Consider the following 284,161-nt stretch of genomic DNA (forward strand, 5'->3'; position numbering starts at 1 on the left):
AATTTACTATATTTAATATATTTATTTTCTTCTATAATTTGTAATTCTGGTGTTGTTTCATTAACATGTTCTATGTTTCAGCTCTTCAAGATTTTGGAGCTACCCTGAGAAGTGCTATCGAAGCAAATTATTACTGTTATCATCTTCTGAGACAGGATATCTCCTGAATAGGACTGATTTCATATACTTTTTATTGCAGTGATGTTACACCTCAACAGTCTTCAACAGCTGTAACTATGCCACCTGCTGGTCCAGTATCTGAATAAACTTGCAGCGTGCACCTCCCCCCATGCTACACCAGCACACAGGTACTGGTTTGTTTGGTTTGAAGGTTGCCTGGTGACTCAACACAACCGGAAGGGCTGCATTTATGTGTTTCTTAATCCTCCGTCCGTACCAGGTGTACCTGACACACAGGTAGGCTGAGACCAAGCAGGTTCATTCATGTCTCAGCCTGGCACCATCACTCGCGGAACAAGGCCTTATATGGCCCGTTGTTACCTGAACACGGCACGTGTCAGCGGCGTAATCTTTGCTGTGTTGAACAACTGAGGTAAAGTTTAAAGGCTTTTAAGTGTGTACACGCAGTACCCTGTGAGCTCACAAGGGCCAGTAAATAAGTAGACTCTACTGCAAACCTCGGCAGATGCGACTGTACCTGAATACCTTTTTCTTTAATTCACATTCCCGAATTACTTGGCAATACTAGCACATGCTTTCCTACAAGCCTAATTCCAAAATTGAGCATGATATTTGTATCCACATTGTTGCCCATGCCAGATGAAGTCATAGGTGAACCGCAATCATTGTTTTCTGTTTTCATTCAGTCGGCCCACGTAGGGGGATCCTTTACGCCCACACGCTCTCTGCTATCTCTTCAATAACATGAAGGGAACACAGTGTGAGTTTCCATCTGCTTCTGCCCCTGCAGTGCAATCAAATAAGCCTGGAAATCAAATGCAGTCATCCCAGGGTGTGCCTGCAGCATGCGGGTGGGCAGGGGACTGGCATTGACATCTGTTTAATGGAATAAGTGGAAACATGTCTACAACACTAGTGGGCCACACCATGGTCCTGCCCACTCTTGCTACATGATGTCATTCTGGCCTGTTAATACACTCAAAAAACACTGCTAACCTTCATTAGCTGTATCAATATTAAGTCAACCAATATTAAGAATACACCAGCAATAACCATATTGAAAGCATCTGAGTATTACTATTACACCAGCTGTCATCTAGCCTGCACTGTGTGTTTTAGTTTGCCATGACGAAGGATGCTTTTCATACTTTTATGAGACGTTATTTAATTGTTAGGCTTGTAAATAAAGTCATTCAGAGTGGTTTGATGTGAAATGCTTTAATCTAGAGAACCAGTTGTTCACAGTGTTGGTGATAGGAACAGCCAAGGAGTTTCAAATGCAGTTCCATATACTGTTAATACTACATGCACAATTCAATCATGTAAACAGTAATTCAGAGTGGTTTCATGTATAGTGGAGTCTTTTTATGGGAAAATTCAGTAAATCTGAAAAAATAAGCTTTTTGTGGGAACTATTTTGTCTCAGAACACCCTGCATGTAACTCTGTGATGTAGCTTTTGGAGGCATTAAACTCTTCAGACGTCTGGTTCCTGTCACCACCACTGTGAACAGTTCTGATTCAGTAAGTTTCTCTAGAATGCCACATTTCACACCAAACCCCTTTCAATTACTTTTGCTGCCTTCATGTCATGAGTGCACAAGAATGCCACCACAGTGTCATATGTACCAGGGGGAATCTTAGTCTTGACTTTCTGATTTGGGACATCAACAACAAAAGTAATGGTAGTCACTGATAGTTGTATTGTAAACTTGTTGTATTCAGCTATTCAGCAGTTACACATAAACACTGCAGGATGAAATCATTCATATGTAGAAAAAATACATTCATAAGCATATGTTATATCATGCTTATAACTGGATAATAACGTTTCCTATTTTATAAGCATCCTCTGTTCTTCATTTTGTTAAAGTAGCACAAAATAAACATACTCCCTTTAATGACAGAGAAACAAAAATAAACAATAAAGCATTGTTTTTGTCAGTTTTTTGACCGCAAATGAGTTCATTCTTATGACATATGAAGTCATAACTAGAAACTTCCATGGAGGACTTGAAGGCAGTGTTTGTTGACATTCAAACCATTAAACTCTCTAAAGGCTCTCTCACATAAAGCTTTTACACAAATCAGTTACACTGTATGATCCTTGGAACATTGTTTTATGATAGTCTTAAGACAAAATTTTGGCCTAAAATGTATATTTTTAAGCCCAACCTGGCTGATATATATAAAGGCAAAACATTCTTCAAAGAAAATTTATTTTTTCATATTATCCATTATATATTTTCCACTATTTCACAGTTATCAACAACTGTGAAGAAGTCAGGGTCTGTACGTTTCTCTACAATTAACCATTTTTTGTAAAAATATTCTGAATTATTTAACTCAAATCTTAACAGTATTGTATTTTTTGTCTTTAAGTTACATCTATTCAATCAGTGTCCAATATTGTATATTTGTACAGTATTGTACAGTACATACTTTGTGGAACCAAGTGAATTTTAAATATGGGCCATTCGTTGCCATTGAGAAAAATAATCCTATATTAGTTCAGCTGTAGCTGTTCTGGTGCACTCTCAGTTAATGTGCACAAGCACCATGTAGGAGGTTTTAAAAAACAGACTGAACAGATGGTGTATAGCCTCAAATCTGGACAGTGATTTCAGAATGAATAGTGATATTGACACAGCAACATTTTGTGCCCTTTCACACAGTAACAAAGCTTCATCAATTACAGGACAGTCTCCACTAGGTGGCAGTCTGAGCCTAAACTGCATATCCTTAAATCACATGAGCAGTTATCAAGCAATTCACAATTTAAATATTACTTACATTCCTGACTTTTGAGTTATATTTCTATGCCATTACTGTGTCTGTGTTGAAATTTGTTAATACTTCGGAATGAATGTACTGATTCAACTCATAATAACGTTGCTGCTACAGAACAATCAGAAACAAAATCATAAATAAAAGACTCGATGCTTGGATTGTAGTAGTGAACAATTACCTTTAATTGGGTATAACTGTGTGTAAAAAAATAACACATGGTAGTATTTTATTATTAGAAAATATATCTGCAATTTTCTAATGATGAAACATTGAAGACTGGTGGACTTCATTCTCTTCCATCCTAGCATAACTGCATTGTTTATTCTTTTACTTCTATGTAATTTTTTAACGGTAAAATTTGACATAACCTCTCCAAATTTATGTTATGCTTGAATTAGACAAAAACATATTGTTTACAGCAAAGCATTACTTGTCATGTTATGTGAATTAGAAGTGCTGATGGTTATCAAGATCAAGTTACTACATTGCATTATAAGCTCAATGTATAATCCTAATGTAACATGTTTATGGCATTATCTAACAGTGCACTAAAACTGCAAATATACAATGAACATGCATAATGCCCAACCTTTTAAGAAGTTGAGGTTGTGCTATAAGGAAAATGACCATGGTGAACTATGCTAACAATGGACAACACAGCAATGATAGAGCCCACAAGCATGTTTATGAAACAAAACTCATTTGGCCATTATGTTAAATTGGAATTCCACCAATATCCAAAATTTCTGCATGGTTTCATTATTGATATGTAAACAAAGTCATTCAAAGATGGTTAATTGTACAGAAATTTCACAATTCATACATTTAAACAACAAATAAACCTACACAGGTTTTCTGAGTTTTAATATATAATGTTATTGATGGTAAAATGGTATATCAGAAAAAAATATGCTTTCTTTGAGGCCTATTTTTACCTTGCAACACCTTGCATGTACCTCTCTGCTGTGCATGCATTTAAAAAAATGCATTTTAGGCCAAAATGTTTTCTCAAAACTAGCATAAAACAATGTCTCAGCCACCAGACAATGTATTTGTACTTTTAGGGATTTTATTTCTTCAGATATCTGTTTCCTATCACCAGCATTTCTTATCGTTAGCATTTCACAAGACTCTAAATGACTTTGTTTACATGTTATTTAATTATTATTAATTATTTAATTATAAAAATTATAATTAAAATTCAAATAATAGGTGGAAAATTAAGTAATGAGAAGCACTGTAATTGAGGCTAGCATTTATTTATTTTCAACTTGATGACCTTCTTGGGCCTACGAACAGCCTCAATTAGGAACACTGGTTCTGTAGTTCTGTAGTCCCACTTAATCTCAAATCATGGTACCTCACAGTTAAACTGCTTTTGATGCACTATCTTGGGAGGATTTTAAGTGGAAATTAACTAAATCTGCATAAACAGAGTGAAATTCTAGAAACATCAAAGTAAAAACATAACTCACTAGGTTTTAGGTGTGTCATCCAACTTTACTTAGAAAGCTGCTCTACCACCAGGAACTGCAGTAGCAAATATGTTACATGTATTACTATTTCATGCTCTCCTGCCCCCAGTGGGAGGCATATTTGGTGATGGTTTGTGGTAACAGTCTGAAGGTGCAGAATTAGGGCTTGCATTCATCCCAGTGGGAATGTAATACATGCTCTCTAAATAACTCTGATCCAGCGATGGATGGTTTTTTGCTTCAGATTTTGCAGTCTGGCTTGCTGAGCTTCCATATCCCATGCTGGTTTGATGGAGTGAAGTGGCGACAGAGGTCTCTGGATGCCGTGGTTGCTGGGCAGACTGAGGATGTGGTGGCGCAGCATATGGGAGGTACTGTGGTGCATATAACCCGGGACCATGGAGTGAGGGGTATGGAGCAGCAGCTGGGGGATACATACCAGAATGGGACATAGCCTGCTGTGGTATGAGAACTTCTACATATTGCCCCAGTTCTGGATCAAACAGCATTTTTCTCAGTGGCTGCACTGGTACTTCAATATAGAAGTACTTTCCAGTTTCAGGATCGAGGAGTATACGACGAGGGCCTTGCCCATACCCAAGACCACTTGCATTTTCTGGGTATAAGACACTACCAGCCCCAGGACCATCACTTCCATAATCATGGCCAAAAGCTGGTGGTAAATCATGCGAACCGAAAAACTGTGATCTGGGATCCAGAGCTATATTGGGTGAATGGCTGTGCTCCCGATAAGCTGCGCCACTTGCAGCTTGTGGTGATCTGCGATTAGTTGAATGCCTGTCCATCTGCTGAGTGGAAGAAGCTTGTTGTTCATCACTAAAGGCTTGTGTGACTGGAGCAGGGCAGGGATATGAGTGGTGCAAGGGTTGAATCATCGGTGGAGCCTGGGGTACTGTGGTCTTTGGTGAGACTGGTGGAAAAATTAAGGGCTGGCTGTCTTGTCTGCATTGATGAGGACGGACCTGGGCCTGCGGTGGTGCGCTCGGATATGAAAGCACCTGCCCTGGTGACTGTAGGGCTGGTGGCGTGCGGGTTTGTGAGCCATGGTAGGGATGGCCAAGATGAGGCTGGGAAGCTGCTGTGCAGGAGCATGGAGAATGTTTGTTGGTTGGATGGTATCGGTTCAGCCTTCTTGGGGGCAAATCAGAAAGTAGCAAAGGGCTAAAACTTTCTCGTTCTTCATAACTGGGAGGATCATCTGGTGCATGGAAATGGAAGTCCTCTTTAAGTAACTGGTTGTTAAAGGATGCTGTTTTTGAAGACTGTTTGTAGGTATGACCTTGTGATGCTACTGGCAAGACTGGATGACTGGATGCAGAAGAAGTGCCTGAAATCACCTGTTCTTGACTGACAGTCATGTTCAGTTGCTGTCGGTTGTTGAAACTTTGCACTGAAGTTGTAGATACCTGTTGCCTACCAGTAGCAACTGAAGTTGTTGATTTCTGCACAGAACCTGACACTGTGGTTGTTGGCATAGATGGAGGTTTGTAGCTTGATACTGCTGAGACGGCAATTTTTTTGTTGTTGTTTGGTGCAGCCTCAGTTAACTGCTCCCTGGGTGTTGCTGTTGATGTCTCATTTTTCTTAACATCGCTCTTTAACTGTGTTTGCTGTTTGAAAATAGATGATGTTGGTGCAATGTCTGTTTTAGGAAGGTCACTTGATATTGACCTAGTTTCTGTTAATGGCTGTTTATAGCTGGGTTTTGGTCTATCACTGGATATTGACCTCACTTGTATGGGTAACTCAATCTCTTTTGATGTGGTCGCGTGACTTTTTGTATTGCTAGAAAATGATCTCATCTCTGCCTTGTTTGATGTTGCAAGAGGAGCAGACATTTTTGTTATGGTGGTGGTCTGAGTTGTGTTCTCTTCTTCCTTTGAACCTGTTTGAATCTGATTGTCTGTCAGCATTTCACTGGGAGTCATTCTCAGATCCTTAGGCTTTGGAGAGTTCCTAAGCACTGAGACACATTGACTTGCCTGTAGGGTACTGTCAATGGATGACTTCTCCAGACATTCTTTCACTTTCTGTGATTCATTTGAGGCCCCTTCTGATACAGAAGTCTGCAAGGGGACCTCTAGTCTGTTGATGTGCTTTGGAGTAGTACTGGTACCTTCATTTAGGACATCACAAACACCAATGTCAGCTTGCATTCCTTTTTCTTTTAGTAGCATGGACACTGAGTGGCTACTGCTCATAATCTTCCCATCTGGTGAAGCAGGGCTTGATGGCTTCTGCATCGCATTAGATGTGGCATCCTGCATAAATACTAATGTTGATACTTCCTTGCTTGTAGGTGTATGAGGAACTTCTAGATTTGTGCTCTGCTCACAATTTTCAGATGTTGATAAAGTGTTACATTGATTAGATACATCAAATTTTTCCATGTCAGAGACTTCTGCATTCATCTTCTGCTGTGATTCGAACATTATCTTTTTGTTGTCTGTTGTTTCTGTAATATTCTTATTACAGCTCATCTCTGAATCCTTATGTGTTTCCACTTTGTCAAAGGATTGTGGTTCTTGTAAGTTGGGCCTTTTATTGTCAGATGCTTGCTTGTCCTTCCAGCTGATAGCTTTGCATTCAATCTGCAAGGTGTGAGGAATTTGAGGTTGCGTTTCTTTCTGTTCATCTCCAAAATGTGTGGCATTTGAGGCTTTGAAGGACAGATTGTAGGTGTTCTTTACCAGCTTCCGAACATCCCTAACTTTATGTATAACAGATTTTGGCCTGCTGGTTTCATTATCTTCTTCATTTTCTACATTGATCTCTAATTCAAATCCGCTTTGCCCTTCATGTGTTTCCTCTAATTGAGATTCTTCAGTTGAGTGATCAGGAGACAGAGAAACGTTCAGAGAAGACTTCTTTTTGTCCTTATTGGTGCATGGCTTAAGAGTGATTTCAGGGGTCTTTGACAAGAACATCCTCCTGCCTCTCTTTTGTTTACAGGTTTTCAGTGCTGCAGGATCCTCCAAATCCCTATTTGCCGTTCTGCCAGTTATGCTTACAGCTCGGGTGGCAGTAGCACTTGTGTTCCTGGCAATAGTATGTGGTGAGTTACTGTTGTGCTTACTTCCCAAGTTATTAGTTTCTGCTGTTTCTTGTACCATTTCTATCATTTCATTCGTTTGTATCTTAGATGTTTTGCTTTCAAAAGGATCAACTATTCTGGGCATCTGTTCACTCTGAAATGCAATTATGTCCGAGTTACTGTAAGTAGGCAGAAAGTTGGCTTTGAAGAATGGTTTAGGAGGAACCTTAGGCCCCTGTTTCTTCTTCTGAAGGCAAGGGCTTCTCTGTTCTCTACAAGCAAAATCTTCAGAGGACAGGTTGCATTCAGAGGGCAATCTAGAACTTAAACAGTGTGTCTCTATATTGCTTGATTGTCCTGCAGAAAGAGTTTCAGGGTGTTTCTTTTTATCTTCAGATGGATTTAAACATTCACTTATTGAAGATTCCTTGAGATCATTTGTCTCCATTTTCTTTGAAAGGACACTCTTGATAATGCAGGTAGCCATCTTTGCTTTGGTTGAGCTTTCTTCGAAGGATGCAGACTTCTGCAGCATCTTCTGACTACTCTGAATGTCAGGTTCACCTCCAAATAGATTCTCCTGTATTGCTGGGGGGGTGCTATGCTGACGAAGCAGAGTGTCCCTTGAGCATCTCTGTGTAGATGACGATTCCGTAACATTCTTTGCGTTCTCAGTAGACTTTGACTCATCAAGATTGCGTCTTTTAAGCTGGATCTGCCTTTTTGGAACAGTCCTCTTTCCCCTTTTGCATTCCTCCTTGCTCTCCACTGCTACATCCACACATTCAAAACTACCCATCTCAAAACGCTTTGATGGATCCAGGGTACCATGTGGCAAAATAGAGGAAATGTTACATAAATGCTCCTCATTTTCATGCAATGTTGAGCCATGCAAATCTGTGTAGGACATCCATGTTGCCGCACCAGGACTGTCCACAGTAGATGGCTGTGAAACATTTGTAGATGACCTGTGGCTTGAGCTGTACACATCCAAGTAATCCCCTTGAGGGCTGGAAAGGCTTGTAAAGGCAACGTCCGTGAACCACTTTACTTCATTGTCAGCCTCATCAAGCTCACTTCCCATACTGGAGGTTTCACTGGTACATCCTGAAGCAAGACGGCTGGCACTACTGTGTTTGCTCTGGAAAGCCGATTGGACCCTCCTGGGGCCACTCTTGTTCTCTTTCTGTGTGCCCTGAGCTCTGAGAAGACTCTGTTGCTGCCGAGTTGTCAGGGGAGACTCAAAATAACAGCGAGGTGGAATTCCAGACTTTGGGTCTCCGCTTGAGGGAGCAGTGCTGGGGCTTGCAGGCCCTTTTCTATTCCTGTCCCTGAATGACAGCTCAACCTGTTCCCCTCTGTAACTACCCTCTGCTATATTCTCCTCCCCTTTTCCTGATGTATCCCCCTCCTGTATCACCCTTTCTTCACTCCACCCCTTGTTCCTACACGGTTGCCCGTCATACTTTCTGTCATTGTTGCTATGGAAAACACTGGGGCTTTCCCTAGGCATAAGGCCAAGTTGCTTTTCAGTACCTGCTGATTCCCTCTGCAACATTTCTGTTCCACTGCAGCTGCCATTACCTTTCAAAAAATATTTTTCCTCTACAAAAGGTGTTGATAACTTTAGGGTATTTGGGTTTTCATGTGTTATTAACTGTAACATGTTGTCATTCATCTTTTCTCCACTTTCTTCCATCTGTAAAGATAATTTGGCAACAGAATGTTCAGATGTCAAATCTTTTATTATCTGAATTTGGCTCAGAGCTACAGAAGCAGCATCTTTGCATTCATTGAGAACAAGGCTGCTGCTTCTAAAGGGCTCTTCATAACTATCAATCTGATCTCTGTCTACTGACACAAATGAAGGAAGATCCACTTCCTCACTGGTTAATTGACGATTGTCTGCCTGTCCCAGAGAGATGCAAGGTTCTGGGACTGTAGGTTCTGGTATGTGATCACTAAATCTGTCAGGTGATCTTTGATCTCTAATTTCAGGAGAAGGTGTTGCATCTCTTGGTATACTTAAAGTCATCGATGATGGTCTAGACATGCTTCCTGGTGTTGATGAAAACTTTGACATGGGTGAGCTGGTCTGGTTTCTAATCTCATTTATGGGATCTGTAGTTGAATTAGAACTTTCAGCACATCTTATTCCCTCTTCTTCAGGATTTAGCTCTAATTCTTTGTTCTGGGGTGAAACCATCCTGTATGTTATCCCCTGAATCTGAGGTGACTTTAAGTTTTGGGAAAGAATGCTACATGTTATTGTTCTAATTTCTGGGGAACAGGTAGCAGATCTCAGTTCAGGGGAAGGAGCTGTTGGCATAGAATCAGGTGTAAGAAAATTTTGTCTGATTTCTGGTGTAGAGGTAATGCTCCTTGACTCAGGTGTAAGACATAGTTTTGAATCAGGTGAGGAAACAGAACCTCTGAAATCTGTCGGTGTTGCTGTTAAGTCAGTTTCTGGAATCTCAGGTGTGGATGGTAAATCTTCAGGTTCAGATGAAAACACCTTTCTCTCAAATTCTGGTGAAGGGCTGATGGCGTAACCCACAGGTGAGTGTATAACTATTGATGGCTCAGAGCAGTGAGTGGCCGCCAAAGAACCAGAAAACATGAAGCACTCACTAACCTCGGGTGATGTAGTATTTGAGAGGTATTTTCTTTGATCAGGTGAGACCACTACTTCTCTTGTTTCATGACAAACAGCTGGATCCTGAGGCGCAAATGAAATATGTGATTCACTGTTTTCTTCAGCAGAAAGAGTAGGTGGCAGTACTGTATGAGGTTCTACTGGTAGCCCTCCTGTATCTTCATGTAAAGGAGATGACTCAAACCTCATTGCCTCAGGAGAGTCTGCTAAAGCTTTTGCTACTAGTGTGACATCAGATTCAGAGGAGATATTTGTGTCCATGTGTGCAGATAAAGAAGAATTATCTCCATGTGCAGGTGTTACAGGCCTTATTAAAGGACTGGGAGTTAATGGACAACTCTGGTCAATATTTCCAGGAGGCAAGCCCAGATCTGTTTCTTGAACATCTGAAATGTTTACTGTAGATGAACTGTGATCATTTCTAACATCAGGATAAGAGATCTTAGTCTCTTCTTCAGTAGGGTAACTGGCCACATTGTTCTCCTCAGCAGAAACTTCTGATCTAGTTCTCTCTAGTGATGACCTCTCTGAAGGTTCACACGTAACTTTGTGAACTGGGTTTTCTAAAAATAGGCTTTCTTGCTGTATAGGTGGGTTGATAATGTCCCTTTGTACAGATAAGGCAGTGTCACTCTGCTCTATGTTAGCGCTGGTTTCAAAAAAGAGGTCAGAAGAGATTTTTTCTGGTGATGGATCAGTTACTCCAGTGTCTCCAAATTCAGATGTTGACATTACTAGCTGCTGGGCAGATGAATCCTTATGGATTAGGATGTTGTCTTGAGACAACTGAGACTCTTGGTGGTTCTTTGTCTGTGACAGGCCGCTATCATCTACTCTGGTTGGTGAAGATATGCCATTTTCAGAAGTAACTGAACTTCTATCATTTGATAAACTTAAATCTGTTGGTGGTGAGCTCGATTCCCTAGTCTCAGGTGCATGCAAGTCCTTTGTTTGTTTAGAAAAGTCTTTTGAGTCCTCCAGTGTATCACTTGTGTCACTCAGCTGCTCTGAGCTATGGGCAGTATGATAGGATCCTGATGAATCATTGATATCGTCTGCTGTAAAATGTGCATCCACATCCCTTTTTAGAAATGTTGTAGAGGCTGGGCTGCTGGAGAGAGAAGGAGACTCGCAATCATCCCCAAAAATGTCACAAAGGCAAGTCGTTTCAGATATAGCACCACGAGAGCTCTCAATACTTGTGATGTCAAAGATCTCCACACGATTGGGCCCGTCTCTGTGCCGAAGGCTGAAGGTGCGTGGAGCACTGCGGAGGAATGAGTAGCTGTCCCCCTCTAGAACCCAGCTTTCCATTTCTTTGCAGAGTTCCGTTTCTTAACTTGTGCTTGACTGCCTTGTTCCTTGGAAATGCACTTATGCACCGTCTTGGCCATTCAAAACATGAGGGAGGTTTTCAGACCTGAAGAGATATAAGCAAATTATATATATATATATATATATATATATATATATATATATATAAAATAAAGCATTTTTCTGCATCAGTGCTACCACTTTTCAGTTAACATGCAGAAGATGAGTAAAAACTTCCACAAATAAAATGTTTGTATTAATTAATTACTTATTATTTTATTGTTTTATCAATGGACATAAAACTGTGCAAAACTTTCCATGGTCCCAAATGAAATAGATTGTATAACCATCAATGCTAATGACTAAAGGCAAGTAAAAGTTAACTACATGTGAGAAATGAAGAACTGCCACCCACATTAATTTGAATATATTCTTGCCGTTTTTACTGCTATATTGCGTAAGACCATTTTGAATGGAATAGCACACCAGACAGATATGTACTGTACCTCGAGTTGACCATGAGGTTCCAACAGGGGGGTCTTGCGTTCCTGTGTGCTGCAGTGATCCTTCCTCCAGTCAGGCCATTCCGCACTGAGGCAGGTCCAGCCCCCTTCAGCTAACACCATACAGCAATAGCAGAATCACTATCTAAAGTAGCTTCTCCTGCGCAGCCTGGCTATTTCAGTTATGGACCAGGACTGCTAAAAAGAACGAGGGATATGATAAAAAACAAGGGGCCAATGCACCCTTCATCTGAAGCATGCACGGAAAAAGGACTTAATGGACCTGACCTGATTTATTTTAATAGAGTTTGGCTGTATCTCACTGCCTGTGCCAACCTCAACACTAGTGTTACAGCTAGCAGCAGGTGCTGCTCCACTCCAGATACAGCATGTTGCTGGAATCTGACACACAGGACTAACACAGTCACAGGGCCTTGCTAATATTAGACCCAAGCTAGTAGGAAAGATCAGTTGCTTATGCTTTAAAAGACAGAGGACATCAAACTAAAATCTTTGATAATTGCTACTAATAAACATCAGCTTTTGCACACACATGTACTTTGTGAAACAATTCTTGAAAATGTATTTTGTGAAACTATTCTTGAAAATATGCACTGGAACAATTATTAGCTACACAATTTGCTTGATTTTCAGACTTGATATAACGTGATGGATGCAGTTTAGATGTATCACAGAGTTGCATACAGTTTAGATGCTGTTTGGACCTGCTATTTACAGACATGCAAAAGTTCTACATGTTTTGTTGATTTGTGACTGAGAATAAGTTATAACACATCCTCTAACACAGCACACTTCTGCACATTATAATCATTGCATATTTTCTGGATTTAACAAATTGGGTTTAACATAACCTTTTATGTTTTGTTACATTATTTCTAGTATATCAAACTCAGCAAATACCAAGAAACGGTCTACTTCAATTTGCAAAAAAATGTTCGTTGTAGAGGTTGTGTTAACCTATTCTCAACTTATTTTCAATGAGAAAGTCAACAAAACTCATCATTTGTCATTTGTCCCTGTTCCGTCTTGCTCCTCAACTGTCTATGGAAAATTTGCATAATGTTCTTTAAAAAAACTACAACCTTACATGAAAGGAATGCTTAGCACTTCTAAAATGCAGCCAAATTCTTTACTGTACAAACAAGGCTACTGACTCAAATCCAAAGCCATAGCTAGTTGTCTAACAATGCCTCCAGAAATAAGCCTGCTCAGCTGATGGCCAAGTCATCCAATGCAAATAAACCTCTCAGTTTTGTTCTCTTTACTGTTGCCATGATACTTAAATCATGTAAAGAAATGAGCTTCAGCCAACTCCAAAGTGTTTTGTCCTTGAAGCCTTTGGCTGAGATAATGTGATTTTATATAATTCTGCTTGTGTACAAAGCAGTTTAGAGTAGTGTGAGTGCTGAAAGATGATGTTCCTCACCTGGAATGTAAAAGTACAACAATACAATAAATGCAATGTCTAAATCATCATAGCATTTTGGTGCCTACGTGAAGCAAAGTGTACAAAGATGGACCCAGGAAATCCCCGAGCTAGAAACATGAGGCCTAGGTCAACTCTATTCCGAAACCTTTGACATACAGTATTTAGATACTCTATTTTTGACAGATATGCAGATGTGAAAACTATCTCAAAAATAAAACAGTCTTCGGTTGCCACTCAATATTTTGTACACAAATATATGGTGGCCAAATCAATGAAAAGGAAACAAAATAAAACTGAAAATGTACAGCTGAAATATAATGTAATTCCTAGAAATCATGATACTTGTTTACTTTGATGTACTAAGTAGTTTGTGGAAAGTCATATAAAATGTCTGGACAGGTGTCAATATTTACTGTACATATACATGCTATCTCTTACTGCTTGTCTGGGGCCATTCTTGTCTGTTCATTCCATAATTCAAGCTTGTCATTCATGTCTGTTGACAACTATTAATGATTGCATGATCATGCAACAAGAAATTTTTTCCAACATTTATATGTCAAATTTGTGGCAAATTTGTTTTTATATCCTGTTTTTGAGTGTGTCAGAGCACCTTTTCTTCTTTCTATTTTCATTTAATAAGCAAAGCTTTTATAATATTTTGAATGATGTATATGTTTATTTAGGTTACAATTACATATATATATATATATACTTTGCTGCTGTCGGAACAAACCCTTGTATGTCCAAAATTATAACTTTACAGGAGAAGCAAAAAACATATTTTACTTTTAATGTAAATTAATGAAACCAGAGTTTTTTCCAAGTCATTTTGGGCTGCTTCTTTTAGTACATTCTTCATTAAATCTGCACAACAGGCAAATTATGTCAAAAACAGAAAAACAACAAAGATGGAGATATGATGTTTTCTTCTGACAGCAGTGATAAATAAAAAAAAACCCTAAGAAGCAAGAAACCTAAGTATCCATCCACCTGTTTATCGTTTAGATCTCAATGCTTCTTTTCAAACAGTTCAAATCCTACCTGAGAGAGCATGACTTTTATTTTGAATTGGGTACTTATACATCTTAAGTGGAATGCAGCATCTTGTGGTGTCCCACAAGGCTAAATTCTGGGACCTACATTATTTCACTTATATTTGCTCATCCATGTCTTTAAAACCCGCTCCTTGTTTCTACCCTCATTGCCCATTTCATGAGTTCCACTTACCATATAGTAGCACTTTGTATTTCAACAATTACAGACAGTAGTCCATCTGTTTCTCTGCATAATTTGTTAAAACCCTTTCACCCTGTTCTTCAATGGTCAGAACTGCAGTGACAATGATGTGGTGGTGGTGTGTTAGTGTGTGTTGCGCTGGTGTGAGTGGACCAGACACAGCAGTGCTGCTGGAGTTTTTAAACACCTCAGTGTCACTGCTTAATTGAGAATAGAATATCCAACCAGCAGCATCCTGTGGGCAGTGTCCTGTGACCACTGATGAAGGACTAGAGAACAACCAACACAAACTGTGCAGCAACAGATGAGCTATCATCTCTGACTTTACATCTACAAGGTGGACCAACAACGTATGTGTGTCTAATAGAGGAGACAGTGAGTGGACACAGTGTTTAGTGTTTTCTTGTTGTTGTTTTTAGTGTTTAAAAACTCCAGCAGCTCTGCTGTGTCTGATCCAGTGCTGCTCAGTGCTTCGCTGCAGCTTTATTGTCTTTGGGGATGAAGCCAACGATTCAAACGTTGTTGTTTATCTAAAATATAATCAACTCTGCTATTTCAATGTTATTTCAGGCATTGATTAATGTTATAGAAGTTTTTGTATTACTGCAAATGCTTGCTATTTAAACAAAAAAAGAAGTAACTCTATGTGTTGATCTTCTTTTAAGGTGGGCATGTCAAACTGAGGACCATCTGAGCCAAAGTGGTGCAGAGATTTATTAGCATTTACCCTCATCTAACACTCTGAATTCCATTTATAAAGCTGAAGAGCTGAATCAGGTGTGTTTAATGAGGCAGTGCTCAAGCCTGCAGTGTTTTGGCCCACGAAGACTGGAGCCTGACACGTGTTGTAGTGAGTTGGATATAACTGAAGTACCATATTAAATAAGCCTCTGTTCTTTTACTTTTTCCTTTATTTTATTTTACAGTGATTTCATTTTCATATTTTGTATTTAAAGTGTTTCATCTCCTCTGTGTTTTGTTTTAATCTCTATGTAAAGCTGTACATTTCTGAAAAAGTGAAAAGGGTTACACATAAATAAAAAGTATTATGATCACAAAAATGTCACAGCTCACGATCTTAGCAGATTATGCTAAAATTGTATCACATTTGCCTGTTTTTACACATAAACAACAAATGAACAGAAATACTGTAGCTTAATTGAATGTTATCTGTAGCAGTCCGATAAGATGAGAAAGAATGAAAGTTGAACAATAATCATTTTAAAGGAACTAGCACCTTTTTATTTATTTTTTAAAATTTAAATAAAGCAGACTACTGACATATGTTCCCTGTCCCATGTCTGTTCAGCTCTAATTTGTAACTGGTGTAAAAGTTAAACTTGCTAAATCTATTTTTAATCCATTTTGATTATAATCTATTCTGATGCGTCCTTCTTTGTAAGTCTTCTCAGTTTGTCTGTTAAAAACCTGCCCATGGTCTAATGAAGAGCTAAAATTTGTCCTCTTCAAATTGGAATTCAATTAGTGATTTCTACTTATATTTTTAAAAATAATGTTAAAATGTCAAAATCATGGAAATCGAATTATTTTTAACATAGAAATATGTATACATATTCACATATGAAAACTCTATGGCACAAAATGAACAAGTATGAAGATACTTTTACTGTCAACTAACAGCGAGCAACTAAAAAAGAAAGAAACTCTGATTTAACGCGTTTCCATTCCAGATCATGCAGGGGCGACACGGAGCGACGAATGGCAATACATTTCAAATTAAAAGTATTTTTTCCCCGGTGTTTTGTTACGAAGAAGAAATGATCAAATTCAAAACATGCAGAAAATGTTAAATAATATTATAATACGCGGACTGTGAGATAACAAGTATTAAAAAATGGAGACTTCGCGCTGAGCAGCCTTGATACCAAATCTGTCAAATGAGTATAAAATTCAAATGAATACATTTAAATGATTGCACACATTGTGAGTTGGTTTATTATCAGTAGCAAATTCGTTAATCGCGAGTTTCCAGTTCGGAAACTCGGATCCTCGCGGACTTTTATTTAGCCTCGAGATTAGGCCTAACCGGAAGTGTGCTACGACTACGCGGAGCTGAGAGGAAGTGCGTCTGATACGCTGGTAAACAACCGAGTGTGAAACCCGCAGTTTTTGGATTAATTTGACATTTTTTCGGAGTTTCAGACGGTCATCCAGTGACCAGGTACATTTACTGGGTGTTGTCAACTCCAGGATGCGACTCTTGTTCTTCCATTTCGCGGGAAAGTTGAGAAAAAAAAATTTTTTTCCCCGTGCCACCTTAAATGATGAGGCGCTGTTGGATGATTTAAGGTGGAACGGTAAAATTCGAACAAGAAGTTGGTGAATAGTTAGCTGGCTTCAGTCTCATTAGCTGTTATCTCATATTTTTTACCGTAATATTGAGTCTCGAATCATTTATAAGAGCCATTCGTCGACAAAACTGTAAGAGTTGTGCTGCGTTGCGTTTTCATTCGCATTAACGGTACATTTCATTTCCTACGCTAAATATAATTAACATTATCGCTGACTGAACACACTTATTACGAAATATTTCTCCAGTGTTTGAAATGCTTTGTGTAACTTAATATCAGCGTTTAGCGGTACTGAAACAGGACAGTACTTGGAGAAATGCCTTACAGGGTCTTACTACACAGTAGCAACCTCAATTTCGGGCTTATACTAACCGAAATCTCGGAAACTGCCTCCTTTTCGAGAGCACTTTATACGTTTATACGTTACAATTTATACGTTATGGTATGTTCATTTTTAGAGCTGGGCAATATGACAGTATATAAAATTATTGTGGTCAGTTTTGTCACAATACAATACGGTATGCCTTTCTGAACATGTCGTTTATGTTACACCTGTACAACACTGAGCAACTGCATGTTGCAGTATAAAGAGAGCAAAATTAGGCCCATTTAACTAGATTTAGTGCAACACACTATGCCAAATATTGAATAAAAATCATTGTATTCACAGTTTTCTGATGATTTTCTCAGGTCCAACTGATCTAGATCTGAAAAATAAATATTATGGAATAGTGTCTATTGCAGTTTTATACTTTTGCCATATTGCCTACATTTTTTTTTTTTTTATCATAGACCTTTACACTCAGCCAGCAGTAAGTAACTGCGTTTGTCTTTTGGTGCTTTGGGGTTCATTGCTGAAGTCTCTTCTGTGTAGAGACCTGTGTCCTGAAAAACAATGACGAAAGAAGATGAAAAGCAGTTGGGTCAGGAGGGGATAGTGGACCTGGAGGAGCCCAAGAAAATGACCAGAGAGGACTGGAGGAAGAAGAAGGAGCTGGAGGAGCAGCGCAAACTGGGCAATGCTCCTGCGGAGGTGGACGAAGAGGGAAAGTGAGTGGATGTACAGAGTATAACTGCTGCTTGATGGGTCATTGGACAGTATGAGAACATTTTATTGCTAAATTACATTGCAGTATGTTCTGAGCATATCGTGGGCATCGTCAGTACTTATAGAACACTGACCTGCATGTGTCATAGCAGAGAGCCTGAGTACTGCTGTGTAATTGGATTTAGTGCAGTGCAGTATGTGAGATGTTAAACAAAAGATATATTCATAGTATTTCTTTAAAATCTGGCATTGTTACCGGTGCCCTCAACAAAATAATATTATTGCAGTATTTCCCTTAACTAGGCAGTGTGCACTATGGCTTGGACGTTGCATCCAAAATTTAATGCCCTATAGCACATGCTTACTGGCATGCTATTCTCTTTCTTGTGTACAGAATTCAAGGGAGTGCTGGACTTCTCTAACAGACTAAAGTGCTACAGCTAGTTGACCACAACTGCTCCAAGCTTGTATTTTCTCTTAGCATCTGAAAACCTATTTAAACATGGCATCTCAGCCTAAAACTGGCCTTTCATGTGTTGTGTGTCATGTTGTGTTGTATATTGTAGCGCAGTACTGCATAACTCGGTGTCAGCGATTTCACAAAATTTACAATTTTGTATCCTTTTCCTGTTTTTGTCACTCTGTTTTCTCTGTTCTCTCACTACAATATCCAGCATGCATTGCACAAATATATTAAACAGCCATTTGAAAAAAGTTGTTTAATTAGCTGTAGTCGCCCCACAGCAGATGTTGTTAAACCTTGAAAATAAATCATTAGAAGACAGTCTTATTGTCGAAACTGTTGTTGCACCACTGTAGGAGGCAAGAAGGCATGTTTGGAACAGATGTAGTAGATGTAGTAAAGTGTTCCTTTAACATATTGCTAAGTTCACAATAAACAGTGTAATCACATATGTGCTGTTGTCAAGAAGGTCTACTGTTGACTGCAGCCCTCTGAACTACTGGAACAGTGGGAATTAGTAGTGGTCAGTTTTTGTGCATAAACTTTAACCTGATGCTGTATGTCTCCTTTTGTTGTTTATTGTATCGAATGCTACAGTTTTGGACACACTAATCTCTCTTAAGCCCTATTTTGGTATGCAGTTTCAAGCCAATTTCTGGTACAATGTACATTTTAAAGTGATATACTACCAAGAAAACAGTCTTTTTCATGCTCTTATTTGGTCTTTTTCCTATTTTGTTTTTAGGGATATCAACCCTCACATTCCTCAGTATATTGCATCTGTCCCATGGTACATTGACCCTTCAAAGAGACCTACACTCAAGCACCAGAGGCCTCAGTCAGAGAAACAGACTGAATTCTCAGCTATCGGAGACTGGTATAAGAGAGGAGTGCAGGATGTAAGCAGCTTCCTGTGATCATGGTCAAGTCATTCTGTTCCACTATAATTCAATTTTGGTAGGGGACTGAATGCTAACGGTTTGCCACCTTTTTTCTTTAGAAATCTGTCGCTACAAAATACAGAAAAGGGGCATGTGAGAATTGTGGAGCCATGACACACCAGAAGAAGGACTGTCTGGAGGTAAAGGAATAAATAATATCATCATAACACCTGTATTGTATTAATTTGTTGCTGTGAGGACTCAAATGCTATTGGTAAACCTAAAATAAGGCAAATGAGAAACATTTGGAAACTTTTTTTTTTTTGTACCAAAGCTGTGTGCTGCCATGATGCACTATTTAGTTTTGGGCACGTTTGAATGGTTTACGCTCAGCAAACAGAACAAACATACAAAACAGAGAAAATGTCCTGTTTAAGCAGCGAAAACAACCTTTGGCTCCTTTAAGCAAGAGTAAATTCCTGTTTTGAAAAAGCAAAAAGAGCTTGCAGAATGTCATGTACATCTGGACCTCGTCATTGGCTTTAGATGTTTAGGGCAATGAATTAAAACCTAGACAATCCTGTTTTTCATCACAGCGGCCCAGAAAGGTTGGGGCCAAGTTCTCCGGTACTGGAATTGCTCCAGATGAGCACCAACAAATCCAGCTCTCAATGGATTATGATGGGAAGAGAGACCGCTGGAATGGCTATGACCCTGACGAACATATGCGCATTGTTGAGGAGTACTCAAAAGTTGACCTGGCAAGTCCTTTGGCTGTGTTTTTACTTCACTAAATTGCACCCAAAGGTGCAACTGGCCATTTTAGCTCTAGTTGAGGTGGTGATGTTACTCATTCCCCACCCCCCCCTTTTTGTTTTTAAAAAAAACAGGCTAAGCGCACTTTGAAAGCCCAGAAGCTACAAGAGGAGTTGGCCACAGGAAAACTGATGGATCAAACAGTAAGTGCTCTGTGAATGCATACTCTAATCATTTTCGACAGGTTAATATAAAAGATCTTGTAAAAGAATAAATATAAAAGACAGTATATCTGATTAGGATTTACACTATAAAATGTTTCCTATACTACCAATCAAGTATTTGAAGTCATTTGTCATATTAATGACTTTTATTCTCTAATATTGAAATAATGTGGATTGAATTGTCATAAATTGAACACAATGTAATGTAAACTGATGCTATATTGACAGTTTTGGGACCAAAAACAAGATGAAAACATAGTACATTGTATTAAATAATAACTTGTAATAATGTATTCATTTCTTGACACAAAACATTACTATGAATACTTTTTTGATCTGCAAGACTTGATCACTGCTGATCACAATCATGAAGCGTTCTGGATATTAATTTTTTCATACAGTTGCAAAAGTTTGTGCACCCCTGGTCCAAGTTCATCCTCTTCCTTTGCTTCTCTTTCTCCAGGAGAGAGAGCACAACAGCGAGGATGAAGATGAGGATAAATATGCGGATGACATCGACATGCCTGGGCAGAACTTTGACTCCAAGAGACGCATCACTGTAAGGAATCTGAGGATCAGGGAGGACATTGCTAAGGTAAGTGGCTGCGTTACAGAATGTTTCTCTTTAGAAGTTGCTGACTGACACTTGCAACTTCTTAACAGCTTCACACAGTATATCAACACTGAGCTAAATGTCACATGACTTTTCTGAAATTTTATGACTGAAGGTAAAGGCACTTCTGTAAGAACTATTGCATTAAAGGGACTGTCAGCTTGATAACAAATATTAAAAATATCTGAGTGGTGGTAAAAATATGTGCTGATTATTAATTGAAGTCACATTTGAAGAAAGTAAACCCTAAAATGTAAAATATCTGCTGTAATTCTGATTGCTACACATTTATAATTTATATCAGCCTCTTTCCATATAGTTTCATCTAAATCAGATCCACAGGATAAATAAAGTGCAAAAATCTTTGTTAAAATTATCAGTGTTGTTTAATTTACAGTATTAAATTCATGCAGGACTCTGCTGCTAAAAGCATGAACAGATTAACAGCATAAGATGGTAGCCCCTTTAACATAAAGGTCAGCATTCAGATTGTTTTATCAGGACTTTTCCAATCTAATGCTGTCAATATGTTACAGTACTTGAGAAACTTGGACCCAAACTCAGCTTATTACGACCCGAAGACCCGAGCCATGAGGGAGAACCCATATTCCAACACCGGCAAGAATCCAGAGGAGTAAGTTTGTGTCTACATTTTATTGTTTGCATGCAAAGAAAGCTCCTTGTTTAAAAAAAATGATATCTGTAAGTGAATGAATTTGTTCTTACATGTGCTTGTGTTGATTTTGGCAGGGTGGGTTATGCTGGAGACAACTTTGCCCGCTACACCGGAGACACAATTTCCATGGCACAGACCCAGCGTAAGCAACTGTTTTCTTCTTTCTTTCTTTTTTTTTCTCTCCAAGTGGTGCAAACAAGGATATATCTGTCTTATGGCCTTTTGGTTTGGACACACCTGTACTTCTGTTTAAATGTTTAGACAGTTGGGAGTTTTCTGCAACATAAACCAGTATGGACAAAAACAACATTATTGAGATGTATATAATATGCCATTTAGCCAGGCGACACATGGACTCAATCAGGTGTTTCCAAGCTTTTGATTAATAATGTGACTGTATGTCCCTTTTCATCATTGTCTCCCCCTTGTGGTCTTACGTCTATGCACACGTCATGTAAATCCACTTTCTTGCTTTGCGTGTCGCTGCAGTCTTTGCCTGGGAGGCATTCGATAGGGGGTCAGACGTGCACCTGCAGGCTGATCCCACCAAACTGGAGCTGCTGCATCAGTCCTTCAAGGTCAAAAAAGAAGACTTCAAAGAGAAACAGAAGGAGAGCATCCTGGAGAAGGTACAGCCAAGAGCAGCCCACTCATCTTCTTTTTTTTTTTTTTTCTTTTCCTTCTTCCCCTCATAAAGTGATAAAGCGTTACTATTCTGGCACCTTTTGGGCCACAAGTGTGACTCCTCTGCTCTCTTCTGCCTGTAGTATGGAGGTCAGGAGCACCTGGACGCTCCTCCACGGGAGCTGCTGTTGGCTCAGACAGAGGACTACGTGGAATACTCTCGGCATGGAGCCGTCATTAAGGGTCAGGAGAAAGCAGTGGCTCGCTCAAAATATGAGGAGGACGTTCTTATTAATAACCACACAGTAAGTGCCTGTTGATGTTGTGAAAAAAAACAAGCACATTTAAAATTTTTCTTTTTTTTTAATGTAACATAAAAATCCCAGCTCCCTTAAAAGTTTTCTTTACATTACGTGACCAGATGAGTCACTCTCACAAAACCATGTTCATAAATATTTGAGTGCCCATCATCATGCAGATAAAAAATATTCAGGCAGTTTAGTATGTGCACAGTTGCGCTGCAGCTTATGTTGCAGCAAAAGGTAGTCTGTTTTTTTTTTTTTTTTTTTTGCTATTTATTGACCCCAGGTCTCATTATCACAATTCACCCACATTTCTGTTTCTCATTTCTGAGAATAGTATTGATCATTTTTGTTTGTTGCCTTTTTCATATTACACAGAACTAGTAAAACTTTTAACTGTCAAATCTCAAACATTTTCTTTGCAAGCAATAAAATAATAAAAATAATGAAATATTACATGGCACAAGTACAAAGAAAAGTCCAGTGGCTTTCAAAGTGTTGCAGCAATGGGAGAAAATGTATTTTGTTTGTATATATTTATCATATGTTTTGTAGGAAATATATAGTAATAATTTAAACATGAATCAAATATTAAGGACAATTAAAACTTGTAGACTGGCACTTTAAAAAAAGTTTCTGGGGGGAAGCGTTAAGATTTATTTTCAGTGTTTACTGTGTTGCAGCTATAGGAATTTGGCCAATAGGAAAATTATACTAAAAATCTAAATAATTTAAGTTTATTTTTCATTATTCAACCAGGAATCATTATTTGTGTATTCATAAATTAAACTTTCTCATTTCATTTTTCAAGTCCCAGTATTTGTCAAGTTCGTAAGAATAACCTAATTGTTGTGGATGTTGCTTTTTTTTTCCTCCTATGAAGTTACCATGTTGGTATTTTCCAGATGACATCAACACATAAATGAGGAAATTCTTTATAAATCTTGTTTTTCAGTGCATCTGGGGCTCTTACTGGAAAGATGGCAGTTGGGGATACAAATGCTGCCATTTGCTGGTCAAACAGAGTTACTGCACTGGAGAGGCTGGCAAGAAAACAGGGGTGAGTTTGCACATTATGGTACATTGCCTGAATTTAACCTGAAATTTCTATATATATTTGTATGAATATAAAGCAGTTTATTGTCTCTTGGGTAATTTTGTCAAATCAGTTTGCACTGATAAAATCAGACAGGAGAAAACGTGTTTACTTTTTCAGAACTCAACGTGTGTTCCGTTTGAGGAGGGCTTAGACGATGCAGAAGAGGAGGCTCCAAAGACGCTTCTAGAGGTAAACAGTCAAGCTGAGTCTCATCTCTTTATCTTTATCTCTTTATCTGCTCTTTCTTTTTCCATCCTCAGTTGTGTGAATTAAATCAACTCTGCTCTCTCTGATCCTGTTGGATAACTTTCATAGAGAACTGCTAACTGTCAGTATGATGTTCATGGTGTTTCACCACAGATGCACCAAGAAAAGATGAAGGAAAAGAAGAAGAGCAAGAAACACAAGAAGAAGGATGCAGACAGCAGCGACGAGGAAGATGAATCAAAGAAGAAGGAGAAGCTGAAAAGGGTGCTTTTCCATACAGTTGTACCTTTTAGATTTTGTGTTGCTGTGTGTTCTGTTTTCTTGACCGTGTTTCCAGTTACGTTATGTTCTGTTACATCTTGTATGTACAGTGCTGTGAAAAAGTATTTGCCCCTTCTGATGTCCTCTGTTTGTAACTATATATCTTAAATCTGTTTTTTCAGATCGTTGTACAAAATGTAGTATAAGGTGTAAAGAAGGAGGGCATGAAGGCATTTTAAAAAGATAATTTAATTTATTCAAGGAAGAATGTTTGGTATTGCGGAGAAATGCTTTGTTAGCTTTATGCCAGATGTACCAGGGTTTCCCAAAAAATCCCAATCCATGGACTCATCAGTCCCCTGAACATTCTTCCAAAAGTCTTGTGGCAGGGCGGAGGAGTCATCAAGGTTTTTTTTGCCAAACGTGAGATGAGCATTTACACTTCTCTTAGCGGTGGCTTTAACCTAGATCTAGGTGTGGCAAATCTGCAAACATGGAAGAAATCAGGAGGGGGGGCAAATACACAGCACCATACGTCCGTGGCCCTGTTCACGCTTGGTGTTAACATCTGATCATAATAGGACAGCAAGACATGAAGTCATTTACAGCTGGTGTTTCCATAAGTCTCTAATCAATTTCTACTCGCCTCTTGTGATCAGATTTTATGGGAGAAAGGGTTCAGTGAACATTTACCATGTCAGCCTCTCACTGTGAATCCTGTAAGGACTGTTATAAACCATTAGATCACATGGATTGTTAACACAACTCAAACCAATTGGAGAAAAGACTAAAATTTAAGCCGTACAGCTGCTTTCGTCTCTGTGGTGATGAGGCAGCTTATTAGGGTGATCATTTGAAGCTGTTGAAGATGCATTGAGATGCTTTAGTGTTTACACTAGAAATGTGGTCGTTTGCCTGCATGACCACCTGCAAAGGTCATTTGAGTGATTAGATCAGTGTCCCTGACACTTGATGCTGTCTAGTTTGGTCACACAGGATGCATAGATCACTGGTTGAGATGTAAACAGAGTCAGAGTGGTTTGGTGTGAAACGGTCCATTCTAGAGCCAACAGTGGTGGTGATAGGAACCAGGATTCACCATGTCTACAACACAAATAAAGCCATTTTGCTTACCATTCAAAACCACCAGTGAGCCTTAGTTTTTAAATGTAATGCTGATGATGATAAAATAGTCTGGTTCATGTCTGGTTCATATCACCACCACTGTGTGAACAGTTCTTACTCGAGTAAACTATACTTAATGACTTTGTCTTTGGCATTTTTTAGGTTTTTTTTTTTTTTTTTTTGTTTAGTTAATCAGTAAAATTCCCCTTTCATGCAAATTATTTTCTCTGTCTTGGTTTTGGTAAATGCTAAAAACTCAAATGTTTCTTTTTTTATGGCAGGCGTTGACTGCAGAGGACCAGCGCTTGAAGCAGGTGGCAGAGATGATGCAGATAGATGAGAGGAAGAGGCCCTACAACAGCCTGAAGGAGGTGCGTGAGCCCACAGAGGAGGAGATGGAGGCCTTCCGTATGAAACGCAGCCGGCCTGATGACCCCATGGCCTCCTTCCTCAACCAGTGATGGAGAACGGCTCATTTTTTCTTTTTGTCCTTTGCCCTATTGGCTCCTACAGCAGGCTATAAGTCATCTAGCTGATTCATCCACTTTTTTGTAAGGACAAAAAACTGGACTTCATCAACCATTTGCTGACTTTTTGAAAAGTCTTGTTTGTTCTGGTTCGGCAATACATGATTATGAATCCTCTGTAATTAAATCCTATAAATACAGCACACATGACCAAATGTAACATTGGTTTTTGATACATTGCTCATTTTCTTTTTGTGTAATAATATATAGATTTTAACCAGAAATTGTGTTCTTTAGTGCTGTTAGGGTTACAGTGAATAAGGATTTGCACTGCTGGTTCGTTTTAAGGGACCGGTATCTCACATTTTTCATATTTTATTTTCTCCCCTGAGGACCACTCATAAAGTTTGTGTGGGTTTATACTCTAAAAAGGGTAGTATTTTTTCACATGACCATTTTTTTTCAACCTCTCTTTGTCTCTTGGAATTAAACAGGCTGTTTTTGTAACTTGTGCTTTTAATACTGATATATGTAAGTGAGCGGTGTTCAGATTGGCTACTCTGTATCATGCCTCGTTCAAAAAAGCAGAGCTTCTGAGAAAGAACACCTCCTCTTCCCCAAACACAGCACAGCAGCAATTCACAGCTATTGTTTAGACAACCCACAGATATATAGTGCTTCGTTTGGCTGAATCAAGATATTATAGAAACTTGAAGTTAAACCATGGATCATGAGCAGTTGGTTTTGTTTTCTCACAGTTGGATTTGTTTCTTTATAAGCTTTTGAACAGTTGGCACAAAAAGGGGTTAAAGTGTAAACAGTCATTTTCAGCAACCAAGACAATCCGTTTTCGTTTAGTTTGCTTTTTAAATTGATTGTTTTCTGTGGACTATAATCACTGTGAGATCTATACAACCATCTACAAATTATAAAATGGAGATACTATGTTTTCTTCTGACAGCAGCAATATATGTTGCCAGTCATGTTACGTGTTATATGTACAGTACTGTGAAAAAGTAATTGCCCCTTCTGATTTCCACAATTTTGTCTGTTTATTTCCTTATTTTTCTCATATCCTTGTACAAAATGAAATATAAGGTATAAAGAACATGAAAAGATACATTTTCAAAAGATTTCAAAATTTATTGGAAATTCCACATTGGACTCATCTGACCACAGAACATTCTTCCAAAAGGTTTGGGGGTTCTTCAAGATTTTTTGGCAAAAATTTCAGTGGCCTGTTACCACTGTGAGATCTGTAGAACCATCTACAAATTATGTCTACAAATTATAATGCAAATGATAAGTGGCAATTATCGGGGTCCAAGCACTATACATCTGTGAGCACTAAGCCAGAACGCAAATGAATGCAAGTTGAATGGCTGCTGCTTATAACAGATGTGGGATCTCAAAATGAGATGTCTGCCAAATTCCATGCATACTGACCTTTTTGATTTGCTAAGCAAGATTGTTTTAACAAGCAAAAAAACACCTAGAAAAAGTACCATCTGACATGTCTGGCTGCACTCTGTGAACTAAATTTGTCCACAGCAATTACACCTGTATTTTAGTTTCAGAGTGCACCAGAATTCCATGTTAACATCACCAACATTTTCCCCTATAAATTTCATGACTAGACCTGCTACAAGGAATTGGTTTCTGAACTTATCACTTTTTTCACTTCTCATGAGTGAACAATGTTTAACAGATGTGTGCAGAGGCTCAAATGTGGAAAGATATCTGCAAAATCACATTGAATGCATGAGCAATTTAGAAGTTGTAGAACTACTCAAACTATATGCAATATCATGTCTTGTTCTAGTAGTACAGCAAATCCTGCTACCAGTCTACCTAAATGAACAGGTTCCTGTAGTTTGTAACACTTTCACCATTTTGCCTCCAGCTGCCCTTCTACATGTTTTAGCACAGCATGGCAGCAGACAAATCTGATCTACAACAGTTTAGATTTGGACAGACCTTCCAGATTCCCCTCCCCTGTTACATCATGGTGAAAATATCTGGCAGCGCGCATGAAAACAGGGTGGATGCTGCTGCTGTTGCATGCAGGAGACAGAATATCGACTAGTTTCAGTTTTTGTGAGGGCGAACAGGGCCTGTCGTCACACCCAAACGAGACGTTCGGTGAGTTACTTTGTGAATGAATGTTCACCTCTAATCTCTGACCAAACTGTATTTTTGAAATATCCATTGTTTTCCATATTGGACAATGATTATAGATGCATGACTGCCAACAACATGAATAGCTGTTATTAAAAGGCTTTTAATGCAACATTTCTCAAATTAAAAGCTTATTAAATTATATGTATGATACATTGCTCAGTGCTGGTATTCACACATTAAAATGCTTGATTGTCTTCTTGTGCACTGTACAAAACAAATCTTTGGCTTTGCTTTCAGTCACGGCTGCATCATGCATCAGCCATTGCTGGCCATATGCCTGCTGTCTCTCTCCTCTGCGCTCACTGTGAACTCCTCCATAAAGAAAGGACACAACTTCACCATTCATTCATCCCAGCTTGTCTGTAGTCTTCCAGGGCCTCAGGGTCCTCCTGGCAGTCCCGGACCTCCAGGTCCAAGCGGGAGCAATGGCCGTATGGGCTTGCCTGGCAGCGACGGTCAGGATGGCAAGGATGGAGACAAGGGTCAGAAAGGAGATAGAGGTGATGAACGGCCTGTTTCTGGTGTTCTTTATTATGCTGACCTTTTGTGTTTGCAACTTGTGAGTTACATGATCTACATAAGACTAGGATTACTTAATGATTATTGCATGAAAAGTATTCATAAGCATAAACATGCTTATGAATACTTATTCTATGTAGGACCATGATTACTCAAGGAACACTTTGCATGACTAAAGGGTACTTTGCATCATAAAACATTGGTTTTTCAGATTGATGGAGAATGTGTTGTGTGGAATGTGTTGAAAAGGCTTCTGCTATTGTTATGAAACAAGCTTGTAACAATAGAAGAACCGTTTTAGTGTTATCTAGAACACTATTCAAGAAGGGTCCATGTAGAACCATCTTTATTAAGAGTGTATTCTTTATTAACACACATCTTAAAAAGAAATTAAGAAATGCTAAATTAATAATGCCTAATTATTAACTGTTTTAAACACTGCAAAAGGCATTAAGCAGGCACTCCTTAGACTCTAAAGAGGAACTAAACAAATGGCTTCTTTATAAACACTGAATTCTTGCTAAAGCCTGAGTAGACTGATAAATATTCAGTGCTAAGTATGTTAGAACTTAATTCAAATGATAAGGAGATATTTTATTAAACATATTAACAGAAGACTTGAATAAAGTAAACTGCCATCCTGAGTTTCTCCCTTGTGTCTTATCAAAATGTATTCTTAATGTGGTCTGAATACCTTTTTATACCTGAATAACTTTTTATGTATTGTAATGGAATACGTTACTGAAAATATTTAGAATGGTGTATTCAGTTCTCAGCCATCACTGCTTTTTCAAAGTATTATGCTCAACCCTGTCTGTCATTCTGACTGTAGTATACTTCAGGAAATTCAGGCGGCGATATTGATCCCATTGTTTTGTAACAATAAATTGCTTATCGCACAGACAGAGCCGCTGGCTTGCTCATGGGGGCTCGGACCCAGATTTTCTTTCTTCTTTTCTCTTCTCTCTGTAATACTGATTGTTTTGTAAAGCTGCTTTGTGACAACACCTGTTGTAAAAAGCGCCATATAAATAAATTTTGCTTGCTTGCTTGCCTTAAATGATGGTGGCCTGTCGCCCTGTCTGAACTGATGCACTTGTGGTTCTGTGATCCCACAATTGCACAGGTACACAGAGAATGTGAGGCTGAAGGTGCCCAATTTTTCATTTTGGCTGTTTAATGGGGTGTTCAAAAGTACCCTCTATGGATCCTTAGTGCGGCCTTTGGCAAGAACTGCACTGATGTGGACTCAACAGTGGCTTCTTACCAAAAATGACTTTAGATACAGGCAAACAGCAGAGGGGATGAATTTGTTTATAGGTGTCTGACCAACAAAGCAAACAATGGGATGTTCAGGTGTGAGATAAAAGGCTTTTTTTAATGAATTTATTTCCTAATTGAGCTTATTGAGAGTTATCCTTGTAAACTGAATTGTGCCATTGTATTTAATAATATTAGTCAAAAAAGGCCTGCAAACAAAAGGACCAATAACAATCTTGCCAGATGCGGTACATGCACAGGCTGCATGCTGCATGAGTCTGTTCTTTTTTTTTACCCTGGAGACCTTGATATCCACACTTTGTTGGCATGACCAAAGTATGTACATGGAAGGGGACGGCCAGGCCTAGAGTTTCTTTTTGGACAGGCCCTGTGAAAAGGCAAACGTAAGAGTAAACTGCCGAGATCTGATGGTCCAATTAGTCAGTTAAGTGAATAAAAGTATAGATAGATTATTGGATTATAGAAATAGCCAGTTAGTTGCAGCCTTACTACATGGAGTCTTGCATTGCAAGACACTGCAGACACACACAGAGTGAATACAAATATGTTTAAAAATATTCAAATGTGTTTTAATTGCAGGGGAGCAAGGGCGTCAGGGCAATCCTGGAAAACCTGGACTGAAGGGCCGCCAAGGAGTTGTGGGTAGGGCAGGGCTGAGGGGTCTAAAGGGGCTGCGAGGGTCAGCTGGTGTGCTTGGGATGGCAGGGCTGAAGGGGGAAGCTGGAGACATGGGTGAGGCCGGTGTCCCTGGTGGCTGTGACTGCGGGACACAGGCACGGTCAGCCTTCTCAGTAGCAATCACTAAGAGCTATCCCAAGGAGCGCATGCCCATCCAGTTTGATCGCATCCTAATGAACGAAGGCAGTCATTACAATTCCAGCAGCGGCAAGTTTACCTGCACCGTCCCAGGCGTGTACTTCTTCACCTATGACATCACGCTGGCTAACAAACATCTGGCAATCGGTCTCGTTCACAACGGACAATACAAGATCAAGACTTTCGATGCTAATACTGGGAACCATGATGTAGCATCTGGGTCTACAGTCCTCCGGCTGCAGAAAGGAGACCAAGTCTGGCTTCAGATCTTCTACTCTGAGCAGAATGGGCTCTTCTTTGACCCGTTCTGGACTGACAGTATGTTCACAGGATTTCTGATCTATGCCGACCTGGTGACTCCAAATCAGGCGCAGACCACTGCCAGTCCTGGATCGTCTTAATGAAATTTTTATCCTGAAATTTACAGCAAATTTTAAGAATAAAAGTTCCTGAATGGTTCTCGGATATATGGTTCTATGAAAACCTCAAATCTGTGTATGTTTATTGATTGAGAGAACAAGTGTCAACTTTGGCAGCATAAGGCATTGCAATCTGAAGCAATTTCCCCTTTAAAACCTAAACAAAAATGGCAGATAAAGCTGCTTTAAGGCCCCAGCAATAAACTGATTTAAAATGCTGCACATATCAAACCATAACATGGAATTTTGTAGGGTGTACATTGCAAACTAGTCCATCACTTATACATGACTGAGCAATACAACTTTCACCTTCACATCACTTTGCTAGCTTACTAGTTAGCATGCTAAAGGCTACAGGGCTAACAACGACAAAAAGAAAGGCAGCACATCATGGCTGAACACCAAGTTTACTGCCAGACGAGGCAGTTATTCACAAACTTTAGGTAAGTCTTCAAACATCTCAAAGAACATTTTGCATTTCAAAGATTCCATGGCCACAGATAGCAAGCATATATGTCATGCTACTGCTGGTCCATCCTCAGATCTGCACACAAGGTTTAATAGTTTTTAATCTCCTGAAACGGATTTTAAATGTAGACAGACAGTCTTTTATTTTGGGATAATAAACTAAGATAAATATGATGCACTAGTAACCTGAGAGGAAAAAATATTGACAAATATAAAATTATTTTGATGAAAATGTAGCTAACACTATGCTAGATTGGCTACAGCTGTACACTCACTGGCCACTTTATTAGGTACACCTCTCTACACCTTTCTAGTAAGGGTTGGACCCCCTTTTGCCTTCCGAACTGCCTTAATTCTTCGTTTCATACTTCCAACAAGGTGTTGGAAACATTCCTCAGAGATTTTGGTCGTTATTTGAGTTCCTGTTGCCTTTCTATCATCTCGAACCAGTCTGCCCATTCTCTGACCTCTCACATCAACAAGGCATTTTCTTCCACACAACTGACCACTCACTGGATATCTTCTTTTTCCGACCACTCTCTGTAAACCCTAGAGATGGTTGTGTGTGAAAATCCCAGTAGATCAGCAGTTTCCAAAATCCTCAGACCAGCCCATCTGGCACCAACAACCACGCCACGCTCAAAGACACTTAAATCACCTTTCTCCCCCCATTCTGATGTTTGGTTTGCACTTCAGCAGGTTGTCATGACCACCTCTGCATGCCGAAATGCATTGAGTTGCAGCCATGTGATTGGCTGATTGGCTATTTGTGTTAACAAGCAACTGAACATGTGTTAAAGCAGTTGATGTCTGTGTTAAAATAATGTTCCAAACTGAAATGAGAGATCAAAACGAGCGATCAAAAGTGCCTGAGCAAAAAGAAAGAGGGCCACCAGCTTGGCTACCAGTGGGCCACTGTTGTATCCTTTTGCTACCTGGAGCTAGCCAATTACCTCGCTAAGGCTAACCTAGCTGACGGCTCTTTCCATTTCAATTATCCACTCCTCTTCCAAAAATGGACGCTTATATAATGTAAGTCTGATGCACATTCGAAGGGTGAGTTGAAGTGGACAAGGGCAATTATTAAAACAGGGCCTGTGTGTGATTTATTTTAATATCACTCATATTTGGTCTCAGATTCTCCCAGTTTTTGTGCATTTCTGTAGTCACAATATTATAAAATTCAATTTATACACTTATAATTCAATTTATAAAGCCTGAGTGTAAACACAATCCTACCATGGACTAATGTACTTACATAAACACATAAACTCACATGATCATGTGCCTTGGGCCCAATTCCAAGAAACCACATAGGACAGGGGATGTTGTGGGTGCACAAAACAATCTGGTGGTGGAATTTTAACTAAGAAATAATTGCTTACATAACGTTAAAGTTATCTCTGTTACACCCTAACAGGAATGTCAGCTGATGTCAGGTTCACGAAAACAGCTCCGCTGTAATGCTGACAGTACACGCAGTTTCTGGAGAAGGGGAAGGGGAAACTCCACTGATTTTTCAAAGAATTGTACATAATTAAATGGCAGAGATGTAAACAACATCATTCAGAGTGGTTTGCTGTGAAAGGCTTCATTCTAGAAACTGGTCAGGTCAAAATTGTCACAGTGTCACAGTGGTGGTGATAGGAACCAGACATCTGGAGAGTGATACCTCTGAAAGGTCCCTCATGGAAAGTGGTTAGATATACATTTCCTGATGTCTAAACCAGTTGTTTTATGGTAGTTTTGTGATACAGTCTTGGCCTGAAATGCAATTTTAATCCATCCGCTTAATCCATTCATGGTGGAAGGTGCACACAGGGTGTTGTGAGCCAAAATAGTCCCCAGAGAAAACTTATGTCATGTTCCACAATTTCTCCATCACATGACACCATGTAGGTTCACTGGTGGTTCTGGGTAGTGAATAAAATGGATGTTTTTGTGTTTGTGTTGTATATATGATATCATCCTATAATACATGAGTGATTGTTATTTGTAAGATCAGCCATTTGGTTGTTTTCTAACGCAGTCTGTTTTCTTAGAAAATGACCAACTGCGCTCTATCATGATAAACCGCTGTGTAAACTGAAAACATATCTATTGCAGTCATCTCGTATCAACCTTTAGCCTTCAGTCTTTCCTCTTTGCCGGCTGCTTTCGCGTTTGTTGGAACAAATTGCGTGTGAGTTTTGCAAAACGTCACTGATGATGAAAATGATTTTTTAAAGGCACCATCGCGCACCAACGTCTGATTGGTCGAGACACGTCATACTATGCAAATTAGCCGCACATTCCTCCGTCTTCTCTCCGAACAGAAAGCAAGAGTTTCCTCTTACACTCGGGCTGAACCATTCGCGCTGTGTGCGTGGGGGGGCGCTGTCTACACCCGTCATCATTTTTATAATTAACCACCTGTGTGCTTTTATGAGTTGTATATATTTATACATTAACGCGACTTCGGATAAGCTCCAAAAGTAAACACAGCCGAAGTGATGTCTTTATTTTGTCTACGTTTTACCATCAACTCGTCGCGCCCTCTCTGTGAATGGTACGTTCCTTCACGTATGACGAAACCTTCGCCGGTAAGTAGTTAGGAGTCTATATACTAAATCGCACAGTTATCTTTAAACGCGATTTTAAAGACTGATTTCTCTAAAGTGGGGCGTCTGTTGTGGACTGAACCAGAAGTGCCTTTTGGGGGAGATTATTAAGACGTAGTTGAGCTCATCTTCGGTCCGGGGTCATATGTATCCGGTACGGCGCTGTGCTCCGCTGCTCCAGCGGGACTTGGCTGCGTTCTGTCTGTCGTCGCTGTGTTCACAACCGGAGAGCTCCGGGCGGGTGAAGAGGAGTCTCTCTCCGGCTACACACCGCGGTCACTCCAACTTGGTAGCCCCGCTGACCGGTCAGCTTCAACCGAGGGCGAGCAGCCCCTCCTCAACCGATCAGAAGACAGTGCCTGGTAGGTTGAGTAACACTAGCTTGCGGCTCAGTCCTCGAATGAATCACAGGGCTCTGTTAAGCTGTATGATGATTCAGCCTTTAATAAATAGCCTACAGTGGAAGGATTTGAAAGTGATTTATGTTTCGTTTTTTTTATTGTTATTTATTATTTTATTTATTTTTTATTTTGTTAAAAGGAATAAGTTACTTTCTTAAAGGGGAATTCCGCCAATTTTTCCGAAGAATTCAGCCCTTGTGATGTAAAATGAGTCATTCAGAGTGGTTTGATGTGAAGTGGTCCATTTGTAGAGACACTTAACCTACAGACTCAGACCTCTTTACAATGGGGGTGATAGGAACCAGGAGTCACTATGTCTGCAACACAAATATAGACATTTTAATCACTGTTCAAAACCACCAGTGTCTTCTGATTTTTTTAGATGGGATGTTGATAATGGTAAATTTGTCATAAATATGAAAAAAGCTAATATAAAACAACGTCTCAGACACCAGTCTGAGTAAATCACCACCACTGTGAATAATCCTGATTCTGTACGTTTCTCTAGAATGAAGCATATCACATCAATCAACTCTGAATGACTATATCTCAGCCACGGAATTATTCGGGAATTCTGAAAATTTGATGGAATGTCCCTTTAAAGGAGGCCACGCTGCTGACGGTCTGTTGTAGGAACTACTTTCTTAACGCATTGATACAGCGTGGTTGTTGACGCAGTGGTGCGGCGTTGCTATGAAACAGCTGCTGGGCCGTTCCTAGTTGGTTAATCTTCTTTCTTCTTTTACTAAAGGCAAGCAGTTTCATGCAGTATTAGAGTTTTTTCAGTCAGTATTTTATCGGTGTTTTGCTCATATTAATAAAGGATATCTTAAATATGATAATGGCAGACTGAGTCAAACCTTACAAACCTGACTCATCTCTGTGGGAGTGACTGTGCGTGCGCCCGCCCCGCCCCCCATCGAGTGTTGCCTCCTGCATATTAAATAAAATTATCTTCTCATTCAAAGGTATTGAGACATTTTTACACATTTCAGTGTAAATTATTTTCTTTCATGGGCCTACAAGGAATGGGCCAGTGCTTCACTGGAAGGAAAGGCATAACTAACTGTCCAGTAAGCCGAATGTGGAGTGTGTACTTTTATTTATTTCTGCTTTTAAACTGCTAAGCGTCCTCCACACACTTTTCTAATTTACTTTATTTATCACCTGCCCATATTGGTCAAACTATGTTCTGTGCCCTCCACTGCCAAGTAATCTGATAAATGGGATTGTGCAACAGTGAACTTTGCCCCAAAACTCAAAGGTCAGTGTGGACGCCCAACGCATGCCTCAGCTGCTCCACAAGTGCGTCCATCAGAAATGTGAGTCTGCTTTAGTTATCCATTTGCAGTTGTATTTACAGTACTTGGGGTGTGCTGGAGTTAGAAGGGGGACTGCTTAAAGGGGGAGTCCACCAATTTTTCAAAATCTTTCAGTATTAAACGGTTCAGATGTAAACAGGGTCACTCAGAGTGGTTTGGTGTTAAATGCTCCGTTCTAGAGTAATGTACACATTCAGAACCGTTCTCAGTAGTGGTGACAGGAAACAGACGACTGAAGACGTCTTTAGTCCAGTAATCGTGGTGGAGTACATGCAGGGTGTTGTGAGTCATAATAGTCCCAAACTATGTTTTACCATCATCAACATTACACATCAAAACCCAGAAGACACATGTAGGTTCACTCGTGCTGTGGATAATAAATAAAATGGCTATATTTATGTTGTAGGCATGGTGACTCCTGGTTCCTATCAGCACCACTGCAAAGAAATCAGTCTGTAATGTTTCTCTACAATGAACCACTTCACATCAAACCACTCTGAATGACTCTGTTTACATCACAGTCTAGGAATTATGTTAAAAAAGTGTAAACATTCCCCTTTACGGGAAATCAGGGCAGACGTCACTTTAGAAGGCTTCAACAATAATGACAGCAATTAAGTAGTATTTGAACCATGGCCAGACTTGGCTTGACCCTGGGGTCTATGGGGGTAATTATGTAAGAGCTAGTGTTTCTGTTTGTATGTGTCCATGGCACTGGACCTTTTGGCTTCCAGACATCCCACAAGTGTAGATGTCAGTTCCTCATAATACCTTATTATAGATTCTTAATACATTATTTGCAAACATTTAATTTATATGAATCAATTGCATTTAATTTTGTAGCATTGTTTAAATGAGAGCCAGCTCAGTGATGAATACCTAAAAGTTTGCTTTAATGGGAAATTCAACAATTTCTTCAAAAAAATAAAAATAAATGCACGTTTAAACTGATAAGATCTGAACAAAGCCGTTCAGAGTGGGTTGACGTGGGTTGAAATGCTCTGTTGTACGCTTCAAAAGGAGATGGTTCTTCCAGGGTTCTTTAGTAAAGAAAATGGGTCTAAAATCAACCATGAATGCCAAAGAACTCTTTGCATGATTAAAGGGTTCTTCGCATAGTGAAAGGGTTCTTCAGAAGGGTAGAAAATGTGCATGAATGTGCTGCAGATGGTTCCATAAAGAACCTTTTTGAAACAGCAGAAGAACCCTTTTGGGATTCTATCAATCTGAAGAACCCTTTAATCATGCAAAGAGTATGATTGTGAAGAGTTATGATGGTTCTATATAGAGCCATTTTCTTTACTAAAGAACCATCAAGAACCATTGAAGCGCCATCTTTTTGAAGAGTGTAGAGAAACCTACTGTGTCAAAATTGTTACCTTGTTAGACTGAGGCCTTCTAAGAAAAAATAGCACCCAGAAAGGTATTTTTTTTATTTACCACTATTTTACTATTAATATTTACATATAAAAATTCAGTGCATGTGGGTTCACTGGTGGATTTTGATAGGAAATAAAATGACATGGTTCCTGTCTCCACTGCTGTAAATAAGTCAGTTTCTCTACAACAAACCATTTCACATCAACACTGTCTGAATGACCGACTGAACTGTGCAAAAATATTGGAAAGTTGTCCCCCTTTAAGCGGTTTAATGTGTCAGCAATTGTTGTAAAATACGACTTAAATATGTGATGGTTGAGTTGAAATGTGTGGTGTTCCAGAAATTTGTTCGACTATACACGCCTCATCCCAGAAAACTATTGCCTTTAACCTAATATCACTCAATTCAGAGGATGTTGCTGTATTTACAGTCCGACACTGGTAAGCCCACAGCATTTACAGAAATGTGAGACAGGCTGACACTTTGTGGGATCCAGAAGACCAAAAATATTCTGTATTCCTTCCATTCATGCACTCTTTTAATCCCCTTTTAGTCAAAAGTCAGTAAAATGATAGGCTTATTAGATTACATTCCACACCAATGAGGCACACTTTCCTCCTCACGGATTCAATTAGGACGAACTGGACAGTTCTCTTCACCAGCATGTGAGTGGGTGTGGACGTGTCCCTCTCGTGATTTTCAGAGTGAGCCATTGTCCACTATGAATAACCATGGAAGCCCAGACACAGTGGTCTATTCACGAAGACTCTGTGTGGGAACACATTCACACACACACACCGTCACATCCACACATGCAGGAAGCTTTGCATGCGTTCAGAGCGGGGCTGGATAGCCCAATGGCTGGACTGGGCAGGACATTCCTCTCCACTGTGGCTTCTACTGGACCCAGATGGAGCCACTGAACAGACTGTGAAAGACGACCGGACTTTTTTTTTTGTTTGTTTTCGTCGGAGCAGGAGATACAGAGAGGTATGGTGAAAGACCTGCAAAAGAAAAGCAAGAAGGTTGGAGATGAACGAGGGAGAAGAAGTCTTTGTGGATTTGGATCTAAAAGATGAGTTCCAGTGGATTTTCTAATGGGTCGATGGAAAGTGGATGAAAGAGCAGTTAAGGGAGAGAGTACAGGGCAGTGATCAACTGAGGTGGTCAAAACTGATGCTACTGCTGAGGCAGTTATTTAGACGAAAGCTGACCATATTAAACGTAAACATTTGATACGTGCATACAGAAATCAGTTCATCTGGTTTTAGCTACTGAATAGCCACAATATCTGCACGCGACTACCCTCCTGTGTACTCTGTGATCAGTTAAGCATTGAACATGATGTAATAAATGAACTGTCAGGTGTTCTTAAACAAACTGGATTGATCCAGTACTAATCAAAAGGATCATTGCCAATGGCTCTATTTAGCAACACAATATACCTTTTGTTCATCATTATTGTGACAGCCTTCACAATACTGATAAAGCAGAAGGCTTCTATATGCAAATGAGCCTCTTATCAATAACGGAATGTTCTGTTTTGTGATGTAGGAATGAGGTGGTTACCATTTTTAATGATATCTAATAATTATACATTTCAATATTTTAATCATTTCAAATTTAGACCTGGGCAACATGGAAAAATATGTAATGATACAATATGCACAGTGATCTTTTTACAATGTCTTTCTGATGCTGTACAAGATGCAAGAGTTAAAAAAACAGCTACTAGTGTCACATTTTAAAAATGAATATCAAAAACTTTGAATAAATTGATTTTATTCAAGGTTTCAAACACTGAACTACACTAAATCCAATTAAACAAAGCTGATTATACTCTCTTTGTAGTGAAACATGATCACTAGTTGATCAGTGTGTTTTTGACTACTGGTATCTACAGTATGCTAAGAAAAGTATGTTGTGATAGTGTGATGCAATTTATTACAATGACAATAACTAAAATAACGGTTTAATAAACAAAGGCTATTAATAAAATACTAGAAACCATTTATCGCTGATGTCATGATGAAAACTGTTTATACTGTCCCATCCCAAGTGTGCTGTGTGCCACCTGACACGGTTGTTTAATACAATATGATATTTATTGTTTAATACAATGTGACAATTTTCAGTGATTTTAATGTTATTATACGAAGTGCACTGGAGTTAAAAAGCCAACTCACTGGAACACGTTTATCAGGCTAAGGGTTCTCCACAAGGGGGTGCTCAAAGAGAGCCATTTAATATATTGCAAGGCTTTTCAGCAGTGCAGTATGGTGATAGGTGATGGTCCACATCGTCCCGCCCTAGTTCATAAACTTCATTGCTACAATGCTGTTTTTCCGGTAGTAGTAACAGCACAGCTACGGTGTGGCAATGTTGGCAGTGTTGAAACTTTTGTGGGTTAAAAGGATCACTTAGCTCAGTTTTCACATATGTCTTTTTATGTTATGTTTATAAGCACCATTTCTCATAAATACTCAATGTGTCTGGTTTTTCTGGTGATTTAAAGTTACACGAATGAAAAGTGGTGGCTGTTTATGATTCACCAATGTCACAAGAGATCACGTACAAAGCAGCAGACACAATTTCATGTGCGCATGTGATTCATATCGAGTTAATCCTGGTTCTCAGACTCACAGACCCAGACAGGCTCAGTGACAGGCAGTGAGGTCATGAGACATCTATCTGGGTGTCTGGGTGTCTGTCTGTGTCGTACTCGCTCATTTGCTCATTTGTGAATCTGTAGAGGGTCTGTTGGAGCAACTAGCTGGAAAACATGGAGGTGCAGGGTAAGAATGATCTGAATGCTTCCCATTCAGCCAAAAGTAATGATCTGACTGTATTATTTTAGATTCATATGCGCTCATATGCTGTGTATGTGCTTCAATTGCAGGATTACATAGTGTATCCAGTTTACAATGTCTACTGTAATTTACTCAATAGCTAACAAAGTAGTTTAGTTCTCAAATTCAGGCACTGAGCAAATTTAAGGGGAAGAGAATTCCAATGATGTTTCAAAATTTCTGCTTAGTTCAATCATGTAAACTGTCAATCAGAGTGGTTTGGTGTAAAATGGTTAATTGTAGAAAAATGTAAACACTTGAATTTCTTTACAGTGGTGGTGATGGGAACCAGGCGTTACCATGACTACAACACATTTATAGCCATTTTATTTACTATGTGAAATGACCACTGCGCTACACCTAGTTTTATATGTATATAATGTTATAATATAAAGTTTTATATGTTGATAATGGTAAAATAGTGGTAAATGTGAACAAATAAATGGGATCTATTTTGCCTCATAACACACTCCAATAACTTTCCGAGAGGGAGATTTAAACTCTTCAGACGTCTGGTTCCTATCACCACCACTGTAAACGATGCTAAGGTGACAGGTTTCTCTAGAAAGGAGCATTTCACACCAAACCACTCTGAATGACTTGGTTTAAATTGGAAACATATAATTATATGCAAAATCCAAGCCGTGTGTTCTTTTGTTTTTTTGCAGTGCATCCGATGGGCAGTAGCAGCAGTAGCAGGCTCTTCAGCACCCTGGCTCAGTCTCTGAGCAGCGCGCCACTGGCACACACACACGTGGACCCTGAAGAGTGTGAGTTTGAGCAGGCCGACCCAGAAGCGCTCCTGCGGGAGTGTGAGGAGGTCCTGAGGAACCGGCCGCCGCGGCCACACAGAGACTTCATCCGTACCAGAGGCAGCACTCCTCACAACCCGCAGATCCGCGTCATGCAATGGAACATCTTGGCACAAGGTACCACAACACTCAAAGCGCACTTCATCATTAAAACTGCTTGTTTAAAGGGCCCATATCATGGAAAACTGACCATCTTTGAAATAAAAGAAGTTCTGTGATGTCACATGAACCATCTCATTTACGAACATCCACTTTTTAAGCCTGCAGCAGTTTAGCTTCACCTACTCATATTGAAGTTCTAAGCAGTGTTTTAGCTCTGGGTGCTTTTGAATGAGACAGCCAATCAGAACAGAGTTCATTTACCTTAGATCAGGTTTAAAGGGACAGTAGTTCAAATGGATAAAGATAAATGGTCATATAAAAGTTAATTATGAACATTTTTGGTACATAAAGCCACACACCTAACATATAAGTGGACATTAAGGACAAAATATACAATTAAAAATGTTTAATCTACCTAAACAACTGTTAAAGGGCCCATATTCCACTTTTTTCTATTGGAATATTGGAATTCTGTGGAATCTATTCTATTCTGTTCTATTCTATCTCTTAGCATTTATCAGGCACTTTTTGTTCCTGTGAGTTTAGTACTAATGTATGTAAATGACGTGTAGTCTTACCTACTGTCCTGCATTGTGCCTTGTCTGCATTAAGCTGTCTGTGCTTAAACATGCAGTAACAAGACTCTTTATCACTCCAGAGTAAAAGTGCAGTCACACTCTTAAAAATATGGTTCCTCAAGGGTTCTTTGGTAAAGAAAATGGTTCTATGTAGAACCATGAACACTCATAGAAGATCCCTTTGCATGATAAACCTGGTTCTATATGCTTCTATATAGCACCACGTGTTCTTCTGTTGTAACAAGCCTGACAATTGTATGAATAGAAGAACCCTTAAATCATGCAAAGGGTTCTCTGAGTGATCACGCTTCAATATAGAACCATTTTCTTTACGAAAGAACCCTTGAAGAACTGTCTGTTTAAAGAGTGCATATGTAATGTGTGTTAATGGATTAGTTCTGGGTGATCTAGGCTCTTTAACTGATCCTGACAGTTGTAATCAGTGGTTTGTTAAAGGTTTAAGTTTGTTAGGGTGGCTGTGATGCTGTAATCGTAGAGCAGTGTTTTCTAGTCCTATTTCTGAAATGTTCCCACACACATTTTCATAGCTTCCTGTTTTCCCTGGCACCTGACTCAAGTCACAAGATAATTTACAGGATCTTCAAGTTTAAAATTAGATCAGTGGAAACACGAAAAGAGCAGCACAGGAAACACTGCTGTGGACACTGATTCTGAAAACTTCCTAGAGAAGGACGGACTTCCAAAAGTTCATACATGTTCTTAAATGCCTACAAAGAGTTGAACAGTTCATCAGTAGTTGTTTTTAAGCAGGCTGTAAGTATTTAAGAATGTCGGCCTGATTATGACAGAATATTGAATAGTCTTTAATCGTTAGGCCTTTATTTTCATTTGCTCAGTGCCTGAAGAAAACATGGAAATGGACAAACAATAAAATCAAAACTTCAGTAACGAGCTACATGTGATGGCAGAGTAACTGTATGTGTAGCAATGCATATAGCAAGTCCGCATTAGGTAGCAAGCTGGACTAAGACGTGACAATATCTTAGAACCATTCTTAAGGGAAAAGGAAGATAAAAAATGTGAAGTTCTAAACAAGTCTTATTTTCACATTAAAGGGCCCATATCACAGAAAATCAAATTTCCCTTAATTTTTTTATTAAAGAGCTCTGTGCAGTATGTTAACATTGTTTCAAAATATATTATTCACTCCTCAGTCCATAGAAGTGTTTCATCTCTGATCAAATAAACCACAATACGAGGCGGCCAATCAGAACAGAACTTATTTACAAATGGAGGGCTTTAAGGCATAGTACCGAAAACATCCTGTGTAAGGGATAATGGATAAAGAGAGGTTGGAAAATGTCATGTAAAAGGGAGTCTGACTGTATAAGTGGACCTCGGAGAACATAAAATTCTGGAACAATGTAGGATACGGACCTTTAAGAAGTAATTTGAGAACATTTGATTATTATTATACTCATCATGAATCTAGGCCCAAGAAGGTTTGTGAGTTGTAATATCAAAACAGTTGAATGCAAAAATTTTTTGCGCCCCCATCAAATTCCATGATTTGTTGAAGTGGAAAAAAAAGTTAATACATCCCCTTCAGAGAAAATACTTCTGCACATTTTAATACACAGTTACTGTTTATTTGCTGAATTTAACATATTGAAAAAAAATTAAACATATAATGTGGCCTGTGCAAAAGTTATGGCCCATTTTATTTTTTATTTTTTTTATATTTTTCCAATCTCATCAAATAAGTAGAAATTGTGCAGTAAAATTAGCAGAAACATGCCTTTAGTTAGTTAAGCAGAGGATGTGTAAACTTATTTTCAGTTAGAAAATATACACGTGATTTGAACATGGGTGTTTAAACATCTGCGTACGACTGTAGCTGAGTCTTTGTTGCACTGCTTCATAGCTGCTTATGGTTGTTTACCCTGCAGCTCTCGGTGAGGGCAAGGATGGTTTTGTGCGCTGCCCGATGGAGGCGTTGAACTGGGCTGAGAGGAAGTACCTGATCCTGGAGGAAATCTTGACATACAGGCCAGACATCCTGTGCTTGCAGGAGGTCGACCACTACTACGACACCTTCCAGCCAGTGCTGTCCCGTCTGGGCTACCAGAGCACTTTCTGCCCCAAGCCTTGCTCACCCTGCCTGGACGTGCGCGACAACAATGGCCCGGACGGCTGTGCTCTGTTCTTCAGTCGCCAGCGCTTCCAGCTGCTCTGCACTGACCACCTGCGTCTGTCAGCCATGATGCTCAAGACCAACCAGGTGGCCATCGTGGCCACCCTGCTGGACCGGGTCACGGGCCGGACGTTCTGTGTGGCCGTGACCCACCTGAAAGCGCGGAGCGGATGGGAGGCCTTTCGCAGCGCCCAGGGCTCACATCTCCTGCAGCAGCTGAGGACCATCAGCAGCCAGCAGGGGGTGCAGCCTGAGGGTGTCCCGATGGTGGTTTGTGGGGATTTTAACGCGGAACCGTGTGAGGAAGTGTACCGTCGTTTCCTGGCCTCTCCGCTGGGGCTGGACAGCGCCTACCGGAGGCTGAGCACGGATGGCAACACGGAGCCACCCTACACCAGCTGGAAGATTCGCCCGAGCGGAGAGAGCTGCGCCACGCTTGACTACATTTGGTACTCACGCGGGGGCTTCAGTGTAGATGCCGTGCTGAGCATGCCCAGTGAGGAGCAGATCGGCCCTGACCGCCTGCCTTCATACCACTACCCTTCTGACCACCTCTCACTGGTCTGTGACCTCAGCTTCATCCAGGAGCCTCACAGGCTCATGTAACTGTCAAGCAATGCAGCTCCTTCTGATGGGGGTTACAGAGCAGCTCAGGACATTCCCATGTGTGTGTGTGTGTGTGTGTGTGTGTGTGTGTGTGCGTAAAGCCCTAATTGAGCTGGATTTGTTTTATGTGAGGTAATTTAAAGGGGAATTCCACCAATTTGTTCAAAATTTCTGCACAATTAAATAATTAAGCTGTAGACATCCATTCAAAGTGGTTTGATGCGAAATGCTTCGCTGTAGAAGAAACTTGGAGTCTAATAATTGTTCACAGTGGTGATGATGGGAACCAGACATCTAATGTTTTTAATGCCTCTAAAACCTCCCTTACAGGAAGCTTTTACATTGAGTTGCTAGAAATATGTTGCTTGCTGCCTGAGACTTTGTTTTATGACAGTTTTGAGGTAAAGTTTTGGTCTGAATTGTATTTATTATGAAATAAGCAAAGTAGATAGGTGCATGCAGTGTGTTATCAAGCAAAATAGTACTCAAAGAAAACTTTCATGTTTTTGGATTTAACACTGAACAATTATTTTACTATTATTGAGATCACACATAAAAACTCAGAAGACGTGTGTAGGTTCAATGGTGGTTTCGGTAGTAAATTTAATGGCTATATTTGCGTGGTATATATAACGTTTCCTATCACCACCACTGAGAAGTAATTCTGAGTTGGTAAGTTTCTCTACAATTAACCGATTCACATCAAACCACTTGTTGACTTGATGACTTATTTAAATAGTTAAGAGGTAATTATGCCGAAATCTTGAATATTCAGTGGAATTTCCCCTGAATTGCCTTCTGTAATTACCTGGGCTCCCTCAGTAATATTGGTCCTTTTCAAATCCACCTTCAATAACAAAGCCTGCTAATACACTGCTAATTAACGTATTCAAACCGGCCTTCGCATCACAGAACCACCTCTGGTGAAACTAATCCAGCTTGAATAGTGTTTGGCTGGCATGACAGAATGTGGCAGGGAATGTTTTTTGGTTATGTTACAGAACATAAAGAACTCATGAACCATGCACATGTACCTGGTCCTTGCACGATGAACGAGGACTATGGTCTCAAAGTACCTCTGCTGACTGAGTTACAGGAGTCTTTTTCTGATATAGGCTCCTCATCCACTTCTGCTATTGACTAGAGAGGTTGTGCAATATTCCGTAATTTATTATTCCATTATAATGATTTGAATGTATCATGAACTCAGGACATTCTCAAAAAAGGAACTGTTCTAGATGTTCCATAATACTGTATAACTGTAATACAATTTCTGCACCATTTCTCTTTCAATAGCACTGTAACTGCCTATTTATATGCCATTGAGTGGTAATATAAACATGTCTAAATCATATTACAAGCATGTTTTCTGTTTTTAATGAAATATGAAAGTGACTTAATGGGCCAAATCTAGAATTTAATGTTATTTGTTGCTTTTATGTAATATTTTGTGGTACAGCACTGCCTCATCAGCTTGAGAGAATTCACATTTCTGATTCTTTTTTGCATTTTTGTCCATCAATGGTCTCTCACTACGATACCCAGCATGCATTCTGCACATACAACATAGAACCATAAAAAAATGCACTGTTGTAGAAGCTATTAAATACAGGCATGACATTGGGCTTCCTAGGAATATCGTTAGCCATCTGGCTTCTAACTACTTGAGCCAGCTGGTGGGGAGAAGAATTAAAAAAATGTAAACCGTCCTCAATCGTCCACCCCAAAGTGCTTGTAGTTTTTTGTAAAAACTTTTCCCAACTTCAAGGTGCATCATCAGGTTTTTTTTTTGTCTTAAAACCGGAAAATCTCACTCTCGGATTACTGTGGCACTGCTTTAAAGGCTTTAAGTAGGCATGTTTACCACAGATGGAGCGATGGTTGCATTTTTCATTTTGGCCAAAATGCCTCTTTTGAGTAAAATGTGACTGTCGAAATCCATTAGCAATATGGCACTATATTAAAAAATTACAAGTACTTTTTAATTTTAATGATGCTAATGGCATTTATCATTGTGATCCGTTTAATAAGTCCTCTAATCAAGTCTTCTGTCTTCTGGCTGAAACTTTGGGTCAACTACCACTGTAAGCCATAAAGAGAGTGTCTATCTACTAAACACAGTAAATAATGCTTCATTTCAATATCCAACACTTTCACTCTGACCACACCTGCTGTATCTCTACGCATGCCCTGTTCGTTTCTCTTCTCTGCTCATCTCACGTACAGCGAAAGGTCGTCTTTATGCTGATCAGGAAAGGGAGATACTGATCCTTTAATCGAATCTATTCTGGACTCAATGACTCTGAGCTCACAAAGAACAGAAGAACGTGTCATGTTCTTGTGAACCAAGAACAGGACATGTTTTGGAAAGATGCCTCGCACACTGGTAAGACTTCACATGTACATGCAAGAGTACAAATTGGAACCACTATGTAATACCGGCAACATGGCTAGCCAGCTAGCTGACTAGTTGTCTCAACCTTGTTCTTATTTCACTGATTTAGCTGAAAGCCTAAGTGGCATACAGACACGATACTGACTGCAGCACTCGTTCCAAAACTAAACCGAAGCCAATTCTGATAGGGCACCACAGAGAACCATCACCATCAAAGGAGACGAATTGCAGTCTGCCCTCAGGCATAGATGTCCACAAGTTGAAAGCAGTCAAGATAGAAAATAGATCTCAAATTTGAGAAGGGGAAAACAAGAGGATCGCTCCATGCCAAAGGGCAAAACGATGGCAATGTGAGACACCTGACCTCTAGCAAGAACATTCATGTACTGTGGTGTGGTGCCCCCAGGGATGTGTGTACGAGTATCCAGTATGAGAACAAGTTAATCCTTAAACAGAGTGTGTGCGAAGTGCAAACGTTCTCTGATCAACAAGGAGAACGACAACCAAAAACAGACCCACTCTGGAGGAGCCAGAACAACAGCCATTTCTATTGGGTGTATGTCTGTAGATGCAGCATTTTGAATTGAATGTTAAAGACTATAGACACTGGATCCAGACACCCCCTCTAGTAATTATTAGCCAAGTCATCTACTGTAAAGGGTACCACACAAATGCTCACAGAGCTTGATTTTTTCTAGAAAAGCAATGCCTAATAGAATGGAACGCACTGGAGCAGCCATACAAGAGTGCAGATCACCATGCCTAATGGCAAGCATAACATTGTCTGTAGAGCCCAATGCTGGGACCCCTAGAGCGCCATCTAATTCCTATGGGATGAGTAGAGGCCGTTACTGCACCAAAGAGGAACAAACACTAATAATATCCTTCATTTACAGAAGAAATGCGGAATGAGCAGGTGCCTACAAACTTCTGGACATGCAGTTAAAAAGTGAATGAAGACACATTCGCAGTTGTTATTTAGGGGTTAAATAAATGGGGTTTCCTAATATTCAAATGACTACTTGGGTCAGAAAGATTAAATAAAGCAAGAAATTATGAAAAAGGCAGGGGTATTACATGAAGCCCCTAGCCACATTTTATATTCTGGCTACCGAAACTGCGAAGCCACGTGGCCTCTTACCTTGGACATTTTTTCACATGAACAGTGGTGGTTTTGTATTTAGGAAAAAATGAAAACAAATCTCAAAAATCCATTTGCATAATTATGTTCTCTATATTTAAATCTACTTGGATACAAGTCTGTATAGGAGTACAACAAAATAAATGCTTCAAATATTGAATATGCAATATAGTTCAGTCCAAACAGACACACAACTTTCTCTCCCTTTTTGTACACAAGTGTAAAATAAAAAGAAATAGCAGTGGACAAACTGCAGGAAAGCAGGAGCTGAGAGGGTAAATGCAGTGAAAAGGAAAAACATCAAAACTCAGACAGTGAAATGATGACGTTCCAAGACCCTTTAAGAGCCTTATGAAGACGCAGTTGCTTTTCAAACTGTAAAAAACACTGCCTGGTAAAAAATATCAAAAAGATTTTTTTCTTCATATTTACACAGGAAAAAAGCAAAGTACAATCAGGTTCATACAATTCTGATGTAAAGGAAAACAAGATTTATGACTCAAGGCTGGTCTTTTTTTTTTTTTTTCTTTTTCTTTTCATTTTGTTCACTACGAGTATTCGGTCACTTTTATGTACAGAGTTCCTTCCACTCCTGTTGGTGAGCTGGTGAAAACTGAAGCATCTCAGGCACGACTTCCCACCATAACTTCACAGCTCAGACGGTCTGTCTCAGAAACCGGTCAAAAGGTCTAGTACAGAGGGGAAAATGTACAATAAAGAAAAATACAGCATCTTTCTTGCTCTATTTTTTTTCATAATACATATTCAGGCTGGGGACTGACTATAAGTCAAACATAGTGTTAACGTGAAAGGGGGGTATTAGGCTGTATGTAGTGCTGGTTTCATCGCTGAAATACTTCAGTCCAACCTGATGCCCACATTGCCTATTGTAAAAGGCCTTCTGCACTTGCTGTGGTTCAAAATACATGAGACAAAACTCAGTTCTCCTCTAAATGCTGCTTGTTTGGTTCTGTGCACACCGTCTCAGCTATGCGTGCTGGCCTGATCTGTGTGCAAGTTTTCTGCTGGTGTCTCCAGCCTCTTAATCACAGCCTCCACAGGCTCAAGCTTTATGATCTTCACATCCTGTACAGACAAGGCTGGCTTCGTATCTGGCACGTGAACTGTCTCTACAGTGATAGGTGGGCCTGGAGCAGTCACTGTGGGGCTCACAGTGGCGCTTACAGTGGCTGGGACGGCCAGCTGCAGGACTTGGGCGCTGGCGGCGGGTCCTGTGACTGGAGCAAGCGTGCGGAGGGTGATGGGGCCGCCTGCCTTAGCCGGCCCCGCGGGGAGCGTGATGAGCTGCAGCGTGATCCGCTCTCCGTTCTGGCCCTGTGCAGGGACCAGCGTCGGCACTGCCTGCAGCATGACTTTTCCTGCGCTGTTGCCCCCGGCGACCGGGCTGGCCGTCGTCAGGATGGGAGAGGCACCGGTGGGTGAATTGATTGTTACCGTGGAGACCTTTTGACCCTGGGCTGTCGTCATGAGGACCGGGACCTGCATGGCCAGCCTCACCGTTCTAAGAGAGCAAAAGTGTTAGAGCGAGAGTGTGTGAGAACAAAAGAGAAAGAATGAAAGAACAAACAGAGGGAAAGAAGGACAGACAGAAGGATGGAAGGAAGGGGAGAAAGTCAGAAAGGAAGAAAAGGAAAGGGAAAGAAATGTACAGAAATATACACAAAGGAGAGAGGAAGGAGAACAAGAAAAGACAGAGAAAAATTAAAAAGGGAGAGAGGAAAAACAAAAAGGAAAAAAATTTACAGAAAAATCGGTAACAATGAAACATTGAAAGTGAAGAGAGAAAAACAGTGTAGAGAAAGAGAAAGATCGGGACAGAGAGAGAAAAAAAAACAAACGAGAAAAAGAAATTTAGAGAGAAATTAAGAGGGAAAGAGACAGAGAGCATTTTAACGAGGCATTTAATCAGACACGAAAACACTTCATGTCAGTTGCGTTCCTCAATTCTAACAAATCATCTCTGCAGGTCTCACCTGGGAACGGTTGGTGTGGTAGCAGGTGACTGCTGCACCGATAAAAGGCCTTCAGGTCCTGAGGAGATGCTGATGATCGGTGTTGAAGGTAACACAGGAGACACTCTTCCCTTCCTCTTTTTTGGAGTTGTGCAGTCGGCTGCTGTGGGGCTTTGTCTCTTTCCCTTATCGACACCATCATCAATATCATCATCAATGAAAACAATGTCTTTGGGCATCTCTTTGAACTGGTACACCAGTCTCTGGCCTTCCACCTTGGAAAGAATACCTCTCTGGTAATAATACCTGAACAAACAAATACAAATTCTATTAGATAATGCTTGAAAAAAGTTGTAATCACAAAAATCAACAATCTACACTGAAAAATGATAGCTTCATCAGTTATCTATCCATCAGCTGAATGTAGGCTGTAACTGCATAAAGTGCACTTGCCTGAGTGCCCTTCCCATTGTCTCATAGTTCATATCTGGTTTGTTCTTATGTTTACCCCACAGTTTGGACACTGCCTTTGAGTCCACCAATTTGAAGATGCCCTTTTCTTTTTCAGTCCATTTGATATACTTGGGACAAGTTTCTTTATCCTGCAGAAGGTCCAGCAGAAACTCCCACAGATATGTGGTGGTACCTGCAATATACATACCATACGTGTATGAATAATTAATTCATAGACTGCATCTTCATCTCACATATATAAACAAAGGCACACATACCCCTGCTCTCTTTCGATTTCCTTTTATAAATGAGATCCAAGGAGCCATCACAGTGGGCTCGTGGCGTTTTGGGTTTCCGCCCTGCTGTTAAAAATAAATAAATAAATACAAAACACTCATGAACACAAAATCGCGGAGATACATAAGCAGTGTGAGTATATGCATACGCTGCACAACAGCATTGCTGAAGTTTTAAACACTTCAGTGTCACTGCTGGGTAAGAACCGTCATCAAACCAAAATATTAAGCCAACGGTGAGAGCCTGTGGTCACACTAACCACTGATAAAGGGTCAGAAGATGACTAACATAAATAGTGCATAGAGAAAGATGATCTAAAGTCTAACAGTACACCTAAAATGTGAACCAACATCAGAGGCACATAAACCTCCAGCAACTCAGCATGTGTGCATGTTACCTCGTTTTCTTTTCTGCAGATCTTTCTGCTCAAGCTCAGTGATGGAGTCTTCAACGGGCCCCATTTCCTCAGTTCTCACCTCCACTTCCATCTCAGACAGGAACTCCTCTACACAAGCAGAGACAGAACATCCATAAACACAACAGAGCAAATAGAGAGAATATGTGGAACAGTAGTGAAAGACTTCTCTCAATATACACAACACAATAAGAACTTGATCATTTTTTGAGTTTACTCAACTGTATCAGAGCAAAAACAATACAAAAATATCCAGCGCAAAACCTGGCTGTCTCCGTTTTGTGTACGTATGTATGTATCAAGATAGATAGTGGACTATCAGAGCAGATATTTCTGCTCCTGGCTTAAAGCACTCTGTAAATCACTCTGCTCCAACTCCTCATACTATATTCCGGTTTTTCCATTTCCACTAACATATCTGAGAAACCCTGCGACATGTGACTCATTCCTGTTACATGTAATCTATGTTTATGGATACAAGAGACATTCACACTTTGTTTTATCATTTATATAGTTAATAACCCTTATTGGAAAAAAACACAGCTAAACGCTCCTACACAGGCTTTCTTCTGTAGGTATAGGTATGAAACAACGGCCCAATCAGTCAGAAAACTCCCAAGAGTAAACAACGTGTTTTTAACACAACATACTTTCTTGTTCGTGCAGTAATATGCGCAAAACAGACTAATTGTGTGCAAAAGCAGTAGAACGCTTTTGTGATTGCATGAATATTGCGTATGAATGGACGTTGTGTGTGAGCTGTTGCAATCACGCTACATCACGCATATCATGCAGAGGCAGTCAGTGTAGAGAAAAAAGTACCGTCCCATGTAATGGAGTGGTCTTGGAATGAACACTGATGCGTCTGACTTTCAGAAAAGCCACCCGAGTCTCTAGACAAAATCATGTCGCTCTGCTCCCACTCAGCATCACTCACGTATTTTGCCCCAAGATTGGGACTGAGATGCCCTACTCAATTAAAGAGAGCGAGAGAGAGAGCGAGCGAGAGAGAGAGCGCGAGAGAGAGCGCGAGAGAGACTGAATATGTGAATACCTGGGCTGTGGTCTCCATGCAGGCTGGCTGGAGAGTCCATGTGTAAGAGAGCTTCAGCTGCCTCGATGGTTTTGTCTTGAACCGAGACCTCCACTAAAAGAGAGAAAGAGATGACAGAGGCATAAATCCCCCATTACAATTACAATATATTCCCAGCCCCTGGTAGTCCCCATACGCCCATTAGTGTCCAAGTTGTGCTGGGCAATACAACCTGCAATACAATATGCTAATCATATACTACTGATACAGTTATATCATGAGTACTTCCAGTACTTGAACAACTGAATATATAATAAAAAGATTATTTATTCCAGTTAACACACAGCCTGTAAACAACAACAGGTGCAGAGTTACTGCACAGCAATAAGCAACTAATTGGATATGAATTCATTGTGTCACCAACTTCTTTCACAATATTTGTATTATTTGTATGACGTTCTCCTGTTAATTCTTTCCCTACACTTTCAGCAGCCTGTTCACATTAAACATATGATATAAATTTAACTTGTTTATCGGAAATACAACGAAAACACAAATACATCTGATGTGACAAGGCTGTCTGTCTCAGAATGGGCAGTTAACTACTTCCATAACACAAACTTATTATTGAAAATACAATCGATAATGTAACTTTTTCAATGTGGTTTCAATATTATATATATATATATATATATATATATATATATATATATATACACACACACATATATATATATATATATATATATATATATATATATATATATATATATACATACATATACACACATATATATATATATATATATATATATATATATATATATATATATATATATATATATATATTCAGGTACTACAGACAGTCTCGTGCACAAAGAGACATTAGAAAAAGAAATAAGAATTGGACGCTTCACTGAGACAACTCAAGATTTTAAAATTTTATATATCATTTGCATACAATCTGCTTCCAAAAGCACACGCAAGTCCTTCATATTGTAACAAGTCACTGAAAACAGAGCTGGTGTACATTTTAATTATCAACAGGGATGGACATATTTGAACTACTTAATAAAAAATAAATAAATCACAAAAAGGTCAAGCAAAAACAATAACTAAACACCTTTTACAGAAACAAAACAGTATTTATCATTTATTATGTTAAGGCTGCTGAAGAGAGACCTCATTCGACATTGTTTTTCTATTATTTTTAGAATTATAACGTCATTAATATTGAGCTCTCCGTCTTTTCTCACACGACCATTTCCATGTTTACAAACTCCCCGGACGTCGATGTCAATCAACCCCCACCCTTTCGTCTGATTGGATGTACGGTGACGTAATCTCTCTTTACAACTTGCTGATTGGCCAGGAGACAGATTTAAATAAATAAAAATCGTTCAGGTGCCCCACCCACTCTCCTCAAACACTTCCGCCACCAACATTAAAATAGTGCCATCCTGCAACTAAACACCACTTTAAAGACCAAAAAAGTCGTTTCGTTCGAGCAAAACATCACCAAAAAAATGGAGACAACGCTCAAAAGTGGCCTCGATTATAACGATCAGCGTTTTTTAATCAAAGTTTGAATCGTTTTACAGGGGCGCGATGTAGGAAGCAATGCACAAAACAGAAGGAAACAAACGAAGGACAAACTAATAGCCACTTTCGTCGAATAAAACAAAGAACAAGCAGGCAAACGGGCAAAGATCACCATAAATGTCCACTAAAACAACAGGAAACACGCTAAAACGGTAAAAGAGTAAGACAGAAAAACAACGGAAGACAAAAAAATGGCCTAAAAGTCGCAGCTACACTTACAGCTTACACGCTTAAAAATGGCCATTTAACCTAATGGAGGAACCGTGAGCTCTATTCAGATCCATTCGCATGTTAAAATGGTTCTTCAGACTCATAGAGGAGGTGCAGATCAGCTTTTTAGAAAAAGGTTCTATATGGCACCAAAAAAGGTTCTTCTACTGTAACAAGCTTGACGTCGTAACAACAGCAGATAAGAGAACACATTTTCCATCAATGTGAAGACCGATTTGCCCATGCAAAGAACAATTTAAGTACAGCAATACATCTATAACCATTGCCTTTATTAAAGAACCCATGTAGAACCATTTAAGTGCGCGCGCTGCTCAATCACAGTGTTATCAAATCCCTCACGAAACCGTTACGTCACTAAAATCAACTCGTCTAACTGCCTAAATGTGCGGCATACAAAACGTTTGTTCAGAAACAGATTAATAGGGGTTAAACGTGTGTGTTGTGGTGAGAGGAGAAGCGTGGCAAACACGAGAGAAAGGCACGCATCCAAACTTCCTGGTTTCCCCAGTTCACATCAGTCCGCTACGCGGGAATAAAAGAGGAAAAAACGCAAACAAAACAAAATCGGCGCCGAAACGAAAGCTTTATCCTCACTCAGGGCACCACTTGCACTGCTTTTATCGCTCGGAGATTAACACTTTAACGAAGCTGAAGTCAGCTTATTTGCCAGCGTCTTGTTCGAATTTCCCCGTTCCACCTTAAATGATGCAGCAGCTACAGTCTGGCATCCGAGGCACCAGAATATACCTGCAACACTATTTAAGGTGGACCGGGAAAATTCGAAAAAAAGAAACTGGCGAATAGAAAGCCAACTTGGAGTTGGTGCTCTGCGTGAGTTATCTAGTTCCAGACTATATCTTTCGTTCCCTTCAGCGCTGCAAGCCCGCACAAAACACGCACTTTTCCTCTACTTATTCATTACCAGCTTTGAGAAGTAAATCCAGTTGATTTTCGGGTTCATCTTCAAACCGAGTCGCCATTATTTCCCCCGGACGCGGGTAGGACTACTTTCTGAAGCGAAGCACCATTACGCACATCTGTATCACTCCGCCGCCCATCGGAAACGGTTCATGTGTGCACACAAGCGCGACGGAAACCTTCCGCCGCTGAACTACACTTATTTTCCTCTGAGAAAGAGTTCAGCGTCCGTATTCAACTTTATCCAGCAGTCAAAATCAACCGATATTCCTTTTTAAAAGACCGCGTTAATAAACGTATACATTTTCCTCCACAATCATTAGCAGATTTCTATTTGCATTCACTTCCAGCGTTTTAGCCTTCCCTCCTCATTCCACAAAGGAAGTAACAAAAGCCTGAATGTTCACAAAACCGCCACAAGATGTCCCTCTCCAGCTTCTCTAGCGAAAGCAAACGTGCCTTTCGGTTTAACTCTTAAAGGGGAATTAAACCAATTTTTCAAAATTTCTGAATAATTAATTCCTTGAGATGTAAACAGTCATTCAGAGTGATTTGACGTGAAGTGGTTCGTCGTAGAGTAACGTACAGACTCTACAACACACTGTACATACCTGGAATGGATTAATGGATTAAAATACATTTCAAGCCCAAACCATCATAAAACGTTTTCAGACGACAGGCAACACAAATCTAACAATTTCATGTAATAATTGTCTGTGAGGGAGCTTTCAGATTCATCAAACTCTTTAGACGTCTGAAAGAATAGAAGAATAGAATTAGAACGAACAACCATTTGTCACCGTGTTTGCACGCTGTGAAATTAGACCTCCGCATTTAACCCATCCGTGCAGTGAAACGCCCACATACATGCACACTAGTGAGCACACTTGCCCAGAGCAGTGGGCAGCCCTATCCACGGCATCCGGGGAGCAATTGGGGTTTAGATGCCTTGCTCAAGGACACTTTGGCCATGAACTGTCAGCCAAGAGGATCAAACCAGCAACCTTCCGGTCACAGGGCTGGTTCCCTAACCTCCAGCCCACGATTGACCCCAGACACGACTTTTTGGCTCGTCACCATCACTGTAAACAATTCTGACTCGGCAAGTTTCTCTAGAGCAGAGCATGTCACATGAAACTACTCTGAATTACTTCGTTTACATCTCAACTATTTATTTATGTATTAAAAAAAATCATGGTGTTACATATTCTCCAGACAGTTTAGCAAACTGAACTTTCACCACTATACCACCATAAAACTGTTTTTAGCAAACGTGCCACATGCTTTACTCAGTTGAGATAGTTCTACCTGCGAGGTCTGAAGGGGGCCCGCCAATTAATCCAACAATAATACTGCTTACACAAACAGCCACACATTTAACTGTACATGATCAGTCCAACAGACTAACATTTTTTTTTTTTTTTTTAAAAGGGCCCATAACCTGCTTTTCTTTCTTGTGGTCCACTCACTCACAACATCTGTGTGGGTTGTTGTAATAAATACAATCATAATTAATTTTTATATAACATTTTCCAAGCCCTCCCTATCCCTTAGAATCAGACAGGCTGTTTTTTTTTTGTCACTGTGTCTTTAAGACTGATGTATAAATGAGCTCAGTTCTGATTGGCAGCCCTGTATTTCAACCTCATTCCAAAAGCAGTCCTTTTAACTTCAGGTAAACTGAAACATTCTTTATATATGTAAAGGTGTTTTTTTTAACATTATCATAAAAACTATATTTACAGGAAATTAAAGCAGCTTAGTTTCCATTTATAGACTGCATGAACTGGGGAGTGAATTGTACATTTTGAAACTTTAGTGACATTTATATACATAAAAAACAAGGAAAATTCATTGTTTACTCACAGATGGCTGCCAAGCTTTTATGCAGTAACTTCAATCAGATAATAAAAAAAACTACTACAGGTGTTAAGAGAATTACATTTCCAAGATTTTTACAGAAATTAATTATGCTCATTTATATTACTAGCTAACGTATAGCCCTTTAAGGCTCACCATAATATCTGAAGAGCAAGCTGTCCCCATTAATACAAAAATGAAGGGCATTTTCTCAGCTCACGGACAATTGAGCCTTCTCATTTCACATCTAATATAAAACATGCAATTTAAAGGTTGACATACCATGTATTGTGAATATTTTTTGATGTGTCATGGTATTTTATTTACACCATATTGCCCACCCCTACTGTATGGTTACTAATCTACAAACATACTAATCTACAGAACTACTCATACCCTGGCCTAGTACTTGTGTCTGTCTCCCACAGAACAGCAGACATTGAGAAGGAGGTTGTGTGATGTAGTGCTGATCATTTTATCACAATTTCAATGAATGCAATTTTCAAATGGTAAGGGCTGTCATTTAATTACAGCCTATATTATCAAGTGCTGTCTGTTGTTTTATGTGGAGAAATGTAACCTAGTAACATGAGTTAGACCAATCATAAGTAAACACCCATATGCTGTGAACGTGTCAACACAACTAACTGGCACTCTGCCAGTAGCCACAACCCTGAATTGTATTTATATCACAGTCATAATATTGGATAGAAAAATCAAAATCACAATTAGCTTTTTTCCAAAATCGTTCAGCACTAATGTGACAGGGATTTCTTATACTAGTTTTAATAACAAACACAAACAGTAGAAGAAGAAGAAAAAAAAAAAAGGAGTCTCAAGTTCTGATTTACCTTTTAGTCAGTATTTGATTTCATGTGCAGAGACCGCAGTTCTGTCTAGCTAGTGTTTTTCTGGGAATCGTCTGGCTTGAGTGACAATTTATTGGCATATGAGTTTGACTAATCGGTGATCTGCACTCTCTAGCTCCACCCGTACGCCTGGTTTGCTTGGTACCGCTGGAAAAAGGTTAAACACATTCAGCAAGGGTACTCAGGTATGCGCTGTACCGCACTTCCCAGAAAAACAAATATTAATGGCATGTTTTGTTTGATTTACTGTGTAATCAGCAGCATTCCTAAGAAAAAAAATGCTCCATGTCAGTCTAGACAGATCATTTCTACTATGCCAGCTGGAGTATCAATCAATTTAAAGGAGCATGCACCTCATTAGGGCTAGGCGATAAGACAATATATATGATAAATTATGTCATAATACAATACACTTTTCTGAACATATCATCGGTACTTGCAGAACACTGACCAAGTGCATGTTTCATTATAAAGAGAGCAAAATTAGTCCCATTTTACTGGATTTCATGCAACAGTATATTGAAGAAAAAAAATCATTGTATTCACAGTTCTGATACATTTTAAAATGTAGCACTACCAACTTATCAGAAGTCTGCTGTAACAAATATTGTGGCATATCTTGAAGTATCACAATATTAAATTTTTGCCAAATCGCTCACCTCTACACTTCATCATGACTCATGATGTCATCTCAATTTGAACAAATCTACCTCCTATGTTTACCACAAGCCATATCCAGACATTACATAACTACATACAGTAACCAATTATCTGATTTAGTGAACACAATTAGTTAATTACAAACTGATCCAAAATGAGCACCACACTAAAACCATCCTCCAAACAACCATCCAAATATGGAACACGCTTAGCATTTACATGAACCTCAGGTCTGTTATGCTCCCACTTCTCCCCAGCATACAATATAAGACTGCATCTATTTTTTTTAACATAACCAATACCCTCACCACCTCATGTTTGCTAGATTATCCACAAAAGCCATTAAAGCAATGCTTACCTGTGCCATCGTCTTGCAGCTCGGTCTCCACTACTTGCTCTTCAGCCACATCCTGCATGACGTAGGTGTTTTCATCGTCGCACACAAGCACCTGAGCAGCATAGCACTGCTCCACCTCTGCACTGTTCACCTGTTCCACGATCACTGCAGGACACTCCACTTCTTCTCCACGTAGAACCACCCCATCAGTACACACCTCCTAACACCACAAGGAGTAGATACACTCAGGTCAAAGAGAATTATGGTTATATGTTACAGCAAGCAAAATGCCCAACGTTGGCCATCTATATCTGGGCAATATTATTTTAAAAAAAAGAGAGAAAAAATCCTGTGCCATTCAAAAAAGAAAGAATAAAATACTAACATACTGTATAAGATAAATACTGCTAATTACACTAATTATAAAAATACAATAAAGTGCACTAGGACTGCATAATATTTAATCTGATAACTCAGTGTGATACTGACTTCTGCAATAGTGACAACTCGGAAAGCTGCAATATGCAAGTAGATGAGTCCTCTAACCAATTACAATGTCTGCTGGGAGCACCATGACCAGTCACAGTTCAAGACGTGGTCTTCAGAGAATGGTGATAAAAGTGTTCATTTAAAAAATTTAAAATATTTTGCAGTATAACATCTAAACAGGTCACAAACTTAACTGTCAAATGCATTTACATGTACTGAAAAGCAAATCATCCATAGCATGCAGCCCTAGAACCTACTTACAAAAGGTAATGCCAGCCAATCAGAACACGTCCTAAAAAATGTAGGAGCAGGAGTGGTCAGAGAAGCATGGTGGATAGTCAGAGAAAAGTGCTGAATGGATATATAAGGGGATATTAAAACTACCTCGTTTCTGTGCTCATTGTCCACTTTAGAAGTTCCACTTTGTCCCCCTTTTAGCCTGTTCTTCAAAAGGTCACTATCCCCACAGGGCAACCACAGACCAGGTGCTATTTGGGTGATGGATAATTCCTAGCATTGCAGTGACCCTGACATGGTGGTGTGTTAGTGTGCTGGTAGTGTGCAAGTGGATCATCCACAGCAGTGCTGCTGGACTCATTAAACACTGTGTCCACCACCTGCCCACTCTAGTAGACACTCCTACCTTGTTGGTCCTTCTTGCAGATGTAAAGTCAGAGACAACTTATCCGTGCTGCACAGTTTGTGTTGACCATCCTCTAGTTTTTCCATCAGTGGTTACAGGACGCTGCTCACAGGACACTATTAGCCGGATATTTTTGGTTGGTGGATTTTTCCCAGTCCAGCAGTGACACTGAGGTGTTTAAAAACTTCAGCAGCACTAATGTGTCTGATCCCCTCGTACCAGCGCAACACACGACATGCCACCACACATCTGTGTTACTGCAGTGCTGAGAACGATCCACCATCCAAATAATACCTGCGCTTTGGGATTGTGGTGGTGGGTGGTTCTGACCGTTGAAGAGCAGGGTAAAAAGGGGGGCTAACAAAGTAGGCAGAGTAACAAATGGACTACTACATCTTTTGAGTGCAACTATATGGTTAGTAGAGCTGATAAAATGGACACGGATTGTAGAAACAAAGAGGTGTTTTTAACGTTATGGCTGTGTACACCAAGATATACCGCTGGATAAATAAATACAGTAGTACAAGTAAGTGTGGGTAGAATTAGGTGTTTTGTTGATTTTCTACGTTCCTCTACAAACCACACTTCTGCACATTTTAATGCACCGTTAGTGTTTCCAACCCTTCAGTCTTTAGCTTAATATATCTGGAGGAAAAAAAGAAACAAAATATTGTCTGTGCAAAAGTTAAGGTACCGTTAAAAAAAAAAGACACTGTGTAGTAAATTTAGCAAAAGCACCATATCCGAGTGTGCTCCCTGTAGAGAATGTTTAAGCAAGAGAACATGAGAGGGAGTGTGTTATTGTCAAATAACATCATGGTTGTTATTTGGTCGCAGGCACGAGCTGCAGGCAATCACAGCCGTGAGATTATTATTGCCTTTATAAAACAGATAAATAAACTGGGACAAGATCGTGGCATTTAATGTTTTATTGTTAGCAGTTCCTTCCACCAAATTCTAGTTCCTCAACAAGCAGCTTGTTGCTACGTCAGAGTAACAAATTCCACTCACTCACTGCACAGCCGGCAGTAAGCCTTGTCTTTTGAAGTAAAGAATGAGCCATAAACTGCCGCAATATCAAGTTCAGCCCAGTGTTGTCATTTTTGTGCACTTGAGCAAGGCACCTAACCCCCAGTTGCTCCCCAGGCGCCGTGGATAGGGCTGCCCACTTCTCCGGGCAAGTGTGCTCACTGCCCCTAGTGTGTGTGTTCACTAGTGTGCATGTATGTGGGTGTTTCACTGCACAGATGCATTAAATGCAGAGGTCTAATTTCACAGTGACAAATGGGTGTAAAAAAAAAAAGGAGATGTGATCATGACGTTTACCTGCTGTGCCTCCTCTTCTCCAGTGACATACTCCAGTATGTTCCCTCCACCGTCTATTACCACAACAGAGGTCATGACTCATTCCTCTGTGTCCCACAGCACCCTGGATGGCCAACTCCAAGGACCCTGAGAGAGGATAAGCATTTGTTAATGCAGCAGGGTGCAAGCTGGTGCTGTTCAACGAGAATACAGCTGTATGAACGCTGAACTTCATTCAATTTGCATTATTACTCCAACCTGACACCAATGGCTCTCTGCTAAATGTCACACATTCTCGTATACTGCATTGTTTTAAGCATCAACTTCACACCATGATTCTTTCCTGACCTAACATGGGAACTCCTGAACAGCAGTACATTGTGGTATTTACTGCTTGTATGGGTGAGAGAGAGAGAGAAAGGATGAGAGAGAGAGAGAGAGAGAGGGAGAAAAAGAAGGACAGAGAGAGGTGGGGCAGAGCACAGAAGTTATGATTCATATGTTTTTAATGGAGGATTCGTCTGGCTAGTTGGTGGGATAAAGTTAGAAGACTGTCCCACAGGGCATGAAGACACAACTGCTCTCCTTATAGATAAATATAGAAAAAAATAAAACAAAAAATAAAAAAAATAAAAAATTACACTACTACTAATACTACTACTACTACTAATAATAATAATAATGATGATAAGTGGAAGAAAAAGAAAAAAAAAAAAAAGGAGAAATTTGCATGGTGGAGATTCAACATCAGAATATTTTCCCAAAAATATCAAGCTATTAAATAATCAGTAAAACAAGTTTAAATAATCTTACCTTTTAGCATTAGTATTGATAATATAGTATAGTAATAATAATACACAACTCGTTATACAATACTAATACTAAAAGGACGTCTTACAAACCCGACACTAAATCTGCATTGGGTCACCTTTTCACTAAAGGGAGCCTTACACAGTACTTTAAACGTTAATGAGACACAAAGCACATTTCCAGGGAGAAAATGTATATTTTTAAAATATATTTCAAACTATTCTCTGAAAAACTATCTGAGGCTATAAACGACATGTTCCTGGATACCATGAGTAAATAGCACAAAATGAAATAAAAAAAATTGATTTAAATAAAAAAACCCTACGTTATGGGCAATATATCATAAAAAAGCCTTCATTTTCCAAATGTTGTCTAAAATAAATGAAAAGTATTGTCAGGGTACATCAACATCCCGGTATACAGGCAATATATAGCATATTGAAGCATTCTTTTCATTTGTTTCTCCTTTAACATCACTTTTTTCTCCAACCATCCATTGTTTCAGTTTCACTTCTGAAACAGAGCCTCCCAGCATTTCTCTCTAGCCAAATCACACAGCTCTAAGGAAAATTTCATCCACAATAACGATAAATAAAGGCAGATGTGTGTATGCATGCAACCACTAATAGGCACAAAGCAAGAAAAAAAAAGGGGAAGAGACCGATTTCCTGTCAGGCCAGTCACGAGCTGCTCTGGGGTTGTTTTCATCCAAACGCCCTTAAGGCCAATCTAGTGAACGGTCCTGCATTAATGCTGTAGACACTTAATGCTGTTTCCTTCCAAGGACCCACTCAGTAATACTGCACTTTCCACATAAAAAATAAAAGTGAACCATTCAGACTGTCCTTACAATTAACAACATAAATAAATAAATAAATAATAAAAATAAATAACATCATATAGGCATACTCCTACAGTAGCTGAGCTGATTCTCCACGTATGGGTCATTTTTAACCTCTGCCATACAGCACAGCTATACTTTTCTTCTAGACACTGACAAAAAGGCAGCAGTTGGACGGGCAAGAACCATAGGAAACAAATTTCAACTTCATTTCCTGCTCGGTTAGTTTAAGCAGCCTTTGTTTGTGCTGGACCTGATGTTGGCTGGTTGCCCCTTTAGCTCAGTATTTCCTGCATCCAATGTGGATGAAAGCACAAGGGACAATGTGCCCTGCTGGCTAACATTAAAGAAAACCAGGAAAAGAGAAAACATGTATGGTACACCATGTCACTCCCCCGAACACTAACATGAACCTTATCATAAACACTCTAGCTGAGTATTAGGCTGAAAGTGAGTGTCTCACTCAAACAAACTTTCACATCTTTACAGGGGAATGCCACCAACTACATTACATTTCTACAAAATTACAACATTAAGTCCTTCCGAGCGGCATGATGTGAAATGCTTTATTCTATAGAAACTTTTTGAATTGTTCACAGTGGGGGTGATAGGAGCCAGACATCCAAAGAGTTCAATGCCTCTAAAACGTCTCTTGCAGACAGCTGTTACAAAAATTGTTTACAAATATGTTACATGATGCTGGAGACTTTGCTTTGCGAGGAGGTTCTGATCTGAAATATTTTTTTTGTTGTTGTTGTTTTTAAATACATGCTGTAAGGTAAAAGACTTACATATATTTTAACAATCTAACCTACATTTAGAAACTTAAAACATATTTGGTCATTTTGGATAGTCAACAAAATAACTGTGCTGTAGACATATCGGTGTCTGATTCCTGTCACCACTACTGTAAAGAAATCTGAGCCAGCACGGTTCTCTAAACTAAACCATTTCACATTAAACCACCTATAATGACATTATTTACACAACTACTGATTTACGAAATTTTGGAAAAATCGGTGGAATTCTCCTTTGACATGAGCTTTGCTTACATTTCAACGCCACCCTACAGTCCGAAGTACACTCACTGATTTTAGCCGGCTAGCCTGTTATTTTTTTCTAGCTTGTAGCTAACTTACTTTACAAATGCATTCACTTTGACTCACTAGCGATAAAAAGTGCCTCAGTTTGGAAACGTTTAACTTAATTGCACGAAGAACAGTTTTATTTTGAGACTTAAGTGCCACACAAATGTAAACAACCGCCAAACTAAAGGCCTGCTAGCATTAGCAGGCCAGGCCCTCTATACGCCAGCTTCTTATTCGGATTTTCCCGTTCCACCTTAAATGATGCAGCAGTTGCATTCTGGTCCCTCAGGCGCCAGAATGCAGCTGACGCGCCATTTAAGGTGGAACGGGAAAAATCGAACAAGAACCTGGCGAATAAGAAGCTGACTTCACCTCAGCCATAACCAGCGTCAACTGGAACTAAAAAGCTAATCAACGGCACAAAGACATAAAAAGACTCATGTTCTCACCGTCTGTCACGGTCGTTGTTTATTCCGAAGGCAAACGCCGTTGCGTTTTACTTCGATTTAAAGCGCCGTTAGCCACTAGCTCTTAGCTTCAGCTAACGGCTACGTAAATAAATAAATAGCTAACGTTAGCTAAGCTAAGCTAACGATGTAACTCCGTCGTTCATTGCGAGACTGCGGCTCATAAAAGTTCATGCCTGCTTGCAGAAACTGACGGGTTGCAGGCAAACAGTCGCGTCCACACCGAGCAGTGACGGTTTAAAGCTCTGCTAGATGATTTTCTGCTTTGGTTCTCTCTTTTTTTTTGCTTGTAGGATCGACTGAGCTCAAGCTCCTCCGGCCCGCAGCGCTTGCACAAACACTCGTCGTGACGTCATGACGTCCCGCTGCGCTCCTGACGCCACTAACTGCTTCTGATGTCACACTAATGACTTATAGTATTATTAATTATAATGTTTTTTTTAAATCCATTTATTTCATGTGCATTCACTGAGCTCTGTACTAGGAACACAAAACTTTTCTAGGCCCCCTTTGGCTCTTAAAACAGCCTCAGTTCTTCATGGCATGGATTCCACAAGGCGTTAGAAACATCTCTTTTGTATTCTGGTCCATGTTGACATGACTCCATCATGCAATTCCTGCAGATCTTTCAGGTGCACCATTCTATCGGATTCAGAGCCGGTGACTGTAAAGGCCACTGAAGAACACTGAACTCGCTGTCATATTCATGAAACCAGTTTGAAACTACTTTTGTTTTGTGACATGGTGCATTATCATGCTAGAAGTAGCCATTAAAAGATGTAAACTGTGGCCATGTAGGGATGCACATGGTCAGCAACAATACCCAAATAGACTGTGGCATTCAGGCAACGATTGATTCGTGTTAATTGGCCCAAAGTGTGCAAGGAAAACATTCTCCAGACCATTACACCTCCTCACCAGGCTGGACTGTTGACACAGAGCAGGATGGGTCCATGGATTCATGCTGTTGGCACCAAATTCCCTACCATCTGCATGTCTCAGCAGAAATTTAGAATCATTAGACCACTTAGGATGCATTGGATTTATATACCACTGGACCACTGGCTGAGAATAAGCTCCCTAAGATGTTATATCACGCCAAAAGTGTTGGTTTATTATTATAGTTTGGCTAGTTCCAGCTCAAAGATGATTTACAAGATTAAAAATAATGCTTACCAACTGTTCAGAATATCTAATTTATTCAGCCACCAACACTGATTACAGTAACAGCTCGATTCTGCTCTAATAGGCCTTGTTAACATTGATTAATGTAAGGAAATTAAAGATGTTCAAACATTCTCCCCTTCTATACAGGAGCAAACACTGCTTGCACCACAGTGAGCCTGAAGACAAAGCCATTCTTCATTTGCTCATTGTGCTGGTGTCAGGAGGGCCAAATTGCCCCCACTGATGCTTGGAGCCCTGGTTTTTAAGTAGGCCTCATCAGCAAGACACAATGACAGAAATTAACCCTTTAGTTGTAGCAGCTAATGCATGGGGCCCAGTGTCCCATGTTGATTCAGTGATGATTAAATTGGGGTATTTTATTATATAATATAATTGGCATCAATTGCACTCAAAATAACACTTGAGTATGAATGATTCTGATTCTTGATAGTTTTTTTGATAGATTTCTGATGATTGATAGTTTTGTGCACTACATTGCTGCCACAAGATCAGCTGATCAAAAACTTGCGTGAAACAGGTGTACAGGTGTTCCTAATAAAGTGCTTCATTAGTGTGTATAAATTTCCTTGCATTTCCTTCCTTTTTGGCATATCTGACATTAACTTGAGTTCTAATAATAATAAACACCTCATTTACACTAAGGACTACTTTCCCAGACTCAGGTTAAGGCCAATACTAGACTTTGCGTATGTCCAGTGTTTCGACAAATTGTTGAAGTGTCCTACCATAGTTATGTAGCTTCCTACATAAAACTGCAGGTAAGATATTTTGATAGCCCAAATCACCGTAAAAGGGGGTAAGTAGTAATATAGAACAGCAACATTAATATCACAATAAACGTTTGACTACACTACATTACACTAATAATATGCGAAAGATACTGGATGGAGCTCCATCACTCCAGGAACACAGTTCCACGGCTCCACAGCCCAATAGCCAACACTAGGCATTGGGCCTATTGACACTTTCTACTACTCCAGAGTGTCCCGTTCTGTAAGTGAATGCACTTCAATGGAGATTACACAAGTTGTGTCAGTGTCTGGACAAACCTTCATATCATCTTATGCTTATGTTACCTTAGTTAGAATGTAAACAAAAAACTTCTTTCAGTAGGTATAGTTGGTTCTGTTTTAACATCAAATACTCAGATTTTTACTGTTTATATTTGATCTCTATTATATACCCGTGGGTTATGTTAGAACTGGCGACCTGTCCAGGGTGTATCCTGCCTTCCGCCCGAAGACTGCTGGGATAGGCTCCAGCATCCCCCCGCGACCCTGACGGAGAAGCGGCTTAGAAAATGGATGGATGGATTATGTTAGAAAGTAATTCTAAGAAGTTGCTTATATGAAGAGTTAGATCCATCATCGAAGGAAGTAGGTACACCAACTAGGCAAATGAGAAAACTAGTGTAAGTGAAGAATGAATAAATAACACAGCACCCGAGATGGAATATTATGTATAGTATAGTTATTATTGAGGTTTTTGCATCACGCACACTTATTTTGACCTCTTTGTTTCATATGAAGTCTAACTTGATGTACCAGAGACTGAAAATGCCACAATCTGACAGCACCCTAAATCTACACCCTAACTACAGACCATATAATATATATACAATTGTATGTAAAAGTCAAATGACACATCTTGTTAATTTTCCAAGTGAAAGTGTGCAAGCATTTCCTCTGCAGAGAACACACTCTGGCACATTTTAATGCAAAATTACTGTTTATTTGCTGAATTTAACACGTTGGGAGAAAAAGAACTATAAAATGTGGATTGTGCAGAAGTTATGGCAAGTTTCATTTTTTTACCCAATTTTGCATTACATTACAGCTAAAATGCCATACATAACTGTTCTCTTTAGATGTGCTTATGTATTTTCACTTAGAAAATGAAAACATTTGACTGGGTGTGTTCAAACCTCTGCATTCGAATATACTCTTTTTGAGATCCTTTTGGTCTAAAATAAAACTATAAATGTCAAACGTAGTTGATTCGTTTCTTTGCAAATATACTTAAAGTAAAAGTATTAGCATCTGAAGATGCTCATGAAAGTACATCTAGTGAATACTCACCACTGCCAGTGACACACACACAAATGTACTGGACAAAAACAGAAGTTTGATTCCCTTTTTATTTAAAACACACAATACTCTGCCTACATTCAAGCAGTGGCCAGGCTCAGGATAGCACAGAACTCTACACTACACATCCGTCAAACCATAACAGGAAAGTTTCAAAGACAGACACACTGAATAGACCCACACTACATTATTCAAGTTTACATTCAGAGCCCCTTCTTTGAACAAAAAAAAACCCCAAAAACTACATACTAGATGACCCACATGCAAGAACTATAACAAATTTTTAATTGCGAAGGCTTAGAAAGCTTTAGTTGACTTAGGAAAGCAAAAACCTCGACTACAAGCCTCTGAAACAATAACTGGACACAAGCTTTACTCTTACTGGTACCCTTACTAGGATAATACTGCGCAGCTGAAGTGTAAGAAGCTTCTCCTAAAAGTAGTGGCCACATGTAGATGGACAATCAACAGACTGACCTAAGGTCAGAGACCTCTAGTAACAGAATGGATGTTTAAAAAAGGTAAAGGAACACTGAATTCTGGTCCTCGGAGAAGTGTAAAACATTTGATATTAACATTAGCGGATGCAAGCTGAGCTGGAAATGGAAGAAACTTCGCTGGTTGTGAAAATGTAGTGAATAATGAATAGCTTAATAGTAAAAGCGCAGCTCTCATCTTCAACCTTCCACAGATAAACTATCCCACTGCTGGTTATCATGGAGTGTGAAAGGAAGAAGACTTTTTTTTCTCTTTTTCTAGGAGAAATACTGTGAAGGACAGCAGCTAGAGTTAAGGTGAGGTAGAAAGGTGTAGGAACTGGCCAGTATTTCTTATACATGCCAATAATGGAGTGTTTTAATATGATTATGTCTCAGTGTAAAAAAAGGCTCCTGAAATATCTGCACATTTTTGGCTTTTACTGAAGACTAAAAAAATAGTGAATTTTGTTTCAAAAGGTGCCTGAGAAAGGAACAGCCAAGAGTTGGGCTGGAAAGTTCTCTGACTGGTGTGTAAACATGACAGTACTTGAAAGTGGAATTCCACCAATATTTCCAAACATCTGCATAATCAAATGATTAAGAATCGGACAAAATGGTCATTTAGAATGGTCATATATAAAATGCTTAGCTCTAGAGAAACTTCCAATCAGAATGGTTCACAGTGGTGGTGATAGGAACCAGACGTTTGAAGAGCTTATTGCCTCAAAGATTTTCTCACATAAAATGATTACAAGAAATAATTTGGAATTTGCTGCCTGATGCCTCAGACACTGTTTTAAGATAGTTATGAGAGATGGTTTTGGCCTAAAACATTTTTCAAAAATGAGTGGTGGAGAGTTATGATCAGGAAACTGAAGGCAAAACAGTCCCAAAGAAAATGTATTGCATACAAAAACTCAGGAGAGTTTTCAAGTGGTTTTGGTAATAAGAATAAGCGACTTAGAAATATGTGAAATTGCTAGATTTGTAATTTGGAAATCTTTACCCCGGTTCCTATCACCACCACTGTAAAGATACCTGAGTCCGTAAGTTCTCTACAATTAACTGTTTCACTCTAATGACTTTTGTTTACATCTCAACTGCTGAAAATTAGTGGCTCTGTTTGAATTTTGAAAATTTCGTCTTTGGCCTGATGACATAGCAGCTGATATCATGGCAATGTGAATGGCCAACCAGAGTGAGGTAGGGTAAACAATTCTTTCACCAGCTCCATCCATGATGCAGTGGATTAGAAATGACAGAACTGCTAACTAAATAGGGTAAAATATAACCGATCCTTCACAATATTCACATTGTAAATATCAAGACATCCAGATATTCCAAAAATTATCCAGGAGTTGGACAGTTCCCCTATCTGTGTCTGTCATAAGTGTATAAAAGAATAAATATATAGATAGAAAATCTGTATTCCACTGAGTAATTGAAGACTGTTAAGCAGTGTATGTTCAACTGAAGTAAACAAGTTCCAGTAATGCCTAAAAAAGTTAAATGTAAATAGAGATTTCACATAATCTGAATAGTGTGATAAACCAGCATTGTTCAGGAGTCACAGCCAGGGCTCTATCACTGCCAATGAATCCAATGGTCCAAAGGAAAGGTGAGATCAAAGTGACAGATAGGAGACAGACAGGCGGGGAAGGCACATCCCTCATTCTTCATCAGGGTTAACTAACATGGGACTTCTGACTGTGAATGAGAAAGAAACAGTTGCGTTAAACTATAGTTCATGGGTCTTAAAAGGGAATGCCACTGACTTTTCAAACTCTCTGCATGGCTAAATTAGATTCAGTGTGGTTTGATGTGAAATGCTCCTTTCTAGAGAAATTTATCGAGTCACAATCGTTCAGTGGTGGTGATAGGAAAGAATGTTTACACATACGATAGTTTGAGACAAAGATTTGCCTATTCATGGTTAAGGGTGCATGCAGGCCATTGTAAAGCAAACCCTTATCAAAAGAAAACTTTTTCTTAACCACTGTTTTACCATTATCAGCATCACACAAACAGTTTTAGATATTAAATAAAATGGTTTGCATCACCACCACTATAAAGAAATCTCTGTCTGTAAGTTTCTCTACACTAAACCATTAACTCCCTTTTAAAGCTTAAGCATAAGATTTTCCAGTTATTTCTGAATTAACTGTCAAATTGAGTGTGCCAAAAATACAAGAAAAGTCTCTCAAAGTCACCAGACGGCACCATAAATACACTGTGTCCAAAAGTATCCAGACACCCCTAACAATGAACGAATTCAGCTACCTTAAGGCGTACTCATTGCTGACACCAGTGCTCAGCTGCGCACACACAGCTTGCATAATTTCCAAAGAAAAGCACTGATCAATAGAATGGGACGCCCTGAAGTGGCTGTGCATGATCGTAAGTTCACTATGCCCAAAGCCAAGCGTTAGCTAGAGGGGTATAAAGGCGGAACCGTGTTCTCTGGAGTGATGGAGCTCTATCCAGTACCTTTGAGATGGCCTTCAATTAAAGCCTCACAGCTATGTTCCAACACGTAGTGTAACACCTTTCCAGAAGAGTAAAGGCTGTTACTGCAGCAAAGCGGGACATGAGCAAGTGTCTAGAAACTTTCGGACATTAAGCTGCATTTAAGTCTACTACTTCTGCCAAATGAACATTGTGAAGTTTACATTCTGCACGCTGCAAAAAGCTAAACAAGAAAAGGCACCAGCCAAGACAACTGTATATAAAAAGGCACAACTATTAGATAAAAGTGGAAGAAAAGAGGATCAGCAGATTTTACCTTACTGACCCTTTTGGCCCAAGTCAGGACATCTGGATCTTAAGCAGGCGGCGCCTGCTCTATAAGTGAAAGAGAAGAAAAAGAAGAAAAAAAAAGAAAAATCACAATCAAATTTTTCCCCCCTTAATTATACTAATCCACTGTCCATCCTGCGATGGCTAAATCAAATTTCAGTGCATCATAAAGAAAACATTTTATAGTTATCAAAACTGATATTGCATATTTCAGAGTGCAACAGGTATGGAAAATACCATGACAATGCCAAGTCCCAACTATGAGCTTTATGTGCTGGGAAAATGCCTTTCAACAGTGGCTGGGATGACAGATAAGTTACTTTCTATTCATATATCTTTTTACAATAGTAATGTGAAGAAACTATGATTAAGCCAAACACCTATGTTACCTGTTGTGTTATATCATATAAGGTAATGTTATTTCAGAGAGAGTTAGAATATTGACTTTGGGACTTCAACAATTAGTCCCAGATTACATTTTACCTGTTACCTGTCCTGTTAGCTCCTCATCATTATCAGGGGCTGGAATGATCCTGCCAGTCAAGGGGGACACACCAAGAACCTTAGGTTTCTTTTCAGTTTTGGGGGCTCCCTCCAACACAACTACTATGTATTCACGCTTAGATTCTGGAGCCGGGTCTTCCATATCAGCAAGGGATGCCACTGTCTCAACGGCAGTTGTCGCCTCTGCAACCACCTGACTTTCCATTGCTGGCTCAGTTTCACTTGTTGCTACCTCCACAATTGGACTTGCTGGTACTTCTTCTGGAGCTTCCACAACACCCTCTGAACTTTCTGTTACTTGCTCTGCAACCACCACAGCCTCTAGTTCTGTTGTTGGGGTAATTGGTGCCTCTTCAAAAACAGGTGCAACAAGGACATCCTCTGCTCCTGGGCTAACTGGTACCTCTTCAGCCACTAGGGCAACAGGAATATCCTCTGCTACTAGAGCAATTGGTGCCTCTTCAGCAACTGGAGCAACTGGAGCAACTGAAGCCTCCTCTGTTATTGGGGTAACTGGTGCCTCTTCAGCAACTGGGGCAACAGAAACCTCCTCTGTTACTGGGGTAACTGGTGCCTCTTGAAAAACTGGGGCAACAGAGACCTCCTCTGCTATTGGGATAACTGGTACCTCCTCAGCAACTAGGGCAACAGAAACCTCCTCTGTTATTAGAGTAACTGGTGCAACAGGAACATCCTCTGCTATTGGGATAACTGGTGCCTCTTCTACTTCTTGGGAAACAGGAGATTCCTCTGATGTTGGGGTAACCAGTGCTTCTTCTACTGCTGGGGCAACAAGTGCTTGCACTGTGTCTGGGGCAATCAGTGCCTCATCAGCAACTGGGGCAACATTTACTTCCTCTAGTGTTGTGGCAACTGTAGCTTCCTCTGTTGTAGGGGTAACTGATACCTCTTCAGTCACTACAGCAACAGGTGCTTCCTCTGTTGTCAGGACAACTGGTACCTCTACTATAGGATTGGCTGGAGTTGCGTCTGTTGATGCCTCCTCAACTACTGGTGAAGCTGGACCTTCTGCAAGCTTTTCTGGCTCAGCCTCAAGTGGTGCTATAGCTTCAATCACTGGAATTTCCTCCTCTACAGGAACCACCAATGGCTTCTCCATCACAGAAGCAGCAGCTATCTCTACATGTTCTTGGGCCACTGAAAGACAAAACCGATGAGCCAAACCATAATTTATCCAGACAGCAGGAACTCATGTATCCAGTGCATTAGTGGCAACTAAACCTCCTCCTGGAGATCTACTTTCCAGCACAGTCTGATTCCAATCAACATCTGATGCAACCAATCAAACACTTTTAAAGACGTTAATGAGCTGGAGCAGGTGAGGCAGGTTCTGGAACAAGACTCGGATAGATCTCCAGGACCAGGATTGATGACCACTGCAGTAGACCACGGTCTAGTTCCACTCTATTATTAAATGAAAGAAAAATGCACATTGGAAGGTGAGGATTCATTGGTCCCGATACTCTTAAAATTCTATATAACCTGGTGAAGAGACTTAAGTTTATATTTATGAGAAGAAGCACACAGATACCTCTGAAGAACAGTAAGATACTGAAAGGGACAAGAGGATGGATAGACAGACCAATAACAAAAACCGTAACTGTACTGTAATTCTGAGATCCATCAAACTCCTCACTGAAAAGCAGTTGTTCCGTTATCTTTTCTTTGTCAAAAGCTTCATTTCAGCCTTGTTTTATTAAAAGACAGTCCCTTTTCAGAGTGACAAAGTTAACCAAAATGACAAAATCTTATCTAAAGAACTAAAAGAAGTATATCAGAAAGATGGACATTTCCATATCGTCACTCTCTGAAAAAAATCATTTGCATCTCATCCTTTACATTGCTGAAAACTTTGATGGACCAACAAAAATGCTCCAAAATTACTTGGAATAAAATCTACATTAAGGTTTTTGTCCCCTCTTGTAAATTTACTATTTTGGTGATCATAATCTGCAAAGTTTTCTTTAACGAATATTAAAACTCCAATAGCCAGTAGTTTTTTGAAGTTACTGTTAGCAAAATGTTATCATCAAGGAGTTGATCACAACTGAACAAGGTTTCAAACCTCAGCCCAACAACATTAACGAGGCGTACACTGGAGGAAGGATACAGCAGAAGGAAAAAGTCAAAAGGTGTCCGTGCATGCATACTCTTTGTAAAAGCTTGTGTCTAATGAAAGGACTAATTCATTAGAGCCAATTCTCCTTCAGGAAGTGAGACAAAAAGCATGCAAATCAGGTCTTGGTAGGTCCACTACACAATATAGAGTCAACATACCAGGCCTTACTGCCAAATATCACTAAGAAATGCACACACCACTGGGGAAAAAGGATCTGTGACACTGTCTCTGTGCTATAGTGGCAGAGTCATATTTATAAGCTATAAATGTCTTGTAGCTTTCATAATGAATGAATATGCAAGAAGTGTGGTTTCCTACAAAATTTCCAGGATGTCATGTTTGGCAAAAACAGACCAAATTAAGAGACAAATTGACCACAAAACATATTTTGAGTTAAAGACTTTTATTAACGTGAATTCCCTTGACCACACTTTGATCACATGACTACTTAGGTCAATTAAAGAAGCAATAGGAATGACCACACAAATACTTTTGTTTGTTAGTAGTAGGAGTTCCCTTTCGGTTCAGTTACACAGACGAATACTTTAGGCTCTACATATATATAAAAAAAAAAAGAAAAGAAAGAAAGAAGAAAAAAAAAAGATGAGAAAGGAAAATCATACCATCACAGACATAAAACTGGCAGTCTCAAATAGAGCTGGCTCATAAAAGCAAAAAACCCAAAGTTAGATTAAGGGCACAAAGCTTCACACTAAGCTGGCGTGTACCAGTGATATCTGGCAGAAAAGCGTAAAGGCCTTTATGCAATTTAGACAAAGCATTACTGAAAATTCTAATACAACATAATTTCAAACAAATCTATGCTCGTATTTTTGCATGCATTTTAGAGGAGGTAAGGCTAAAGGTTAGCAGTTACAGGCTGGTTCAGATTTGTAAACAGTGAGGTTGAGTAAGAGGTGCATAGAAGTAAATGTGTGTGAGAGAAAAGATCAAGAGTAGATGAGGAGGAAAGGGCTTGCTGGGTGGGATTTTTGGTCACATTTCATTTTAAAAAGCAGCATCTTCACAGTGTTTTCTAAGTCTCCTGACATCAAGTAGGTCATTTTCATTACTTCCTTAACTGCAAGTATTGGCTCCAAGTGTAGATTCTGTCCCTGTTGACAAGGGAATTATATCCAAGCAGGAAATACATATTTATTTAGTTACTAATTCTCAAAAAGGTTTCAAACATCTCTAGGAAATTCCAGAACTGTCAACAGAAATGTACACATTATAAACTAATTACAACTAAAAGTGACCAATATTCACCATTGCAGAGGTATACAGCATAATTGTATAATACTACTCCATTTAAAGGCGAATTCCACCAATTTTTCAAAATTTCTGCATAATTCAGCCATTAAAATGTAAAATTAATTCAGAGTGGTGGAAATGCCTTTACAGTGGTGGTGATAGGAACCAGTGGTTATAAGGTTTACAATACAAATACAGCCGTTTCATTTACTATCCAAAACCACCATGACACCTACAAGTGCCCTACATGTACCCCTCCACTATGAACAGCTTTTGGAAAATGTTTTGGCCAAAATCTCAGAATTAGAATCTTTATTCTATCAAAACCATTATAAAACAAAGACTTGTGCATGAGGCAACACATTCATAACCCATTCATGATACAAGCTTTTTAAGGCTTTAAACGCATCAGACGTCTAGTTCCCATCACCACAGCTGTGAACAATTCTGCAACGGCAAGTTTCTCAAGAATGGAAGCATTTCACATAAAACCACTGTGAACAACTTTTTTGATTATGTAGAAATTAATTAAAAAAAAAAAAAAGGTGTCATTCCCTTTCAAACGCCCTTTTCCATTCAGCAGGTGTCTCCAGCACAAATAAATAACTGGCAAAACCAAAGACACAAGAAACGCTATAGGAATCTCTATGGAAAGCTGAGTCAGGAAAGTGCCTGTTGCATCTAGTTTTACAATGTGCGTCTGTTGTTCTATAAAAGGTAGTGTATCCATGATACCACTTTATGAGTGGGAGATATGCCAGTGTGCTGAAGGGCCTCTCTTTTTGACCAGGTTTTATGTACGGGCGAGAATGTATGTGTGCGTTTTGGCTTTTTTGGTTTTACATGCGCATGTACCCTAAGGCCGATCAAGCCTCTGTATTGGCAGCCTCTGTTGTTGGCTCCTCCTGTGAGGCTGGTGGCGTACCGTTGCTCTCAGCTGCAGGCTCCTCTGGGGCAGGGGCAGCAACCACAGGAGCCTCCAGTGCCTCTGCAGCAGCCTCCGCCTGCTCTGCCTCCTCAGCCACAGCCGCCACCTCTTCCACTGCTTCCACGACAACCACCTCGACCGTCTCTGCGACCGTCTCTGCGACCGTCTCTGCGACCGTCTCCACAGGGCCCGCCTCCTCTCCGTTAACTTCTGCAGCCAGCTCCAAAGGTCCCGCCTCTTCTCCATTAGCCTCTGCTACAGCCTCAACTGCTTCCTCTGCCTCCTCAGCATCATCTTCTGCATGCAGAAACAGAAAAGACAAAGTTAGACCAAAAAAAAAAAAACAAAAAACAAAAAAACAACAACATTACTGTTCAGTGTGCATACAGTACTGTGCAAAAGCGTTGGGCACTTAAAATTATGTATAAAAAAAAAAAAAAAAAAAAAAAAAAAAAAAACCTAAATAATTGCAGCAACCCAATCAATATCTAATATCTAGAAGGGCTGAATGATAAACAGTTTAAATCATTTTTACATTTGGGCATTGTTTTGTGGTTGTTAGATGGCTGTCAAGGTGTTGCTGTTGATCTGATTTTCCAGGTGGTTGTTAAGGTGTTCTTGGCTGTTGCTATGGTACTCCATGAGGTCGCTAAGATGATGCTAAGCCATTAATATGGGATCCTTTTTTTTTTTTATATGGGATCCTCTTTTTTCTTAGATTGCTAAGGTGTTGCTAGGTCATTGCTATACCATCACAAGTAGTTGCTAAAGCGTTGGTAGGCCATTGCTATGCTAAGGTTTGGAGCTTAACAGAAAATAAAGACTTTTGCACAGTAATATATCTTATCTGTAGCATTTAGTATTAATATCCTCAGATTTACATTGAGGTTACTAGTCATGTATGCAATACCTAAACACAAATATGAACTTTGAAGATTTACTATGAACTGCACAAACGCTCACTGATACCCTCTCTCTAACACATTTTACAAGTTTGGGTCTCTAGTCAAATTACATGTTACAAGATATCCTCCACAGAGTACACACTTTTACACTTTTAAATGCATAATCACTCTTTATTTGCAGAATTTAACATACGGGAGAAAACATAAAATGTGACCTGTGCAAAAGTTATGGCACACTATTTCATGTAGGGCTGGGCGATACAATCAGTGTTATGACAACATAAAATTTCATATCAGTTAATATTGATAGATTTAGCGATAAATGTCAAATCATTATTCCTTAAGTTTGAAGGCTGATTTTTGCTCCCAAGTGGTTATTTGCTGTTTTAACTATCCTTTAAGGTCGGACAAAACACTCACCATACAGTGCAACATTTCAAAATCTGTCACGGAACAGTGGGAGAAATATTCTGGTTAGCTGTTTTTACCAGCTGGAAAAGCACATTTTTTGTAATATTTATAATTTATGAAAGAAAACGGATTATTTTAGCTGTCTAATGACAAGCACAAGGCTACTCAGTTACAAGTGCTAAAATGCTTAGTTTCTCAACAACGTCAGACTAATGCAAACAGCAAACATTAGCTGAATGTCAAAGATGGATCACACTGCCTCATTCTTATCACTCCTACCACATCCATGTCAGAGTATATCACAGTATTCAAACACCAGCTAACAAACATCTGGATTTCTCTATTCTATCATAGTAGATTGAGGGATGGAAAAACTGCAATATATCTGATGCTTGCTGTGCAAAATCATTAAACGCAGTGTGAATCTGTCACACTAGACAAACAGTCCTCCTTTTAGGTGGAACTGAAAACAGTGCTTTTCTTTTGGTTTTGTTTAATATACAGTAACATTAATTCAGCCGTGCTGTGTGAGTGACTGAGCACTGCTTCAGGTTCTCTCTTTCTCCACTGCAACACACAGCATCTGTGATTTACTTTTGTTTAAATCAGTACATTTGGGCAATCATTTTACGTGTCGTCACTGAATCATGTCGAAAAACTCAAGTGTGCCCTCTTGTGGAGGCAGCAGTAGTGTTTTCCTTGAGGTAGAAAATGCCACCAGGGCTGTCACTTTAACACAGAAGCGCCAAAATGGTCTATCAAACATTTCTATTGAGGAAAGTTATATCACAATAATTATTATTGTTTTATCACCCAGCCCTAATTTCATGTGTTTTCCCCCCTCACTGTGTTGAATATGTTGAAATATATAGAAACTGTGCGCTACAATTTGCCAAAAGTAAGTCTGTTCTCTGTAGAGGACATAACTAATTTACAGAAAATCAACAAAACATGTAATTAGACCAGAGGTGTTCAAACTTTTGCGAATTGGTAGAGTAGTATGCAAATCAATCAAACCAAAAACCTCTTACAGCAGACAGCATGCAAAAGCAAGAATACAGTGGGAGGGAGGAGAGGAAATTGAGAAATAGACCAAATTTACAAGTTAGAACAAGTAGGAGAAGAGAACGAAAGGTAAAAGGGGTGAGGGGAGTGAGAAGAGGGGGGAGGAACAGTAAGATGGTTGAGCCTTACCATATGCTCAAAGCCACCAGTACCAGTAACTCTGTAAAATCCGATACCACGGAGACAGAACCAAAGGGGCTTCTGTTGCGCACATTTAATGAAGCCAAGATGGAAGCATAACTCCTACATGGCTTCCCACATATTCAAAAGCAGAGCCGTTTAAACTTTAAGCTATGAGGCATCAATTTTGAAGGAAAAAAAAAAAAAAAGAGCAACAGTGAAAGAAGAGTAAAGTGCTTTTGGTGGAAAGAATACAGAGAGCAGGACTGTTATTAGCAGTACTGTGCAGAAGGAAGAGAGACATCCAAAGAGTCCTGACTGAAGACTATGGGCGCCAAGTCTCGATTGACCCAGTTAGTTAAAACTCTGGAAAGAGTCAGAACAAAGACAGCAGTTAGAAAAGGAAAGAAAAATTTCAGATCAGTTCTTTTTGGGTTAGCTTTAACATTTGATAACTCTCTTTTCAGATTTAGCGAATTTGGGGTTAGTAATACACAAAGTATTAACTGTGCTTCTGAAGGTACACCTAATTAGCATTAGCAATATAGCTCCATATGCTATGATGCACAACACATGGAGTACTAAAGAATCTCCAATTATTTGCTAATGTTAATTTTAAAAGCACTTTTGTAAGGGGACTCAAGGGGATAACAGCATCTGCTAAACGCTATAAACGTCAATTTTGTTAGCATAGCTGTGCAAAATATCCCACTAAAAGCATTTAGACTTTTATTGAATGACTGGGCTTAAATGTCAATTTAGAAAACTCTTGAAAACTGAGGCTAACCAATGGGTAATTGAGTGGGAATGTGGGCAGGGATGTTGGTGGGAATATGGGTGGGAATGTGAGTGAGGATATTGGGAGAACAATTTAAGACAAGTACAGATAGGCCATTTAGGTGAAAAGCCAATAGGAGTGAAGGAGGGTGGAGCCCTGTTCTGATTAACAGGAGCTCTGACCAATACGATTCAGGTTTAACAACAGACAGGAAGGGCAAGGCATCAATCAGGGCGTCTATTTTAAACTCAAACACAGAACACCAGCAAAAAGTCATGCAGCTCATCATTTTCAAAGCAATCTCACACCTATACAGCTTTAACCAGATTTAATAAAGAAACATCTATAAACATACACGTTGGCCTGTGCAGCAAAATAAATGCCCCTGTCTAAATATTTAGTGAAATATTTATAGCAATACAGACCTAAAGCTGGATTATTTTGAGAAAATATTGGGGACTCAAAATACAGAGCATTTCAGACAGAAGAACTGCGAGTACTTTCAAACTGTCAGTAATGTAAACATCCATCCATCCATCCATTTTCTAAGCCGCTTCTCCGTCAGGGTCGCGGGGGGGTGCTGGAGCCTATCCCAGCAGTCTTCGGGCGGAAGGCAGGATACACCCTGGATGGGTCGCCAGTCCATCGCAGGGCAGTAATGTAAACACTTCTGATCAAATTTACTGATTTTTCTCAATTTCGGCATAATTCAAAGTTTGAGGTGTATTTATTCAGATTGATAGAATGTGAAAATGGTTCACTGGAGAGAAATTTAACATTTTCACAGCAGTGGTGAAGTTTTAATAAATAGGCTTTTTGTTGGAGTTTTATTTTGCCTCAGAAAACCCTGTACGTGTACCTCTCCACCATGAATGGATTAAAATAATAATAATAATAATAATAATAATAACAACAACAACAACAACAACAACTACACTTTAGGCCAAAAATATCATAAAACAATGTCAGACATCAGGCAGCATATATCTAAACATTTTATATAACTTTTTGTGATATCATCACCACTGTGAACCATTCTGACTCTGTACTCTGCATTTCACATCAAAGCACCCTGAAAGGCTCGGTTTACATTTTAACAACGCAATTACGCAGAAATATTTAAAAACGGGTGTAGTTCCCCTTCAAGCATTTTATTTACTTGTATAGCAAACGCATAGTCGCTATGCTTTTTATCTTACAGTACTGCATGGACATGAAGCAGTACAGCAAGGGTGAAGTGGGTCAGTGGAGTTTCTTCTCTTTACAGCTTTGATATGAAGGTAAAAACCTAATGAACAATGATTAATAATTGTATTTTTGAAGGGCTATTTGACTGGAAATGTTCCAGAAAGCTTACATTATATTAAACCATTACATTATATCAATCAATCAAACAATCAGCCTTTATTTAGTCTCTGAGAACACTGCGGGTGCCCTCATTTACAACGTTGGTGAGTTAATACAGAGCAAGGGATTGATAATGTGTAAGAACTTTATATTAAATCTAACACTAAATACTGCAGTTCTGTTGTCTTCCAAGCCATTTTATAGCACTGCTTTACTAATAACCAACTTATTCGAATGAAGCGTCTTTAAAAGGCCATCAGCATCCTTGCCAACTGATGCAGTTCAAGCAATTTCTACCATGACAAGTAAGCATTATGTTCTGAATTGACAATATCATGATTACACGGATGTAAAAAATTTTAAATAAAAAAAATAAAAACCTAAAACATTAATCAGAACAGGGTAACCATGTGATCTTATCATATAAGATGATGTGCAGTGTTCTGCGGTGATCAGCCAATAGGACTAACAGAGTGGGAGGAGACACCATGCAATGGGCTCCTCCACTTTCACAGTGGGTGTAATAAATTTAATAAAAGACAATTTAGTTGAAATGGAGTTTCTTTCTTTAATGATGTCGACAATGAGATGGCAAAATGGCAAATTTCTCAAAGCTGTGACTACAAGTACAAATATTAACAACATTCTGACAAGTGTTTATGTAACTGGGACACGCAGTTTTAGGATGATTCATTAGCATTATTCATTAAGTGAGTGCAGAGTCAAAAAGTGTTAGTAAAGTTTCAGAGCAGAGCAGAAGAAAGTATTTAATCACAGAAAAAACAGACTCATGCTCCTCTTCTGATGGTTTGCACCATGACTGTGAAAATTAGGACGATGCTTATGAAAAATGGAATGAAACCACCTGGATACTCACCCTTGCCATCCTCCTCGCCTAAAATACAAAAGACAAATGTTAGCTAGGCAACACAATGAGGCCTCAAAAACACCTACATTTCTGACTGAAATAACCCTGATGCTGCTTAATGGCTTCCTTTTAAATGACCGTTCATTCATGTCAAATGTAGAGCTCCATGTTTATATTACAAGGCATTTAGAGCCATTTGTAACTTGGACAAGAGTCTTATAGTGTCTGAGAACCAGAAGCATTAGAAATGTTTAATATAATACATGTCTGAATAAAGGAATGAAGCCGACTGTCGCAGTGTGGTAATAAGACATAAGAAGAAAAAATAATTTGATTAAATTCTGTAATAAGTCTGGAAATAATCAAGGAATTGCTTGTACTGCAACATAAAGCAAGGTAAAGTAGATCACATGATTAAAGTAGCCACAGGTAGCCCAACATTAATATGAGAACAAGTGTTACACAAGAACTTCTTGGTGGGCGCTACAGATAAAATTCAACATCACAGCTTTTTCTTAATATATCACTGTATCAGATCACATTTAATTTGCATTAGTAAAGTTAATGAACTGTGGCGTCCCAAGTACTGTTACTTTATGCTAAAATAAGGTCTTGGAAATCTGCGACAGCCCTGTTTTATTCTCTCATATTGTGACACCACAGAGAACTTTACACAGTATTAAGGATTAAGAAGACTGTAACCAGAATTCCAGACACTAAACCTATTATTTATATATCTATGGAGTTTAAAAGACTCCTTAAAAGCAGTCTGTAGCACCCAGTAAAATTCCTATATAGCATTTAACTGCTAGATCCTGAATACCTGGATACCAAGTGCACAAAATAGAATTTTATTAGAATTACATCATGCATATACTTAAAAGCAAAAAGCAATATCACTGTGTATCAATGTTATAATATTCCATTTTAGACCTTCGCTCAGCATCACAAAAACTACCATTTTAAAGCGGTCTGTTACATTAGTATGAGAAGATATTTATTAAAAATGGTACCGTCCATTTCTACTTAGCAGGAATAAAGTGTTTGAATAAGGTTCTGTTTGGTTGATATACTATACTTGGCCTGAAGAGAAAGTTTTACAAATTTGCTCACTATTTTTAACCTGAGTATCATAGATACTGGGCTAAAAATACACTCACTGCTGGAGAGAGAATGTAACCTTTCACCTACTCTCCTCCTCAGCCAGCACTCAAGTGTCTGTCAACATGGTAAGTGACGAGTAAGCTGACCAGTTTTGTGACCACCATGTTATGCAGCAAGAGGTCAAACAGAATTCCTTGAAGAATTGCTAATGTCCCCCAACCTTCTCAATTCTCGACTTACTTTTGGGTGGCCAAGGTTTGGGCTTCCAGTCATCCTTGGGCCGTGCCTGGATCCCGGACATACGGTCAGAAAAGCGGGTGCTGTCTGATGCCACCGTTTGGTAGGCCTTAAAAAATAAAAAAAATAAAATAATTGATTTTTTCCTTTTTTCATGTAGAGATGGATGTCATAACCAACAAATGCTGAGCATAACTCACATATGCCATGGCACCAGCAAAAGCTCCACCGCACAGAACTACATACAGAATATTTTCGCCTGTGCCGCCAGGGACAGACGACATGAGCCTCCGAGGAGCAACTGTAAGGAAAAGAAAGCAGGACGCTAAGACAACAGGAAGGTATTCTGTTTTTCGAACAGTGCAAGTCATTTAATCTTGATCCCAGCTTTATATAGCCACAGCTATACATATTTTCATTTAAAGGAATGCTTTGGTAAATCAAATCTACAAATTAATCCACTTACTCCAGATGCAGTCAATCACAAAGACATATTTGGAGTCTAAATTTCTCTTCTTGAGTTTAGAGGCTAATGCTGCCAACATACACTAGAACTCAATAGTCACCCAAACAGCATAAACAATCTCCAAATCTTCTCAAAACCACACCCAGGTCAAGTTTACATAATTTTACTAACACAGCGAGCAGCTACTTCAGACAACACCAGGGCTGGTATTCACTAATACAAGACTGATCTCAGATCAGAATCCTCCATATTTATAGCTGTTGCTGTTACAAATACTGAAAGTTTTCAAAGCTCCAGTTCTAAAGAAGCTACGCAAAGCGTGGACTCCAAATGTGTCTCAGTCGAACAACTTTATCATTTCATAAGTGGAAAATTATGCAAATTATATTTTTCCCAGGGGTCACACTTTGAGCAGCCCTGCTTTAGAGTGGGCGATTGTGTTGTGTCATTCTTGGTTTTCTTGACCCAGGACGTTTGACCCAAGTAATTGCTAGAGGGATTGACCTTAAGGGTCAACACTAGCCTGTAGTGCAGCAGACAGGGCTTTCATGAGAAGGTGCTGAGCTGCGTCCTGAACAGCAGGATCACTGTGCACTTGCACTGCAGGGAGCAGCTTTAGCTGTCCAGAAATATGCCGGTCAGAAACAAGCTAAGCCTTTAACAAAGTTCATCTGCAAAAAACAAACTCAATACTACACAGGCATAATCTTTCTCTAAAAGGTTTTAGCTGCTTTTAGGTGTTTTAAAGACAAATCACCAAGTCAGAAGATCAGAAATGTGCAAACCTCTCTGCCCTCATGTAGGCACCACTGTCTATGCGAAAAGCACCATGTTATTAAAGCCTTGCATATCTTTATAGTTAAACATAAAACTCAAACTCTGCATCGACTTTGCTCAGTTCTGAGCTGAAATAAAGGGCCCATATTAAACAAAATCAAAACACTGTATATTTTTGAAATAAGAGTTTAATGCACACACTTAAAAGATTCAAGAGTTATTTAGTAAAGAAAACTGTTCTATATAGAACCATGAACACTCGAACCCTTTCCATGATTAAAGGGTTCTTTGCAACATGAAAGGATTCTTAAGATTGACGGAGAATGTGCTGTATGGCTCTATATGGAACCGTTTTATATGGAAAGGGTTCTCTATAGCACCAAAAAAGGTTCTTCTATTGTTACCATGTCAGGCTTGTTACAATAGAAAAAACTGTTTTGGGTGCTATACAGAACAAAAAGGTTCCGTATAGTGCCACCTAAAGCATCTGAAGAATCCTTTCACCCTTTAATCATGCAAAGGGTTCCTTGAGTGTTCATGGTTCTACACAGAATCATCTTCACTAAAGAACCCTTGAGGAACCATCATTTTTAAGTGCGTAGTATTTAAACACATAAACTAGCCTAAATGTTAGCCTACAGCAGTTTAGCTACGTTCAATGTCACAGAAGTTACAATGACTGTTTTAACCCTTTCTGAATCAGCCAGAAGACAGGGCAGCCAATCAGAACAGATCTAATCTGCATATACCTGTCTTAAAGCAACAGCAGAATAAACCAGTTCAATTCTAAGTGACCTAAACTGACATTTTCCTTTTTTCAGCTTTCCCTTTCTAATCCTAATTACATCAGTGCCAAAACGCTGGGGCCAAACTTTTGTTTACTACAAAGCCACTTGGACTCGCGTCAGTTTCTGCTCTGCACGTGCAGACCTTCAGAGTCCTTATCAGACTCGTAATTACCAAACTAATGGAGCTGGGAGTGCGGCCAGGGCTGTGGACAAACTCTCTATGAGGGCCCAGGAGATAACAGAGGAACTGGACTATACTGTATTTCTAGGAGGAAAAAGTTCTCATATTCTCCCTCTTAATCCCATCACTCATGCCCTCCTACAGAAAAAAGGCTCTAGACACCACTGTGTTATTTATACCAGCTAATCTGTTAATCTGTTTCAGGAGTCAAAGGGTACACAAAGAGGAGAGTGCGTGTATTAGAGATGCTGTGTCAGTAGATTAGACCAGTACAACCTTCTTAGGGAAAAGCCGTCTCAGCTTTTAATCCACAATTTTTGAAATGCAGAATTCAATGTGAACAAGTGAAAATGTCCGAAGATTCAACAGTATCAGCCACTTTACTAGTAGATATGATATTTTAGCATGTTTGATTTCAGTTTTCTGGAATCCTTTTGATGAAAGCAACCAATTTTGTGAATATTAATTAAATTTAACATGACCTAATCAAATTTCATGAGTAAAAATCTAACTTTTTAATGACTGAATTCTAATTATTACACATCTAAAACAATGTCTGCTGGTAAAAATGAGCTCTTACATTCTTACATGCAATAACTGAATTCCCAGATGTTACTGTAAACTTCACAGTAGCAAGAAATTAATTTTTCCCAACGCTACAACTGATCACCTATGGGCAAAAACTGTCCCACTCAGAGAAACACGAGTGGGAGCCGAGGGTTTTACTGATAAATACGAACCAATGTGGAAGAAAAATATATACACACACACGTGCATATATTAACAATATTTTATGATTTAGATAAATGCCAGTGTACTTGAATATATACATATAAGTAGATGAAATAAATGAATCAATGTTTATTACATACATGTAAAACATATCGCTGCTGTCAGAACAAAACCTTATATCTCTATTTTTGCTGTTTTTCAGTTTTAACATAATTTGAAAATGTCTGTTGCTCTTTACACTTTGTGTAAAATTCATAATGACTGGACCAAAGGAAACTGCTTAAAATGACTCGTAAAAACATCTGGTTCCATTGACTTACATTATAATTAAATTAGTTTTTTTCCATCTCCTGTAAAGTTACCATTTGGGAGATACAAGGTTTTGTTCTGACAGTAGCGATATATGGAAATGTACTAAAACTGGACACATAATTTTACAAATATACTGAAACAGATTTCCTTTGCATACAGGAACAGACATATAGGCTGTATGTCAATAGTCCAGCTTTAGGTTTACGGCTCTTATCTCTGTGTCAACATGAATGTAGGGCAACTGACAAGGTGGTTGTGCAGAACATTTGTGTAAAATACTGCACAGCATTTCATTTCGTTGTTAAAACTGGTTAAATAATTCACCAAATTCCTCCTCAGTCAGGTTTTAACCCATAACCAATCCTGTGAACACACAGAACGCAGCCCAGCCCGTTCTCTCACGTCTGCTGCAACATCTTCTGGAAATGAAAGGAGGCCGTTGAAGAGCGCCGTAGGCCTTTTCTGTAAACGATTTAAAGGATTTGGAGCTAGAATACGGACCCGTTCAGCTCGACACTCAACCTGCATCCTTAAAAAGATGGCACTTCAAAGGCTCTTCAGAAAAAAAAAAGAATGGTTCTGGTTAGAGTTCTATATGGAACCATTTCATACTTGAATGACTTGTCAGATTGATGGAGAATGTGTTGCATGTGGTTCTAGAAGAGGTCTGCTGTTGGTACTATGTCAAGCTTGTAACAACAGCAGAACTGGTGCTGTCAATCTGAAGAACCATTTAGGCATGAAGTGGTTCTAAACAGAACCCCCCCCCCCTCCCCTCCCCCGCACGTTCAGCAACACGTGAACCACGGAGGAACCATGTTCCTCGCCCTCCCCCTCTGCAGTCCAATGAAGGTCACACATTAAAAGTCCTAGTCATTATTCAAGAACACGAAAAAGAAAACATCCAAATAAGTCACGCTTATCCCGCCCTCCGTTGCGCAATTTCATGTTTTATAACCGAGCTGGTGGGGGAGGTGTACCTTTATACTGCAACTGAACAACTTAACAAAAATAAATAAATAAACCAAGAAAAAAAAACAAAAAAAAGTCTACAAAAAATAATTAAAACTAAAGTGACAATAATATGACAGTCGTCTTATGACGGTGCCATCATGAAATGGTGGTAATAACAGTGTGGGGTTTAGGCCCATGTGCTCGGTTTGTACACTGTGTACTTTTTGGCTGCATAACCACGCAGTCAGTTCAATGTGTCTCATTACACCGAAAAAATATGATGCATAAGCACAAAACAGCTAACCTGACCTTCGCTGTGCCCTCACAACTGAACTACAGTACCTTAAACTGCATACACTTCACATTTCTCCTCGTGAATCTTACTAAATAACTTTATTTTATTTGAATGGAGTGCTGAGTGAGTGTCTACTGCAACCCCCAGGCCCTGCCGTTGACGAGGCTGCTGTTGGCCCTGCTCGGACTCTAACCAGAACAGACTAACCCGGTTCTAAAACACGAACGAACCGCGTTTCTCACCGGCTCCATTCAGGCTGGACCGGACCGTGAGGGCCTGCCGGACCGCACAGCGCCGCCACGCCGCTCTGACCGCGAACATCTTCACTCACTCAGCCTGGGTTGTGAAACACGGCCGCTCGGAGACGGAATGAACCCAGAGAGACAGACACCAAGGGGGCGTGAGGACACAGCAGCATATATACACCACAAAAAAAAGGCCTTTCAAAATAAAAGTCCCGACGGATCAGATTTGAAGGGCATTACTGGCGCTGGAACTTGCCATCATACATAGTCATGTAGGTCACTAGGCCTGTGATGTGTAAGTTACAGTGGGGTCCAAATATGCTTCTTTTTTGCCTTCTTTCTGAATTAATAATTAATTAATGAATACATATTTTTTTCTGAATTAATTCAATTAATTAATGAATAAATAATATAATTAATAATTAGGATTGCTACATATATATATATATATATATATATATATTAGTAGTATTGTTACACGCACTATTCATATTAGTATTTCATGTTTGTCCTCCTTTTGCTTTATGCGTCTCAAAAAAAATTAAAATACTATTAAATATTGTTAATTCAGTTATTTGTATTCAACATTTCACACTGCTGCACTACATCCAATTAAACAGGACTAATTATGCTTTCTTTTTAAACAAACATGCAGTTGCTAAGTGTTTTAAGGACTGATGATTTCCAAAATATGCTCAGAAAAGCATATTGTGATGTAATTTATCATGATGACAATAAATATTTTCACACTGTCCTGCTCTACTGCTAGTGCTACTTGTAATCATATACAGTCATGTAGGTTACTAGATATATAATATATACCCAGTAGGGTCCAAAAGTCTGAGACCACTATAGTGAAAATGCTTTTTTATTACAAATGATATTACCATAACAATGTTGGCACAGCTGGCACAGACCGATCACTAATAGTGACAAATACCTTTCAAGAATAGATTCACTAGCGACGTCTGAACGCGGGCTTCTATAGAAAGACCAGAGAAACTTTACGAAGGCCTGAACATGACCAGTGTCACACATCCACTTAAATCTGAATTAGAAATAGTGCAAAATCTTGAATATTTCTTAATTTTAATGAACTTTTCCTTGTTTTATTTTTTTTTCAAGATTCTAAAACATTCTGCTGTTTATTCCAGGTTAAAATGAAAGCATTCTCAGCTTTTTAAAAGTAGTTTTACCTTTTTGGACCAACTGTATCTATTCTTGCACTATGGCTAGTAATTATAGCAATAAAAGGTTCCGGATGTGAAGAGCAGTAGTACTGCGATAACTAATGCCACAAACATATAGCCCACTATTAAATAAAAATAAATTCTAATATTTACCAATATATTAATATTAATCAATCTATATTGCTATTATGTACAACTACCTATAAATGATCAAGTTACCTATGCTGTCCAATGGACAACAGAAGTGGACCATTCAAATTAAAAACTCAACAGATGAAAATTGTATGAAGGCTATAGCCACTACTAACATTTGCAGTACTGTTATTATAACTAACACTAAAGACCTCAAATGCAGTATTAGGTTTGCCAGACAGTGGATGGGACCTTTAACAAAAAAACCTCATATCTTGTACAGTGAAGAGCAGGTCCTATGACACACTAAAATATCACATGATAAAATTGGTGGGCATACTGAACAATAGTATTACGTGCATGGCCCAAATGTATGAATAAAAATAAATAAATAAATCAGTTCTTGCATAATTTATTGCAACTAGTCACAACTGCAGACCTGATGACTAATGGGCTTTCCAACAACTTTACAACCCAGTTTTCATTTATCAAATATAAATATTCATTCATATATCGTATATAAAGTAGCTGACCTGTGACGAGACGCCTTTTTAATGAACACCACTACACTGTTGCATTGGAGATAACTGTCCCAACCATCAGCATTTTAACAATGACACTACAAAATATTTCTGGAAGGCTCTGTTAATTACTCACACATCTACCTATAAAATAGTGGACAGCTGTGCACATTATTTTGATCTTGTGGCAGAGAAAAACAACTAAACCATCTTCTTGCTTATATTGGTACACTTTTTGCTTGTGTCCACAAATACCAAACTTAAAAGTTCCAGCTGACCACTACAGATTTATGGCATTTTGGCAGACGCTCTTATCCAGAGCGACTTACAATTTGATCATTTTACACAGGTAGGCGACGGTAGTGTTAGGAGTCTTGCTGAAGGACTCTTACTGGTGTAGTGTAGGGTGTTTACCCAGGCAGGGATTAAACCCCAGTCTACAGCATAGAAGGCAAAGGTGTTATCCACTACACTAACCAACTACAGCTTACTGTAATCACAACAAATAATGTAGAACTGTTACATCCACACAAACCAGGATTCATTATCTATTATCTTGTTCACGACATGCATTTGCAAGTGGGCAAAGGAATGTGACAAATACACAAAAAGAATTTTAATATATAAATATCTTTATTATACATTACAGGAGATCATCCAGGAGCAGTGGACCACAGACACTGGGGAAAATGTTTTGACAAAAACATTACAGAGGTTGGAAATATGCCCTAGAGAGAGAGACAGAGAGAGAGACAGAGAGAGAGACAGAGAGAGAGAGACAGAGAGAGAGAGACAGTAAATAAACAGGCCTACTAAAATGACTAACATGTCACTTCGATTTCATCAGCATTTTCCTGCAATATTAAGGGGGAACATGATACTGTATCTAAGCAGATATTTAGTCAGCACTGGAAACAATGTGAAACTGCGATATACTACTTTAAATCCACCTCACACAGCTTTCAGCCAGTTCCTGCTAGCAACAGCCATACTGTTTAATGGTGCAGGTCAGGAGTGTTGCTTACATGTTGTGAGGAACTATTCCAGTCCATTTCTCGTCTTGTATTCCTGCACGTCAGTGCTGTGCTGCTTGAAGAGCTAATGGGACATAAGCAAATGAATCAGCTGTGGTCTAAGAGCAAAAAAGGGTCAGTGTTTCATTCTAAGAGCAATAACATGGTAGTCTTACCAGTGCCCACAGGAGAGCTGTGCTCCCAAAGGCTAGTCCCACTCGCAGCATGTTTGGTCTTGAGGAATCTGGCTTGGCTGCAGTGAAAGCATTTCTGCTAATAGCTGTAAAGAAAAAAAGTACATTGTAAAATAAAGGACATGAATAAAGTCCACATATCAGACAACACAGATGTTCAGATTATTTGATAGGTGGATTAAAGGAATGTTTCCCTTACATAGTCTATTGGCTGAGATAAGTTTGGTGCTCCTTTCGTCTAGCAACATTAGCTAAAACAGCATTGTCCCTGTTAGCGAGCATTTTTATGATGCTATTTTTTGCGCTTCACTCATGGCATCCAGGACACGGCACTTATTTGCAGAGCACCTGATCGGCTAGCTGCTTCACATTGTTTTGTAAGTTTAAAACACAAAGACTACAGAACTGGCCACTTTCCTTTCTGGATAACTTTTACAACGCTACCTAAAGTTTCCTTTGGTGTCATTTTAGAAGAAGAAAGAACAAAACAAGCTCTATCAGGTTTAGATATTCTTTTAAAGTAGCAGCACTCATGAAGAATGAGTGCATTGACTTTATTAATGATGTGAATAAGAAGGACTACAAATGACTTTATTTATGGGGTTCAGCCGAGTTGTTAGTTATAACAATGCGCTGCTACAGAATTCCCTTAAACTTCCAGTCCCTTTCAAAGTAAAGGAAACTCACTTTAAGGTTCTGTTACCCATTAATCCTGTTAATGGTCTTCTTCGTGGCAAAAACACATTCTTCCTGTGAATATGTAAGAACCTTTTGGACCGAGACAGAAAAACGGCTTTCCACCTTTTATTCCGACCTATATTCACTACTGCAAACATAGAGATCACCTGGAAAATATCGCGATATTGCGTTTAAACAGTACCGCCCAGCCCTAGCCAATGGCGTTCATACAAAAACGACTACAACAATGTCAGTCAGCCGGCTAATATAACGTTACATCAACGAATATTTAGCGCAGGCCATGTAAGCCAAAACATTAACTGAAAAACAAGTTTACTGACACGTTTATCACTGATAACACGACGTTTAACGGTCGCTTACTCTCCGAGATTAGCTGCTATTGGCTAAGCAGGAGAAACTAAGGTCAGGCCAGTTAGCACCGTGCTAACCGGCTAAAACGAACAAATTATAAACATTCCTTCCGATTTACAACAGCAGGAGAGCCTCGCCGGTTAGAGTATGTTCAATACTCACTCTTTGTCAGTGCTGTGGTCTGTAATAGTAAGCGGCCTGCGGGCATTTTAACACGTTTTAATGCGTTTAGCCAAAAAGACGCACTGCTGCTCCAGTCTGGCTCGATTTAATAGGTGCTTGATTCACCGGACCCACGCTGCCCCTCCTGGGCGCACACAGAGTAATCGATCGTGGAAAAGACGCTGATCCTGAGACGGATAAATAAAAAGTCTGATTTCAGTTTGACTTTACTCTAATTCTCTATAATGTTACGTTTCATTTGCAAAAAGCCTTCCGTACGTTCCAAGTGATGCATTGCATCTCATAAAAAATGAACACGGAATACTTAAACGATAACACCGCACAACATCGATTATTAGTGTAACTTCGCATTTGTTAACATGCCATGCATCCATATATAGATAATCTGTTAACAGATTAATGTTGAATGCACATATTCAGATTGTGGCTGGTTCTGATTGACTCCCTCTGTCTAGTTCTGCTGGGGGGCTGTTGGTCACTGCACATGCGCAGATTGTCGCTATTTTGATTCTAAAGTGTAGCATTTCTGTCACTTCACGCTCAGAGGATCGCTACTCTGATTCTAAAGAGTACAGTTTCTCTCGCTACACGCTCAGGTGGGCCGTGCTATGGTTAAGGGTACTTTCTGTCACTACCACAAACTCTCCATTTTGGTTCTGCGTGGGGCCTCCCTCCCCACGCCTGCTGCGCACGCGCAGATCACGCGCGAGCCGCCATTTGGGTTGTGCAGGCCTTGTGTCACCACGTGAAGACAGTCAGTCCGGCGCACATCGCGGTTCGGTTCGGCCGCTTTGCACACACACAGCCTGGCACAGGACAGAGACTTCAGCTCTGCTTGATGTTATAGTATAGCTACACAAGGCTACAATGCCCTCCATAGCGCTGCCGCCTAAAGAGAACGCGCTCTTTAAGAGGATATTGGTAAGTTGGATGTTTGTTGGCCACTGTGTGTGTCAGCCGCTTCGGCTCTTTAACGTCTGACATTAACACACATACTCGCACACGGCTAGCCAGGAGTCCGGTCCTGGGTCTGCACAGTTGCTCAGCCAGCCAGCTACAGAGACCCTGAGCCTTGGGGGGTCGTTTAAAGAGTTAACTACTGAAGCTATCCATGCATCCATGCTCTGTCAGCTACGTTCGCTAGCTTAGCCGCGAAGCTGAAGTGAGCTTCTAGTTCGAATTTCCTCCGTTCCACCTTAAATGGTGCAGCCGTTAGGCGCACCAGAATGGAACTGCTGCACCATTTAAGGTGGAGCGAGATATTCGAATCAACTTCATCCTCGTAACGCAGCCCCTGTTTAAGAGACTCGGGTGTCGCTAAACTTGAGAAATGCAGTCCGCTGTGTCAAAAATAAGTGTCTCAGTTTCCTGTAACTGCGGTACTTGCTTATCAGAACACCAGCTTGTTTAGCTACTTAAGGTGGCATTAACAGTCAAGCTAGGCAACGTTAGCTAGCTAACCTTAACTTACTGTAGTCACTCGTGTAGTCGCCCCGGTGGAGTTGGTTAGCTAACTTACTTAAAGGGGGCCTCCGCCCATGTTTCAGAATTTCTGCCCGATTAATGTGTAAACAAAGTCATTGAGGCTGGTTTGATGTGAGTTGGTTCATTTGCAGAGAAACCCACAGATTCTGCGTTCTTTACGGTGGTGGTGACGGGAGCCATGCCTACAACACACACATTCGTTTTATTTATCGTCCTAAACCATCAGCAGATCTTCAAGACTCCTGAGTGGTTGCATAGAATGTTGTTGATGGTGAAATGGTTATAAATCTGAAAATAATAAGTTTCCTAAGGGCACTTTTTTGCCTTATAACACCGTTCATATACCCCTCCATTATAATACATGTCAAGCCAAACCTTTATCAGAAAACAATGTTCCTATGTAATATGTAATTACTTTCTGTGAGCAATCTTGTAAAGGTGCATGTCTGGTTTGTATCACCACCACTGTGAAGAACTCTGACTTGATAAGTTTAACACCAAATCACTCTCTTTGTTTACTTGTCAACTGTCTCATTATGTAGAATAAAAAAAAAATGGGTGGAATTCCCCTTCAGGCCACTTATATGGTTTGGCAATTAGCTGTAAATGAATCAATAGAAGGGAAAAATGTTACGAATCTTGTGACACATTATTACATTAGTATATTGTTTAATGTAGACTTGGCTATAGGTTAGAGTTGCACAGCGTGGTCAGCTGATTAAGCTGTGCTTTTCTCTGAGGTGTTGGCACTAAAAAGTTCATGCTAATAGTGTGAGATTGAGCGACATGTGGCCCAGTTAAATCCTCTCAGCATGCCTTTGTTCTGCCTTTGTGAATGAACCGACTCCATGCTCACTTTGGTCAGCATTTCCAGTTCTTATAGCCATTATATTCAGCATGCTCTGACCAGAGAAAGTTAAAGGGCCCCATCTTAGTTTTTTTGCTTTTTATCTTTTGCATTGAGATCCACTTGTAACGTGTGTAGTCGAAAGTGGTCATAATTCCTTTTTAAGTGACCTTCAGATAAACAGGCTGCTTTTTCGCTGTGCTTTTAAGACAGATCTGTAAATCGTCTCTGTTTTGATTGCTCTGTATTTTTGCCACATTCAAAAGTCCTGAGAGCTGAATAGGCATAGCCAGTCTGCTTTAGTTTGTTCTATGTGACATCACAGAAACAGTGGATTCAAAACAGGCAGCGGAGTTTCCATGTATGGACTGTGTAGTGACTGGTATGTTTTGAAGCTTTAACAATGTTTACATACTACTGTAAACGCCATTATTTCAGAAAAGCAAGGACATTTGTTTTTCTGTGATATTAGCCCTTTAATTACAAAATACTCTTGAGTTGCAAAGCTATGCCTTTAACTGCCTGTTATGTTTACCAAAATGATTTCAGCATGCTTGTGGAATTCCTCCACCCCCAAAGAGCTCTATATTCCTAGAAAGTGAAACTAGCTGACATCAGGAATGGTGCACAGAAAAAAAAATGTACACACTTTTCCACTTTCTCTAAAAAAAGGCAAGAAGCGTTTGGTGTTGTAAGTTTTGTTACTGAGACATCGTTAGGGGTACGGGGAAAGTTGTGTACATTTTATTCTTTGAAGCAAATGTAAAAAAAAAATAATAATAATGTACTGGCCAAACGTCACAGTGCATCCATGTATGTAACTGAATGCCGGTGAGCCCTTCAAGCCTTTTTAGGATATTTTGCAGTCATGTTTAAGTTTGACAACTGCAAAGTCTTTTTTTGATAGCAGAGGGCATCGCTTTTGATTTGAGAGCAGTTTAATGGGTTAAAGTGGTAGTGTTTATACTTTGAGACTGGTAATGTAGCGGTATTATCATTGTGTGATATTGTGTGATTTATGTACCAAAAACGGTCATTTGTTTCTAGATGACCATTTTCTAAGCTGTCTTTGCACACTCTTGTTTGACTGATGTATTGTAAACGAGCATTGTTTTGATTGGCTAATCTGTATCATGCTTCAATCGGAAAGCATTCCAGGCTGAATCACTGCTTATAACTTCAGTGTGAGTTGATAAACAGTGTGATAAACTGCTGTAGGCGAGATGGGAGGCTGCAAGTGTTGATTTTCATGACATCACAAAAGCAGTGAAATTTAAAACGAGCTGTTTTTACAGCGTTGTGTCCATAGGATTATTACAAACCCAGGAAAAGCTGTCTCTGTGATATGGGCCCTTTAAATGTGGAACTGCTGGTTATTTTTTGCCTGTTCCAGCCTTTTAGGCCTCATATTTATCATGGTGCAAATGTATGTTATGTAATGTTATGTATAGTGAAAATGTCTTTGCGTGTTGTGATGTTACTTTGTCATATTACACAGACCTCTTTGTACCACTTTTGTTTGTGTTTTGACGACAAACTGTTATTACGTGAAGTGCTCTGGTAAATGATCCTGTAGTCTTAACAGAGACTTGTGCGAGTAAGTGCACAGTGCCAATCGCAAAATCAGTGTTCTGAATTGCACTTTCTCTTTGGGGGACTGCAGCACAATCCCAGTAGGAGCAGCATAGCAGTGCACAGCCCTCCCTGTGCCAGGGGGGCATTCCTGCACATTACTGTTGTGTGGATATTTGGCAGGCAGATCTGTGGATGCCTAAACCGCTGTGCTGACAGCATAGATGGGGATCTGTTAGTAATCAGCATCCTGCTTTCTGTGACTGGGACTGGCATTTATAGCAGCACCGCTGACAGTGTCACATGCAAGGAGGCCTACAGGTTACCGGTCAAAGAAAATGTCTGAGAAGAAATGTTCTTTCACGCATTTGGGCTTGTTTCACATTTATATGCTAAGCTTTCTGACTCAGTCTGGGGAATAAATAAGCACCCATAGAAAAGGTAGTATTAACCTGTTTAGCCTGCATATAGTCTGTCTTTTATGTCTGGATTAAACTTTTTTTTGTTTTCTTCTCTTTTCCCTCAGCGATGCTATGAACACAAGCAGTACAGAAATGGGCTGAAGTTCTGCAAGCAGATCCTTTCAAACCCAAAGTTCTCCGAACATGGAGGTAAGACTGATTTACGCTGAAGGAGAATCCCACCAGTTTTGCAAAGTTTTCAGCAGTTGTGTAATTCAGTCATTGACAAAGTCAAATCTTTTCTGTTATAAATGACCCATGAATACTGTCTTCAGAGTTTTTGTATGTAATGTTGATGATGGTAAAATAGTGAAATTGCCAAAAAAAAATAAGTCTTTATAGATACTTTTTTTTTTTCTTGGAACGGCCTGCATGTACTTCGCTGTATTGAATGGAAAAAAAATCACATTAATTATATAACAATCCTAAAACAAGGTCTCTGGCATCAGGCAAGCTGTGAGTAACCTTTTCATGTAATCACTTTCTTTGAGATAGATTGAGGCATTAAATAGTTGATGCTTTGGTTAATATCACTGCTGCAAACAATTTTGATAGTAAGCTTCTCTAGAGTGGAGACTTTCTAATCAACAATCACTCTCCTCAGCCCCCTTTTTTTATTTCATCTTCACAGGTTAGTTATGCAGTACATTTTGAAAAATGGGTGAAATTCCTCTGTAATGTCTTTGTTTTAATGTTATAATTGTATGAATCTGAATTTGACCCATTGCAACTCTCTCTCTCTCTCTCTCTCTCTCTCTCTCTCTCTCTCTCTCTCTCTCTCTCTCTCTCTCTCTCTCTCTCACACTCACACTCTCTCTCTCTCTCTCTCTCTCTCTCTCTCTCTCTCTCTCTCTCTCTCTCTCTCTCTCTCTCTCACACTCTCTCTCTCTCTCTCTCACTCTCTCTCTCTCTCTCTCTCTCTCTCTCTCTCTCACACTCACTCTCTCTCTCTCTCACACACTCTCTCTCTCTCTCTCTCTCTCTCTCTCTCTCACACTCACTCTCTCTCTCTCTCTCTCTCTCTCTCACACTCACTCTCTCTCTCTCTCTCTCTCTCTCTCTCTCTCTCTCTCTCTCTCTCTCACACTCACTCTCTCTCTCTCTCTCTCTCACTCTCTCTCTCTCTCTCACTCTCTCTCTCTCTCTCACTCTCTCTCTCACTCACAGAGACACTGGCAATGAAGGGACTGACCCTGAATTGTTTGGGAAGAAAAGAAGAAGCATATGAACTGGTCAGAAGAGGCCTTCGCAATGACCTGAAGAGTCATGTTTGTATCCTTCACATGTTTTTTGCTGCTTTAGATGAGGAATGTGAGGTTGAAAGAATAGTTTTATACCGTGGATGAGGTTATAGGGGCCTAGGTTGTGTCTTCAGAGTACTGTAGGTATGAAATTCAGTTTTGATGGTTTTCATGTCTGGAAAATATGTGAAAATAAAGGAATACTGTAGTTCTTTCAAAAGGTCACATATGATTGATTACAATGGACAAAAGTTTCCCTGTTCCTGGAAAAGAACAGAAAATGCATTGACTCAACAGATTTTGAATAGAATCCAATGGGCAGGTAGGTTCGTATCCCAGAACTGACTGGCTATTCATGGTTGTGCCGCTGGGGAAGGCACTTAATCACTGAAATGTCATCTTTTTCTCGAAGGATCAGTAACATATAACATTAGTATGGATGTTATGTTAAATGGAACAGGCAGCATGTTGTTTTCCATCCTTGACTTCTTCCTCTCAGGTTGGCATGTGTACGGTTTGCTGCAGCGTTCAGACAAGAAGTATGACGAAGCCATCAAGTGCTACAGGAATGCTCTGAAATGGGACAAAGACAATCTGCAGATCCTCAGAGACCTCTCCCTGCTGCAGATCCAGATGAGGGACCTCGAAGGCTATAGAGTAAGAGCGAGAGAGAAGCTGTTAGTGACGTAAAGCTGTGTTTACCTCTACAAATGGTTTTAGAATGTTCTCCATAGAGGTTGGCAATGTTGCAAAAAATATACCAGATGGAGTCATCTAAGTGTTGGCCCTATTATGAGGAGATCACAAGTTCGATCCCTGGTGATGCAACAGCCACCTGTGGCCAGGAGTCCAAGAGAGCACAATTGGCCTCACTCTCTGGGTGGGTGGGATGCCCCATCGCTACGCAATGCTTGTTAGTGCAGGCGTCTGTTAGCTGACGTAACAGAACTGGTGGTTGTCACTGAGTGCGTTCAGCTGTCCAATGACATTGCGTGAGCAGCAGAAAAGAAAAGATGCAATAGTTGGGTTTACAGGTGTCTGAGGAAGCCTGTGGTAACCTTCCGCGCTCCTAGTGCTGGTGGTATAGTGGGATTGGGATGCCCCTCGTTCGGCTCTTGAACGTTCTCCCTCTCATTCACACTGTTTAGTGGGGTTCTGTTCCACAGTTACACTTCTAGAATCCTCTCTCCCACAGTAATTTCATTCTAGAGTGTTTTCTATTCAATTCGCACAGCTTTGAAATGTCATTTCCCACATTCAGGTGGTTCTAGAATGCCCCTCCCATTCGGATGGTTCTGTATTGCTGCTTGCATCCTCTTGATCCAGAAAGTTCTCCTGCGTTCACAATGTTTTAACGTGCTTCCTCCATTCACACAGGTTCATTTAGCATGTAATTCCTTATTCTGGAACAATTATAAAAATGATTAGTATGTTGACGTCCAGTATTTTCCAATGAGAGCTGATATTTGGGTGTCTATGTATTGCAGAAAAGGTTTTCACCCATTGCAGTACTGCATTGCATTGATTTCAGTTTTCCATCTCTACCAAAATATGTCCTGTATTTTCTAACCCTGATCCCTCTGTCCTGGATTTTCTAGGAGACCCGGTATCAGTTGCTGCAGTTGCGGCCAGCTCAGCGAGCCTCCTGGATCGGGTATGCCATTGCCTATCACCTTCTACAGGACTACGAGATGGCAGCCAAGATAGTTGAGGAGTTCCGCAAAACTCAGCAGGCATGGGTCACCTTTATGCACGTGCTCTTCAATCTCACACTCTTGCGTTTTTCTTGCCTACTTTCTCTTCCATTGGTCCCTTTCCATAGACTGGCATGAATGCCGGCTGTAATAGGACTTTTTCACAACTCTACTTGCATGTCAAAATGGGAATTTCAAATTGGTTTTCGTAGCTTCCAGAATTACCATTATGTTAATTTCTAGTGTGTCGTGGAACTTTGGACTATAGTTAATTTGTGCAATGATGTAAATCGTAGCATGTGACTGACACATTGATTGATGGATTAAATATAGTAGCTATCAAGGACATGAAATGTTTTTTGAGACCTTGCACCAAAATGTAATTGTATGTATGTATTTTACACAGATGACAGCACTTATGATAGTACTAAATTCACACAAGTGAAATATACTAAATACACACAGATTTTTGTTCTCTTCACATTCATTTTCAAGGTCTTCCCTTTTTTGGAAACTAAATTGAAATTTCATATTTGAGTGCATTGAAATTTATTATAACATTCCAGATTCATTAAGTTGAATCACCACATTTAGACAGCGTTGCCTTTGCATTTATACAAACCTCCTCATCACTTTTAGGTTTACTGAAGCTGTGTTGTGCTTTTTGTAGATGGTTTGCAGGATTGTGGCAGTTTCAGCGGGAGGGATAAAGCCATGTTTTTAGCGCAGAACTGCAGAGCTCAAACATACTCGCTCTCACTGCACCAGATTAAAGCAAATCAACTCCAGCTTGTCTGAGTACACACTGGCCTTGTTGTCCAAAGCAAACTCATGCCTGTTTGAGTGCATTTTCTGCCAGATTAAAAAGGCACTGTTAACACTTTGTATGTGTGTGTGTGTTCCAGACATCTCCAGATAAGGTGGATTATGAGTACAGTGAGCTGTTGCTGTATCAAAATCAGGTGTTGAGAGAGGCTGGGCTTTTCAAAGAGGCTCTGATTCACCTGACCACCTATGAGAAACAGATCTGTGACAAACTGGCTGTGGAGGAAACTAAAGGTGTGTATGTGCATCTAAAACCCTTATAACTTTGGCGTTATCGTCCTTTTTTTGCTCTACAATTTATAAACAGTTTTATCTCTGTTCAATCCGCACTTTGATGTACGTCCTTTTTTTGCACGTAAATTCGACCTCTGAAATTTCACCTCCGTTAATGCACAAGGGATTGAGGGATAGCGAGCATCATGAGCATGACTCAGAATATGGTGAGGAAAGCAGTTAGCATCAACTTTATGCAAATGACACGAGCAGCTGTGTATTGCTGACCAGTTGATCAAAAGCACCTTTCCACTGTTTGTGCACAATGAGGACATAATTTGTGTGTAGTTCTGTGTCAAAGACATGGAAGGAATATTAATAACCGCTTTGTCTGGGTTCCTCATTCTGTTTGATTGAAGATAAAATTTAAACAAATAATGTGAGAGTCTGATCAGTGTCAGTGTTCCTGTTGAGTTTATAGATGGCAGACAATCATAGCAGGCTAATGCATATCTCGTTTGTTGGTTGATGGCCTGTATAGCCACCCAACATAGACTTGAACTATAGTGAGCGCTTTCATTTTACATGAGTAGACCACTTGAGAAGAGAATTTAATTAAAATATATTTGAAATCCACAGCTCATAGATGGGTTCATTTGCATCCTGTGTTACAGACAGACACCCCCCTCGAGCATCGAGGCAGAAAGCAGAGCAAGAATTTTGCAGCACTTGCAGTGGACATGAATCATAAAAACGAGAAATAATGACTATAAAATTGCAGCATGCATTTGTTATCACCAGCAAAAGCTATGACACAATACGTGTTAGAAATCGAGCAGAGATGAAACAATACTACTTTTTCTTTTCCAATACTGATATTGAAACCTATATTGTTTGATTCACTTGGGAATCTAAAAGGCTTTCATGTGCAAACTACTCACACTACTACTCCAAGGATATGCAAATGACCTCACACAGACATGAGTGAGTGCTGTGTTAGAATAGATGTGTTGCAGTATTGGATTCCATCCACCTCCTGTTTCTGTGCAGCATTTTCTGATGACATCAGCTTGATGTGATGCATAGTGCCATGTCTACAATTGTGGGGAGATGTTTTGATGACATGGCTGTGTGCTTGTTATGTCTATTGGACAGTTGATGACACTGATTTTATGGGGGGGATACATTTCAGTGAGACAATTTTTGTGTGCTTCTCTATATTTGCAGGGGAGCTCTTGCTGAAGTTGGATCGCTCTGATGAGGCAAATGAGGTTTATCGCAGACTGCAGGAGAGAAATCCTGAGAACTGGAGCTACTACCAGGGTCTGGAGAGTGCACTGAAGCCAGGTACAGACACACACACAATTCTAAGGAAATTCATCTTGTTTGGTTGGTGTAGTGTAGTGGGTAATAACTGCCTTCTACGCTGTAGACTGGGGTTCAATCCCTGCCTGGGTAAACACCCTACACTATACCAATAAGAGTCCTTGGGCAAGACTCCTAACACTACCTTCACGTTCCTGTGTAAAATGATCAAATTGTAAGTCTCTTTGGATAAGTGTCTGCCAAATGCCATAAATGTTAAATGTTTACACCAGTTTACAGCTGTGAGTCCTTAGACTGGAGCCTATGAGTATGTGCTGTGTGTGTTTAGGGAGCGTGGAGGAGAGGCAGAAGATCTACGATGACGCCTGTGTAAAGTTTCCTAAAGGTTTAGTGCCCAGACGGCTGCCCCTGAACTTCCTCAGCGGTGAGTACCAGCTAGGGTTGTAATATTTCACAGGGTTTCAGAGGTGGGTTGTATGCCCCCACCCCCTGTGGGGATGTGAATGACTAACTGATAAACTGTTAAGTGATGGCTAAAATATTATCCCACCATTGTTATTGGGTAAAGAAAGGTAGCAAACATGTAGAAGTGAAAAGATGGCATGTTTTCAGAGAGAGAGCCCATTGTATATTCCATTCATTTCATCAACCTTTTAGTTTTTGGTCATAGAAAATACATTCATTATTATATGTTAGCACCTCGCTTTCAACAAAACCAGGCTCCTTTTGTAGTGAAGGTTTAAGACGGTCTCTAGCCAAAGACATTCCACACAAAGAATTCTTTGTCTTGGTGTTTCAATGTGGACCTCTGTTAATATGCACTTGTATCAAGAACTGTACAAAGGCCTTGAATGTGGCTCTGCACAGCAGATTTTAGAGCCAGAACTTGGTTTGCAATTAATCACCAACTATTGACAGTCGATTACTGACAAAGCATTCACCAACATTTTTATCACTACTTTGCTGTACACTTCATTTGCATTACATAATAAGATATGTAATTACATGATTACATAGTTATATAATCAAATCAACACTTTTGACAGGAATGGAAATTTCAATTTTCATACTCTGTTTACAGATTTGACTCTACACTTCTTGCCTTTTTCTAATTGTTTTGATGGCAAACAATGACAAGCAATGAGTGAGAAATAAGTAAACAAAATGAATAGAAAATAAAGAGAACAAGTACTTTTACACAGACTTTTACAGGTGCTCCCAAATACATTGTGTGAATTTACAAGTTTGTAGAATTTTGCTGGGCTTTCCACAACTTCCCCCTTATTTGTTCATGTGGAAAATACAGAATATCAGCAATTCAGCCATGTCTCTCTAATGCCTTTATTTGTCTGTGCAGGGGAGAAGTTCAGAGAGTGTCTGGACCGTTATCTGAGGATGAACTTCACTAAAGGATGCCCTCCTTTATTCACCACACTCAAATCACTCTATACTGACAAGGAGAAGGTGAGACGCATTAAGATTAGGCTCACAGTTTTAAAGGAAAAAGTGTTGGATGTGACAGAGAAACTCTGTGAATAAGATCAGTCTTTTACTTGGTCTCTTGGCAGGTGTCAATCATCGAGGAGTTAGTTGTCAGCTACGAAGAGAGTTTGAGAAGCTGCCGAATGTTCAGCCAAAATGGTGAGTGAATTCTCTGTCTGCCATTGAAAAGAAGCATTTGCTGAAGCTAATATTCTGTCAGACTTAGAAGAACAGATGAGCGAGCTGTGTCCACAAAATATATGAAGTAGATATTCAAAATTAAAAAGAGATGAAGCAGATTTTAAAATTTCTGAGACAAAATATGTGGCACTTCCTACCTTCAAGATTTATGATGCTGTTGTGAATTATGGGGAGCAACTTGTCAAGTTTTTGAGCTTCTTACATCTCCATCCTGTGGCAACTATGAATATACTTCTGTAATTCATCTGTAACAGTGAACACACCACCTACTGGTTTCATTGGTTTAATTATTAGTATTGTTAGTGTGTGACTATATAGTTACTAGACACTTCAAATAAAGTGGTACTGAACATTTTCGTTGCTATGGGCAAATGCAGGTTATTGATCCTTTTATTGTCTGTGTTGTGCAGATGATGGGAAAACGGAGCCTCCAACCACTCTGCTGTGGGTTCAGTATTTCCTGGCTCAACACTTCGACTACATTGGCCAGCATGGTACCGCCTTGGAGTACATCAACACAGCCATCGAAAGCACTCCCACACTTATAGAGTTGTTCCTCATTAAGGCAAAGATCTACAAGGTAAAAGCACACAGGCACCATCAACAAGGAATAGTTTGGTGAAAAACCCTTCTGCACAACTGAAAGATCAAGTGTTGATTTAAGAGATTAAGTCTCTAATACACTTGCTTTTGTGGTTTCTGACACTGAATCACGCTTCTATATGTAAAAGGACAAAGGTACAGATAAAATGAACCTGACTGCTATTTAATTTTAGCTGTGCACTAATAGAAAACAGTTTGTCGGAAACCACAAGTCTATTTATGATTGCTAATCAACTTGTGCAGCTGCCTCAAATCACATTATGACTTGCACTGTACTAACTGGTGGTTCAAACTTCAGACACCTTAGGGTTGTCGTGTACTTTTAGGATCAAGTGTAAAACTGTGCAAATTTGATTGATCACCAAAAATCTTTTCATTTATCAGGTGTGAATAAGTTGACACCTGTTATTTTTCAGAGCACATTGGTTTCTGTTGCACTGCACCTGTCACACTTCACATTAATGGTGTTTCTGTATTTGGGGTAAGTCGGTATGTTCGCAAAACTTGAATATTTATAAAGGCTTAAGAATAGTAGATTAGGACGCAAATGAGCTTGTCTCTAAGGACTTTTTCACACGTACCACCTCTGTGTGGCGTGAACAACAGAGAAAGTCTTGCTTTCTGTTTCACTGCCCATGTTAACAGGTCAGCGCTTTCAAACAGGCTGCGTAAGAGGTTACACGAGCAGAGCGTCCCAGACGAGATCCCAGAGGAGATAACTTTGCAAATTACAGTAAAATAAGCCATAAAAACTGAGAATGGAACAGAAAACTGTACAAATACTTGAATACGCAAATGCTTTAGTTCAATACGATTTAAACATTCTGTGCTTAATACAGATTTGACCAGGCTTGAAGCGATCGCCCCACTGTACCAACAAACAAATGTCATGCTCTTTTACAAATTATTTATTTATTGAGCACAGTGACTGATTTAACCATTTATCCATTCATAAACAAAGTCTGTAACTTTCTTGCTGCACCGCTGCCAAACGCAGAGGTTATAAATTTTCATAATGTGTGTCTCAACTGAGATAGTGGAACTCTCTGCTCCAGCAGAGGGCAGTGTAGAGCGAGCGTCGTTATGAATATTTTCGAATTATTCCTTAAAAATTCCAATTTCAGATTTGACCAATATGCCCATCCCTGATCGTATTTCTTTCCCTCTGCAGCATGCTGGGAACATTCGGGAGGCTGCTCGCTGGATGGACGAGGCCCAGGCTCTGGACACTGCTGATCGGTTCATCAACTCTAAATGCGCCAAGTACCTTCTGAAAGCCAGCTTGGTAAAAGAGGCCGAGGAGATGTGCTCCAAGTTCACACGGGTTAGTGGATATAGTTTGGTTGTGTGCAGAAGAGAGTTTTCTGGGTGAAGGTTCATTATTGCACAGTATTGTCCACTCTTGCAATATATTGCTAAATATATGTATCAGTATAATGTTATAACTGCATTACTCAGCAAAACGTTGTAACAATTTTTTTAAGCCAAAAATATAACCTTTTTATTTGTAATATATATTAAAATTAGGTGTGTGTGCTTGTGTTGCAGGAAGGCACGTCGGCAGTAGAGAATCTGAATGAGATGCAGTGTATGTGGTTTCAGACTGAGTGTGCTTTGGCCTACAAGGCCATGAACAAATACGGCGAAGCGCTCAAGAAGTGTCATGAAATTGAGAGGGTGAGTGATGTCCTAGTCCTCATGGTACCTAGCTACAAATATTTCACTATGTACAAAAGTTAATTTTATTTTTTCCCCCATTTGATCCTTCTCTCCTCTTTTGATTTCTCTCTCCAGCACTTTGTAGAAATAACAGATGACCAGTTTGACTTCCATACATACTGTATGAGGAAGATGACCCTGCGTTCTTACGTGGCTCTGCTGAAGCTGGAGGACGTGTTGCGCGTGCACCCGTTCTACTTTAAGGCCGCACGCATCGCCATCGAAATCTACCTCAACCTCCACGACAACCCACTCTCTGATGACAGCAAGGAGTCCCAGTCAGACAATAGTAAGGCATATCATGTTGCATACAATGATTAAACCATGTAGGTTAGGGCAAGTTGCTTTTCCATGAAGGTAGAAAGGAAGATTAGAGAGGAGCAGATCTGGGCAGTATCTATTTATTTACATCATTTTGAGATGGACAATCATTTGTAGAGGTGTTACAAAAAGAATCAGTTCATTGGGAAAGACAATCATGCTTTTAAAAAAGGACTGTTAGCAACAAAACGAGTGTTACAGTACAATAAGAGAAATAATGAGTCATTAAAAAGCCTAACAGACCCAAACATGACAGAATAATCTGGATACTCTTTTAGTATTGTCGCCAGGAGAACCAACATCATTGCCTTTATACTATACATAATAACAATAATAATTTTCAGGTGTAAGTCTGAATAATATTTTGCACTCTGAAGAAAACAAAAGGTTTATTTTATTTATAACTGTGTATGAAAAGTATATGAAAGGTGTTTTTATTGCCTGGACTTACATTACGCACTGTAGTTACGTGTAATACTTACATAACTACTTTTGCTTTCTTTGAAGCAAACCTAACGGATAAGGAACTGAAGAAGCTCCGCAACAAACAGAGGCGGGCGCAGAAGAAAGCTCAACTCGAAGAGGAGAAGAAAAATGCAGAGAAAGAGAAACAACTGAAGAACCAGAAAAAGAAAAAAGAAGAGGACGATGAGGAGATTGGAGGACCTAAAGAGGAGCTTATACCCGAGAAACTAGCTAAGGTGTTTGCTCATATTAGTCTTTTTGATGGTATCTGTCTTTTTTTTCTTGTGTGCTTGAAGTTTACTGTGTTTGGATTGACAGGTTGAAAATCCTCTGGAAGAAGCTGTAAAGTTCCTCACTCCTCTGAAGAGCCTGGTGAGGAACAAAATTGAGACACACCTTTTGGCCTTCGAGATCTACCTCCGAAAAGGTGAGCCATTCCAGGCATTTAAAATGCTGGGGATTACAGGACATGGGCGTGTTTTAATTAAATATATTAATTTAAATGCTGCTTTTGTGTCTGACAATAAGTGAAATGACACATACAGTCATGTGCAAATGTTTAAACACCTGTCAAACATGAACGAAAATTAAATCTAACGGTAAGTGGAACAGTATATGGAATTATCTTAGACATATTTGTGCAGTAACACATATTGTAGAGCCACTGAAAGTATGTTCAAATGCATACACCAAAATTACATGTGCAAAAAAGACAAGTGACTAAATTAGTCATTCAGTTGTAGAATACTAAAACTACTGTTAGGTTTTTATTTTGTACTCGTTTATAAAATCCTTTGTTAACGTTCAAATACTGTATAATCAAAAACTAAAATGGTTAAATGCCCATCACTCTTACCTACACTGTATTCACTGTGTATATATGTGTGACTGTTTTAGAGAAGTATCTTTTGATGCTGCAGTCAGTGAAGAGAGCCTACGAGATGAACCCTGACCACCCCTGGCTTCACCAGTGCCTCATCCGCTTCTTCAAAGGAGGTAAATATACATACACACACACATGTTCCATATCTGTTCTGGTAAACTCAAATGTTCTGTTTGATAACCACTGATGTGACCGGTTGCTGTAATTTGTTTGGGTTGTTTTGTTTACAGTGGCTGACAATAAAGGTCTCCCCCAGCCTGTGCAAACTGTTCTGAAGCAGGAGATCACACGACTGTTTGGAGAGAGTGATCCTAAGAGCTATAACAAAAACTTCCTGAGCAAGCATGCCAGCTCCATACCCCACAGATTAGCAGGTACACACTTCCATCAGACCATGGATCCAGAGTGAACACTTTTGAGCCGTTTTCCCAAATTTCCAAACACTGTAGTCGGACAGGCTGAAGCCCAGCTGCACATGTTCCTGCTAATGCCCTCTGTAGCCCTTTCAATTGAATTTTAACACTTAAATTCAAAAGTTCCATTAACGACTTTTAGTTTTTTCCAGCTACTGCTGTGGTAAATTTATGAGTAAAGTACATAAAGTTTGAACTGTCATTTATAAGCAAAACGGCAATGTTTAAATGTTGTGAATATCAAAATGTCAAAGTGACAACAAAGCGGTAAGTTCCTATTGAGAACCTATATTGTAACAAGAATCTGCAAGCTGTATGATCGAGAGTGAGAGGATGCAATCACTGAGTGTGTTTACATGCACTTAATCATTTGAAAACTGTTAAATCAGTTTTGTCAGTAATCCAATTAACACATTTACATGCACTTGAGTAATTAGATAATGGATAACTCCTGGTCTGCATGAGTCGGGCACTAACCGGATTTCTGCTTTGCAACCAGCCAGTAAACTCACTCAGAAGACAACATGACGTAAATTTAACCTAAACTCAAACTTACAACTCAAACTTACTGCTTTAAACTTACTAGTGTGTGTTTTTTTTTTTTTTTTTTTTTTTTTTTTTAAACAGCACACCACTTTACCTGAAAATATGAACATGCATCATCTGGAAGATGAAGGATATTTAAATCCTTAATGTTCTGTTTGGTTTTAGCGTACTGTTGTTTTATGTAGGTTCATGTGAAAATAATGCTATGTAATTATTGACAGTTACATTGTGATGAAGTTATTTTATCTACTTATAATATTATAACTGCTCTACAAACTGGTTGATTATGAATGTATGATTAAGGCTTTTAAAAAGATGTTTGTGTGTGTGTGTAGCTGCTAAGATGATGGTTTATTTGGATCCCTCCACTGAGAGCATGGCTGCTGAATTGGCTACCTCTCTGGACGAGTCCCTCACTGGCAGAACCTTACAGGTAACAGTAACATGTTTTAATCATTGTTTTCATGCAGACTTCTCAATCTTGTTACCAGGGTTATTATTATATTTATACAATATTATTATTATACATGCTAGCTTTCACTTTTTAATTTTTATTTTCTGAAAAAGGGAAAAAAAAGTTAATTTGGTCTTTAAACTGCAGTTAAATTGAAAACCAACAAAATAAAAATAAACACCAGTAACTTTTAAAACTATTATAACCCTGAGTCCTAAATCATTGAGCTGTATTGTCTGCTTAAGGTAAGTGCTTGTGTTTTTGTCTCAGGTATGCAGTGAGGTGTTACAGGCGCTGAGGGATGGTAGTTTGGGCTCGGAGCAGCAGAAGGTTGTGGAATCGTACCGTGCGTCCTGTCATGGCCTGTACCCTTACTGTCTTGCCTTCATGCCCCCCGGTTACCAGGACAATGCTGCCATTACCACTAACGGAGACCTATCATCTGGTGACCACGAGGACATGACCAATGAGATGTAAAAGGTTATAAAAAGATCAAGGAGAGGGTGTGGGGTGTTTTTTTTTTTTTTTTTTTTTGGGTGGCCGGCTGCCGTTTCAAGACCAGACGCCCAACAGAGGTTGTGACTGTACTGCAGTAACCAGACCAGGACGTCCGGCATCGGCAACAGAAGTGCAAGCCACAGGGTGATAGGGGAAAGAAAAAATATGGTTTATGTTTTGGTTTTTGTTTCATTTCTTTTTCTTTTTTTTTTTAATATGGCTTTCAACTAATCTTAAACAAATAACCAATAAGCGGCATGTACATGCAGAATGGAACATGGATGAATATTGTTGTGATGACCTTCAGACCATGTTCATCTGATACATGCACCTCCTTGTCATGTTTTTAAGAGTAATTTATATAAAAGAATATTAAAGAGAACAAAAAAAAGCTATCAAGGAGCAATACTCTTGGTCCTGGTTCGACTCTGGTGGTTGTGTGCCAAACCTGTGGGTTGGAGTTTAAGTTGGTGGTGGCACCTGTTGCAAGAGACTTTGCGAGGTGAAGAGTGAAGGGGACAGGGGGGTTAAAAAGACTTGCTTTTGTTTGGTGAGCAAAGAGCAGTTCCTGAGTCAGCTGTTAGGTAGTTGGTAGGTGTGGAACCCTTTTACGTCTGCCGGAAAGAAACTGTAATGCTCATCTTACAAGCGCACCCAGAGTGCTGAGGGCAAGACTGACGTGCATCTCTTTGTTTCTTTTTCTCCTTTTGTTCCTCTTCCATCTTCTCATTCATTGTCATCTGAATTTGGTTGCCCAGTGAATGTCTGAACAGTGGTAGTGGCTTATTGAGGCTATTACTGTGACCATGATTTTTATTTTTTTTTTTGTTTTATTGGTTTTCATTTCCTGTTTTCTCCCCTATCCCATTGTCCCCTCCCCACTCATAAATTGGTTTGAATAATTGTCTTATTTTCCATAAAACGAGCCTGCCGATCTTCCCACTGTCTGATCTCAGTTCCATCATTTGACACTCAAAACAGTTACAAATAAAACAGAAAATGAATTTAAAGAAACTGAATCTAAATGTTTGTGATCACACATCATACAGTTGCATGCAAAACGTTGGACACCCTGGCATATTTAGATTATTTTGTCTGATTTTTGAAGTATAAAATATGTAATATATTAAAAAAAACATAAATAAATAAGGAAAGAATTGTGCCAAAGGTTTTGACACCCAGTTGTAAAGTCTCAGGACTTTATTGGGTCTCAATTGATGAATTGTCAACTGATGTCAATTCCAGAACACAATAAATTCTCTTGCCAGCTTTTTGCCAATACTCTACAACAGGGATGCCCAGTCCTGGTCCTGGAGATCTACGACCGTAGCTCCAACCCTTATCTGTAACACCTGATCCAGGTAATGAAGGCATTCAGGACCATCTGAATATCAGAGTTATTGGATCTGAAATCTCCAAGACAAAGATTCAACACCCCTACTCCACAACCAGCAGCTGGTTGAAGATTATCAGGGTGCTTCCAACTCCCAATTCCCACTATCCAAAATGTCATTAAGGAATGTCAATTAAGGGGAACTGGAAATTATGACCGCAAAGGATCTGCGAGAAGGTTTAGCTGAGACAGGACTTCCACTGTGCTTGCATACAACTGTATGCACACTTATTTTGATTTGGCTTCTCTTCCCATAAATAATCAGTCATAATCTCAGGAGGCAGTTGGTTTTGGTATTATGCCAATAGGTAGCCTTAATGCTGCCACAGGATCCAAGATGGCACCAGTATTTTGTTCTTCAAAACGAGCTCAGAGGTTTTGGTGAATTGAAAATCAGACAACTGATCATCCCTGTGATGAGCAGCTGATAAAGTGCTTAAATCCATGATAATGTTAGTTCAGCAGCTGTGATGCTGTTTTTGTTGGTGTTTTTTGTCAAAGTAACAGTTGTTTGATCTGAAGTTTGATGGGTTCTCACAGCAGGAACACTTCTACTTAAAGGTGAAGGAAAAATGACATATTCTGCCTTTTTTTAGAAGCTTTCTGGACTTTAAAGAATTCAGGGCGAGTGATTCATTTTGAAGCAACCATGTGACTTGTGTTAATTAATTAATGTTTAAAAAAATCCATAAACTTGTGAATATACTAAATGATGCAGCTGACCTAAAATTGACAGTGGAAGAGAGGGAAGTGGGCACCGACAAACAAACTGACCAAGACTGTTTCCCCATACAATTCAGCTGAACATTGCAAAAACTGCACAACTGACAAATGTCCAGACACTATCAGGAACAAATATGCACCATTCCCCAGGGAAAGTCAGTCTAACATACCTTTACAATTCATTTTAGGTACACAAATGTAGGTGAAGAACCTTTTAAGGGCATATTTACATTGTCTGTACTTTGGGTGACAAAAACGTACCTGTACAGGACCCTTTTTCTGACATTGCTTGTTCTTTATTTTATTCATTTTATCCAGATTCGCCTCAGTCACATTTGAGGTCTTTAATGGGCTATTTTAGTAACAGGACCCAACATTTTGGTGAGTCAAGTCACCTGCAGACGAATACAAATGACTGACATGGGTTAGTAATTAAAGCCTGGCCTTGTAATGTCCTTCATCCGCTCTTTCCTCATGTAGACGCTGCGAGCTCAGGAAGGTGTGGTCCAGGTACAAGTAGGTAGTGAGGAACTCTGGGAAATCACTCTTTTGAACTACCTCCAGAAACATGGACAGGGCTGTGGCCAACCTCTCTTCATCTCTGCTTACAAAGAGAGAGAAGCTTAAAGATGAGTAATGTTAGCCTCTTTCCAAATACATTGGCCTTTGTATAGAGAGACAGTGAGGCCCGGCAATTGGTCTGACTTAGGTCAAAAGTATTTCAGTAAAGGTGCCAAAGGGGTACCATACCACAAAGGAACCACTTTTGGTTCCCTAAAGAGCCTTTAAGTTGTGTAGTACTTAAGTACGTATTTTTTTCTTTAGGGAACGATAAGGGTCTTTTACCACTACTACTACTACTAATAGTAATAATAAATTATTGTTAACATAATACAAAGGTCACTACACTGATATTGTTTACCATTTAAAATAACATTTTATATTTCTTATTAAGTCAATTATTTTTTCACTGATTTAACAGACATAAAGTACCATCACCAGCCCTTTAAGGATCACTGGCTCCACCCAAAACCACTAGTACATGCTCTGTGGCCACTTGTCCATGGGTTGAGAAACCTTGGACTGCTTCATATCAATGTTGGAAGCATTTACTCCACTACAAATGATTAGTTTATCCTCCCAAACTGTACAGGAATTATGTTATTTCATGGGAAAAGTAAACTCACCACTCATTATATTACATCTATGTTACATTAAACCCAACACTGTACTGCTCATTTTCACAGTCATGCAGTCAGCTGATGCAGGTACGGCATGCATGAGCACCCAATACTACTACATCCTCACATTACTACTACTGATCATCTGATAATATAGAGTGCTCAAGACAGCATCTGGTGCTCACTTGATAGTATTAGGTGCTCACCCGATGGTGCTGGGTGCGCACCAGGTTTTTACTTTGGAAAAAAAAACACTACACTATGTCCTTTTAGGGTCTCCGTAAAAACCTTAATAATTTGCCAGCTTGCACCTTTCAAACAGATATAGCTAAATGTAGGCTGCCTTTGCTAGAGTTAGCCATGAATTATGTTAAAACTCTCAAGGTCCTAGCTGCTGAATAAGGTGGTGACCTAGAAGTATCAAGTGCTCAACACACAGTATCTGGCGCACACCAGATTTTTACCTAAATTTTTTTTAAAAATTACAACGCATTCCTTCAGGGGCTCCATAGACATACAAGCAGCAAAATCTAAAGGCAGCGACTGTTATGTGATTACAAGACGTTTTGTATTCCCTCCAAGGAATATGGCACTTTTATTTTTCAAGAGTGTCATTTGTAATCTGAAGTCTTTTTCAGAGAGGTCATCGGTAGCTGATGATATTTACTGTACCGTTGTGTCTGACAACGCGTTGCTGCCCACAGATCATCCTGCATGCTTTGTGCCAAGCTCCTGACCAACCCACGGGTCACTGCTCTCCCATCATCCTCCAGTTTCACCTGGTGCCGAATCCACTGCCACACCTGAGCCAGGTCAGAGAAGAAGATGAGCACTACACCTCCACATTTTTTAATATATCGCTGCTGTCGGATCAAAACCTTGTATTTCCAAAATGGTAACTTTACAGGAGAAGGAAAAAACCTACTTTACTTGTAATTGAAATCAATGGAACCAGACATTTTCCAAGTCATTTTGAGCCATTTCTGTTGGTCCATTCATCATGAAATTTACACACAATATAAAGGACCATGGGAACTTTCATGACATCAGAAACCGAAAAATTACCAAAATTGACATACGAGGTTTTGCTCTGACAGCGACGATATGTTTTTATACATAATGTTTATGATGGTATAAAAGTGATAAATCTGGGGGAAAAAATCTTTAGAGACAAGGAAGGAATTAATGCAGTAAAACAGTAATTCTCAGACACAAGCAACGTATACATAACCATTTCATGGAATAACTTTGTGATGGAGCTTTTAGGGTCATTAAACTCTTCAGATGTCTGGTTCCTATCACCACCGTGAACAGTTCTGACTTTTCTGAAGTTTCTCTAGAATGAAGCACTTCACATCAAATCACTCTGAATTGTTTTGTTTACATCTGAACGATTTCATTTTGCAGGAATTTAGAAAAACTGGTGGAATTTGCTTTATAATATATTGCAACGTACACTGCAATCTGAGTATGCATTAATGTAATCATGTTTTGCCATTTGTCCATATTGTGCACCCTTAACAGCCACTATTTTAGAACCTGGTCAGATAAATTTGTTTAACATATCCTCAAAATAAAATGCCCCACCTGAGATCGGGAGATCTCTGCAGTGGCCGAGTCCTCCACCTGCCCCTTATAGAAGAAATGCCCTCTACCTGTCAGATAAAGGAATATAGTTGTGGGAAAACATTTGTGAACCCTTTGGAAATCAGGATTTCTATAGGAATGTCTTAGTATTATGTGATCTAACCATCTAAGTCATAATAGTAATAATAATAATTACATAGACTGATTTCTCTTTCTTTATTTACTCGAAGGGGTTAAGCAAAATATTAAAGGGAAAACTGGAGTCTTTATTGGTGATAAGCTCAACCAAGTGCTTCTCATGCCTCCTGCAGTTTTAATTCTATCTTACAAGATTAGCTTAAGTAAGTCTTAAGTAGGAAAATTTTACCTGATAACAGGTGAACTGCCTGTAGATGATTAGACCAATCAGAAGCAATCAAAAACACAATCACAACTGAAATCACAGTCACAACATTGGTCTTAGAAATCACAATTAGATTTTTTTCACTTAATTGTTCAGCCCCACCTGCAGACCCCTCAACAGGTTTTCTACTGAGATCCTTTCCAAGCCATATTGCAGCTGAAGAGATGGAACATTTTCTTAAAGCCTCATATACTTTTTGATCAACGTCATGACAAAACCAAAATAGTAATTTAGAGAAGAAGGAAAACATTCCTAATTTTGAATAGAAGTTAAGTAATTTTGGAGCATTTCCATTGGTCAGGTCATCGTTGAATGGAAAAAAAAAACAACTGGTAACATTACTTGGAAAAAGTCTGATTTCATTGACTTACATTAAAAGTAAAGTAGTTTTTTTCCACCTGTAAACTTATCATTTTGGAGATATGAGACTTTGTTCCGACAGCAGCAATATGGACAATTATTTCTTTTGCATATGAGATGTTTTTAAAATTTAGCATTTTACAGATCGCATTTCAGGAGCCCAGAAAACATTTTCGTCAGAATTGTAGATGTTCACTGGACGATAAATATGAAAAGAGTATAACTGAAAGAGTCTATTTTTTTTAACCTGAAAGCCAGGCTTCGATGAATAGCACACCCACAGCAATATTGTACTTCAGCCCATACAGTGTCACTCCACCCTGCAGAGAGAGATGATAAAAATGGTTCTATATAGCACTAAAAAGGGGTCTATTGTAACAGTAGAAGAACCCTTTTTTGGTGATGTTTTATTGATTTTCTAAGTGAAAATAAGTAAACACACCCTCCAGACAGAACACATTTCTGCACATTTTAATTTATAATTACTGTTTACTTGCTGAATTTAACATATTTTGAAAAAACACAAAATGTGTCCTGTGCAAAAGTTATGGCACATTTTGTATTTTATTTTTTTATTTTTTTCCACTGCATTAAACCAGAATAAAGTAAATTTTTAAAAAAATGAAAGAAATCTAAAAATAAAAATGAAATAACTGCCTTATAGTATAAAATAATATGAAATGTGTTTCCAGTAGAGGTTGTGTAATTTTTTCACTTAGAAAAACATGTAATCTGACTAGCTGTGTACAAACTTTGGCATTTGACTCTATGCTCTTTCAGAAACTTTGTGACAATGATATCTATAAAAGATGGACAAAAGCAATAAAATTCAAGTTTTGAAGTAGCTGCTACTGCTAATTTTAATCTTTGTGATATGCTTTAATTTTTTTAATTAAATACAGTTATGTCATACAGTCCTGAGCAAAACTAAAGAAGCAAGCTTGAGCCACAGAACATGTCTTGGCAGATCAGCTACATTTACAGTAAGGAGAAAAACTAAGGAGTGTAAATTTAACAAACTGTTCCATTAACCAGGTAACAATGTGCTTGTTCAGTATAATATTTTAAAATATGCCTAATATGTAGCTATAATCCATAGTACCACCATCTGATCTGGTCTGACTGACCGCTGGCATAGTGAGCAGGTCGTCAGGGCTCACGGTGAGGTCATCCCGCAGCTGCTGGAGCTGGTTCTTTCCTTGAGAATGGAGCTGGAACAGCTGAGAGAGAAAGAGAGATTGTTACTCTGAATGTGTTCATGTGGGTGGATTAAAGAACACAAATACATGGTGTACAAAAGTTTGTAGACACCAGTGTTTCTTCTGATTGTATTAATAGTTTAAGGTGTTTGTTCTGCTTTTGCTGCAGCCTTTAATCTTTTGGGAAGGCTTAACAGTAGATGTTTGAACATTGCTGAGATAGTTTGACTGTATTCAGCCACAAGAGCATTAGTGAGGTCAGGAATTGATGTTGGATGATCAGTTCTGGATCACTCAACTCATCCCAAAGATACTGGATGGAGCTCAGTCACTCCAGAGAATGCAGTTCCACTGCTCCACATCCCAATGCTGGGGGGCTTTACACCCCTAGTGCTTAGCATTGGGCTTGGTGATCTTTGGCTCATGTGTTGCTGCTCCAAAGCTTCCCATTCTGGTTATATGTCAGTGCTGGGAGATTCTTAATCTGAAGCATTATTACTAACAAAGTTATTAATTACTAATGAAGACAGTAGATACAGATATCTGTATGGAGTTGCTCAAGTAAGAGTATTGGATGCAACAGATTTTGACGTTGAGATTTCATTATTGAGATATCAGATACATATGATGCTTACTTTTTGCATGGGCTCAATCAAGTCCATGTCATACACCATGAAGCCATCGACTCCAGCTTGGATTTCCAGTAGCTTTAGTCTGTAGCAACATACGAACATTCAAACGCACAGAGATCAAACATACAGGAACAACATATCAACATCAGGCATCGTTGGAGGCAGTTAAGTCAGACTTTTGGTGTTTGTGTATTTAGGTATTTATAGTTTGTGAATATTATTGTGAATTAAAAAGAGGGCAAGAAACTGAACAAACATTTAAGGGGATCTCTACAGATTTTTCATAATTCTGTATAATTCAAACATTTAGATGTAAACAAAGTGATTTGAAGTGATTCAGTGTGAAATGCACCATTAGAGAAATGTACCACCTCAGATTTCTTTACAATGGTGGTGATAGGAACCAGGGGTCACAACACAAATATAGACATTTTTTTATACTAATGACCAGTGAACCTACACAAGTTTAGAGGTTTTTATACTGTATGCACTGGTAATCATTTTGACACGAATCTACTTCTTATTTTGCCTACCTGTGTTTTGACTTCTGCCTGCTGTTACTGAGTATTGGACAAACTAATGAAGTTACCTCGCATTTGCAACCTGCCTCTGGTCCTACGTTAAGCATTTGGCTATGATAAAACAATGTTTCAGACATTAGACAGTGTATCTGTAACAATTTCATGTACTAACGTTCTGTGATGTAGCTTTTAGAAGCATTAAACTCTTCAGATGTCTGGTTCCTATTACCTCCACTGTGAAGAGTTCTGACTTGCTGAGTTTCTCTAGAACAGAACATCTCACATCAGACCACTCTGAATGACTTTACATCTTAACAATTTAATTATGCCGAAATTTTGGAAAATTAAACAGCTTTAAGTTTATCAGATGTACATGTAGAATCGTGAAAAGTGCACTGGGAATAGATTGGGGTTCTCATTGTTTTATAATAAAAGTATTTGCAAAAAGTACCAATGAAAAGACACTGTAGAAATAAGATTCTCTAGGTCAGTAATCTGACAGTGTGCTGCCTCTTGCCTGGTGACAGTGGTCACTATGGTCTTGTAAAGGACACTCTGCTCGTCTCTGGGCAATAGCAGTGCTGCCATGCCACCGGTTGCCAAGGCGCCCCTGCGATGGCACGTCTTCACCAGCAGATCCATGTAGCTGCGCAGGAAGCGCTTCTCCATGTTGACATACTTGCTGCGGTCAGGGAGCAGGAAGTCAGCCCTGTGACCTGCAGGGGTCAGAGAGGTTGTTGACGTATTTGTTGCAGGTACTATTAAATTCAAATCATCAGTACAGCCATTAATTCATTAAATGTACAGGCTGACCGAGTTTGTTGACAAAGGAAGCAGAGTAGTCCCAGATGCCGCAGTTTAAACCAGCAGAGTGCTCTCTGAGCTCATACAGGATCTCCTCCATTTCAAACGAGGCCAGTACACACTCTATCAGAACGGTCGCCTTTACACTGCCCACCGGCAGATCCAGCTTTGACAAAAACACACATCATATAGACCCAACACTGTCAAATGCTGTAAAATAAACATCAGCACAAGCAAACGTCTTTACCTTATACTCTGTCCAGAGAAAAATCTGATTCCACAGTTTTGCCTCCAGGTGGCTCTCAACCTGAAAACGACACCTTTATTTTAAAACACAGCTCCTGGACACTAACCAGTATAACTGGCTGGGATTTTCAAGGCCTTTAGCAGCATCTGAATGGATAAACAGTATAATCGGAGTCATGCTGATGATCCTTTGGTGTTGATAGTAGAGCATCATTACACTAAGATCAGTGATAACTAGGGCCCGACTGACTCAGCTAGTAATATAAAAAAGGGCCAGAATTCATGTTATTTACCTGCTTTAACCCTTGTGTAGTGCTGTGGTCTGTGGAACACATTTTCAATGTTTCACTTAAAAAAAAAATGATTTCAACCTCAGATTCCTTGGCCTTTGCTAATTTTCTGTAAAGAACATATAAATAACACATTTTCAGTTTTTCTTCACACTGTAACCCCTGTGCATATGTGTGTGTGTGTGTGTGTGTGTGAGAGAGAGAGAGAGAGAGAGAGAGAGAGAGAGAGAGAGGGTGGATAACATGGACAGGCTGCTGACTGGCTACAGCTGCTAAAGGAGAACCCTACACTGGCCACTCGTGATATTATAAACATCTGATATTTTTAGATAAATTGTTATGGCTGTACTGATTTTAAAAACCAATAATGTGGTGGGTCCACCAGACCACTGAGTAACAAATACATCAACACCACACAAGGGTTAAGGTTAAATATTAAGTTATATGGTTATTAATAAGCAGCTTGCTTTATACCCTTATTATTTAGGACCTTGTGGGATTCTGCTGTTTCTTTCATATTAATTTCAATCATATCTTGAAACCACTATGATACTATTCATATTAATAATCAAAGCAAGGTTTAACCAAATCTTTTGGAGTCCAGATGAATTTGTATAGGCCAATATAATCAGCTATCAGCTTAGTCACTTTCTGCTATAAGCAGCACACTGTTCGAAATAAAGGGACTGTAATAGGTTCATTCATCAAGGTACAAACAATGTAAATGTACCCTTCAAGTGTTTAAGGTCCAGTTGTGTACCTTATAAGTTTTTCCAGGTGAAAAGTATATATTTGTACATTTTCATAACCTATGTTTATATTTTAAACAGAACAATAAAATAAAAAGGCTGGAGAAGGGACGGGGTGTGTGGAGTCAATACAACTTAGAAAATATCATTTCAATGGAATATGGTACAATTATGTTCCCTGACTAAGTTTAGTACCTTTTTTTTACTGAAAGTGTTGGACCTTGGGGCCCACAATGGGGCCCTCTGATTTTTTTAATGACCATAATATTGGTCATTTTCTCCAGTGTCCATCACAGCCCAACTTTATTTCTCCTGTATGTCTGACACCCACTTCAAATGATTAATTAAGCCCTTAGCTCTCCTAAACTGACTCAAGCTCTGACCTTGGAAAGGTAGAAAAAGGGGCCACTCTGGCTCTCCAGCAACAGCTTTGCATTATGGAACATGAGCAGGCCAAAATCAAAGAGTGGACCAGGAATCTCCTGACCATGTACCTGCAGAAACACACAAACATACATACATGTTGCTGGTTTATTAGATGCACTGACCTTGTACATATGCTTACTGGCCATTTTGGTAGAAACAGTTACTATATAGGCGCAATTATTGATTGCAGCCCATCTGTTGATACACATTTAATTTCTACCCCATTTACTCTGAAATGGAACCATCATAGGACCATCAACCACCAGATATTATTAGATGGGCTACAGGGCTACTTAGCTCAGGAATGAAACCAAGGCGGTAATGTAATGTGAGTGTGTGTTGTGCTGGTATCAGGTTATTGTGTTTTTTAAGAATCAGTTTAGGTACAAAGTAGTTACATTGACTTTTAATGACGTTTTCCTCACATTAAACCCCCGTTAGTTTTATAAATGAGCAGCAGCAACAAAAGAAAAAGCTACAGTACCATCATGTTGTGCTCCACCATGTTCCATGCACGGGGACGTAGCATAAGAACCGGGGCCTGAGATATAGGAGGTGTAGCTGGTTGAGGGTGAGGAGCAAAATGTTGAAGATATTAGTTTGGCTTTCTGAAAATGATTATTGAGCAATATATCGATTTTGGCTTCATGCATGCTTTTAGAAGTTCAAATTAAGATGAAATATCCACAGATAGGCTAAGACTTACCATGAAACTGGTTGCGCACAGCCTGGTAAACATTATAAATGCCTTTTATCTGATTGTAGTACGTTGGACAGTTGCCATCATCGAAATCTACCTGCAAAAGAACAGAGCAGGTTGATGTTTCTATCAAGAGAGAACACAGTCACACATTTTTGGTTATCAAATGAGCCTGTATTACAGGAGAACTGTCCTAAGGCAAACCGAATGGTTAACTGCTGCAGCTGTGTCCTTCAACTGTACTTTGAAATACAAAACTGATTTATTCAGTTCATCAATTTTATGGGGAAGCACAAATGTTTTCCATTGTATTTTTCTCTGAGGTCGACTATGTTAGTGTGGTTTCATGCACCACAAACAGTCTTAATTATTTTTACATGCTTATTTTTCAACTTCTCTTTATCCCTAAGAATTCACTTATGCTGTTTTTGTACATTGGATTTAAAACTGTGATGTGTGAATGATCTCAGTTCTGATTGGCTGTGTTGTACTGTGCCTCTTTTAAAAAGCAGTCCAGGCTAAAACACTCCTTTTAACTTGAGTGTGAATGGGCAGGGCTAACCCGTTCTATGCCGAATAGGTTATATAAGATTGTATGGAAATGGGTTGGTTTTTGTGACATCACAAAACAATTCATTCAAAATGGGTTGTTTTTACAGCTCATATCCCACACATGGACTGTATGGATCGGTGAAACTGAATGGTATGTTTTAAAACTTTAGCAATGTGGTGTGTATACTTTTATTTAAAAAAAAAAAAGGACAAATAATACATAACATTTTAAATGATAATTAAATACTATTATTATCTATCAGTAGCACTTTATTGTCAAGTTATCTGCTCTGAGATTTGAGCACCGCTTTAGAATAACAAGGCTTTCTGGAGATTCATATTACTATAACTTCATTCTCAACGTTTCACAGTTTTCTGTCATTTTTCTGTACCATTTTAGAATAATCTGCAACTGAGTTTTCAATGGAGCTTTTTACAAGTAAAAAAATACCCCCCATAGACCCCATAAACCAAACAAGTGCCAGAAATGAATATTTCTATTCAAAAAATGATCCATTCAATAATTACTGAATGGATTATGTCATGCGATCTCCATTGTAACCACGTTATAGTTTATTATTTAGTTAATACCTTGACGGTTCATTCATTCTTCGTGGTTAAGATGTCTTAAGTGTGTCATACGTTTGGAGCAGCTTTCTACGTCAAAGATGAAGCCAGCTCACTTGAGGAGACAACTGAGATCTTAACAGGCAAACTTGGCCATAAAAATATTTCATTAATAAATTCATTTAACATTAGCCTACTTCAAATCTCAAGGGGTACTTAAGGTGAGTAATTTTTAAAGTTCATTTCTTAAGCCTTTCTACCAATGATCTGAAACATATTCAGTTATATGTGAACTGTTTTATAAATGTATTTGCAACAAAATAGGTTTAAAAACGGACAGTTTTGAAAGTGATACCAAACTTTTAAACGGTGGTATACAGTATAGTCCACATCTGCACGCTGTGCCTAATCACATTGTGCCATTGTGCATGCCGTACTTGTATTCCTTGGGCTTTGGATCTGAGGCCCTGAATGAAACGGTGCGTGTCACAGGGTGAAAGGTCACCAATGTCCACATGTCTGCACTGCAGTCGGGAAGGCACAGGACTGACTCTCCAGGTGGGGTCGTTGCGGATGTGGGCCGTGTCCTCTCTGAATCCTGGCAGCTCACCTGTCAAGTCCAGCTGAACCTTCCGGAGAGTTCTTAGCTTAAGGACCTTTATGAAGAGAACCAGGATGCAGGGTGATGTTTCAGTACAAGATGAAAGGGTGCAGTTTTTGTTTCGGAACAAAAACCTTTAGTGTAAAAATATCTTTGTTTATGTTTATATACACGTCCTTTTCTGGTCATACATATGACTATAAAGTCAAAAGATATTATGTAAATACATTTTAAGTGGGAATATGCACTGGAAGTATAAAAACAAAAATGTCTGAATATTTCTTTTCCATCACTTTATTTCTACAATCTGTATTATGGACAGCTGGGCAGCAGGATTAGACCTAGGCTGAATCTCAAATGTCTCCTGACTCCCTATGTAGTGTGCTGTGGCTATGGCTTCTACACTCAAACAGTGCTCTAAATGTTAGACAGCGAGCCATGTAGCTAATGGCTGGATGTAAATCACTTTCTATTAGACATATAAAGCAGTATTTGGGTGTGGAAGCCATTATTTCATGATCTACATAGTGCAATAAGCATAAGCAGCTTTGAGAAGTAGGGAAAGAATACTCTTAGAAGCTTCATGAATATGGGCCCAGATGTTATCCCTAGATCAAGCAGCATAAACCAGGGTGGCTGGTCACCAGCAAAACCAATATTTGTTGTGTTTTGGATGCTTGTATGATGGTCAATCAGCATGACCATGCTGGAATGTCCCTTCGGTCTGCAGTAGAAATGACTAGGCCTATGATAAAATTACAAATTATAATGCAAATACTTACAAATATTTGATCCATAACACTGTGTTTCCTGCAGACTCTGCATTTATTCATTTCTTACTCACCCTGTCAACCTCTGGTTGGAATGTGGTGCATAAATCGGACAGAAACTGCAGCGCCTCAGTGGTGAAAAGGGTCTGAAACTCCAGCTGCAGCACCGCAGGAGGAGGCTCCACATCTACACCTCTGGGTGCCTGTGCACCAAAGAGAGACATTCAAAGCTGGGCTGATGTGATTTTGGTAGCTGTGCCTAAACATTATGAGCTCAGGTAAGCACAAAACCTTTACAAAGTTGTAACTACATTGAAATAGCTTTTTTTTGCTTTTTTTCCCCCACAGCACAAACACTCAGGTAGTCTACTAATGAACACACAAACAGTTCTAAAAGGTTTGGAATATTTTAGACATAAAAATCTAATAATAATGACAACAATTTGTGTTAAAAAAGCAAAAAAGAGAAAACTTGCCAGCATTCTCCTCAGCCGTTCAGTTCCTCTTGAGCTGGACTTTGGTAAGGTCATTGAACCTTGGATGACTGTCAAGCCAAATATGGGCAACGTTTTGTTGTTTTTTCCTTTCTTAGTGGTAAAATCATTAATAATTGCTGTTATGTTTTAGAATATGTTACCTTTCTTGTAACCGTAGACTATGTTCTCCGTACTCTACAGGGAGGACCTTTCTTTAAGTAATACTTTGCTTTTTATTATAGTGCCATCAGAACTGTACATTGTTTGGTAAAAGGGACACGGCCAATAGGCCTCACCCTTACACAGTTGCTTAGCATATAATCGCACTGCAGCTGAGTCTTAATTGGCTCCCTACTCCCTACGTAGTGCACTACATTAAATTAGGATCCAACAGCGCGTAATATGTCTAACAGTGAGCCGTTTGGGGTTCGGCCACATTCCCAACTGGACATACAGAGCACTAACTACTTAAATAATAAAGTCATAACTCATATGGTGCACCATATAAGAGTACAGAGCCATTTGAGACACAATCCAGTACAGTGGGACAGTCAGAGAACTTGTAGTGAGGAGAAATGCCTTACTAACCACTACTAACCAATCAGCTCTCAGTAGCCGTAACGCCAAACAATCAGCGTCTTGCTGCCCAAAACACGTTTGCTGTACAGGTTTGTTTTATTTGCCTTTTCGCGAAACGCATCCTTCGACTTTCCAAAACTAAAGGACGGTCCACGGATAAGTGGTTAAAAACCTCGTTTTGTTGCATTCACCACCATTTATTGCGGACTCGCTCGGTGGCGCCCTCTGATGTTTGGCAGTGCTTTGACCAGAAACCAGAGAGCTTGTAGAGAGGAGACTTACCACTCTGCAATGTCTCCCGGGTTAGTCAAACACTAGAGGGCGCTCCTGAGCGAGTCCAAAATGAATGGGTTGATTCCGGAGCACTTGAGCAAAATAATCATTTATAAATGCTTAAACATGTTTCATGTAAAATAATGCATTCATTTCCTGAGCGGTGAATATCATAAAATATTTTAACACCTCTGTTATATTTTTAAGAGCTTTTAAACTCGAGCTATAGGAGTTTAAAGCGGCACCTCATGTGGGTGCATGACGTCAGTGAGCGCGAACAGCCAATGAGGAAGGGGCTAGGCAGGCTCCTAATGAAGCGGCTCTGCTGGTGCTTTCAGATTTCCTTGCAGCCCGAAATCTCGCGAGATGTGCGCGTTAGCATCGTACGTGGCTAAAAAACCAAAACAGTGCAGTGATGTGGGTTCAAAGCGATCGGTACAAATAGCACCGAAAAGCGCCACAGAGCCCAGAATCAGGGTTCGAGGTTGAGATCGAGAAGCAGGTAGATTCCAAGCTGCAGCTCGGCTGGATTTCCGAGATTTCAGCCGACGTTTGATATCCGGCCAAAGTTGCCCTCGAGTGAGTGATTAGAGTGACTCAGCTGAGCGGCTGATCAATGCTGTAATCGGCGCAGTGACACAGTCCTGGGGAGAGAGACTGTGAGGGATAATGGCAGAAGAGTCCTCTCTCTCCTCTCTGGAGTTCAGCTCCTCTCTGCCTCCTCCCCGCACTCGGATCTTTAAGATCATCGTGATCGGAGACTCCGGGGTGGGGAAGACCTGCCTGACTTACCGCTTCTGCGCCGGCAGGTTCCCGGATAAGACAGAGGCCACGATCGGGGTGGACTTTCGGGAGAAGGTGATAGAAATCGATGGAGAAAAGATTAAGGTGAGCATACAGATCTGAGTCTGGGGGCCAAAGCGTGTACCTGTCGCACCACAGTTAGAGGGGCATTACACCATTTTGACAAAATATCGGAATAATTCAGTCCTTGTGATGTGAACAGTCCAGAAGAGAGGTTTGATAGGAAATGGTTCTTTTGCAGAGAAACTTACAGACTCAGATTTCTTTACAGCGGTGGTGATAGGAACCAGGGGTCACACTCATTAATAATGAATAAATTCGTTTTATTTACTGTCCAAAACAACCAGTGAACCCACACGTGTTATCTGAGTTTTATATGTAATGTTGATGATTGGAAAAGTCATATGAAAATAATCATTTTCTTTGGGAATTATTTTGCCTTACGGCACCTTTAATGCACCACTCCACCATGAATGTACTAAAATAAATTGATTCAAATGTGTTTCAGACCAAAACGTTATCACAAAACTATCATAAAACAGTGTCGCAAACAATCATTTTATGTCATTTTATGTAATAACTTTCAGAGGCATTAAACTCTTCAGATGTCTGATTCGTATCACCGCCTCTGAATGATTTTGATTAAAGTTTCTCTAGAACAGAGCATTTCGCATTAAACCACTCAAGGATTTAATTACTCAGAAATTTTGAATATATTGGAGGAGTTTCCCTTGAAGTGCGCATTACTGTATGTCCGAAAGTATCCAGGCACCCTTAGTGAACACAGTCACGTTGAGGTGACGAGCAGCTTAGGTCTTCATAGAAAAGCATTGATCAATCAAATAGGAAGCTGCACATGAAAAGGAAGTCACCATATCAAATGCCAACTGTCAGCTAGAGGGGTATAAAGTCCAGCCCAGTGGATCTGTGTTCTCTGGAGTGACAGCGCTCCATCCAGTACCTTTAGGGTGAGGTGGAGTGGTCCGTCCTACATCTGTACCTGACCTCACTAATGCTATCAGAATCGATCAGAATCTTTCATTTATCCCTCTGGTGTCTAGTCCAGCAGTGCCTGTATCGGATCAGTGCCATCTCTGTTAGAAACACCTTATTACAATTTAAAACTACTGCCGATACTCCAGTTGGTCTCTTCCATGGGTCTTTTGTTTGCCATTTATAACAGAAACGATGAAAAAGTGAAATAAAAGAAATACAGGGTGATTCAAAAAGATTGATCCGATTTCAAAGTGATTCATTTCGCTTGTAAATCATTACAGAACAATGCAGTCAATTGTAAGTGGTTTAAGTGAGCATAAAGTTTATTGTGTAATTTATGAACCTCCTCAAGCTGTACAGACAACAATAACGCCATAGTCAAATTCATCCCACACTCAATTGAGCATGTCGGGTGTCACTGCACTCACGGCTCTTTCAGTGCGATTTCGGAGATCATCCAGTGTTGTGGAACCAGCGAGGAGCACTCTGAGTTGTTGGAGGTTCACTGCCCATGAAAATCACTTTGCACAGTTATGACAGATTCACTCTTATTGAAGTGGAGAACACAGAACACTTTCTGCTCTGGGGTCGCATCTCCTCACAGACTGAAAGGAGCCATCATCCAGCGACAGTCTGAAACTCTGTGACCCCCTCTTTCATTTGGTGTGTGATTGGTTCCTAGGCGCCTCACGGTCGTAAAAATATGGCGCTTTGAAATCGGGTGAATCATAACAATAACTTCTAGACTTTTTTGTCTATAACATTACATTACATCATGTTTTCTGTGCAGCAGTTTACATGTTTGTATTATTTATAACTCTGTTGCCTGAGTAATAAGATCACTGTTTTGCCCCCTGAACATGAAGAAGACATTTTGAACACAAAAATATTGAAAATTAAATACAATCTTGACCTCCGAATCAAAAATTATATTCAGTCTAAAAACATGTGCCACTACACCCACATCAGTTTCCCATCACCCGTTTTTTTTGCTTCTTCTCTTGATCACACAGAGGACTTGATGATTTGCTAATGATGTGACTCAAGTGCAGTTTTTGATGACAGACATGAAGCAATGCATCGTAGGCGGGACTGTAGGTGGGACTTGTTCTAATATGGTTGATTTAACTCTTAATTGGCTTGATAATTAGCTGAAGGGTTTATCAAGTTCTATTAAATCAGTGCAGGGCATTCAATCCTGTAGTGCTGTGTAAGGATAGTTAATTAAGATCAGTACTATTATGTTACCAATTTATTTCAATACTACTGAATATGTAATAATTCCATATCATTTAATACCAAATTATTAGTATCGGCACCATAAGCCATAAGGCATGCGTGCTTCAAAGTCTAGTGGTGATTGTCTGTCTAAATTACATTCCATAAGCATGTAATTACCCACAGTGCTTCATGATTAGTCTGCAATTCATAAATATATCAATTGTCATCACCATACACTCATATCTGTTTTAAGTCACACCCACATTCAGTTGGTAGTTTAAAAGAAGGTTTTGAAAAAAAATGCATCATTCTACGGTTGACAGCAAAATCTAGGTACTGTATTGGGATCAGTTTTGAAACATTAATAATGATACCCAGCTCTTGTGCTGTGGCCGGTCAGGGCTCAAACTGCTCATCCCTGCTTTAGCATGCTCAGATATGAAGCTACTCTCTGTGCCTGTCACAGAAATCACAGATCATCTGCTCTATTTCCGTGCTGCACACTGACACTGAATCCCTGTGATATTTCTCTGTTACTCTCGCTGAGACTCCCACGCTGCCCCTCCAGCACAGACTCCACTGTCGTGCCTCTGTTTACTCATAGACAGTCTCTTACTGTTTCTCCTTCTTCGCTGAAAGGACAAATGCTATTCAACACTGTAAGTGCAAAAATGCTGCGTTCTGTCTCTTGCTGTATCGTTTCCTCCCACTGTTTCTCTGAATAGCTTCGCTGTCCAAAGAAAAACGTTTTTGCAGATTTTTATTTTTCTACATATTTTGAACACAGCAGCTGCCCTTTACAGTGTGTAGACATTTCGTAATGAGTGCAATAGCAGAAATGCTCCAAAATCACTTAGATTAAAATCTTTTTACATTAATTTTCATTAGAAGTTAGAATTTTTGCTTCCTCCTGTAAAGTTACTGTTTTAGAGATGCATATGTGTCTTGTATGCAGAGATGTGCAATATGTAACCAGCTGTATTGTCATTGCATCTTATGGTGCAAATAATATCAGCATATTATAACACTAACATATGTTGTACATACAAAAGTATCTAGACACTTTCTAATTAGTGAATTCAGCTACTTTAAGGTGCAGCCACTTCTGACCCAGGTGTTCAGTTGCACCCACGCAGCTAGTATAATCTCTGTAAATAAGCATTGATCAATAAAACACTGGAGCAGCCACCTCTGAGCACCAAGTTCAATATGCCCAGTGCCAAGCGTCAGCTGGAGGGGTATAAAGCCCACAGCTTTGGGCTGTGCAGCAGTGAAATTGTCTTCTGGAGTGATGGAGCTCCGTCCAGTACCTTTGGGATGAGTGTTCTTTTGGCTGAATGCAATCAAATCTTCACAGCAGTGTTCCAACAGGTAGTGTAAAGCCTTCCCAGAAGATTAAGGGAAGCAAACTCCCTTCTAAAATTAAGGGTTTTAGAAGGGAGTTTGGGTCCACAGTGTGTACATAGTGTAATTGGCTTATTGAGTTTTGTCCTTCTCTGCTATTCCCAGGTCCAGTTGTGGGACACTGCAGGTCAGGAGCGCTTCCGGAAGAGCATGGTGCAGCACTACTACCGGAATGTTCACGCTGTCGTTTTCGTGTATGACGTGACGAGCGCCGCCAGCTTCAGGAGCCTTCCGGCATGGATCGAGGAGTGTCGGCAGCACGCTCTGGGCCAGGAGGTGCCCCGCATCCTGGTGGGCAACAAGTGTGACCTGCGGCACCTGGCCCAAGTGAGCACGGAGTTGGCGCAGCAGTTCGCAGATGCACACTCCATGCCACTGTTTGAGACGTCAGCCAAGAACCCGCAGGGGGGCAAGGAGGGTGGTCGCAACAGCAGTGACCACGTGGAGGCCATCTTTATGACGGTGGCACATAAGCTGAAGTCCCAGAAGCCCCTGGTGCTTAGTCAGCCGGCCGGGGGCAACACCGTTACGCTGAGTCGGAACGAGGAGGAGGAGCAGCGAGGGAACTGGGGCTGCAGTTGCTGGAGGAGTTAATGAGTGGGTGGGGCTAAATCATTCTGCATTTAGTAGGCAACTGAACAGGGAAGAGTCACTGGGGTAAAGGGAGGAGCTAACGAGGTAGATTTGAAAACTCTGGCATTTTTTTGTGTGGCAAAAACAAGCTCACAGTTTCTGGTACACATCAGTTATGACACAAGGGAATTTTATGGAAACAGATAAACAACATCCCAGGCTTAATACATACTGTGCAGTATCTGTACTGAACTGAATTCTACAGATGTTCTTCATGCTGCTTGTAAATCCTTACTGTTGTGTTCCAAAGTTACAGTTCAAGCAGATAAAATTCAATATAGTGAACGCAGATTCGGATCAAATTCCCTGATTCCAAACACCTAATTATGCAACTGTACCGTTTTTAACCCCTTAAACACTTAGGCCTGTTTTAGCCCGTTATTAATCTTAAAGCTACAGTATGCAAGATTTCTGTTAAAATTAAGAGAAGCAGCATTACTGAGCCAAAAAAACATGCCAAAATATGGTGAGAGTGCACTGCTGTGAGGTGCCCTGTAAAGCCTGAAACAGTAATTTAAAAGTCAGAGGCATCTGGTTAGATTTCACGAGAGGTTTTTTAGACCACATTAAATGCACACCACCTCAAAACAAAGAGCCGACTAGATGTTTAGGTCTCAAATGCAAAATCAACATTAGATAACTCACGCACGTCCCCAGAAGACGTTTCCTTCACCAAGTTTCTCTCTGAATTCTTTCACTGTGCTCCTAATCATTAGACTCATCTGCTCAGTGAATGGGTCTGAAATAACAAAATAGTCTTCTATATGTTGCCTGCAATAACTAATTTCCACCAGAGAGGTCTCCAAATCCCCAAAACTTACATAGTGCAGCTTTAAGTCTCATTAGTTGGTAACTACTGTGCAACTAATATGTATTTGTGGGCATGAGAACTTGAAGTGTGGACCCACGTACAGACGTACATTGTTGATTCACCACTGGCAGTCAGATTTAATTCAGGTCCATGTCCGGAAAAATGGCCCTCAGGGTTTGAGAGGTTAAAAATGTGCTCTGCTTTTCACCTCTTGAGGTCATATTCCATCACAGAGTTAAATAATGTCATCAACAGGCTACAAAATGAAATAATGTGCTGATTCAATGGAGTGAATGTGCTCAGATCGTTGTAGTGAGCACTGACGTTTACTTTGACACTGATGTCTCTTTTGCACCTTGTTCCAAAAAAGAAGAAAAGAGTCAAATATATGATGATTGTGATTTCACACAACACAGATCAGTAAACGAAGGCTGTAAGGGAACAGGCTAACAGACACAGTCAGTAGTGCTTCTCTGGGGTCTCAGGGGAACTTCAGATGGATATGAAGGGAAATGAGAAAAGACACTAATCTCTACTTAGCAGAACAAGGAAAGTATGTATTGCAGCTTCTCGTCAGTAGTTTTCTTTTTAAATCGTCTTTGTCTTGGTACTGTAACTTGCACAACCACAATCCACTGCACAGGAAGGCTGAAGTAAGCTCTCCATTTCATCACAAACTTTCTGGTGAGCCATAATTCATGTGTGTACGAAATGTCATCCTTAGAATCCGAGAGAAGCTGAGTTTCTCTCTCCTCATGACTTTGTCAGTGTTGAGTGTTGTTTGTGATATTGTATATGGATATTTAGCTACCATGCAGTACTGAGCAAGATTCAGAGACCTCATGGAAGTTATTTGTTATCCAGTCAAAACAGCCATTAATTACAAGTTATTCATTTTTCAAGATTTATTTCTGAGAACATTAAACATAAGATAATCCTCTTGGATAAGGAAGCAGAAAGAAGTATCAGTTGAAAATTGTACTTTAAGCAAAGAAAAGAAGTTGCAGACAAAATGAGACCCCAAGCGGCCATGCAAGACCTGGTAGACACCAAAACTCCCCCCCACTTAAGATAAACAGCACTTAAAGCTGTCATAATGGAGAGAGAGGAGAAAATCAAGCTGCTTCAGATCTGAAAACATCCACAGGTGTTTCTGTCCATCCTTTCACTGTGAGAAGATGACTCAGCGCTATGGGTCTGAAAGGATGTGTAGCTGCCAAGAAGCCCTGACTGAGAAAAGAAGACATTGGCAGATCAAAACAAAGCTGTTGGTGTTCTCAGAACAATGGACAGTCCAGACCTCAGCCTTGCTATATGTGTTTGAAAGTGGAAAGTGAAACCAACTTTTAAGGCTGAACTTTGGAAGCAAGACTCATGAAACAGATGGACGTTTTAAAAAGTCAAAGCACGGACACTAAATATTGAAAAATGTATATTTAGTTGTTGAGACGTCTGTCTTATATATTATGTGCTTTTTTTCTGATGCTGAATAATGAACAGCTTGTACTTCATGGCCGTTTTGAAGGGTGGTCTCTGACATCTTCACAGTTCTGTACAAGCCCTTGTAATATTTTGATGCAGTTAGAAATGAAGCAGTTGCCTCGAATATGCAGCACAGTAGTATCTTGAAATATGACTCATGTCTCATATAGCGCACCGTGTTTGCTCTGTGCATGGAGTTATTGTACTATTAGAGCAACAGTATAAAGTATAAGCATCATTGGCTCTTTCAGCATATAACCTTTCAGTAGATGACTAGACATGCACACTGCTTTAGAGCTGCAAGATGCCAGTGTCTTAGGAGTGTGATGCCATATTAGGCGAACAAGCCCTGCACATGCACGTCTCTCTTTTCTGCATTGAGAAGCGTCCAGAATTGAATACTGCCCTTTTTTCTGAGCATGTTTGTGGTTCCTTTTTTCCCAAGGACTCCCACAGCCACCGCAGCAGGTCCTGTGGTGCGCACTGTGGAAAATCCTCAGGCGTGGACTCACCTAGTGTTTTCAATTTAGGAAAATTATTAGTCTTAAGGAGAAGTGACAGCTGGGCAAAAAAGTCAAATTTACATAATTGCCTCCCCCTATGCCACATGTGGTCAATCATCTAAAACATGGTTGGTGCCTGAAGTTACCTTTATCAAATTTATGCTGGAGCAAAAGGCTAATGTGGTGCATGTATATGTAATGGAGGCTTATACCTGGGGATGCGTTTAATGCAGTGCAGTTTGTAAAACATTAAATATTTCATCAATTGAATCAGTGCAGTTGTAGGATTATTATTATTTGGTATATGTGGCAGTACGGTTCTATTTTTTAAACCCCAGAAAAATGAAATATTTTGATGCATATCGTTTGTGGTAAAATATCTTAAAGTATTGTAATATAATATTTTTGCCATATCGCCAAACCCCTTATGTGTTTGTGCAAAGTAGGGCTGTAAAATAAATCGTGTTTTGCAGTGACTTTCCTCAATAATCACTAAAGGCTGCGATGACAGACCAGATTACCTCAAAAGAGTGATGGAATTAGATGTAATTAGGAATGTAGTGAAGAAGCCCTGCAAGGTCTGCCCTGTGCTGAGCTCAAGTCATGCGCTACAGCATTCAGAGCCAGTACCTGTGTAACCATTTGACTAACCGGAGCACATGCATGAATCAAAAATCACTTTGCTAGCCTGTATATATACTTTAAACATGATCATTATTCCCACTTCCAAGGTTCTGTGTAGCAGCAATGGCTACTGTTACAACAAACATGCATCACCATAAAGAGCTTTTTAGGGAATTGGATATATATGCATTTGTTTTTTTGTAGGCCTATAAAGTAAATAAAAATGCACGTTTTCAGTTTTATGGCCTGTATTAAAGGTTTTTCAGGGAAATGCAAAAATAAATTTGTTGTGATGCTGTTTTTAGCAATACAAGGTTAAAAAAAAAACACAAAGACCAAGCATGTTTTGGCTGATTACATTTGGGCTGAGGGGGAAATTGTGTACATTTGTTTTTGCCAAGCTTTTACTGTAAAACGTGAAGCTTTCAGTTGTAAATAACAGAACTCTGTCTCTTTGACTGCCGTTAGCATCATCATTTGTTTTGCATAGGATAAAAAGGGTTTTAAACAGGTGTTTCCTTGGTCTTGGGTTAAAAACAGGTGATCTGAGTGCATTTAATTAAATGTAGGTCATCGTAAGACTCTTTGAACACTTCTAGCAGTTAAGACAGTCTTAATACTGCAGTGTTCTTGGGAGACTGGATCATGGTTGAGTAGCTCACTCTTTGCTTCTTGGTTTGGTTGCCAAAATGGTTTATTTCAAGTGTCCTTTTCATTTAAATCCTCATGTTCTTACATGCCTAAAAATATTGCAGGCCCAGAAAGGACATCATCTCCTTGGTAATGGTTTTGTTTCTCAGGATTTTAACAATGGCTTTGTGTTTCTAACTGTCAGAAATGCTTTCATTCATACAGAAATGAGTTTTATTGTAACAGATCAAATATTTAATGTTACATTTTTAATGACTCTGTGACCATGCACGTCAGACTTTCCGTGCCAGTTTATTGACATGAGACAAAATGAAAGAGGTAAAGTTTATTGAAACTATTGGGGTTTGAAAGAAAACCTGCTTCTTGTGGTTTTCATTTCAGTCAGACCTGGAAATAAAGCACCATATCCATTTCAATCAATCAGTCTCATTGTTTTCAATGTGGAAAAAAAAAATACTAACTGACAAAAGGCCAAAGCTTCCTTGAAGGCTTTATTGAAAGCAGAACAAAAACAGAACATGCTAAGCTAATGGATACCATCAATAATATGCCTGAAAATTCAGCATTTGTGTCTAAGGTTTAAATTCATTTTAATCGGCTACAAACCATTTAGTATAAAATGGAAATCCACTCAAACCTGCAAAATAGAGCAGAATGATCTTATGGAACCACATGTAAACTGTCCTTATTAGCTATAAATTACATCTGCATTTAAATATTTAATAACATTTGGTGTTTATTTAACAATATATACAGTTTGAATGCCACAAATTACATTAAATTAAAGCAAAGATTAAAAAGGACATACAATAAAATCTGCCTTTGGCACAAAACAAATTCATAAAATAAGGATATGTAAGGAAATGTGGAAATGTCCTCTGAAGGCCAGTCTGATATTTCGCCAAAGCCAAAGGAAAGGTACAGCTTTAGTGGTCGTTGACACTGAAGACTGACCAGGCCAGTTTACTCCAAATCCTCTCATTGGCACAGAAGGCAGTTCTTAAGCGAGTCTGCTGTAGGGAGGGAGAGCAGAGGGCTCTTCTCGCTCAGCGCATGGCTCTATGAAGGATGCCGGAGAGTTAAACACTCGCTCTTCTCCTCCTGCAAAAAATACAGCACTGTCTTAAAAAATGTCATAAAATAAACAGAGGTGAACAGCTGGAACCTCAGCTGAAAAGTTTGCTTTGATATCAAAGATGATCCTCCATTTACATTAATTATTAATTAACTTATGCTTGGATTAATGTACCAAAGATATTTCTTGCTTAATTCATTTTTATGCACCTGCTTGCCAACTTCTCCATCCTTTATAATTACACAGGCCATTTTGTTACTGTGCCTTTAAAAATAACAGTTGTATGCACAAGTCTTAACACCCATGATCAAATTACATGTCGATTTGAAGGGAGAATAAGTTAGACATCATCTACAACACACAACTTTTCTGCCAGTTTTAGTGTGCGATTTCTATAGTTAACCTACTAAGAGAAAAGGCCGTGTTAATGATAAATTCAGTAAGTAAACAGTGCATTTTTCCTTTTTTACTACAGGTCCTTTAAATGGCTCAGTAGATACTGTCATAATTAAACAATAAATGGGCTGATACTGAATTTTTCATCCAAAAAAGTCCTGGAAGCCCTCACCAAGCCTCTCCTCACGCCTCTCCTTTTTGGGACACATGATAACCAGTAACAGAAAGTTAATGTAGTTACTTTCCAACCTTTCCAAAAGAAGGGAAAGAGGCGTGCAGAGACTGCATTTGAACAGAGTTCAATAGAAATATGTGGAATTACTTATGAATATTTTACCGTCCTGGAGGTGTCCAGTGCTGCTTTTACAGACCTGCTGACCTCGAGAGCTTAAAACACCCAGATCATAGTAAAGCAAATTCATGTACATACTTAAAAATTTTGGTTCTTTAAGGGTTCTTTAGCAAAGAAAATCATTCTATGTAGAACCATAACATTTAAAAGAACCCTTTGCATGATTAAAGGGATCTTTGCATCATGGAAGAGTTCTTCAGATTGATGGATAATGTACTATAACAGGTTAACAGATGTAGAGGTTCTATATAGAACCTTTTTGAAAAGAGTTCCTTATAGCACCAAAAAGGGCTCTTCTATTGTTACGATGTCAGACTTGGCACCAAAGAATAACCCTTTTTAGTGCTATATAGAACCCTTTTCAAAAAAGCTTCTATAGAGAACCATCTACAGCACATTCTCCATCAATCTGAAGAACTCTTAAAATGGTTCTTTGAGTGTTCATGGTTCTGTATAGAACCAGTTTCTTTACTGAAAACCCTTGAAGAACCATCATTTTTAGGCATGTAATATGTAAACACATAAGGTTTTAAGACAAACCTTATGTATATGCATGTATGTATATGGAAACAAAGATGCAAAACAGCTCGTTTTGAAATCATAATTTGTGAAGTCACACACACACAAAAAAAGTTCAACAGTTTCCTTTCACACGTTCACGCTGAAGTTATAAGGAATGTTCCAGCCTGGATGACTTTTTGAATTTAGCGCAAGACCAGATTAAAAAAAATTAAATTGACCAAAATGGAGATGCATGTTTTTTTTTTTTGGACAGAGACTATTTAATCAGTCTATCAAACTATTTATCAGTAACAAATACAGCCTGTTTCATTCTAAGGGTTAAAGAGGCTGGAAAATGTAAAAATAGTCATTTAAAAGTTAATTATGACTACACACACCCACCCACACAATAAGTGAACCTCAGGGACAAAAATAAAATACAAGAAAATATACAATATGAGCCCTTTAATTCCAGCCCTAATACGCTTTGTTGTGATGTTCTGATCCTGCTGAGGATCTGATTAGCTGGGTCGGGATGTTAAATTACGATTCAACTGGACTCTGCAGGACTGTAAATGCTCAGCAGGCTGGATACCCCTATCTAACCCACCCAACAGTGATCTCACCATGCCAGGAGCAGACCAGTTCAGTCGAATCACTCGGGTCATTCTGTGGGACCAGTGACTCCTGTTAAACACAAACAGGCACAGAGTGAGTCAGACCGAGATCAATTTTTAGATGGTCTAGAATGTAATTTGATTATTAGTGACACTGTACAAAACTGTAAAAATGTCAGTTCAACTTAAAAAATTACTTCACATGGTACCAAACAATTTAACTGATTTAAGCACTTTAAGCAAAACAATTAAACTTTTTTTAGGTTTAAATCAAAACACACTTCAAATCAGCTTCTGCCCTTTTACAGTGTAGCGTTTCTGCAACACTTTATGAAGACTCAGATTTTATGACACGTATTTTAAGCATTTACTTTTATTATGCATACAATAAACGTATTACGCACAGTCTTGTGACTTGCTTGCTCACGATCATGCATGGTGTTTTTTGTATGCAACAAATGTGACAACACAAGGGGATAAAATGCACAGCCTGTATAACACTACAGGGGAATTTCACTGATTTTTTTTCAAAATTCCTATCAACTAGTTCAGGTGTAAGTGTCAATCGGAGTGCATATACCTCATTTATATACAATCCCAATTCCAATGAAGTTGGCACGTTGTGTAAAACAAATAACAGAATACGATGATTTGCAAATCCTTTTCAACTTCTATTCAATTGAATACACTACAAAGACAAGATATTTAATGTTCAAACGAATAAACTTTGTTTTTTGCAAATATTCACTCATTTTGAATTTGATGCCTGCAACACGTTCCAAAGAAGTTGGGACAGGGGCAACAAAAGAATGTTTGGAACATTCCACAGGTGAACAGGTTAATTGGGAACAGGTGAGTGTCATGACTGGGTATAAAGGGAGCATCTCTGAAAGGCTCAGTCATTCACAAACAAGGATGGGGTGAGGTTCACCACTTTCTGAACAACTGCGTGAGCAAATAGTCCAACAGTTTAAGAACAACGTTTCTCAACGTGCAATTGCAAGGAATTTAGGGATTTCATCATCTACAGTCCATAATATCAAATAGAAAACCAACATTGAATGCCCGTGACCTTCGATCCCTCAGGCGGCACTGCATTAAAAACCGACATCATTCTGTAATGGATATTTACCACATGGGCTCAGGAACAATTCAGAAAACCACTGTCAGTGAACACAGTTCATCGCTCCATCTACAAGTGCAAGTTAAAACTCTGCCATGCAAAGTGAAAGCCAGATATCAACAACACCCAGAAACACCGCCGGCTTCTCTGGGCCCGAGCTCATCAGAAATGGACGCAAAGTGGAAAAGTGTCCTGTGGTCTGACGAGTCCACATTTCAAATTGGTTTTGGAAATCATGGACGTCGTGTCCTCCGGGCCAAAGAGGAAAAGGACTGTCCGGATTGTTCTAAGCGCAAAGCTCAAAAGCCAGCATCTCTGATGGTATGGGGGGTGTGTTAGTGCCCATGGCAGGGGTAACTTGCACATTTGTGAAGGCACCATTAATGCTGAAAGGTACATTCAGGTTTTGGAGCAACATATGCTGCCATCCAAGCAACGTCTTTTTCAGGGACGTCCCTGCTTATTTCAGCAAGACAATGCCAAGCCACATTCTGCACACGTTACAACAGCATGGCTTCGTAGTAAAAGAGTGCAGGTACTAGACTGGCCTGCCTGCAGTCCAGACCTGTCTCCCATTGAAAATGTGTGGCGCATTATGAAGCGCAAAATACGACAACGGAGACCCCGGACTTTTGAGCAACTGAAGTTGTACATCAAGCAAAAATGGGAAAGAATTCCACCTACAAAGCTTCAACAATTAGTGTCCTCAGTTCCCAAATGCTTATTGAGTGTTAAAAGGAAAGGTGATGTAACACAGTGGTAAACATGCCCCTGTCCCAACTTCTTTGGAACGTGTTGCAGGCATCAAACTTAAAATGAGTGAATATTTGCAAAAAACGATGAAGTTTATCCATTTGAACATTAAATATCTTGTCTTTGTAGTGTATTCAATTGAATATAGGTTGAAAAGGATTTGCAAATCATCATATTCTGTTTTTATTTATGTTTTACACAACGTCCCAACTTCATTGGAATTGGGATTGTACATTTTAGCCCAAAACCTTCTCAAAAATATAAACAATATCTCCGGTATTATTCACAACCATTTAATGTAAAAATATTATGTAAGGGAGCTTTAAGAGGTGGACGTCTGGTTCCTATCACCACCACTGTGGACAATTATGCATTTTAAATAATAATCAGATTTAAATAAATTATATAGGGTATATACACCATTAAATAAAACAACATCTATAAACAGCATCATTTGCAACAGTTAAGACTCCTTTCGTAAGTCACACATGCCTGACATGATTAGAACAAAGTACACAAACTAACACGGTCAATGTTTTCATCTCTATTCACGGTCAGAACAGAACGGGTGGGCCAACACCACCCCCTCCCCCTCTTCTCTGCAGTCCATGCCTACTTAGGTACTTGTGGTGTAACACATACCTTGATGTGCTATTATGTCAGTCTAAACTCTACAGTGTGTACTCACCATGCCAGTGACTGAGTCATAGCAGCCGCAGAATGGCAGACTGCGGCAGCCCACAATCATGATCAGCGAAGAGAAGAGCAGCGAGCACACGCTGGCTAGAACCATGGTGCTGTTTGCTCCCTTCACCATGCGGCTCAGCACAAACTTCTGCATAGGACACAGAGCACACGAACACTCAAACAGCCATTTTAGAGTGAGACAGCCAACAAGATATACTACAGTAGTTAAGTTTCTCAACATGGGAGAAAGGCTTTTTCACTCCATACATCAATAAAGATCAAGTTACAGTGAGGACTGAAGCTGTGAAACCGTAGAATTATTATGCATTAGTGTTGGTGCAGTGTTCACAGCCTTTGAGGTGATGCTGTATGATATGAGGCTGGTTAAAAGAGAATTCCAACATTTTTGCTAAATTTCTACATTTCTGACTCTTCTATTTGACTGTACATACAAATCTGTGCCACTGGAGCACAACCTTTATCAGGTGTTCGCATGATAAATCATGTGAACAGTTACAGCGTTGCAGGTCGGGTGAGTGGAGGTGAAAGATCGGAATGGTCTGACTGTACCACTTCAGCGACATGACGGGGGTGAAAGAGCTCATCATCCTCCTCTCCATAGCTGAGCGTCACCCCGGCATAGATGAGCACAATCACAGTGGCCATATAAGACATCACAGTGGACACTATCATGACGTTGACCTGAAGGAGTGGATGTGAATATGATGTTAATTATGACAAACAAGCTAATTAAACTCCTCCATATCACCCATTAGAACAAAATCTCCTGATTTTTAAAATGGTAAATTGATGACAGAAGGGAAAAACCTTCAGAGCTAAGGTGCATTAGTTAAAATGGAATTCTGAACCATCCATAAAGCCACGCAGCAGAAAAAGACTGGTACAGGCCACCTGCAGGATGCCCCACACCACCACCACCTTCAGTTCTGGATCATGACAACTCATCCTAAAAGGTATTACTCCAGAGAATGCAGTTCCACAGCTCAGTAAAAATTACACTATATTTGTAAGTAAAATACTTGACAAACTACATTATTTCAAGGCCAAAAATGCAATAAGCTAAACATCGTCTTCAGATCCAGGTCTTGAGCCCAGTTTCCAGTCCAGTGTGTGTGCGCGCGTGTGGATATTTTATATATATATATATATATATATATATATATATATATATATATATATATATATATATATATATATATATATATATATATATATATATATATATATATATATATATACACACACACACACACACACACACACACACACACACACACACACACACACACAATGTGTGGACAATTATTAGGCAAGTGAGTATTTTTACCATATTATCATTTTTAGGCATATTTTCGAACTCCACAACCCAAAACCCGACCACCACTGAACAAGACACATAAGCTGTCTAGATTGGTCCAAGAACAATCTGAAGACAGATTTTTCAAAGGTTTTATGGGCTGATGAAATGAGAGTGACTCTTGATGGACCAGATAAATGGGACCGTGGCTGGATCAGTAACGGGACAGAGCTCCACTTCGAGTCAGACGCCAGCAAGGTGGAGATGGGGTACTGGTATGGGCTGGTATTATTAAAGATGAGCTGGTTGGACCTTTTCAGGTTGAAGATGGGCTTAAAATCAACTCCCAAGCCTACTGCCAGTTTTTAGAAGACACTTTCTTTAAGCAGTGGTACAGGAAGAATCTGCATCTTTCAAAAAGACAAATGATTTTTATGCAGGACATGCTCCATCACATGCATCCAAGTACTCCTCTGCATGGCTCGCCAGTAAAGGCATTAAAGATGACTTATGACGTGGCCCCCTTCCTCACCTGACCTGAATCCAATTGAGAACTTGTGGGCAATTCTTAAACAGGAGATTTACAGTGAAGGAAAACAGTACACCTCTCTGAACAGGGTCTGGGAGGCTGTGGTCGCTGCTGCACAAAAAGTTGACCGTCAACAGATCAAGAAACTGACAGACTCCATGAATGGAAGGCTTATCACTGTTATTGAAAAGAAGGGTGGCTATACTGGTCACAATTTTTTTTTTATTTCTCAGAAATGTTCATTGGAAAGCTTTGAGTTGTTTGTTTATAATTCTCACTTGTGTGTGTGTGTGTAATAATATATATATATATAAATAACATTTTGAGGTCCCTATTTGAAGACCTTTGCTATTTATAGTGTGAAAAATGTTCTCTCACTAAGTGAGAGAGAGAAGGGATTAGGGTACCTTTCTGGCAAACATCCTCAGGGTTCAAACTTAGCCTGAGGGCCATGCTTTGGACAGCCCTGCTCTAGCTCACGCTTGGCATTGGCCATCCTGTGTAGCTGCTCCATAGCATGACATTCTATCAATTAATACTTTGCCATGGAGATTATACACGCTGTCTGGTTGCCTGTGTGAGCAATGCGTGCGCTTTAAAGTATATGAATTCACCAATTAAATAGGCATGTCTGGACATTTAATGTATAGTTTCTGTCTATGTTGTAGTATCTTGCAGTACCCATAGTGATTAAAACTAAACTCACCAGGATGGGGTTTTTCCTATGTGAAGCAAAGAGGGCAAGCACACCAGGCACAGCCATGATCTAAGAGGGTGAAAAGAGGTTTAAGCATTAAAGTAAACTCAGGGAGCAGTGTTTGCACAGTTACTGGGTGACCATGTCTGACTCACCAGTCCTGCCCACAGTGGAGCTCTCGTTGCACTGAGCGTGGTGCTCATGCGGAAAACCGCATCCATAAAGCCGCACACCACACAAAGACTGGCACAGGCCACCTGCAGTATGCCCCACACCACCACCACCTTCTGGTTGAAGATGAAATACCTGTAGCGCTCCATTCTCCGGCTTGGCCTATGGTGTGCCAGGACGTATCAGGGTTCTTCTGTGCCACCTAAATCTGCAGATCTGCAAGACACAGACTAGTTAAGTGTCAAGAAGAAACAAACAAAGGGCCCATATCATGGAATTCACTTTCTTAAATAAGCTGTGTTCCTAAAAAGTGTCAAACTTTAAAGCGCAGTTCATGTGTGGAATTTACACTGCCTACTTTGCATTCACTGTTTTCATGATGTCACAAAAATCTATGCATTTACATATATCCATCTAATCAGGCTGAAGCAGTTTAGCCCCGCCCATTCCCAAAGAAAGAGACTGCTTACTGAGTGTGGCACAATATAGAGCAGCCAATCTGAACAGAAATCCTTTTCATATTGGTCTTAAAGGCACAGTAACAAAAACAGCCAATTAATTATAAGAGATGAGAGGTTGTAAAAATCTGTCATATAAAAATGAATGAATGATCACTGTTTTCATAAATCATAAAAGCATCGTAAGTGGACCACAGGGAAAAACAAATTACAAGTCAATTATAGGATATGGGGGGCGGCACGGTGGCGTGGTGGGTAGTGCTGTTGCCTCACAGCGAGGAGGGCCTGGGTTCGATTCCCTGGGTTTCCTCCGGGTTCTCCGGTTTCCTCCCACTGTCTGAAGACATGCAATCAGGTCGATTGGACATGCTATATTGCCCCTGGGTGTGAGTGACTGTTTCTGTCTGTCTGCCCTGCAATGGACTGGCGACCTGTCCAGGGTGTATCCTGCCTTCCGCCCGATGACTGCTGGGATAGGCTCCAGCACCCCCCATGACCCTGACAGAGAAGTGGCTTAGAAAATGGATGGATGGATGGATGGATTATAGGATATGGACCCTTTAAGTGCATTTACCTTGATAAACTGTGAAAAGTCCAATTATATACAAATGTATATTTAACACTTTCCTTCATTTGGTATCTCACTGGCAGATCCAAACTCATACTCATGTACTTTGTGCTTAAACTCTGCTTTTATGACAGTAGCAGTCATTTTTAAACACTTTTACATGGTGTACTATGAAAGCAGCCCACAAAAGCCGAACCTTCAGTGGGAATTTCACACAAAAAAAAATCCTGCAAAACAAAGCCATTAAGATGTGAACCACAGAGTGGCTTGCTGTAAAATGCTCCTTTCTAGAGAAACGCACCCAGTCAGAACTGTTCACAGGGTTGGCTCTAAAAAGCTCCCTCACAGGAGGTTATTACATGAAATGGCTAGGAACACACTGCCTGATGTCCAAGACATTGTTCCGGCCTAAAGCATATTCTTAGTACGTTCATGGTGGAGAGGGACGGGCAGGGCACGGCTGCAAAATAGTCCCCACAGAGAAAACTTTTGTTTTTCAGATTTACAGCTATTTTACCATCAGCATGACATATAAAACCTCACAAGACACATGTAGATTACCTGGAGGTCTTTAGATAGTAAATAAAGTGGCAATTTGTCTTCTAGATGTCTGGACTCCTGGTTCCTATCAGCATCACTGTAAATGACTCTAGATTTATTTGCAATGAATAATTTAATATCAAACCATTTCAAAATGCCTCAACCAGAGAATTTCGCACAAAGTTTGAAAGATTGGTGGAATTCCCCTTTAAGAGAGGGGCTAATACTATGTGTGCCTCTGCCATGCGGCATCACTGTGAACTTGGAGGTTTATACAGAGACTGACTGGGAGGCTTACTGGGCTTAAACGAAGCCACGACTTGCTCACAATGTTTTCCCCAGAAAGTCACTCGGTTCATACCTGACCAGTTTCCATCGTCCACTCACTCCGAGGTTTAATTTACAAACCATGAACTTTGACATTAAACTCTAACCAGATCCGCTTCGCACATGTTCCAGGACGTCCAAAGAGAGCGGCGATGGGAAACGCTCTAGTGCTGATGGCTACGAGTTTCAGAAGAAAGAGAAAACATACTGTTCATATTTAATAAAGCACGATTACCTTCCCGCTGCTCTCCGTGACTGGATCTTCTGACTTCCGGCCCTCTTTCCTCGCAGCAGGTGAGTCACTCATTTACCTGAACACGCCTTTCCATAGAGTGGGCGTGGCCGAGCTGTAACGCTATTGGCCATTTGTGCCATCGTTTTGGAATAATTAATTACGTGATTAACATAGAAAGCCCCGTGACTGAACAGATTCACTTTTGATTTAATTGATAAAAGCACCGCTATACAATATATATAGTGATCTAAATATCTGGATTTTTATGTTCAAAGACGGGGAAGATGAGTTTTACTTAAACACATAAATCTAAAATTAGGGAGTAGAAAAGTATTAGGTCAGAAGAAGCTTATATCTTCACCCTCACAGTAAAAATACCAAAAAGTACTTATTTAAAGGCAAAATAAAAGTCTCTATATGCATGAGTTTGGTTGAAATGAAGTACATCGGATCACTATTTTGAAGCATGGTTGTGTGGGTACAAGTGCACAATTGATTCAGCCTTCAAAAATCTCTCTCTCTCTCGCTCTCTCTCTCTCTCTCCATCCATCCATCCATCCATTTTCTAAGCCGCTTCTCCGTCAGGGTCGCGGGGGGGTGCTGGAGCCTATCCCAGCAGTCTTCGGGCGGAAGGCAGGAAACACCCTGGACAGGTCGCCAGTCCATCGCACCTCTCTCTCTCTCTCTCTCTCTCTCTCTCTCTCTCTATATATATATATATATATATATATATGTGACTGTCTGTGTCTGTCTGTCTGCCCTGTGATGGACTGGCGACCTGTCCAGGGTGTATCCTGCCTTCCGCCCAAAGACTGCTGGGATAGGCTCCAGCACCCACCCCGCGACCCTGACGGAGAAGCGGCTTAGAAAATGGATGGATGGAGATATATATATATATATATATATATATATATATATATATATATGTGTGTGTGTGTGTGTGTGTGTGTGTGTGTGAGAAGGGTTGGGAGGGGTGATGGTGAAGTCACTTTGGTACCATTGACTTACATACAGACTAAAGTATGTTTTTTCTTTTCATTTTTGTGACAACTGATATATATATATATATGCAGTTAACAGTGTTATTCTAGGTATTATTTAACCTTGAACACTCTTAAGTCTGGAATAAGTAAAGATAAACTCCCACGTTCATTTAGTTGAAGCTAAATACGACACTTCAAATAACATTAATAACTAAATTGCTTACAACTACTATTTATATTGCATTTATTATTCTTAATATTAATTTGAATCGCCTGCAATGTGTAGAGCAACAGACCAAGATCTAACAACTCACAGTAAATTAGACTGAAGAAGAGAGAAATCTTACATATTACATACATGCTCGCCTACAGGTCAGAAGAATGTAACATTTTAAGAACAGGTAAGAGTTCACTTCTGTTATTATTCTGTAGGGAAATAAATGCTGCAGCTGTGCCTGTTAGGGGGCCAGCAGTAAGAAATGGCCACCTTGTCTTTAAACAGTCGTACGCAGAAGTCATTCTGGTCAAATTTCATGTTTCGTTGATAAACCTATTTAACAGAGAACTTAAATATGGCAATAATTTGTAGCACAAAATTTCTCTTTGAGTTTAACACAATGGAAAAAATAAAAGATAAAAGCTAAACCGTGCCATAACCTTTCCACAGGTTTCCAAGTTTATTTTTTCCCCCAATATGTTTAATTCAGCAAATAAACAGTAATTATACATTAAAATGTGGGCGTGTTCTCTGTAGAGGATTTGTTCACTTATTTTCAGTTGTGTAATATGTAATATGATCACGGGTACCCAGATTACGACTGGACAAAGATTGTGAAAAAAATGAACTGAAATTTTAAAGCAAGTAAAAGTAATACAAGAAACAGACAAACATAATTGCTAAAATAATTGCACTGTCTTCCATAAATTATATTAGAATCAGAATCATAGGAAGCAACTTTTGGCAGGTTTTAAATATTTTATTGATAAATCTCAGTTTAGAGATATTGCATATCAAAGGCCTGAATTCAGTCCCATATAAAGTGTCCACAGGATCATCAGCCAGACATTCTTCCACACTCATTCTACCGTCCCACACAAACAAATGTAAATGTGCTTTATCACCTTTTTCCTCTTAAGATTTTCCAACTAAAGCAGAAAACCCAGGTATTTACAGGGTGAAAGCAATTATAATACTGAACCTTCCAGCACAATTAGTGTCTGAAGTTTAGGTTAACTCTCAATGCAGGTAAACATAACAACAGACGATAACTGTGCCACAAGAGTCTGAACTACTCCATTTACGCAAAAGTGATTGTTGGAGTCATTATTATCAGCTGTGAATAAGATATGTTCTAATAGCTAAAGGGAACTCATCCACAGACTAACACAGACTGCATTGCCAGTGCTTCAAGAGGTTCGCAGAGAAGAGCACCTGCTTGGGTCAATAGTGCATAGTTCTCACTACACATCACGGTGCTAAATCACAACATCGTGTGCTTGGGTTGCTCTTTGTAGTCTTTACATTCTTGCAGTCTTTCACTCATCATAGCACCTCATCACTGTAGAACAACAAAGTCTCTCAGGTTCTTTAGTAGCTAAGAGGGAAAAGGTCTCACAGAAGTCTAGTGTACAGAATCGCAGAGAACTCAACCAGAAAAGAGCGCAGGTTGAGAGGAAGTGTGAGGAAGTATTAAAAACAGTGTTAGCTCTATGTAACAACAAGACAGTAAAATGGGAGGTTTGGAGATCCAGGCGGGGGGTATTAGGCTGCTTGGCCTGATGCGAGAGGTGGGGGGGGGGGGGTTACTGGGGTGTCACTGTGCTGGGAGAGTTTTTAGCAAGTATCCTTAGCTCCCCGTCCCGCCTCTCTCTCCTGAAACTCGCGTAGCTCCTGTTTATACCATTCTGGAGCCTCTGGACCTGACTTCCCTGAAGGCTCGTGGTCATAACCGTACGCAACCGTCAGTTCTTCATCTTTCTGAACCGCTCGGATTGTCCGAATGCACTTTATCGGCCCAAAGCGAGGATGGACAAACCTGAAGACGAAAGGAAACACAAGATTTTATTACACAGTCTTAGTGTGTTCGGCTAACATGATGTGAATATATGGAGACGGGACACTAAATTCATCGGACTCTCACGCGACTAGCTACTGCAGGGGTCGACAACATGCGGCTCTTTTACTGCCTTGCTGCGGCTCCACAGCAGAATTTAATTTTTAGGTAAATAAAATAATCCTCCTTTGCGGTAAAATAAAGCTCTGCTGATCGTTTCAACACAGTTTTAATGGTCTTTAACTGATAATTCACCCTTAAAGCCTGAAGGTTGGCACACAGACGGCAGGTCATCATAGCAACGCAGACATCTCACCTAGCTAATAGCTAAGAAAATGGCAAGATTTAGGAGACACTTCGATAATTTGGAGACGAATGGACTTATTTGCATTTATAAGCGCTCCGGCTGGTTTCCAGAAATGTTTAATCTGCAGAGAGAAACTCTCAAACACTAAAAAGTCACAAAGCTGAGTCAGCTTCCTGTTCGCCAGTTTTTCAGCAGGCACCATTTAAGGTGGAACAGGACAATTTGAAAGAGAAGCTGGCGAATGAGAAGCTGACTTTAGCTTTAAAAAATCAAACACTGAGAGACATCTCACCAGAAATTATTCTTCTTTTGGAAAATTTTCCTGCTGGAGATACGAGAAATGTGGCTATAGCTCAGCTAAAACAAAGCAGAGCAAAGTAAGTCTGCGTTTTTATTCATATTACATTTTTTAGCCTATACTAGTACAATAGCACAAACTGAGACATATTTACAGCCAAGATGGTAAAATGGACATAAAATGTTGTGGCTCCCAAGATGGTTTGATTTTTGCTAAAAGGACATAATGGTTCTTAACATTTGGGTTGCCAACCCCTGGGCTACTACACACCACAGGCTTTTAATGTTTGCACACAAGACTGGTTCATGGCACGCCTTAACCAGCCACATTCATAAAGAACATCTGTGCGGGGGTCCTTTCGACCATCTATCTTGCTACATGTATTAAGTGATCGGTAAGGTGATCTGATTCTTGGCTTCCACACTCACGGGTCATATTTAGAGTTGGGGCTGAAGGAGTGATTGGCCTTGTGTCCAAGCGATGCACGGTAATTTTCTGTGAGGTTGAATGGTTCAGGAACATCAATCACTGTGTCCTCATCCAGTGAAATGGTGTTCCCATTCACAGACCAATCACGACTATCCACCTGTCAATTAAAACCAGAGTTATTATTATTATAATTATTATTATTAATTATTATTATTATTATTGTTGTTGCCAAGAACCTGGCCACTCCATTTTGACATGTTTATAAATTCCAATACAAAAAGACTCTTCACGTATCATAAGTCAGTGAGGATTTCACCCAAAGCATCTCAACACCATTCTTCCGAGGCATGTTTAAAGTATATTTGATCTGCAACAATATTTACCTTAGCAACCAAAGGTTTAGTCAAAGTCAGAACTGTCAAAACAGAAACTATATTATTTTTCTCTGTGGAGGAGTCTTTAGAAATGCCATGCTTCTAGTCCAGAACTTACTACCACAGTGGTATCAGAGTTAGGAAGGGCCACTGTATAACATGATAATGACTTTCAGTTGTTCCTTACATCCCATTTCAAAAGTATGAAATCAATGTTTTTCATATTCTGAGCATATTGTGGATGTCGTCAGCACTGTAAATGTGTATTTGAGGGCATTATTAGTGCTTTTCAATTTATTTATGTATTTTGTGCAGCACAGTGTGTGAAGTGTTGAATACAATTAACTGGATTTGAGTTTCTGATTATTTATTATAGTATTTTTAAAATGTGGCGCTTCTTTGTTCTGACTTATCAGATGTCATAAAAATAAATACTGACACACTGTGTATCATGAAACACTCCCTGGAGTATCATGATATTACATTTTGACATATGGCCCAAGTCTGCTGTATTAACACAGAAAAATGTTAAATAAAATACATATTCAGAATGAATCATATTCCAATAGCGATGATCAAATCTTGAGATGGATAACTTACAAATATTACTGTAAATATCTAATTACAATTAATATAATCACACAAATGTCTTTTTCGTCCTAAGATAAAAAGAACAATAAACAATAAATAATAATAATAATAAAAATAATAATAATAATAATAATAATAATAACAACCATGTAATGACTTGTATACAAAATGGGGAAACAAGAGTTTAAAAAACGTTTGGTGTCTAGTTATTAATACTGAAATATACACCATGTAAGTCAAATAAAATAGCAAAAAGTATTAGCATTACTTTTGGACAAAGTAATCCAGTGTCATTTTTTCACCACTGTGACAGTGGTGTACTGTGTGTACTTTTTGGCGTATGCATACAGCAAAGTCATTTTTAATTAATTAATCAGCCATTTCTTATTGTAAATATTTAAATATATTACATGATCAAATGCAGCTTTCATATAAAAACCTAAACACACAGATCATTTTGAAGAAAGAATTCATTATGCTGTTCATGTATGTTATGACGCAGGCCTAGCATGCTTATTATGCACATTTTAAGAAGAACAAATGTTTCTTTAAGACGCTACAATTACTAAAATGTCACTACACTAAAGCAGATATTCTGGCAAAAGAAGACAGAATACGTTCAGTTAAACCTCATTATTCCCATCTTTTTGAAAACTGTTTTGAAAGTGCACATGTAAAACTTCACACAATACAAACAAACATGAACACACCTCCGAGTGAGTGATGCGCACTCCGTTGTAAAAGGCCATTACTGTGTCTGCGTCAGAGTCGGTTTTAGCGAACAGCCCCTCGCCTGCTCCAGAGATCAGCGACTGTCCCACATACACACTGGTAGAAACACACACAGGTGACACGTTCAGTCAGTCGTGCACTTCTGCTCACTTACAGTACAAATAACCAGCACACACGCGCACACACACAAATACTAGCACAATAATTACAACCTTATGAAACCTATTGCAAAGAAGAAATTAATAAGCCCCCATACAATAATTACTTTCAATAAATAAATAAAAATGACAGTGTTTAATCACTATTTTTACACATTACTCACTTTACTCACTATTTACTATACTTTACTCACTATTTTTACACATCAAACAAGCTGATACTACTGCATTCACTAGCATCTAACTGTCATGTAAGTGTTAGACCAATGTAAGATTCTAGAGTTTTAAGTAATGAATACATGATGTTGCAGGTTGTGAAGAATCCATTTCAAAGCACATGGCACAATTGAGGACAGCACTCACCTCCAACACTGCTAAGCGGTGCTTTTATGGTGAGAGGGTGAGTACAACTGTCTTCCAGACCCAGAAATAAACTGACAAGGATTACAATTACAACTTATTTGACTGATCTGTTTAAAATGTTAAGAATCTCTATACCAACCGCTGGCTCTCATAAGGGTCCGGCAGCATTTTATGACCAGCAATACAGGACGAAGTGGATTTGTCATAGGAGTATACGGGACCTGAGAGAGAGAGAGAAACAGAAATCAGTAAGAGGTGCTTTTTAAAAGAAATAGATAATTTAAAGGAAAAGTTCAAATAAAGGAATAGTGAAAACTCAAACCAAATCAAATCTCAAATGTGGTCGATAGCCAAGACACGTTTTGTGTCTCAAGTTTGCTTTTTTTAGTTTTGCACTTCAGCTTTGAGGCTAATGTACCTAACAAGCAAAAGAAGCTTACACTCCACCAATAAGCATTATGTTAATTGAATGCCTGTATCATCACACTTACCAGGCACAATACACAGTTGTATGCAAAAGTTTGAAAACCCCTGGTCAAGTTCTCTATAGAGCACAAACCAAAATATGGCATTTTATGCATATTTTAATGCACAATTTCACTAAAACCTCAGGGCAAAACTGAAGAAGCAAACTTCCAACACTGAACTCTTACCAAATGTGGTCAAATACACTTGAGGTAAGGGAGAAACAGTGTAATTTATTTTTGCCAAACTACTCTTTTTAAAAACAGTCAATTTCTCTGCAGATATACACCGATGTGCCAAAAGTCAATGGACAGGACCTAGCATCATATATGATCCCCTCCAGGCCGGCGAAGTGCAGCAACTTGACATGGCATTGATTCCAAAAGTGGATGGAAGATGTCTGGAGGGATGTTGAGCCATGCCGTCTGGACAGCCACCCACAGCTCCGTGGTATTTGTATGTGCAGGATCTTGGAGAATGAATGGACCTCTCAACCACATTCCATAAACGCTTGATTGGGCTCATGTCAGGCGAATGTGGCCACACTACTCATTCACCATTCCTTGAACCAATTCTGGTCAACTTGAGCCCGACTGCATTACCATAATAGAATATCCCATCATTTTGGGGGTGCATGAAGTCCATGAAGGGCTGCAAACAGTCACCAAGCAGGGAAACAGAGTGGTTACCAGTCAATGACGAGTTTAGCCGGACAAGTAGACCCAACCCATGCCATAAGAACACACCCGACACCAATACGGAACCGCCACCAGCCTGTATAGTCCCTCGTTGAGGCATTATGCCTTGTATAGGGGGCCATGGCTTCATGTGGTCTGCGCCACACACAAGCCCTACCTTTAGGTTGAAACAAAGGGTACTGTGACTCATCAGACCATGTCACATGTTGCCAGTCCTCTAGGGTCCTGTTAACAACCTCACATGCCTCACAAGAATTGCTTGTCTTTTCGCACGGACAATTTTAGCCAGACACCACCGGTCACGATCGTTATGCACACATGGATGGCCACTGCGCTCTATACTGACATATTCCCGGTACACACATGACACTGTGGATCAAGTAACGCTGAAATGCCCACACCTTCAGAAAAGGAACGTCTCATCCGTCTAGCACCCACCATCATGTCTCATTTGAACTCTGATAATTCACATCACCTTGCCATGAGCCAGTGTTCAACTTCACTCACTAGATAACACCTCACAGCTTATACAGGTGTGGGCGTTCCCAAGCCATCCCCTGAGGTAACAGCACTTCATAATCAATTTACATACTGCTTTCCCATGACTTTTGGTAGATCAGTGTATCTTACATTTGTTTTGACTAACACACACTTAACACAATATAATAACATAGAAAAAAAGATACATAGAAACTTGGGGTTGTGTAGAGTCTTGAAAGTGGGACAGCCATGCTGGACTGAATATTGTCAGGCTGAGAGATGAGAGCTGAGGGCAGTCTGGAGTTACTGACTGTCTGGATCGACACTGAAGTGAGGTCGCCCGTTCTCCTGGTTGGTCAGGGTGGCCAGTCGAGCCTCGATCAGCTCTCCATCCACAAAGCTGCCATACAGAGCGGTTTGTCCGTCTGGGTAAACATAAGCCACCGCCTTGCCCGTCATCTCTCCATCTTCATTCACTTCCCCCACCACACAGCCTCTGTCCTATAGAGAATAAGAGAATTACAAATTATTATTACTACTTAATAACAACATGAAAACAAAAAACATCTTTCTGAATTTATTTGGTGTGGTGCCATGTTCTGGATTGTATAATACATGTGACATTACTGAAGGCTTCCAGCTTAACCATCTCAGTATTGCTTCAATCTTTCAGGAAATAGTGTTATATAGTTATATAACACTAGTTATATAGAAATAGTGTTGTATAATGGATGTTGCAAAATTTCAAGCTCGTTATTCATGAGATATAGAGGACTTAGAGAGTGGGCATGGCCTTGGATGAATGTTGTGGAAAAATATGTGCAATATGACGACATACACAATATTTATCACTACTGTGATAAATTACACCAAAATTTGTCTTAAAGGACTGGCCAATTTAATGTCTCATTATAAATAAAGTATAATTAGTACTGTCTAATTTGATTAATGTTGAATATAAATTATTTGCACAGTTTTTGATCATATTTTTTAAATGTGGCACTATTAGATCTATTTTTGTCTGAAGTTATAAACCTTAGAAAAACAGAATATTTAGACATATTGTGTATTGTGAAAACATAATAAATATATTAAATAGATAAGATTCAATATTATATTTTCAACATATGGACCATTCCTAGTGCACACTTTGGTAATTCATTACTTTTCACTATCAATGTTAGTCGCAGGGATTATTCTTTGGTTTAAGGTGTGTTTAACTGTGAAAACTAGAAAACATAGAGATGGTTGTTTGATATCCTTTATACATCGAGCTGGCCAGTTCCATTCTGACTGGTGATCTATCTACCTATCTATCCATCTGCCCTTGGGAAACAACTTACTTTGCTTTGCGCACCATTACCAGTAATTCAGAGATGGACTAAATGGATGGACAGATGGGACTAAAAAAATGGCATAAATTTCAAGTGAGAGTCTTATTTAAAGAATTTAGTGGCTACTAAATGAGATATCTTCTTGTATTTTTGGATGCACAGGCCACTTTGTTCCCAGCTGGTGTGTTTTTCGTTTTAAAAGTTGCCTGCCCCTGTATGGCTGGTTATTTGTCAGTCTGGCCCTTTCCTGTCAAAGTAGATGGTTCTTGCCCATATTAAGCAACAAAACACCTCAGACTCTTTAAAGGGTAGCTTGTGTGACTTTGATGGATGCTTGCAAAAAATACAGAAATAGTGCAACTTTGGCCCCCTATATCTTCAAGCTGAAACACATTAGGTGAATAAAGATACAAGCCCCAAATCTGGCATAATATCTATCAGGTACAATGGCGTTATTTCCTATGTTAAGGTAATCTCAGCTGGTAGTCAATTTTCTCCAAAATCAGGACATTTGAGGTGCTTTTCCCAGATTCTCAGGATCAGCGGTCACCAACACCCCTTGTGGAGTTGTACTCTCCTGCAGAACCTGCATCTAACATACTAAGATCCCCATACCTACACTAACACATGTGATCCAACCGATCAAGGACCTCTGAAGAAGTTATTTTGAAATGTTTGAACTACATCCACAAGAAGGTAGATCTCTGTGACCAGTGTTAGTGACCAAAATTCATACATGTGTATGTAACTTTTAAATGTCAACTGAAAAAAAAATCTCTAATATACTCGAATGAGGACACAAAGAAACATACCGGGTAGTAGACCCAGCAGATACCACACCGAATGTTGTCCTTGTACTGGCCCTTGAAGACCAGATGACCATCCGTGTCAAACTCCTGAGCAGGCCCGTTAAGTTCTCCATCCACATATGTCCCATGCAGCGCTCCACCATCCTCATACGTATACAGTCCCTGTCCCTGGAGGGCGTCATCTACATAGAAACCCTCAAGTGTACTGAAAACAGACCAGATAAGTCTTAAGTTTTATGTTGCACTCCTACAGAAGGCCAGAAGGACAGTCCATCAGAAAAAAGATCCTTTACCATATGCATGCCTTTCACTACACCTTTGAAAAAATTGTTCTTTAACGGTTCTTAGGCAAAGATATGATGTCATTTTAGGGCCACTGTTAATAAAAACAAAAACAGACTTCGAGAACCAAGTCCTAATACTTTGGAAAAAAAAAACTGAAATATTTTGAGAAAAACGTCGTAATGGCTGTAATACCAGGCCAAGTCTCAATATTGCAGCCAAAGGCTTTGCAAAGGGAAGGCAGCACCTCCTTGTGTAAAAAAAAAAAAAAGAGTGCCAAGCTGGTGGAGTTATACTTTCATATTGATGATTTCACCCATAAAGAAATACTGTGCAGGAAACTGTATTTATCTAGAATAAATAGCCAGACAAACTGTCTGTTTTGTTGAAGGACAATCTCAGGCAGAGTCGTCTACATGGGTATCAGTGGCTACATCTTTGTGTCTTTCAAAGAGGGCATGAAATTTCACAGACAATGAGAATGATAATCAAAATGATCGATCCACAAAGAGACAGGAGTGTGTGGAACTCCAGCGTGCCAGTACATGAACTGAGACCCCAATGCATTATGGAAGTCCGCCTACAATTAGCCCACTTTGTCCTCAAAATCTTATGAATTTTTCTGAATATAATATTTTATTTTATTACAATATAACAACTTTTTTTCTCAAAGTCTACTATTTTTATTTTTATTAACAAAGGCCCTAAAATGCTCTCATACAAAGGTCATGGTTCTTTGTAGAATTATGTGTGCATGAAGCGCAAATGCAGCCACTTGAATGCATAAATTGCTTTCTGCGTGGTAAAACTTTTTTTTCTCTATGAAGGGAAACCTTCTGTAAATTGTTATTTAAAGAATCTTTTTTTTTAATGGTTCTATACAGCACCAAAATGGGTTCTGATACTTGTGTTACTGGGGTTACCTTTTTTTACTATATAGAAACCGCTTTAAAAATCTCAAACAACCTCAATTAACATAAAATCAAGTAGCCATCAATGGTTAGAGACACGGTGCAACGGCTTGTAAGATGTACCAAAAACAAGGAAAGAAAGATTTATTTGACCAGATTGACCACATCACCTATGACTCACACCAAGCCAATTACAGCTACGGTGTCCACTGACAGCATGCATGCATGTGTAAGACACTGACTCATCTAAACATGATTCATAATCATGTCTGAGAAGCCAGGGCAGTCACGTCTTTGATTACAGTTAAAAATAAAACAAACGTGGGAAATTATCAGTGCATATCATTGTCTTGTACCTGCCGTCAAAAAAGAAGAATTTGCCTTTTCCGTTCTTTTCGCCGTGGACAAAGTGCCCCTCAAAGCGGTCACTGGAGGAGTATGTGACGGTGCAGAAACCGTGGGGTAGTCCGTCATCGTCCAGTGGGCCTGTGGAGTTCAGACATGGTCAGTCACAATAGACAACCAGCCCACGCACACTCACCGCACACAATCTGGTAAAATCTGACTACTGGAAATATCAAAGTAACAGGAACGTCCACTGTTACACGTCCTAAACTGCTAAGAACAGTCAGGTAACATCACCTCTATACATGAATAATGTGATTGAGAGCCTGTACCCGTCATCCTATAATCCACTTATTCTCAAGACCTGCTCCGTATTACCTTCTCTACATTTTCAGACAGACCAAAACAACAATGGAAAACCTCATTACATTCACTGGTTCACTAGTGTTAGCTAGGAGTTTAACGGTCACAAGAAAGCACTAATATGAACAGAAGTGAGGCACATGGGTAGATTCGCTTGTACTGTCCACAAGTCAAACCACTAATGGGTTTAATAGCACTTTAAAAGCTGGTTGGGTGTGATTCCACGACTGAGGTGCCACTGGAGTCTCACTGACATATGAATGGTGATTGTCCATCACAACAACCCATGTGCATGTTTCAGATGAATAACTTAAAACATTAATAAAACATCTCTACAGCATTTCTGCCTGTCACGGTCCACTATACCTACACTTAGCTTGTATTAAATAACGAAAACATTGAATATTCCAATTCATATTTCGAACTGTTTTATTGTCCCTATGCCATCAGCATGCATTTAACGTTAGTTAGCTCACTGTCAGCAAAGACAGCTCGCACAAAAAAAAACATAAAATGTAAGAGCTATCGTTATTAAGACGGGTTATTAATCGACCAAAGCTTCTGTTAAAACATTATTTTTTAATTAGTCTGGATTTGTAGGGTTACAAAGGCTAAATGGCACACGAAGCTGAAGTCAGCTTCCTATTCGGAGGCTTCTTGTGCGAATTTTCCCGTTCCACCTTAAATGGTGCGAGCCGTTCTATTCTGGAACCTCAGGCCTGAGGCGCCAGAATAGAACGGCTGCACCATTTAAGGTGGAACGGGAAAATTCGCACAAAAGGTGGCGAATGAGATGCCCATTTCTGCCTCGTGCCTGGAAAGCCCTTGCTGGAAGCCGTGGTGAACTAAAACTCAGTGTTTCGCGGGCTTCCACGAGGACAGGGCCCCAGACGAAGTCTCCCAGACACACAGCGAACGGACAGCATGCAAAAGTTGGCATGGCACCCCGCCTATAAATAGGAGCAGTGAAAGTGTGGAAATATCTTCACTTCCGATCTTCTTAATGTTTTGTGAATAGTGATCAGCAAGTCGTACCTTCCACCACCTCCTCCACATTGTCGTCATCGCTGTCCATGGTGCCGGTTTGTTATTTTCCCGTTTCTATGTCTTTTCTATCTGCGAGACTGAGGCAGGTCCAGTTTGCTTGGTCATACCAAAAAACTTGGGTGAGACAGCACACGGTGTCCGTTTTTCCCCCCACCCGTATTCCGACAAAGTCCCGCCCCTCATACGCTCCGACTGGCTACTAGTCCGCCGTCCTATAAACAACAGCCAATCAGAGGTGAAGAAGGGTGGAGCTTTGCTGTTTACTGGGACCAATCGTAGCACACGAAGGCGGGTTTGTCGGAATATGAGTGGGCGTAAAAAAGCATAGCTGGCGATCTGATGTCACCCGCACAACACGTTGACCGGGCGTTTGAGTCACCCGGATGTCGTATGGCTCCCGTGATCTACAAATCATGTACAGTAGCTGATTTGCTGAAGTAATACTATAGAAATCAACGATTCTCAAAAAACATGAACACTTTTAAATGATATACTGATATTTTGAAACGTTATTTTTTTTGCTAACAAATGTACTAATTAATATATTTTGTAATGAAAGTGTATTTGGAATTTTGTTTTTTTAACTTTATTTTTATTCATTTGTTTTTTTTCCATATGGGAAGTCTAAACGCTGCACACATGGATGTGGGAGGAGCTTTGCATTGCTCCATAACTTGTCCAGTTGTGAAATGCTGACCTGTTAAAAAAGACCTTTTAAGTCAGAGTGAGAGATTTCTGGGAGACCTATCAGCACTAAAATGACCACCACAGAACAGCCCATTCTCCTAGCAGCCGTATCACTGTTCTCAGCTCTTCATTTGGGTGAGTAATTGAGCCTCATTTAGTTATGATACACTGGAGACAGACAAATGTTTGGGGAAACACAGAAGTTTTCTTATTACAGACATCATGTACCATTTATTGTAGATTTCATGTGTTACGAAGCCCTAATTGCAACCCTACAGCCTTAAATAGATGGTTCTTCATGGGTTTTTTTTAGTAAAGTAAATGGTTCTGTTTAGAAAGAGTGTACCTCATATTCGATATGAGAAAGCAGGACAGACAAAGGTTTTATGGTTTTACGTTTGCAGGGTTTCAGGCAAGGCGCGTCGGCTGGTCCAGGATGAAGTATAAAATCATGCCCCCTGCAGTGAATGGACCACCAGAGTTTGAGAGGACCTTTCGGGCACAGTAAGTTAAAACTATTCAGTTGTTTTGCCTTGCTTAAAAAAACAGCATAGCCAAAAAACCAGCAAAGCCAGAAAAACCAGCCAACCAACGGTAAAATGATTAAGAATGCCATTTGTGGGGATGGTCTTTCTTTCTCCAAGAAAGTAAGATGGCTTAAAAAACAGATCATTCTCTTTTTTCAGCCAGAATGGAGTGGAGTTTTATCCAGTGTTCCTAGTGGTGTTGTGGACATCTGGGCTCTTCTGTAATGAAGGTGTGTGTCATCAATATCTACATATCAGTGAATAAGTAAAATTACACCATATTGGAGAGCTTGTTGGATCAGTCTAGCTTTGGACACATAATCCTTGGGTGGGTCTTCTTTCCAGTCAAATAGATGGGCGGTGTAATTTTAAACCCTTAAAGGAGCTGAACTTTTTTTTCTTCATTTTTCCACAAATCTGGGCTATAAACTATAAACAGACGGCGTCTCTTCATTGATCTGCTCTGTAAAAATGATTTTTATAAAATAATACAAAGAGCGTCAGAGATTTTTTGCTTTCAACAGTAAATTGTGAGCATATAGCAATATGTTTATGATCATAAAACACATGTTCAGTTAATTTGAGGAGAACTTTTATTAAAAAATGACTAAATAAATCATTTGTATTTATTTCATGCAGTCACTGAATAATTTGCCTTACGATTTGGTCACATAAATCCAAAATTTGGACAAACCAAAATATACCCTGGAGCATAAGAGGTTAAGATATGAGGCCAGATGTAGGATCATCATTTGTGACTTGACCCTTTTCACCTTGTTAGTACATATTAGGCACAATTCATTATATCATACTTAAAAGGACACATTATGTCACTAGCACCAGCAGGCGGGAAAAATAATATATAACCAATAATAACAAATACTATCACCTCCTCCACCCATCATCCAGAGAAAATGCTAAGCTAACTCAGAGACCCTCCTTCCTACAGTGTTCCTCTCAGAAAAAGGTCACATTAATTATGAAAAACTGCACTTTTAGCTTCATAAAATGCATACATAGTATCTTAGACCCGTTATGCTGTGAGAGATTCAACTACTTGTGTCTTTCCTCAGCTCTAGCTGCTCTAGGGGGGCTCGTATATGTTGTAGCCAGAGAGATGTATTTTACCGGCTACGCAAATTCTGCCGAAGGACGGTAAGTTCAACATGAACAAGATGAATATACATGGTTTAAACCCTGTGTGTCAAACAGAAGGCCTGTGGGCCGGATCAGACCTGCCACATATTCTTATCTGGCCCGCAAAAGTATTTGAATTTTCTATTAGTATTAGCCCATTTCACCACAATGTGCTGCACTACAGTCCCCAGCATGCACTGCAACGTAATGTGCTCCAAATCTCCCACCCCAACAGCAATCTATGGGACAGCGATTATAACTCAATTCTACACAATTCCACACCCGTCATATCACTGAAATACATTTCAGCTGCAGTTCAACCAACATAAACTCTTAACGTCAGCTCAGCAGCTCAGATACTGAGCCCAAGTCTTAATGAAGGAACACCTGACAGTGTCTAGCTCAAGCAGATAGATTTAAAAGGCCGAACACCTTGGGACACATATATTTTTGAATATTTCAAGTGTCCACGTAATATTTCAAGGTCTCCTACAAGTGTCTGTATTTTAATGTTAAGGCTTTTGTGTATTTTGAATAAATATTGGCCAGTTCTGTTTATAGCACATTTATTAGTGAAACAAATGAAATGAAAACACTTTTTTTTCCTCTGGCCCACAGATTGCTGAGATTTTTTAATTTGGCCTTTTTACTGGTTGGAGTTTGATACCCCTGGTTTAAACCATGAGTGCCTGATTTTGAGTGGATGTTAGGAGGCATGTTTTAAAGGGGGGGGGTTCGAATGAGAGTGTCAACTGATGCTAAAATGTGTTAACTACCAAATATCAGTCAGCAGTCATCTATAATCATATCTACATATCACTGCTGTCAGAACAAAACCCCGTATCTCCAAAATGACAACTTTACAGGAGAAGGAAAAAACTTTTTACTTTTAATGTAAGTCAATGGAACCAGATGGTTTTCCAAGTCAATTTGGGTCATTTCTTTTAGTCCATTCATCATGAAATCTACACACAATATAAAGGATAACAGGTATATTCAAATTATTTCAAAAACTAAAAAATGGAGATACGATGTTTTGTCCTGACAACAGCAATATCTACAGCATGTTTAATGATCTGGGGAGTGTAATAAGACCATGCGTTTGTGAAAGTATCCTGTTGCAAATAAGCTGTTATTTTAACACAATTACTCCAAATCTCATAAAAATAAACCATTATTTCAACATCATGGAAAGCTCCCTCACAGAAATGTATTATTTAAAATGGTCCCCGATGTCTGAGACAATATTTTACGGTAGTTTTGAGCTGAAATGTATTCTGTTAATATTAGTGGCAAATAGGTATAAGCAGGGAGTTGTAAGGCAAAATAATACCCAAAGAAAATATATATTTTTCAGATTGACCTTTGTTATACTATTATCAACACTACATAACAACAAAGACAACCCACTTTCTCTCTGAATCTTAGTCCTTTATTCCTTTCCATTAAAAGTACATTATGATTTAATGTTTTTATTTAGTTACATTTGAGAAGAGACAGTTTATTCCACATCTGCAGAATATTTTATGATTACATTTTCAATGATTATGTAATTTTTATGAGTCTGTCTGTTTTTTTCTGTAAGTGTTAGAGCATATAGTTGCCCATTTTTACATCATTGCTGTAATAACATAACCTTCAATGGAAAATTAACAGGAGAAGGACATTTTAAACTTCAATGAACATTAATGTAAATCACACCTGCTCATCCAGCAATAGTGTCTCTCTCATTTGGTTTGTTTCTGTCCAGGTTGCCAGGGTTTTACTTGATGATATGTGTCCTCCTCGCTCTGGCTGTGACGGCTGCAGTTGGCATCATTCCCTCATTCCTGGATAAATACCTCAGCATCAAAATCCTGTCCAGATCTATATGACTTTCGGTCATTATTAACTTCAAGAGACCTGTCACAATCATGGGAGGATGACTAAAGATTAACTGCCATAGAAATAACTGTGATTAAGGATAAATATTTTTTGGGCTCACTGTGTTGCATTTATTTAAGTGGAAGCCTAAAGTGGCCTAATTGTTTGATTAGCTGTCTTGCTGCCCAGTTGTTGATACTTAGTAGCTCCCAACTAATGACAAAATGCTCAAATAAACAAACATTACTCATAGGCAAACAAACATTAAGTAAACAACCATTATTCACCAGCGACCTCTAAAGGTGTTATTAATAAATAAAAAATAAACAAATGTTACCCTTGCCCTCTAAAGTTTTAACAACAATCAAATAAACAAACATTACTCACTGCTGCCCTCTAAAGGCGTTTTAACAAACATCAAATAAACAAATATTACTCACCACCATCCTCTATAGGTGTTTCATAAGATCCATTATGTCTCTCAATAAAAGCAGTTTCTGCTTTTTTATATTTCAGTGTATTTTCCTTGACCCAGGCCCAATTCATTTTCAGTTTGTTGTGACATAAACATGATTTTGAAAGCTAAAAACTGTGGAAAGTAACTGTGATTTGGCAATTATGTAATAATTGTGATGGGTTATAATATTGCTGATATGTTTGGATTCAGTAAGAGATTTTCAAACTAAGTCTTGTTTAGTTACAACATTACGGTTCACACTGTCAATACATTCCACAATTTTTATTTTTAAACAATACCTCATTTTCTACTCACAGTCCCTGGATTCCACCATGAGCTCACACAAGACTTGACTGTTAACAATCAAAAAAATCTAAACTAACTATTCACATATTGAAATCCACAACTGTGAAGTGTTAACCTACCTTGGTGTGCACGCAGGGCCATAGGCTGATTACAATATTATATTGGTGTTATGATCCACCGATTTTCCTGATTTGGTGTGATTTTAAATTCTGAAGTCAGGACTGACACTACAATCTTGCTTACAGTCTTGCTTCCGTAGTTCACTTATAGTAATGTCTTGCTTCTGCAATTTACCTCTACTATGGTCTTGCTTCTTTAATATGGAAGCATATTCATTTCAAATTTAAAAAGAAAATGTAATATGCAAATTGGCAGAATTATCTTAAGCTTGAATTTAAATTCCCCACTCACACATGCAAGTTTGGGCCCACAATGAAAATTCACATTCAATAATTCCACTTGCATTTGCCATCTGACATACTACTCTTGATATTTCCCAAATATGTTTCATGTGATTATTAAATAATGCAGTCTCGATGATAATTCACCTAATATGCATTTGTGCTCAGTAACAATGTGTTTAAGATGTAATTAGCAAACTCACTACCACCTTAGAAGGATGGTAAAAATTCAAATGCTAGCAGAGAAACAAAGACTTTGCAATAACATATTCCTACCCCATTCCATGCCAAAATGCCTTTAAAAATGCATTTGACCTTTTTCCTTTTCATAGACTTCCCAACCTGTCAATCATCCCATCAGGGTGCAAAAGCAGGCTTGGCAGAAAAGGCTGTGTCTGAAAACATGGTGGCTAATCTTAAGTGGACACCAGATGTGGATATATTCACGTCTTCCACCTGATCTGTTACTGTAAATACACTCATAAAATGTTTTCATTGTAATTGTACTGGTACACATAGACATGTGTACATCACACAACCACCATACCATTTTGGCTTAGTACTCAGCAGCTGCTGTACTGTGTTGGTACCGTGATTATATATTTAAGCGGAATCTGCTAGGAGGCCTCTAACGTCCTTTCCTTTTTAAAAATTGATATTACAAAAATCACTGCTATATGTGTAACATAGTAAGCTGGTTCATGTTATCCAGCAGGTAAAAACAGCTGATGGGGGCCTTGTTTGGGAATGTAGTGTTAGATAACGTTAACATTGGCTTTTATCTAGCTTAATTCTGCATTCTCTCCACAAGTCACATAGCATGATAGCAGGTGCGTTGATGACAGAGCAATATTTCCAACTCTAATGCTTACTTTGCTGAAGATATCCATGCTTGGCATCAACTGGAACCTGTATGATGCGCCTCTCCTCTATTCTGGCACTAAAGTCTTTTAGCAACTGCTCTCATTCCAAATGAAATGAAATTTCCCACTACACTTAAAACATCCGGACACATTTAGGCACCAGAGTGTAACTGCTGCACTGTCTGAGGTGGACCAAAAGGTGAACCATGTTGTCAGATAAAGCCTTCTGATGGCACCGTCCTCATGGAATGATTGGCAGGCTGGGAAGTCCATGAAAATGAAAATGCAAGCAGGTTGAATGCATTTTCAAAAGCATTTTGGCGCATATTGAGCACAGTAGGTGACAATATGTTACTGCAGAGCAGAGAGGCGCTGTTTCCCTTTACATTTGAATTTTGCCATCTTTCGAGTGTAGTAGTGAACTTGATAACTCAATTTCAAATGCATTGTTGCTGAGCACGGATACATGTTAGGTGAACAGCATTTTAATATACATTTGATACTATTATTACACAAACACATGATACATGAATCTAGTTTGGGAAATTTAAATAAAGCTACTCATGAAGCATCCAAATGTCTGTGTAAAAGAAATATCAATAGCAGTATTCCAAATGGCAAATGAATGAAATTCAATTGATTTTTCATTTTGAGCCTGAACTTGCAAAAAATTCCAAATTCAAATTCAAAATTAGGATTACATTATAACTTTGATTGGGCGGTGGTCTGGTCTAATATTCTGGAGGCTTCCCGGAACCCTGATCACCAGTTAATTCATTGGAACTACATACACAGAACCTACCTCACTCCTCGCAAACTTTCCTTTATGAATATTCTTAATAACCCTACGTGCACACTGTGTTCTACAAAGGCTTGCAGTACTTTTCTTCACATGTATTGGGAATGCCCTCCTGTAACATCATTTTGGGACAAGGTTGCTTCTAGGCTTTCAAATCTTGTTTTGCTGGAGATACCCGCCATCATACCTACTCTACTGTTTAATGACTTTTCGGAACTCTCTATATCCAAAAGTGAAAAATGTATTATTCTGGCTGGACTCACTGCGGCTAAGAAAATGATCGCAGTTCGTTGGAAACCTCCTCATTCTCTCTCAATTACAGCCTGGATTTTTTCTTTCTTGGACATAATGTATATGGAACTCTCCACTGCCCGAGTTAATGGTGCTAATGAAGCTAATATTAATATTTGGTACCATGCAATTGAAACCCTGAAAAATATGTTGTAAACCCACCCCCCCTTTTTTTTTCCCCTTACACCCCCCCCCCCATATTTTATTTTATTTTATGGTCTTGTTATGTCCTTTGTTCTATCTGTGCTTGTGTTGGTATATGGGTATATTTGAGATTTGTGTTATGTGTTTTTGCGGTACTGGTTACTGCTTTTGTTAAACATAAAGAATTGATCGCAAAAAAAATTGGATTACATTGCCATTTTGCATGTTACATTTTGACTTAGTTTTAAACTGATATGCTTCTATACTCTACTTTCAAGCTTAGTCTAAACCTAGTAATAAAAACTTAAACTTGGTTAATTTAACTCCTGCTGTCAGGATTACAGCCTGCTGGCTCTATTTGAATTTTTCCACACCGTTATTCATCTCTCGCGCTATGATTGGCCAGTAGCTCTCTGCCCTGCGCTATGATTGGTGAACGTGCTTACGTGTATGAACTACTAGCAAATCCGGAGGAAGGAGGGCGGGTCTTGTCTGAGTAGAGGTGTGGGGAAAACGCTACAACGAAAGGCTGAACATCAGATATAAACATAAAGAATTTATAATTTATTCTCCTTATAAGGTAGGTGTGCACCTATCACTTCTGTATTCGAGTCAATGATGAAGTTTTGTCTCAGTCTGAACAGCAAAACCGACGAGATGCTGGACAGAAAGCCCTTTTGTTTATGAATGTCAGCTGTTTGTCGGTCTGTTTTTAGCTAACGTTAGCATGGCTTCGCTTAGCTTGGGTGAGCTAGCGTTAGCTCGCAAACCGGCGCTGATTCTTTTAGTTTCGCTGCTCATTAACGAGAGATTCTCCTGAGTTTAGACTTCATCTGAAAGTGTCTAATTATTGTTCACCAATATGGTCTAGCCTTAAGTCACGACGCTGAAGTCCGCTTCCCATTGTCCCAGCGTCTTTTTCGCATTTTCCCGTTCCACCTTAAGTGGTGCAGCAGTTCCATTCAGACACTAGTTAACTGCTGCACCATTTAAGGTGGAACGGGAAAATGTCAACAAGACGCCGGCGAATGAATAACCAACTTTAGCCTCGATGGTAAGACATGAATCAGTAGATACACCAGCTGATACATTTTACCTTGCGTGTTTTGGTTCACGGGTGTCTACATCTATTGAGCGTCTTAAAGGGGAATTCCACCAGCTTTTCAAAATTCGTGTATAACAAAAGGGTTAAGATGTTGACAAAGTAATCCAGGGTGGTTTAGTATGAAATGCTCCGTTCTAGAGAAACTTACCGGGTTAGAATTGTTCACGGTGGCGGTGATGAGGGCCAGGCATCCACTTCTTGCAGCGCCCTCACAGAGTCAGGTTAAAAGCGTCTGGACATGCAGCCCGAGGCCTGAGACTCCTGAGAGGGTTTTCTGAAAGCCAGTCATCTACATGCAGGGCGTGGTAAGGCAAAAAATAGTGACCAAGGATTTATTTTTTCAGATATACCATTGTTTCACCATTATCAACATCACACACAAATTTCAGAGGACACTTGTAGGTTCACTGGTGGTTTTGGATGGTAAATAAAATACCTATATTTCTGTTGGAAACATGGCGACACCTGCTTTCTTTCACCATCACTGTAAAGAAACCTGAGCAAGTTTTTGTACATTTATCCATCACATCAAACCATTCTGCATTATTCTGTGTAAGTTTCAGCCACTAAATTATGCAGACATTTTGAAAAATCAGTGGAATTCCCCCTTCACCATTTTGGATATTAGTATGTGCCCTTTATCTAATTTGTAATAACACTGTGTGTCCAAAAGTATTCAGACACCCCTTCTAATTAATTAATTCAGCTACTTAAATGTGCACTCATTGTGGATAAAGTTGCTCAGTGGTGCACACAGCTTCTAAAACCTTCATAGAAAAGCATTGCTGATAGATTGGGATACTCTGGAGCCTATGGTCACTATGCCCAGGGGGGCTGGGGGGGGCACTATCCCTAATTATACTCCCTTAATACCCTGTTCAGGAGAACCTTTTGTTGAATATGTGTCTGCAAAGTTTTGCCTGTTTTTGGTCCCTTGTCCCGCTCCTATAGGTCCCCTGCACTGCCTAGTAAGGAACTACACAGAGTTTTGAATTTAGATTTTCCTTTGATTCCTAAGATTAAGATTAAGTGACCCTTAATTTCACCTCCGCATTTAACCCATCCATGAAGTGAAAAACCACATACACACTAGTGAGCACACACACACTAGGGGGCAGTGAGCACACTTGCCCAGAGCATTGGGCAGCCCAATCCGCAGCGCCCGGGGAGCAGTTGGGGGTTAGGTGTCTTGTTCAAGGACACCTCAGTCATGTGCTGTCGGCTCTGGGGATCGAACCAGCGACCTTCCGGTCCCTAACCTCCAGCCCACGACACCCCCAGACTTAGGCTTAGTCCCTGTCTAGAAAAGTGGCTCATGCTTTTTTCCCCACTTGAATGTACCTGATATAGCTTGTCAACTCATTACCAACATTTCTAGAAGGTAAAATTTGGTTATAGAGAGGGGAAACACTAAAATATGCTGTTGAGGCCAGCAATGTGAAACACTGCTTTAAAGAGAACCCTGTTATGATTTTGTCTTTCAGTGCACCTGAGTCGCAGCCCTGCATTCCAAAAAGGAAGACGATTATTTCACCATGAACTCCGACATGGATGGTAGGTTAGGTTGCTTTAAGTAGGTTGTGGAACCTAGTTGAAGAACTAGGTGGTTCATAGAAAGCCCACTGTATTTCACAACATGACTGGCTTTCACAGGTGGGATGATAAAAAATGAACAAGTTCTCAAAGATGTGCTGTATTTCAGGTGACATGGAAAATCAGGTTGAGCTGGAGGAGAAGACAAGGCTCATAAACCAGGTCCTCGAGCTGCAGAACACTCTTGAGGGTAAAAGAGACATGTGAAATGTCAAGATTGTAAAGTTCATGTCCACAGTTTAGGGCCTTGCTTTGCTTTAGCCCCTTTTGAAGACTGGAATTTGTTGAAACATATCAAATGTTCAGCTGATGCCTATAAAAGGTGTACCGTGTTCTCTGTTTTTCAGACCTCTCTGCACGGGTGGACGCCGTGAAAGAGGAGAACCTGAAGCTTAAGTCAGAAAACCAGGTTCTGGGTCAGTACATAGAGAACCTCATGTCTGCATCCAGCGTGTTTCAAACCACTGACTCCAAAAGCAAACGGAAGTAAGGGAGAACCCCCCCTCTTCCCCTACTATGTAGTCAGCATCGCAGCACAGTTTACTTTATTTGCCCTTTTTAGTTTTGTCCACATGCAGCTAAAATGGCTAATGTTTACATTTGCTTTGTGTGTATTTCTTTCACATGAATCCCAATTTTACTTTGTTTATTTTAATGCTGCTTAACATAGTATATTATGTGCTGCAAATGTCTCTTGACGTAATTTAAGAAGCTGTTCTATTCAGTGACCACAGGGCAGCTTTCGAGGACCATATATTTTTTTTTATTAATTTTTTAATATATGTTTTATCAGTTTTTTGCCTTATGTTAGGGCATAGTATTAAGAGAAACAACTAGAAATAATTTCAGATGAACTCCATGAACCTGTGTTTTATTTTGTGTTAGTGTTTTTGTAATTTATTTTGAGCTATTTTACTTTTGTAAAATGGGAACACAACTGTGATGTGGCCTTTAAAACTGTCTGTTGCTGTACTGCCTGTCTGTCAACATATATTTACAAGCAACCTGATCAATTAGGTAACAGTGATTCAGGTCACTCTGTTCAGGGAATGAAATTTGTGACTGGTGCTTTTCACAGCAGACCTTTCGAGGTCTACATCACAATTGTGTGCGCTCCTTCAACCGCTGAGCAGTATTTAACATTTGTTTAGCATTTTAGTATTGTTTAGTATCTTTTAGTGCCTGTTTTAATAAATGTTTTTAATTTGCCTTTGAACGAGTCCTCGCAATGATAATCCCTGTATGTGTGTCGAGCCTTTTGAGTCTTCATTCAGTCCCCTCATCTCACCTGGGTGCTGGGTACCTCCAATACAGGGCTTACAGTGCTTGCATACAGCCGTATGTAAAAGTTTGGGCGCCTCTGGTTGATTTTAAGTGAAATTAAGTTAACGCATCCTCTACAGGGAACGCACTTCTGCATTTGTTCATGCAGTTACTGTTTATTTGCTGAATTTTAACTGTTGGGACAAAAATGAAACAAAATGTGACGTGCAAAAGTTATGGCACATTTTATATTGTATGCTTTTCAAAATGTTCAATTCAAATGAGTAATAGTGCACTAAAATTTGCAGCTAAGTGCCATATTTAAGTAGACGGTCCCAGAAGAGGATCTGTTCACTATTCACATAGAAAAAAAGGTGTAATTTGCCAGGAGATTCCAATTTTGCGTATGACTCAACAGATGTGTGCACTGCATAGCTTGGCGTTTTTCAGTGATCTATTGCATCCAGCTCAGCTCTGAATTAGCTGTTGAATCAGCTAGTGCTGGGAAAACCGGCATCAAGGCTGCTCATCTCTGTTCTTGAAGGTCCATCATCTTACAGAATACACTCACTGGCCACTTTATTAGGTTGCTAGTAAAAGGTTGGACATCCTTTTGCCTTCAGAACTGCCTTAACTCTTCGTTTCATACTTTCAACAAGGAGTTGGAAACGTTCCTCAGAGATTTTGGTTGGTTATTTGAGTTACTGTTGCCTTTCTATCATCTGGAACCAGTCTGCCCATTGTCCTCTGACCTCTCACATCAACAAGGCATTTTGGTCCACACAACTGACCGCTCATTGGATTTTTTCTCTTTTTCGGACCGTTCTCTGTAAACCCTAGAGATGGTTGTGTGTGAAAATCCCAGTAGATCAGCAGTTTCTGAAATACTCAGACCAGCCCGTCTGGCCCCAACAACCACGCCATGTTCAAAGTCACTTAAATCACCTTTCTTCCCCCATTCTGATGCTCGGTCTGCACTTCAGCAAGTTGTCTTGACCACCTCTACATGCTTAAATGCATTGAGTTGCAGCCATGTGATTGGCTGATTAGCTATTTGTGTTAACAAGCAACTGAAAGGGTGAGTACCTAAGGTGTACCTAATAAAGTGGCTGGTGAGTATACACCGCTAAGTATTAGGGCTGACTTGATTAAATCACTGACTGGATTAAATTAAAGCTGAACCAGGCAAGTTCTAAGGGACTGATATTGGCTATATTAAGTATGCTTCGTAAATATATATTTTGTAGTATTTATATATATAGTATTTATAAATTATATATTTATATATTAGTAGTTAATATATATAATATATTGAATGCTAATCAAAGGCAATTGTCTACATTGGGCCATCAAAAATAATAGTATTATTGGATTATAGTAGCAGCTGTCACTCTGGCGCTAATCTATGCAGTGCTGTGGGCCTCCAGGAGTTTAACTAATTCAGAACATCATGAAACACCCTGGAGAAGTGAGGCCGTGCATTTGCCTCTACCTGCTCTCATCACAAGAGTGAGGAACTGAATTGGCCACAGTAGAGATTTATAGATGCACCCTTCCTGCTCCCTCCCTCACCTCCACCTTAGTGTTTCACACTAAACCTCCACTTCCATCTCCGTTTCGCTCTTCCACAGGGCTTCCAAAGGTGCTCGGAAGGAGAAATGAGACCACTTGGTATCTGCAGCTTTTGGCTGTGAAGTAAGCTGCTATCATAGAACCAGTTGCATCTAGCGTTACAGAATAACAACAACAAAGGCTTAACGTTATGGCAGGGACATTTTCACAATGTCTCAAATGACTGGTGGACTGTTTGCATTTGCAAATGAACTGCAGGTGTTCCAAGTATCCTGGATGCAGATGAAGCATTATGATTGGCAGCTGCAGTCAACAAGTTCAAGGCAAGCCAAGCCAACCTGAAGGAAACTATTTACTGTTAATTTACAAATATATATATATATATATAGTCAAAAAATAATTTTAATCATCTAGTTCACATACTCTCAGGACTGTGGAAGTGATGTGGGAATGAACAGTAAAGCTTTAAGCGTCAGTCTGGTGTTGAGCTTTGTGGTTGACATGAATGATTATTAATGTATCTGATCTGTCAATAAATTCCATTATAATAACAGATGGAAAAAAATACACTGTGTTTCTAAGACAAGTCAGGAAAACACCAACATCCTACCTAGCTTAATTTCAGGTCATAATCAAGAAATTAATGCGCGGAAGCAGGTGCGGCAAACGGACAGATCAAGGAAAACCACATACATGTGAAAGGTTTTGGGTCCCTAGGGTACCCAACTACACCTACATCATCCTCTTACACTGTTGTGCTTCAGTGATTCGATGCCTCAGACTGAAACTATAGCACTGTCTAAATGTTTATTTTATTACAGTTGCTGTACTCAATTCAAGAACTTTCCATTCAGTTGTTGTTCAAATAAAACTGTGCAGTTGGCAAAGCACATACCTATAAATGCCATTTAGTCATCCTATGTGTCTATGCAAAAACCACTGAAAAGAGACAAAGATCTCATTTCATTTGGGAACATGTCCACTGAGAGATGCAAAGTGAATGCTGCTTGTCCCTGGAGTGTTGCTAGTGGAAGCCTCCTGACCAGCAGGATGTGCTGTTGGGCTGAGAGTTGATCCTGCTCTCTGCTTTCTCCCCTCTTCACTGCTCATCAAACCTTAATGAAGATCTGTCAAAGAGAGAGAGGAAGTGACTCTTAACCAAACCTTAGCTCCAATGACCACACTGCTACATCTTACACTCACATATTTACAGTAAGGCTCTGATTCTGTTCCCCTTTGAGACCCTGAAGAGGCTTCTGTGGAATCAAACAGGCATATAGGTTTTGCCGACACAGTTCACAAACTTTCAAAAGTGCATAATGGACCAGGAGCTGAAGTAATGCTTCAGGGCAGTGATGCCTTTTAAACAGCTTCTTGATGACAGAAACACCACAAGTGTGGACGATCCAGTTGCAGCGTGACTGCATGCCTCGCGTTGGTCTCCATGTAGCTAGAAAAACCTGAATTTCTGGTTAAGACAGACCACATTCTAGGATGTCTTTAACGGAGCGTGAACATATGTGCACACAGAAACTCCACACAGCCTTGTTTTATTTAGAAGCCCCATTCTATGAACTGCAGGAAGGTTTTTGATTAATGTTTTTAAAAAAAGGTTCATATCTTTCATTTTTCCGTGTTTTATTTTTGAGATAGGAGGCTGAAGCACTCCATAGAACCTCAGTGGGAATAGATAAAGCAAAACTGCTGTAAGCAGAACAGGCAGATACATTTAAACGCACTGGTGTTTGTGACATCACAAAAACAGTGAATTCATGATGGCCTGTTTTTGTTTCCATGTGTGGTCTGTATGGATCGACAACTGAATGGTACATTTTGAAGTCTGAACAATATTTAAATACTATGTCTTAATTTTAAAAGTGCACATATTTAAAAATTAAGCAAGGGAAAGCTCGGTTTTCCATGATACGGGCCCTTTAAAACATATATACCACGTCAATCATGCTTTCTGCCAGCAAACCAGGAACTGAGTCTGAGACTATGGTGCCTTTTAGTAACTCCCAACTGCAGCTTCACTTCAACGTACGTGTTGTTTACTTTCCAGGAAAAACGCTTGCCTGTTTTATCTGCTGCTCCTCTGAGAGCCAATCACATGTTTATTACACCCCATAACTGCTCCTCACATAACAGCATGCGTTTGTCTTGGATAAAGATTTAAGGGCGTTTACATTTTCTGGCTTCATTGTTTTTTTATTCTACAGAACTATGATAATGAATGATGCTTTCTGCCAGTAAACTTGGAGCTTGTGGTGTGTAAAATACTGTAGGGCTGCACAGCTGCATCTGACCATCCTTGCAGTTAGTTTGCATCGCAGTTAATTGGAAAGGTTTCGTTAGGGCCTGAGATATACAGCACTGTGTAAAAGCCTTCTGAGAAAATGACACGTATAGCTGTTTATCTGGGCAGTAATCATTTATTTGTTTGAAAAAAGCAACAACATTAGAACAAATACATAAACACATTGTGACTTGACATGTGTTAATCATTCCCTATCAGTCCAGTATTTACAGTTACTGTCCAACGCCTAGTTTATCTAATCAATCCATCATTAAATTAAATCAGGTGCTGCTGTGCTAACTGGACAAATCCATGTGAATGCTGGAGTGCAGAGAGAACACTAGACCTAGTGTAATACTTCTTTAAAGTCTTTTTGGTATTTATGTTTATTTATGTTATGTTTTAAGTTTCTCTTTTCATTTGCAGATTTAAACATACTTTGAATTTGCTCTTTTAGTTCAGTATTGATAGTTCAGTATTGTGAGAGTCATTTATCATTTATTTGACCTGTTAAGTTAAGATAAATGGTTATTTACATGTGCTTTGCTTTCTGTTTATTATTATTATTATTTAAGTCTTTGTGTGATTCAGATGTTTGTTTGAGTTTAAGAAACTTGACAATCGAGAACTGACAATCACACCAGTCGGTAAAGCACTGTTTAAATAAAACAACTGCAATCTGTTTAAGCGACCGTATCAATTGTCAATATCAAAATTTTCAGTTAACTAAAATTGATATCGATACTATGGACGGAATCTTTATATCGGTCAGGCCTTTGATTTTACACATAACATGAAAACAAAAAAAAAATCCAAAGAGGCTCACCTCGCTCAAAAGCACCCAGACGTCCGAGTCAGACTGAACTACAAGTCGTATGGCGGCTATTTCACGCAGCGCTCCATCAACCTCTCCCTCAGCTATTCCGTTCACGAAGGAGCCTGTGTACAAACACACACAAATGTTTATACTACAAATATCAGAAAAATATGTTGGATAGGCCACATCAGTACCTCATTACCAGAGTTTCATCAAAGAAAATAGAAGCCACCATGAATATCCCTTAACATACGGTTGTATGCAAAGGTTTAGGCAAGCAAAATGAAAATAGGTCCACATCTGCTACAGAGAACACAATTCTGCACTTTTTAATGCACAATTACTTTTTATTTGCTGGGAAAAATAACAAAAATGTGGCCTGTACAGAGGTTCTAGCACTTTTTGTGTTTATATTTTATGTTTTTTTGTTTTTTTTTCAATAGCTTAAACATTAAAAACATACTGGAAAACACCGTATTTAAGTGTGTTTACTGTAGAGGATGTGTTAAACTTATTTTTCCTTAGAAAATCAACAAGGCATATAATCCCACCAGGGGCGTTCAAACGTTTGTACTTATGTCACATATGATCTGGGGAATGGTGGAAAATTTCATCAAGGTTACAACCAGTGAAAAAACATTTTAAAACAACACCAAAACTACGGCTTAATCGTTCAGTTTCTAAATTTATAGCTTCATTGTTTGGTTTTCCAGGATGTCACACAAAAAACCCCTGCCTCAAAAAAAGCTGAGGCAACAGCCACAAGAGACACCTTTCTGTGACAAATCATATAACAGCGTGCCCACACACACACACACACGCACACACACACACACAGACTTCCAAGTTCTTTGTAGTTACTCATCTGTGCCTCTTATGTCTGTAGATATATTGCTCATTTCATCATGTGCTCTACCTCATGTTTAAGGTACCAGGCCACAAAGGGCCCATTCAAATTCTTTTGTGTATGCAAATGTTCATGTAGAAGGAAAAGGAGAACAAGACAGACCAAAAGCAAATGTAAAACAAATGATATTTGAGTACCTATCACCGCAAAGTCATCTGAGGAAGGCCTACAGCAGGAGAGCTGTCCTTTTTCCACCTGCTCTCTCACAGAGGCCTGAAACACAGAATGAAACAGTGAGACAGTGAAAAAGAGAAAAATGCTTTGTAGAATTCACCTTCTTCACATCTTCCTTTTTGCTCATTACGTCTCATAGAGTGTAATCAGTCAGCAAATATGGTATAAGTTTTTAAAAAATGAAAAATGGGCAAATAGTATAGACATATATATATATATATATATATATATATATATATATATACACACACACACACACACACAAATATATAAAAAATATACACAAAGAGAACCCCCTGCTGTGAAACCAATTCAAACTCTGCATAAATGTGGTTGTGCCGAGATAAAACAGGTAACCGCAGTTTCCGTTGTTTGAAAAACTGTTATAAAAAACATTGAAATACGATAACTCTTGAAACACTTTCAAAAGGCTTTCATCTGGTTTTGTGCATCATATACATTTCCCTCTGAAGCAGGTTAAAATGGATTTTTATGCCTAATGTGAAAAGCGTTTAAATGAGGGCTGGGACTTATCACAATATTTATCACAATGGCACATCGTCATGAATTAAATCACTGTATGTCACAGTATGCTTTTCTGAGCATATCGTGGACATTATCAGTACTTAAAGAACACTGACCAACTGTGTGTTTCATTACAATTATATTTAGTATGTGAAATGATTAAAAAATTCAATGTACGTTTTGATAATGTAGCACAAAACTTTCTGTTTCAACTTATCAGATGTCAGAAAAACACTGTGCATCATGACAATTATACTGCCTATCGCTAGGGTAGATTGTCTAATAGTTACTTCAAATAGTTTGTCCACATTTGCACTGTAATTTCTTATTGAAAGTTTTTAAAAAGTTTTAAAACTTTGCTCTTGCACTCGTTCAAATTGCAATTTCAATATAAAATGAATAACTATTCAGTCCTGCTTATATGTAAGTCATGTTTCTGGTTGTTGAGTGTTTGGAAAAAATATAAGTGCTGGACTTGTAGATGAAAATTTCAGATTGGTATGGTTATCGGCTGAATCTCACAGTTTCAGTCTGAGAAGCTTCATGCATACAGGCCCAGAACTCTTTATACAGCAAAAAATGGTATCTTGGCAAGTGAAATGACTAATATAAAATATTATCTTTAATGCTGAGGTTGTTGTAAGCTTATAAGATTTTTAACCCATTTTCAGACATTATTTCAGACACAAATGTTTAAGTCATTTTATCAAGTAAAGTGTTCTCACTATATAGGCAGATAATGTGTTTGAATAAAGCAAAATTCCCTACTAATATAGTGAGTTCATTGGAAGCTTTAAATAGATGTAGTTCTATATGGGGTGAATTATTTGGGAGACATATGTGATTGCTATTTTTTTTAACAATATTGTAATTTAACTTTGCTCTTGCACTCTTTCAAACTACGGTTTCAATATAAAATGATGAATTGTTCAGTCCTGGTTCTATGTAAGTTATGTTCCTGTTTTTGTTGAGTGTTTGGACGTTTAGATGAAGACTGGTATGGCAATCAGCTGATACTTGAAGTTCCAGTTTTGTAGGAAAGAAAATGTGATACTGTCATTTGTTGCAAGTCTTGTGATACTTTCCCGTCAGTGCTGACAGGCAAATTACACCATACCCACTGTAGCCGTGGTGACCGATCAAGGCTTGTGTTCACCAAGAGTCAGAGTAGAAGTGCTGATCTAGAATCAGAGGCCTCTATTATTTACAGAGACTTTACTGAAAGTAACAGATCCCAGGTCGGCACTTCACTCTGTGAAGCTTCATGCATACAGGCCCAGAACTAATACGATATGAAAAAAAAAAAAAAAAGATATTTAGGCAAGTAAAATGACTGATATATATCTGATATCTGTCATGTTGAGATTGTTGTAAGGTTATAAGATTTTTAAAACTCATTTTCAGACATTGTTTACCTTTTTTAAGTTATTCTATCTACTACAGCAAATTATCTACACAGCAAAAATGGAACCTTTGTAAGTGAAATGTACGGAGGCCATCCAATGTGACATCCTGTATAAATAAAAATGTGGTCAGGACTTAGTAAGCCGTGGGAACAAAATAATAAAGTTGTGGCCATGACTTAGTAAGGCATGGGAATGAGATCCTAATGCATTGCCACAAGTTAGTAAGGTGTGGGAATGTGATCTTAATGCATGACCACAATTTAGTAAGACATGAACTCATTCCCATGCCTTACTAAGTTGTGGCCATGCATTAGGATCTCATTCCCATGCGTTAATAAGGCATGGCCACACATTATTTTTATTTATATGAGATGTCACTATATATATATATATATATATATATATATATCCATCCATCCATCCATCCATCATCTTCCGCTTCTCTGGGGTTCGGGTCGCGGGGGCAGCATCCTGAGCAATGAAGCCCAGACCTCCCTTTCCCCAGCCACTTCCACTAGCTCCCTGGGAGGGATTCCGAGGCGCTCCCAGGCCAGCTGGGCGATATAGTCACGCCAGCGTGTCCTGGGTCTTCCCCGGGGTCTCCTCCCCGGTGGACTTGCCTGTGACACCTCCCGAGGGAGGCGTCCAGGAGGCATCCTAACAAGATGCCCGAACCACCTCAACTGGCTCCTCTCGACGTGAAGAAGCAGCAGCTCTACTCCGAGTCCCTCCCGGATGACCGAACTTCTCACCCTATCTCTAAGGGAGAGTCCAGACACCCTGCGGAGGAAACTCATTTCAGCCGCTTGTATTCGCGATCTCGTTCTTTCGGTCATTACCCAAAGCTCATGTCCATAGGTGAGGGTGGGAACGTAGATCGACCAGTAAATCGAGAGCCTTGCCTTATGGCTCAGCTCTTTCTTTACCACAACAGAACGGTAAAGAGCCCGCATCACTGCTGACCCAGCACCAATCCGCCTGTCAATCTCCCGCTACCTTGTACCATCACTCGTGAACAAGACCCCGAGATACTTGAACTGCTCCACTTGAGGCAAGAGCTCATCCCTGACCCAGAGAGGGCTCTCCACCCTTTCCCGCGTGAGAACCATGGCCTCGGATTTGGAGGTACTGATCCTCATCCCGGCTGCTTCACACTCGGCTGCAAACCGATCCAGTGAAAGCTGAAGTTCACGGCCTGATGTCCCCAATAGGACCACATCATCTGCAAACAGCAGAGATGTGACCCTGAGGTCACCAAACCGGACACCCTCCATCCCCTGACTGCGCCTAGAAATTCTATCCATAAAAATTATGAATAGAATTGGTGACAAAGGGCAGCCCTGACGGAGTCCGACTCTCACTGGGAAAAAGTCTGACTTACTGCCGGCTATGCGAACCAAACTCCTGCTTTGTTTGTACAGGGCCTGAATGGCTCGTATCAAAGAGCCATGTACCCCGTACTCCCGAAGCACCTCCCACAGAATACCCCGGGGAACACAGTCGAATGCCTTCTCCAAATCCACAAAGCACATGTGGACTGGTTGGGCAAACTCCCATGAACCCTCCAGAATCCTGGAGAGGGTAAAGAGTTGGTCCAGTGTTCCACGACCAGGGCGGACTCTCTTCTCCAGTACCCTTGCATAGACCTTACCAGGGAGGCTGAGGAGTCTGATTCCCCTGTAGTTGGAACACACCCTCCGGTCCCCCTTTTTAAAAAGAGGCACCACCACCCCAGTCTGCCAATCCAGTGGCACCACCCCCGATGTCCACGCAATGTTGAAAAGGCGTGTCAGCCAAGACAGCCCCACAACATCCAGAGCCTTGAGGAACTCGGGACGGATATATATATATATATATATATATATATATATACATATATATATATACTGTATATATAAAATATTTCTCATGTTGAGGATGATGTAAGATTATAAGACTTTTTAACTCATTTTCAGCCATTGTTTACCTTTTTAAAGTAATTTAAAAATGATCTCAGTACATAGGCAGATAATTTTGCTCGTTTTAAGTAATATGCTTGAATTAAGCAAAATGATCTGCTAATACATTGAGTTTATTTACTTGACAAAATTGCATAAAACAATGTCTGAAAATAACTTTAAAAATATTTACTTTAATAAACTTACAACAACCTCAGCATGAGAAATATTACATATATCGACTAGAATTAGGATCATTTCACCTGATAGATAGCATATTTTGCAACATGATCCTAGATGAATGACCTGGTTAGGCAGTGGAATGTAAGTATAAATGTGTGAATGGCACCCACAAAGACACAGTATCTTCAGTATCTTCAGTAAGCCTAGAGCTGCAGCAGGAAACATCCTAAACCAGAGACACGTGGTACGAGTGAACGGTGTCAGCTTTCTGTTTCTTCAGAATCACTTTTACTCCTCGCTCAGTAAAAAGGAACTTTGCACAGTGATGCACTCATACACTCACTCACACGCACACACATAACAAAGATGTAATCAAGGAAGTAAACGTCACTGCCATAGCCAGGGTAAAAGTCAAAAATAGTCGGAGGGCGGAGTCAAGCAAGCGTGGTTAGACGTGTCACTGGATACTGAGATTCAGCCTTATCACTCAGAGTCATTCTTGTAACCTGAGCATTAAACTGGTTCCTAGAGTACTTACGTCATTAGGCAGCACCTCCACGGTGGTGTTGTAAAACTTATCTCCATTCGTCTCAATATTTCCACTTCGAAAGAAGTACCTACAGAGAGAGAGAGAGAGAGAGAGAGAGAGAGAGAGAGAGAGAGAGAGAGAGAGAGAGAGAGAGAGAGAGAGAGAGAGAGAGAGATATTAAAGTTGTTATAAAACCAAATATAGCTTTATTACAGTATACAGTGGGTGAAATAAGTACTGAACACGTGACTATTTTTCTAAGTAAACATATTTCTAAAGGCCCTATTTAGACATGAAATTCTCACTGGATGTCGGTAAGAACCCATCCAATCCACACATGCAAAGAAATCAAACCATAGAGGTCCAAAAATTATGTGTAATAATGAGAAATGACACAGGGAAAAAGTATTGAACACATGAAGAAATAGGGGTGGAAAAAGCCATGGAAAGTCATGACACCAGCTGAAATCTATCAGTAATTAGAAAGCAATCCTGCCACATATAATATTACATAAGTGCAATGTTAATATCAACTGAGGGCCTATAAACAGGTGTCTCATTGCCAAGGTGCCACACAAGAAACATCTCATGATGGGCAAAACCAGTGAGCTCTCTCAAGACCTTCGCAACCTTGCTGTTGCAAAACATACTGATGGCATTGGTTACGTAAGAATTTCTAAACTACTGAAGGTTCCAGTGAGCACTGTTGGGGCCATAATCTGGAAGTGGAAAGAACATCATTTCACCATAAACTGGCCATGACCAGGTGCTCCCTACAAGATTTCAGACAGAGGAGTGAAAAGAATTATCAGAAGAGTTGTCCAAGAGCCAAGGACCACTTGTGGAGAGCTACAGAAAGACCTGGAATTCAAAGAAAACAATAAGTAATGCACTCAACCTCCTGAGGTGGGAACATGATGGTGTAGGGCTGTGTTTCAGCATACAGCACTGGCACGCTTCATATAATTGCAGGAAGGATGAATGGACAAATGTACCGAGACATTCTTGATGAAAATCTAAAGCCCAGAGTTCATAGAAGGAGCCCATGGAACCTTTGAAGAGCATTTGTGTGGAGGAACGGGCCAAAATCACAGCTGAGCTATGCATGTAACTAGTTACTCCATACAGGAGGCGTCTTTAAGCTGTCATCTCCAACAAAGGCTTTTGTACAAAGTATCAAATAAATTTCAGTAAGCCTATTCAATACTTTTTCCCTGTGTCATTTCTCATTATTACACATAATCTATGGTTTGATTTCTTTGCATGTGTGGACTGGATGGGTTGGTGCCAACATCTGGTGACAATTTCATGTCAATAGCACCTTTAGAAATAAATTTACTTAGAAAATCTGTGACATGTTCAACAGTTATTTCACCTGCTGCGTGTGTATATGTATGTAATATATATATATATATATATATATATATATATATATATATATATATATATATATATACACATACATACACAATGCTTCAAAAATGACCATCAATTAGTGTGTTTTCAATAAAATAAAAGCAATTTATTGCTATAAAAGATTCCTGTTTAGCTTCACGGACTTTAAATATTTTTAGGACCCTTCAAAACCGAAAATTTGTTATAATAAAAAATGAGTTAACATAAAATTAATATCGGGAACGCCTCATATATCAGAGGCAATGAGATCAAATCTCAAGGCAGAAAACCTGACAAATTAAACAACTAAAATTACACATCTAAAAATACCTTTTGGTGTCACTGTATAAGCATTTAATGTGTATAAAATAATATCAATCATTAAGCACCTAAAAAGACATTGTGCAATAAAGTTTGCACAAAATGCCATATTTGAGAGAAGGACATTACACAAACCGCTGCTGAGAGAAGGACATTACACAAACCGCTGCTGAGAGAAGGACATTACACGAACTGCTCTCCATTATGGAGGATGATGGCCACCCACTGCCCACCATCATCTCGTACAGGAGGAGCATGTTTAGTGGCAGGTTGCTGTCACAGAGCTGCTCAACCGACAGATTCAGGAGATCCTTTGTCCTCAGAGCCATCAGGCTCTTCAACTCTTCCCAGGGGGCCAGAAGAGAAGGGTGAAGAGACAGGAGGACTGAATCTGAATCTCATGTTAAATGACGAATCATCATAGGTCTTACAGCTCATGCTTATCTTGTGTTTCTTTATCCATCTGCACATATAGTGTGCTGCACATACTGCACTTTCTGCATACCTTATTGAACATCTTGCACATCTGGACACTAGACACTATATTAGGCACAATATCTGCACACATTTATTCATTCAGTGTGGTCATTATATGCCATTACCTGTAACTTCTTGTACAGTCATTATTGCACTGCACTGCATCTCTCATCTCAGGTTATAGATATTATCACAGATTGTTATATTTTTCCTATTTGTATATATGCCTGTAGATTGGATCTGGTATATTTATTCTTGTTATATGTCTACACCCTTATTACTATTACTGTACAGTAAAGTATCTATCTATCCATCTAGCTATATTTGTGCACTTATTTTTACTTGATCTGAAACCTTTGCATAAAACTATAAGTGCTTTTCTTTCTTTTGTTAGTTATTAAGTAAATACATACATGAAATAATGACAAACAAAAAGGAAATGCACTTATAATGGAATGCAAAAGTTTGATAACTCCAGATCAAGTAAAAAGTACTGAAATATGGCATTTTTCTGCAATGTTTATTGCACAACTACAGTTTATTTACTGAATTTAACATATTGGGGGAAAAACGGACCATGTGCAACAGTTATTGTATATTTTACATTTATTATTAGCATTTATTAGTATTGTTTTTCCAATATGATAAACCTAGCAACTAAAAGTACAGTTTGCACAAAAAATGCCATATTTAAGTACTTTTTTCTTGAGTACTTACACATAAGCAGGGCTGAACAATTAATCATTTACTTAAGATTCACTCAATCTTTTTCAAGTTTTCAAACTTTTGCATACAATTGTAAGTAATTTTCTTTTTTGTGTGTCATTATTTCACATGTGTATTTATTTAATGACAGTAATAATGCTCAATAATGTCAAATGTATCAAGTTTTATAACGTTAAAAAACAAAGTAATTTTAGACTATTTCTATTCATCATGGAAAGTTCAAACAATGGAAACGGCAGCTGGAGTTCAAACAGCATTACAAAATTTTTTCACGGCTGTGACGATACGAAAGTAGCACTTTCCTAAGTGATACACAGCTGTTTAACACTCAACACTTATTAGTCAGAACCGATGCTAAATTTATCAGTTCCTAATCATTGCAGTGAAGCATATGACAACAACACAGGCTTTCAGGTTTGCTGCACTTCTGGGAATGTCTGGGAGATATTTTCATTCACGTTATGAATGTCACTGACACGCACCACCCAGCCAGGCTTTCAGCTGGCTGGTATCGAGTGTGATCGTATTCCATATACCTTGTCAACCACTGGACACCCATTCAGTGTGTCCTCTTGGTTTTGAGTGAAATTTCATAACAATGCTCGGTTTACTGTATTTGCCTGAGCTGAGGATGAGACACAGGAGCTGTGGTTGTGTATCTGTTTGCAATGCAAAAAGTATATGCCTTACAGTAAAGGCTTTGGGCTTGTACTATCAATGACTCTCACAATAAAGGACTGTAGTAGGCAGCTGGGTAAACTTACGCTGTCACTGAGCTTTACTACACTGTCTCGGTATGCTTGGGGCCTAAAGAACCATAAAGCACAGAGCGTAGTCTCTACATTGATTCTGACTCCAGTCAATCTTATGGATAGCATGTCTCCATGATATCTTTTCTTCTGTTCAGGCCTCTTATCCTTCGTGTGGCGTTCAAGTCTGTGGGACTCATTTTCAGTGTTTACCAAAATAAAGAGTGATTTGATTTATTATTTTAACCTCAGATTCTATGCCACCATTGCTCATTTTCTGTGAAGAACATATAAAATAACACATTTTCAGTGTCTTCACACTGTAAACCCCCACGTTTATGAACATGGGGAATAACAGTGTGGAGGTGATGGGTCCCTTCGCTCTGTTCTCCTCCTACATGGCCTGCTGTTAGTGTGTAGGTGTGTATGTGAGGGTGGACAACATGGACAGGCTGCTGACTGGCTGAATAACAAACACATCAACACCACACAAGGGTTAATGGCTTGTTCATGATTCCTCTGATTCTTCTGTCTCAATTAGGAGGATGACTGAAGTCTACCAACACTTATAGTGACCATGTGAATCTGCAATAATCAAAGAGGTTAGCCTTCTTGACGCCTGCTGCCACTAGTCTTCTCTTAATGTTGAGGCCTGTCTTCTTCAACAGCACAGGAAAAATGCTCATAATGTAGGCTACCCAACTTTTTGCAGCTCAGCACAAAAAGTTGCCTTCAAAGTTTATAACAGGTGAAGAGTCAAAAAAGCAGGCAAAACATGTCTTAAAACAACTGTAAACTGTGCAGCCTCTAATGCACAGTCAATGGCACTGATTGATACTATATTTTTGCTGGATAGATATTATTAGTGGCAACCCGTAGCCCTTTTAGTACAACAAAGACCAACCACAACTTAGAGAACGCAGTTTAATGTTTATATAGAAATACATAATTAATTTATGACTTCATAAAGTTTTTTCCTGAGAAGCTATCTGCTGTCAAAATGTCAACTTTAGATTAATCTGTGTGGTAGATCCATTAGCACACAGACCATAACCAAAAACATTTCCTACAGCCAGTGCTCTGAGCCTAGCCACGTCCACTCCATACATCTTGTTGCTGGCCATCCTCTCCCTCCATTATCAGTGAATTAGTTCTTCTGATAATATGTTCAAATGAGAGCTTTCCCTGTCCTGCTTTTTCATTTGTAAAGACCACAGCCTGGACAGTGCTGATCATTATTACATTTAAAGATCCTTTCAAGTTCTTTTATCCTGGTTCCACAGACCGCTAATCTGTGTCAACCACTGGTTTCTTTGTTTTTAATAATTCATCCATGTAGACAAACGCATTCCACTCCTTCTACATCTCCACTTCACAAAGGTGAAACTAGTGGTTTTCCAGTTGTCTGGCTTTCCTGCTGACTTTTGTTTCCTTACACTGCGCTAAAATGTTCTTTAACTTTGCTGATAAAGGCCTTCAGGTCTTCCACCTTTGCCGCTATGACTGTTGTGTCATCCACACATCAAAGGTTACTGATGTTTCTTCCACCACTCTTGTATCCTCAATCATCTTCATCCAGTTGTGCTTCTTTTATTATATGTTCAGGTTGAACAAGTATGGTGATAGTGGGCAGCCTTGCCTTACTCCTGAAACCAGTCTGTCCATTTTCAGTCATGGGTGTGACTTGTTGTTCAGTGTAGAGGTTCCTCATTAGAACAATGAGACTTTCCATACTTGTAACTGGTCAAAGGCTGCTCTGTATTTCACAGTCATGGACTGGAGTTTAGGGAACCAGCCTTGTGACCGGAAGGTCACCGGTTCGATCCCCAGAGCCGACAGCACATGACTGAGATGTCCTTGAGAAAGATACCTAACCCCCAACTGCTCCCTGGGCGCTGTGGATTGGGCTGCCCGCTGGGCAAGTGTGCTCACTGCCCCCTAGAGTGTGTGTGGTGTTTCACTTCATGGATGGGTTAAATGCGGAGGTGAAATTTCCCAGTTGTGGGACTAATAAGGGCCACTTATTATATTATTATTATTATTAAAACACATATTACCTTTCTTCTTGAATTATTTGGCTTTTTAAATTATCCAGTGTACATCAGTAAGGATATATCTTGCTCCGCTGTCTTCCATGAATCCCACTTCTGTTCACACATCTGTTAGTTCTTTGTCAGTTTAAGGTAATGCATTAAAATAACAAGTGTCAAAACTGTATTAACACAAAGGACACAGAGTATCAAGTAGTGCTACAACCCAACTGAACTAATATGAACATGCTTTGCATCGATCAACAGAGTACAAAACTGTCCAGCGTCTATATTAATATGAAAGGCTCAGTCGCAGCACATAGAGAAGTATGTGAAGATGAAATTACAACAGTTGTGGCCAAGCTCGTTTAGATATCAGATGTTTTATGTACACGTAGGAGGAGCAGCTGAGACTGCAGCTTCCTGGCATGTAGCATAAAAGTGGCAAGCCTCTTTCTGAAAGTGCTTCAAAGACACGCTTACTATGGAAATAATGCAGTAATTGGATGAAACTGCAAACTTTATTGAGTTTGCATGATTTCTCACAATCGCAATTTCCAGGAGGGTCTGGTACAGGGATATAAAGACCTCCTCAACGTTCCTATCTGCCAGCTACTGAGCTGTTTTGCAAAAATTATATTTGCTTGACATAGTTTGGTCTGCACATTAACCAAATCTCGCTCAGAATCTTGAAATATATATGTTGCAATGTGATCAATTTCTGGCAGTGATTTCAGGCCCTGCCTGACTCATTGCCTAGCATATTCTGAATTGCTTAAGCATAATCAGAATAGCTGACTCAAATTCCAAAACACTTCCTGTGGGGTGTTTTCTGTTGACATGCCATTGTTTTGTGTCCAGATGAAGGCGTGAAAAGGCCAGCAAATTTTATTGCATATTGCCATCTTTCAATAAAGGCTCCTCATACTTTACTTAAGACGGTGTGCCTGGGAATGTCTTTGCTCTGGGATTTACTTTGCACATGCCCTGTGGAGGCAGATGGATTTTTTTTGCTTTTTACCTCTCCCGGTATGGAACCGATATTTTGAGTTTGCTGCACTCATGCCCCAGAAGCACCTGTCTTACTGCTTCATTTATGTGACCTAAGTAGCACTTCTTCATTTCCATTGCTTCACACTTCCTGTGAGATTGTGTAATTATTTTTCAACTACAGGGACCAGATTCCTCAATCAGAGTTCTTATTTTTTAGGAAATGCACACTCAGCCTTCCAAGCAACACATTTTGCCTTCGAAATGCCTTACAGCAACCCCCACGCTTAGCACAGGTTTCGAAAGCATACAATCGAATCCAGGGGAATGATACTGCAGCCATGTATATAGTTAATAAAACATGCAGTCCATGTATACTGAAAATAATAAACCTTTGGACATTTACCCTGGGGTTTTAAGGGGATAAGAGTGCCAGTGAACTCTGACCATAAAGCAATATCAAGCTTATCAGTAGTACAAGGGAAGAAACACAGACTGTGTCTTTAAATAAAGCTATAAGGTTTGCTTCAGCACATTTAATAAACAAGGCCTAGATTTATCAGCACCTTCATGATTTTCTCATTTGATTTTAAAAAGTTACTAACTATCTCCTATTAATCACAGTAGCAAATGAGGCAACAACCTGGAAAAAGTACTAATGTCTAAATCTAATGCAGACCACGCATTGGTAAGTGACATAATGAGAGGAGGGAAACTCGGAGGAATTTTGGGCAAGAGTTCGGCACGGCTTCTGCAGGTCACGAGAAGGCCGAACCTCCATTAAAGATCAACTGCAGGTGTGGACAAGGTTGAGGAGAAAGGGGAGGAGGTGGGGTGCGAACTTTGTCATGAGTAGGAGTAGTGAAGGACTGGTATTTACATATTCTCTCTATATATAGTAAGCTGGAATTAAGTAGGAGGAGTTTACGCATGGTCTTTTCTCAAACTTCAGTTATGTCTTAACTCCATATCTTACTCACTTAAAAGTAGAGGTAGGGAACCAAAAATATACTGTATCTAAATTCAAACATGCAAGTATATAAAGTAACGATCTGGAGGGTCCTTCTCTTCTATAGCCTAGAGTACACTATAAGGTCTAAGGTGAAAGGTTGACAGTAGTGTCCATCGTACATCAGTCCATTTCAGAAGAGCTCAGAGAAGTCTGATTTCTGGATGCTGCTGATATCTGGGTGAGCTGTGCATAGTACGGTCTTATCCTGCATTTGCAGATGCAGCAACAGTGCTAATGCTCCCTGGGAGATCAAAAGCCACTCAGTTGTGCTTTTTGGCCTTTACACACACAGATTCACCGGAAGAACATTTGCTCATAGAGGAACGTTTTTCCTAAACTGGATTATTCGCTGCTGCATCTTTTGTGGCGAGCCTTTAACTATCTGTTCTTATAAAGCACTAGGCCTTTCCTGGATGCTCCTTTTATACCCAAGCATAATTGCATCACATGTTTAAGATGTTTTTTGAACATTTCACAATATTCTTAATCTGTCCCAACTTTTCCATATGTGCTGCAATTTTTGCATCAATTTCTGAGTGAGCTGCTGTCCAGAGAAAACAATGCATCTCCATCTTAGTCAATTTTAAGCTTTGTACATAATTTCAACATCAGCGGTCCTTCATGTTGTGTAATTTTTTCTTACATTGACTTACATTGAAAGGAGTGTTTTTGCCTTTTCCAGTAAAGTTACTATTTTGGAGATACTTGTTTTTCTTTGGACAGCAATGAGATTTAAAGAAAACAATGAAGTTGATGAGGTAAATGGTAAATATTTTCACTTAAATACTTTAGTTGCATTTCACATTCTTTCTTAACATTTATGGACATGAGGTTTGCATACTCATACTCGGGTATACTAATGAAGTACAAATACTCAAGTATTTTCCGCCCCTCAACTCAGACATACACATTATGAGAAAAGGCACAACCATTATGTGCATTATAAACAGAAGAGGCTTGACTGGTTTGGTGTCTTTGGGTGGTAAGTACTAAGCAAGTGAAGGGTGCAACTTTATACCGAAAGCTTTAAAAGGAACGGATGTAGGGCCAGTGCACCTAAATGTGCACAGAGAACGCAGAGGGTTCATGCTTTAATGTCTGAGTGTGGAGGGTAGTTAAGCTTTCAGTGGAAAGCTCCAAATGCTTTCCTGTAACCACTCCCGTTTTAGTCCTGAGCAAAGACTCCAGGGATGGAGCAACATCCTGCCTCCTGTTTCCCACCCCTTCAGAAAGTGTTAGAAATCAGAATATCCTCGCCTCCTACATACAACTGTGGCCTAATAAGACTCAGAAGATTAACCTCTTATGCTGCAGGGTATATTTTGGTTTGTCCATCTAAATTTACATGACCAATTTGTAAGGCAAATTATTCAGTAACTGCATGAAATAAATGCAAATTTTAATTAAATCTTTTTTTTTTTTTGGTAAAAGTTTCCCTCAAATTAACAGAACGTGTGTATTATGATCACACATATTGCTATAAGCTTATAATTTACTGCTGCAAGCCAAAAATCTCTTTGTATTATTTTATAAAATTAATTTTTACAGAGCAGATCACTGAAGAGACGCCATCTGTTTATAGTTTATAGCCCAGATTTGTGGAAAATGGGTTGACGTTAAGCAAAAAAAAAAGTTATTATAAGGGTTTTAAATTACATCACCCATCTATTTGACTGGAAAGAAGACAGTTACAGCCTCATACGTCACCCACTGTTTGAATGTAGCTTATGAAATATGAAAGTTATGAAAAATATGACGAGGTGCTTTTCAGAATGACCGGTGGTTCCAAGAAGTTTAAGAGGTTACAAGAAGAAGATCTAGAAAAACTTTTATCACTTGCATTTGTAGAGTGTCAGCAATACTTGCTTCCCTGCAATAACATAACTGATTGAACTTAAGCGAAATCTTGTTTTCATTTTGTGGTGGTCAACCATACCAGGTGTTTTAGAACAGAGAAAGGAGTAAACTGTACAGTGCAGTGTAGAGGTGGGTAATATGACCATTTTTTTATAGTTACTGTGATGAATGTCACAATGCAGTTTTCTGAGCATATAATGGATCTCATCAGCACTACAGCAATACACTAACTACATGTTTCATTACAAAGGGAATAAGATTAGGCTTGTTTAGCTGGAATTATCATTTTAATTGATGTTTATTATTATTATTATTAGTATTATCATCATGGTATGTTTTATCTGTGGGACTACAGGTTCTATTTTGCCTGTTCTAACGTGATGCATATCATAAAATCATAAAATGTCATAAGTTTTGTCTTATTGCCCAGCCCTAGTACTGTGGAACCTTTGGGACTTGGAATGAAGGGCAGAGCTTTCAAGTGATGTTTTAGCCAAAAATTATATGTACACAATTTTTCCTTTAGTCCAAATATAGTTGATTGGCAAAGATCTGTTTGGTGTTTGTAATTTGCTTCTTTAATTTTGAACTGGTGCTAAAAAAAACTAATGTAGATAACAAATGGATTTGCATAGGTGGTTTTGTAACATTGACAGACTGTTACCTACAGTCATTTGCAAAAGTTTGAACACCTTTATTGAGTTTCTATGTGAAAATAAGTTAACATCTTCTACAGAGAACACAGGTATATGGCATTTTCTGTAAATTGTAGTACTGAGTTTTGTGAAAAAAAAAAATATATATAAAATGCGTAACTTTTGCACAAGCAACATTTTATGCTTTAGCTTTTTCCTTTTCTTAACTTCAGAAAATAAACAGCAGTTGTGCATTAAAATGTGCATTTGGTACTTGTAGAGAATCTGTACCTTAGTTTCACTTAGAAAATCAATAAAGTATATAATTTGACCAAACTTCTGCATATGACTGTATAAAAACTGACGGAAGTAGAGCCTAAATTTGACTTCAAGATAAATTCCATTGTCATTTTTAATTTAGGCAACATACATTTGCCTGTATTTTGTCCAGTCTGTTGGAGAATACTTTACAACAGGGCAATGCTAAGCAGGATTATAAACTTCTATTACTTCTATAGATAGATACTTCTATTACTTCTCACAGCTTTGAAACTCAAGAAAGCAAACCTTGGAGATAAAAACAGGTCTTGACTGAATGACTAAATTTGGGGAATGGGGGAAAAATTCTATGAATCACATTTAGTCCAAGCCATAGCTTTAAGTGCAGGGGTCTACTCTCACCCTTTGATGGTCTGAGGCTGGGAGAAGGTGATGAGGACATGATCTCCTTTGACAGGAGTAAGACCCCAGAAGAAGTCTTCTCCCCGGTAAGCCTTGTCCAGGGAGTGACCTTGATAGTCCTTCAGACTGGTGCTCAAAACAGCAACAGGGTTGTTGTGGGCCTTGAACAGAATTTGCTTCCCAAAGTCTTTGTCCTAAACAATGCAGACAAAAACACACCCACAGAAACAGAATTACCAAAACATGATTCAAATTCTGAGTAACTTGCTTTTTTGCAATGTGTGATAATAAATCACGACGAAATTAACAAAAAGCAAATTTAAGAGAAGAAAAACTTGACTAACTTTGAGGTTCTGTATTTTTCCAGGCAGGGAGGAGTGTAGACCCACGTGCTGAAACTGCGAGGGTTTGAAGGTGCGCTTTAGTTTGGCCTTTTCGTTACTGCAGTGTTTCTGTGAACAAATCACACTGATAAACCTACAAGCTCCAGCAAAAAACAGTACTTACCAGTTCACCAAGACCATTCAATAGACTGCATTCAGTCATCCCTATAAACAATGTATTATATGATAATAGATATTATTATTTCAATTGTTTTATAGATCCTGGTGAAAAACAGCATACAGAGACCTCTCTTCATTTTTGTAGTTGAAATGGCCATTAAGCACAAGTTATTCAAAACTATGAGGAGATTAGATTCAAGCTTGCATAAAAAATAAGAAAGCAGGAGGAAAAGAACCCAGATAACAAGCATATATTGGTCCGCTGACTTGACAATCTTGGCATCCCGCTGACTGTTTGCCACTTCTAGCCCACCCTCGGACCACCCAGATTATCGTCCTGCATAAAAGCTCTCACTAGTTTTTAACCTCTTTAGAGATTAGAACAGATTTTAAATGCACAAAGACTTTTATTTTAGAAAATGAACTAAGACAAATATTACAAACTACTGAGAAAAAAATAATGACTAGGCCTGAAATAAAATGATTATGATAACAGATTATAGAAAATGCTTTTACTGACACTGTGCTAGATTAAAATGATTTACTAAACTAATTTACAAAGTATAAATGAAGAAAGGAAAAACAAGCAAATTGGAGTGTAGGTTGAAATCGAGAGAGGATAATTGGAACTTTGTTTATTACGCTGCTTAACCTCCTGTGGGTTGCCTGGAAAATGCTGAGCAAAACCCCAGTAGTCCGCTTTGCCATCAGCGGACCAGCAGAGGCGCACTGACCTCTTGCTATCAGAGAAAAAAAAACCCACAAGTTTTTAAAATGAGTTTTGAAAAATTATTAAACTCTACAGAGAAAATGGGACTCCTAACAACCACCTGCAAGACCTGGTGGACCATCAAAACTGTCCCCATCACATTAACAGTGCTTAAAGTAGGCCTGTGACTAGTGACGGTTAATAGAGTAACTGCGGTAACAGTTGCCTGCAACGATAAAAACTCAATTCCTGTCAGTTAAAAAAATGACTTTATTAATAAGTAAATTTATGGATATCATGCACACCATAACAACACAGCAGTATTCAAACACACTATAAGTATACTTTTAAACAATGAGTGACATCCTTATACTAATGCCACATGAATTGTACCTAACATGCTAGAAATGCAGTTGTATTGTTCCATACATGTTCCATACCTTTTAGGTCATCGTCACACCACAGTGTAGAGTTTAAGACTGAAAAACGATTGTCTCAGGAACAACACTAGATAAAAACAATCATGTGAAACCACCTCAGGGGAAATGGCTTCAAGAAAAGAAAGCAAAGAGCTTAGCTAAGCAGCCACAAACTCTCAGATGGTAAAGTTTGTGTGACATTCACCATTTTGTTCTTTCCTATGCTAACTGCAGCAGTATACTACAACCACAACTTTTACTGAAATGCACTTTATTATGTCATTTTGTGGCTTTCTCCCTTTGAGAGAAGGAGAAATCAAGCTGCCTTCCATTTCTGCTCATTCTTACACTGTGAGAAGACAACTCAGCGCTATTGGTCTGAAAGGATCTGTCACTGACAAGAGGCCCTCATTGAGAAAAGATGTCAGACAAAAATAAGAACATCTGCAAATCAAAGAAGCTGTTAGTGCTGGAACAACAGACTGACCACCCGAGTCCAGACCTCAACATCAACGAATGTGTTTGGGATTACTTGGATAGGGAGAGGCAAGAAATGAAAACAACTTCTAAGACTGAACTTTGGAGATCTTCAAAAATATCTCTGTAGATTTTTTTTGCAAAATTGAAAGTAAGTATACTGAAAGAATGGAAGCTGTAATGAAGGCAAAGAGTGGACACAGTGAATACGGAAACATATTGTTGCTGAGGCTTCTGGTCATTTTCTGTTAACGTTTGCTAAAAAGCAGTTAAATCTGTTTTTTTCCAGATGTTGAAAAATGAATAACTTGTACTACATTATGGGAAAATGGGAAGTTATTAAGTCACGGGCCATTAAAGTAATGTTATAAAGATGATTGTGGGGGCTCTTTTGAATAGAATAGAATAGAATAGAATAGAATAGAATAGAATAGATCAGAACAGAATAGAATAGAACAGAATAGAATAGAACAGAATAGAATAGAACTTTACTGGTCGTCAAACTGGAATTCTTACACACGGCCATATGAAAAATCACACATTAAGATTGCACTAAAGTATGCAAAACTTAGAAATTTAGAACTAAATATAATTGATCAGGATATCTGGTTTTGTTTAACTAAATGCTGCTGAAACTAATGATCTCACATTTATTCCTCTTAGTATTAGAACTATAAGTAGAACCTAATAAAAATATCATCTTACAGCATCCTTCTCTGGGTTACACACTTTGACCCAGAGGATGTGATCCAGCAGCCAGTCAATGGGCTTGTCTTTGTGGAACATCAGAACAAACTCCACAATCCTGGGCAAATCCGAAGCTCGGAAAAGCTTACCTGAAAAAAAGAAAAACAAAACAAAACATCAACAGATGATAATACGAGGCTCCTTTGCAAAGCCTGGATCACACGTCTCAGCTAGGTGTGTCTGTTTTCTATTCATTACAGGAAGTATGCTACTCTAATTTGAGTATCACTGAGCATAAGTGAGAGTGAATGCGTGGTTGAGTGAGTGATCTGTTCCTCTGCATAGGGATCTTTGCGAGTAGATAACAGAAGATTTTGTGTGAGGTGTCAGCTTACTCTGGTTTGCAGTTTAACACCCTGCTTTGTGAAAACTGGGTGGAATGAAGCTGTGCTATTGTGATTGTGTTGCCGCTACTTCGTCTATAATCTGACAGTTACAGGACACCTGAGAACTAAGACAAAGATGTTCTGTTCCTGGTTTAACTCAGACTCAAACACACCTCTATCACCATAACGACAGACATATCAGTATAATGAGTAGCTAAAGAGAGAAACATTTTTATTTTTACTTTTATGACTGTGTCTCACTTGCAAAAAGCCTGGAGAGTCATGATCTGATGAGATTGATAAGACTTTTGTCTGCACATTGCTTTGTGGAGTGTTATCAGTGAAGTACCTGAAGTTGTGAAGACTGGGTACAGTGAGGAGAGAAGAGAAGAGAAGAGAAGAGAAGGAGAAAAAAGAAGAGTGGGAAATAGAAGAGAAGTAGAGAGATGAGATGAGAGAAAAAAAAACAGATGTGAAGGATAGAAAGGAAAAGGGAAAAGAAAGGGAAAGAGGAGAGAAAGAAATGAGCAGAAATGTGAAGAGGACAGAGGACATAAGACAGAAGAGATGAGAAAGGAAAGAGGAAAGACAAAAAAGATGAAAAGGAAAGAGAAGAGAAGCAAAAAGGAAAGAGAACAGACCTGAAGACAGAAGAGAGCAGAAGAGAACAGATGACAGAAGACAGATAAGAGAGGAAAAAGGAAAAGCGGAGAGAGGAAAAGAGAAAAGAAAAATATGAAATGAGAGAAGAGAAGAGAAGAGAAGAGTAAACCTACCAATAAATCCCAGTTGTGAAAACTCCAGGTAGAGCCACTGCTCTGTGACCACCTGTTGGACGTAGCCCTTTATAGTGTCAGAGTATCCTGACTTTGCTACAATATCGTCCTCCAGCTGAAACAAATACAAACACAAACACACTAAACGTGACAAATAAACTACAGAGCGTGTTAAAAACCATAAGAGCCTGTATCTGAATCTAAACTTCAACTCAACACACAAAAGTACATAACCTGCATAATAAACGTCATTGGAACTGGATTAGTTTTACAGGTGGGGATTTTAGTCCAGTAGTTTTTACAGTATGGCAGTATTAATATTCTCCTGAAATTGGCTTAACCCTCAGTAATAGCCGTCCTTGCAATCAACTGCAGTCTAATGGAGTAACACAATCTGCTAATTCACACGACTGTGTGATATTCTGTTATTGCCACTGGATGTGTACTTTGGCTTAATGCTGACGTGAATATCCAGGATATGATCTTTCAATCTAGGCCATGTGTGGGAAATCACACAGATGCCCTTAGACGTTTAAAAGTATCCAGACACCCCTTTTAGTGAATTCAGCTACTTTTAGTTGCACCTGCTGACACAGGTGTTCAGCTGTGCACACACAGCTTATACGGGTTTCGGTATTGATTGCTCAGAGTAAAGAAAACACAACAAATGGTTAGGTTCTTACCTGAATGTAATATGTACCCTTATGTTGAGCGTACAGCATAAGGAAACTGTAGTCCAGATTTTGCTTGGTCCTCCACCTAGAAGCAAAAGAAGGTAAGTACACATTTTGGTTTTAAGTACACATTTCTGGCAAACACAACTTTCTCATAAGCAAACACAAAGCAAACATTGGTACTTGCACAAAAAGAAGTGAGAAAAGCTCACCTGACTCTCTCTTTCGAGTCACCGAAGGTTTCCTTCAGGTTGGTGAAGTCTGGATAGTAGTGGGTGGAGGGGGAGATGACTTCAATCAGGCCCGACTTCACATCATCAGGAAAACTATACAAGCACAGAGATAGATACAATACAATATACTAAACAACCAATAAAAATAGTATAATACAATATACTAAACAACCAATAAAAATAGTATAATACAATATACTAAACAACCAATAAAAATAGTATAATACAATATACTAAACAACCAATAAAAATATAATGCGCAGTATGAAAATAAGTAAAATCGCAGACATTAAACAAATATGAAACATCCAGCTAATTAACTGAGTAACTATACACTGTAACAATTTGTTAGTAGTTGTATATGCATTGGTGTATACACCTGTGTATATCAACATCAATTAAACGTACAGGAATAAATCACTGCTGTCGGAAGAAAACCTTGCATCTCTATTTTTGACTTTTTTCAGTTTTTCACATAATTTGAAAATACTTGTTCTGCCTTACATTGTATTTAAAATTTATGATGAATGGACTAAAAGAAATGACCCAAAACAACTTGGAAATATTTCTGGTTCCATTGACTTACATTAAAAGTAAAGTAGGTTTTTTCCTTCTCCTGTAAAGTTACCATTTTGGAGATACAAGTTTTTCTTTCCGACAACAGCGAAATGCTGCTCTAAAGGCTTGCAAGTATAAAGACTTCATGGTTAAATAAACACTGAGCAAGAAAAAAAGTCAGAAGAAAAGCAGAAGACAGACACTTAAAGTTTGTAACTGTCTGCTCTGCTATCTGCTCCGTCTCTGCTGCCTCATTCACTCTCTGACACCATGACGCTCTCCAGGACAATGGTTGTTAGTACACAAAGGATTAGTGTCTGTTCCTCATAACAGATTTATCCCTTCGTCATTTGATAAGCCTGCTCTTTCTCCAGTGTGTCAGGTTCCTTCGTCAGGTTCTTGCTCCTTTTTTCAAAGAGGAAATTCCAAAACTTCTTCTCTAAGTTAAAGTTCAAAAACATCCGCCCGCAGTTTAAAAAGCCAATACCCCACACTCCCCTTTAATTTTACTTGGTCCACTTATTTTATTTGTTTGGTTTTATATGTTAAATACAGTCATTATAAATTCTATTATATATTACTACATATACTTGTATTTTCTTCCTGATCATTTTAAAAGACCTTTCTTTAATCCTTAGGATTAAACTGGCAGTTTTTTGCTGGTAGTTGCTGGGCCTTGAATGTTAACCATACACTAGAAGACTTTGAAAAGACTTTGAAAAGACCCAAGTCTGACACCCTCTCACACCACAAGACAGAGTCACTGGTTTTTAGTGACAGAATATGATTTTGCAAAGACGCAATCTTGCAGTGTCACTGTTTACAAGACCGCAACTAGTTTTGAGATTATTCCCCATCAAGGACCTGGTGGAAATTTACAAGCAGATAAACACTTTTCCTTCAATTCTATAGTGGCGCAGATAGGAAGATACGTTGGCTGAGCATGTAAAGGTCTGGGGACCAGAGCAGTTCACTGCAGAGCTGTATACTCTGACAGATCATCACCTAGAATTTTAATTAACCTGTAAAATGTGCAGTCACTTTTTAGATTTAATATAAAGATTTACACATCAACACAACATGCAGAGATTTGGCATTGTTGATTGGGTGTTATGAACTAAACCATGAAAAACAGTGTAACAGGAAGCAAAAAAAAACACAAAACCCACTGCACATTTCCTCACATCACTGTCACGCTCAGTGAACCTGAAATATTAAAGCAGTCAGCTTATTTTAGATTAATATGATTGTTGTCTCTCTTTCTCTCTGGTGTGTCACTATTTGCATGAGCCAAGACTTAAAACTTATTAAACATGACTGATTTTGTCACAGCGTCAAAATGAGAAAAAGACTGATTTAAGACCACCATATTGACCACCTTACAATAACCGATCAAGAGGATGCAAGACTCATGATTTTATTCCGACACTGGATATTTGTCTGCGACAGTGAAATTGCTTGAAAAGATATTTGGTGTAAGGCCGGCATAAGACTGATATATGTAAATGAGCTCTGTTCTGACTGGCTGCCCTGTGTTGTGCTTTATTCAAAAAGAATTCCGGACTGAAACACTCCTCATCACTTCAGCGTGAATGGGTGGAGCTAAACTGCTAAATAGCTGTAGGCTGAATATGTGGATAAATGTAAATGTGTTGTTTGTATGGAGTGTGGAGTGAACAGTACATTTCGAAAATGTAACACTGTACGTTTTACATTAAACATTAATTTTAAAAAGGTAAAATTTTCGTTTTTCATGATGTGAGTCCTTTAATACTTACTAAGCTAACAAATGTACACCTGTCATTTTAGTGCACTGTGCTTCTCTTTATATCACTGGCACATCTGAGTCAAATTAACAAGTACAATTTGATGAGCCTCAGACTACAAAGTCAGGGCAGCGTAATCTAACATATTGAGAATATTATATTGTTTACTATGTTTTAGGATTGAAGGTACTGACACTTTGATTCATTACACTAACAGTCATTACCACACACACATCCTGTAGTTCAATGCGGCATTTGTGCTGTTTGATGTCATGGCTGTTTGTCTCATGAGTTCCCTCCCACATAACTTCATTTTGATTTCAGTTTTACCTTGAGTCACACAGCCTTACTCACTGCATTTGCTAGCACAACAGCAAAACCCACAAACGCAGTTACCAGTTGACTGTTGCCATAAATGAAAGACTAGTCCTCAGATTTCAAGGGAAATTCCACCGATTTTTTTAAACATTTCTGTATAATTCAGTGGTTAATATATATTTTTTTATAAGTTTATTTATAAAAATACTGAGAGTGGTTTGATGCAAAATGGTTCACTTGCAGAGAAACTTACTGACTCAGACTTCTTTACAGTGTCCGTGATAGAAACCAAGAGTCTCGACGTCTACAGTGCAAATATAGCCATTTTCTTTATGATCCAAAACCACCAGTGAACCTAGACGTGTCTTCTGAGTTATTATATGTAACACTGATGATTGATGATGGGACTTTTTTGCCTTAAACACCTTTCATGCGTCCCTCTCCCCGTGAACTGATTAAAATACATTTTAGACCAAAACTTTATCAAAAAAACTACTGTACTGTACAACAAAGTCTGAGACATCAGGCAGAGTATTCATAAGCACTTCATGTCTTTCACTTTCTGTGAAGAAGCTTTCAGAGGTGTCAAATCCGTCAGACGGCTGGGCTCCTACCACCACCACTGTGAACAAGTCTGAATTTGAAAGTTTCTCTGGAACAGAGCATTTCACAACAAAGCACTTTGACTTTGTTGACATGTTAACCTTTTAATTATGCAGAAATATAATTGTGGAGTTCATCTGCAAAACATCATTCATTACTCAGAAAATCACTATAATATCCAATGTGATCACTATTAATCACCATCTGCATTTATTAATCTGTTGTTATTCTTGTATCTGTATTTGTATCTGTATTTCACAAACACTGTTAATTATTCAGCAGCATACTGTGAAACTGATATGTGAGTAATGCAAAAGTGGTTAGACATTAAAAAAAAAAAATTTAAAAGAGAAACCATCACTTACCTCTTTTGAATGCTCTCTGTCACGCTGCTCACAAACGCGCCGTCAGTCTGTGGAGGGGAAAAGAAAAGAGGCCTGTGACTGAGAGATAGAAAAACAGGAAAGGAATAAAGAAAGCCAGAGGAAAACATTACTAGATAGGCTATATTCAGCCAAAGGGGTGAAGGGATCATAGCTTTTCTGATGCCAGATCTCGGAAGCAATGAAAAAGATAGATCCACTGCATTAAAACACTTGCTAAAACATGCAACTTGAACACTCTTAAAAATAAAGGTGTCAAAAATGTTCTCTGGAGTGATGCCATAAAAACCTTTGGCTCAGTTAAAGGGCCCATATTGAGTAAAACTGAATTTTCCTCACATTCTTTAAATAAGAGTTGTATGTATTAGCTGACACTGTTTCTGTGATGTCAAAAACACCAAAACATTTACATTTAGTATATCCACCTAGTCAACTTACAGCAGTTTAGTTCTGCCTACTCAAGCTGAGGTTATAAGGAGTGAGGAGAACAGATCTCATTTATATACACTAGTTTTAAAGGCACAAGAACAAATATTGCCTGTTTAATTCTAAGAGAAGAAAAAAGTAATGACCATTTTTGATACACAAAACCAGACAAAGGTCATCACACATTTAATAAAATTTGGAAAGATATTGGTGAATGGGGCCTGTTGAGAATACAATTAAAATAAACTTAATACCCAGATTGCCTAGTATTTGAACCATGTTGATCAAATCTGATCAAATGACTAATCAACAAATTATTGTACATAATAATAATTACAGTATATTATTTGCAATTTCTAACATTTTAATCTCTCCAAATATCTCATTATTGCAGTTACTGATATGACAAGTGATTCCAAACATTTAAATGTCAAGTGTCAAACATTAAATGACTTTGTTTGTTTTAATATATCTTTCTTTTCCGTGTTACAGTTGAGGTCAGGTTTAAGATTCGGATAAGGTTTAGATTTTAGGTGAAAGTTAAAGTTAGGATTTGGTTTAGAATTAGGTTTAGGATTCCGTTTAAGTTTTAGGAGTTAAGGCTGGTACCTTCAAGTTTAAGGTTAGATTTAATAGCTTTTGTTAAATTTATCTTAAAATTCAGTCACATGTAACAGTTATTTAGTTTATTGTTAGGCAAAGACAAGGTGAGTAGTCATATGCAAAAGTTTGGGCGCTGCTGGTAAGATGTTGAGCTTCTAAATGAAAATAAGTAACACATCCTCTACAGAGAACATACTCCTGTACATTTCAATGCAGAGTTACTGTTTGTTTTTTGAATTTAATGTAATGGAAAACAAAATAAAACCGAAATAAATAAATAAACAGAAGCCTGTGCAAAGGCTATGGAACTGTTTTTTATATTGTATGTTTTATTTTATTAAATTATTTTCCCAATGTCTTAAACTCAGCAAATAGATAGAAATTGTGCAGAAAAACACAATATTTTTAATTTATTTATTCTGTGTAGAAAAGTTCATTTAGAAAGTCAACAAAACCTTTGCATACAACTGCATCTATATTGGTTGCATCTACACCGAAGTCTCAAAACACATATAGTAGCTTGAGTCCAATTATGACATTTAGTGCGTTGATGCCGACTCTTTCAGGACATCATTATCAGACAACTTCCACAGGACTTGAGCATAATGTAGACAGATGTTTCACACCATCACAGCACAACCTTACTCTGAAAGAACAAGATTCTCCTGGGACACATTAGCCTGTTATTCTTCTTCAGTAAACCCCCAGTGTTCAATTATCACCTACAGTTTTGAATGAACATTAATTTAAGCTCATTTACTTGTAGCCAGGCAGAAGGGAACACTGTAAGAGTTAATTCAGCACTAGTGATTTTGCTGCGCATGCAAAAGGCCTTTTGACCCCAGCTGGACGAGCGTGTCAGGACTGCCCACGTTGCAGAAACAAACACCCTTGGTAAACTGTGAAGTGGGCTGGGCCTGAAAACCCACTTGGTGGTTACAATGGAAACTGTTTTACATGTGGATGGGCATCAGTGCGTTTATTTTGTTTAACCATCAGATTGGAGGAAAAAATTAATGTTGTCTTTACAGCATCAATGCTTCTGTATACTTTGAGTGATGCACTGATTTCTAGGTAAACTAGAAATACTGAGACAAGCTCCAGCTTGTCAATGTGCCATGCTAGTTTAAAACTGTCAGAATGTTTCAGATACTATTAAAATATAATTTATTGTATTTTATTTATCTGAAATAAAAATGCTAGGCTGCTAAAGGCTTGATTTGCAGTACAGACAGGAGCCCTTCAGAGAAGGCTTAATCATTTCTAGGAATTTAAAAAGACATGCTTGTTTATGGATTATTTTTATTAAATGTAATCATGCTTGTATTTAAACTTTGCAAGTGCTGCAAATAAAAAGTATTAAATTCTTGAAATGTTATAAGAAACCATTTTCTCATTGGAATCTTAGTAGATATATTTTGACGAACTTATAAATGCAAATATCTTTTATTTGGATACCTTATTGATGAGTATGCCTGTCCACAAGCTGCATATAATAAGAAAAAGGTAGAAAATGCTAAATTCAGATTTACCTCGGCAACAAAGATGACGATGACGATGTCATTCTTCTGCGCTGGTGTGAGGTCAAAGATGAGAGAGCTCACTGTGTTCACCAGGTAACTCTGCTTCTGTCTGCGCACTGTGGGTACGCCAAGCACTAGAGACACTGTACAGCCATTCATACGCACACATACAGACTAGATTAGCATTCGGGAGAGCACCAGGATTAGGCCCATCACATATACTCGAGCAGATTACGATTATTTAAGATGATCACAATCATTTGTTTACATTACAACAAAGAGAATTAAAGTTGGGTAGGTTTTCATGTTGAGGCAAATGTATATTAATAAAGGAAAGCAGAACATTTATTTAAACTAGAGGTGGCACAGCACCATTTTTCTTCTCTGATACCAAAACTTTGAGTATTGACCTTTTTTAAAAATGAAACACTTAACTAGGAAGGCTGAGCAGTTAAGGGGTTCAACTTAAAAACCAATGAGTAAATGCTTATCAGTTGACTAATGCTCAACCTTTTTTTGGCCTAAATTTGGGTGGGAATGTAGACTTTTTAAGGTGGGAACACATAAAGTGAAATTTCTAAACCAATCTAACACATTGTGAAGGCAGAGTGCAGAGTAAAGGGCTTGGGCTTGTCAATATTGTCTGAGAGATAGCTGTTGATGGCCATGATGGCCGAGTGGTTAAGGCGTTGGACTTAAAATCCAATGAGCACATGCTCACGTGGGTTCGAACCCCACTCCTGGTACTTTAGCTGACCATAGACCAATGATATTAAAAAAATAAGAGAGCATGTTCAACACAATGACTAAAAACGTATACATATATAGCTTTACTCCTAAAATGAGGCCAAGATCCTATCAATGAAGTATCCATTAAATTGACAACAGCAGCAACTGCAAACCAGGATGGCTGAGCGGTTAAGGCATTTCGCCCCCAAATGAAAGGGTAAACACCTGCGTGGGTTCAAGCCTCTTTCCTTGCAGTCTCTTTGTTTTAACCTCTTATTCTCCAGGGTACATTTTGGTTTTTCCATCTGAATTTACATGACCAAACAGCTCTAATATGACACCCACTTTTTGAATGTAGCTTATGAAATATAAATGCTTCAAAGAATATGAAGAAGTACATTTTGAAACCACCGGTGGTTGCAAGGAGTTTAAGAGGTTAACTCAAGAGTTGAGGCAAATTCGAAGGCAAGCAAATGCGTGGCATTTCTGGGCTTAATTTGGGAGGGAAGGTTTGAGGGTGTGAACAAACTGAGAGAGAAATATCTCTACTAAACTAACAACTTGTGAAGGCGGAGCTCAAAGCAGAGGGCTTGTGCTTGTCAACACTGTCCGACAGACAATTCTGTTGTTACTCCATGATTGTAATGTAAGTTATCATAATGGGAAAGTAACCCAAAAACTTCCAATTAAGCTTCTTTCTTGTCCATTTCCACATCAAGTTGTAAACAGCTGGCCAGGCTTAATAAACCAAAACCTTACCATATTCTGATGGCAAATCTTGTTACGAGACTGCATGAGGTTAAACCAAATAAGGGAACATGTTCTTGAGCACACTGACTGAAAATGAAGATCTGTAATTGATCTTTCATAATCAAATTAAAATCTTTTGATGTAGAATATTTTTCTTAGGAATATAGTTCCTTGGGTTTTATGTCTCTGTGAGTTTTGTGGCATATTCCTTGAGAAGAACACTGTGGCAGAAGATATGTAGATTGCACCTGCACCTTTATGGAAATTACATGTAAAATAAAAGGGTTACATATACAACTGCTGATTCATCATTCCAAACCAAAACTGCAACTATGAAGACTTGCACTGTTTCAGAGACATAACCGAACACTGTGTCGTTGGTGAGATTCAGTCAACAAAGACAGTGTCTCTAATGTGCATCAACAAAAATCGCTCTCGGATAGAATGGAGACATGCATAAAGAAAGTGCACAAAGTCCAGATCTTATATCACAGTGTCATTCTCAAGGATTCACAAGCCTCAAAAACCAAAAAAGAACTAGTATTCCTAAGTGTAAGAAATATATTCTTAAGAAAATATTCCATATCAAAAAGATTCAAATTTGATCATAATGAATTTTCTTAGGAATATAGTATATTCTATAGAACTATATTCTTAGGAATATAGTCATGGGAGATAAGCTACACCCCTTCAGTCATTAATACACACATTTAACTGAATAAACAACCAGCCCTGCACCAGGATGGCTGAATGGTTAAGGCGTTGGACTTAAGATCCAATGAGCATGTGCTCGTGTGGATTTGAGCCCCATTCTTGGTACTTTGGCTGACCAATGTGTTTACTCCTTCCTTAAGGGAACATATTCCACACAATGACTGGAAATGAAAATTCAAACCCCTGGTAGCCTTGTAACTCAAGAGTTGAGGCAAAAACTAGGCAGCAAAAGTTAAGCTTCAATCAAAAAAGCATCAAGTGTGTAATTAGCTGAAGCATGTCAAATCAGGGATATGTAGGCATAGATGTTGTATGCATTTGATATTTACTATCCAAACAAAGAGTGCTTGGTACTTACACAGCTAGCTAAGTTAACTTACTTTGCTACGCTGTATGTCCAAAATATCAACACACCCCTTCCAAATAGTGAACTCAGCAACTTTAAGACACACCCATTGCTGACACAGACGTTCACTATTTTCACAGAAAAGCACTGACTAATAGAACGAGATGCTGAACCTAAGGTCACCAATGCCAAAGAGTATAAAGTCCTCCAGCACTGGGCTGTGGAGCAGTGGAGCTGCATTCTCTACAGTGATAGAGCTCCATCCAGTACCTTTGGGGTGAGTTGGATTGACCCAGAACTAATTATCCAACATTAGCAATGTTCCATCATCTAGTGTACAGCCTTCCAAGAAGAGCAGATGGTTCTACTGTGGCAAACTGGTAGAAACTCCCTAATAATACCCTTGATTTCAGAAGAAATGGTTTCTGCAAACATTTGGCCATACAGTGCTGGTTTTGTGGACATGGTGTCATTGTCAGTGGAGGATTACCAATGGAAATAACTTTCAGTTCAGGCTTTGGCTCATTGCATAGGCTCATCACCACTGGATGAAACATAGACAGACAGATACTGACCTCCGGTGCGTCTCTGGCCCAGGTGAACAATGGGCTTCAGGCTTTCTTGGTGCTCTCTCAGGTGAGGCAGGTACAGGAGTGCATTGGGCTCTACAGGCAAAAAGCGCAAAATGGCACTCGTTTCTGGCCATTTAACTGGAAGAAGAAATATGAGAGCGTGAATGAGTTGGTGGGAGAGGGGTGCTTCGGCATAAAATCATGAATGTACATTCGTAATTGTACAGTTAGATATACCTGAGGAGTTGCTGGAGGAGATATTATTACTAGCAATGGTCCAGTTCTGCAGGTCCTCCAGCACTTGAAGCAGTTTGACTGAGAGGGCCTCTCCACGTTGCTCTGCTTTCACCAGCCTCTCATAGACCTTTCGGAGGTCTCCTTCCCTCGTTTCTAAACCAGAGAACACGATCAAACTCAGATACAGTTCTGCCACCTACTAAAGCCCAATCGTATGGATATGATTTGAAGTACTTCAATGTAAATCTCTTCCTCATTTTTTTCAAAGCTGGAACAACAGAGGAGCTGAAGGGCCTGTCATAGCATTAACACTGTACACAGCACTGTTATCACCCAAGGTAAATGTGCCTTATCCATACACAGAACTAGGAAATTATCTGTGCTGAACACACAATCAGTCTACTTCAAACATCTCGCATACGTTTTATATTACATGTTTGATAAGGTATACAGACAGTTTATTAGTCTACCAAGATACAGATCCTGTTTTCCTGCTTTGTGCAAATTTCACCAGCAGGCAAAACATCTTCACACAGTTTGAATAAGTGTCATAACCAGGACTGCAGGCAATTCTGAAGGCCTGCATTTCTTTTGCTATTTTCAAAAATGGGGTTATGATTTATATTTTTCACAATAACCTATTCTAAGAAAGTCACCACATTAAGGTATCACATTTCCTGCTGGTTTCAGAGCTTGGCCTGTTAGTGGTCACAACCATTTGTGTATCAGAGTTACAAAATGAGATGTTTCCAGAGCTGCTTTCCACACTGCTTTGCAATCCAGATATTGCCACATAACGAAGGTGTTATAGTTAGTTCACCAACTAAATCCTTTAATGACTAGAATGAGCTTAAACACATTTCAAAACACACTGGAGTATGAATGTGGTGCACGCCTTGGAGATTACATGTGTACATTTACCTTCTGAATGTATGCATTTTCTAAGTCTTCTGTATAAATGAATGCACCTACAAGTTGGTTGTACTGATTTTCAGAGCCATAACAGAACAAGTAAGTATCCCTTCTATATAAAATAGCAAGAGAACATCTGCAGTACTGAAAGTGCTCATTCAACTGTGGGACTCTGCTGTGTAGAACACAGGAGGAAACAGAACATTTTAGAACTTTTTTGGGAGCAGCATTAGGACTTTTTCATTATCATAATAAATGACATAACAGTACTTTTCTGAACAAGTCATGGGTACCATCTATACTTCTAGAATGCTGAGCTATTGTACATATAATAACATGTAAAATGCGTGAGCTGGCCAACTTTTTTCCCCTTAAGTAGTTTATTTAGTTATCAAAACTTTTAAGAAACAGCTTTTGAAATTATGGTAAATAACACTTTCATTGTGGTGCTTCTCTACAGATCACCTTGTTATGGATGACTAGGTACTGATCATCAGTAGGGATGCACGCTAACATTAGATCATATTGGTATCAGCAGATATTTCCTTAAACAAGGTAGTGTTTAGATTTGCCAATATTTGAAAATATTTTTGCCGTTCAAAGAAAACCAAGTATCTCCATTTTTGTCGATTTTTTTTTCTACATTTCAACACACCAGCTGTCCTTACGTTGTGTGAAGGTTTCATGATGAATGGACCAATAGAAACGCTCTAAAATCACTTGGAATAAAATCTATTAAAAGGTAAGAGTGTTTTTTCCCTCTCCTGTAAAGTTACTATTTTGGAGATATTTGTTTTTGGACAGTGAAGATATATTTATTTTACTTCAAAAGAGCAGAATTCTGCTAAAAGGTCAACATTTTATTAGATTTACTGCATTTGCAACCCTATATTTCTCTGTAACACTAATCCAGGTGGATCTAGGCTTAATTTCTACATATACTGGCATTTGGAAATATATACATGGAAAATATGGCACATCAGTTTCAGCCCACAATTGCCATATAAGTGCATCACTTATTGTTGTAACTGTGTTTCTGTGTTTATATCTCTATATCTAGCAGGCAGTGTAAAAGTTTAATACATTGATCTATCTATCTATCTATCTATCTATCTATCTATCTATCTATCTAGCCATCTGTTTAATAAAGATTTTTAATCATGAACACTAAAAATTAGTGTTAAAAGCCCCCTTTAGCAGAATAGTCTGTGTTTCATATCCTATTAACTTTTTATTTAAAGTTTCATAAACTTTTAAACATCCCTGTTACTTTACATCCCTGTTACTTTACTTTGTGTTGCAAATAAATAAATAATAATGTTAGTTTAGTTTTAACTTACAGAAAGTAAGTAACCTATCTGCCTTGTAATGTTTATTGAAAATGAACTATGGATAACCTGAGCATTCAAATTAATATCTATTGCCGTGTGGTTTTCAGGTTTGCTTGAAAACATCAGAAAAACTAAAAATCGTAGCATACGAAAAACTCTTTGAACATTGTGATGGTGTATTTTAGCCATACCACTCATCCCTAAGCAGCTCTCTTTGCACATCTGTAACTTTAGTAAGGTCATAATAATTGACAATGATCAACTGACCAGTGCTATAAACTTGAGATCTAAAGGTCACAACGCCGCTAGAACACTAAAGGTTCCCACCTCTTCAGGCTGAATGGCGGTGTGGAGGGTAAAATCTGATATATGGCCATATATGCCCAGACTTCATACAGGGTCAGACATATATATGTGCATTTACATTATGTACGTTTATCCATAATATAAGGATCGCATATATCATGCCTGAATGTCTGATACATTTCTAAAGCGTATGTCAGATACATGGATCATATAGATAGACAGATATGCCTGACACAAACAAAAAAGGTCAAAATAATTTAAATGGCATACATTTAATAAAAGAAACCCTTACATTATAGAACATGGCACGAGCATACATAAGTAATACATGCCATCCATATATTAATATTCTTTTCTGTCATTATATCGTTAAATATGTTATACATATATGTTTATATATGTCTGAAATGTCCCAAAATGGCAAATTCAGATAGGTTGGCATATATGTTACATATATATGCACATATGTGACAAACACAAGTTGATTATGAGGGAAATGCACGTATGCTAATATGAATTATCTACTATGTTACGAATGTCCTATATTTTAAATCCTTATGTTGCCATAAATGAAATTTAGCATGGATAGACTCAATAACCTCAACAAGGCATCAGTTTAATCTCTTTAAAAAGGTGTTTTATTCGTCGGTTAGCCTGTGACGCTATGAGGAGCTAAAACCCCGTCCAGCCAACATGTTTGGCGCGGTAGTTTCCCTCAGGCTCCTTTTTTCCCGAGTGTTGTCGTTTCGTGTAAAGAACAACCTGGAAAGTGCTCAGGTCTCAAATTCTCACTCAGCTTGTTTCAGACTCATTTCAGACGCTCCTCGCCGCCGAGGTCTTGTAATAAGGCTCGTCTGACAGCAGTAGGTCGTGAGGCGAACTTGTAAAGCCTGTACGAGCAAACTTTGAGTGGAGGTCCGCGAGACCGTGATGCGAACACGAGGGCTTACCGTGCTGAGCCGCGCGCCAGGAGGTCAGTACGAACACGCACCCGCAGAGAGTGAGGGTCAGTGGTAGAAGTTTGCCATACCGCCCCCTCATCTCACTCCACGCCGAGTCCAGCCACAGCGCAGCTTAAAAACAGAGCAGGAAACGCGCCTCCGCTTCAGCTTCAGCTCTGCTCATGTCGGTGCTCTTTTACCCAAACCCTCCCGAATGAGGCAGAACCGGTTCAGCCGAAAACACCTGATAAAGTGAGGAACCAGGCGAATGTCATCCATTCATCCTCCTACACGCCACCACTCACAGCGCGGCGCCACCTCCCTCCACCTGACAGCGGCCGTCTTCCTACTTCTCCATTATAAAAAATCCAGGCCTTGCAGACACCACACCCAGGTCTCGGAGCTCTGGGAGAAGACTTTATCTGAATGATTAGGAATTTAATGAACAACAACTCCAAAAAAAAAAAAAAAAAGAAGAGTTAAAAAGTATGTCCGTGTGTGAGCTCATCAGCTGATGGTTGGACCAATAGAAATGAATAGCTTAAAAAAATAAATTAACTTGCATTTAATCATATTCATGTTGTTCTTGCAGACGAACAGTAAATATGACTTTGTAAACGCTTTAAATAATGTTCCAATCAATGACCAATATATCTCACAAAGTCTCTCCTCTAGGTTTAAACTGGACGGTTCTAATCTTCCTTTCCTTATCCTGCCTGGGATAGGCTCCGGCACCCCCCCGCGACCCTGACGGAGAAGCGGCCTAGAAAATGGATGGATGGATCGATGGATGGATGGATGGATGGATGGTTCTAATCTTGGTTAATAGACCGCTGTAGCCGTGGGTCATTCTGTAGTCTTCGTTATGCCCATATTAGGAACTCCGGGTCTAAGCCCAGTTTCTCTATGGACAGAATGAACCGGGTTTTCAAAAAGTCGCTTCCATCGCCCCCTGTGCTAAATAAAAATACTCATAACCCGACACGTTTTCTCCTGTGTATATTTTTCTCCCGAATACCGCTGGATCCACTGAATTACGAGGTCGTAAAGAGCTATAACACTAATATTGCTACAATGCGAGCTAAAGCGCATCAAATTGATGTCACTATGCTACACGATACTATGGCGGGCTGCGCCGGTGCTCAGACGAGCTGTGCTGTCGTATCGAAACCTTCTACCGTAGCGCATATTTACGGGTATACTCGTAAATAAAACCTCTAGGTAGGATATTTTGATAGGCTAAAACTCCCTATACTACCCTTGTTAAAACTACGAGGCTGAATGGTCCTTCTTTTCTGCAGCTTCTTGTTTGAATGTTCCCGTTCCACCTTAAATGGTGCAGCAGCTGTGACTAGTCATCGCAAACTAGACGAAAGAACCTGTCGGTTCTGTTAAACAGCAAAATAAGCTAATGTCACGCAGCTGTTAAGCAGAAATAGAGAAACTTACTCATATCAGGCCTTTCAACCCTCCAGCTGAAGTCAGCTTCTTTTTAGCCGGCTCCTTATTCAGATTTTCCCGTTCCACCTTAAATGGCGCAGCATTAAAATAATAATGAGGATGTCCTGAGAGCCTAAATGAGTTTATCAGGGGGTCAGCGTTGATATTAATCTGACTGGATCAGCCTGAGTGTAGTAGGTACGTGTGTATATCACTTCAAGCTAAAAGGAGAGAGCTAATGTGTATCATGAAGAACAGAGAGCTGCATGGAAACCTGGTGATTTTGTTCAGACTTCTTATCTGCCCTCAGTCTGAACATGGAAATGTTTACTGCCAAAACCGTCTTAAGGAGGCTGCCAGTCTAGTGACGTGAATTCCGTGCGCAGTAGCTTTAGCTCACATGTAGCAATATTCATATTTCAACTCTTTAACGACCTCGTAATTCGGAGGATCCAGAGGTGTTTGAGAGTGTTCGCAGGACAAAACGTATCGGGTTCTGAACATTTGTATGTAAGACAGGATGTGACAGAGGTCATTTTTTCGAGATCCCTATTCATTCTGCTCATAGAGAAATGATGCTTAGACCCGGAGTTCCTAATAGGGGCATAATAACATGGTGCCGACTACAAAATGACGACACAACTACAGTTTCACCCTGACCAATCACAGGGCTACATCTCTGGGCCCGCCCCCACACAGAACACACGCACGATCCGAAAGTCTTAGCAAGCTAAAGCTAACCTAGCATTAGCAAAAGCTAGCAGGCTAATCCACCTGCGTCTAACTGCCTGCAGCCAGTTCATTCAATTATATGTACACGGACAGTGTTTGTTCGTCTGTTCATTCATTCACACTGTCCGTCTGATTTTTCTCGACCAGTTACAGTCACATAAAACTGGACAATGACTTTAGTTTGTATGAGTAGCAAAGTATGCTAGGACTCTTGGACAGGGAGCTATCAGTCAAGCTGCCCAGTAGACACCCTGACAGATTTTAGCTAAGCCATGTTTTATGATAGGTATATATTATATTTTTCATTCAGGCTTTGCTGGATGTTTAATATAACATTCAAGTTTAATGTCATGCAAACATTTTTAATATTTTTCTGTGTTTCATTTTGGGACTTTACGAAGGTTTTTGCCCTCTCCGGTAGGTTTTCCATTTGGAGATACTTGTTTTTCTTTGGACAGATTTGTTTTAAACAGATAAACACCTGCATGCAACGACTTGCAAGATATGGATGTACAGTGGGGTCAAAAAAACTGAGGCCACTGGTGAAAATGCTTTTGTTTTCCTCTTTCTGTGTTCGCCTTACATTTCAAGTGAGCACAACATCAGACTTAATTAATGAACTAAATCTCACCATGCATGAAGGAGATAAGAATAAAGATAGTAATAAATAATAAAGTCAAGCTCAAGAATATATTGATTAATTGAAACAGATAAATTGGTTAAACAGATAAAAGGAATCAAACTTCCCATGACTATTCCAAAGCTGCACTGCACGGTGTCCCAAATCTGATCCCAGAAGACCAGAGTCCAGCACTTTTGTGGTTTATCTGCCTAATGAACCTACTAAAACTGTGATTACTGAATGATCTGAAATCACCAAACTGTACTGGACACCAACCACTCAGGCCTTGAAGTATTGCCATCAGGCCTACTACACACAAGAGCCGTTTGGCGTAAACAAATGCTGCACTGAGAACAGCAGCAAAATGTATGGAGGACCATATTGCTTTGTACAATGTAATTACCTTTAATGACAGGCTTACAGAAAAAGAACAAAAAGGTTACTGCTACATCAATGGGTAACAAGAATGGAAGAATTGTGATGAACAATTTATTCATCTTTTTTCTCTGGTTCCGGTTTAGTGTGGCTTTCAGCTGAATGTTTCTCGTCAATATGGCAGTGACCTGCGATAAGAAAAGACATGCCTGAATTCAGATACTTAGGTTCTAATAACTTAGATTATATCTCTGGCAGTAGTACGTGAAAATGCTGACTTAATATCTCAAAAGAGTGACTTATTTTCTCAAAACAATGACTTAGTTTCTCAAAGTAATGACTTATTATACCAAAGAAATTTAAAATCTCATTATTTCTACACAGTTCCCCAAAAATCTCAAGGAAATATATTATTATTTTGAAATTCTAAGTAGACATTTTGAGACACGAATAATTATTTTGAATATTTTGAGAAAATAAGTCAGTATTTCAAGATCCTACATCAATGGGCTTCCATGCACGTGCCCACTTCATACAAGAAAAAAGTAAAAAATCTTCTGAGGAAATCTTTTAATTTGTAATTGATAACTGTGAGAATGTGTTATCATAGAAATCTTTGTACTTCAAGCCTTATTCCATAGTTTACACCGACCTGTCACACCATCGTAGGAGAACTGTGGTTCTCTTTTGAACCCCAGACACTCGGCTTGCTTCCAGTACAGATCCATCTCTGACTCGGATGCTTTGGGTCTCTTTGCTGCAACATTACATACAGTCTTTAGTGCATTATTCAGACATGATACCCTAAAGTTAGTGTTAACGAGAGTAACACTGCATAACTTCAGTGTCCAAAAGTGCGATATTTGTCAGTCTGTTGAAAGTGTTGACTGGGATCTGGTCAGATGATCAGGCAGCACAAAACCAGAAGAATGTGTGTATGTATTTCCACCTAGTGGCCTGTTAACCAACTATGCTTACAGTCTCGCCTGTTTATTAGTAGGAAGCATGAAGACAAGACTCAGTCAGTCCATCCATACATCCATCCATCAAGACAACATAAAAATTTGATGACAGGGAAAAAGGGTTTGAAATTCATGTGTAGTTCATTTTATGCAGCACTACTGCTACTACTATTACTAATAATAACATAATTATTTTTGATAATGAAACACAATAATAGCAACCAGTTAATTCACCTTCTCATTCTAATTTTGGGAGGAAAATGAAAGTATGTTAAAGATATTTCTCTTTTTTGTCTGTTATTGAGTAAATAACAGTAATAAAGTTCATTAATTGAATTCTGAATGAGAACTGTCCTTGAGCTCTTTTCCCCCTAGTATCTCATTTTATTTCAAATGGAGATTTTTTACTGCATTTTTATTTTTTTATTGTTTGCTCTGATTGTTTGTTTGATTAGGCTGATATGAGCTTGTTTTATACCAGTAATCAAGTGAAATAGTAGCAAATTAAGTGTAAAGTTTCTGCAACATAAGTTCTTCACAAGTGGACGAGTCCATTGAGGTAGGCCAAAGACAAAAGAGTAAGAAAGTTGTTTCAGGTATTGTGTTAATATTGTATACATTAACACATTTATAATATTTAATATTTATTGTTATTATTTCATAACATAAAGAGTCATCACAAGCCCAGAAAGGACCATTGGGCCTCCTTTAGTATAGGTCCAGAGACCACTAGATGGGGCTTTGCGGCCCAGTATTTGAGAATTGCTGGCTTAAAGCAATAGTTTGATCAAAATTGATCAAAATTTTTAATGGAATTCATAGGCCATGCAAGCACTTACAGCTCCGACAGCCTTGAGTTATTTTGGCTGTGTATTTGGGGCCGTTGCCTTGTTGAAATGTTTTTGGTTCATACGATTAAATTCTCCTCCAATATCTCTCAATACCTTCACAACCAATGACAACATATTTTAGAAAATGCAGTTTACATTTACATATATACTTTTTTTTCTTTTTTTCCTCTTAATTTTGTTCTTTAAATATAACTTTGTGTATCGCTGTTGTCAGAACAAAACCTTGTATCTCCAAAATGGTGACTTTACAGGAGAAGGAAAAAACCTGCTTTACTTTTAATGTAAGCCAATGGAACCAGAATTATTTCCAAGTCATTTTGGGTCGTTTCTTTTGGTCCATTCATCATGAAATTTGCGTACAATGTAAAGGGCAACAGGCATCTTCAAATTATGTGAAAAACTTGAAAACGTCAAAAATGGAGATACGAGGTTTTCAATAATACAAATAATTGTGTCTGAATACTTGTGACTGTAAAGTTCTTCAAAGTCTTTTTGGTTATAGAGCAGTTTGTTTAACAAGTCCTCAGTACTTGGTGTTTAGGCTCTGGTAATGACTTGGTCAGCAGCTTATTGCCAAACAAATCCCTCGACACCTGACCAACAAATCTCTGTTGCAGAAAAGAGCAAGGTCACTTACTCAAGAGGAAAAGGGACCTCATTGTTGTATTCTCCATCTGTCTCCGGAAGCTCAAGGTCATGCAGTCAGAACAGGAATGCAGTAAATCGATCACTATTGTTACATTATTTACTGTAAACAGACACATCAGCCTGAGTGTAAGACTCTTCACATCAAATCACAGTGACGTGAATAAAAGTGATAGAACAAATAGATGTGACATGTTAGACTGTTCTTGCTTGTTATAAGCCAGCACTAAAAGTGCAGACCCATAACCGAAGGAGTGTGTGCTTGAACTTCACTCATTTTCTACAGCATTGCTGATTTTACATGGGTGTATCAGAGTGCAGGATGGAGGAAGCCATTTGGGACGTTTCAGACTCACCAGAAGAATAAAAGGTGCTGTTTTTGAAAGTTATGTTCATGGAGGAAATCTGACAATCTCCATGTCTGAGGAGAAAAAAGGACATTCGTTATCAAAAGCACACAGCCTAATATAATGACGACGCACAGGTGCAGGTTTCAGCAGAACAACAAGCGATGTAGATGTGAGATGATCAGAGTAACAGAGAGACTCACAGCATGCCCCCACGGTGGAGAATGAGTGTATCTTTAGATAAACCAGGAGAAAACTCCATCCAAGAGCTGTTCATCATTTTTAAGATATTTGTAAGTTTAGGATTATTAGATATTCCTTCAATTAAAAGCCACTTTCCAATGACCTAAAAAGAAAACAAAACAGAGTAAATTAATTCTACAGATGTAAAGATTAATTCTACAGATTAAAGCATGTATAAATATTGTTATTAGGCTCTTTGTTCCTTTTTGACTTTCAAAAGATTCAGACAAATCTGAAAACATTAATGATCATTAATTTTTATATTGATAGCATTGGTTAATTATTTATCGCTGTTGTCAGAAGGAAACCTTGTATCTCCAAAATGATAATTTTATAGGAGAAGGAAAAAACCTACTCTACTTTTAATGTAAATCAATGGGACCAGACATTCTTTCAAGTCATTTTGGGTCATTTCTTCTAGTCTATTCACAATGAAATGTATGCATAATATAAAGGACAACAGGCATTTCCAAATTGTATATATATATATAATACGTATATAAATACGTAGATACAGTAGTAGCTTTCACTTAGAAAATCACCACAACATATTATTTGTTCAATTCTTTGCATGCATACTTCCACAGCATTTCTACACCAAAAACTCTTTTTGTGTAATGAATAAACTTACTGAATCCTCCAGCACTGATGGTTTTATGACATCCTCACAATTTGGGGCAGCTGCCTGGTGGACAGCCAGCAGACTGAGAAAAACCAGAACGGAGCTGATCAGAAAGGTCATGATGGGCAGAGCTCTTCAGATACTGTTGTTAACTTGAATACAGGATCCCTGCACTTTATACTGTTTTATACTGAGCGTCCTCCTCCTCTGCACTCTAACTGCCATTGAAGCTCTTGCAAGGTGATGCAACAGTGCCAGAGATCGACTCACTGCCAGCACACTGAACTCCAGGGAATGGGGTTATGGGGTATTTCACTATTTTATACTGGGACAATATCTAAAAAATATATGTAGTATACAGATGCATGTGACATGCTGCATGATACCATTTAGGATTTGATATGGCAAAGAGCAATGCTGTTTGTGTGTGTACACCGTGTTCACAGAACACTAGTTATGGGAGCAAGTGGTTGTCATAAAAAAAAAAACACTCAAAACTGTAGATTTTTTTCTGTTTTTTTCTTTTTTACATTGTTCGAAAACTCCAACTGCCCTTTACATTACTAGATCATTATGAATGTATATTAATGTAATGTAAGTTAAGAATGTTTTTACTTCTCTCATAAAGTCACACTCTCTACTGTCTGAATTGACTCAAGAGACAAACAAAGGGCTCAAATCACATTAATTCATCACATTATTGACATACCGTTATTTAAAAAAAAACAATTAAAATTCAGTTGAAAATTTCAGCTTGTGATAGCACGACAACTAGAACTGCCCAACTATTTTAATATTTTTATGTATATTCTCAGGTGTGTCATCTAATTCTCACATTTGCATATGCAGGCAAATGCTAATTTGGAGGTTTTCATGCAGTAACCTAGCAATACCTTGGCAACCACCTGGGATACCACAGCAATGGCCTAGTAACAACTTAGCAGCCACCTAGGATACCATAGCAACACGTTAGCAACCACCTGGAAAAACATAGAAATGGCCTGGCAACCATTTCAAATAATAACGAAGCAATGGCCTAGCAACACCTTTGCAACCATTTAGGAAACCATGGCAATGACCTAGAAACACCTTAGCAATTACAAGGGAGACCATTGAACTGTGGTGACTGTCCAGCTTTAGCAGTTTTATGAAACCCTTGCTCTGACCACTTGCCTCAGAAAGAGGACACTGCATGATCTGTCAAAAGCTGTTAATGGAACATGTGTGTGTTAATATGTGTGGTTGTTATAAGTGTTAAAAAGTGGTTGACCTAAAGAATTATTGTGACCTGTGAATATGATGAAAACGTGCCTTTACTTTAGAGAACTGCATTGTTTTGAAAAAAATTTATTCAGTTGTTTTTAAGCAGTACAGTATACATACTACATACTGAAATACAAGAACTATGAACATCTACGGTTTTTAGTGTTGCCAGAAACCCTGTAAATCATTAAATCTCATTGATCATTATTCTCTGTTTACTTTGCTGCTGATATTGCATAACATTTGGTCAAAGGACACTCAGGCTCAGCAGAGCCAAATACAGCATTTTCAGGTTTAAAAAATCAATTAGATACAATTAGATAATATTAATTATTCATTGTTTTTATCCTCAGGTTTGGGTTCTTTGGATGAATTGTTCTTTTCCTCTTGGCAGAATTCTGAAATGAGAAAAAAAGCAAAATCAGTTAATTACTCTATTATTCTTCATTTATTATGTTCTGAATAGTCCATACTGACCTTTTACACCATCGTAGGAGAACTGTGGTTCTTTTTTGAAGCCAAGACATTCAGCTTGTTTCCAGTACTGATCCATGTCTGACTTGGGTGCTTTGGGTGCCTTTGCTGCAAAATCACAAACATCATTACACATCATATTTACATTATACATATATATATATACACACACACACACACACACACCTATACACACACACGCACACCGCTTCACACTCTCTTGAACAGACTTGCTGCCACAATAACTTCCAGAGTGGCCCTCCAAACCATGCACAAATTTAAGACATCAACATGACAGTCCCTGTCACCTAACATACTCTGAACATAGTGGCTGGACAATAACACTATTCACAAGGAGACCTTAGCCTCTTCAACCCTCCTTGCCCTGAGACTGTGCAAATGTCCTCTTGGTTGGTGTATATAGTAACTGCCTATTCTTTAAGATCCACACACACGTTCAACCTCATAAACAGAACAATGCTGTTGTAATACATGCAGAATGTGGTTTTACATTGTCTTGCTGAAATAAGCAAGGCCTTCTCTGAAAAAGACGTCATCAGCATGGCAGCATATGTTGCCAAAACTTCTATCATTCAGCATTAATAGTGCCTTCACTGATGTAGACATTACCAATGCCATGTGCACTAATACCTCCCAATACCAACATGTATACTGGCTTTTTGAACTGTGACTTTTTGACACAGGACACTTTTCCACTTCCCCTCAGTTCATTTTAAATGAGCTCAGGCCCAGAGAAGGTGGCAGCGTTTCTGGATCCTGTTTATATATGGTTTCTTGTTTGCGTTTCAGAGTTTTAACTTGCATTTGTGGATGCAGAAGTGTTTCTGAGCCCATGCAGTGATTTCTACTATACAAACACGTCTGGTTTTAGTACAGTGCTGTCTGAGGGGCCAAGGATCATGGCCTGCAAATACTGTTTTTTGGTCTTGTCCCTTGCATACTCAGATTTCTCCAGATTCTCTGAATCTTTTAATGATATTATATACCACAGGTGATGAAAAGCAAAAGTTCTTTGCTGTTTTATGTTGAGAAATATTATTCTTGAATTGTTGCACTATTTTTCTGCAGTCTTTTACAGAGTTGTGAATTCCTCTCCATCTTTACTTCTGAAAGATTTAGCCTCTCTGGGATGCTTTTATATGAAAAAATCATGTTACTGACCCGTTGCCAATGAACAATTTAGCATTACACAACTCTTCCTCTTTTTGCCCCATCCCAACTTTTTTGGAATTTGTTGTTGGCATCAAATTCAAAATGGGTATTTTTAAAAAGAAAACAAAACTTCTCAGTTTAAGGTATGTTGTCCTTTTCAATGACATATAGGGTTTTAATCATTTACATATAATTGAATTTTGTTTTTATTTACATTTTGCACAGCGTCCTAACTTTTGGTTGTATAGATGGTTGTATAACATGGTGATGTACTGTTTGTTTTTTAGATTGAGCTTGTTTTTTTTACCTTTTCTAGATTTCTAGTATTTTATTTTTTTTATTTTTATTTTATTTATTTATCTAGTATTTTTATTTTTTATATTTTATCTAGTTTTCTTTTTTGCTTTGTGTCAGGATCATCATAAAAACTTTTTAAAAGTGTATTTTAAAACACTATAGCATATTTTGTTACTAAATAATATTCAATAAAATAAGGAAAAAATACTAGAAAGGCAAATCATATAATTACATAATAGTGTTGGAGTCTTAACAGAGCATCAATTAAACCTTCAAGCAGAACAAAACATTTCTCCACATGTTTAAATAAAATTTGTTTTAAAACATCCCAGATCAGAATATTAGCATTCCTGTGTTTTCACTTAATAATAAAAATGGATGAATGTTGTTTGGTTTATATTCAGTCAACTTGAGCTGGTAATTCTAAATACGTTTTAGAGAAGTTACAGAGAGGAAACTCACAATCATTTGCTTCCAAACGTTACAGTGCAATTTCGGACTCAGATTTTAACGTAATAATAATCAGTTAGTATTATTTAATCTTATATTTTCTCAAATATATTGTAGCATGTAATATTATTTATCAATGTATGTCATGTTTGATGAATAATAATGAATCAACTACGACAAAGCTTTGGTCTTGATTCAGACTCGATGTGACCCTTTTTTTTTTACTCAGACTCACCTCTGGAGGTCTTGACTACAACACTGTTAAATCTAATTGGAAGAGGGGAGTGGGGTTACTTCAACTTCCTCGTGGATCAAAGCCAACTTTGGCCAGTCCTGAGTCAACTGACCAGCCTGTTCTTCCTTAATAAGTACTAAAAGTAATGAAGTGTGCAGTGACCCCCTGTGGCTACATTAAAAAAACAGGACCAAGAAAAGACAGGAGCTGCCCGGCTGCAGCTGTTTGATTGGTCCCTTTGCTCTAATACTGCCTCACTGGATAAGAGGCTAACTGGTGATTTTAAACAAGCACTGCAAAACAATATTGTTATTCTTCTTGCTGTTGTCTTCATTATGGACCTTAATCTATTAGTCTGAGGGTCACTGTGTTATATACTAATAACCTGTAGAAATGCAGGCCTTAAGACCAATGTGAATCTAGGAATGACGGCAGAGTCCTACATAAAAAAAATATCTAATGCAGTGAAATGTATTCTAATAAATTCTAATTCATGAAAGATTAATCATATTATATTGAAATTTGAAGGCATGCAACTGGTGGGGACAGCACTCAGAAAGTTCATATTCACATATTCACAGTCAAAAAAAATGAGACCTTAATTTATTAAAATAATTTAAATCAAAGTCACAATATTGGTCCAAAAAAAATTAGATATTAGATATTTCTCCCAAATTGTGCAGCCATAATAAATTCAATAAATTCTTATAAAAGCCCGACAATATATAACAATATAATTCATTGGGTGTGATTTGAAACATGCTCAGTTAATATTGTGCTGTTCCTCAAGCCACTCCTCCTTGCTCCCTCCAGCACTCTACTAACCACCAGCTCCTCCAGTTCTCCACTTTCATCACCTGCTTCTGATCACAGACTTACACCAATCAGACATAACATTATGACCACCTCCTTGTTTCTGCGCTCATTGTCCACTTTATCAGCTCCACTTACTATATAGGTGCACTTTGTAGTTCTACAGTTACAGACTGTAGTTCATCTGTTTCTCTGATACTTTGTTAGCCCCCTTTTACCCTGTTCTTCAGTGGTCAGGACCCTCATGGACCCCCACAGAGCAGGTACTACTTGGGTGGTGGATCATTCTCAGCACAGCAGTAATACTCACATGGTGGTGGTGTGTTAGTGTGTGTTGTGCTGGTCTGAGTGGACAGCAGTGATGCTGGAGTTTTTAAACGCCTCAGTGTCACTGCTGGACTAAGAATAGTCCACCAACCAAAAATATCCAGCCAACAGTGTCCTGTGGGCAGCGTCCTATGACCACTGAGTAAGGTACTACAGGACGACCAACACAAAGCAGCAGATGAGCTGAACTGAGTTGAACTGAGAATGTAGGTCTAATAGAGTGGACAGTGAGTGGACACGGTGTTTAAAAACTCCAGCAGCACTGCTGTGTTTGATCCACAGCACAACACACACTAACACACCACCACCATGTCAGTGTTACTGCAGGACTGAGAAAAATCCACCACCCAAACAGTACCTGCTCTGTGAGGGTCCATGGGGTACTAACCACTGAAGAACAGGGTAAAAGAAGGCTAACAAAGTATGAGAGAAACAGATGGACTACAGTCTGTAATTGTAGAACTACAAAGTAAGTGGAGCTGATAAAATGGACAAAGAACATAGAAACAAGGAGGTTGTCATAATGTTATGATTGATCGGTGTATTGGCACTTTGTTTTCTGTGGTTTGCAAAATCTCTTATCTATCAATTAAGTTTCTGAGCTGGTATCTGCTTGGTTTCTCAGGCTTTCAGCCCTTTTTGCCTCATGTCGTGTTCTGCTTTCTACTTTCTTTCTCATTCAGTAAAGAGCCACTGAACTGCACATAACCTGATAACCTGAAGCTGTGGTTTTACTGTAGTTTTGATCAGACGTTTCACTTCTGACTTTGTCAGTGTCTTACAGCTGAACAATCACCTAAATAGCTGAGCAATGAATCACTGTAGTGAAAAAGAGTGAAGTGACTTACTGAAGAGGTAGAGCGTGTTGATGGTTGTGCTATTTATCTGACTGGTGAAGTGCATAGTGAGACACCCAGAACACGATGGCAGGAAATCGCCCTCTGACGTGATCTCTTTTTCTGTGAACACACAGATCAGCCTTCTAAGTGGAGGATATAAGGAAGAATCACATGTGCAAAAACAACTAGATGTGACTTAGTGGTTTGACTAAGCTTCTAAAATGGTAATGAAATGCATTTTTTCGTCATTTCAGGCCGAAGAACCTAACTGCCAAAGAAAAAACTGTTAACACTGTTTTCACAGGAAGGTAATTTCTCTCCACTGTGTATTTATACATAGATGGAATGACAATGAAAGCCTCTTGACTTGGTTTAATTCAAAGTGTAAGCCAGGTCAACTTGACTGATTTCACAGCTTTTGTTTAGGTAACTCAGAGTAGTGTAGTCATAAATTCATCCAACACATTTGTTTTAGTTCTGCAACTAAATTAGAACAATTATTATAAACTGAAATTGCATGATTTTTGTTGGGCCCTTGTTAAACTTCTCTATTGCTGATTTTCCCCTACAGCCGTGGTCACTAACCCTGGTCCTGGATATCTACTGTGCTGTCGGTTCCATCCTACATCAAATGTGCTGCCTCCTCCCTACCTGATCCCACCAATCAAAGACGTCTGAAATAAACTCCTCAAAATCCCAGGCTTATTATGCACTAAGGTTTATTATACAATAAGCATCTACATGTTAGGCCCGCTCTATGTCCGATGCTACATAGAACAATTTTGCATATCCAACACATTCTCCATTAAGCTGAAGAACAATTTCACCATGCAAATGGTACTTTGAGTTCTCATGGTTCTATATAGAATCTTTGTCTTTACTAAAGAACCTTTGAAGAGTCACTGCAATGAAGTAAGCTAGATCAAAACAGCTGTGAGATCAGTTACCTTTAAATTTGAACTTGATCTGACCTAAAAGAAATTGAGGAAACTCATGTTCTACAGCATTACACAGATTCCAGACGGGTTTATCTGAGAAACTGAGTGCAGGGTGGGGCAGTAACAAACAAAATGATTTGGGACAGATGGTACAATGGACAGCTGGGACATCAGAATCACAAAAAATTGACACCTTTTGTTCTCAGCACATCATTAACTGGTGAAAACACAAAATAAGTGCACTTTGGACTCACCAGTAGCAAAGAATGTGTTATTTTTCACAGTCGCATTGATGGTTGTAAATTCACATTTTCCATTTCTGAGAGGATGAAATGACACATATTTCAGATGCAGCTTAAACATAGTGGCATAATAGTTACAGATTTCAAGCAAGCCAAAACACTAGAGTAATAACGAGACTCACAGCATGTTTCCTTGGCTGAGAATCACAGTATCTTTTAGGGAACTGGGGGCAAACTCCACCCAAGAGCTGTTCACTGTTAATAAGATGTTTGTGAACAAAGGATGATTAGCGATTCCTTCAGTGAAGATCCATTTCCCCATCATCTAAAACACATCAACAAAGGTACATGAAGGAAAGAAGATGGTCACTGCTTCTACAGTGGAGTGGAGAATGCTTCTACAGTCAAATACTGGTAAGAAATGAAGAAGCTCCAGCTGAACGTAGTAAACAAATGCCAATCCTAATGCTGTCACTCACAGTGAGTGATCCCAGTTTCATTATAAAGAGAATATGATGGTAACTCTGTATCTGAACTAGTTTTGTCTATTGAACCGTCAGAGCAGACTTACTGAACTGTAGTCGTCCTCCAGCACCAGCGGCTTTGTGAGATCCTTACAGCTTGGGTCAGCGGCCTGGCTGATGGCCAGCAAGACAAGAAAACCCAGGACAGAGCTGATTAGGGTGGCCATGGTGGACAGAGCTTTTTAGATACTTCAGCTGACCTCTTCAGATACTTCTGCTAAACTGCATACAGGACAACTGCACTTTACACTGAGTTTTATACAGAGTGTCCAGGGCAGTGGCACTTCCACAGTGATGCAATAGCACCAGAGGTCGACCCACTACCGGCATGCAGAGCTCTGCTGGGATATTGGGATTTTGTGAATTTAGAAATTCCTGGACCCTGGACCTTCTGTAAAGAATTTAACTAGCTAATCGACAACTTACCAGCTGCACATCAGCTGAAGCTATATTGAGGCAACATGGGACATAACATCACCTTGTAAAGGTCAGGGTCAGATGTAATAGCTAAAGGTTTGAGGAGCAGCATTTATGTGGCTTAAAGTTTTCTACTGATTTATTTATTTATTCTTGTAGTTTATCAAAGAAGGATGCACATTCATATTTGTTACATTCATATTTATAACAGTTGTAGAGTAATATCTGTCCGAGACAGTGTATTTTTGGTCTCCTACTGTTTTTCTTCATATTTAATTACCTGCACTTTTACGAAAGCTACACTATATAGGTTTTGGAGATTTGGAGACCCCTCTGGTGGACATATGTAAATGCAATCAACATGCATAAAAGAAGTTTGTAACGTCGGTTGTGCTTCAGACCTCGGTCAAAACTTGGTGAAGAACATATTTGTCAAGGATGTAAGTGAATTATCTACTATTGTTTTCAAATATTCAGCAGTATAAAGATGATTTTGCATTTGAGGCCTAAACGTCGAGCCAGACCTTTTTCTTGAGCCTGTCCGTGTGACGTTAATGTGATGTAATCAGAAAAACAGTGTGTGTGTGTGTGTCGACCCAGTGTGTGTGTGTGTGTGTGTGTGTGTGTGTGGGGGGGGGGGGGGGGGGGGGGGGGCGTGTTAATGAATTCAGTTGTTAAAATATTACCAATCAAATTCACTGGCTAGCTACACATCATAAACACAACACTAGTGTGTAACATCAGTGCAAAACAAGGGTAATTCCGAAAGTTTTACACCATAAGGCTGTGCTCAGGCAGCAAAGCGTGTTCTGCCCAAAACACCATTATCCAGATTTCATGGTCTTCGTTGATTCTGCCACAAAACGTGGTTTTTCCACCATGGACTGTGGATGTTGTATAAAAACAGGCGTGTAAATTTAGCCGAAGAGTGAACGCAGGACTGAGCAGTAGAAAGTGCTGCTTGCTTTTGTGATTTAAAGAACATTCCATTTGAAGATAAATATGAATTCACATCCTGTACATCGTGAACATAGTTATAGCCAAGGATCAAGAATCCTAGAGAAATGGTCCACGAATAGGCTGCCCCTCAGCACCATAGCTGGCTGAGTAGTTTACTGCAATGTAGAAATATGGTGCTGTGTCTTGCATGTGAGTGAGCTGAACTTATTCAATTGTTCTGAGCTTTGAAATAATGAAGGCTATGATGGCACTATAAGCGTAATACCAATCAGCAAATAGCTACATTTCTATGTCGGCCTCCTGAATGGTTCTTTGGCACTGAGCACAGCTAGCCAACCATGTTGAAAAACACGCTGAGTCTGATTTTTTAACTGTTCCGTGTTGAGCCAAGTTCATATGGAAATGCTACTGGAATGGTCATCTTCTATTTTCAGAACTGTTTGGCTGTTTGGCTGCAGTGAAAAAGAATGAGTTTTGGTGTTCAAGACACCTGCTAACGTTGAATTGGCGTTGTACAAGAGTTACACCTGGTGGACTTTTTCAGAACCAAGAGTGCTCAGAGAAGCTTTTCCATGATTAAATGGTTCTTTGTGTTCTGTAGATGGTTCTATATAGAACCTTCTTGAAAAGGATTCTTTGAAAATCACTCAACACACAGCCATGAATGTCTACATAGCTGGCAATACAAGTGAGTACACCTCACAGTGAACATGTCCAAATTGTGCCCAATTGTGTCGTTGTCACTCCCTGGTGTTGTGTGACTCGTTAGAGTTACAAAGCTTCACGTGTGAATGGGAAGCAAAGGTTTTCCAACATGCCAATGGCCTAGTAACAACTTAGCAGCCACCTAGGATATCATAGCAACACCTTAGCAACCACCTGGAAAAACATAATAATAATAATAATAATAATAATAATAATAATACATTGGATTTATAACGCACTTTTCATTCATAGTAAATCTCAAAGTGCTGACAGTATAAAACATTAATTAAAAGATAATAATCAAATAACACTAATAAAATATGATGCTTTATTGTCCTATTGTCTGCTGCAGAACAAAAGGCACGGTAACCCATGTTTTGTTCTGGTTGGAAGAAGACGGTGGAGATGCACAGAGCGAAGGGCTCGTATATGTGTCTGTGGTACTAGCAGTTCATTTAAGTAAGAGGGAGCTTGGCCATGAACACATTTGTGTGTAAGGAGGAGAACCTTGTATTCAATCCTCTTAGTCACAGGTGTAATGTGCTCATTTTTGCGTACCTTCATCAGGACCCTGGAAGCACTGTTTTGAACATACTGTAATCTCTGAATACTCTTACTAGGGAGCCCCAAAAGAAGAGCATAACAGTAGTCCAGTCTTGAGGACACAAAAGCTTGGACCAGTCTTTCAGCATCAAACAGACTGAGGATAGGATGCAACCTGGCAATATTTCTGAGATGGTGGTAGGCAGTCTTACAAATATGTTTAATATGACTATGAAAGGTGAGCTGTGAATCCAGTTTAACACCCAGGTTGATTGTAGAGGATAAAGAAATGTCTTGTCCAAAGAGTGTAATTCTGGAAACATGGGATAGCTGAATCTGTTGTTGGGTTCCAACCATGATTACCCCAGTTTTTGCACTGTTCAGCTGAAGAAAATTATGAGCCAACCACACTTTTATTTCCTCCAAGCAGTCAGTAAGTTGTGTGAGAGGGGTTGCTGACTGAGAAGTTGATGACAGTAATGATGGTGAAGAGCCAACTTTCAGGCAAAGTTGTAGGTCATCAGCATAGCAATGAAAAGAAATTCCATAGCGTCTGATAACATTGCCCAGTGGCAATAAATACAGAATAAAATTGATGGGGCCAAGGACTGATCCCTGAGGAACTCCACAGGTCACTGAGTGAGTCTGAGATCTGGCTTTCCCAAGCTCAACAAATTCTGTTCTGTCCATTAGATACGATTTAAACCAGTCCAATACAGTGTCTTTGATGCCAATGATGCAACAGATCCTGTTCAGAAATATGCCATGGTCAACAGTGTCAAATGCTGCAGACAGATCCAGGAGGACAAGAAGTGAAGGGGAGCCAGTATCTGCTGTCATTAATAGGTCATTTGTAACAGTTTCAGTGCTGTGGGCAGAGCGGAAACCTGATTGGAACTTCTCAAAAAGATCATTATGCCTGAGATGATCCAGAAGACAGGCTGCAACTGTTTTCTCCAACAACTTGGAGAGGAAAGGGAGGTTTGAGATTGGCCTGTATTTTCCAATGACATCAGGTCTGAGGGAGAATTTTTTTAGCCGTGGTTTAATTATAGCAGTTTTTAGAGCAATAGGAACTTGACCAGTTTGGAGAGAGTGATTTACTGCGGTAGTAATCAGAGGACTAATAATGGCGATGTTGGCTTTCACCATGGCTGTGGGAAAGGGATCCAGATTACAGGTGGAAGAGTTTGTGCTTCTGATTGTGTCTTCAATCTCTCTTTGTGAGACTACAGGGAAGCAGCCCAGAGGCTCAGAGACCTGAGACTGTAACGAAGCAACCTGAACAGGTATGGTGGAAGAGGTTGATAATGCACCGCAAATTGTGTCAATTTTCTTTGAGAAGAAAGTCAGAAATTCATCACACTGCTCATGTGTGGTTTTAAGTGACAGGAGAGCTTGGGGTTTGAGGAGGAGATTTATTGTTGAAAACAACTGTTTGGAATTTCCCATTCCATTTGTAATAATTTTGGAGTAATATTGCGAGCGAGACACTTCTGATGCTCACAATAGGCGATCCTGTGAACAGTGAGCCCGGAAGCTTTATAACGTCTCTCAGGAACACGACCAGCTATCTTCATTTTCCATAGATTTTTACAGAACCAGGGAGCAGATCGAGAGAAAGTGACCACTCTAGATTTGACAGGAGCATGACAATCCAGAACACTGCTTAAGGTTCTGTTATACAAGTCCACTGCAGCATTGGCTGATGATGGATTTGCTTTAAGGAGATGTTGTAAATCCTTTATCATAGACTCTTGATTAATATTTTCCAGGTTCCTGAAACTAATTTCCCACTTTGACGTGAAAGACACTGATTGTGGTATTTCCATGGACACAACCTTATGGTCAGATACACCCAGGTCATACACAGTCAGATTAGTAACAACAGAAGAGCCAGTGATGACCAAGTCTAGAGTATGTCCCCTAACATGTGTGGGAAACATCAATAAGCTGGCTAAGGTTGAAACAATCCAATAGCTGAAGAAATTCAGTAGCAAAACAGCAGGAGGAAGTGTTTACATGGATCATCCAGTCCACGTTGAAATGGCCTAGCATAGAACACATAGAAATGGCTTAGCAACCATCTCAAATAATAACGAAGCAATGGCCTAGCAACACCTTAGCAACCATCTAGGAAACCATAGCAATGACCTAGCCACATCTAAGCAAACACTTGAGATAATATAGCAACCACCTGAGATACCACAGCAATGACCAAGCAACACCTTAGCAATTACAAGGGAGACCATTGAACTGTGGTGACTGTCCAGCTTTAGCAGTTTTATGAAACCCTTGCTCTGATTACTTGCCTCAGAAAGAGGACACTGCATGATCTGTCAAAAGCTGTTAATGGAACATGTGTGTGTTAATATGTGTGGTTGTTATAAGTGTTAAAAAGTGGTTGACCTAAAGAATTATTGTGACCTGTGAATATGATGAAAATGTGCCTTTACTTTAGAGAACTGCACTGTTTTGAAAAAAATTTATTCAGTTGTTTTTAAGCAGTACAGTATACATACTACATACTGAAATACAAGAACTATGAACATCTATGGTTTTTAGTGTTGCCAGATACACTTTAAATCATTAAATCTCATTAATCATTATTCTCTGTTTGCTGCTGATATTGCATAACATTTGGTCAAAGGACACTCAGGCTCAGCAGAGCCAAATACAGCATTATCAGGTTTAAAAAATCAATTATATACAATTAGATAATATTAACTATTCGTTGTTTTTATCCTCAGGTTTGGGTTCTTTGGATGAATTGTTCTTTTCCTCTTGGCAGAATTCTGAAATGAGAAAAAAAGCAAAATCAGTTAATTACTCTATTATTCTTCATTTATTATGTTCTGAATAGTCCAAACTGACCTTTTACACCATCGTAGGAGAACTGTGGTTCTTTTTTGAAGCCAAGACATTCAGCTTGTTTCCAGTACTGATCCATGTCTGACTTGGATGCTTTGGGTGCCTTTGCTGCAAAATCACAAACATCATTACACATCATATTTACATTATACATATATATATATACACACACACACACACACACACCTATACACACACACGCACACCGCTTCACACTCTCTTGAACAGACTTGCTGCCACAATAACTTCCAGAGTGGCCCTCCAAACCATGCACAAATTTAAGACATCAACATGACAGTCCCTGTCACCTAACATACTCTGAACATAGTGGCTGGACAATAACACTATTCACAAGGAGACCTTAGCCTCTTCAACCCTCCTTGCCCTGAGACTGTGCAAATGTCCTCTTGGTTGGTGTATATAGTAACTGCCTATTCTTTAAGATCCACACACACGTTCAACCTCATAAACAGAACAATGCTGTTGTAATACATGCAGAATGTGGTTTTACATTGTCTTGCTGAAATAAGCAAGGCCTTCTCTGAAAAAGACGTCATCAGCATGGCAGCATATGTTGCCAAAACTTCTATCATTCAGCATTAATAGTGCCTTCACTGATGTAGACATTACCAATGCCATGTGCACTAATACCTCCCAATACCAACATGTATACTGGCTTTTTGAACTGTGACTTTTTGACACAGGACACTTTTCCACTTCCCCTCAGTTCATTTTAAATGAGCTCAGGCCCAGAGAAGGTGGCAGCGTTTCTGGATCCTGTTTATATATGGTTTCTTGTTTGCGTTTCAGAGTTTTAACTTGCATTTGTGGATGCAGAAGTGTTTCTGAGCCCATGCAGTGATTTCTACTATACAAACACGTCTGGTTTTAGTACAGTGCTGTCTGAGGGGCCAAGGATCATGGCCTGCAAATACTGTTTTTTGGTCTTGTCCCTTGCATACTCAGATTTCTCCAGATTCTCTGAATCTTTTAATGATATTATATACCACAGGTGATGAAAAGCAAAAGTTCTTTGCTGTTTTATGTTGAGAAATATTATTCTTGAATTGTTGCACTATTTTTCTGCAGTCTTTTACAGAGTTGTGAATTCCTCTCCATCTTTACTTCTGAAAGATTTAGCCTCTCTGGGATGCTTTTATATGAAAAAATCATGTTACTGACCCGTTGCCAATGAACAATTTAGCATTACACAACTCTTCCTCTTTTTGCCCCATCCCAACTTTTTTGGAATTTGTTGTTGGCATCAAATTCAAAATGGGTATTTTTAAAAAGAAAACAAAACTTCTCAGTTTAAGGTATGTTGTCCTTTTCAATGACATATAGGGTTTTAATCATTTACATATAATTGAATTTTGTTTTTATTTACATTTTGCACAGCGTCCTAACTTTTGGTTGTATAGATGGTTGTATAACATGGTGATGTACTGTTTGTTTTTTAGATTGAGCTTGTTTTTTTTACCTTTTCTAGATTTCTAGTATTTTATTTTTTTTATTTTTATTTTATTTATTTATCTAGTATTTTTATTTTTTATATTTTATCTAGTTTTCTTTTTTGCTTTGTGTCAGGATCATCATAAAAACTTTTTAAAAGTGTATTTTAAAACACTATAGCATATTTTGTTACTAAATAATATTCAATAAAATAAGGAAAAAATACTAGAAAGGCAAATCATATAATTACATAATAGTGTTGGAGTCTTAACAGAGCATCAATTAAACCTTCAAGCAGAACAAAACATTTCTCCACATGTTTAAATAAAATTTGTTTTAAAACATCCCAGATCAGAATATTAGCATTCCTGTGTTTTCACTTAATAATAAAAATGGATGAATGTTGTTTGGTTTATATTCAGTCAACTTGAGCTGGTAATTCTAAATACGTTTTAGAGAAGTTACAGAGAGGAAACTCACAATCATTTGCTTCCAAACGTTACAGTGCAATTTCGGACTCAGATTTTAACGTAATAATAATCAGTTAGTATTATTTAATCTTATATTTTCTCAAATATATTGTAGCATGTAATATTATTTATCAATGTATGTCATGTTTGATGAATAATAATGAATCAACTACGACAAAGCTTTGGTCTTGATTCAGACTCGATGTGACCCTTTTTTTTTTACTCAGACTCACCTCTGGAGGTCTTGACTACAACACTGTTAAATCTAATTGGAAGAGGGGAGTGGGGTTACTTCAACTTCCTCGTGGATCAAAGCCAACTTTGGCCAGTCCTGAGTCAACTGACCAGCCTGTTCTTCCTTAATAAGTACTAAAAGTAATGAAGTGTGCAGTGACCCCCTGTGGCTACATTAAAAAAACAGGACCAAGAAAAGACAGGAGCTGCCCGGCTGCAGCTGTTTGATTGGTCCCTTTGCTCTAATACTGCCTCACTGGATAAGAGGCTAACTGGTGATTTTAAACAAGCACTGCAAAACAATATTGTTATTCTTCTTGCTGTTGTCTTCATTATGGACCTTAATCTATTAGTCTGAGGGTCACTGTGTTATATACTAATAACCTGTAGAAATGCAGGCCTTAAGACCAATGTGAATCTAGGAATGACGGCAGAGTCCTACATAAAAAAAATATCTAATGCAGTGAAATGTATTCTAATAAATTCTAATTCATGAAAGATTAATCATATTATATTGAAATTTGAAGGCATGCAACTGGTGGGGACAGCACTCAGAAAGTTCATATTCACATATTCACAGTCAAAAAAAATGAGACCTTAATTTATTAAAATAATTTAAATCAAAGTCACAATATTGGTCCAAAAAAAATTAGATATTAGATATTTCTCCCAAATTGTGCAGCCATAATAAATTCAATAAATTCTTATAAAAGCCCGACAATATATAACAATATAATTCATTGGGTGTGATTTGAAACATGCTCAGTTAATATTGTGCTGTTCCTCAAGCCACTCCTCCTTGCTCCCTCCAGCACTCTACTAACCACCAGCTCCTCCAGTTCTCCACTTTCATCACCTGCTTCTGATCACAGACTTACACCAATCAGACATAACATTATGACCACCTCCTTGTTTCTGCGCTCATTGTCCACTTTATCAGCTCCACTTACTATATAGGTGCACTTTGTAGTTCTACAGTTACAGACTGTAGTTCATCTGTTTCTCTGATACTTTGTTAGCCCCCTTTTACCCTGTTCTTCAGTGGTCAGGACCCTCATGGACCCCCACAGAGCAGGTACTACTTGGGTGGTGGATCATTCTCAGCACAGCAGTAATACTCACATGGTGGTGGTGTGTTAGTGTGTGTTGTGCTGGTCTGAGTGGACAGCAGTGATGCTGGAGTTTTTAAACGCCTCAGTGTCACTGCTGGACTAAGAATAGTCCACCAACCAAAAATATCCAGCCAACAGTGTCCTGTGGGCAGCGTCCTATGACCACTGAGTAAGGTACTACAGGACGACCAACACAAAGCAGCAGATGAGCTGAACTGAGTTGAACTGAGAATGTAGGTCTAATAGAGTGGACAGTGAGTGGACACGGTGTTTAAAAACTCCAGCAGCACTGCTGTGTTTGATCCACAGCACAACACACACTAACACACCACCACCATGTCAGTGTTACTGCAGGACTGAGAAAAATCCACCACCCAAACAGTACCTGCTCTGTGAGGGTCCATGGGGTACTAACCACTGAAGAACAGGGTAAAAGAAGGCTAACAAAGTATGAGAGAAACAGATGGACTACAGTCTGTAATTGTAGAACTACAAAGTAAGTGGAGCTGATAAAATGGACAAAGAACATAGAAACAAGGAGGTTGTCATAATGTTATGATTGATCGGTGTATTGGCACTTTGTTTTCTGTGGTTTGCAAAATCTCTTATCTATCAATTAAGTTTCTGAGCTGGTATCTGCTTGGTTTCTCAGGCTTTCAGCCCTTTTTGCCTCATGTCGTGTTCTGCTTTCTACTTTCTTTCTCATTCAGTAAAGAGCCACTGAACTGCACATAACCTGATAACCTGAAGCTGTGGTTTTACTGTAGTTTTGATCAGACGTTTCACTTCTGACTTTGTCAGTGTCTTACAGCTGAACAATCACCTAAATAGCTGAGCAATGAATCACTGTAGTGAAAAAGAGTGAAGTGACTTACTGAAGAGGTAGAGCGTGTTGATGGTTGTGCTATTTATCTGACTGGTGAAGTGCATAGTGAGACACCCAGAACACGATGGCAGGAAATCGCCCTCTGACGTGATCTCTTTTTCTGTGAACACACAGATCAGCCTTCTAAGTGGAGGATATAAGGAAGAATCACATGTGCAAAAACAACTAGATGTGACTTAGTGGTTTGACTAAGCTTCTAAAATGGTAATGAAATGCATTTTTTCGTCATTTCAGGCCGAAGAACCTAACTGCCAAAGAAAAAACTGTTAACACTGTTTTCACAGGAAGGTAATTTCTCTCCACTGTGTATTTATACATAGATGGAATGACAATGAAAGCCTCTTGACTTGGTTTAATTCAAAGTGTAAGCCAGGTCAACTTGACTGATTTCACAGCTTTTGTTTAGGTAACTCAGAGTAGTGAAGTCATAAATTCATCCAACACATTTGTTTTAGTTCTGCAACTAAATTAGAACAATTATTATAAACTGAAATTGCATGATTTTTGTTGGGCCCTTGTTAAACTTCTCTATTGCTGATTTTCCCCTACAGCCGTGGTCACTAACCCTGGTCCTGGATATCTACTGTGCTGTCGGTTCCATCCTACACCTACCTGATCCCACCAATCAAAGATGTCTGAAATAAACTCCTCAAAATCCCAGGCTTATTATGCACTAAGGTTTATTATACAATAAGCATCTACATGTTAGGCCCGCTCTATGTCCGATGCTACATAGAACAATTTTGCATGTCCAACACATTCTCCATTAAGCTGAAGAACAATTTCACCATGCAAATGGTACTTTGAGTTCTCATGGTTCTATAGAATCTTTGTCTTTACTAAAGAACCCTTGAAGAGTCACTGCAATGAAGTAAGCTAGATCAAAACAGCTGTGAGATCAGTTACCTTTAAATTTGAACTTGATCTGACCTAAAAGAAATTGAGGAAACTCATGTTCTACAGCATTACACAGATTCCAGACAGGTTTATCTGAGAAACTGAGTGCAGGGTGGGGCAGTAACAAACAAAATGATTTGGGACAGATGGTACAATGGACAGCTGGGACATCAGAATCACAAAAAATTGACACCTTTTGTTCTCAGCACATCATTAACTGGTGAAAACACAAAATAAGTGCACTTTGGACTCACCAGTAGCAAAGAATGTGTTATTTTTCACAGTCGCATTGATGGTTGTAAATTCACATTTTCCATTTCTGAGAGGATGAAATGACACATATTTCAGATGCAGCTTAAACATAGTGGCATAATAGTTACAGATTTCAAGCAAGCCAAAACACTAGAGTAATAACGAGACTCACAGCATGTTTCCTTGGCTGAGAATCACAGTATCTTTTAGGGAACTGGGGGCAAACTCCACCCAAGAGCTGTTCACTGTTAATAAGATGTTTGTGAACAAAGGATGATTAGCGATTCCTTCAGTGAAGATCCATTTCCCCATCATCTAAAACACATCAACAAAGGTACATGAAGGAAAGAAGATGGTCACTGCTTCTACAGTGGAGTGGAGAATGCTTCTACAGTCAAATACTGGTAAGAAATGAAGAAGCTCCAGCTGAACGTAGTAAACAAATGCCAATCCTAATGCTGTCACTCACAGTGAGTGATCCCAGTTTCATTATAAAGAGAATATGATGGTAACTCTGTATCTGAACTAGTTTTGTCTATTGAACCGTCAGAGCAGACTTACTGAACTGTAGTCGTCCTCCAGCACCAGCGGCTTTGTGAGATCCTTACAGCTTGGGTCAGCGGCCTGGCTGATGGCCAGCAAGACAAGAAAACCCAGGACAGAGCTGATTAGGGTGGCCATGGTGGACAGAGCTTTTTAGATACTTCAGCTGACCTCTTCAGATACTTCTGCTAAACTGCATACAGGACAACTGCACTTTACACTGAGTTTTATACAGAGTGTCCAGGGCAGTGGCACTTCCACAGTGATGCAATAGCACCAGAGGTCGACCCACTACCGGCATGCAGAGCTCTGCTGGGATATTGGGATTTTGTGAATTTAGAAATTCCTGGACCCTGGACCTTCTGTAAAGAATTTAACTAGCTAATTGACAACTTACCAGCTGCACATCAGCTGAAGCTATATTGAGGCAACATGGGACATAACATCACCTTGTAAAGGTCAGGGTCAGATGTAATAGCTAAAGGTTTGAGGAGCAGCATTTATGTGGCTTAAAGTTTTCTACTGATTTATTTATTTATTCTTGTAGTTTAAAGACGGATGCACATTCATATTTGTTACATTCATATTTATAACACTTGTAGAGTAATATCTGTCTGAGAAAGTGTATTTTTGGGCTCCTATTGTTTTTCTTTACACCCTAAAAAAATTTAATTACCTGCACTTTACGAAAGCTACACTATATAGGTTTTGGAGATTTGGAGACCCCTCTGGTGGACATATGTAAATGCACTCAACATGCATAAAAGAAGTTCGTAATGTTGGTTATGCTTCAGACCCCTTCGTCGAGTGGAAGAATCTGTTGATTGCGAACTTGTTGCAAGGGTATTCAAAGAGAACTCGGTCAAAACTTGGTGAAGAACATATTTTTCAAGGATGTAAGTGAATTATCTACTATTGTTTTCAAATATTCATCAGTATAAAGATGATTTTGCATTTGAGGCCTAAACGTCAAGCCAGACCTTTTTGTTGAGCCTGTCCGTGTAACGTTAATGTGACGTAATCAGAAAAACCTCTACAAAATTCAATCCAACCCGGGGCATTACAGACTGACTTGCAGCAGCACAAATGTGCCATATTTTAGCAAAATAACAACAACAACAAAACGTTGTGCAGCTTTAATTGCTAAAAACATTGGCAAAACCAGATGCTTTTGTGTTTTGCTTAACCAGCATTTTAATAGGTTACTTCAATTTTCTGGTGTTTTCTGGTGACTTCTTTAAAGAACCATGTACTAAAAGGTTTCCTAGAAAACCAACAATTGAAATGAATTTTAGATAGTGATGATCACAGAAGTGAAAGATTTGTGCATTAGTTGTTACATGTGAGAAGAGCTCACCTTCCCCCAAATGCTGAATTCCTTTTAATAATTTCAGAGCACCAACCAGGCAGTTAAAAATGTAACTGTGTATTTTTCCCACTGATATTATAAAGATGATGACAATGGCATTATAATCAATAGAGGTGTTGAACACTAGAGTTTAGGTGAAGTCTATATGGTAGCCATGTTTTATCTGAAATGGCCAAAACACATTCAGCGCCAGCTTTAACACTAATGTATTGCAATCCGGTGGTTGGCCAGAAAACTGCCACCCAGGACTTAAAAGTGTGTGGTTGGGGGGTTGTTAATGAATTCAGTTGTTAAAAGATTATCAATCAAATTCACTGGCTAGCTACACATCATAAACACAACACTAGTGTGTAACATCAGTGCAAAACAAGGGTAATTCTGAAAGTTTTACACCATAAGGCTGTGCTCAGGCAGCAAAGCGTGTTCTGCCCAAAACACCATTATCCAGATTTCATGGTCTTCGTTGATTCTGCCACAAAACGTGGTTTTTCCACCATGGACTGTGGATGTTGTATAAAAACAGGCGTGTAAATTTAGCCGAAGAGTTAACGCAGGACTGAGCAGTAGAAAGTGCTGCTTGCTTTTGTGATTTAAAGAACATTCAATTTGAAGATAAATATTAATTCACATCCTGTACATCGTGAACATACAGTGGATTTAAAAAGTCTACACACCCCTGTTCAAATGCCAGGTTTTTGTGATGTAAAAAAATGACAGCAAGACAAATCATTTCACAACTTTTTCTACCTTTAATGTGACCTATAACCTGTACAATGCAAGTGAAAAACAAACAGAAATCTTTCAGGGAAGTAAAAACAAACAACTGAGATAATGTGGTTGCATAAGTTTGCACACCCGTTTATAACTGGGGGTGTGGTTGTGTTCAGATTTAACCAATTACATTCAAACTCATGTTAAATTGGAGTAATGTTAATGTTAATTTGTAGCCACATCTTCCAGCACAAGCCATGGTCCACAAAGAGCTGCCAGAGCATCAGAGGGATCTCATTATTCAAAGATATCAGTCAGGTGAAGGCTCCAAAAGAATTTCTAAGTCATTAAATATACCATGGAACACAGTGACGACCGTCATCATCAAGTGGAGAAAACTAGGCACAACAGTGACATTACCAAGAACAAGACGTCCGTCCAAAATTGATAATAAGACAAGAAGAAAACTGGTCAGGGAGGCTGTCAAGAGGCCGACTGCAACACTGAAGGAGCTGCAAGAATTTCTGGCAAGTACTGGCTGTGCAGTACATGTGACAACAATCTCCCGTCTTCTTCATATATCTGGGCTATGGGGTAGGGTGGCAAGACGGAAGCCTTGTCTTTCAAAGAAAAACATCCAAGCCCAGCTTAATTTTGCAAAAAGACATCTGAAATCTCCCAAACGCATGTGGGAACGTGTGTTATGGTCTGATGAAACCAAGGTTGAACTTTTTGGACATAATTCCAAAAGGTATATTTGGCGCAAAAACAACACTGCTCATCACCAAAAGAACACCATACCTATAGTAAAGCATGGTGGTGGCAGCATCATGCTTTGGGGCTGTTTTTATTCAGCTGGAACTGGGGCCTTAGTCAGGGTGGACGGAATTATGAACAGTTCCAAATATCAGTCAGTGTTGGCACAAAACCTTCGGCCTTCTGACCCAAAGCATCTAAATCAACAAAAGAATGGCTTCACCGGAATAAGATTAAGGCCCAGCCAGAGTCCAGACCTGAATCCCATCGAACATCTGTGGGGTGATCTGAAGAGGGCTGTGCGCAGGAGTTGCCCACGCAATCTGTCAGATTTGAAGCGGTTTTGCAAAGAAGAGTGGGCAAATATTGCCACATCAAGATGTGCCAATCTGATAGGCTCCTACCCAAAAAGACTGAGTGCTGTAATAAAAGCCAAAGGTGCTGCAACAAAGTATTTGTTTAAGGGTGTACATATTTATACAACCAGGTTATTTTAAGTTTTTAAGCTTTCTGTTTGTTTTTCACTTGCATTGTACAGGTTATAGGTCACATTAAAGGTGGAAAAAGTTGTGAAATGATTTGTCTTGCTGTGATTTTTTACATCACAAAAACCTGGCATTTGAACAGGGGTGTGTAGAATTTTTATATCCACTGTAGTTATAGCCAAGGATTAAGAATCCTAGAGAAATGGTCAACGAATAGGCTGCCCCCTCAGCACCATAGCTGGTTTACTACAATTTAGAAATATGGTGCTGTGTCTTGCATGTGAGTGAGCTGAACTTATTCAATTGTTCTGAGCTTTGAAATAATGTAGGCTATGATGGCACTATAAGCGTAGAACCAATCAGCAAATAGCTACATTTCTATGTCGGCCTACTGAATGGTTCTGTGGCACTGAGCACAGCTAGCCAACCATTTTGAAAAAGCAAGTGTTAAGTGTTCCGTGTTGAGCCGAGTTCATGTGGTAATGCTACTGGAATGGTCATCTTCTATTTTCAGAACAGTGAACATGTACAAATTGTGCCCAATCGTTGATCCCTCCCTTGTGTCATGTGACTCATTAGAGTTACAAGGCTTCAGGTGTGAATGGGAAGCAGCAGTTTTCCAACTCAAACACACCTCTAAGATGACAGCTGCCTTGCTGAAGGTAAAGGTGATGGACTGGCCAAGTATGTCTCCAGATCTAAACCCAACTGAGCACCTGTGGGGCATCCTGAAGGTGAAGGAGGAGGAGCGCAAGGTGTCTAACATCCACCAGCTCTGTGATGTCATCATGGAGGAGTGGAAGAGGATTCCAGTAGAAACCTGTGCAGCTCTGGTGAATTCCATGTCCAAGAGGGTGAAGGCAGTGCTAGATAATAATGGTGGTCACACAAAATATTGACACTCTGAGCACAATTTGGACATGTTCACTGTGAGGTGGACTCACGTGTGTTGCCAGCTATTTAGACATTAATGCCTGTGTTGAGTTCTTTTCAGAGGACAGTAAATCTGTACTGCTATACAAGCTAATATATATATATTATAGTTTTAGAAATGATTGCATGAGTGACAGCAGACTGATTAAGGCCTTTGAGTAAATTACTTTTTCCTACCATTTTGCTCATACTGACCATTAGACACACAGTGCAAGGGTCAGAGTTCAGCAACAAATACAGCAATAAATATAAATACAATAAATAAATATAAATAGTAAAAATATATAATAATATATATAACTAACTCTAAGTTATATATAGATGGTAAACATGGACAGTCCAATGAAAAAGCCTGATAAAGTGAACAGTGCAAAGGTGTGAGTTTGACCCGTGTCTGTTGAGTGGAGGTGTGGGTAGAGTTAAAAGGGTCGTGGGTCTTATGTGGGGATGTGGGTGGGGTTAAAGGGATTGTAGGGGAGGTTAAACAAGAATGGGAAAGGTGTGAATTGGTAGTATGGGTGGAGGAGTAATGTGGGGAATGTGGGTAAAGTTAATTGGAAATATGTTTGGAAATAACTGTCAGAGTGGAATTAATTGGAGGTGTGAGAGGGGTTAATTTGAGGTATAGGCGGAGAGGTGTGGGTGAGGTTAATTTGAGGTATAGGTGGAGTTTACTAGAGGTGTGGGTGGAATTGAATGAAGGTGTGGTGGAGGCGGTGTGAGTGGAGTCGAGTGGAGCTGTGAATGGAGGTATTTCAAGGCGTGAGTGAAGCGGAGGTGTTGGTGGAGCGATATGTCGGCCATCATGTTTTTGCTTCTTTGACACTTCTTTGATGCTTCTTTGACAAGGATTCACCCTCCCTTGCTTTTTCTTGGGCTAAATAATAAGTACAATCCTCAATTTGTCAAAATATTTGGGTTCTCAAACTTCTCACAACACAAAATGGCTGGCCAGCACTGGCAGTCAGCGTATTTAAGCTTCTGCTAGAGCTTGATTTGTCTCCTCTGGGCTACTGTATAAATATGGTGGTTCAACATGACGGCCTCTGTTGGAAGTGGACCAGCTGCCTATGTAGATATGAAGGAGCTTATCCTTAGCTAAAGAAACCATGGTTTTGTGTGCTACATTCCATTTCTGCTAATATATAAATCTTACACATTGCACCTTTAGCTATGCAAATAACTATCTGTCACAATTTTAACCAGTTGTCACAGTTCTATGTATAACCATTGCCTATACTAAATAATCAATTGAAGAATCACTTTTTAAGCATGTAAAATATTTCCAAAAATATATATAGTCATATGCAAAAGTCTGGGCAATCCAGTCTGCAGAGAATACACTTAAATATGACATTTTTCTGACCATTTTAGTGGGCACAGGTGAGGTTAACATATTGGAAAAAACACATAAAATATAGAATGTGCCTTGTAGTAATCTATTCTCTGTAGAGGATGTGCTAATGTATTTTCACTTCACCAAAACATGCCATTTCACCAGAGGTGTACAGAGTTTTGTGTATAACTATGGAAATGTGGTTGTGAGAACAGTAAAACGGTGTTGTTTATCTGTAGAACTGTGTCATTTTGAAGGTTCTGTGTTAATGTAGTTTTATTTCTGCAGTACATGCACTATTTGTGCGTAATAAAATGTAATGAAATACATCTTGGCAGTGGCCAGACTCACATTAGGCCTAAATCTAATGGATCATTATTCACTGTTTACTTTGCTGTGATACATGTGGTCAAAGGACAATCTGACTCAGCAGGGCCACATTTTATTTTTCCATTTCGACAGGCACAAAAAATCAAGAATGAGAAAGAGGTTAAATTTTCATTCCTCCTCAGGTTCACTCTGCTGCTTAAGTAAACTCGGATCCATTGGACACAATTCTGAAAAGAGAGGAAAAGGTGAGCAGCAGATGAAATGCTTTACCATTAACCATCATGTGGTCTATTCCAATACAAGATGTAAAGCAGCATAAACACACTTGAAACTAACATAAACTCCAAAATGATCCTTTCTACTGAAATAATGTTTTTATTTGCAGTTTGATTTGATTAAGTCACTTTAATTGGTTCTTTTTGTCTAATAGAGTGGACAGTGAGTGGATACAATGTTTAAAAACTGCAGCAGCACTGCTGTGTCTGATCCACTCAGACCAGCACAACACACACTAACACACCACCATCATGTCAGTGTCACTGCAGTGCTGAGAATGATCCACCACCCAAATAGTACCTACTCTGTGAGGGTCCATGGGGGTCCTGACCACTGAAGAACAGGGTAAAAGGGGGCTAACAAAGTGTCAGAGAAACAGATGGACTACAGTCTGTAATTGTAGAACTACAAAGTGCACCTATATAGTAAGTGGAGCTCATAAAATGGACAGTGAATACAGAAGTTGGGGTGGTTTTCTGACTGGCTGCCCTGTGACGTGCCTCATTCAAAAAGCTCTCTATCCTTTAGAATGAAATGGCCTGTTTTTGTTACTGTTATCTGAGTCCATACTGACCTGTTGCACCATCGTAGGAGAACACCGGTTCTTTTTGGAAGCCGAGACACTCAGCTTGTTTCCAGAACAAATCCATCTCGGACTCGGATGCTCTGGGTCCTCTCGCTGTAATATCACAAATACTTCAGTGTTCATCATGTTAACTAACATAGTACATTAGAGAGAGCTATATTATATAATTGAATCCATTTTGATTCATAACTAAATGTACTCTTGTTAAATGCCAAATTAGTTGTCCTGAATCTTCTACAACTTTATTTATTAGAGTATATCAGAGCATGTATTTCTCTTAGTGTGTAATAGGAGCCCTCAGGCATGCAACTGGCATTTTCCATGTTTTCCATGTTTTACGGGTATCCTTCCGAGTTGGCGGGTAGGGGGGGTGCTGGAGCCTATCCCAGCTGTCATTGGGTGGATACACCTGGGACAGGTAGCCAGTCCATTGCAAGGTTATTCTGTTAATTTTTAAAATAAAGTTCTGAAAGTTTATAACTTTTGTTACTGTTTCAGCCCACCGCTGCCCCCACAATCCTCTGAGCAGGAGTCCAGTAGACCACTTTTGCCGAGCTCAGCACTCACAAGCATGTCCACTACTGAGGAACACTAATGAGTTTCAAAAGAGCTCTGTAATGCTGAGTTTAATAACAGGCTCATCACCTTGATTTATCAGTCTACTCAGGCTCTAGTAGGAACTTCAGTGTAAAGAAGCTGTCCACTGACATCCTCTTTAGAGTTTTTCACAGAGCATGGGCATTACATGCCTTGCACTGATTCTAAAATAGCTAATAAACATTTGTTGATAGTGTTGCTTTTGAAAATTGTAATTTTTAGTAAGTATTCTAAAAGTGTTCTGCTAAAAATGGAAAAGGTTACTGTATTGTGAATACTGCCTCTACAGAATGTAACTTGGACTGAATAGAGATACTTCAAGTCTGTATTGTGAATACATATTTCTGTTACATCGTAAACTTGGTTATGTAGTGTCCTGTAGTACAGCATTGTATCTCTCATTGGATCTCATCACGATTTTGTATCATTGTAATGTTTTTGCTGTAATACTCTGGGGTTTAGTCATGAAAGAGTTTCATGTACCCAATTGCACTGATTCAAGAGATCCTGGATACCACACCTGAGATGATGCATGATTCTCTGAGGATTATTTGTCTGTTCTTCAAGCTGTATCATTTGCTTAGAGCTTGGTCAATAACTATGTTAACATACACATGAATGGTCCACTATAAGTCTAATTAACACTACTATTCTAACTAACGTTAGCTAAGTTAACTCTGGCTAGCTTAACATGCAAAAGATATGTGGGCCATGTGTGGATGGAGCATCTGAGGCTGAGACAGTGAGATATACACATATCACCTGCATTTGGCTGATGCTCTTATCCAGAGCGACTTACAATTTGATCATTTTACACAAGTAGGCGAAGGTAGTGTTAGGAATCTTGCCCAAGGACTCTTATTGGTATAGTGTAGGGTTCTTACCCAGGTGGGGGATTGAACCCTAATCTACAGCGTAGAAGGCAGAGGTGTTAACTACTACACTACACCAATATGTCTTAACAAGCCCTTGTTCTCTTGGCCTTTGCTATTTCCCCCTGGAGGAATGCCTGATGCCAGCCTAAGGGCCATTCCATTACTGTTTCAGCTCAAGTGAAGGGTGTTTGATAAGTCCTCAAAAGGTGTGGAGTGGTGCTTGAAAGTTTGTGAACCCTTTAGAATTTTCTATATTTCTGCATAAATTTGACCTAAAACTTCATCGGATTTTCACACAAATTCTAATAGTAAATGAAGAGACGCACATTGAACAAGTGAGACAAAAATATTGGACCTGATCATTTATTTAGTGAGGAAAATGATCTATTACTACATATCTGTGAGTGGCAAAAGTATGTGAACCTTTGCTTTCAGTATCTTGTGTGACCCACTTGTGCAGCAATAACTGCAACTAAACATTTCCAGTAACCGTTGATTAGTCCAGCACATTGACTTGGTGGAATGTTAGCCTATTCCTTTGCATAAAACAGCTTCAACTCTGTTATGTTGGTGCTGCTTTCTCCTTGCAACCCTGCCCTGCACACCATTGTTGCTCAGTGTTCTCCTGATGGTGGTCTCCTGATGGTTTTTTCCCCCTTGAAACCCTTTGAAATATTTGCATGGATAAATATTAACAATAGCCAATGTGAGACAGGCATTTAGTTGCTTAGAAGGTTCTTTTGTGACCTCGCGGACTATTACACACCTTCCTCTTGGTGTGACCGTTGTTGGTCGACCACTTCTGCGGAGCGCAACAGTGGTCTTATATTTCCTCCATTTGTACACAGTCCAATTGACTGTGGATTGATGAAGTTCAAACTCTTTAGGGATGGTTTCGTAACATTTTCAAGCCTGATGAACATCAACAACTCTTTTTCTGAGGTCATCAGAAGCATGTGCTGTGAAGATCAGACTGTGGTAGATCCCTGTTCTTTAAATAAAACAGGGTGGTCACTCACACCTGATAAAGTCACTATAATTTCACCTTCAAATGATCTGCTAATCCTAACGTTTCAAATACTTTTGCCACTCATATTTTCCTCAATAAATAAATGTCCAAGTCTAATATTTTTGTCTCATTTGTTTAACTTGGTTCTCTTCATTTGCTATTAAGACTTTTGTGAAAATGTGATGAAGTTTTATGCAGAAATATAGAAACTTCTAAAGGGTACACAAAAGTGTCGACTTTAGCAGCAGAATGTGCCCAGAAATCATTGCAAACACACCTTTCCCTTCTCCTAAAATGGTGGATAAAGCTGTTTTAAGCCACAGTAGTACATTATTGTAAAATGCTTATCATTTCAAAAGTACAACATTAGATTTTTTGGGCTTTAGGTTGCCCACTGCTTCATCACTTACACATGACTGCTGATTCAACTTCATCCTTTTGCTTTGCTAGCTGGCTAGTTAGCATGCTAAAGTCTACATGGCTAACAACAACAAAAAGAAAGGCCCTCAGTTCTACTTTAAGTTCACAGCCAGACAAAGCAATTATTCTAATTATTATGTAATGTTCTGTGTTCTCAGAGAAGCATTTTGTATTGAAGCTGAGCTCATTCTTTTTGGATAAGCCACTCCTCCCTTTCTGCTGCCCATTGTGTAACATACTGTATGTGAAAAGTCATGTTAAAAATGACTGAAACTGGGCCTTAGTCTAATACTGCTGTGATTAAGTTTAGTGGATTTGCACCTATGAGAAATGGGACACAACTGGGGGCAGATTTACTGAGAGAGATGCCGACATAAACAGTTCTACCGACACCTTGTGCTGGTGGGGGTGCACAATGTAGCAGGTTATCTACAAAGAACTCCCATGCAAATGAACACAGGCACAATTTTACAATTAACAATTAATACAAGAGCACTGTAACCGGAAGGTCACCGGTTCGATCCACTGAGCTGACAGGTCATGACTGAACTGCCATTGACACCTACCCCCCCAAACTGCTCCCTGGGCGTTGTGGAGAGGGCTGCCCACTGCTCTGGGCAGGTGTGTGTGTGTGTGTGTGTTCATTAGTGTGTGTATTTGAGTGTTTCACTACACAGATGGGTTAAATGTGGAGGTGAATTTCCCCATTGTGGGACTGATAAAGGGTAACTTAAGACAGCCAGTATTTACTATAATTCTTGGCGAATTGAAGCAGGTTGCCCTTATAATAATCTCCTCCCAAAATTTTGTGCTTTGAAGGAAACTACCATAAATGCATGTGCAATGAAGCAATGGGTGCTAAAAGACCATTGCATAGTCACGAAAATCACGAAAGCTACGTTTAAACATCCAAATGGAGTTTGCACAAGCTAATTTCTTAGTTGACCTAGTCTTAGCCTGATTGCAGCATCATCCAGGCCAACCTTAGCCAGACCGTTCTAGATAGATTTGGATGTTAAAGCTTAGAAAGCACCACTGATTTGTTACATTCTGCAGCACTTCAATACCCCAAAAGTGATAATACCTTTATGACATCAAAGCAAACATGAGTAAAAATGTAGATGCATATCAAAAGGGGCACTTCATGTCCTTAGGGAAGACTATGCTGGTGTGCAGTGGTGGACAGTAACTAAGTAAATGTTATTCGTTTCTGTACATTTTTGTGTATCTGTACTGAAGTATTTATATTTTGGACTTTTTACTTTCACTCCACTACATTTTATAGTCAAATATCTTACTTTTCACTCCACTACATTATGAGAAATCTGTTGTTCCTATTGGTTTATGTGTGTATAGAAATGTAACATGTCAAAACAAAAGAAGCGAAGCAAGAACACCAATCAGGGCACCAATCAGGGCTCTATTAAAAGACTGGTTTACCAAGAGAGACACTGGAGGATTTTCACCTCAAATGAGTTCATGAAGCGAGTCTTGTTACGTTTAGTACTTTTACTTTCAATACTTAAGTACATTTGAAGGCAAATACTTTTGTAGTTTTACTCAAGTGGAGGTCTAAAGGGAGGAACTTAGTAATATTTTACCTTGGCTATCTCTACTTTAACTCAAGTACATTATTTGTGTACTTCGTCTAACACTGCTGGTGTGCATGTAAACAGAACACGACTAACACAACTTTTACACAACTAATGTAAACGTCCTGGTTTGATTCAGTTTCTCAGACTAACTAAGACATTCCCTGGGCTATTTTGTGCATGTAAACAGTCTGTATGTCATAGCTGAACGTTCCTGAATCGCTGATCAATAGTTAAAACAGCAGAGTGACTTACTGAACAAGTAAAAGGCGCTGGAGGTCTCATTTCTCATCTGTCTGGTTAAGCTTAAGGTGAAGCAGCCAGAAGAACATGCCAGTATATTGCCCTTTACTGTGATCTCGTTTTCTGTGAGACAGACAGAACAGCCTGGATAAAGGGAAGTCTGGAAACACTCAAATGCCATCAAATCCAATGAATTAAAGAATGACAGACCATGTAGATACAACTTGGCAGCTTTATTTAGCTTATTATAAAGCAACACCGAAATGTATTTTTGCAGAAAAAGCTTGATTCCTAGTGTGAGTTGGATGCTATAACGATAATGTTATCATCATAAATTATGTCAAAATATGCTTTTCTGCATAAATCATGAATGTCATCAGTACTTAAAGCACATTAACAAACTGTGTTTTATTATAAAGAGATTTAGGGGCTCTGAAGTGGTTAAGCTGTTTAAAAACGTAGTCGATCATTGAGAAATTGTACATTTGAATCCAGGGAGAGCAGAATTCACCCTGCTTAAATGGATGTAGCAATGCACAGTGCATAAATGATTAAACAAAAAACATTGTAGTTTTTGACAACTCTTTAAAAAATGTGATGTGTATTTGAAATATTTAAGCAATAGAACATGAGAGGGAGTGTGTTGGCGCGAAATAACTTCATGGTTGTAATTTGGTCGCAGGCACGAGATGAAGTTGAGTGCTATAGATCATCACAGCCGTGATGTTATTTGTGATAACTCACATCCTCGAGCGTTCTATTGATTTTATACAACAGTTAAATAAATAAAGTAAGAAATGAATGAACCGGGCCATGAACATGGCAGTCTGTTTTCCAGTTCCTTACACTAAATTCTAAACTGTCATCACTACTGAGCATTTTTTTTGGCTCAGTGTGATTTGGTCAGACTCTGAAGACGAGACTACACATTTGGCGAATGGTATTGGGTTAATTTCTGGCTGATTCCAGGTTGTTTAGCTGTCACAGCTGTCTACTAAAAAGCTACTCAGTGTTGATGACAATTTGGGAATTTAGTGTAGTTGAAGGTACAGTGGATATAAAAAGTCTACACACCCCTGTTCAAATGCCAGGTTTTTGTGATGTAAAAAAATGACAGCAAGACAAATAATTTCACAACTTTTTCCACCTTTAATGTGACGTATAACCTGTTGAAAATTGAAAAACAAACAGAAACCTTTATATTGGAAAAATCTCAAATAAAAAACTTAAAATAACCTGGTTGCATAAATATGTACACCCTTAAACAAATACTTTGTTGCAGCACCTTTGGCTTTTATTACAGCACTCAGTCTTTTTGGGTAGGAGCCTATCAGTGTGGCACATCTTGATGTGGCAATATTTGCCCACTCTTCTTTGCAAAACCCCTCCAAATCTGACAGATTGCGTGGGCATCTCCTGTGCACAGCCCTCTTCAGATCACCCCACAGATGTTCGATGGGATTCAGGTCTGGACTCTGGCTGGGCCATTCCAAAGTCTTAATCTTATTCCGGTGAAGACATTCTTTTGTTGATTTAGATGTGTGCTTTGGGTCATTGTCGTGCTGAAAGATGAAGTTCCTTTTCATCTTCAGCTTTCTAACAGAAGGCTGAAGGTTTTGTGCCAACACTGACTGATATTTGGAACTGTTCATAATTCCGTCCACCCTGACTAAGGCCCCAGTTCCAGCTGAATAAAAACAGCCCCAAAGCATGATGCTGCCACCACCATGCTTCACTGTAGGTATGGTGTTCTTTTGGTGATGAGCAGTGTTGTTTTTGCGCCAAATATACCTTTTGGAATTATGTCCAAAAAGTTCAACCTTGGTTTCATCAGACCATAACACACGTTCCCACATGCGTTTGGGAGATTTCAGATGTCTTTTTGCAAAATTAAGCCGGGCTTGGATGTTTTTCTTTGAAAGATAAGGCTTCCGTCTTGCCACCCTACCCCATAGCCCAGACATATGAAGAAGACGGGAGATTGTTGTCACATGTACTGCACAGCCAGTACTTGCCAGAAATTCTTGCAGCTCCTTCAGTGTTACTGACGGCCTCTTGGCAGCCTCCCTGACCAGTTTTCTTCTTGTCTTATCATCAATTTTGGACGGACGTCCTGTTCTTGGTAATGTCACTGTTGTGCCTAGTTTTCTCCACTTGATGATGACGGTCGTCACTGTGTTCCATGGTATATTTAATGACTTAGAAATTCTTTTGGAGCCTTCACCTGACTGATATCTTTGAATAATGAGATCCCTCTGATGCTCTGGCAGCTCTTTGCGGACCATGGCTTGTGCTGGAAGATGTGGCTACACAAATGTCAGGACAAGCCTACTAGAACAGCTGAACTTTATTTGGGGTTGATCAGAGGCACTTTAATTAGTGACAGGTGTGTGCTGACTCCAATTTAACATGAGTTATGAGAAATAACAGCACGGTTAGAACACCTCTCAACCAATCAGCTTGCGTGGCCGGAACTAACTGTTCTAAAAAGTATCGTAATACAGTATTTTTTAGCCCCCCTCCCCCCCGAATTAACTGCTTTACATTTGGAAAATTTGACATGCCATTTTTCAAGTGTTCAAATTTTTGCATACGATTCTATGACTAACTAATTAAAAACATGATGTTTCTACTCACCAGAAGAATAAAAGGTGCTGTTTTTGAAAGTTGCATTCAGGTCCACATATTTACAAGTTCCATGTCTGAGGGCGAAAAGGACACAGTCTAAACTCAGTGGCTATACTGGCTCAGCACAGTGTGCTACTGCACAAGCAAGACAGACCCACAAGTGACAGAAAGACTCACGCCAGCTTCCCTTGGCTGAAAATGAGTGTATCTCTTAATGAACTGGGGGAGAACGTAATCCAAGTGCTGTTCACCATTTGGAATAAGTTTTTGAACAAAGGATCATCAGAGATTCCTTCAGTGAAGATCCACTTCCCCATGATCTAACATACAACATAGGAACATGAAGATTTAGATGGTGCCCAACTGAGAATGAAATCATTACACACTAGCAGCAACTGCTGTGTCTGATCCCCTCATACCAGTGCAACACACACTAACAGTGGTGGTCAATAACAAAGTAAATTTCATTTGTTACCGGACGTTTTCATGTATCCGTATTTTACTGAAGTATTTTCATTTTGGGCAACTTTTTACTTTCACTACACTTAATCTCAAAGCTTAATATCTGACTTTTTCCTCCACTACATTTTGAGAAATCTGTCGTTCCTTTTGGTTTCTGTGTGTATAAAAAAGTAACATGTCAAACCAAAAGAAGCACAAAGCCAGAGCACCAATCAAGGCACAGCAGTCACTTTGTTTTGAGCTTGTTTTGACCTGTTGGTCATACCGACCCAGTGCAGCACACGGTTCAACGTCAGCGCAGCAGCGTAACATTTTGGGAGAGTCTATTCAATGTAAATGATGAACTAACCTAACTTTGTGTAAATAGACCACAATATAGAAATATGTCCACATATGCAGTCGTGACTGATGGGTCTTTTTTTCTGAGTTTATACAAACACCATTTCATTTTATAGTAAATTAGTTTGGGCTGGTTTATGTTTATGAACAGGGACCTACAGATCAATGTAGTAAAGGAAGCTCATTTGTGATCCTGAGCTTAAAGCAAGTTTTTATTAAACTTAAACTTTGTAACTAAGTGTAAATGAATCTTAAACAGAAACTTTGCTTGTTTGCAAAAAGTGATTTCAAAGCCTGGTTTACCAAGAGAGACGCTGGAGGATTTTCACCTGAAATGAGTTCATGAAGTGAGTCTTGTTACAAAAATAATAACAGGACATCAGAGCCATAATGAATCTTTTAGTACTTTTTCTTTCAATACTTAAGTACATTTGAAGGCAAATACTTTAGACTTTTACTCAAGTGGAGGTCTAAAGGGAGGAACTAATGTTTTACCTTGGGCCACTCTAACTACTTTTGTGAGAAAGAAATTTGTGTTGGTCTGTGATCATGTGCTTGTATGTAAAAATACACAGGCATACTAATTAACTCTTTAATTGCTTCCTCATAAACATGTTTAGCATAGACTATTAAAGCCACAGAGCAGACTTACTGAACGGTAGTTGTCCTCCAGCACCAGTGGCTTTGTGAGGTCCTCACAGTTTGGGTCAGCGGCCTGGCTGGTGGCCAGCAGGACGAGAAAACCCAGAATGGAGCTGATCAGAATGGCCATGGTGGACAGAGCTCTTCAGATACTTCTGCTAACCTCCTTAGATTGTTCCGCTAACCTGTATACAGGGCATCTGCACTTTATACTGTTTAAACAATTGCACCATTGTTGGCACACTGAACTCTGCTGGAAAGGATTTTGTAGAATTGGGATTCTGGAAATTATTGGACAGGCAACTTCAGTAACACTTATAATTTTAGGTCAATTTCTTAACAATTACTAAACTGTTACCAAGCAGCTAATAACACCCTAATTAATAGAAGCATACCATTTGTATGCAAGCATAGAAATGTGTTAATGTGTTCAAATGTGGTCATATTTGATTTGCAAGTGTACTTATACATGTTGTTATGAAGGTGTTTGTCCTGTTAATCAGATCTCATAAAGACTATTCAAAAGCAAGTGAAATGACCTCAAGAAGGGGCCTTTGTCAGCTTTTAATATGATTAACGAAGGAACTTCATGTGCAAAAAAAAATTGTATCTTTATAAATGAAATGAAATGAAAGGCTGTAAAAAAAGTGGAACTTATTCATTCTTGACAACTTTTAATAATTCTTCATTTTTATGATGTATCTGCCTTTTAATTACTGCCTTTTATCTGTGATTATAATGGAATACAGTTACTCACACTATCAGCAAAAGAGAAGGAGCAATTTTTAAAAGGGTTTGGGAGGGTTTATGAGGGTGCTAGCTGATATTCAAATATGTTAATTTCCAAACATTAGTCAGCTATGATCCTTTATACAGGCATATGTTTATTGATTCAGGTGTGTAATGCTACTGCATTTATTGTATTTAACAATGAGGAAGTGTTCTGTTGCAAAAAGCCATTATTTCAACATAATAAGTCATAATTTTAAGATAACAATCCATTATTTTGACATAATATTCATAAACTCGAGAACATAAACCATTATTTTGACATAAGTCAAAATCTCCAAAACAAACTATTATTTTGACATAATCAGTCAAAATCTTCAAAACATAAACTATTATTTTAACAAAATTAGTTTTGAGGAGATAAACCATGATTGCGACATAATCTCATCATTTTGGGAACCATTATTTTTGACAAAATCAGTCAGGATCTCAAGAATATAAATCAATATTTTAGACATAATCTCATCATTTTGAGAACACAAACCATTATTTTGACATAATCAGTCATAATATCAAGAAAAAAGTCTTGCAGTCTGAAATCTGATCTCTTTGGACTTTTCTGTTTAAGCCTTTTAACTTTTACTCCACTTTAAGTTCAAGAGGAATATCATAACTTTGACTTGACTGTATTTATCCGGTGAGTTTATAAAGGGGACATGATTGACGCTTGAATGAATGTCATTAGGATGCCTCAATCCTTTTGATACTTAAGTAATTCAAGTGTTACTATAATTTACATTTTTAATGAGTAAAATTCATGCACTGCACTCTTTATGAAAGTGATTTAAATGATGACAAAGTATAAATCATTAACTCTCATCAATAATTAATGATTGTTCACTATGTTACTGTGGTGTGTGGAGCATTGTGTGTGGTCAAAGAACACTCTAAATATACACAAGATCAATCAGCCTTATTCCTGGATCAGGTTGTGGGGGTGTTTTATATGGGTTTAATGTACACTATATTTGAATGTATTTGTATTTGAACTGTATTTTCAATGTATTTGAAATATTATGTAGCATACAGTGTAATTTATTGAGACAAGAAGCCCATTTTCATTTCCATTCAGTTTCATTTTCATTCCAGTCTTTAGATAAGACTATTTACAACTGCTTAATAGAGCAGGGTACATGATTTAAGATTTAGTGGCATCTAGTGGCGAGATTGTAGACCGCAATCAACTGAATACTCCTCCATCACCCCTCCCTTTCCAAACGTGTAGTAGAACCTCTGCGTGGGTGTCAGGTTTACTGCCATCAACTGTACTGATTTTGTTTTGCTTCTTCATGTTTTCCCTTCTTTGATGACAATGATGAAAAACAACCCTCCATTTGTCACAATTTGGGTTCTTGAACGTCTCACAACACAAAATGGACAGACAGTACTTTTGCATTGTACTAATTTCTAAATGGTTTATGTACAAATAATATTACATGACCTAACAACATCTTGCGAGGCAAGTATGTGATGACTTAGGCTTGCAGTATGCTCAGTGCTAATTTGTGGGGTTAAAGTGTTCCTTAATTCTTAGCATTCTTAGCTCCAGTGAAAAAATAAGGGAGTGAATGCTTTAATTTGTCTGGGCTGTACAACTACATTTCAGGTAAGAAGACCTGTTTAAATGTTATTTTATGCCAAACAATCTCTTTTCATTTTGGATTCTTGTTTCAGTCGGTTAGTATTTCAAAATAAATAAACAGGTAGATGATGTTTTTTTTTTGGTGACTGCATTTGTCAGAGGTGAAAATATCTAGAGCTGTAGAGGGTTTGACCATGAGTTAAAAAGCAACAAGGACCCTTGGTAAGTTAGAGTGGGTAAGAGTAGAGTGAGCAGCAGTAAATGGGGTTCCTTGTTGGCCTGAGCTGCTCTGTTGAGGCAGGGGCAGTCCCAGTGAGACTTGGGGTCTCTTTCTTTGTGTCTGATCTGGTCTACTGTCCCTTGTGATTTCCTCACTTGTTGCTCCTGCTGACCACTAGCAGAGGTCAGAGAGATATCACTGGGGTGATACGGGGACAGAAGAGGGCAGTCCAGCCAATCTGTGGCCAGTGGCCGAGGGTATCCCTCCTCGAGGGCGGAGCCTGGGTGGGAAAACTTCCAATAGGAATAGTCCTTGAACAGGTAGATGGAACCTGGTGAACAAAAGGAGACTCTGAGATCATACATAAACTCTTATAAGGCAATATTACACTACATGTCCAAAGCATGTAGACAGCAAGTGAAGGGTATTACTATGGAGATTGTCCCCCTTTGTTGCAGTAACAGCCTCTACTCTTCTAGGAAAGCTTTACATTGGATGTTGGAACATTGCTGTGAGGATTTGATTATATCCAGGCACAAGAGCATTAGTGAGGTCAGGTACTGATGTTGGATGATCACCCCAACTCATCCCAAAGATATTGGATGGAGCTCTATCATTTCAGAGAATGCAGTTCCACTGTTCCACAGTACAGTGCTGGGGGACTTCATACTTCTCTAGCTAACACTTGACATTGAGCATGATGACCACAGGCTCATGTGCAGCTGGTCCAGATCTCCTCATTCTATTGGTCAATGCCTTTGTATTGAGATTATATACAAGCTCAACTGAACATGTTTCAGCAATAGGTGCACATTAAAGTAGCTGAATTCAGTGTTGGACACATAGTGTAGAACATGTTATTATTGATATTACTTTGAAATGATGAAAGGATTTGAAATACTTTTCAACCAACAAAAAATAAAAGCACAGCATGCAACATTTTCTATCCCTCACCGTCGTTCTCCATGATAATTCCATTCACTCCTCCTTCGATGAGCTCTGTCCAAACCTCACTTTCTTCTTCCAGTCCTTGCCTCTGAGACCCCCAGACCACTCCCTTCTCAGAGTCCCAGTGCAAGCCCTGCCACATCCCATCTGATCCCTCAGGAGCCAGAGCAGACAGAGGCTGAGGGAAACCATCCTGGAGAGAGAGGTCCTTAAACAGCCAGAACTGAGAGCCTGCAAGCACACAGCAGCACTGCATATGAGGGAACGATGCCTCAGATAAAAACGACCTGATTTCTAGCTAAACATTGATTGTTCCATTTGAATACATAACATTATTGGAAAACAACAGATTCTAGATTCAGCTTGCACCTTAAGAAGAAGCTTTTCATGCTATAAATGTCAAAGTGCCAGAAAAAAAACAACATTCAAATGAAATAAACTATATATTTTATATACATTTTAATTTATTTTCTAATGTTTTTACTTTTTAAAGTAAAGGTTCCCATACAGTATGTTACTTTTAAAGCATTCCCACTAATTTATCCTCACAATTCCTTTAGCACTTTCCTTTCATTTAACTGGGTAAATTTATATTGTAAGTACAATGCCTTTGAAGCTATTACACTGCACCATCATAACCCCTTAAAATCCCAGCATTTACATCTTAAAGCTTATTATTCAGTAACTACGTGGACCACAATGAAAACTGTCTGAGTTATTCTTAGATTACAATTATTAGTCTTTAATTAAGACTCACATTTTTGCAGAATTTGCAGAAACATCTCCACTTAAATATAATAAATGCAATTATTCAATTAACAGAATCTTAGATGATCAAGAACACTATGACTGGTTAGTAGTCAACTTTTGTAGTCAACTTGTCAATAAGTTGCCCTAGTCACTGGACCAGGGCATATCTGTCCATAAAAAAGGTAATAGGTTGAAGGGTCATGTCCTCTTTCAGCTTGCTAATTCTCCATCACACATATCATTGAGAATTTTCTGCTCCTGATCCAGTTTAGAGAAATTTTTCTGATTCAAGATTTCGAGTAAGATGTGATGCAGTCAGATCATTAGAGGACAAGGATGCTCTGTGACTGACCGCTAATGAAGATGATGCCGTGATCCTCATGCCTCTCCAGGACGGCATGCAGTGGGGGCATAGAGGAGGGAAGAGCCCCCCAAAGTCTACGTACAGACACAGCTCTGCCTGAGACTAGACCCCCTCTATTCACTCTCCACATACTCATACCTGTTGAACAGAAAGAGAGAGAGAGGGAGGGAGGGAGGGAGGGAGGGAGGGAAGCATGTATTGTGGTTTGATAAATCGACTTTTCAGATGGAAACTTTTCAGATGTTTATGGAAATAATGAAGGTTGTGTTCTCGGAGCCAAAGAAGAAAAGGACAGGAAAATCTAGATTGTTCCTAACATAGCATGTTGTCATGTTGTTGTGGTTTATTAGTGTCCATGGCATGGTTAACTGTGAAGGTACCATTAATGCTGAAATTCTATAAAAGTTAATTCCAGACATGCCAGCTTAATGGTTGAGAGGTGTTCTAATCGGTTAGAACACAAACACCGTATCACTCTGCTGAGTGATACAGTGTTTGTGTTGCTAAGCAATGACTTTGACAGCTGTAGGAGATGCTCAAGCCATTTAAACGTTTTTACTTCTTACTCTGTGCACAAACAGAAGATGGATACTTTTAAAATTACTTTTGACCCACAGCCAATTTGGTCAGACTCTGAACTAAGACTACAGTAAATTCCCAAACTATCATCACCACTGAGCAGCTTTCCAGTCGGCAGCTGTGACAGAAGAACAGCTAAACCACCCGGAATCAGCCAGAAATGAACCGAATACCATTCACCAAACAAAATGGGCTGTAAGACACTTTATAGACTGGCTGGACAAAGCAACATTAATATTCATCAGAAAGTACCATGCTGACAAAAATGAGCTAAACTTGATATTGCAGCAGTTTGATGGCTCAGTCCAATTTGGTCAGACTCTGAAGATGAGACTACACATTTGGCGAAAGGTATTCAGTTAATTTCTGGCTGATTCCAGGTTGTTCAGGTTTTCTTCTGTCACAGCTGCCGACTGGAAAGCTGCTCAGTGATGACAGTTTCAGAATTTAGTGTAAGGAGCTGAAGAACAAACTGCCGGCTCTGCAGCGAGTAAGCAGAGCTTGTTACTCTGACAGAGCGACAAGCTGCTTGTTAAGGAACTATAATTTGGCAGAAGCAATTGCTAACATGAAAAAAAAAACATATTAAATGTCATGTTTACAGCCCAGTTTATTAATTTCCTACTTTACTTATTTAACTCTTGTTTAAAAGCATTTGAACACTCGAGGTTGTGTATTATCACAAATTATCACAATATCACACCCCCTCTCGTGCTCTATTGCTTAAGAAACATAGTCTGAAGCAACACATGTTGTCATCTAGATGACATTCTTTTCAGGAATGTCTATGCTTATTTACACATGACAACACCAAGCCACGTTCTGCATGTTATAACAGCAAGGCTCTGCAGTCAGAGAGTGTGGCGCAATATGAAGTGCAACAATGACTGCTACACATGGCTGCACAACTGACCTGCATGACTGAAGCTTTCTGTTTTTACTATAGGTTCACATACTGTTCTAGCTTTTTTGGACAGAAGTTTGGAGATTAACAGATTAAATGTTACTAAGAGTTAAGGCAACGGCTAAGGCAAGAAACCTACGTGTTTTCTTTACCAGGAAAAATGAACCATTCTCGAAACATTCTCATAACCACACCCAACCTGACCACACAATGACTTCACTTTACCTTTGAAGAAAAAAGTCTCTCCTCGAATTTTAGCAACTGCATCAAAGCTGGTGTTGCAACGATCCAAAGACTGACTTCATTCAGAGAGAAAAAAAAACATATCATATAACCTTATAATAACATACACAATAACTGTTTACATGTATATCTATATCTCTCTCTCTGTGTACACACACACACACACACACACACACACACACACACACACACATATATATATATATATACAGCATTTTCATCATTTTTGTATCATAATGTACATTTTTACAACTCTATATGTATGTATATACAGTATATGTATATAAACATAAACAAATGTTTATGTCTCAGATATCTAAACTGGGCTTTCATCATTACACTGAAAGGATGTTCATTTTACCTGTCCAAGTAGCTGTGTGTGTGTCTGTGCATGTGTGTGAGTCTCGGCGTGCCTCCATGATGATGTTTCAGGTGAGCTTCTTTCTCTAAAGGAGGACTGTCTGTCTGGAGAACCTCACTTCTCTTACCTAGCGTGCACACACACACACACACACACACACACACACACACACACACACACACACACACATGATGTGTATAATATGTAAAACAATATTTTTGATGGTGTAAAAAGATGACAGTCTAAGGCAACAGTTTTTAAAGTGATACTTCGGTCTAAAGCCATAGTTTGGCCTAATGCAATAACACTGCCTAAGAGGCAGTTTGGCCTAAAGTGATAGTCAGGGGGGTATGAGAGGCCCTGATATGGTGGGACGGAGGATATAGTTCAGTAAGTGAGGATTGTTAGCTGTTTAACAAATTTTTCTTTTGCAATTGTGAGAGGCAAGTTACAAATTTTTATCTAGGTACAAATGAAGACTCCATTTAGTAGTTTACAGATAAATATGCCACAGCTCTCCCTTTTGTTTCCTATTGGCCGACACTTCTGAGGTTGTGGGGATACCTTTTGCCTAGATGAACTCAGCACAAAGTGAAATTTAATGCTACCAGAAATTCCTGTTTTGAATGATCTCATCCTCTTCTGTTTAAATGAATTGGCTTTTTTCATCAGGCAGATTTTACTCACATTTGCTGTGACTGGAGCTTATGAGGGGCTCTGATATGAGGTGGTATTATATGGGTTATTTCCTGGTTTACTATTTTGTTTTTTGAGCATTACGCAATGTTATGTTAACTGAATAACATTACTAACATTACTAAAGTGGCAGTTTGGCCTAAAGCAGCAGTTTGGCCTAAAGTGGCAGTTTGGCCTAAAGTGGCAGTTTGCCCAAAAATGACAGCAGTTTGGCCTAAAGTGGCAGTTTGCTCTAAAATGACAGCAGTTTGGCCTAAAGTGGCAGTTTGCCCTAAAATGACAGCAGTTTGGCCTAAAGTGGCAGTTTGCCCTAAAATGACAGCAGTTTGGCCTAAAGTGGCAGTTTGCCCTAAAATGACAGCAGTTTGGCCTAAAGTGGCAGTGCCCTAAAATGACAGCAGTTTGGCCTAAAGTGGCAGGTTGCCCTAAAATGACAGCTTGGACTAAAATTATTTATATGCTGGAATGGCAGCAGATCTGTCACTTATAAATGAGTGCCTGTTGCCTCAATAAAATATGTTTTTTAAATTAATTAATTAACAAAGAATAACTAGGTTTGCACTGAATAGATGCTTCAGAAGAATGAAGTACCATAGAGTGCAATGATGTGTTCTCGGTCTGGAGGCCCCAGGCTGAAATGGAGTGGGTCCCCCAGGGGCCCCTGGTAATATGGACGCATCACAGAGCGCCGTGTAGATGAGTGGGAGAGTCCGAGGGCGTGGCCAAGCTCATGCACCAACACCGTGAACAAATCTGTGCCTTCAGAGGCTGCTAGCAGACAAAAAGAAGCTTTAGTATCTACACAGTTAGTTTGGATTTTATTAACTCTTTAAACTATAAATACCAGCTGGCAGGTCCAGAGTGACCTTCATCAGTAATAATTATGTACCTGACATATTAATCTCATCGTGATGTGTTCATTTAAACTGAATGATAAATCTAAACACTGAAAGGGTTAATTTATTTCACATCATATTAATATCTTCAGAGCTGAAAAGCAACTAAAGCCTGTGATTCACCTGGCTGTCTGAATGCCCACTCCTCCTCTGCGTCCAGGTGAACTCCACCTGCCCTGTCAGGGTCAGAGGGGAAGAAGGCGTGTCCAACAGCTCCACCCACTCCATCAAAGGGGTATCCATCACCATGGAAACCATGCAAGAAATCAATTTGGAGATCTGCCCCCTCGGGTCCTCCAACCTATTTGGTTTCAGAACAGATTGTGACATCAGGCCCTGATCAGAAGATCTGGGCTGAATTTTGAAATGCCCAAATCTGGCCAAATGCCCAAATCTGCTATTAGTGCTATTAATACCACCATTTCAGACTGAAAGCTGTGCAGATTAGGTGCAGATCATATGCTAGCTTTTTGAAATAATAGCTGACCTCATGAAACTCAAGAGGCGTTGGCTCTGCCCACACTCTGAGAGCGTAGAAGACCAACGAGCGAACCATCTCACGCGACAGAGAGGAGGAAGTGGGGTATGAGTGTAACCTGAGAAAGAAAAAAGAGAATGAAATAGGGGAGATGAATGAATACAAGAAATGCATCTTGGATATTTGGTTTTGATCTCCTAATTTTAACCAATAGATTCCAGTTTGGCCTAAAGTAACAGTTTGGTCTACAGCGACAGTTTGGCCTGAAGTAACAGTTTAGCCTAAAAAAAATGCTTTGACCTAAAATTATAGTTAGACCTAAGTCGATATTTTGGCTGAAGGCAATAGATTGGCCTAAGGCAACATTATATGAGGGTAAACACTAATCTTCACAGCAGTTTGGCCTAGAAGGTCCCCACTTTGCCATGCCTGCTTTAGGCCAAACTGCTGTGAAGATTAATGTTTACCCTCATCTAATGCTCTGAATTCAGCTCTTGAAGGCAAATTAGCTGCTGAGCTGAGTCAGGTGTGTTTAATGAGGCAGTGTGCTGAAGTCTGCAGTGTTTTGGCCCACAAGGACTGGACCTTAACTTGTGTGGCCTAAAGCAACAGTTTGGTTTAAAGTAATAATTGGCCCAAAGCAACAGTTTGGCCTAAATCTTTTTGGCTGTTATATTCAAAATGAAAATGAAAGAGCAGCATAAAACCTCCAGTTGATGTTTCGTCGAGTCCAGGCTGATAGTGCCCTTTTCATCCTTTGAGCATGAGTCTTAGTGTCTACAGCTGAGAGGGGACTGATGTGACTACCTTCCTCATCTGGAAGAGAACAGCGTGGAGTTTGCATCAGTCTAAGTGTCTCCTCATCTGAAAAAGAAAGAGAGAAGTAATTGATGGGTAACAATTTAGATGAACACTATATTGCCCTAGTGTTGTCATTTTTAAACCAATTCCTCCAAAACTTATGTATGATTCAGTGACTGAGTAAAGAAACTTAATGATAGTGCCTTGATGTGAAGGAGTTCAGTGTAGAGAAATGTACAGACTCAGCTTTCTTCACAGTGGTGGTGACAGGAACCAGGGGCCACAAAATCCACAATGCAAATACAGGCTTTTTTTCATATAACAACTTTCTGTGAGGTAGCTTTTAGGAGCATTAAATGTTTCAGATGCCTGGTTCCTATGACACCACTATAAACATTTCTGACTTGGTGAACTTCTGTCAAACACCACTGAACTAAAAATAAAGACAAACACCATTTTAAGTTAAGATTTCTATTTAACACCTATGAAGGTGTAGCTTCAGGTGTATAACTCTTATTTGAACATGGGGTCTGCAAGAACTATGGTTTTTAATGTACTATGTACTATTTACTAGATTTTTTTAACTGTGATCTTTGTGAATTATGCTTGTAATTTCAACATAATATCTAACCTGTTAGATCAGGTTGCCTTAACAAAGTACATTTGGATGTCTTCATAAAAATGTATGACACTTGGGTTATATAGGAATTAATCTCTTAATTAATTTTAGTCAATGACCAGCTTTTTTCTCAGCTGAGCTGCTTTTTTAGAGATAAAGAGAAATGAGACAGTAGATTAATTCTATCCAACCTTATCAGAGACTCAGCAGAGATTATGGCAATTTCCATTTTAACTCATGAACCATTGAAAACAAATATCAGGAAAGTGAATTAGGTGGAACTCTATTCTTTTACCTAAAACTCCAGTTTCGTCCAAACCGGCAAACTTCTGCATTGCCTTTACAGCTTCAGTCACAGCTGACCAGGCCTGAAGCTGACCAGTAGAGGGATCCGGTGGGGGCAGGTAACCATACTTTGTGAGCCAGTCCTATCAAGGACAAACCACAAAACTGCTTCATTGACTCATGCTTTGTGATTGGTCACACCTCTCACTTTAAAGCTTTATTATTTTATTTTAGACATAGTTCACATTTAGACAGACTGAAGAGAACCAAACGTTAGTTAATTTTCACCACATCAAGAAAAAGTCAGCTTGAATCCCATGCCAGGTGAGTGATTCTCCCTATATGTATATCTATCTATCTATCTATCTATCTATCTATCTATCTATCTATCTATCTATCTATCTATCTATCTATACATACATATATATATTTTTTATATATAGTGATTTCTATAAAGACGGCACACAATCTGAAATAGTTCTCCTTCACAGGTTTGGAGGATCTGGTACTATAACAGACAGAACCTTCTGGCTCTGAGTCTCACCACCAGTCTTGCACTCTCGTCTTCTGTGGTTGTTGCAGATGGAGGGGCTTTAGAGGTCACTGGGGTGGTGGGAGGGTCTTTGGGTGCAGACTCCACCCCTTCCAGTCTGCACAGGCTGAGCACCACCACGGTCCACAGCACCACCTTCATTCTGAGAACTTGCAAGGCATCTGCTAGGAACCATCCAACAGTATGAGCCACCGCCTGAGTTTGTATCAGAAACCTTCTGTTCCTCCTCAGCCGGGTGGTGATTTTACAGCTTTCATCTTTGTTGGATCAGCAGCAGCACAGAATCTACAGATCATAGAGAGACACTGTAAAGTCCTGCACATGAGTATGTAAAGTTACAGAGGAAACTGTTAAACAATGTGAAATATACATGCCTAGAGAAAAAAAATCTACAAATCACCAGTCAGTATAGATGTGTGCTCCAGGTGACTAAAGATACAGTATGCAGTTGCTATTTTACTGTAAGTCAATATGGTGCAATATCATTATGTATTATACTACGTGTTTTGGTTGATTTGGTTTTATATATATATATATATATATATATATATATATATATATATACACACACACACACACACACACACACACACACACACACACACACCCCTGCACATCAACAATCAACCTATCAAGTACGACGGCCTCTTAGATAAACGGCTTTAATGGTGCCGGTAAGTTAGCCTGTAAAGATGAATAACGGAGGAGCAGACGGGCAGAATTAAAAAGAAAGGGGAGATTTGCATAATTTAAAAGGGGAGGAGAGAAGATGAAAAGGTGGGAGAGGAACACAGGAGTGTTTCATTTAGGAGAGAAAGTGTAGTGGGGGGGGGGGGGGGGCGGGGGGGATTGTGGCGGCTTGTAGGATGTAAGAATTTAATTCAATTAGCAGGTGTCATTTCATTAAGGGAGAGAAGGGGCATGAAAGAGAGGGGAGATGAAAAAGGAAGCGAAAGGAGGGGGGTGACAGCAGAGTTATGGAATAATGGAATTAAAGGAAAAAAGGGTGTAATCTCAGGGGGCAGCAGAAGAGGACAAATGTGAGAAGGACGGGTTTGTTGAGGGATACAGTTAAAGGAGAGAGATGGAAAGGAACACATACACAGTAGAGGGTATGTAAAATATGTGTGTGTGTGAGAGAAAGAGAGAGATACAGAAAAGTGAGGCTGAAAAACAGGGTTCTGAACCATGCTCTATAAAGTAGTACACTGAGTGTATAGTGAGGGGAAACAAATATTGAGACGCTTTTGTATTTGCCTTTTAATATACCAACCTCAATTCAAAAAAGCTGGAAAAGTGAAAAGCAAATTAGAAACAAAAATTAGTGATGCGTAAATCCACTTTGACCTCTATTTATCTTATCAACTTCATTGTTTTTTGGAAATATATGTTCATTCTGAAATTGGTGCCTGCAACACATTCCAAAAAAGTTGGGACAGGAGCAATTCAAGACGTTATGAAATGTTAAAATAACATCTTAAACAGGTGATGTAATCATGCTTGCTAGTAGAAGTTATAAGTCAACAATGTCCAGAAACGCTGCTGACTTCTCTGGGCTTGAGTTCAACTGAAATGGACTGATGCTCACTGGAAACGTGTGCTTGGTCTGACAACTCAACCTTTCAAACTGTTTTTGGAAATAATGGACATTGTTTTCTCGAGTTCTAAAAGTAAAGGACCATCCAGATTGTTACCAGTGTAAAGTTCAAAGCCCAGGGTCTGACACGTGAAGGGTGTATGAGTGCCCATGGCATGTGGCACTTACATCTGTGAATGCACCATTATATATAAACCCTTTGGGGCAAGATCCTGCCTTCCAGACTTTAGTCTTTTTCAGGGACATTCATGCTTATTTCAACATGACTACACAAAGCCACTTTCTTCACGTTTTACAACAGCTTGGTCTCCTGGTGAAAACTTGTGGTGCATTATGAAACACAAAATACAACAAAAAGGACCCTGTTACACAGCTGAAGACCTGTATAATGTAAGAATGGCAAAAAATCTGTTTCAAAATTGGATTAATTGGTTTCTTTAGTTCCCAAATGATTATTAAGTGCTGTTACAAGGTAAGCATGCTCCTGTTGCAAGTTTTTTGGAATGTGTTTACAGGCATTACATTTGAAATGAGCGTATATTAATAAAAAAAAACAAACACTACTTTTAATTTTGAAACTATTTTCCATACTATTTTCAGTTCGATATAGGTCAAACAGAATTAACATATTAGTGCTTTATGTTTTTAATTAGCGTTTCACCTATTGCCTCACCTTTTTTGAAGGAAATGCATATATACAGTTCAACTTAACACACGTGGTATCTTTTGACTCTGTACTTATGAACATGAACGAAAATGTTTTCATAAGTATAAACAAGGATAGAAGACGTAAACATTAACCTTGCAAAAAACATTCTCATGTATATTGCACCTGTTGCCATTTTAAAAGATGTTGCCTCTGGTTGTGAACATTTCATGCCATGAATAGAAGTCATGGTGAAGGTGAAGGACCTTCCTAAAGTTCTCAGGGACAACGGTGTCAATAACTCTCTAATGGAAAAGGCTCTAGAAGCAGAACAAACACAGCTGGTTCAGTAACAGGCAAGTGAAAAGTTCATGGAACTAATCGTCCACAGAGAGGTGCACTGTACAAGATTTTAGACCATGCTCTCAGACTAATGTTAAGAAAGGGGACAGAGCAGCCAGCAACCACTCGGTAAGAGTTACATTTGTTTTAAATGAAGGATCCAAAAAGAGTTCAGTTCCTGTGCTGATAAATGCAGGTTCCACTGCAGTTCTATAGTTGTTTTGGTATTTGGTATAAAAAGGGGTTCTATATAATACCAAAATGGTAGTATGATTCTTTTAGTACTATATAGAATCAATGTTTTTCTAAAGAATCACACACAAAAGGCTAATCATCATATAAAGAAATATTTATGCCCTCACCCAAAAGAGTTCTTTGAAGCGATGCCATAGAAGAACCACTGTTGGTTGCCTTCTATGGTTAATACAATAGTCGTCTTTAAAGTGTGAAGAGTTGAACTTTTTAAAGTTCAAAGAACCATCAGAAAATGTAAAGGCTATATATCCAAGCAAATAATCATTTTTAAGAGTGATGTTTTGGAGAGGTACATCCTAGAAAAACTTCTATATAGTTCTATATATTACTAAAAAAAAGTTTCTCTAACTTAAAACAAAATTTGAATCATTTTCACTGTTTATAGGAACATTTTTAAGGTTCTTTATCATATAGAGCAGTTTTTCTATGATAGAAAAGAACGATTCAACCATGCAAAGAAGTATTCATGCTATCACACAGTTGTCAGACTTCTACATATAAGGTTTTAGATAACCCTGGTCAAATGACATTGTGTTTTTTTAAGTGGAAATAAAAGATCCTCTACAGGGAGCAGAGGTGAAAATATACCACTTTCTGCAAATTTAGTGTGCAATTGCTATTTATTTATTTGCTTTAATTTATCGGAAAAAAACTTAAACATGAAATGTACCATAACGTTTTGCACAGGCCACATTTATGTTTATTGTTTGTCTACCTAGTTAAATTAAGCAAATAAGCAACAACTTTTTGCTGCAGTAAAATGAAGAAGTTTGTTCTCTATAGACAACTTTACCTTATTCTTACTTCATCAAAAATCAAAAATCAAAAATCAAAACAAATGTTATGTTAGCAAAGGCACCCATACATCTGTATTTTACCATCGCATTGACTAAGGAAACCTTGAACCCCCCCTCCCTTTTTTTAAAGGGTGGCCTTGAGTGATGATTTCACAGGAGTAACACTTCATTTACTTGTATTGGTTTAAGCTGCTTTACCCACCTCTGCTTATTATTCATGTCAGTTTTAAAATGTATTATTCAGTAGCTACTATACATTATTACATATTCACATAATACTACGAGTGAGGAACTGAAGTGTATGCCCAGCGAGACCCTCAGGTTAAAGTTTGATGCGGACAATAACAGAACCCATCATTTGCGAAAAGCAGAAGAGAAGCAAGCCCTTACCTCTGCCTCGCCTCCGGAACTTCTGTCTCTTTTTCGCTTTTGCTCGCCCACTCTGTCCTTCACTCCTTCTTTCTCCCTCTCTCTGAACAGATGTGTGCCTCTCATCTCTCGTCCACTCCCCCTCTCTCCTCTCCCCCCTTCATGTCTGCCTGCTAACACAATGGCCTCTTAAATATCCCCCACCCAAGCTGAGCAGACTGGGCAGTCGGTCACTCTGCGTCTGTGTGTAGAGGAAGATATCACTTTAAAACCCTCGCTCTGTCCAGTGAGGAGATTTAAAGCCCCTGATTACTGGCACACATGTCCACTTTTTCCTTTCACGGTCAAAACATCTGCTTTTGCATACATCAGGTTCTTGTACTGTATACATATCAACATACAATTCATACCATTGAGCACTGATACTGTGATTCAGCTCCCTGGATGGGGGTTAAACTTAATGTAGAACTAAACTGTCAAGTTAATGGTGATTTACCACTGTAGTCCACACTCTTAAAAAAGATGGTTCCTCAAGGGTTCTTTAGTAAAGAAAAAGGTTCCATAAAGAACCATGAACACGTAAAGAACCATTTACATCATGATAGGATTCTTTAGAATGTGCTGTAGATGTTACTACACAGAACCTTTTTGAAAAGGGTTCTATATTGCAGCCAAAAGGGTTCTTCTGTTGTTACAATGTCAAGCTTGTAACAATAGCACCACGATCTGAAGAATCCTTTCATTATGCAAACAACCCTTTAATCATGCTAGGTGTTCTTTGCGTGTTCTTCGTTATTCATAGAACCATTTTCTTCACTAGAAACATTGAAGAACTATCTTTATTAAGTGTGTAAACTTTGGCTTAAACCTGGTTTGGGAAATCATCCCTAAACTTCTTAGCAAAAAGAACCATTTAACCATGCAAAGAACAATTGAATTGTTCATTCAAAAGGTGCTTTGAGTTTTCATGGTTCTACATTTAATCATTAACTTTACTGAAGAGTGTTTGAAGGACCCAACTTTTATGGGAGTAGAATATGGTGCAAAAGTCAGGGGCCACCCTTTTATTTCTTTAAACAGCCATTCAGTACAAGTTATTCACTTTTTGGAACAGAAAAAAATACAACTTGTAGTGACAAAATTATATAATAATAATAATAACTCACAATTACAGTGATTTGTATTTAGTGTTTTACGAACTCCACTGTAGTAAATCCAATTAGACAGGCCTAATTATGCTCACTTTGTAATGAAACATATTTGGTTGCTATCAACAAAGCATTGTCTTACTGCCCACCCGTAATACATTTAACAGAAAATACAATTACAATTTTTCTTTTTTAGTATGTCAACACTTTGCCTTTATTACAGCTTCCATTATTTGAAGTGGTTATGGACATGCTTCCTGGTGCATGAAACATTATTTTACAATAGTTTGGAGAAGACTGTGGCCTAAAATTGATTGTTTGTAAAGCATAAATGGTGATAGCATGCAAGGTGTTGTAAGATAAAATATTTTTAACGCTATTTACCACAGACTTAACACTATTTTACCAATATCAACATTACACATAAACCTGAATGTAGGTTCACTGGCTGTTTAGTGAATAAAACAGCTATATTTGTGTTGTAGACACAGAAAGTCAGAAAGTTTTTTCTACAATGAACCACTTCACATTAAACCATTAAGAATGTCTGTTTACATCTCCTTTACTTATACAGGAAGAAAGTTAAAAGGAAAATCGTTCAAATTCTCCTTTAATACTATAAAGCTATTTTGACTGGAAATGATTTTTATTGTTAAATATTTAAAAATCTCTTTTTTTGCTCTGTATATGTCAAGAGCCATCGAGAAGAAAGAAGACGTCTCTTTCCACGAAACTAAAGCCTACTGTGGGATTACTGTGCTTCTCTTTATCTGTTGTTGTCTTGTTTAAAGTGTGTGCGTGAGCACATCGCTGGTGCGTGATGTGACGGGTGGTTACTTTTGGCCTAAATCCTCTTAACGAAAGGATTAAAAAAAAAATTAAACACAGATCTGCCTCTCTGAACACATTGTTGCATTTGGAATAGCTGGGTCAGTGAGATGAAGGGAATTTCTGCTTAATCACCGAAAATATCAAAACCCTGCTGTGTGTTACATTGAAAATGTGAAGTATTTACCTGATTGAAATGTGTGTCATTTCCACATGAACAGTTCTACCCCAACACATTTCTGTCTTCCAGTCTACTTATTTTTGGCAATAACTGTGTGGATGTAAGATGTTTCATTCATATGTAAATCAAATAAATTCACTTTTTTACTGTACACTGAAACAAAAGGGGTTTTGAGTCAACATGATTCAAATGTGTCAAGTGGTCTCACGTGAATTATAAATATTACAACAATAGGACTGCTGTCTTTCAGTTCACTTCTTTTGGCAAGAATTGTGTTGATGTAACATTTTATTTATGCACAACTACTTGACACATTTGAATCACTCTCAAATACAAAACAATACTTTTTCAATGTAGAAACTCACTGTATATCACAGACTGGTGGCAGAGTCATCGACAGATCAGACGATGGATCGGTTTCGTCCTAAAAAAGGAGGGCGGTGATGATGAAAAGCTGCGGCGAGAGTGGAGGGATTTGGAGATAAGTGCATTTAGGCATGTTGGAGCCTTACATGCTGTCTTGGAAGAGTTTGGGATTATAGCAGAGAGAGGGAGGGAGAAAAACAGAGGGGCTCAGAGCAAGAGAGAGAGAAAGAGAGAGAGAAAGGGAGAGAGAGGAATTCCAGATGTGCTGTCAGTCTCTCTCTCGGCCCGTACTGTGCCCAGAGGCTCAGGGGAACGACTTTGACTTGAAGTCAGCAAGGCCGGGTGAATGTTTATTGAGCAACTTGACCTCAGTTATCTGCAAAATGTCTTTGCGTAGAGCCTGTCAACAAATAGGGAGTAAAAGCATTAACACTGAACTGCATAGCCTAATAACCAATAAGGTTGTAAAAAATGTAGATACATTTTCTTTCAAGTGTTACAATCAATCATAAAATGATATTCAATAAAGTATGCACACGTTTTGGCCAAAATGAAATTCTCAAACTGCTTTCAAATGACAAATCCTTGAAAAAGAGTGTTTTACTGATGTGTACTGTATATGCTTAAAACTACTGTTTAATCTGTTACTGTCTTCTGTATTCCATAGCATAAACCCCCTAGTCTCATAGGTTTGACAGAATTCATGATTTTAGATCATTTTACATCATACAACCATTGGGAATCCCTGTGGTGTCATCCAATTTTGACCGCTGGCTGAGCCACTGAGCTATAGGCTATTAAATCAGGGGAGTGTGAGGAACAACCTAACACAGGACACAATTTAACACTGACCTTTACATTGTTTAAGAAGGTCAAGCAGTGTGAACTTCTAGGCACAATCTCAAGTTTCCTAGCTACAGTCTCCCATTAAAATTCAAAGCAATCTCTCTGAGTTTAATACAGCCAAAGATTGTTCTCAGTGAATGTAGTTTTTACAGTAAAAGTTTTTTTCAGTTACTGAGCTGTTTGTGTAAATCAGAAAATCCAACCTTATATTACTTTAGTGACCATCTTGTTGCCGACAACTCAGCTTGGTTTTGCAGCAGGTGACAAGCTCACAGCAAGTGCTAGCTAGACTTTAGTACAGCCTCTGTAGTGCAGGGTTAGTTTTTACATGGTATTACAACTAAACCAGCTTTAATAAACAAAAACAAATGAAGTAAATTTTCTTCTTTATTAGTATCTCTCAGATGTTGGTATTTTGGTTTTAATAAATATATTAACAAAATCGACATTAACAGGTGGTAAAGCTGTAGCTATTCAGAAACAATGTTCCATATTTTACTAATGTGTGATGTTTTGCTGTCCTTCACTGGACAAACAATAAATCTGTCATTGACAGCCTAATGTTCATTTTCATTTATAATTTGATGTGTGTGTGTGTATTTATAAACTGAGCTGTCTGTACAGTTAGAAACTATATTAGTTTCTTACAACACAGAAATATATTGAATTAACTTTTTGTTAGCACAATTTCATCAGACCTTTCTAACAAGTGTTACAACCAGCCCTCTGTCTTTTACAGTCAACTGACCCATGTGTTAGAAAGTTTCTGTTGCAGTAGAGAAGTACATGTTGCTTATATAGAAATATATTTATTTCAACCTACTTTTTTTCATTATTCAACAAAAATTCATATACATAAGAAATTATATGTTTTGTTGTGCTTGGCTCAATTTTGATTTTTTCAGTCAGAGAAAAGTAGCTAAACCGAGGTAAGGCCTCTAGATCACCAGGTAGCACCCTTGCTAACTGTAGCTTTTAGTAATTTCTGTCATCTGAGTAATGAGTTCCCTCCACTGTAATGATGATTTTGAGACATGTACCACAGGCTGTGGTTTCCTTCCAGTAACGTAAGCTATCTGGCTTCCTTCTGCACTCACCAGCTAACGAAAATGCCTTTCAAAACAGCCCACCCACAAAAATCCACCCCAAAGCAGATGTAGTTTTTCAAGGTTGCCTCCCATCCTCAAAATACATTATCATAAGGGGTTTTACCAGGTCTTTAAATTGAAAAATATCAATCTAGAGACTACTGTAGCCTGGCTTTAGCATATTTACAACATACAGTGCAATGGCTAAATTTGTCATTTTGGTTGGAGTGACTCTCTAATAAGCAACAACCTACAAATAAGGTTAAAGCTATTAATATGTGCTATCTATATGACAAACAACTCCTTGTTTTCCAGTATTGAAAGAGGAGCATCTGGAAATGGCTGCATTGCTTCTTCTGTTGTCCTGGTGATGAGCCTGGCCCACATAGGTCAAAAGGTCTCTGCCGGCTAGAGGGCTAGAAGGGTGACGGGGACTGTATGTTAAGACTGTCAGATAAAAACCAGGATGCGTGCGTGTGAATAGGGTTGTGTGTTAGAGACAGAATGATTGAGAGCCACAAAGAACTAAGTGAACTCTTGTCTCCCTAACAACTGAGCTCAGGCTTTGAGGAACTCTGCAGTCATATAGATGGCCATTGTGAGCCCTGCACGCAGGCTCACGGGAGCATGCTTGGGATGATACAACAAGAAGGAACAATGAACAGCAGCATTGAATCATTTCACCACAGCTGCTTTGGAAATAGGCCTGCATAACCCATTCTGCATGTAGATGTGATACATAGATGTGGTTGAAAGATGCAGCAGTAGTAAACCACAAGCCCAACCAACCAGATAAAATCAGGCTGTGTCATATAAGATAGCACAATGAAGCTGTTAAGCACAAACGACACCTCATTCTTACTAAAAATGACATCACAGCACAAATCAGTGGAGCTCCTCCAAACCTGACCTAGTGACAGGCTACCATGAACTTGAGCTTCACTATTGATGTTGGATTTTGCTATTACAAATCAGGGGTGGGTCATGGGTCTCTGTTTGGAGTGGGAATTCAGGTGGATATGTTTAAAAAAAACAAAAACAATTTAATCCCAAAACTAAATAATCTTAATATGTCCATCATATATGCAAAAGGAGAGCTCAATTCCAAACATATTTTACTAGTGATTAGCATTATCTGAATATGGTGTAACACCAGTGACTGTGATTCCAGTGACATTCTGGTCAAAATTTGGATTTTATCCGTTGGTTGACTGGTTGTTGGTCAAGTATTTAAGATCAGTAATCAGTAAAATGATATTTTTTATTACCTTTATTACCCAGCCATGAAAGCACATAACACTGGTGGCACATAGAAGTGATGTGCTGCCTGATACACAAAATTATGAATAAATTAATGAAGTAGAGTGAGGGAGTCTGAACTTCTCATGCCTTGAAATGCTTCTTCTCTGATGTACTTCGACCCAAAGACGCAGTTTAATAGAGCTGAATATACTGTGTTGAGTCCTGATAACACCAGTGACAACATTTCTGACAAATGAATTTTTAAAATAAAGCACATATTTTTTTAATGTAGTATAACGTGAATGATATAAAAGGTAAACATGAATCTGATTTATACAAATTGCTACGTTAAACCTCTTAAAACACTGTTTACAAGACAGTAGTGCGTCCTGCTATGATGTATGGTTTGGAGACTGTGGCTCTGTCTAAAAGACAGGAGGCTGAGCTGGAGGTGGCGGAGATGAAGATGCTGAGATTTTCGTTGGGAGTGACAAGGATGGACAAGATTAGAAATGAGCAGATCAGAGGGACAGTGAAGGTGGAGCAGTTTGGAGATAAAGCCAGAGAGGCCAGGTTGAGATGGTTTGGACATGTGTTGAGGAGGAATAGTGGATATATTGGTCAAAGAATGCTGGAGATGTAGCTGCTGGGTAGAAGGAGAAGAGGTAGACCTCAGAGAAGGTTTATGGATGTAGTGAAGGTGGACATGGAGATGGTTGGTGTAAAAGTAGAGGAGGCAGTGGATAGGGCAAGATGGAGGCAGATGATCCGCTGTGGCGACCCTTAAGGGGACAGCTGAAAGAAGAAGAAGAAGAAACCTCTTAAAACACTGCAATATTACAAATGGTTTCTCAAATCTTACTATGAAACAGCATAAAAAATAAAAAAAAAGCAAAATCATAGAAATCATAAGGAAAATGGTCAACTGTGTAAATGTACTTACCGACTTTTAGAGATGTGCCTGACATTTTAAGCACTTTTTAAGCTCTCCAACTTTCGCGACACAGTTGTCCACTCCTAATGGAGAATGACCCAAGAGACACTTCAGTAAAATGAAAGATGTAATGATTACTACCTATGTTGTGAACATGCTTTATTTCATCCTGTGGTGTGTAACTCTTCAGAGTGAGATCTTCTGACTAGGAAAGACTAGGAAACCCTCTTCTGATGATGTATTTTGAAGGTGGTCTGGTGAAGGTGAACAGTGGTAACTGCCCCCAAGTCATTATCACAATGAAAAGAATGAATTACTCAAATAACAGAAATGGCTCAGATGCAAAAGACAAGCTAAAACCTAAAATTAGCAATGTAGCTACATGGCTATCTAGATACTTTACCTCAGTTAAGCTTCTTTACTCTGAGTGAAAGGGTAAAAAAACTTAACGCGACCATTTTATACTGAATAAAGACAGAATCACTAATTCTCTTGCCAATTAGCCGTTATACTCATCTGTGGCATGCGCCCGCCCCCGAACACTCAGCGACGACGAACCCCGGCGAGGACGCTGGGGAGAGAACCGCAAGTATGGAGGTGGTGGAGCGCAAAGCCTGAGCTCCCCGGACGGACGCAAGGCACAAGAGTGACGGCGGGAGGAGGAGAACGAGGTCGGTGGTGCCAACCCTAAGAGGTACCAAAGCAAGGAGTGAGTCCCGACCTCCGTCGCCCAGGCGCCAGGCGGCTGAGCTGCCAGCTGGGGGTGGTAACGGGAAGGCAGAACAGCGAGCTCTCATTCCCTCTCGGCTCATGTGTTCATTCTGATTCTCATCTGGCTGGCAGCGTGAGCGTCTTAAAAAAGAGCTGAGAGGGAACAGAGCGAGAGAGGGACGAGCAGCAACAACAACAAAAGGACTGAAGAGCTGAAAAGCTTGTGTAAGAGACTGAAAAGTCTAGCTAGCGTCAGCCACAGAAAAGTGGCCAGCTGAGCATAGTGTTGGTTAGATGGTTTGTGCTCATTTTGTGTGAAATTAAAGACAATGGCTGCTGCAACCCTGAATCCTGCCTCCAGCATCCTCCTTGAGCCCGGGGTAGCACATGCCGTGCTACACTGTCTTAATCTCATGTGTGCATTTTGTTATATTAACACATCCAAACATATTCACATTAAAGGCATGTAAAACAAAACTACCCTCATTTACGCTAATTCACCTTTCTGCAAGCCCCACCACTCATTAGTTGCCACATCACACTCAAGGTCAGGACTGCTGAAGAAGAAGGGGATCATCACCGTCGAGGAGTGAAGTGTGTTGCTGAGGAAGACTTTGCCAACTGTAGAGAACTTGCAAGTAATAGTGGACGACTATTTGAGGTTCCCTGAGGTAGAAAAGGCATCCAGAACATCTGCTAAGGCCATCAATTCTAAGCAGGATAGGATATTCATACCTAAGAGACTGAAGAGTGCAGGTGGTTCTCTATTCAGCTCAGAGGCTCAGCTCTCAAAGTTCAGTGATTCATGAATTCAATACCAATTACAAAGTTGAATGAACAACTTGGAAAGGTGGCAAGAAATGGAAAAAGTTGGAAAGGCTTCACACTAGATTGTGGAACACTGCTATGAGGTTTTGATTGGCTTTAGCCACAAGAGCATTAGAGATGTAAGGAATTGGTATTGGATGGTCAGATCTGGATCACTCCAACACATCCCAAAAGTATTGGATGGAGCTCCATCACTCCAGAGAACACAGTTCCACTGCTCCACAGCTCAGTGCTGGAGGGCTTAAGCAATGCAATGACAAGTGCTGCGTCCAAATACTTGAATGAAGCTCTGTCTGCTTTCCTTGATTTTGCCTGATCTGTAGCCCATGGTCTCACAGAATATATTCACAAAACTGACTAGCATGTGGATCCACATGGCTACCTAATCAGGAAAAATCAGAGAAAGTAAAGAGGAAAAGAAATGTCATTCAACTATTTGGATGCAGCCATGAATGACTATGGAAGACCTGTTCTTTTTTCTCCTTCTATGTTTCTGGCAGCACTATACCAATGAACTGACTTAATTCTGAAAAATAATTCAATATTTACTCAAAATACTGAGTTCTATCTAAAAATAATGACTTAATTTCTTGAAAATGTGACTTAACGAGTATTGAAGTAATCACGTATGTCCTTGTAACCAGTGGAGGTCATTTGTAAGGGATTCAACTGGCCAGTTCATACAGAACAGGGTTTCTGTTATTTCTCCAAATTACCTCAGACAGCCTGGACCAAAACATTATAGCCTGGACATTCACCTCAAGAGAGAAACCATGTTATCTCGAGACAGTCAACATTTCGTGTTTCTGCTGCCTGAAAGACCGAAAAGGAGACACAGTAGCCCTTATCTGGTTCCATACATGGCTGAAAATCTTTGTGCATGACGCTTTTATATAATACGACCTTTATATAATCCGACCTGAAAAAGGTGAGTGGAGATGCCGGGGATTGAACCCGGGGCCTCATACATGCAAAGCATGCGCTCTACCACTGAGCTACATCCCCGCCTACGACGAGCGCTCACACTGACTGACCTACAGTATCACAGTGAGCTGCGCTTGTACGGCGTTTTACGTTTTTTAATACACCCTTGACTTTGAAACTTCAGGAAAACAGTTCACAACGTCCACAAAATCCCCCCTAAGCGAGCTGGCTGAGGTTAGTCAGGGCAGAGTTTACACACACTTCCAATCATCTGCGTCCACTTTCATTTTCACTTTCCAAATCATTCCGACATCTCGTCGTGTTTTTAGCTGCCTCCCGCCTGGGTTGGCGCTAGCTCGCTAACCTGACCAACATTTCTTCACTAGCCATCCGCCAAGTAACTTTAAGTGTGCATTATTAGGCGATGCTTTTATTCCTTTTAACAAATAATTCAGGAGGCGTTTTGAGACAGCTTCGAAAGCTGCACACCAGGCAGCTACGCTAACTTAAGTAGTTACCTATTTTACCGAAGCTATGCTCTTCTGGACTAGCCGTTTGTTGTTAGCTGGTTAGCTATCTAGCGTTAGCTAACTTAGTTTTAGCTAAAACGAGTATGACTGTCTTAACTATCTGCGCGAATATACAGCACATGGAACAGGTTTTACAGACATAACTGCCCAATCTGGCAGTTATCGGTTTGATCAAACTCCACAAACTGCTGAAATGGACGTTATTTCACTCAGCTCCGGCCCCGGCAGTGAAGAGGAGGACTCTGATATAGAGTTTGTTCGCAGTTACAATAACGGCAGAGAAGATGCGGTGCCGTTCATCACAGCCGAGCTGCTCCCCGTTACACCTGTAAGTGACCACCTGAGGGGACTGAACTGGGTTAGTTAAGTCGGTGAAAGTTTTTCTCAAAGCGTATGCATAATTCAATCATTGGGATGTAAACAGAGTCGTTCAGAATGCTCTGATGTGGTTCATTTGCAGAGAAACTTGCAGACGAACCCAGGCCCTCTTTGTTGTGAGGCGACAGCGCTACCCATCACGCCACCGTGCTGCCCTATGGAGATATATCTAGAAACAAAAAGTTGTATTGGGGACTATTGTGCATTATGACCCCCTAAACATATCTCTCAACCATTAATAGATTTTAAGAAGTATGCTGTGGACATTGTAGGTGTCTCAGACATCAGGCAACGTTTTCATTCATGTAATATCTTTCTGTGAGGGAGGCATTAAACTCTTCAGGCGTCCGGTTCCTATCACCACCACTGTGAACAATTCTGACTCAGGAAGTTTCTCTAGTATGTAGCATTTCACACCAAGCCACTCCGAGTTACTTTGTTTACACCCTAACAATTGAACTATGGAAGAATTATGAAAAATTGATGGAATTCCCCTTTAACTGACCTGAGGACAATAGGGCGTCTTTAGTCGTCACGCAGCCCAACTGGTCTGGCAAGATGTTCTTCCGTTTTAATTGTCTGAACATCTAACAGTTTCTAATCCAGGACTGGTCACAGTGGGATATTTTGTGTTGTTTTCCAGTATTATGCTGTCAGATGATATTGAGTTTAAAGAGTTAGGGTTGATAAAGTTATTGAGATCACTGAGATGTCTTACAAACATTTTTTGTGATTGCATTACCCCAAAGGCAACTTGAGACAGTAGTTCTATATGATAAATCTACTATTTATTTAGGTTTTATGGATTTTAATCTGTTCTTTCAAAATAATCTGAAGCCCCCAGTGAATACAGTCATATGACAAAAGTCTGAACACCCTAGTCAAATGACGTTTTCTTGAGTTGAAGTGAAAATAGATGAAAACATCCTCTACAAAGAGGAACCTTAAAGATGGTATTTTTTCTGCACATTTTAGTGCACAATTCTTATTTGTTTCCATAATTAGTTATAAAAACATGAATTCACTAAATATAAAATAATTGTACATTAAAATTTTTATCAGTAGAGAATGTGTTTTCAACTTTGCACACCTGCAACTATCAATGCCTGGATACAAATGAAATAAATGGCTGTAATGCTCTGTAGTTATTATTAAAGTGTCACTACAATTCAAAAGCAGTAATGCTGTATATCAGTGTCAGAGTTTAACCATATAGACAATATATCACTGAGCCTGGTCTTATTGTATTACTTTAACATTACATTGCTGTGTTAGTAGTTAGTAAATATGTTTGAATGTTTTGCAGACTAGGGGGCCGGAAAGTCCTGTCACAAAGCGGGACTTCTCAGTTAGTCAGAAAATTTAAGCCCTGAAGTTGAAAATTGTCCAGTGGGAATGTTCTTTCACCTTTCTTATGATTAGACAGGATTAACTCTGGGCTTTAGTGATCTGGCTGAACTGAGAAATCCTGCTTTGTGAAATCTCCCCCCAGGAAACCTGTTGAGGGGCCCGAAAACTGTGACTTTTTAAATATCAGTAATGTTACTTTTTTAGATCTTTGCTTTTTAATAATAATAATAATAATAATAATAATGATAATAATAATAATAATAATAATAATGGAGTTTGGCCACTGATGATATACCTGTATACAAAAAAACCATCACATTCCAGTCCTAATTCACATTTCCATTGGAAAAATCCCCACTGACACAGGAGGAGCACATCATAGATTTTCCCTTTTTTAAACAAAGTTGATAAAAAATTACAACTCATGCTTTCCCCAGTTCTTCTTTGTTTTTTTGTGAATTCCTTGCTTCTAAAGTTTATTAAAGTGCATGTTTCCACTTATGCAGCTTACATCAATTTAGCACCACCCACTCAAGCTGAAGTTATGAGGAGTGTTTGATCCTGGACTGCTTTTAACAAATGAGGCACAATACAAGGCAGCAAATTAGATGCCGTTTACACATATATTTGTCTTAAAGGCAAAAACTCTAAAAACTAGATTAGACATTTGTTTATAGGAAAAGCCAATGGAATATTCTGTTAAATTCCTCAATACAATGTTTACATCATATATTGATTATTGAGTAATCATTATATCAAAAAAGCGTGTAATGATTTCAGTAAAGTATCGAAAAATCAAATAATGAATGTTTGACATGTTGGCTGGCCTTTTTTTTAAAGTCATTTTAAAATTCTATGCGTTGTGATTTTTGAAGTTTATTTTGTTGGAGGGTGGCATGGCAGACTTGAAAAACTTGAAAACCTTTGTAAGGCTCACTCTTGTGTCCTTGTTTCTCAGGTTCTGATTGATATCACAGGACATAATTTGTCCACTTTTGGGCCAAGGTACTCACTCAGATCAAGAAGAGGACAAAGCTCTACTATAGAAGTCATAGATCTAAATAATGACAGTCTTCCCAGTGACTCCTCTAGTTCTGATACACAGCTGCAGAGAATAACAGCAGATGGCACACTTACAGATGCAGAAAACTGTGTGGAATCATCTACCAATGCCGTAACCAAGCCCTGTGGAAACAATCGACTTTTAGCATGTAATGCAAACCTTGAAAAGAATGTAATATATTTGGATCCTGATGGCGGGGATGGCTGTCAGTCTCCTCTCTTCATGTCCTCTGGTCAAGAGAAGTGTTCCAGAGATCAATATGATTCTGTTCACTCAGGTTTAGAAGAAATGAGTATCCGAAATAAGTCAGGTGACATTTCTCAATGTGAGAAAGGACCATCTGGACTGGACCAGTCTGCAATCAAAACACCACAACATTCAGAGACGTTTGATAACTCACCACAATTTCACACTGTACCCACACAGACGCTCCAGAACACTAAAGACACCCAGGAAACGTTCTCATTACCAGCTGATCACAGCACCGAGCTACAGAAGGAATACAATGAAAACCTGGACTTTCCACAAAGCTGGCTTGATAAGGACCCCTCTCCTTTTAGCCTGGACAGTCCGTACTACTGCCCAAGTGAAATAGATGACATTCTCTTCTCTGAGGAATCCAATGTTGGAGATAACAAAGAGCTGTTATCCACACCATGGAGCTTCTCCGGTCTTCGTTGTACTGAATCCCCGACCAACACTCCTGTGGAAACTACAGATTTGCATGAAAAGGAACACATGCAAAAGTCACCAATCATTCAAGCTCAGTCACAGTTCCCTTGTGACACATTACCTACCTCAAGTGGAGTGTCTCCCACCTCCAGCCTGCCCTGTGGACAGCCCTGCAGTCCTACATCTACAGAACTCCTTGCTGGGGACTCTCCAGACACACTAGCCAGCTCACATGATCTGGCAATGGAGAGTCCACTCAGCAGCCCTAGCCTACCTTCACCCTTACCTTACTCCACAGAGACATTGTTGTTAAGTTGTAAAAACTCCAAAGCTTTAGTGTCATCAGAAAGCTGCCCTTCTAGTCCATGGCAAAGGAGTAGCAAGGATGATCAGGATGAGGATGGTAATTGTTCAGAATCCCACATGCAAGTCAAGCAGCATATTTCTCTGGCTCAGTACAAGAAGCTGAAACACTTGATTGGGAGAGGAGCTCAGGAAGTGGTAAAGATCTATCTTGCTGTTCCCCTTTGTGGCATACACATGCTCCACTTTGCCTTTGTCTTTAAACCAACAATAAAAAATATTTATTCATTAAAAAAGATATATATTTACAAAAATGTCTACTTACCATTATCAGTATTCAGTATCTAAAGTATCTTCAGTTTTGCACTGGAGCTGCAAGGCTTATATAGCTAAGTTTATGTATTCACTATATGTCCTAAGTGTCTAGACACCTCTTCTAATTAGTTTAATCAGCTACATTTAGGTGCACCCATTTCCAACTTGTATAAAGTTGTACGAGTCTTGTACAATCTCCATAGAAAAGCATTGCCAATAGAATAGAAGCAGCTGTACATGAGCCTAAGGTCACCTTACCTAAATCAGGCATTCGATAGAAATTAATGTGAATATTTTAAAGATTCTACTTTTCACCAAAATTGTTATGCTGATAATATAATTTGTAATGAAAATCGTAGACTTTTGGACCCCCTTCTGTGTAAAGTATCTCACTAGTTAGTGTCATAAATAGACTGTTTAAACCGTTTCTTCTGGAACAGACTTGCTTATATGGTTTATGACACTGATATAGTGTTATCTATAAAAATTGACTGTTTAGCTGTGTTGCTTAAATAAAACCAATAGTAGCAGCATTAAAGCATGACTTTTGTCAGTACTTTGTCCATTTTTGTATAACCCCATTTCCAAAAAAGTTGGGACACTGTGCACTCTGCAGGATGTAAATAAAAATAGGGTGCAATGATGTACAAATCAATATTTTTAAAGGAAAATACTACAAAGACACCATATCAAATGTTGAAACTGAGAATTTGATTATTTATTGAAAAAATATATGCCCATTTGGAATTTGATGCCAACAACATGTTCTGAAAAAGTTGGGACGGGGGCATGTTTACCACTGTGTTTCATCACCTCTTCTTTTGAAAACACTTTCTGTGCCTTTGGGAACTGAGGAGATCAATTGATGTAATTTTGAAATGTTTTCCAATCCTTGTTGATTTAGGATTTCAGCTGCTCAGGAGTTTAGGGTCTAATTTGAAGTATTTTTCATTTCACAATGCACAAAATGTTCTCAGTGGGTGATAGATCTAGACTGCAGGCAGGTCAGTTAAGCACCTGGACTATTCTAATACAGAGCCATGCAGCTGTAATATATGTAGAATGTGGTTTGACATTGTCTTGCTGAAAACAATTTCAAATTTTGATTTGTCGGACCACAGGACACTTCTCCACTTCCCCTTAGTCCATTTGAAATGACATTGGGCGCCGGGAAGGCGGTGGCATTTCTGGAATCTGTGTATATATGGTTTTGTCTTTGTGTTGTAGTTTTAACTTGTATTTGTGGATGCAGCGACAAACTATTTTACAGACAGCGGGTTTTCAGAAGTGTTTCTGAGCCCATGCGGTGCTTTCCACTACAGAATCATGTCTGTTTTTAATATAGCTTCACCTGAGAGCCCAAAAATCATTGCCAGCAAATACTATTTTTTGGCCTTGTCCCTTGCTTACAGAGATGTCTCCAGATTCTCTGAATCTTTTAATTATATTATGTACTGTATATGATGAAATCCCCATGTTCTTTGCTGTTTTATGTTAAGAAATGTTATTCTTGAATTGCGGTACTATTTGATCGTGTTACTGACCTGTTGCCAATTTACCACCAGGTGCCCTTTTTTACCACACAACTGGCCTTTTGTAGCCACTGTCGCAACTTTTTTGAAATGTATTGTTTTCATCAAATTCAAAATGAGCATATATTTTCAAAAAGACAATAACATTTCTTAGTTTCAACATTTGATATGTTGCCTTTGTACTATTTTCAACTAAATGTGGGGTATAAATCATTTGCATATCATTGCATTTTATTTTTATTTACTTTTTGCACAGCGTCCCAACTTTTTGGGAAATGGGGTTGTAAGTAATAGTGTGTCAGACTACATAAGCAAGTCTGTTAGCAGTTACTTAACAATTGTTCATTACTTAGCAAGTATGTGATAATTTAGGCATGTAATTTTCACAATGCATAATACTTCTTAGCTACACTGGTCTTATAGCTCCAGTTACGACACTAAGCATTCGGACACTAAACATGTCTGAATGACTACATTAGGCATAAGGGGAAAACTGTGGATTTTCTTTCTCAAAAATGAGAAATTTACCAATTTCTTTTTCTGGCCAGCCTGAACATGGTGCAGAAGAAGACATCACTGCAGTCGAACCACTGTGCAGACAGAGTCTGAGCCTGGTCTACAGCACAATAGAAGAGAACTACCCAGAGGGCACCGTGCAGCTGCTCTCGGATTTAATACAGCCTCGTTACTACCCTCCACTGGACATCACCACTCACCTTCTGAGAGGAATCCTCCTGGATCCACAGTGTGCTGAAGTGCTGACCTTAGAGGCCTACAACCTGCTGATGAGGATACAGAAGTGAGTGGAACACACATTCATGGTGATGACCATCATTCCATTGTTATGAGAATGGAGATCCACAGATTACATGTAGTTCATATCCACTGCTGATACTGATTTCAAGAATTACCTGTCGATGCCGATTCCCGACTTTCCCTTTGTAATCTCTTTACGTACAAGCCCTACGTATGGATATACATTGCCAAAAGTCAGAGACCACCTTTCGTTTATTTAACTCCCACTCACAATAGCCTTTAAGTACAAGTTGTTCATTATTTTTCCATCAGGAAAAAGTAGAAAACATATGTGGAACACAAAATTACACAGAAGCCTCAAGAACTAAATATAATAATAATTTTCTTCAGTATTTAGTGTGTCTACCCTTTGACTTTATTACAGCTTATATTATTTAAGGGAGACTTTTTCAGGGATATTTTTCCACACCTCCAAAATTCAGTTGTAGAAGTTGGTTGCAGTTTCTGATTCTCACCACCCAAGTAACCCCAAACAAGTTTGTTGATGTTGAGGTGTGGACACTGGGGTGGCCAGTACGTTGTTCTGAGAACACCAGCAGCTCCCCTGTTTGATTTGCAAATGTTCATCTATTTCCTTTTCTCAGTGAGGGCTTCTTGACATCTACACATCCTTTCAGACCCATAGCGCCCAATTGTCTTCTCACAGTGGAAGGATGGGCAGAAACATCTGTGAATTTTTTAAAATCTGAAGCAAGAGCTGGTGTGGAGCTTAGTTTTCCCCTCTGTCTACAAGATGAAGACTTTTTAAAGTGCCTTTTGTCTGAAGGGTACAGTTTTGCTGCTCTGCCAGGTTTTGTACAGTTATTTAGAGTCCCTTCACTTATTCTACATTGTGCCCTTCCTTATGCAAGTCCTGTTTATAAATATACCTGAAAAGTGAATAACGTACTGGGAATGACGTGGAAGTTAAATACATTAGGGGTGGTGTCTTGCTTTTGCAAAGTACTGTATCATTCTTGTCTATGTAAAAAGACTGTGATTAAAATTGCCACTGTTAATAAACTGATCGCTATTTTACAGTGCATTAAATATATTTGAAAAACAAAGATGAGCTTAGCAAAAAAAAAGAAAAAAGAGAAAAAAGAGCAGATGGGTAAAAAATGTATGTCCCGCTAGTAAAGAAACGGTTTTCTTTTCTCATGAAGGTACCACCCTGCAGATATAGCAACACTTCCATGGGACTGGGACTTGTTATCAGCAGTAATGACAGAACAGGTGGGAATCACATGAATGCTTGCTTGCAGTATTTAAAACACATTTATTTCACTTTCAACATTTTGTTTTTTCAAGATTTTGATGAGTGATTATTGTTTGTTGTTGGATATCTGTACGGACGAAGATAGGGGTCCAGAGTGAGGCCCGGTGTCTGCTGTTTCAGTATGTGCTGCAGGTATTGGAAGATGACTTCCATTTTAAGCTGTCAATGCTACGACTTAATCTTTCTGTTGCTAAGGCAGTGCTGTCATGTCATCAGAAGTTCAGACAGGTCAGGTGAGTCACAATCTCATTTAATTCATTTAAATGACTACAGTGCAGCAAAAGAGGATTTATTTCAGTTGAAAACTTATTTTAATCAGCAGTATATCACAATATAATGTACATGGGTATGCTGTAAATATCATTATCTCTCCTTTTTAGGGATCTTATGAATTGGCTATTAGATGTAGCCAAGCAATCTTTCTGCAAAACAAAGGATGAAAAAATGCAAAAAAGGGAACAAAACTGCTGTCTCAGGTAAGTTTGCAAACAACACTCCTTATAAATTGTGAATTCCAAAAAGAAATTTCATTAGAAAGGTTTTCCAATCTATGGGCCTTTTAAACCTGCTATGGTTTTCTGTAGGATGTTGCTGATTCTGCAGAGGATGTTGTTATTAGCCATGGAGGTGGACCGCACACCCACCTGCAGCTCCAATAAGCTCTCTCAGGAGCTGTGCAACAGCCTCAACAGCACTGCCCCATGCAGACAGCTCAGGTGAGACCTGGAGACAAAGTTACATAGAGAAGCAATGGCAATAAATCAGTCAATCAGATCGATAGATTCTTTTTGCATACAAATACTTAATGCTTGCAAAAAAACATTGCTTTTCAAGACAATTTAATACTAAACCATAAGGCACAAAGTAATAACTTGAGTAATACACTGTTTGGCCTATTGTTTGGCTAGTAAGATTAGCCAATATTAAGGTTTCATGGATTCATTAGTATTGATGGAAACACCCCCAGTGAAACACTGGGTAAGTGTTTAATTGGTAAAAAAAAAAAACTGTGATATTATCATAATGAATTAATACAGGAAGCAGTGGTTTCATGCTTGTCAATATGTTCCTTTAGCCATTTCTAATCCTCTTCTCATGGCAGCCTGGTAAATGTAATTTACCTTTATGTTAAATTAAGTGTGCTGTTACTGTATTTATTTAACAGTGATGACTGTTCTGCTATTTTGTTACATGACTATTGATGCACAAGACATTTGGAGAACATCACTTGAATTTTCCTTCCCTTTTTTTGTTAGACTATTGTTGTTAAGCACTTTGGAGAGCAACCTGCTGAGATGTAAGCTGTTGGAGCTGCTGCTGGACCAGGCCTGCTCTCAGAAAAGACCTCTGCCTATGTCTTTCAAACTGCTACTTCACTTCCTGCAGACGTCCACACTTGCACCTGATCCATCGGTGAGACAGAAATAACCCTCAGCGCTGTGTTTACTTTCAGGGCACCAGTGTCGCCGTTTCATTTGCTGATTGTACATTATTATGGTCAAAAGTACTGTTAATGGGTGAATTCAGTTACTTTAAGGTGCACCTATTGCTGGCAGGCAATCAGTTGCACCTACACAGCTTGAATAATCTCTATAGAAAAGCATTGGGCAATACAGCAGAATGCTCTGAAAGTCACCAAGCATCGGCTAGAGGTGGTAAAAAGCCTCTCAGCTTTAGGGGGTGGAGCATTGAAACTGGATTCTCTGGAATAATGGAGCTTCGTCCAACATCTTTGGAATAAGTTGGGATGATTCCGAACTGATCATCTAACATCAGTACCTGACCTCACTCGTGCTCTTGTGGCTGAATGCAATCAATTCCTCACAGAAATATTCCAACATCTAGTCTAAAGCCTTCCCAGAAGAGAAGAGGCTGTTACAGCAGAAAAGGGGGATAAACTCCCCATAAATACCCTTCAAATCAGAGGAAATGTTAGATGACCAAGTGTCTACAAACTTTTACACATGTAAAATATATGTCCCACTATAATTGTCTTGCATGGTCATCGTAAAGCAGTGTCTGCTTGTTTGAACTGAATTGGACTTGTATATATTCTTCTCTTTGACATAGGATGGCACAGAAAGATGGAAAAAGTGGGATGAACTTCTACAGCTTGTGTGGATGCTCATGCTCAGTTATGAAGAAGTGATGACAGGTAAAAAACCTGAATGCTATTTGTTTTTTTTTTTTAACATGAGTAATAAGATCCAGTTTCCCAGATGTGGTCCTAGTTTTGGATTAAATTGTCCAAACTGTAATCTTCTACTGTAAGTCTTGGATTAAAAAGCCAACCCGAAATCAACCCGGCTTTTTTTTTTACCTATAGTAGTGATGTTTGCCTACATCTAAAACATCTGATTTTTGGTTGTTCCTGCTCACTGATGCACAGTGACAAATAATATTAACCAATAATATGTTTCATTTCCCTCTGTCTACCTGTCACACCCACCTACCACTGAGTGAAAACACTCAGCTAGCTCAGAGACCCTCCCTGATACTGTACTTGGAAGTCACAGTACAGAAGGCAAATGCTTTACAATTTCTGACTCATGCTCATTTTAAGCTTGAGTCTGGGAAACTGGCTTCAGTAGTGTTAACAAAGCCAGGGGCTGTTTTTCAATCTCCTTACTTACCTAATCCATTCATGAGTTCAATGGACTACTAGCACTACCCACCAAAAAAAGTAAATCATTGCTATCCAGAAATAAACAAATGTCTCCAAAATGGCAACTTTACAAGAGATGGGGAACGTCTTTACTTTTGAAGGGCCCATTTCTAATGTTTTCCTTTGATGTCCACTTATTACATTTGTGTGCTTTTGTACGCTGCTCAAAAAAATAAAGGGAACACTCAAATAACATCCTAGATCTGAATGAATGAAATATTCTCATTGAATACTTTGTTCTGTACAAAGTTGAATGTGCCGGCAACAAAATCACACAAATTTATTAACTAATGGAGGCCTGGATTTGGAGTCACACACAAAATTAAAGTGGAAAAACACACAACAGGCTGATGCAACTTTGATGTAATGTCCTTAAAACAAGTCAAAATGAGGCTCAGTATTGTGTGTGGCCTCAACGTGCCTGTATGACCTCCCTACAACACCTGGGCATGCTCCTAATGAGGTGGCGGATGGTCTCCTGAGGGATCTCCTCCCAGACCTGGACTACAGCATCCGCCAACTCCTGGACAGTCTGTGGTGCAACGTGGTGTTGGTGGATGGAGCGAGACATGATGTCACAGATGTGCTCAATCGGATTCAGGTCTGGGGAACGGGCAGGCCAGTCCATAGCTTCAATGCCTTCATCTTGCAGGAACTGCTGACACGCTCCAGCTACATGAGGTCTAGCATTGTCCTGCATTAGGAGGAACCCAGGGCCAACCACACCAGCAAATGCTCTCACAAGGGGTCTGAGGATCTCATCTCGGTACCTAATGGCAGTCAGGCTACCTCTGGCGAGCACATGGAGGGCTGTGCGGCCCTCCAAAGAAATGCCACCCCACACCATTACTGACCCACTGCCAAACCAGTCATGCTGAAGGATGTTCAAGCAGCAGATCGCTCTCCACGGTGTCTCCAGACTCTGCACACTACACTGACAGACAGCAAACCTTCTTGCCACAGCTCGCATTGATGTCCCATCCTGGATGAGCTGCACTACCTGAGCCACTTGTGTGGGTTGTAGAGTCCGTCTCATGCTACCACGAGTGTGAAAGCACCACCAACATTCAAAAGTGACCAAAACATCAGCCAGAAAGCATCAGTACTGAGAAGTGGTCTGTGGTCCCCACCTGCAGAACCACTCCTTTATTGATTGTGTCTTGCTAATTGCCAATAATTTCCACCTGTTGTCTATTCCATTTGCAC

General features: G+C 39.2%; 21 protein-coding genes and 3 non-coding genes across 38 annotated transcripts in view; 10 read left to right on the top strand and 14 right to left on the bottom strand.

The window, feature by feature from the left end:
* Window positions 1-4,409: 4,409 nt before the first annotated feature.
* si:ch73-43g23.1 lies at window positions 4,410-12,084 on the bottom strand. The gene is made up of 2 exons (XM_017691997.2): window positions 11,937-12,084; window positions 4,410-11,536 (listed from the first exon to the last, which is right to left on the bottom strand). The coding sequence occupies exon 2, from the start codon at window positions 11,428-11,430 to the stop codon at window positions 4,495-4,497; it is 6,936 nt and encodes a 2,311-aa protein (XP_017547486.1). The 5' UTR covers window positions 11,431-11,536; window positions 11,937-12,084; the 3' UTR covers window positions 4,410-4,494.
* A 4,581-nt stretch (window positions 12,085-16,665) lies between these two features.
* Window positions 16,666-26,719, top strand: slu7 (SLU7 homolog, splicing factor). 3 transcript variants are annotated; one of them, XM_017692000.1, is made up of 15 exons: window positions 16,666-16,722; window positions 17,809-17,984; window positions 19,191-19,344; window positions 19,446-19,526; window positions 19,923-20,087; window positions 20,217-20,285; window positions 20,770-20,901; window positions 21,456-21,553; window positions 21,670-21,737; window positions 22,085-22,224; window positions 22,363-22,524; window positions 23,477-23,581; window positions 23,738-23,809; window positions 23,981-24,091; window positions 25,495-26,719. In XM_017692000.1, exons 2-15 carry the CDS (start codon window positions 17,830-17,832, stop codon window positions 25,672-25,674), a joined length of 1,692 nt encoding a protein of 563 aa, XP_017547489.1. In that variant the 5' UTR covers window positions 16,666-16,722; window positions 17,809-17,829; the 3' UTR covers window positions 25,675-26,719. The 3 variants fall into 3 exon arrangements, with proteins under 3 accessions (XP_017547489.1, XP_017547488.1, XP_017547487.1); XM_017691999.1 differs by having other exon boundaries at window positions 16,685-16,804; window positions 17,795-17,984; XM_017691998.1 differs by having other exon boundaries at window positions 16,685-16,804.
* A 225-nt stretch (window positions 26,720-26,944) lies between these two features.
* Window positions 26,945-30,944, top strand: c1qtnf2 (C1q and TNF related 2). 2 transcript variants are annotated; one of them, XM_037540699.1, is made up of 3 exons: window positions 26,945-27,826; window positions 28,099-28,361; window positions 30,241-30,944. In XM_037540699.1, exons 1-3 carry the CDS (start codon window positions 27,711-27,713, stop codon window positions 30,876-30,878), a joined length of 1,017 nt encoding a protein of 338 aa, XP_037396596.1. In that variant the 5' UTR covers window positions 26,945-27,710; the 3' UTR covers window positions 30,879-30,944. The 2 variants fall into 2 exon arrangements, with proteins under 2 accessions (XP_037396596.1, XP_017547491.1); XM_017692002.2 differs by having other exon boundaries at window positions 26,945-27,822.
* Window positions 30,945-33,854: 2,910 nt separating this feature from the next.
* nocta (nocturnin a) lies at window positions 33,855-45,524 on the top strand. 5 transcript variants are annotated; one of them, XM_037540533.1, is made up of 3 exons: window positions 33,855-33,946; window positions 40,586-40,846; window positions 43,320-45,524. In XM_037540533.1, the coding sequence occupies exons 1-3, from the start codon at window positions 33,910-33,912 to the stop codon at window positions 44,168-44,170; spliced, it is 1,149 nt and encodes a 382-aa protein (XP_037396430.1). In that variant the 5' UTR covers window positions 33,855-33,909; the 3' UTR covers window positions 44,171-45,524. The 5 variants fall into 5 exon arrangements, with proteins under 5 accessions (XP_037396430.1, XP_017547495.1, XP_017547497.1 ...); XM_017692006.2 differs by lacking the exon at window positions 33,855-33,946 and adding an exon at window positions 33,966-34,326; XM_017692008.2 differs by lacking the exon at window positions 33,855-33,946 and adding an exon at window positions 35,626-35,687.
* A 2,261-nt stretch (window positions 45,525-47,785) lies between these two features.
* elf2a (E74-like factor 2a (ets domain transcription factor)) lies at window positions 47,786-64,342 on the bottom strand. Of its 3 annotated transcripts, none has more exons than XM_037540532.1 (9): window positions 63,980-64,342; window positions 60,813-60,938; window positions 58,376-58,574; window positions 51,899-51,991; window positions 50,827-50,934; window positions 50,411-50,491; window positions 50,133-50,325; window positions 49,701-49,985; window positions 47,786-49,228 (listed from the first exon to the last, which is right to left on the bottom strand). In XM_037540532.1, exons 2-9 carry the CDS (start codon window positions 60,885-60,887, stop codon window positions 48,691-48,693), a joined length of 1,572 nt encoding a protein of 523 aa, XP_037396429.1. In that variant the 5' UTR covers window positions 60,888-60,938; window positions 63,980-64,342; the 3' UTR covers window positions 47,786-48,690. The 3 variants fall into 3 exon arrangements, with proteins under 3 accessions (XP_037396429.1, XP_017547492.1, XP_017547493.1); XM_017692003.2 differs by having other exon boundaries at window positions 50,411-50,494; XM_017692004.2 differs by lacking the exons at window positions 58,376-58,574; window positions 60,813-60,938; window positions 63,980-64,342 and adding an exon at window positions 54,633-54,779 and having other exon boundaries at window positions 50,411-50,494.
* Window positions 64,343-67,304: 2,962 nt separating this feature from the next.
* On the bottom strand, window positions 67,305-87,111 carry si:ch211-235e9.8 (uncharacterized protein LOC100002196 homolog). 3 transcript variants are annotated; one of them, XM_017692013.2, is made up of 8 exons: window positions 86,956-87,111; window positions 82,409-82,509; window positions 82,212-82,317; window positions 80,877-80,894; window positions 75,371-75,670; window positions 71,038-72,209; window positions 70,534-70,592; window positions 67,305-69,458 (listed from the first exon to the last, which is right to left on the bottom strand). In XM_017692013.2, exons 1-7 carry the CDS (start codon window positions 87,032-87,034, stop codon window positions 70,557-70,559), a joined length of 1,812 nt encoding a protein of 603 aa, XP_017547502.1. In that variant the 5' UTR covers window positions 87,035-87,111; the 3' UTR covers window positions 67,305-69,458; window positions 70,534-70,556. The 3 variants fall into 3 exon arrangements, with proteins under 3 accessions (XP_017547502.1, XP_017547500.1, XP_017547501.1); XM_017692011.2 differs by having other exon boundaries at window positions 86,944-87,108; XM_017692012.2 differs by having other exon boundaries at window positions 71,031-72,209; window positions 86,944-87,107.
* Window positions 87,112-89,412: 2,301 nt separating this feature from the next.
* Window positions 89,413-91,375, bottom strand: ndufc1 (NADH:ubiquinone oxidoreductase subunit C1). The gene is made up of 4 exons (XM_017691947.2): window positions 91,221-91,375; window positions 89,991-90,094; window positions 89,827-89,899; window positions 89,413-89,529 (listed from the first exon to the last, which is right to left on the bottom strand). The coding sequence occupies exons 1-3, from the start codon at window positions 91,264-91,266 to the stop codon at window positions 89,840-89,842; spliced, it is 210 nt and encodes a 69-aa protein (XP_017547436.1). The 5' UTR covers window positions 91,267-91,375; the 3' UTR covers window positions 89,413-89,529; window positions 89,827-89,839.
* A 733-nt stretch (window positions 91,376-92,108) lies between these two features.
* naa15a (N-alpha-acetyltransferase 15, NatA auxiliary subunit a) lies at window positions 92,109-109,500 on the top strand. The gene is made up of 20 exons (XM_017692014.2): window positions 92,109-92,162; window positions 95,672-95,756; window positions 96,774-96,878; window positions 97,347-97,504; window positions 98,446-98,580; window positions 99,447-99,600; window positions 100,807-100,926; window positions 101,234-101,329; window positions 102,263-102,369; window positions 102,474-102,546; window positions 102,999-103,168; window positions 104,363-104,515; window positions 104,740-104,868; window positions 104,986-105,199; window positions 105,739-105,932; window positions 106,015-106,123; window positions 106,594-106,692; window positions 106,810-106,953; window positions 107,874-107,971; window positions 108,263-109,500. Exons 1-20 carry the CDS (start codon window positions 92,109-92,111, stop codon window positions 108,467-108,469), a joined length of 2,604 nt encoding a protein of 867 aa, XP_017547503.1. The 3' UTR covers window positions 108,470-109,500.
* Window positions 108,693-123,470, bottom strand: mlsl (malate synthase-like). Its single transcript, XM_017692015.2, has 16 exons — window positions 122,832-123,470; window positions 122,671-122,738; window positions 122,269-122,397; window positions 121,261-121,479; window positions 119,711-119,801; window positions 119,489-119,565; window positions 118,962-119,072; window positions 117,541-117,600; window positions 117,303-117,459; window positions 117,007-117,205; window positions 115,972-116,050; window positions 115,265-115,357; window positions 114,385-114,457; window positions 113,375-113,442; window positions 112,460-112,590; window positions 108,693-111,207 (listed from the first exon to the last, which is right to left on the bottom strand). Exons 2-16 carry the CDS (start codon window positions 122,722-122,724, stop codon window positions 111,039-111,041), a joined length of 1,710 nt encoding a protein of 569 aa, XP_017547504.1. The 5' UTR covers window positions 122,725-122,738; window positions 122,832-123,470; the 3' UTR covers window positions 108,693-111,038.
* A 443-nt stretch (window positions 123,471-123,913) lies between these two features.
* On the top strand, window positions 123,914-133,071 carry rab33ba (RAB33B, member RAS oncogene family a). The gene is made up of 2 exons (XM_017692018.2): window positions 123,914-124,410; window positions 128,053-133,071. Exons 1-2 carry the CDS (start codon window positions 124,192-124,194, stop codon window positions 128,539-128,541), a joined length of 708 nt encoding a protein of 235 aa, XP_017547507.1. The 5' UTR covers window positions 123,914-124,191; the 3' UTR covers window positions 128,542-133,071.
* A 52-nt stretch (window positions 133,072-133,123) lies between these two features.
* Window positions 133,124-143,085, bottom strand: zgc:113425 (uncharacterized protein LOC541425 homolog). 2 transcript variants are annotated; one of them, XM_017691948.1, is made up of 7 exons: window positions 142,999-143,085; window positions 140,855-141,086; window positions 140,709-140,768; window positions 138,726-138,857; window positions 138,157-138,303; window positions 135,602-135,662; window positions 133,124-133,752 (listed from the first exon to the last, which is right to left on the bottom strand). In XM_017691948.1, exons 2-7 carry the CDS (start codon window positions 141,017-141,019, stop codon window positions 133,652-133,654), a joined length of 666 nt encoding a protein of 221 aa, XP_017547437.1. In that variant the 5' UTR covers window positions 141,020-141,086; window positions 142,999-143,085; the 3' UTR covers window positions 133,124-133,651. The 2 variants fall into 2 exon arrangements, with proteins under 2 accessions (XP_017547437.1, XP_017547438.1); XM_017691949.2 differs by lacking the exon at window positions 142,999-143,085 and adding an exon at window positions 142,798-142,950.
* Window positions 143,086-144,937: 1,852 nt separating this feature from the next.
* On the bottom strand, window positions 144,938-156,167 carry setd7 (SET domain containing 7, histone lysine methyltransferase). 2 transcript variants are annotated; one of them, XM_017692021.2, is made up of 8 exons: window positions 156,010-156,167; window positions 154,623-154,752; window positions 153,077-153,278; window positions 151,242-151,431; window positions 149,427-149,508; window positions 148,745-148,862; window positions 147,069-147,226; window positions 144,938-146,017 (listed from the first exon to the last, which is right to left on the bottom strand). In XM_017692021.2, exons 1-8 carry the CDS (start codon window positions 156,047-156,049, stop codon window positions 145,816-145,818), a joined length of 1,122 nt encoding a protein of 373 aa, XP_017547510.1. In that variant the 5' UTR covers window positions 156,050-156,167; the 3' UTR covers window positions 144,938-145,815. The 2 variants fall into 2 exon arrangements, 1 of the variants encoding a protein (XP_017547510.1); XR_005130552.1 differs by lacking the exons at window positions 144,938-146,017; window positions 147,069-147,226 and having other exon boundaries at window positions 148,819-148,862; window positions 151,137-151,431.
* A 492-nt stretch (window positions 156,168-156,659) lies between these two features.
* Window positions 156,660-160,745, top strand: mgst2 (microsomal glutathione S-transferase 2). The gene is made up of 5 exons (XM_017692022.2): window positions 156,660-156,843; window positions 157,113-157,212; window positions 157,395-157,465; window positions 158,309-158,390; window positions 160,123-160,745. Exons 1-5 carry the CDS (start codon window positions 156,780-156,782, stop codon window positions 160,244-160,246), a joined length of 441 nt encoding a protein of 146 aa, XP_017547511.1. The 5' UTR covers window positions 156,660-156,779; the 3' UTR covers window positions 160,247-160,745.
* A 3,228-nt stretch (window positions 160,746-163,973) lies between these two features.
* On the top strand, window positions 163,974-169,580 carry scocb (short coiled-coil protein b). 2 transcript variants are annotated; one of them, XM_017692023.2, is made up of 5 exons: window positions 163,974-164,076; window positions 166,086-166,155; window positions 166,304-166,384; window positions 166,542-166,680; window positions 169,089-169,580. In XM_017692023.2, exons 2-5 carry the CDS (start codon window positions 166,137-166,139, stop codon window positions 169,117-169,119), a joined length of 270 nt encoding a protein of 89 aa, XP_017547512.1. In that variant the 5' UTR covers window positions 163,974-164,076; window positions 166,086-166,136; the 3' UTR covers window positions 169,120-169,580. The 2 variants fall into 2 exon arrangements, with proteins under 2 accessions (XP_017547512.1, XP_017547513.1); XM_017692024.2 differs by lacking the exon at window positions 169,089-169,580 and having other exon boundaries at window positions 166,542-167,410.
* A 237-nt stretch (window positions 169,581-169,817) lies between these two features.
* zgc:154054 (uncharacterized protein LOC777616 homolog) lies at window positions 169,818-206,911 on the bottom strand. Its single transcript, XM_017692020.2, has 15 exons — window positions 206,568-206,911; window positions 203,069-203,221; window positions 202,835-202,969; window positions 199,730-199,863; window positions 197,151-197,197; window positions 193,520-193,633; window positions 193,317-193,392; window positions 192,634-192,748; window positions 191,490-191,620; window positions 189,021-189,128; window positions 188,677-188,870; window positions 177,813-177,891; window positions 173,187-173,262; window positions 172,152-172,264; window positions 169,818-170,156 (listed from the first exon to the last, which is right to left on the bottom strand). The coding sequence occupies exons 1-15, from the start codon at window positions 206,656-206,658 to the stop codon at window positions 170,139-170,141; spliced, it is 1,584 nt and encodes a 527-aa protein (XP_017547509.1). The 5' UTR covers window positions 206,659-206,911; the 3' UTR covers window positions 169,818-170,138.
* Window positions 200,384-200,466, top strand: trnal-uaa. The gene has a single exon. It is a non-coding gene; the product is annotated as a tRNA-Leu (tRNA).
* On the top strand, window positions 201,936-202,018 carry trnal-uaa. Its single transcript has one exon. It is a non-coding gene; the product is annotated as a tRNA-Leu (tRNA).
* A 2,822-nt stretch (window positions 206,912-209,733) lies between the features above and the next one.
* Window positions 209,734-213,579, bottom strand: LOC108424135 (saxitoxin and tetrodotoxin-binding protein 1-like). The gene is made up of 6 exons (XM_017691950.2): window positions 213,407-213,579; window positions 212,736-212,878; window positions 212,542-212,606; window positions 212,178-212,288; window positions 210,380-210,484; window positions 209,734-209,915 (listed from the first exon to the last, which is right to left on the bottom strand). Exons 1-6 carry the CDS (start codon window positions 213,515-213,517, stop codon window positions 209,842-209,844), a joined length of 609 nt encoding a protein of 202 aa, XP_017547439.1. The 5' UTR covers window positions 213,518-213,579; the 3' UTR covers window positions 209,734-209,841.
* Window positions 213,580-214,728: 1,149 nt separating this feature from the next.
* Window positions 214,729-221,237, bottom strand: LOC108424136 (saxitoxin and tetrodotoxin-binding protein 2-like). Its single transcript, XM_037540404.1, has 6 exons — window positions 221,020-221,237; window positions 220,631-220,773; window positions 220,461-220,525; window positions 219,278-219,388; window positions 215,138-215,242; window positions 214,729-215,058 (listed from the first exon to the last, which is right to left on the bottom strand). Exons 1-6 carry the CDS (start codon window positions 221,137-221,139, stop codon window positions 214,991-214,993), a joined length of 612 nt encoding a protein of 203 aa, XP_037396301.1. The 5' UTR covers window positions 221,140-221,237; the 3' UTR covers window positions 214,729-214,990.
* Window positions 221,238-226,068: 4,831 nt separating this feature from the next.
* On the bottom strand, window positions 226,069-232,552 carry LOC108416572 (saxitoxin and tetrodotoxin-binding protein 2-like). The gene is made up of 6 exons (XM_037540405.1): window positions 232,333-232,552; window positions 231,944-232,086; window positions 231,774-231,838; window positions 230,612-230,722; window positions 226,472-226,576; window positions 226,069-226,392 (listed from the first exon to the last, which is right to left on the bottom strand). Exons 1-6 carry the CDS (start codon window positions 232,450-232,452, stop codon window positions 226,325-226,327), a joined length of 612 nt encoding a protein of 203 aa, XP_037396302.1. The 5' UTR covers window positions 232,453-232,552; the 3' UTR covers window positions 226,069-226,324.
* Window positions 232,553-238,326: 5,774 nt separating this feature from the next.
* On the bottom strand, window positions 238,327-248,109 carry LOC119263906 (alpha-1-acid glycoprotein-like). Its single transcript, XM_037540811.1, has 6 exons — window positions 247,914-248,109; window positions 246,638-246,780; window positions 246,470-246,534; window positions 243,845-243,955; window positions 239,085-239,189; window positions 238,327-238,461 (listed from the first exon to the last, which is right to left on the bottom strand). The coding sequence occupies exons 1-6, from the start codon at window positions 248,031-248,033 to the stop codon at window positions 238,403-238,405; spliced, it is 603 nt and encodes a 200-aa protein (XP_037396708.1). The 5' UTR covers window positions 248,034-248,109; the 3' UTR covers window positions 238,327-238,402.
* Window positions 248,110-249,092: 983 nt separating this feature from the next.
* On the bottom strand, window positions 249,093-265,648 carry mmp17b (matrix metallopeptidase 17b). Its single transcript, XM_037540741.1, has 13 exons — window positions 265,500-265,648; window positions 262,999-263,147; window positions 258,963-259,256; window positions 258,429-258,561; window positions 257,421-257,577; window positions 256,723-256,831; window positions 256,359-256,536; window positions 255,931-256,110; window positions 254,644-254,770; window positions 254,265-254,338; window positions 252,545-252,694; window positions 251,449-251,673; window positions 249,093-250,825 (listed from the first exon to the last, which is right to left on the bottom strand). The coding sequence occupies exons 3-13, from the start codon at window positions 259,110-259,112 to the stop codon at window positions 250,446-250,448; spliced, it is 1,863 nt and encodes a 620-aa protein (XP_037396638.1). The 5' UTR covers window positions 259,113-259,256; window positions 262,999-263,147; window positions 265,500-265,648; the 3' UTR covers window positions 249,093-250,445.
* A 6,434-nt stretch (window positions 265,649-272,082) lies between these two features.
* On the bottom strand, window positions 272,083-272,154 carry trnaa-ugc. The gene has a single exon. It is a non-coding gene; the product is annotated as a tRNA-Ala (tRNA).
* A 260-nt stretch (window positions 272,155-272,414) lies between these two features.
* The window catches only part of simc1 (SUMO interacting motifs containing 1), a 12,878-nt gene continuing 1,131 nt past the window's right edge, over window positions 272,415-284,161 (top strand). Inside the window, exons 1-9 of the mRNA XM_017692025.2 lie at window positions 272,415-272,931; window positions 275,290-276,567; window positions 278,765-279,015; window positions 280,178-280,247; window positions 280,372-280,523; window positions 280,671-280,766; window positions 280,875-281,006; window positions 281,547-281,703; window positions 282,361-282,445. Of these exons, the coding sequence (XP_017547514.1) occupies window positions 272,797-272,931; window positions 275,290-276,567; window positions 278,765-279,015; window positions 280,178-280,247; window positions 280,372-280,523; window positions 280,671-280,766; window positions 280,875-281,006; window positions 281,547-281,703; window positions 282,361-282,445 (2,356 nt within the window). The 5' untranslated portion in view covers window positions 272,415-272,796. The remainder of the gene's footprint in view (window positions 272,932-275,289; window positions 276,568-278,764; window positions 279,016-280,177; window positions 280,248-280,371; window positions 280,524-280,670; window positions 280,767-280,874; window positions 281,007-281,546; window positions 281,704-282,360; window positions 282,446-284,161) is intronic.

The sequence above is a fragment of the Pygocentrus nattereri genome, chromosome 8, assembly GCF_015220715.1.
Source record: "Pygocentrus nattereri isolate fPygNat1 chromosome 8, fPygNat1.pri, whole genome shotgun sequence".
Classification (NCBI taxonomy): Eukaryota; Metazoa; Chordata; class Actinopteri; order Characiformes; family Serrasalmidae; genus Pygocentrus; species Pygocentrus nattereri.

Bases quoted from the DNA above. Each gene is read 5' to 3' on its own strand.
- LOC108424135 (XM_017691950.2), bottom strand. From the start codon at position 213,517: ATGACCTTTCTGATCAGCTCCGTTCTGGTTTTTCTCAGTCTGCTGGCT. The intron at 212,289-212,541 runs GTGAGTCTGAAA...GTCTGTTTACAG, and splicing joins CAGCACCTTTTATTCTTCTG to TAAATAATGTAACAATAGTG. The intron at 209,916-210,379 runs GTCGGTGTAAAC...TTCTTATCGCAG, and splicing joins CTCCTACGATGGTGTGACAG to GTCACTGCCATATTGACGAG.
- setd7 (XM_017692021.2), bottom strand. From the start codon at position 156,049: ATGGACAGCGATGACGACAATGTGGAGGAGGTGGTGGAAG. The intron at 151,432-153,076 runs GTATGTTTCTTT...TATTCTCTATAG, and splicing joins TCTGCTGGGTCTACTACCCG to GACAGAGGCTGTGTGGTGGG. The intron at 149,509-151,241 runs GTCAGTAACTCC...TCTCTCTCTCAG, and splicing joins CTTCAGTGTCGATCCAGACA to GTCCCGTATACTCCTATGAC.
- zgc:154054 (XM_017692020.2), bottom strand. From the start codon at position 206,658: ATGAGGGGGCGGTATGGCAAACTTCTACCACTGACCCTCACTCTCTGC. The intron at 193,634-197,150 runs GTAAGTGATGGT...GTGCTTGTATAG, and splicing joins ACAGAGAGCATTCAAAAGAG to TTTTCCTGATGATGTGAAGT. The intron at 177,892-188,676 runs GTGAGAGTAGAC...CTCTCTCTGTAG, and splicing joins CAGCCTCAGACCATCAAAGG to GTACTTCTTTCGAAGTGGAA.
- elf2a (XM_017692003.2), bottom strand. From the start codon at position 60,887: ATGACCTCTGTTGTGGTAATAGACGGTGGAGGGAACATACTGGAGTAT. The intron at 51,992-58,375 runs GTAAGCATTGCT...TCTCTCTTTTAG, and splicing joins GCTGCAAGACGATGGCACAG to TGGAGGTCTCGGTTCAAGAC. The intron at 50,326-50,410 runs GTATGTGTGCCT...TGTATATTGCAG, and splicing joins GAAATCGAAAGAGAGCAGGG to GTACCACCACATATCTGTGG.
- scocb (XM_017692023.2), top strand. The intron at 166,385-166,541 runs GTAAAAGAGACA...TCTGTTTTTCAG, and splicing joins GCTGCAGAACACTCTTGAGG to ACCTCTCTGCACGGGTGGAC. The intron at 166,681-169,088 runs GTAAGGGAGAAC...GCTCTTCCACAG, and splicing joins GACTCCAAAAGCAAACGGAA to GGCTTCCAAAGGTGCTCGGA.
- LOC119263906 (XM_037540811.1), bottom strand. From the start codon at position 248,033: ATGGCCATTCTGATCAGCTCCATTCTGGGTTTTCTCGTCCTGCTGGCC. The intron at 243,956-246,469 runs GTGAGTAGAAAC...TCTGTCTCACAG, and splicing joins CAGCACCTTTTATTCTTCTG to AAAACGAGATCACAGTAAAG. The intron at 239,190-243,844 runs GTAAGTCACTCT...GTGATATTACAG, and splicing joins CAGCGCCTTTTACTTGTTCA to CGAGAGGACCCAGAGCATCC.
- si:ch73-43g23.1 (XM_017691997.2), bottom strand. From the start codon at position 11,430: ATGGAAAGCTGGGTTCTAGAGGGGGACAGCTACTCATTCCTCCGCAGT.
- mlsl (XM_017692015.2), bottom strand. From the start codon at position 122,724: ATGACCTTACCAAAGTCCAGCTCAAGAGGAACTGAACGGCTGAGGAGA. The intron at 117,601-118,961 runs GTCAGAGCTTGA...TGTCGTTTTCAG, and splicing joins CCTTTTTCTACCTTTCCAAG to GTTGAGAGCCACCTGGAGGC. The intron at 116,051-117,006 runs GCAAGAGGCAGC...ATGTTGCTACAG, and splicing joins ATAGTGACCACTGTCACCAG to ACTAAAGCTACTGGAAATCC.
- mmp17b (XM_037540741.1), bottom strand. From the start codon at position 259,112: ATGAAGGTGGTGCTGTGGACCGTGGTGGTGCTCAGCCTGTGCAGACTG. The intron at 256,537-256,722 runs GTCAGCTATTAT...GAAACCAAATAG, and splicing joins CGCCTCTTGAGTTTCATGAG to GTTGGAGGACCCGAGGGGGC. The intron at 252,695-254,264 runs GTAAAGTGAAGT...TCTGTTCAACAG, and splicing joins AGAGACTTTTTTCTTCAAAG to GTATGAGTATGTGGAGAGTG.
- zgc:113425 (XM_017691948.1), bottom strand. From the start codon at position 141,019: ATGGAGCGCTACAGGTATTTCATCTTCAACCAGAAGGTGGTGGTGGTG. The intron at 138,304-138,725 runs GTACAGTCAGAC...TGTCCTATGCAG, and splicing joins CCCGTCATGTCGCTGAAGTG to AAGTTTGTGCTGAGCCGCAT. The intron at 133,753-135,601 runs GTGAGATCACTG...TATTTTTTGCAG, and splicing joins ACTGGTCTGCTCCTGGCATG to GAGGAGAAGAGCGAGTGTTT.
- LOC108416572 (XM_037540405.1), bottom strand. From the start codon at position 232,452: ATGGCCACCCTAATCAGCTCTGTCCTGGGTTTTCTTGTCTTGCTGGCC. The intron at 231,839-231,943 runs GTGAGTCTCGTT...TCATCCTCTCAG, and splicing joins CTCAGCCAAGGAAACATGCT to AAATGGAAAATGTGAATTTA. The intron at 230,723-231,773 runs GTGAGTCCAAAG...GTGTGTTCACAG, and splicing joins TAACACATTCTTTGCTACTG to AAAAAGAGATCACGTCAGAG.
- c1qtnf2 (XM_037540699.1), top strand. From the start codon at position 27,711: ATGAAAACAGGGTGGATGCTGCTGCTGTTGCATGCAGGAGACAGAATA. The intron at 27,827-28,098 runs GTTACTTTGTGA...CTTTGCTTTCAG, and splicing joins CCAAACGAGACGTTCGGTGA to TCACGGCTGCATCATGCATC. The intron at 28,362-30,240 runs GTGATGAACGGC...TTTTAATTGCAG, and splicing joins GGGTCAGAAAGGAGATAGAG to GGGAGCAAGGGCGTCAGGGC.
- si:ch211-235e9.8 (XM_017692011.2), bottom strand. From the start codon at position 87,034: ATGTTCGCGGTCAGAGCGGCGTGGCGGCGCTGTGCGGTCCGGCAGGCC. The intron at 82,318-82,408 runs GTGAGTTATGCT...TTATTTTTTAAG, and splicing joins TTGCTGGTGCCATGGCATAT to GCCTACCAAACGGTGGCATC. The intron at 72,210-75,370 runs GTACGCCACCAG...TTTGTCTTTCAG, and splicing joins GCCTGCAGCTGAGAGCAACG to TGGCCCAAGAACATGTAGAG.
- ndufc1 (XM_017691947.2), bottom strand. From the start codon at position 91,266: ATGCCCGCAGGCCGCTTACTATTACAGACCACAGCACTGACAAAGA. The intron at 90,095-91,220 runs GTGAGTATTGAA...TTTTCTTTACAG, and splicing joins GACCACAGCACTGACAAAGA to CTATTAGCAGAAATGCTTTC. The intron at 89,900-89,990 runs GTAAGACTACCA...ATGTCCCATTAG, and splicing joins CAGCTCTCCTGTGGGCACTG to CTCTTCAAGCAGCACAGCAC.
- LOC108424136 (XM_037540404.1), bottom strand. From the start codon at position 221,139: ATGGCCACCCTAATCAGCTCTGTCCTGGGTTTTCTTGTCTTGCTGGCC. The intron at 220,526-220,630 runs GTGAGTCTCGTT...TCATCCTCTCAG, and splicing joins CTCAGCCAAGGAAACATGCT to AAATGGAAAATGTGAATTTA. The intron at 219,389-220,460 runs GTGAGTCCAAAG...GTGTGTTCACAG, and splicing joins TAACACATTCTTTGCTACTG to AAAAAGAGATCACGTCAGAG.
- mgst2 (XM_017692022.2), top strand. From the start codon at position 156,780: ATGACCACCACAGAACAGCCCATTCTCCTAGCAGCCGTATCACTGTTC. The intron at 156,844-157,112 runs GTGAGTAATTGA...TTACGTTTGCAG, and splicing joins GTTCTCAGCTCTTCATTTGG to GGTTTCAGGCAAGGCGCGTC. The intron at 157,213-157,394 runs GTAAGTTAAAAC...CTCTTTTTTCAG, and splicing joins GAGAGGACCTTTCGGGCACA to CCAGAATGGAGTGGAGTTTT.
- rab33ba (XM_017692018.2), top strand. From the start codon at position 124,192: ATGGCAGAAGAGTCCTCTCTCTCCTCTCTGGAGTTCAGCTCCTCTCTG. The intron at 124,411-128,052 runs GTGAGCATACAG...TGCTATTCCCAG, and splicing joins TCGATGGAGAAAAGATTAAG to GTCCAGTTGTGGGACACTGC.
- naa15a (XM_017692014.2), top strand. From the start codon at position 92,109: ATGCCCTCCATAGCGCTGCCGCCTAAAGAGAACGCGCTCTTTAAGAGG. The intron at 98,581-99,446 runs GCATGGGTCACC...TGTGTGTTCCAG, and splicing joins AGTTCCGCAAAACTCAGCAG to ACATCTCCAGATAAGGTGGA. The intron at 102,370-102,473 runs GTGAGACGCATT...GTCTCTTGGCAG, and splicing joins TCTATACTGACAAGGAGAAG to GTGTCAATCATCGAGGAGTT.
- slu7 (XM_017692000.1), top strand. From the start codon at position 17,830: ATGACGAAAGAAGATGAAAAGCAGTTGGGTCAGGAGGGGATAGTGGAC. The intron at 17,985-19,190 runs GTGAGTGGATGT...TTTTGTTTTTAG, and splicing joins GAGGTGGACGAAGAGGGAAA to GGATATCAACCCTCACATTC. The intron at 20,902-21,455 runs GTAAGTGGCTGC...AATATGTTACAG, and splicing joins TCAGGGAGGACATTGCTAAG to TACTTGAGAAACTTGGACCC.
- nocta (XM_017692006.2), top strand. From the start codon at position 34,110: ATGTATCCGGTACGGCGCTGTGCTCCGCTGCTCCAGCGGGACTTGGCT. The intron at 34,327-40,585 runs GTAGGTTGAGTA...GTTTTTTTGCAG, and splicing joins CGATCAGAAGACAGTGCCTG to TGCATCCGATGGGCAGTAGC. The intron at 40,847-43,319 runs GTACCACAACAC...TTTACCCTGCAG, and splicing joins ATGGAACATCTTGGCACAAG to CTCTCGGTGAGGGCAAGGAT.